At 39.0% G+C, this 243,793-nt stretch overlaps 1 protein-coding gene and 1 pseudogene across 1 annotated transcript; both read right to left on the minus strand.

Annotated features, from left to right (window-relative positions):
• Window positions 1–23,201: 23,201 nt before the first annotated feature.
• LOC137503327 (coiled-coil domain-containing protein 63-like) lies at window positions 23,202–236,632 on the minus strand. The gene is made up of 10 exons (XM_068230878.1): window positions 236,483–236,632; window positions 236,274–236,417; window positions 235,431–235,612; window positions 169,521–169,708; window positions 157,998–158,167; window positions 151,461–151,696; window positions 145,207–145,276; window positions 113,231–113,489; window positions 101,463–101,682; window positions 23,202–23,394 (listed from the first exon to the last, which is right to left on the minus strand). The coding sequence occupies exons 1-10, from the start codon at window positions 236,630–236,632 to the stop codon at window positions 23,202–23,204; spliced, it is 1,812 nt and encodes a 603-aa protein (XP_068086979.1).
• Window positions 163,498–169,329, minus strand: LOC136886213 (uncharacterized; annotated as a pseudogene).
• Window positions 236,633–243,793: the final 7,161 nt, after the last annotated feature.

Consider the following 243,793-nt stretch of genomic DNA (forward strand, 5'->3'; position numbering starts at 1 on the left):
AGTTCTTTGGTGACTATATTGGAATTACATGCTTGGAAATATACTGTACAAGTACCACACGTCATAAAAAGATGAAGATCGAGTTTTAGCTTCAGAAGCATAGTTTTAGACTGACGTTGATTTTTAATCTCTTTAAATCTCCTTTATTATCACATGTTTTAAGTGTTGTCCATATGACTTTGCATTCTAGTTTTAACTTTACAATGTTAATTGTCTACTTTCTTGTTTCTCATTTTTATTTAATATTTAAATTTAACATTTTGGGTTTGACAAAAGGCTGAAGATGCCCTCTAGTTAGGGCGAAACATGTACCATTAACTTTATAGCTGTTTGTAAATGTAACCACAGAACAGTGGGTTGTATTGAATAGGGGGAACAGTAAAAGTACCTACGTGTGTTATTTCTTTTATGAATAACTTTCAATACTGAAAAAATCATGAGGATAATAATTTGTAATATAATAGCTAACCAGGTGAGATATCGGATAAATAAGTTTGTCAATCTTTAAGTGAAAATTTGTAAGTTAGCTAAACACATAGCTTTTCTAAAACAATGCCTGAGGCTGAAACTGATCCCTAAGTTTCTCAAACCGTCGAAAACAAAGAATTTAGATAACTCTAGTCAGAACATAACACAGAACAAGGTGAACGAGATATGGTTGAGGAATGAAATTAAAACATTGTACAGAAAGAAAACCCAGTTGAACTTGCAACTGTATAAGGTTCATTTAGCAGTAGCATAGGATCGGACCCCTTTAGAATTGTATTCAATTCAGCTACATATAGAATACAAATTAAGGTACATACTTACTAAGAAATAAACGACACTAGATAAGAAATTGAAGCATCTAAACGATTCACAAACACCGTCTTTTAAACAAAACACAGACTGTTATAAGAATGGCTTAACGTACATTAACACGCCCACAGTAATGAACATGACAAATGTACAGTCTACAAAAAGAGAGATGCAACTTCTAAATAAAGGTCCAAAATAGAACTGCCCTAATAAAAATAAAAAAGTAGACGTTATTAATACTGTGGTAGATGCGGAGGCGAACATATCTAAACTTTCGCATGAGGTACAGTATGACGTAATATCAGAGTTAAAGAAGAAATTACCTAGGTTAACTAAAGGAATGAACACTATGTTTGATCCTAGACAACAGGCGTTAATAAAAATATGAAAGCAAAAATAGAAGAAAACAACATTTTAGTTATTAAAGCTGATAAATGGTGTCGATTGTTTTATTAGATATATACATCAAAAAACCTAGATTTTTTCAATGATAATAATTATATTGTGAAGAGTAAAGATCCATTGGTGAGAGTACAACCTAACTTAAAGGCTTTATTTAAAAAATGAACTTTTATTTTTACTGAGCAAGTCCAGTAGAAACTTATCAATATGATCCTTAACATCCCAGTGGCAAGAGCCTTGCCTAAGGTTCATAAAAATATATATCCAATACGTCCAATCATTAATTGCCGTAACAGTCCGACATATAAGGTTTCCAAATACATTCACCTTTTTCTGAAAAGCATTGTATTTAATAATAAACAACGCCTCAGAAACTCTATTATTTTTTGCGACGTTCTGAATAAGTTTATTTTACGCCCAAACCAAGTAATGTGCTCATTTGACATAGTTAATATGTACCCGAATATTCCGACTAATGAAACCGTCAATATTATTTACGATAATATCTGTAAACATAGCGGCCATAGCAAATTAGAAATAGACGAATTTATGAAGATATTAAAATTCGTATTGAATAATAACTATTTCTCTTTTAAGGAAAGAATTTTTAGAAATAGACGAATTTATGAAGATATTAAAATTCGTATTGAATAATAACTATTTCTCTTTTAAGGGAAGAATTTATAATCAACATTGTTTAGCCATTTTCAATTTCAGGCGTCTGCTGACATTTTTATGGACACAGTTGAGCACAGGAAAATAAAGGCAAATATTAAAGGTATAAATTAATGGTTAAGGTATGTGGACGACAGGTTTGTAATTATAGATAAAGAGAGCCTAAATAACATTGAACCCAACTTGAAATTCACTAAGGAGGACGAGACTAAACTTTTTTGATATAACAGTCACACGTATGAATAACGCCTTCATTACACATCAATAAGCGTCCTTCTATAGTTTAATCTATAGGGGTGCAGTGTTCGATTCTAGTCTTGTTATGTTTCAATCTTATCTTCTTAGAACAAAGGTATCCCCTGACATTTTCTAAACACATGTTGTATCGAGTACAGTGTTCGATTCTAGTCTTGGTCACTTATTTAGTGTTTTGAACACATCAATCAATGTTGTAATCACATGTTGAAGTTAACAACTCGAGTGCAGTGTTCGATTCTGGTCTTAATCATTTCTTTTGTAATCTGATTTTCTTAGAACAAAGGTATTCCCTGACATGACCTAAACACATGTTGTATCGAATACAGTGTTCTATTCCAGTCTTAATGACTTATTTAGTGTTTTTAACACATCAATCAATGTTCTAATCACATGTTGAAGTTAACGATATCGAGTGCAGTGTTCGAATCTAGTCTTGTTATGTTTTAATCTAATCTTCTTAAAACAAAGGTATCCCCTAACATGTTCTAAATACATGTTCCATCGAATACAGTGTTCGTTTCTAGTCTTGATCACTTGTTTAGTGATCTGAACACATCAATCAATGTTCTGATCACATGTTGAGGTTAACGGCATCGAGTGCAGTGTTCGATTCTAGTCTTGTTATGTTTTCAATCTGATCTTCTTAGAACAAAGGTATCCCCTGACATGTTCTAAACACATGTTGTATCGAGTACCGTGTTCGATTCTAGTCTTGATCGCTTATTTAGCGTTCTGAACACATCAATCAATGTTCTAATCACATGTTGAAGTTAACAACATCGAGTGCAGTGTTCGATTCTAATCTTGTTATGTTTATTTTGTAATCCACAAGTCTAAACATTCACAATGATGTTATCGCTGCACACTCTTGCCTTGGCGATGCATGTTCGATAAAGCTATGCCTTGATAGAGGATGAGGAGGAGGTAGAAGAGTAGGAGGTGGAGGTGTTAGCCATAACAGCCGCCGCCATCTTGTGTAGTAGCCTCTAAGCGCTAATTAGCGTCGGAAAGTCCATCTTGTCTTAAACTAAGGATAGTCTCGTTCAAGAAAGTAGAAGAGCGGTTAGATTCGCGAATCCACTAATGTTTAATGCTGATAGCAAACGGATTTTTATAAGTTACCTGCCACCACATTTCAAAGGTAGTAGCTAAAGATAGCGGCACGGTACTCAGTTGATTAAATATGGCAGCTGGATAAAATTTCAAATTGCCGCCACCACATTTTAAATGTATGTAGCTAAAGATAGCAGCACGATGCTTTGTTGATTAAAGGTGGCGGATGACAGATGACAGATTTTTTAATTACCCGCAGTGCCGTTAAGATAGCAGCAGTGTTCTCTCTTTATTAAAGATGACAGCTGTCAAAAAAGCATGCATATTTTAAATTTTCTACCACCACCACCACGACCACCACGATAAGGTTTAATACCGTAAAGATAGCAGCACTGAGGTAAGCGATGCAAGATGACAGCTGTCAAAAAGCATGATGATTTTAAATTCCCCATCACCACCACCACCACCACCACCATCACGATAAGGTTTAGTACCGTGAAGATAGCAGCACTGATGTAAGCGATGCAAGATGGCAGATGACAGCTGTCAAAAAGCATGTGGATTTTAAATTTCTCATCACCACCACCACCATGGTAAGGTTTAGTACCGTAAATACCGTAAAGATAGCAGCACTGAGGTAAGCGATCCAAGAAGGCGGATGACAACTACCGCCACTACATTTCAAAGGTATGTAGCTAAAGACGGCAGCACGGTGCTCTGTTGATTAAAGATGGCAGCTTGTCAAAAAAGCATGTAGAATTTTTCAAATTGTCCGCTACCACTTTTCAAAAGTAAGTAGCTAAAGAGGGCAGCACGATGCTCTGTTGATTAAAGATGGCTGCTGTCAGCTGTCAAAATAGCACGTGGGTTTGTTTCCAAACAAGAGCACGTGGAATTTTTCAAATTGTCGCCACCCCATTTCAAAGGTAACTAGCTAAAGAGTGCAGCACTGAGATTTTCGATGCAAGATGGCGGTTGACAGCTGTCAAAAAAGCACGTGGATTTTTCATATTACCAGCAGTTCCGTAAAGAGGGCAGCACTAAAGTTAGGGATGCAAGATGGCGGATGGCAGCTGTCAAAAAAAGCACGTGGCTTTGTTTACTAATTCAAATCTCGCGCGAGTAAGGTTTAGTTGGCAGCACTGAGGTTTAGTCCCGTCAGGATGGCAGCACTGAGGTTAGCGATGCGTTGTTGTCGGATGGCAGCTGTCAAAATGCACGTGGCTTTGTTTACAAATTCAAATCTCGTGCCAAAATTCAAATTTTTCCGCGGGAGGTGGAGGCCTCTCCCAAGAGCCGGGGACGGAGATGGCCACCGAACCCGTGGCTTTATCTGCTCTTCTTTGTACTATATCCTTTTCAAAATTTAGTTATAGATGAATGTTTAATGCTGTGGAAGGGCCAATAACTTCCCAATAAAACGAAACGATTTGGAATAAAATAATTTGTTCTTTGTGACTATCAAACCGCAATGGTACTTTATTCTGTAGTATACACTGGGAAAGGCACAATTGTTGACATTAACCAACGTAAACTGAGTGGCCTATCATCAAATGTAATTAGAACTCTAATGCAACCATACCGGGATAGAAATCGCATACTATTTATTGATTACTGGTATTCAAGCCCCAATTCGTTCTCTTGGCTGTATGACAGAGGTACTGGAGCATGTGGAACGCTAAATACCAGAAGAAAAATGTAGCATGTCTCCCAAAAAAATGGAAAAAGCGGAAGTCGTAGCTTGGCACAACGATAAAATGCTAGTAGTAAGATAGTGTGATAAAAGGCCAGTGAAAATGTTATCCACTCTTGACACAAGTGATATGATTACAGCTGCCAACAACAAGTCATTTGAAAATAAGCTAAAGCAAAATCTGTAACAAATTATAATGCAAATATGGGACCAGTAGAAAAATGTGATATGATGGTCTCGTTCAATGATTTGACAAGAAAAACTATAAAGAGTACACAAACCCTTATTTTTCATTTACTAGACATTTGTTTTTTGAACGCCTTGAAACGAAATTTAACGCTACTCTAAATTGCACATAACAGATTTAAGACTAAACTGCTTGAGAAGTACTTTAGTGCTAAAGCGACGGAAGGTGGGACACAAGATCTGTTACGCCTCGAAGGTGCAAACACACTGCCCAATTAGGACAGAAGCTATGAGTGTTCTACTTGAGAGCTCATTCTCATTAAAGAGTTTTGAAATGACAATGTTTCCTCAATCCAAATGTGTTTTTATAACTCTCATAAAGCCTCTCAAAGTTATTTTTAAAAACATTTCTTACTCCCCAGATGTTGTTTACCGGTCAGATGCACGGCATCCTGTGTACACTCGTCAAACAGAACAGCTGGAGAGCATAAAGTTTACCATTTATCTTTCGTTTAGAACAAAACCGAAAGAATATCGCAGATGGCGAAAGTACGAATCTACGCGTCAATTAATCAAGCTATGTCATTAGCATTATATTGATCATCATGTTGCGCCGTTCCCGCGTCCAGGCAAGAACACAAGAGATCCAGACTAGCTCTAACTTCAATAAATCGGGTAACTGAGTTCTACGGGTGTGAGTTCCGCAACGGAAAAACGACCAGGTCAAACAACGGTATTCCCTAACTAACGCAGAAAGACGTCTCTTACTCGTATTTAGCTAGGTACCATTCTCATTAATTCTTAAGAAATTCGTCGTCGATCGTTACTACTACAATCTTACAACTAAACCTTATGTTAAGAACACAGAGAAAGAGTTTTTTTAGGTTTCACCATTCAAAATTTATTTAAATATTAAATCAGATATTCAAGCAATTAGTTCAAAATTTTACTAATGAAGTAGCCTTAGTATTGACTGACTCATCGTCGACCTAGTAATCCATATCCGTCGATAACGTTGGAAAAATCACGTCCTTTCACTCCACCCTAAGTGATTGAATGTCTTCTCGGCTTAAATAGCTTCCTTTCTTAGTACTCGTTCGTCTCCGAAATTATCAATTAATATTGTAAATGACATGACACATGTGGGAAGATTCTTAAAAATAAACTGCCCTATCCTTCTCTTTCAATTCACCTAGCGAGTTGGGTGATGAATAAATAAGTTGAATGGGATACAACTAATAGTATTTACACGTGCCTTCTTGGCAAGAAAATAAAACATGAAAATTATTTACATTGAAAAATGTAGGATGCCTCCACAGAAAAGAAAAGAAAACTCCTATCAACTATTATTTATAGTCCTTCTAGTTGTATTATTTTGAGAAATAAAGAAACACATGTGGACCTTCTGAGCCATTCTTCAGTCAAGAAATGGAGTTCTATTTGTTTAAGTCCATCGTCCTTGGACATCGCATCAGATTATGTTAACTAACACTTGATATTTATTCTAAAAAAAAAAACTACCACAGTACTTAAAATTCAACTGTCTGATTGACTGTCCGTAGCTTTAAGACTATCAATGAGGATATTCTAAACTCTTCTCGCGTTGTTCTGACAAGTACACACATATACGTTTTACGTCTTAAATATTGCTCTCTGCCTATTTAGTTGCTTTTTTAGACACTCATATTTCCTTATGTTACACATCATGAGTTAAGCTACGTCCATTGTAAGTCGTAATCATCCAATAAGTAACATCTTCGCAAGATTTAATTCATGAATTTAAGGTAATATGACCTTATCTTATTGACATAGACTACGTGCGTACGAAATGGCAAGAAACGTCATCACACTGGTCATACAGGGTTATAATAACACATGCTACCAATGGAAAATCTACTTAATCGGATGACAATATCTCCAGCTAAAAGAAAATGATTCTCCTTCGAAAACCTAGGTCACCAGCGATCGGCCTATAGATTGAAATTCATACAGAAGTGTAATTATTCAGTGAGTTCTCGAGATCTTCCTAATCGAATCAGTGAAGGCTCCAAACTATCCAGAGTAAACATTTGCTTCTCCAAGTAACTTAATATGGATAAAAGAAACATTGCACTCGACGTCCTGAGATCATGTCCTGAGCTAGATAAAATGCGTAGGCTAAAAATCATTGCCTGGAATTGGCGAGAAATCAGTGATCTTCTCAATTATAACATTTGAAATCACGAGACCTTATTTCATGCAACTATGACTCTCTCTCGAAGAAACAATAACTACAACCATTATACATCATCAACAACTCTATATCATATTCGTGACGCGATAATTATTATTCTTATTTCATATAACCACACTATCACTTTATCACGCAATTCATTACCTTGGCTTGCACATGAACGTGCCGCGACATTACTAAAATGCCTACTTTATTTACTACAGTCATAGTACCAAATTTAACGTAACTTGGAATAGTCTACTGCCATTCCTTCATAACACAAATCCTATGCATGATCTCGTACAATTTGACGTTGCTTAAGTTTATGACACGCAGATATAAATGCCTACTTCATTCTTACACATCACTGATAATAATAATAATAATAATTTTAGCGATCTCTTCACGCATGTCTCTGGAAAACATTACGAACGAACATCACTTGGTGACCACGCCTACAAATGGAATTGACGTTTCGTACAGATGAATACCTACTTCCAATGAATTTAGCTAGATGTTTGTTTACGCACTGTGTTCGCACCAATAAATATTACTAAGCAAAATAAAGAAAACAATATCTTCTTACTTACGAAAACGACTTGGACATTGGACTTAACTTTGCTCAAGATGGTCTAGGCGTTTCCTCCTCTCCGATCATCTGAGACTAGGAACTGGTCATCTGGTTCCTCCACAAGTGGTTGGGTATATCGTGGCTTCTCATCATCGCTCACTGGTCATCCGGGATAGCCAACATCGTCTCGCCTCGTCAGGATCCAAGCAGCATCGCCTTGCTTCCTTACAGACCCATGATGAAGACTCGTGCGTATGGAACAGAACAATGATAGAATGTTTGACTCATTGCTGACATTTTTCAAGTACTAGAGTTCTTGCGTTGCTCAGATTGCACAGTTTTTTTTTTACTGGAACACAGTTAAATGAATGAATAGTCCAGAATTGTCTAAGATATATACTTGGTATATTCTGATCTGAAAATAAATTTCTTTCCGCCGTCTTTTATCCACCTAAATGCATTCAATTACTGTTCGGTAAGTGTCTTTCAATGTTAACCGGTGTCGGGCAAATTTCATCAAGGGCTTGCGTCACTGCGTGACGTAGTTCCACAGTAGTATATCTTATCTCTTATTGTTTCTCGTATTAAATCTCCCGCGGCGTTTAAATCTTGATCTCTGCCAAATAGAGTGTAGTCGGGAACTAATCTTCGTTTTCAAATCTCCAATATATCGCTCCGCTGAATAATTCCTTTAAAATTGAGTTTTGCGTCCTGTTAATACACCGAAGTCAGATTAGATAGTAAAAGATGAGCATCTTTTTTCTTGAATAATGGTTTCAAATAATGTCCATCTGTCATTTTTTTCTGCGCCTTCTAAACGCGGCTATTACTGTAACCGACTGACGAAAAGACTTATAATTTGGCCCGTACTGACGTTAAATGTATTTTATTCGAGATTTTGACCGCAGAGACTCCATCTTGGTTGCTCTAGCTCTTATAAAGAATTGTGAAACGGCACATTAACTTCCCCTACGTTGAAAGAAATATATGGCTTGCTATATATTTATTATATTCGTCTTCCTTTTTATAATGGGACTTTTCACTATTCTTTATGAGTTCTTTTCTTGCATTATTACTCCTTTCTTTGGAACAATTTGTTTATTCATGCTGTAAGTGGCTTCAATCTGTACTTCTTTGACTCGTCATCACTTGAGATGGTTTGCCCCTTTCCTATTCTTTGAAATATAACTTGATGTTTGCACTGTTATGTACTCCTTTACTGTTTCCATTTAAGTCGTGAATTTCGTATGCATTATTTCTGAATGAACGGTTAATCCTAAATGGTCCTTCAAATAAATGCAGGAATTTCGCAAAGACTTTGTTCGTTACACTGGAAATTGCGGGTTTCTTTATTAACACCAGGTCGCCTTTCTTCAACTCAGGTTTGAATTTCTTATGCTGTACCCTCCTTAACCTTCTCTGTGCTTGTCTGTACAGCCTCTCGCGAACCAGTTTGTTAATTTCGTCGATATCTAAGTCAGGTTCAGCAGGTAGGTGAACAACTGCGTCCCAAGGTCTTTCAGGTTTAACACTATGATGAATAATTTTAGGTATCTGTCCGCTGGATTCATGTATTGTGTTATTCATGCTGTCTTCTATTATTCCTATTACCTCTAACCACTTCCAGTGTTGGTTTGGACAATAGATTCGACAGAATTTCGCTATTTCTTTCATGCATCTTTCAACAGGATTGGACGCTGGATGTCTCACCGAGCAAAGAATGTGTTTAATTCCTAACTCTTCCATGGTTTCTCTGAATTGAAGCGACGTAAATTGTGTCCCTCTGTCTGACAGTAATTTCTCAGGCTTTCCCATGTTAGGTAAGGTGTTTTTGATTAGACGTTGTAATACCTGCTTTGTGTTGGCGCGTTGAATTGGTTGCAACGACACATATTTAGAGAACACATCCATCACTACAACTATGTACTTGTGTCCCCTTCTGGCAGTTGGGAGTCTACCAAAGATATCTATAGCATATAGTTCTCGAGCTTTATGAGGTAGGATAGCTCTAGGTTCGTGTCTTACTGTACCACTGCCATGTTTAACCTTTTGGCATATGTCGCATGTTCTCACGGTATTCCTCACCGTTCTTCGAATACCTTTCCAAGTAAATTTTTCGAGTATTACTTGTGTTACCTTTTCCACGCCACCGTGACCTGTAATTCTGTGTATGTGCCAGATTACTTCCTTGTATAACATCGAAGGTAGTACTATACGTATTCTCTTATGACCTTTACCTGATCTAGCCATTAGTATGCCTTGCTCTAAGCTGTAGATTTTCGTAATTCTCAATTTTGTTTCACTTTCACAATTTCTATCTTCCAATTTATCTATGATTTGTTTCAACCTTTCGTCTTGACGCTGCAAGTGTACTAGGTTCTGTAGTTTCTCTAATGTTTCTTCATCGTCCGGGACCAATTCAATTCTATGAATTACTTCCTCTTTCTCCACAGGGTTACGACTTAGGGCGTCAGCAAGGATGTTTTCTTTTCCCTTACAATACTCTATTTTTATCTGGAACTGCTGCGTGAACAACATCCACCTTGTTATCCGCTCATTAGTCATTGCAGCTTTCAGTCCAAATGTTAATGCCTTATGGTCTGATCTGACCGTTATTGGGTATCCATAAATAGTTTTTCTCCATTGCTGTAAGGCGTAAACGATTGCTAATAGCTCCTGTTCTGTCGTAGTATAGTTAACCTCGTGGCTCCTTAATTTTCGGCTAGTGAATGCTAGATATATCCTTTTGGGAGGTGTTCCTTCTTCTTCTTGGTATAAACAAGCTCCGATGCCAACATTAGATGCGTCTGACTGTATTATAAATTCTTTTTCATAGTTAGGATAGCCTAATTTAATGCTTTTTGTTAACAAGGTCTTTAGTTCTTGGAATGCTCTTTCTGCCTTTTCATCCCATTTCCACCTGTTATTGATCTTTAACAAATCCTGCAAAGGCGCGGCGGTCTGGGTATATCCTTGACAATGGTTAGAGAAAAACTGCGCCATCCCAAGAAACTGTCTGACGTGCTTTATACGCTTCGGTCGGGGAAAATCGCATATGGCTTGGATCTTAACTGGGTTAGGCCGTACTCCTGTACCGTCTATCATGTGACCGACGAATAGGACCTCTTCTTGACAGAATTTCGATTTCGAAAGGTTGATCTTAAATCCCGTGGCTCTTAAGTTTCGAAACAACTTCTCGAGCTTGTCACAATGCTCCGTAAATGTTTTAGTTGCGAGAATTAGATCGTCCACATAGTAAGTTAAAAACTCCTTTACTTCCGGCGTTAAATTTCTGTCTAATGCTCTCACCAAAACAGCACAACTATTTCTTAATCCGAATGGGAGACGACAGTAGATATATGTCTGATTATCAAACATAAATCCTGTTAATAATCGGGATTTTTCCTCCAGAACGATGTGATGATATGAGGATGTAAAGTCCATGGTTGAAAAATACCTCATGTCACGGAATTTCTGAATAATATCCTTTATTTTTGGAGTTTGATTATACTCTGGAATCAATCGACCGTTCAAAAAACGAGCGTCAAGGCACAAACGGAGTTTCCCGTTGCTTTTTACGACAATTACCAAGGGATTCAAATACGGACTTGATGTCTTCATTATAATGCCATCGTCTTCCATTTCCTTTATGATCTTCTTCACTTCTGGGAAGTGTTTCTCCGGAATTCCATAGAGTTTGCCTTTATAGGGCGTCCAATCGTTCACTATTAATTTATATTTAAAATTTGGAATCTGTCCTGGTTTATTCTTAAATAAATCCGAGTATTCCTGTAAGATTCCATGAAGTTTTGATTTTTCGCTCGTGGAAATTTTAGCATTCGCCACTGCTTCCGCTATGTTCGGCAGGTCTTCTTCCTCCTCCATAGCCATTACCCTTTCTATGCTCGCAACAATGTTTTCGTCCGCCAGAGATATCTCTCCTTCCTCTAAGTGAAAGTTCGGATGCTCTTCGGATGGTACGTTTTCTTCTTCCGATACCTCCTTGTTATCTATGATCCTAATGTTGTCATTGATCTTAATCCGTTCTTGGTTTTCCCTGGTGTGTTCGTCGGATATAGGGAACCTTATTTCTTGTTTCTCCATATCGATCGTCATTCCAGTTACCGTCATGAAGTCTATCCCTAGTATAATATTATATTTAATCTTGTTCATGACTATGAATGGATGCTCAAAATGCCGGTTTCCAATATTTATTTCCAAATATGTTTGTATATTGCATTCCACTGTTTTATCTGGAATTATCCCTCTTATTTTAATTTTCGAAACTGGGATGGTTAATAATTTCATTCTTCTACTCATATCTTGGAATAATTCCTTCGAAAGCACACTGATGCTAGCCCCAGAATCAACTAAACAACGTACTTTCATCTCTCCAACTCTTGCTACGATAATAGGCAATTCATACTTTCTCTTTATGTGATGTACTGTCAAATCCTTCATCAGTTCTTCCGAATCGATTTCCCACGAATCCACCTGTGTTATGAAATAACTATAAATTTTGGAATCCAATGCGTTCTTTATATTCTCAACCTCACCTTCTAATTCAAAATCGGCGTTTTTTTTTTGCTTGTTATCTTTTCACTTTCTCTTCTACATTCGAATTCTCTCACGTTCGGATCGAGGATTTGTTCTTCCTGTTTCTTCCTTTTGTACCTTTGCAACTCCAGACTCTCCGCTCCCTCTACATCAGCGTTGACGTCCTGTTCTCTAATTGCTTTTTCCCACTTGATCTTTTCGTTTCGGTCCTCATTTACATCGCGTGTAGGTCTCCGATTATAAGTTTCCCTTCCTTGGTTATCTCTCGTATTTCTTCTTCCGTAACCATATCTTCCTCTAAAATTATTTCTTCTTCTGTTTTCTCTGTACGGGTTCCTGTACCGCATGTTGGGTCTATATGCTCTATTTTCCCTATATGCTTCTTGGTTGTAGGACCCTTTCCTGCAATAGCATCTTTCTTCATCTCTCCTTCCATTCTCCTGGTTTCCCCATTGTCTCTTCCTGTTCATTTTTACTCTTTCTTCAGGGGTATTTCCATCGACGTTTTCTTGTGTGAGCACATTAACCGTTTCTTCACTGTAAGCGTTCCTAATCATTCTTTGAGGGTGTGGTGCTGTAGTCATATCGATCTGTCTGAGTGTCGTTTCCATTTGCACTGCCGTAGTTGGGTTAGCAGTAGCCAGTAACCTTTGTATATCGGACGGAAATTGTCGTTGTATCGTCTTGATCGCTTCAAGCTCACTGGGTGGCGAATCAAGGTCTTGAAAACGATGAAACTGGAAAGCGAAATAATCACTAAACCCTGTTTGACCGTTCGTAGCATACTTGCGAGAGTACAACTCTAAGCGTAAATTCTGCTGCAACTCCGGACTCCAAAATTTCTGTAAGAACGCCGTTTTAAAGTCACTATACTCATGGAAAGTATATTTAAATGCTTGGAACCATAAGCTTGGATTAGCATCTAAATGCTTTTCCACTATTTTCAATTTCTTCTCCTCAGCGATGCCATGTTCCTTGAAGTAATCCTCCATTTCCCTAAGGAAACGTTTGGGCGAAATACTGGTGGAATTATTAAAGTGCTTCGGTCTATCATCGAAGGTCTTTATGACATTAATAATCGTAGGATAACCACTGTTTCCGTTATCCACATTTGTCTCCCCCATACTGTGGTTAGAACGTGTGGCCGGTATGGGTGTCGCTTCTCTCTCATTTATTTGAAACTCAACTCCTCTGTTCCGCTCGCTACTAGACATCATAACAGTCTTTCCTGTTCCTTCCTCTCGAATTTCTTGTAACTGAGCTTGCATTTGCCTAAGCCCTTCTTCAGATTTCGTTATTCTTTGGTTTAATTCATCCTTATGTTGTTCTATTTCCTCTCTTATCTCCGTTATTCTGCTTCCAATTTGGTTTGCAGCCTGGTCGTACTTCTTTTCCAGACTTGTACTCGTGGTTAGCACGTCCTCACCTAGTTTTCCTATACATTCCTCACATAATCTCCACTTTTCTTGGGAATCTAGGTTTAACCTTTCCATATTATCTGATAGATCCTTTATTACATTCTCTTTTAAAGATTGGAGATAGTTACTGTTCCCTGTCATCTCTCTCCTAATTTCGTTTATTTCTTCTCGTATCTCTCGGTTCTTCTCCTCCATACTTTCACTAATTTCAGCTTTCCATTCATCTATATTGTTCTTGATCTCTTCTTTCATCTCCTCCATCTTCTCCTGATATTTATTCATTTCTTCTTTTTGTTCTTGCTGACCTCTCCTTATTTCCTCCATCATTTCTCTATGTCTTTCTTCCTGTCTCTCCCTAAATCTTTGGTATCGTTCCTCTTGCTCTTGCTTCTCTTTCTTCCTCTCTTCTTCCTGCTTCTTCTCCTTCTCCTCTCGTTCTTGTCTCTCTTTATTCTTCTCTTCTTCCTGCTTCTTAGCCATTTCTTCCATCTGCTTCTTATTCATTTCTTCCATCATCTTCTTCAACGTCTCTTCCTGCTTTCTCATCTCTTCCTGCCTCTCTTTCTTAGCTTCCTCGTCGCGTCTTCTAGCTTCTTCCTCGCGTTTTTCATCACGCATTCTAGCTTCTTCATCGCGCTTCCTGTTCTCTTCCAACCTCTCCTTTCTAGCTTCTTCATCGCGCTTTCTAGCTTCTTCATCACGCTTTCTATTCTCTTCTAATCTCTCTTTTTTAGCTTCTTCATCGCGCTTTCTGTTTTCTTCCATCATTTCCTTTATAGCCTGCAACAATCCCTGGCGCTCTTCTTTCTGTCTTCTTTCTTTCTCTTCCTGCTCTTTTTGATATTTCTCTTGTTTCTCTTCTTGGTCTTTCCGATACTGTTCTTGTTCTTCTCGTTGTTCCCTTTGATACTCCTCAAATTGAGCTTTCAAATGGCTTAACGTCGTCATATCGATATTCAATTAGTATTCTAAATTCTAAAAATCCTAATAAACTCTATGGTTTTACCTAAATTCTCCACAACTCAAGTTCTCCAACAATGTCTCTCCCACTACTCCAATCAACAATATATATATTCAGCAAATACACAGGCAGGCTTCACTACTTGGATCTGATTCAGCTCACGATGTTGACCCAATCACACTAGGAAATATGAGGTACTTGTTCATGTACTTATGACTCCAATTCTTAACTGAAAATAACTCAAATAACCTCTTACAATCTATCTCTTATATCTAAGTTACATCTAAATAAATTGACATATTAGCAGTAATTTATCCTTCTTTCCTAGTTCTGACTGCTACCAGCTATTTTCTGTCATCCTCTTCAGAGCAACCATCCATTTCTTCTTTCTCCTATTCCATTATCTATACTGGGCATCTACTTGTTCTCACAGTCTAATATCTTGCTGTGTCCACTTCGATCCCATAAGATTATAACGCCTAACAGTCCAGTAAAGAAATCGCCGTACAACATCTCCATTTCCATGCAATCATCCTGCTGTTACCAACAATAATTCCTCATCCATTAGTTTCTAAAATATCTCCTTCGTCTTACCCACTTCTTGAGTAAATTCTCCCGTTTTACTCTAATATTGCACCGAAGACCCGTCATTCGACTATCATCTCTGTCATCTTCTTACTAGGTTTCCCGATGTTTTCCTCATTCTTATTGTTACATATGGGAATCGACCTCTTCACAGTTCTGTGTCGTATTCTTTCTCTTGACTTCCCACGACGACTTTCTCTTGAATTTCCACATACATGAGTATCTCAAAAAGAAATTCTGTTTGGTTTGCAACCAACAGTTCCCATGGCGTTTTCCTCCATTCGCATCACGTTGAGGCGCCATTTTCTACTTGCGCCGTTCCCGCGTCCAGGCAAGAACACAAGAGATCCAGACTAGCTCTAACTTCAATAAATCGGGTGACTGAGTTCTACGGGTGTGAGTTCCGCAACGGAAAAACGACCAGGTCAAACAACGGTATTCCCTAACTAACGCAGAAAGACGTCTCTTACTCGTATTTAGCTAGGTACCATTCTCATTAATTCTTAAGAAATTCGTCGTCGATCGTTACTACTACAATCTTACAACTAAACCTTATGTTAAGAACACAGAGAAAGAGTTTTTTTAGGTTTCACCATTCAAAATTTATTTAAATATTAAATCAGATATTCAAGCAATTAGTTCAAAATTTTACTAATGAAGTAGCCTTAGTATTGACTGACTCATCGTCGACCTAGTAATCCATATCCGTCGATAACGTTGGAAAAATCACGTCCTTTCACTCCACCCTAAGTGATTGAATGTCTTCTCGGCTTAAATAGCTTCCTTTCTTAGTACTCGTTCGTCTCCGAAATTATCAATTAATATTGTAAATGACATGACACATGTGGGAAGATTCTTAAAAATAAACTGCCCTATCCTTCTCTTTCAATTCACCTAGCGAGTTGGGTGATGAATAAATAAGTTGAATGGGATACAACTAATAGTATTTACACGTGCCTTCTTGGCAAGAAAATAAAACATGAAAATTATTTACATTGAAAAATGTAGGATGCCTCCACAGAAAAGAAAAGAAAACTCCTATCAACTATTATTTATAGTCCTTCTAGTTGTATTATTTTGAGAAATAAAGAAACACATGTGGACCTTCTGAGCCATTCTTCAGTCAAGAAATGGAGTTCTATTTGTTTAAGTCCATCGTCCTTGGACATCGCATCAGATTATGTTAACTAACACTTGATATTTATTCTAAAAAAAAAACTACCACAGTACTTAAAATTCAACTGTCTGATTGACTGTCCGTAGCTTTAAGACTATCAATGAGGATATTCTAAACTCTTCTCGCGTTGTTCTGACAAGTACACACATATACGTTTTACGTCTTAAATATTGCTCTCTGCCTATTTAGTTGCTTTTTTTAGACACTCATATTTCCTTATGTTACACATCATGAGTTAAGCTACGTCCATTGTAAGTCGTAATCATCCAATAAGTAACATCTTCGCAAGATTTAATTCATGAATTTAAGGTAATATGACCTTATCTTATTGACATAGACTACGTGCGTACGAAATGGCAAGAAACGTCATCACACTGGTCATACAGGGTTATAATAACACATGCTACCAATGGAAAATCTACTTAATCGGATGACAATATCTCCAGCTAAAAGAAAATGATTCTCCTTCGAAAACCTAGGTCACCAGCGATCGGCCTATAGATTGAAATTCATACAGAAGTGTAATTATTCAGTGAGTTCTCGAGATCTTCCTAATCGAATCAGTGAAGGCTCCAAACTATCCAGAGTAAACATTTGCTTCTCCAAGTAACTTAATATGGATAAAAGAAACATTGCACTCGACGTCCTGAGATCATGTCCTGAGCTAGATAAAATGCGTAGGCTAAAAATCATTGCCTGGAATTGGCGAGAAATCAGTGATCTTCTCAATTATAACATTTGAAATCACGAGACCTTATTTCATGCAACTATGACTCTCTCTCGAAGAAACAATAACTACAACCATTATACATCATCAACAACTCTATATCATATTCGTGACGCGATAATTATTATTCTTATTTCATATAACCACACTATCACTTTATCACGCAATTCATTACCTTGGCTTGCACATGAACGTGCCGCGACATTACTAAAATGCCTACTTTATTTACTACAGTCATAGTACCAAATTTAACGTAACTTGGAATAGTCTACTGCCATTCCTTCATAACACAAATCCTATGCATGATCTCGTACAATTTGACGTTGCTTAAGTTTATGACACGCAGATATAAATGCCTACTTCATTCTTACACATCACTGATAATAATAATAATAATAATTTTAGCGATCTCTTCACGCATGTCTCTGGAAAACATTACGAACGAACATCACTTGGTGACCACGCCTACAAATGGAATTGACGTTTCGTACAGATGAATACCTACTTCCAATGAATTTAGCTAGATGTTTGTTTACGCACTGTGTTCGCACCAATAAATATTACTAAGCAAAATAAAGAAAACAATATCTTCTTACTTACGAAAACGACTTGGACATTGGACTTAACTTTGCTCAAGATGGTCTAGGCGTTTCCTCCTCTCCGATCATCTGAGACTAGGAACTGGTCATCTGGTTCCTCCACAAGTGGTTGGGTATATCGTGGCTTCTCATCATCGCTCACTGGTCATCCGGGATAGCCAACATCGTCTCGCCTCGTCAGGATCCAAGCAGCATCGCCTTGCTTCCTTACAGACCCATGATGAAGACTCGTGCGTATGGAACAGAACAATGATAGAATGTTTGACTCATTGCTGACATTTTTCAAGTACTAGAGTTCTTGCGTTGCTCAGATTGCACAGTTTTTTTTTTTTTACTGGAACACAGTTAAATGAATGAATAGTCCAGAATTGTCTAAGATATATACTTGGTATATTCTGATCTGAAAATAAATTTCTTTCCGCCGTCTTTTATCCACCTAAATGCATTCAATTACTGTTCGGTAAGTGTCTTTCAATGTTAACCGGTGTCGGGCAAATTTCATCAAGGGCTTGCGTCACTGCGTGACGTAGTTCCACAGTAGTATATCTTATCTCTTATTGTTTCTCGTATTAAATCTCCCGCGGCGTTTAAATCTTGATCTCTGCCAAATAGAGTGTAGTCGGGAACTAATCTTCGTTTTCAAATCACCAATATATCGCTCCGCTGAATAATTCCTTTAAAATTGAGTTTTGCGTCCTGTTAATACACCGAAGTCAGATTAGATAGTAAAAGATGAGCATCTTTTTTCTTGAATAATGGTTTCAAATAATGTCCATCTGTCATTTTTTTCTGCGCCTTCTAAACGCGGCTATTACTGTAACCGACTGACGAAAAGACTTATAATTTGGCCCGTACTGACGTTAAATGTATTTTATTCGAGATTTTGACCGCAGAGACTCCATCTTGGTTGCTCTAGCTCTTATAAAGAATTGTGAAACGGCACAATGTTAAGAGCTCATCATCAGAGCAGTTAATGACGTGTTATATGACAGTAGGAAGGGAGAGGGTGAAACCCGTTGCCTCCACATACCCTACTCCTGTCGAATAACACCACTGGTAAAAACCAGTTTTATTTCCATCTGGATAGAGTCTGATTGGTTACAATGATTGTTAAGGGTAGTCGGTTCAAATCTCATTGATCGACACAATGTTTACCCAAAGAATGTTGGCCACCAGGATGGAGTGAGGGCACAAGACACAGCTGATGGTCGGGGACGTTAAGCCTTGAGCAGACCCCGTGACCCCTCTCCCGTCCTACTATCATATATCATGTCATTAACTCCTCTGATGAGGAGTCATAAACACTTCACTTCGCTTCATACCCGACAACGTAGAGGGTTGACATACACGTAAGGAAAAGAAAGATCAGAAGATTTACACACATCACCACAGTTCCAAGATTGCCGGAACACTGAAGCTGAATGTTTATATTGCATCATGAACACAGTCCCTTTAACTGTTCCTAGATGTCACTAAACCTGCCCAAAGATTTAAACAACCATGCAAGAGCAGGGTCTATTGGGGCCGATCAGTTCCAGTCATTCCACCGGGAATGAGGTACACTGCTCGTGTTGTCTGTAGTTTTGTCATGCCTAGAAGGTCAATGCCGCAGTTTGATCGTATCCGTATTATTTCGTTGTGTCGGGAGGGGCTCTCATCAAGGGAAGTTTCCAGACGTCTACGAGTGAACCAAAGGGATGTTGTTCGGACATGGAGGAGGTACAGAGAACAGGAACTGTCGATGACATGCCTCGCTCAGGCCGCCCGTGGAACCGCTCGGAGGAACCCTGAAAGCAATGCCACCGTGCTGAATGTTCCGTTTTGTGCAGCCACAGGACGTCGTGTACCCAATAGGCTGCATGAGGCGCACCTTCACTCCCGACGGCCATGGTGAGGTCCAACTTTGCAACCTAGAACACCATGCAGCGCGGTACATGCTGAACCTGACCCGTCAGAATTGGCATCAAGTTCTCTTCACAGACGAGTGTAGAAGAATGCCTTGTACCAGACAATCGTCGGAGACGTGTTTGGAGGCAGTGCAGTCAGGTTGGAGGTCTTAGACACACTGTCCAGTGAGTGTTTTGGGGTCGCACCATGAGGGACCGATGTACGCCACTGGTGGTCATGGAAGGAGCAGAAATGGCTATAACGTACAGAAATGACATCCTCTGACCTATAGTGCAACCATATCAGCAGCATTTGAGAGAGGCATTCGTCTTCATGGACGACCATTCTCGCCCTCATCGTGCACGAGTTCCTTCATGATAAATACATCACTCGACTAGAGTGGCCAGCATTTTCTCCAGACATGAACCGTATGGAACATGCCTAGGATCTGAGAGATCTACGCCGAATCGCCGTTAAGGAGTGGGACACTCTGGATCAACAGTGAACTAGTGGCATGCATCAATGCAAGAGGACGTGAGGTATGATTGTACAACTTGCAATGTGTAACCTTTCCGGATTACACAACAAGGAACAAGACTGATACAAATTTAAAAAATAATACATTTCGATTGCACAAAATAAATGAAATATACACTCTATGCTAATAGTCTGAAAACAACGTAGAGATATAAATAACAGTTTAACCAACGTGACAACTAAAAGAAAGGAAAAGGGAAGCGGTTGGCAGTGCATTGCCGGGAAAATGAAATTAACAGTGATCCCAATTGAACATTATATTTACTGAATTTTAAAAAATTGGAAAATGACGTTACAAAACAAGGCCAATAAGATATCAATAGCACAAGTTTCAGCTTCACGCCAACGACTTAAAAAACAATGTAAAGAAATTTTTAACAGTCATAATTTGAAGTCATGACAGTTGCAGACGATGCCAACTTAAAATTATATATAAGAAAAGAAGCTCTCAATTTAGCAAGGACTATACCTCTACCACATGCAGGTTAAGACATTAGCAAGGAAAACAAACCATGTTAATTATTAAAAATCCTAACTCATAGCCCAATCAAGTAGCCGCCTTTTCAAAAGCACTTCTGAATAAGGGAATACGTTAAGATGAAACAGTACTACTGGAGACAATCCCGGAGGAAATTAAAAATTACATATTTATTACACAGTATATAAAATCAAAAAAAGAGGAAAACAAATGGGGTATGGCTAGCAGCGATGGCTAAGTCATTTGAATTTAAATTGGCGAATGGAAGATACCCCGGGCAAATTCCAGCGCGGAAAGAAATTTAAAATAAGAATTTATATTTAAAGGTTAAAAATGAACCAAATAGTGCTCACCTCGGAGGGCCGGTCACAGATCAAAGACGAAAGATATAAGCTTGGCCAGCAGCCGAAACTGGGTCAATCAAGAGATAACTAATTAGCGCCCCCATGGCCCTTACATTCACCAATTATAAATCGTTTTATTTTAGCCAATCAGGTCTCCAAAATTTTTCATGAGAAAAGATCTTTACAACTTCCAGAAACTTCCTTTCTGATGCAACAGGAAATCACTAGAAGCATCTTATCAACGCTAGGCAGCTACACCCTGCCACACAAGTCATTACCTAAATCCAAATGCTAATTACACAGATATTTACAGTACATTATAAAAATGTACACAATAACCAAATACATTTAAGTTCTTCTTCTTGGTCCTCAGTCAATCTTTCAAGGCAAAGCAAACAAACATATTTTACAAAACAAATAGAACAAAATCAAAATGAAAACGATGACTTGTCCTTCAACAGTGTACTTTAACGTCTCTTCTTGATGTTTACTTTTGAAATAAAAGTAACTCCTTTCAGAATACGGTTTTCTTGTCACCATGAGCAATAAAGACAGCTGAAATGTTGTTTGCGTAAAGGTTCAGGACCTCCTAGCACCAAAGTGATGCAAAACGTTTTTTGATGTATGTATCATTGTTGTGAGGCATTCAGAGTTGGTCGTGCGATGTCTTCTCCATTCAGCACGGTGTTGAGCCTCTTCACAGCTTTGCAGTTTATAATAATAATAATAATGTTATTGGCTTTACGTCCCACTAACTACTCTTTTACGGTTTTCGGAGACGCCGAGGTGCCGGAATTTTGTCGCGCAGGAGTTCTTTTAAGTGCCAGTAAATCCACCGACACGAGGCTGACGTATTTGAGCACCTTCAAATACCACCGGACTGAGCCAGGATCGAACCTGCCAAGCTGGGGCCAGAAGGCCAGCGCCTCAACCGTCTGAGCCACTCAGCTCAGTTTGCACTTTATTACTCTTCCTCGGTGGGGCTTACCTGGTCCATGTGAGCTGACTCGAGCAACTGCCTCCTGTCCTGTACATTGTCCAACACCACATCTCACTGGACGTCTCTCTTATTTAACATCCATATTTTGCAAGAGTACAACACAACAGACCTTCATTATCCACTTGTGATTTGTAAGTATGTTATATATAAATCATAGGAGAACTGAGTAACAATAGAAGCTATTTCAGTACACTCACTCATATCATGTGTAGATACGAGCACAAACTGTTTGGCTACCCCTGCAAGTACTTCCAATGTTTTAGGAATTCAGCTGTCCTACCCTCGTGTGTGTGTGCCTTCAATTCACTATGGCTCTTCAGAGTGTTCTAGATAATGAATCAGATGTAAGTGAAAGTGGTAATGAAGATAGTGCTCATCGTCTGACACCGATAGTGAGATTATGGTTGATTTAATGTAGACACAATGAAAACATGTCTGACAGGACAAAGGTAGCAGGGAAAAAGCAGTACAATATTCATTCATTCACTCAATGGAAACTGGGAAGTGTCTGGAAGACTTCAAAATAAGTATCAGGGCTGTCCTTCATCACGGCCTTCAGTACTTTTAGATTATGTGGACCCTCCTTTCAGTTATTGCTCACAAAACAAATCATTACACTAGAAAACATTTGTATGGGCCCAGTAGAAAAGAAAACAGGTAGATGACATTTGATGGTTTGACACTAATGCGGTTCAGATAAACAAAGAGTTATATAGCTCTCTGCATTCTAATGTCACAGGTTTGAAAGCCCCATTTTCAATTGAACTGAAGCAAAGAAATATGCTTCTTCATATTCCACAGTGTTTTGAAGTTAATCACACCAAATTTTCATTCTGAAGTATCATTAATGGTGAATACAAATCCTCTGCAAACTAAATTAAAAAGTATGAAAATATTCGGAATAAGTTTTATTTGGGAGCTTAGAACACATGGGTCGTGCTTTCTGAGTAAACAACATGAAGGGTAAAGTGGCTGGACACAGGACAGGCAGACTCTGTCCCAGCGGGGAAATGCTAAGATGATGATGATGATGATGATGATAGCCCTCAGTGATACCGCAGCCAGTGAAATACTTTACCTGCTCTACTCGAAGCGGTGCTGCAGCATGCGGCGAGATCTGGGCAGGCGACATGCCGACACGTTGTGCAGGCGGTCCTCGAATCCTGGACGATCGAGTTGCTCTAATAACTTCTGCTTGGCATCCTCTCTCGTGAACGGGAACACATCGATTTCATCCATCTCCTCTACAGCCTCGATCTCCCCCTGCTCCACACACCTACACAAAGAGTGTCATGTGTAAAGTGCAATCCTTGAACACAGGAAGAGTGACTATATCAAAAACCACGGATATCTGGATAATTCGCACACAACAAGCTGCTTTTCTGCCAGAAACTTGCTGTATGGGTAAGAAAATCACAACTACTCATCTCCATACCATTTCAGTACCAAGTTTTATCAATAATATCAACTGAAGAAAGAAAGGAAAAGAAGGATTCTGTCACTTTAACAACAGCAACTTAGATAAGCTCACAAATATGTTTAAAACAGAATTTCAATATTGCATATAGAACAAACAACAACAATTCAAAGTTTTTCTACATCACACATACTTTAACCTATAACAATAAACATTTGAACACTGGCATTTACAAACTTCAATGTGGCCAATGTGACACTAGTTACATTAATTTAATCGTGTTTGATTAATTCGAACAATCATCATGAAAATATTGTAAGTTGGGATTTTATTACTTCTTCTGTCTCGGGAATTGGATGTTTGTTTTTTCTACCTTCTTGATTTCTTTTTAGCTCTAGCATACTTAATTAGTTTTTCTTTCTTTATGGATTCTCTATCAAACTTAGAAAGACTACAAAACGCTTTGCTAGTGATATACACTATCTACTATCGAAGTGCACAGTCCGCAATGAACAACGCAGCCTGATAGGACGAGTTAGTTCAAACCACTTTGTCATTTCTATTTAAATCCAAAACAAGACAGACACTTTTTCATGTTTTTCATAATTTTTTGTATTGAAATTCTTTGTCTGACTCCTTGGCCTAGTCGTGTGGAATATCAAAATACCGAGCATGTGCAGAAGCTTTGTATTGCACCTATCCAAAGCGAGATCCAAGGACCGTGTACAGAGTGAGTTCCACGTTGTGAGGTCCTGATCAGGTGCACCAACAGCTACAGCAGTTTTGTGAATAACAGACAATGTGTATAGTTATAATAATGCCACGGCATTAACACAGCAGAGCTAAATAAACTGTTACAAAGGCAATGAAACGTGTTGTGACTGTTAATAGTTTTAATTATTCATAAAGAATAATATTTAGTATATAAAGCAGGTTAATAAAATGCCACATTGTGTACATTACCTACTCCTATCATGCATTGTTCAGTTGGCACACACAAGCTCAAGTTTCCATCATCTTAGTAGCCAATAATAAAGTTTAAAATCAAAAACAGAATCTGCATTCATGCGTTGATGGTCTTGTGAGGGTGTGTTTGTTGTTAGTAGAGTTGCTTTCAATGTTTTTTATTTGTGAGTTTATTTATGCAGTTACACGCAAACTAAAAGTACAATGAGTATGCCCAGTGATATTAATAGTGTATAGACTATTATAGAAGGAAACATCTCGTCCTTGCCTCTTGAAAACAAAACAGGAGTAAAAACGCCAGTCCTACAAATATATGGCAAAAAAGAAAAGCGACAAAGAAGTGACATGAAAATGCAATATTAATATTTATAATGGATCTGTGGGTGTGAAATCACAGTCTGCTTTGTTTTCCATGTTTATTGTTTGAGAGGGAAACAGGCATTACAGACGTCGCTTATTTATCTACACGAAATGCCTAAATCTCACATGAATGCACTGCTTGAATACAATTTCTTAGGAAAGCAGCAAGTTAAATGTGTGTATACACAAACTGTAGGAAGACATAATGACCAAGTTATGTTCTTTCTAAAATAATTGACTGCATCTCGAATTTTGTGGTGCATTTGAATTGGCTCTTAGGGGTCATGATGTGTCATCAGAATCAGCAAACCCCAGGACATTTTGAGGTCTCAGACATTTATCAAAGGCACATAAAAACAAATAAAAAACTATTAATTTCTTGTAAGCTAGAAATGTGTCAAGAAAGAGTGAGAAGGTAAGTATCAGAAGCTAATCATTACCGATGGAACAACTGATATCGCAGCACTTTTGAGATTCGTTTTGCTGTTTGGGAATCCTGTAGAAAGATTCTGGAGATTTTTAAGCCCCTCAGACCACAATGATGTCTAAATGGTGTTTTAATGGGAATTTCAAATGCTCCAAAGTGGTCACATTGCAGGCGTTCAAGCTTTGTTGCACATGGCTCGGGCCACTAGATCTCAAATCCCAATGACGTATTCTCTCTTGGGAAAATTAGAAGAGGAAACCACTGCCTTGTGGAGAAGAGGGATCTTCAATGTCTAAAGGAGTAAACCCCGAAAGAAAATCCTCAGATTCGTTAGGCTTAGCAGGTCAGCAGATGAGTAAATTTGTACTTGCTTTCAACTATAATACATGCCTTGGATGGAAGTAAAAATATGGAAATATTAGATCAGAGAACAAAACCCGATTTGGAAAAATAAATATTTTAACAATGAATGGGAAGGAAAATGAATTGATTGATTTAATGGAGAGATTACAAGTAATAAATCTCATTGTAGATCGTATTGGACATCAGATTATGAACATTAAAATAAGAATAATAGTTAACACCACCTTTCCAATACTTATACTTCCTTATATTCAGGATATAAACATTACAACAGGCTTTGTAAGGTGGAACATGTTTCGCTTAACTGTCGTAAGCATCATCGGCCGAAATAAATCTTAGCCTAAAGTTTGGGAAGGGGCCCCAACCTAGTGTCCTTAAAATATATGGCACGCTAAGAAACAACATTTACATTTATAAAATCAAATAGGCTTAAAACTCTTGATATAGCGTTATGTTTCAAAAAGTGAGTTTCTATTAAACTAATGGTTTCATTTACTGGTATACTAGTATACATATTGGTGACATCATATGAAACCATGACATGATTGTCATGTAACATAAAATTTAAAAATTTATTACAAAAATCAACTGGATTTTTGACATAGGATTCATTACTGAACTTATAAAGGCTATTTAAATATGCTATAAAATAAAATTGATGATCTGGTGAGCAACATTGCCGAAATCGAATCAAATATTTCAAAACTTCCTACAGAACACCGTAATGGTGTTAAATACGAAATTAAAAAGAAGCTCCCGTTACTAACCAGTGAAATGAATTCCAAGCCTTCTTTAAATCTTAACAAGCAAATAATTAAAGTTAAGAACAAAATCAGAAACAATAATATAGTCGCAAAAGCCGACAAAGGCTCTACAACTGTATTGCTGAACAAAAATGAATATATTACTAAAACTGAAGACTTCTTTTCCGCCAATAACTACAAACTAATTGACAAGGATCCCACTTTCAAGATCCAGCGTGGTTTAAAGAACTTGCTCTTTCAAGAGCATGAACAACAGATGACGTACCCGCAGTAGTATTGAAAAAATGTGCATCTGAGCTAGGTAGGCCACTTAGCAGGGTATTTTCCGTGTGAGTGGAAGAAAGGTTACGTCATACCAGTGTTCAAGAAAGGAGACAAAATGGTGTTTGATAACTATAGGCCTGTTGTGTCATTGTCCCTAATTTCAAAGGTGGCAAGAGAAGATCGAGTATAAGGGATTGTACAGTTCAGTTTCACAGTATATTAATATAGCGCGGCACGGTTTTGTACAGAAACGCTCTACTGTGTCCAATATGGCGGTGTATATCAATTACATTTCTGAATCTCTCGATAGGAGGCAACAAGTGGATGTTGTTTATACGGATTTCTCCAAAGCCTTTGATTCAGTTCAACATGATGTTCTACTCACCAAATTGTCAGCATATGGGATAGGAGGAAGTGCTTTGGAGTGGATTAGAAGCTATCTGACTAATAGAGTTTGCGTAGTAAAAGCTGATGGTATTATGTCAAAGCCGTACCACCCTACTTCAGGTGTCCCCCAAGGCTCTTTACTAGGCCCTATTTTCTTTGTCATATTCATAAATGATATAACATCAGTTATACAACACAGTAATTGCCTTCTCTATGCTGACGATCCAAAGATCTTTAAGGTAATCAATAGTGAGTTGGACTGTAAGTTGTTACCGTCTGACTTAAACCTACTAAGTAACTGGTGTAAAAAGTGGCTGCTTGGTTTGAATATTTCAAAATGCAACGCAATTACATTTTCACGCAAGTTGGAACCAGTAAATTACCTTTACCATTTATGCAATAACCAAATAGCTCGTGTGAATGAAATAAATGATCTTGGTGTGAAACTTTCAAACTGCTACGGTCTTTCCTTCGAGAAACTTTTAGACAAGATTTCTAGGAAAGGGTTTTAATTACTTGGCTTTCTGAAAAGAAATTGTGCCGAATTTGTCTCTCCTAGAACTCTAATAACATTGTTCTTCACTCCACTAAGGCCATCGTTAGAATACTCTTGCGAGGTGTGGCTGCCTTCACAGCAGTATTTAATACAAAACTTGGAAAGAGTCCAAATAAGGTTCATGAAATGGATCACCTACAAGGATTTGGGTATTTCTCTCTCTTCGTCCGATTACGAGTCTTTTTGTGAGATTATGAGCATGAGGACATTGCACTCACGCCGCAGATGTGCCAATGCCCTCTTTCTTTATAACTGTCTGTCGAATAGAGTGGATTGCTCAACATTATTGGAGCTGATTCCATTACATGTTCCTCGTCGCAATACTAGGCAAAGGTATATTTTTCATCTGCCTAAAGTGAGAACTGTGGCTCGGGCTAACTCTTGGCTTGTGAGGGCACTAACATCACTGAATGAGGTCGGTGAATCAGTGGACCTTTTTCACTCACCTCCGTCTAAAATCAGACATATCCTAATGACCTCATGAATGTAAGGCCCTATATGTAAGATATGTAAATGTTACTAGATGTAGTTTAATAATTATTTAGTTATTTAAGGAGATTGAGTTTTATTTATTTATTTAAGGTTTTGTAAATATGCATATAAAAATGGTCTCTAGATTTAGTTTGAATTTGGTTATTATTTTAGGAAATTAGTGTTATTTGCTTAAGGTGTATTTGTTGTATATTATGTTTTATTGAATCATCTTTAATTGGGAAAATAACCTGTTGATGATAAATAAATCTATTCTATTCTAACAAAAATTCAACATAATGAATCCCAGATTACCTACTGCTAAAGCTTTACCAAAAATACATAAAAACAGGTGCCAATGCGCCCTATTAAAACTGTCGAAATAGTCCTACCTACAAGGTTTCTAAAATTTGTTTACCATTTTTAAAATAGCCATTATAAGTTCTATAATGAAGCCTATGTCAAAAATCCAGTCGATTTTTGTAATAAACTTTCTAAATTTAAGTTACATGACAATCATGTCATAGTTTCGTACGATGTCACCAATATGTATACTAGTATACCAGTAAATGAAACCATTAGTTTAATAGAAACTAACCTTTTGAAACATAACACTATAAGCAAATGTGAAATACATGAACTGATCAACTTGCTAAAATTTGTAGTAAACAATAACTTCTTTACATACAATAACAAGATTTACCAACAGAAGGGACTAGCGATGAGCGACCCGATATCTGGAATCCTTGCTAACATCTTGCACTCTTGCATCACGCCGCAGATGTGCCAATGCCCTCTTTCTTTATAACTGTCTGTCGAATAGAGTGGATTGCTCAACATTATTGGAGCTGATTCCATTACATGTTCCTCGTCGCAATACTAGGCAAAGGTATATTTTCATCTGCCTAAAGTGAGAACTGTGGCTCACCTCGAGACTAACAAGATAATCAATAAAATCAATGGTCTACAGCTTTGGCTAAGGTACGTCGATGACACATTTGCCATCATCGACACACATCACAATAACAGAGAACATTTTAAAGACCCTTAATGACCTTAACCACAATACCAGGTTCACTAAGGAAGACGAAATCAACAAGTCTTTAAACTTCCTGGACTTAACCTTGACCTGAGCCAGTGATAATTTTATTTTCCAAATTTACAAAAAGCACTACGCTGCTCCTTTGACAATAAAGAATGAGTCTTTACACCCTCAATCTCATAAACAAGCAACTTTCTACAGTTTAGTTCATCGAGCATTAAATGTTTCACTATCCCCTTCTAACCGGAAAAAGAGTTCGAATACATAAAAGAACTTGCAAAACTTAACGGCTATAAACCTAACCTGATCAATAAGATTATTGGTAAAATCTAATCAAAAATACTACAAATTTAATTCCAGATAAGGATAAAATAATAAACACTGCCACCTTCCCCTTCACTAATCCCGCTATATAGAGCATTCGTAACCCATTTAAGAAGCATAGTATCAGAATCGCCTACCGAACTCGCAACACTAATTGGAATATGTTCTTTAATTCCAACTTGGTAAATACTTCCCAGGACAAATTTTCGAAATCTGGTATTTACAGACTCAAATGCCCCAATGTGAATTTTCTTATATCGGACAAACTGGCCGCAGTTTTAGAACTAGATACTTGGAACATTATAATGCCTTAAAGCATAAAAAGTACTCTGCCTTTTGCAACCACATGAGGGATTCCGGCCACAATTATTCTACATTTGATCAGGACCTCCACATTATAAAATATGTAAATAAAAGCAGCTTAATGACTGGATTGGAAAATACGTACATTTTCTTGGATCAACATTTTAATAATAATAATTTGAATGATGCCCTGAGAACAACAGCCCATTAATTGAACAAGTCCGCAAGTTAGTCACTAATTTTAATATAAATCATAAAAATTTCACAAAATTATTCAATTATAAACCTTTAAATATCCCTCCGGTCGTCATAACAGATTCCGCCTTACCCCCTCCGCCGCCAGCTTCCAGCACTCTCATTGTTGCGCCTACCCCTCCCGTCCGAACTTACTCTCCACCTAAGCAAGCACACAGATACAACACACGCAACAACGGGCATACGTTTAACAGACCCCCTCGAACGGCTAATATCTCCAGTCAATCCAACATAAGAGGTAAGCGACCTTAGACTCTCATTTTGAACACCCTATTTTCAAGGCCCGAGTACATCTTTTTCCTTTTTCCATTTTTCAGACTTCAGTTCACGCACTTTGCATATTATTCCGTTTTGGTCTTGAACTCCCAGTAAAAATGAAGACACCTGTTATTCGGCTCTAACCATTGTTTTGGATGAAGTGGATATTGGCCTCTATCTTATAAGCGGCTTCAGGCGTGATCAGTCCTGTCTGAAGTGTTACTACTCCATGTCTGCTACAATATGTGATTTCTCTTGTCCGACTCACAAGAGTGGGATTTCATTATTTCTTCATTCAAAAGAATTATAATCATCATTTTTATTATGTATGAACATTCTTATTAACTGACTGGTAGAAATGAGTTTGATTATTACACTGCCAGCTCTGTGTTGTACCTTATGTTTTAACCTCTGGCAACACGATTACGTGTTTTTTCACTTAGCCATGATGAACACTCTTATATATTTTCACTCTTATTTTATGTTTGAACATTCTGATTGACTGACTGGTAGCAATGATATCCTAATGATATTAATTATTTCACTACCAGCTCGGTATTGTACTTTCTGTTTTTAACCTCTGTTTCAACACGATTGTGTGCTTTTCTCTTAGCCATGTTGTAACATTCTATGTTTTTTCACACTAGTTTTAAGCATATTTGATTTTCTAAATGTAAATGTTGATTCTTAGCGTGCCATATATTTTAAGAACACTAGGCAGTGAAAGCAAAGACCAAAGATAAAGCAAGTGGAAAAGACGAATTAAATGCTGATATGATTAAGGCAGCAAGAAACATTGGACTACAGTGGCTATACCGAGCCCTCAATGCCATATGGGAGGATGAAAGGATACCTGAATATTGGCAACAAGGGAGCATTGTACCGCTGTTCAAAAGGAAATAGGAAGAAATGTGAAAATTATAGAGTATAACCATATTATCACATGGGCTTGAAATAATGGAGAAAGTCAAAGACAAGAGACTGAGAGATATAATAGAAACACAGAGGAAGAACTATATGGCTTTAGACTGAATAGATCAACAATGGACTTGATATTTACAGTGCGAACGATAACGGAAAAACGTCTGGAAAGGAACAAGAAAATCATATTCGCATTTTTTGATTTGGAAAAGCTTATGATACAGTTAAGAGAAAACATTTATGGAAATACGTACTGAAAAGGAATGTACCAAAATCATTAATTAACAAGATATAAATGTTGTATCATGTGAGTAAAAGCAGTGTACAAGTGGGAAGTGGTGACTGAAATATTCTATACAAAAAAAGGTCTCGCCATTGTGGTTTATTATATTGATGGACTAGCTGCTGTACCCGTGCTTCGCTACGGGATTCTCGGAAAAACTGACTTTGTGGTTTCCTTAACTGAAGTCAACATAGGTCATTACAAAAACGTCAGTAGGAAAGTAGCGATTAAAAGCAATGTTATCCTGTAAAATAACCGATCAAATGAAAAACCGCACATATTCTCACTTTTAGCGAACAGTGCCGATCTAACAGTCCAAAGTTCCAGAGCCGGAAAGACCAGGCGGCAGTCAGCCGTGAATACTCCTCTACCATCATTCCGTTAAATATGCACGCTGCTCATTCCAATCAGTACGTCAGAGTACGGACTGAATAGCTCGAATGCTATGATGAACCAGTGTGTTACGCACCAATAGTATCAGAAAATTTATGAACCAGAGGAATGGCATGCTAAAAAAGAAAGTTATCTAACTCCCCAGCTACTTCCCGCCAATATTCAGGCCGGCTGTTACACTCGGTACGACTGGGCGAGTCTGCTGTGTGGTAGGGGCGCGCACCTGTGAACTTGCATCCGAGAGATAGTGGATTCGAACCCCACTGTCGGCGGCCCTGAAGATGGTATCCCATAGTTTCCCACTTTCACACCAGGCAAATGCTGGGGCTGTACCTTAATTAAGGCTGTACCGGGCGGTACACCTCCACGCTGCTTATTTAAACTTTGCGCCAGTTGAAACTCCTCTACTGGAAGAAGTCTGAACTTTGTCTTATGTGTTAATTTTCAAGTTACCCTGAAGATGCCACTACTTGGAAATTTTTGAAGTTTCTGAACTGTGTTGTTTTCGATGTAATTTTGTTTTGCTTGTAGTAAGAAGTTTGAACTTTCTCTTCTAGAGGACACTATTGAAGAACTACAACGGTGCACCCTAGTGCGAAATGAAAGAACTGTTTTTTGGAGAAAATCTAATTTCAAAAGTTTGTTCTTTGCTAAATTTCTTTCAGTCATTGTTTAAGTTGGCAATATTAACCCTTTCTTTCCCCTTGTTTTGAATTTAGCCAATCCCGAATTTCTTTAATTAATTTTCCACCAATAATGTGTTTCTTTTTCATATTGTGTAGGGGGTTTCTTTATCCACCAATAAAATGATTGTGGGCGGGTGTTTTCCTTCCTGAAACGCCTCGAACATTCCGCGAGAGTATATAAACTGCTGATTTTAGGGTCTCTGCGCCACTTCAGTACCATCTTTCAGTGTGTAAAGTACATAGCAGGGGGCGGGAGGCGCCTCCTTCTTCGGGGAGCAGTTCTACACCAAGGTAATGGCCTGTTAATAACTTCTTTTCTTGCTAGCTCAGCAGTTTAACTCTCGGGGCGGGTCCGAAGCGTTTCTACCATGTAACTTTCCCTAAAATGTAAAGACTCTTAGCATCTATTCTCTTTTAAAGCTACATATTGGGATAGAGAGTGCTTAACCCTCTCGAGCTCCCACTCATATTGTTTTGAGGTGAACTTATTTCTCACAACCGATTCTCCCTTAATGTAATGTAAATTGTTCTTTTCTAAGTCACCTCCGTAGTATGGGATTAGCCCTTGCATTAACGGCCTAGAGCCAGATTAGGTTTTAAACAAATGTATTAGGAGTGCAGATCGCCTCCTCTCAAATTGTTATTTTAGAGGTCATGTACTTAACCTTTTTCTCACTTAATAGACCTCAGTAGGTTGGCTATGTTACCCCTGTGTATATGTCCTTAGAGGACAACTTGAAGGTGGAGTTTGCTGGGGCCTTTGATAGGCTTAAAGTTGAGAGCGAGTGGCTCTTTTTCGAAAATTGAGTGTTGTATGCCTCGAGGAGGCTTTACTGTGTAATTTGGAGCAAGTGCTCCTGGGCTTGATTGGGGTCTTCTGCCCCTTTGTTGAATTCTGTATATCGTAAAGTTGGGCTAATTGCTCAAGAATTGTGTGTCTGGCTCCCGGAGCCCAATCATGTAATTGTACATTCTCGATTAGTGGTTTTGCTACTCTGTACCTGCCATTATTGTTATTTCTTGTTTTTGCTAAGAAAATATAACCTTGTTCAATTTTAAATTCACGTTAATTTCGTAACCTGAGACCTGTTCACCCCCCGCACCTTCTTTCACCTCTAACTACCACGGAAAACTCCGTAACAAGTGGTAGCAGAGCGTGGTTGAATGGGTCTCAATTTAGCCCCTTTTGACGGCTAAACATTGTTTTGATTCGAACTCTAACAATTTTCTCTGTTGCTGGAAATTTTGATTTTTTTTCCTTTTTCAAAATTGTTCTGTCATCATGCCCGGCCCTCGCGATGTTCTCCATCTTAACTATTTGCGCAAGGAGGAGTTGATCTATGAATTGACTATTAGAAATGTGCAATCTGGAGGCACGGTTGCAGTAGACACAAACAAGCTTAGAGAGTCCCTTGATTTGCCCATTTCCATCCCCCCTTTGGGAGAGAAAGAAATTGACGACTCTCTTTCCACGATCACCGAGAATACTACTGGGCTAGCATCTGTAGTTAGTTTTTTTGACGAAAATGATCCTTCTCCGAATCAAATTAAGCGGGTGCAAGCCAGGCTATTTCATTTTTCAAATAGAGTTAACGATCTGTTGTCTCTGAAGTTGAATGACGTTCAGAGGAAGGAAGCTAGTACGTTGCTTGAAAGTATTTCTGAATTATCCAGTAAGGTTACCCAATTGTTAACTGGGGAAGTTCCTCCCAAAATCGATCAACCCACCACGGTGAATGTAGGTAGCGAGGAAGAGCCTCCTAAGAGAGAAGTCAATAGGATAACCGTTGGAGCTCAAACGATCTCTGCCCCATTGGACAACGAGTCTGAACGCCGTGCATCGTTGAATAATGTACGTTCTGAATTAACTTCTTTACCAGTGAAACCTTTACCTACGATGTCACTGGGTTCAGCAGCTTGCCTCATCCATTGGCAATGTTGCTCAGAGGTATCTCGAAGTTTTCTGTTAATACCACCAGTGAAGTTATTTCTTTCTTAAGGTTTTTAGTTGAATTTCAGGATCATGCCCTTGTTTTTTCTCTTTCCCCATGTCAGATTTTGCAAATCATCTATCCCTATGCAATAGGTATTCTCTCAGACAAAATAGTTGGAGCCATTGCCGAGCAATCATCGATTGAAGACTTCCACGCCCACTTGCTAGCTAACTTCATCCCGGCTAGGGCAAGGTCCTCCCTTATTCAGAAGTACTATTATCGGGTACAGCGCTTGGATGAAAACTTGGCAGATTTCATCCAAGATATTAAGTTCTATACTAGGGTGTTTGCTCTTCACTTCCCTGAGGATCAGATTGTACAAGCTATTGTGGAAGGCATTTCACCATCCTATAGTCATATTTGTGTTTCGCGGCGTGCCCGCAAACTTTCTCTGAACTTGAAGCATTGGCCGTCTCAGCGGAAGGAGTTAGATACGCCGATTCTTAGCGTGTCGCGAAAGAACCCCCTCCCTCTTTTAGTAATCTTCGGCCTCCACCTCGCCGACCAGTCACACCACGTAAATGTTATGCTTGCGGGTCGCCTGACCATCTTCGCAATAAGTGTCCACTGATCAAGTCTAGTAGGGCAAATAATGGAGCTGGTTCATCACAAGGCTGTTTTAAATGTGGGGCTTTCTCACATATCGCCAAGTATTGCCCAAACTCAAATAGCACCCCCTCCTGCTCAACTTCTGGTGCAAATTCCACCAATGCCAATAATAAAAAATGACTAGTGGCTTCGGCTGAGTCGACTAATCCCTCTTCCCGTGGCTCAGCCCCTGGTAAACAGGTCGAAAATGTAGGGAACGTTCAATCTTCAAATTCATCTTTTGAATGCCCCAAAGAATGTCTTAGGATTGCGGCGGATACCCCCGCACCGGTCCCCTTTCTCAAAATTGAGTTAAATAATGAACCAATAACAGCTTTATTAGATTCAGGCAGTGTTTGTTCAATTATTTCGGATCAATGGTATTCAAAATTGAAATCTGTTTGTAAATTACCGGACTATGGCTCATCTCCTGTTCAATATGTTTCGGCTAATTCATCTCCATTAGAAATTCTCGGTTCTGTAAATGTCAAAATTCGTATTTTTAAATTTACATGGAAAATCAAATTGTTTGTGGCTAAGCACTTATCTTGCCCCATCATATTGGGAGCCGACTTTATTTCTCACACTGGTCTTGTGCTCGATTTTCAGAGTAGGTCGTGCACTTTCAAATTTGCTTCCAATTGTAAAATCCCCTTGTTAAAATGTAATTCTGCATCATGTTCATCTATTTCGCCTACCCAGGATGAGATGTTGTTAGACCTTAGACATCTACCTGAGGAGCAGGCTGATAGTATTCGTAAGTTGTGTCAGTCGTTTCCAGAGGTGTTCTCTGATACTCTTGGTGTTACTGACCTTATTGAATACAAAATTGAGGTCACGGATTCGATTCTTGTCCGTTTTCCGCCATATAGGCTATCTCCACCTAAAATGAAGGCTCTGAAAGAAATCATCGATCAGATGTTGAAGGATGGTATTATTAGGCCCTCTAAGTCGGCGTATTCTTCACCTATTTTTCTAGTCCCGAAACCCCAAGGGGGCTTCAGGCCTGTCATTGATTATAGGGCTCTCAATCGGAAGGTGGTGTTACAATCTGTGCCCCTTCCTGACCTTCATTCTTGTTTTTCATGGTTTCGTAAGGCCAAGTTCTTTACTATCTTGGACTTGAATCAGGCCTATAATCAAATTCCCCTAGCGGAAGAGTCTAAACATCTTACAGCGTTTGCCACGGATTGGAATTTGTATGAATACAACCGCGTGCCTTTCGGGCTCCCCACGGGAGCAGCTGTACTCACTAGGCTGCTAGATAGGGTCTTCTCTGACATCAAATTTGAGTACTTGTATCACTACTTGGATGATGTCGTCGTATTTTCGGAGACCTTTGAAGAACATCTAGATCATCTGCGAGAAGTTCTCAATCGCCTTCGTAAGGCTGGGTTAACTGTCAAGTTGTCCAAGGTTGCCTTTGCTAAGCCCTCTTTGTCATTCCTAGGGCATATTGTGTCACCTGATGGTGTTGCCGTCGATCATTCTAGAACACAGGCCATCCGTGATTTTAAACCTCCCAAGGACATTAAAGGTATCGCCAGGTTCATTGGTATGGTGAATTTTTTCAGGAAGTTTATTCCTAACTTCGCTAATAGAGCGGCGCCCTTGAACCTTCTTCGTAGGAAAGGCATCAAATTTGAGTGGGGACCTTCTCAACAAGCCGCGTTTGAAATTCTTAAATTAGCTCTCTGTAATGCCCCTGTACTTGCTATGCCTGATTTCTCGAAGAAATTCATCGTCCAAACCGACGCGTCGTCGTCGGCGGTAGCTGCAGTCCTTCTTCAAGAGACTGAACTAGGGAGGCGACCCATCGCCTATGCATCTAGGACGCTATCGGCTCAAGAATCAAATTATTCCATATATGAGCTCGAAGGTTTGGCAGTCTTATTTGCCTTAGAAAAGTTCCGTCTCTATCTGGAACATGTCAAATTCGACCTGGAGACAGATAATCAAGCCTTAAGCTGGGTCTTAGGTAGGCCGCGTCGTACTGGTCATATAGCCCGTTGGGCCATCCGTATTTCCGCCTTCCAATTCGATGTCAGGCATATCAGAGGTACCGAAAATGTTGTGGCCGATGGACTCAGCCGTATGTTTTCCAACGACGTCGAGACCCATGAACCGGTAGACAGTTCATCACCTCCCGAGTCCATACTATCTGATGTTAATGCCATCTTAACAGATGCTCCCATGCTCTTTAGGGATATCGAGAAATACCAACGTGAAGATCCGACGCTGGCTCCGATAATGGAAACCCTTTCTTCTGGGGAACGTGTTGTCCCTTATGTTCTGAGAAATGGTGTTTTATGTTGCCCATCGAGGCATGATAAGATGATGAAGGTTGTCGTTCCAGCTGTTCTTGTACCTATGATCTTCAAGTACTATCATGAGACCCCATTGGGCGGGCATCTTGGAATCTTTAAAACTCGTGAAAAGATTCGTGAAAGGTTCATATGGAAGGGTCTGGACGGTGAAATCCGTGAACTAGTAAAAGCTTGTAAATCTTGTTTGCTTAGTAAACCCACCATGTCCACCAAGGTCGGCCTTTTGTCTTCGCATCGAGCGTCGCGCCCCATGGAATGCCTGTATATTGATTATGTAGGACCCTTCCCCCAGTCAAAGGGAAATGCCAACAAGTTCATCTTTGTATGTGTAGATGGTTTCACAAGATTTTCCTGGTTATTTCCGACTAAGCTGGCTACCGCTCAGTCCACCATTACTTGACTAAATTCTATTTTTGCTTCTTTTGGTCCGTGTCAATATATTGTATCTGATAATGCTAAGGCGTTTACATCAAATCTTTTTCGTAAATTCTGTTTTGACTTGTCCATCTCTCATGTGACGACTTCTGCTTATTACCCTCAACCACCTCTGGCTGAACGGGTTAATCGTAATCTCAGGTCCGCGCTTATTGCCTATCATCATGAAGATCATTCTTCTAGGTGGGACACGTCCCTGCATTGGTTAGCTTTTGCTTTGAATTCGGCGGTTCATGAATCTCACAAGTTTACTCCAGCTTCTTTGATGTTTAAGTTCGTTCCCAACACGCCGCTCTCTAACCTCTGCTCTCTGAGTGACATTCTACCCGAGACAATAGATCCGGATAATATCAAAGATCCTTGGAAGAAGGCTAAAGCCAATCTTAAAGTGTCTCATGAAAAGGTTAGGGAAAGATATGATCGTGGACGGAGACCCACCAATTTGAAGGTAGGCGACCAAGTGATGGTCAAGAATTTTGTTCCCGCGGGCAAGCTTGCCCCCAGATTTCATGGGCCGTGCGTCATTCTCGATTTCCTTACGCCGGTTACGTTGTTATTAAGCAATCCAGCCACCGAGAGGATATTTAGGGTTCACCTGTCACAGGTGAAAAAGGTGTAATTTCTGTGTTAACTTGCTTCATATTATTTTGAAAGAAATAGGAAGGTTATATTTTTTTCTCTGGGAGGTTTCACATTTAAGGCCTTCTGCCCTTTCTGTAAAATTTTTTTAATATTTAAGCATTTATTGTAAACCCTCCCCGCACAGTTAAACTGCCATCCTGACCTTGCCACGGCCATTACCACGCTCCCGTCTCCTGCTCCACTATACACAGTGGCTTGCTTATGAAAAGAATTTCTCCACGCCGCTGGCCCCTCAACCTCACCAATGAATGTACCCTACTATCATTCTGATTCAACAAAAATTCTGCCGCCGAGCTTTAATGTTTCAGTGCCCCCGCAGCCGCACGGCGCTGTGCCGCGACTGGGATAGAGGAAGGGCCCCCTCTACTCCAGCGAGGACGACAGGTGCACGGCGAGCCGGAGCCATCCTCCCGGCCAAGGCTGATGTGCGGCCCACAACCTGTAACTGTCCCGCGACCTGCATGTTCACTGCGGGCGCGGCGTGCTTCAACACCACTGCTCCCCTCATAGTGCGGGCGAGCGGTATCTCAGGGTACTTGAGGGGTCCGAGCGGCCGCCTTTGGACACAAGCGGTAGCGGCTGGTCTGGCCGTCAAAATTATCAACGTTTAAAGTACATATCCAACTACATGGACATTTACTATCAGCAATTACTACACTTGGGGATTCTACTGCAATATTTGGTGGACTTTGAAAATTTTTCTTCTCTTTCAAGTGTTAAAAGATTTTCGTCTGAATTCAATTCCTACAAACTTAAAGACATTAATTCAACGGTTACTACAAGAATTTTTGAAACTGGATCAAATCAAATTTTCACTATTTTGATAAATGCTTCTGCAATTAATCTCCATAGCAACATCATAACTTGGACCTTGTTTTCAAACAAAAGTTTATGTTCTTCTGTGTTACCCCTTAGAGGAACTTTTTGGGGGGGGGGGAGGTCTGTACCGGGCGGTACACCTCCACGCTGCTTATTTAAACTTTGCGCCAGTTGAAACTCCTCTACTGGAAGAAGTCTGAACTTTGTCTTATGTGTTAATTTTCAAGTTACCCTGAAGATGCCACTACTTGGAAATTTTTGAAGTTTCTGAACTGTGTTGTTTTCGATGTAATTTTGTTTTGCTTGTAGTAAGAAGTTTGAACTTTCTCTTCTAGAGGACACTATTGAAGAACTACAACGGTGCACCCTAGTGCGAAGTGAAAGAACTGTTTTTTTGGAGAAAATTTAATTTCAAAAGTTTGTTCTTTGCTAAATTTATTTCAGTCATTGTTTAAGTTGGCAATATTAACCCTTTCTTTCCCCTTGTTTTGAATTTAGCCAATCCCGAATTTCTTTAATTAATTTTCCACCAATAATGTGTTTCTTTTTCATATTGTGTAGGGGGTTTCTTTATCTACCAATAAAATGATTGTGGGCGGGTGTTTTCCTTCCTGAAACGCCTCTAACTTTCCGCGAGAGTATATAAACTGCTGATTTTAGGGTCTCTGCGCCACTTCAGTACCATCTTTCAGTGTGTAAAGTACATAGCAGGGGGCGGGAGGCGCCTCTTTCTTCGGGGAGCAGTTCTACACCAAGGTAATGGCCTGTTAATAACTTCTTTTCTTGCTAGCTCAGCAGTTTAACTCTCGGGGCGGGTCCGAAGCGTTTCTACCATGTAACTTTCCCTAAAATGTAAAGACTCTTAGCATCTATTCTCTTTTAAAGCTACATATTGGGATAGAGAGTGCTTAACCCTCTCGAGCTCCCACTCATATTGTTTTGAGGTGAACTTATTTCTCACAACCGATTCTCCCTTAATGTAATGTAAATTGTTCTTTTCTAAGTCACCTCCGTAGTATGGGATTAGCCCTTGCATTAACGGCCTAGAGCCAGATTAGGTTTTAAACAAATGTATTAGGAGTGCAGATCGCCTCCTCTCAAATTGTTATTTTAGAGGTCATGTACTTAACCTTTTTCTCACTTAATAGACCTCAGTAGGTTGGCTATGTTACCCCTGTGTATATGTCCTTAGAGGACAACTTGAAGGTGGAGTTTGCTGGGGCCTTTGATAGGCTTAAAGTTGAGAGCGAGTGGCTCTTTTTCGAAAATTGAGTGTTGTATGCCTCGAGGAGGCTTTACTGTGTAATTTGGAGCAAGTGCTCCTGGGCTTTATTGGGGTCTTCTGCCCCTTTGTTGAATTCTGTATATCGTAAAGTTGGGCTAATTGCTCAAGAATTGTGTGTCTGGCTCCCGGAGCCCAATCATGTAATTGTACATTCTCGATTAGTGGTTTTGCTACTCTGTACCTGCCATTATTGTTATTTCTTGTTTTTGCTAAGAAAATATAACCTTGTTCAATTTTAAATTCACGTTAATTTCGTAACCTGAGACCTGTTCACCCCCCGCACCTTCTTTCACCTCTAACTACCACGGAAATCTCCGTAACAAAGGCCAAGGGCGCTTTCTTCACAGTCCTAGTTCTTTCCAAGCCCATCGTCGCCGTAAGACCCATCTGCACCTGGCGAGTTGGCCGTGCGGTTAGGGGTGGGCGGCTGTGAACTTGCATCCGGGAGATAGTGAGTTCGAATCCCACTGTCGGCAGCCCTGAAGATGGTTTTCCGTGGTTTCCCATTTTCACACCAGGCAACTGCTGGGGCTGTACCTTATTTAAGGCCACAGGCGCTTCCTTCCCATTCCTAGGCGTTTCCTGTCCCATCGTCGCCATAAGACCTACCTGTGTCGGTGCGACATAAAACAAATTCTAAAAAAAGACCCATCTGTGTTGGTGCGACGTAAGACAAATTTAAAAAAATACTCGGTACACAGCAATAATACTATCTATCGGAGAAGGGTGGCGACAGAAGCCACAAACACATCACAACAAACAATGGTCAATGTAATGTTATTGTTGATCAGTTTTACGAGCTTTCGATATTGTAGGCCTTCACATCTAGTTTTCTTTTGACTCTCTGATATTAGGGTGTCTTATAAAATTATTTATAGCGTAGATTGTAGTTTATTATTATCCGACTTACGATTTTCATTTAATTCTGTTTACCCATTTTTCTCGTGACTCGGCACTGATATGGACTTAGTAACAAATATCCAAATTCAAGAAAATCTCTGTGATCATAGCCGGTACGATAACAATATATAAGACATGAACGGTCGGAAATGTAAAACTATATAAGTTATGTAGTATTTATCGATACGACCACTAATAACATAAATATTATTGAGAATTAAATTTTAGGCCTTCCCCTGAACTACTATTTCACTCAGCGTGAAAACAATTGGTTACGGCCTAGATTACAGCGACTTATTCCCCGACCTTGCATACCAATTTTCTTTAAGATAGGACCACTAATAACATAGATATTTGAGAATTACATTCTAGGCCTTCCCCTAAACTACCATTTTTCTCAGAGTGAATACAATTATTTATGACCTAGATTGTAGCGACTTGTTCCCCAACTTCGCCTACCGGTTTTCGTTAAGATACGACCACTAATAACAAATATTTGACAATTTTTAAGCCTTCCCCTAAACTACCATTTCAGTCAACGTGAATACAATTATTTATGGCCCAGCTTATAGCGACTTATTCTCCGACTTTGCCTACCGATTTTCATTGAGATAGACCATCAATAACATAAATATTTGAGAATTACATTTTAGGCCTTCCCTTAAACTACCATTTCACTCATCGTGACTAAAATTATTTATAGCCTAGATTGTAGCGACCTATTCCCCAACTTTGCATACCGACTTTCATTAAATTCTATTCAGCCTTTTTCTCGTGATGCGTGTACATATATACATATAGACAGACAGACAGACAGACAGACAGACAGACAGACAGACAGACAGACAGACAGACAGACAGAAATTACGGTAAATGAAAAAGTGCATTTCCTTGTTACTGTGGACATGACTGATAGAGAAATACCATCCTTTTAAAATTCTGAGCAATGTACAGACAAAACTCTTATTTTATATATATAGATGAAATCATAAAACGTGTAAAACAGAGTATCAGTAGTGATGAAATGAATGCTATGGTATTTGCAGATAATGTGGCAATTTGGGAAAATAGAGAAAAGGAAATACAAAGGAGACTGGACATTTGGAATGAAAATCTGAAGGAGTTTGGAATGGTAATTAGTAAAAAGAAAACTGTAGTCATGCATTGTAGAAAAGAGAAGACAAGTGAACATAGACTGAGAATGGTTAGAGAATGTAGAACAGTTTACATATCTGGGTAGCATTACTAATGGAAGTAATGAAATCAAGCCTGAAATTAATAACAGACTAAATAAAGGTACAACATTTTATCATCAAGCTTTTATGGGATGACAAAGTACCCAAGAGAATAAAATTAACATTATATAAACAGTATTTCATACCAGTTGTATTACACGGACTAGAAATGCTGGTAACTAATAAGAGACAAGATAGTAAGATCCAATCAGTAGAAATGAAATTTTTAAGAACATCGGTTAAAAAGTCAACAAGAGATAGAATTCAAAATATTAAAATCAGAGGAGAGCTAAATATAGAACTGCTAGTACAGAACATAAAGATAGCAAGACTGAGATGGTTCGGACACGTAAAAATAATGGGAAAGGATAGATAGATAAATGTCTTTAATGGCGTTGTTAAGGCCATTAAGCCTTCTCTTACACTATACCAATGATTGTACATAGAATCAAAGTTAACACTACCGTAATTAATACTAAGTATAGCACAGTCAAACACAATCTAAATAGTTTATAACAGAAATAAACTTCCATCCCAGTGAGATATACATACTTACAATAATAATAACAGCAATAATAATAATAACAGCTAGTGGTAATAATGAACTAGCGCGACCAGTAAAGGACTAGAAATGCACAGTTCATACATATCCTGCTGTGCCTCTTAACGCTCTTTTAAATGACACTGTGGTTGGTAGTCCTCTGACGTCTTCCGGGCGACAAACACAGAAAATGGGTTATTATATGTGGCAGTTCGATGGTGAGGAATGATGAGCAGGTTTGATGTTTGAGCCCTTGTATCTCTGTTATGCACATTTCAGATATAATGAAAATGCGAAGAAAAGCAAGATGGGGAAGATGTAGTAAGGACTCGGTGGAGGAGAGACAGAGTATGATGATTACGGCGAACATGGAGTTGCGACTACTCTAGTTCTAGGAAAGGTGATGACACATGGTCATATTTTCTTAGATTGCATATATACCTCACACATGCATTTTGAGCGCGCTGTAGCCTTAGGGACAACAGTAGCCACACATCATTGAAAACAGCATCGCAATACGGTTCATCAATACGGATCAAAAATAATATTTATCACATGTAACATCGCAATAGTCGAAATGTGGCATTACAAGAGCCTCGATTAATTTCTGCTTAAGTTTTATTGGAAATATATATTTATATAAAGAATGAAGAGCAGAGAAGTTCTTTTGGCAGATATGTAAAATATGTCCAGACCAAGTAATACGTTTGTCCATGATAACACCGAGGTTCTTCATTTGTGGTACAAAAGAAATTGGAACGGGTAGCAAGAAGGGAATTTTGGGAGAAGTTAAGGGAAAGAGACCAGTTGGAAGACCGAGAAGGTGGATGGATCAGATTTGGAAGGACATTAGAGAAGCTGGATTGGATGTGGAGGAAGTAATGGAGCACGAAAAGTGGAAGGACAGAAAGTAGTAGAGGAGGCTTGTTAACCACACCCAGGCGACTGGAGTGGGACACTGATGATGATGATGACTTCAAAACGCTACTTACCGACTTCGATAGCAGCCAGTATCCAGTATTTGGGAGATAGTAGGTTCGAACCGCACTGTCGGCTGCCCTAACGATGATTTTCCGTGGTTTCCCATTTTCACACTTTTTGATTTCTTTTGGAAGAGGCAAATGCTGGGGCTGTACCTTAATTAAGGCCACGGCCGCTTCCCTCCCAGTCCTAGCCCTTTCCTGTGCCATCGTCGCCATAAGACATATCTGTGTCGGTGCGACGTAAAGCCAATAGCAAAAAACCCGCTACTTAATAGTGGTGAAGCTGAAGATTATTTTGAATTTGATGTGAATCCCAGAAATAAACACCTCTGGAAAAGACCATACCACCAGTTTATGATGAAGTGTGTGCAGCTATTGATACACTTAAGAAAGTTTAAGTGGCATGAGAGAATCAACCAGTAGCGGAACTTTGGAATAATGCAAATGTACAGACTATTCGGAATTTACATAACCATCTCGCTGACATATCGAATACCGAAAAAATTCCAGAAGAATGCAAGAATGGAATGTTGCAATTATATTTCCACTTCACAAAAAAAGGGTGATCAGATCCTAGTAATTATCGAGGAAGATTTTTCCTAATATTTTATATTCCAGAATTCATGAACTTGATAGTGAATTTGGTGAATATCGGGATGGTTTTCGTCCAGAACGAAGCTGTCCAGATCAAATTATCAGTCTCAAATGGATTATAAAACATCAAAGGATTTGGAGCAAAAATTTAGTGATTACTTTTGTTGATTTTCAAAAAGCTTATCCATCATGATTTATTACTGCATATCTTTACTGAATTTGGAAACTTGTTAATCTTATTGCGGTCACTCTTAGAAAAACATAATCTAGAGTTAGGTTCAGAATTGAAATCTGAGCTACTTGAAATTCATACTGGCCTTCGACAGGGAGATGGATTATCCCCTTTATCGTTAAGCCAGAAGCAAGTGAAACATTATTTAAATTGAATACCCAATCAACAACAGACTAACTGCAGAAAGCTGATAGAAGAATTCTTTGGACAATTATCAATAAAAAAACACCAGATTGATGACCAGTGGAAACTTTTGCCAAATTCAGTACTTTACAAGGAAAGTGAATCAATCATTGCCAGACACAATGCAAAAACGGAGGATTGTATTCTTTGGACACATATACCGCTTACCAAATACTGAACTCTTGAAGCAACTTTTTGATTTCTTTTGGAAGAATAAAACAAAAAGCACATTGTTTAAAGAAATACAAATGGATTTAGGTGAATTGAAAATCACTAAATATCAAACTGAAAATAGAGAAGAGAAAACAGATTCTAAATAACAGTACACAAGACTATCACTAAAAATATCGCAGCGTAAGCAGTATGTTATATCTGCAGAAGAACGGACTGCAAGATCATCCAGAATGAAGAAGTTTTGGGAAAGGAAAAAGTTGGCAAGTGCTAAAAGCTGAACTTATTCTTTGAAGACTATTGGCCAAGTGCACGAACCCTGTTTAGCGTAATCAGCATTTAAGATTCATCATAAACCTTGTTTTAAAAAACTGCGAAGCATCATTCCTGATTAATATTTTAATGGCTGATTATTGTCAGTTAAAGTTAAAAAGTCAAGTTCAAGCGGTTACCAAATATAAACAGTGATTAGCAATGAAGGTAAAATGGCTGCCAGAGTTGGAGATGATTTTGAAGATGAACTGTTATATTTGGAATATCTGGAGCAGAATGGAAATGAGCGCGAACGTATAATAGTGGAGTGAGGTGATCCTTTTGAAGAACTTAGTGATAGGAAATTTGTGGAAAGTATGCACAGAACAGCAGCAGCTCGGATTATACACGACGCGAGTAATATTATAGATTCCTTCAGTCAACGCTATATTTACTTCCCAACATCTCAAGCAGAAAAGAGGGAGGTAATGGAAAGCTTTTTTTAATATTGCTAGATTCCCAGGTGTAATAGGAACCATCGACTGCACCCACATTCGCATCAGATCTCCAAGTGAAGAAAATGCTGAGATATTTCGGAATAGAAAAAGTTATTTTTCCATAAACTGGCAGACAAACCATAGAAGAGCATATGTACAATAGGGCACATATTAGGACCAGAAACACAGTAAAACGACAGTATGATGTATGGAAGCAGAGGTTTCCTGGTCTTTCTGTTGGTTTGAGGTGTGTAGTCCATAAAGCTCTAAATATGATGGAACTTCGATTGTCCGTTTTTGGAGGGACCACGGGGAAAAACGTACAGCACGGGAAAACGGAAAATCCGGGAACGAATGAACCATCAAGAATTTGGCTAAATATCACAAAAATGAAATATGTATTATTATAATCTTACAAACACTCCTACACTAAACCAAACTACAGTTCCAATGGACTTTCCACCTACCGAGCGACCGCTGCTCATCCCGAAAGCCTGCAGATTACGAGGTGACATATGGTCAGTGTGACGAATCCTCTCGGCCGTTATCCTGGCTCTCTAGACCAAGGTCTCCATCTCACCATTCGATAGTTCCTCAATTTAAGGTAATCGGTGAATCCGTGAACCAGGAACCAGCCCTCATATGCAGGTAAAAACGCGTGACCTGCCCAGGAATCGAACCCGGGCCCTCTGAGTGAGAGGCAGGAAAGTTAGACCGCGGGGCTGGCTTCAAACATTAATTACCGGTACACGACTTAAAAATTTCGAAACTCTACATTCAGTTTTACCGGGGAAACTTCATCAGTTTCCCATGAAAACCTTTTTCAGTTCAGCAACTTCGATCACCCAAACTCTTCGAAAAATCTAATACCGGTAACACCAAGCCAAAAAACAGTCGTCCACAAGTAGTCTTTAGTTCTAATTTTAGTTTTTAGTTTTATATCTAATTTTAGTTCTAGTTTTTAGTTCTAATAAAATAAAAGCACATTAGATACAAAAGCGCCCAACATGATGGCGGAATCCCTTTTTTCTAATCTTCCATTTTAATTTGGACACCGGTATACAGTTCGTAGTCAGCTGATGGAAATCTTGTACCGCGTAAATTAGGCCTTCATCAACTTTTAAAGGTTATGATGAACTTGCACGAGAATATGGTCTTGAATGTAACTATCCATTCTCGAAAGTTCTCGAAAGTTCACAATCAAATTGGAAAGAGAAAAAATATAATTATCACTTTAGAAATTACGGTTATTCGTGACCTTGAGCTCAGCTGTATAAGTCAGTACAAGTCCGAAATGCTAAAAACATTTTAAATGTAACGTGCGCAAATAAAACGACTGCGGTTTTTATAACATTTTAACACAAGAACATGAAATTCCCAGTCTTATATTAGGACCAAAACAGTGATAGGCAATCCCAAAACCTCCCATGGCAACATCTGTTCTGGTTACAAGAAATTAGAATCATTCCGTATTGACAGTTTTTACTTTACAAAGGTAAAAAATTGAGTGTATCATCCTAATTCAATACATCATATAATTCCATCATTAGATGGAGTATTCAAATTCAAACATGTTTCGGCTCGTTTGAGCCCGGGCTCAATTTTTTACCTTTGTAAAGTAAAAATCTGTTCTGGTCTTAACCTAATCGTATACAATGATATTAAAATACTAAATTTCTGTTCAGAAGGAGCAGTTCGATTCCTGCCTGAAAGCCCAGTGACTATACAATGCCCTGAGGGAAGTGCCGAAAACCTGTTCGGCGATACAATCGAAAAAAATAAAAAACACCAAAACACATCTGATGCTGATGTTTTTTATTTAAAGGGCCTAACATCTAGGTCATCGGCCCAAAAATCTAAACCTGGACATAATGTACACGTTTTGCAAGTATGAACATGTGACGAAACGCGTTCCGTCTTCAAGTAGTGTTTGTAGCAGATTTTAGATGGCAGTGAAAGACAAGAGACAAAAGAAATAACAGAAAAAAAGAAAGGAGAAATCCGATATCGCGAATTCATTAAGATGATGTGTTTTTGCTTGTAAAGTCTTATTGTTGTACATACTGCGGAGCGAAGGTGCAGCATACCACTTCTTACCATCCCCAGGCAAATGGAAAAATAGAACGACTACATCGTACTCTCAAAGCAACAATCAGAGCGCACAGCCTCAGAGCCTACCGACAGTTCTACTTGGTCTACGAGCAGCCATTCGAGAAGACTCCAACTACTCACTTGCAGAAATGTTGTATAGAACCACCATCAGACTTCCGGGAGTGTTTTTCGAACACTCAGTGCAGTTACAGTGCAATCTAGATACCTTTGTGACCCAACTCTGGGATCACATAAAGCATCTTAGCCCGCTAAACCTAGAACAGTGACATCCAGATCTACATTTATTCACAAAGACCTCTCTTGTAGTTCACGTGTGTTCTTGAGGACAGACAAAAAATCCCTCGAGCCATCTTATGAAGGACCGTTCCGAGTGGTAAAGAGGCAGGATAAATATTTCACCATCAGTATCAAGGGCAAAGATGTAAATGTTTCCATTGATAGACTCGAACCTGCTTATATACTAGCGGATGAAGAAACAGAACGAGATACAGTGAGGAATCCTAATCTACTTCCTATAACAGCCCCTGTTTCCGAAAAATATCATGCCAACCAGAAACAGGAAAATACCTTCCAGAACGGTGAACGAGTCAAGACTACACGTAGTGGCAGAAATACGTACATTCATATTCCTTTCTCATTACTTCTGACATTCCAATATTTCAATGTGTCACTACACCAGTTTTAATTAATATGTCCTTGCTCATTTGTGTTATGGCTGATGATGACATTTAAATGTCCAAACCGGTCCCAAGTTGAATAATATCTTTACAACACGTAATTAGTATTGAATAGGTTGAACCTTACAGCTTATAAATCTCATATTTATTCCGTATTGGCTCAGCACAACTAAGGTTAAGTTATGAGTAGGTTCCCACCTTCCAATACTTATCAATTTCTATATAATAGGTTTATTAATTACATAATATAAACCATATAATCTCTAGTACATGTTTCGTTCCGATTATGGAACATCTTCAGCTAAAATTTGACAAAATGGCAAGACAATTAAAACATATTGATGTTATGATGATACAAAAGCTAAAAGATATGATAAAATGGCACGAAGATTAAAACATATAATTATGATGATGAAATAAAGTTCATTCATGTTGGTTAAAAATTCAACAAGTCAGTGTTCAAATGACGGAGTAAAAAGGCGATAAGGTTCTTCTTCATGTTGGAGACGTGTACATTTTGTTAATCTTGAAGATAAATTGGAGAAATACAAGATTTTCTCTTGATAAAATAACCGTAGTTGAAGTTGAGTTGTGGTTAGATTATTGAAATGAGTCTGAAACGAGAAAAGAATGAGCAAAATAGAAAATATTTTAAGGAGAAAACCTTGTTAAAAATGTATGTTCGCGAGAATGAAGGATAATGGATTTGATTACCTTATAGTCAGTCGTGTCGTATTTGACGTCCTCCCTTATGTCGTGTTGTTAACTGAGTCCTGTGTACGTGTGTAAGGCACTTGCGGTGGGCAGGGAGTATTGGAAGGAGAGGTAAGGGACGTGAGGAGAGCGGGTGAAATGTTGTGTAGGGTGGAGCTAACTGAGGAGTGGCGTTGTGATAGGCTAGGGGAAACGGAAGGAAAGGTAGGGGGACAATTGTGTGGGGTGGAGCTAATCGGAAGGAGGTGTGTTGGTTGTTTGTTGGGATTCTTTTGATGGTTTTTCTAGATGAATCTAATTTGGTAGCCTCTTCTAATAATATATTTATATTTTCCGTAATTTCGTTAACATTCTGGTTGGGATTTCGTTTCTGATCAATTTCAGTATAGATATTTTCAAGAATATTCATTAATTTGCCTTTGTTTAGCGTTCGTAGAATGGTTAGGTCCCTTTCTATCGATATAAAACTGTGTTTATATTCGGTCATGTGAAGACTCATGACCGAGTACTTCCTATGTTTTTCGGCATTAATATGTTCTTGATATATTACTAAGAAATTACGGCCTGTTTGTCCGATATAAGAATTGGCACAATTTGAGCATTTAAGCCTATATATCCCGGAATTTAAATATTTGTTATTACTTGCAATGCTTTGATGATTGAAAATTAAACGTTGATTGTTGTTATTGGTGCGAAAAGCAATTTTAAAATCGAATTTCTTAAAAATGTTAGTAATCTGGTAAATATTCCCGGTATTATAGGTAAAGGTGGCGAAGTTTTTCTTTTTATGTTCTTTTACCAGCTCCGTTTGAGGTTTATTCTCTTTTTTATTCATTAATCTATCTATGTAGTGTTTTGTGTATCCATTGCTTATAGCTATTTTGTAAATGAGATTAATTTCTTTTTGGAGGTCGTTTTTGGACAAGGGAATGTTAAAGGCTCTATTTAACATGCTTAAAAAAGGAACTCCTTTTATGTGCCTCAGGATGGTACGAATCTTTTCGTATGGTATTTATAGTTTGAGTCGGTTTTCTAAAGATTGTTAAGGCCAACTTTTCTTCTTTCCTTTCGATTGTTAAATCAAGGAAATTTAGTTTTTTATTGTTCTCGGTTTCTAACGTAAATTTTATGAAAGGGTATAAACTGTTGATCTGGTCTAATAAATTAGTGCTACTATTGATTTGTTCATCTATAATTGCAAAGATGTCATCGACAAACCTTAGACAGATAATGATACCTTTTTCATCATTTAAAATTTTATGTTTGTCTAAGTGATCCATGTATATTTCAGCAAGGATACCTGACGCTGGAGATCCCATAGGAAGACCACTTTGTTGATATACTGTGTTATTGAAGGAAAAGTAATTATTGTTAAGTGTAAATTCTAGGAGTGACATAAATTCTTCTATTTCATGGTTACTAAGTTTTCTGTGTGTCTTTAAGTTGTTCTTAATTATATTTAGAGTTTCTTTCGTGGGGATCGTAGAATACATATTAGTGACGTCGAATGAGTTCAAGGTGAAAGATGGTTTTAATTTTGTGTTCTTGATAATTTTACAAAATTCTATTGAATTATTGATTGTGGTTCTGCTTTGGAAAGTATAGTACTTTTTTAGGAAGCTATTGATAAATTTAGAGGTTTTGTAGGTGGGGCTATTTCTAAAGTTAATAATTGGTCTTATGGGTGTGTCAGGTTTATGTATCTTAGGCAAAGCTCTTGCTATTGGTAGTCTTGGATTCATATTAATTAGGTTTGATATTTCCTTCTCATTAAGGATGAAATTTACGTTTTTAAGTATTTGTTTTAGTTTTCTTTGGACAGAGTTAGTCGGGTCTTTTTTAATTTTTGTGAAAGTATTATCTGAAAAAAATGCTTCGGTTTTTTCTATATATTCTTTTTAATGCATAATAACTGACACATTACCTTTATCCGCCTTTGTGATTATAAGGTCATTATCTTTTATTTTTTGTTTTAGGCCTTTTATATCTGTAGAGGGTAAATGGGGTGTATTAACTTTCTGATCTTTATAATTCTTCAAGTTTCTTTTTTACTTCGAATTTAGTTTCAAGTTGTCGATCTATTGGAAGTTGAGCTATGACTTGTTCTACTTCAGCAATGGTTGTTATGTATTGCTTTTGGTTGTATGGATTAGACCAATTATGTTTGGGTCCTTTGTTGATAATCTGCAACTCTTTGTCCTCGAAAACAACGTCAGTTAGATTCTTAGTTGGGGGGTGAAAGGTTGAATTGGGTTCGATGTTAATGGAGGATTCTTTTGACTGATTTATGTTTTTTGATTTAGAGTAAGACCGTAAAGTTTTTTGTTCAAGGTTTCTTGTTTCTTATCTAAGATATTTTGAATTTTAGTATCGCCATATTTCAAAAAGGAATCCCATTCAATAGGGGCCATAAGGGAGGAAGCTTCTAGATGAGCATTATATAACTTAGAGTTTAAAAAAGACTTTTTTCTGTATAGAAATTTAATTTCATTTTTGAGCCATAAGTCGTTAGTTTTTTCTTGAGTAGCTTTATGCCATTTTGTTGTACAAGGTTTTCTCTGTACTGAATTTAGAAATTTAGGAACGAGTTTTTGATGTAATCATTGTTTTAGGAAATTTATATCTTTGCCAATTTTTGACAATTTAATCTTTAAGTTCAAATAGGCATTTGATTGTTTTTTGCCTGGTTGGCTAAATTACAGCTTATAAATCTCATATTTATTCCGTATTGGCTCAGCACAACTAAGGCTAAGTTATAAGTAGGTTCCCACCTTCCAATACTAATCAATTTCTATATAATAGGATTATTAAGAACATAAAAAGAAAAACTTCGCCACCTTTACTTATAATAACGGGAATATTTACCAGATTACTAACATTTTTAAGAAATTCGATTTTAAAATTGCTTTTCGCACCAATAACAACAATCAACGTTTAATTTTCAATCATCAAAGCATTGCAAGTAATAACAAATATTTAAACTCCGGGATATATAGGCTTAAATGCTCAAATTGTGCCAATTCTTATATCGGACAAACAGACCGTAATTTCTTAGTAATATATCAAGAACATATTAATGCCGAAAAACATAGGAAGTACTCGGCCATGAGTCTTCACATGACCGAATATAAACACAGTTTTATATAGATAGAAAGGGACCTAACCATTCTACGAACGCTAAACAAAGGCAAATTAATGAATATTCTTGAAAATATCTATATTGAAAGTGATCAGAAACGAAATCCCAACCAGAATGTTAACGAAATTACGGAAAATATAAATATATTATTAGAAGAGGCTACCAAATTAGATTCATCTAGAAAAACCATCAAAAGAATCCCAACAAACAACCAACACACCTCCTTCCGATTAGCTCCACCCTACACAATTGTCCCCCTACCTTTCCTTCCGTTTCCCCTAGCCTATCACAACGCCACTCCTCAGTTAGCTCCACCCTACACAACATTTCACCCGTTCTCCTCACGTCCCTTACCTCTCCTTCCAATACTCCCTGCCCACCGCAAGTGCCTTACACACGTACACAGGACTCAGTTAACAACACGACATAAGGGAGGACGTCAAATACGACACGACTGACTATAAGGTAATCAAATCTATTATCCTTCATTCTCGCGAACATACATTTTTAACAAGGTTTTCTCCTTAAAATATTTTCTATTTTACTCATTCTTTTCTCGTTTCAGACTCATTTCAATAATCTAACCACAACTCAACTTCAACTACGGTTATTTTATCAAGAGAAAATCTTGTATTTCTCCAATTTATCTTCAAGATTAACAAAATGTACACGTCTCCAACATGAAGAAGAACCTTATCGCCTTTTTACTTCGTCATTTGAACACTGACTTGTTGAATTTTTAACCAACATGAATGAACTTTATTTCATCATCATAATTATATGTTTTATTCTTCGTGCCATTTTATCATATCTTTAAGCTTTTGTATCATCATAACATCAATGTGTTTTAATTGTCTTGCCATTTTGTCAAATTTTAGCTGAAGATGTTCCATAATCGGAACGAAACATGTACTAGAGATTATATGGTTTATATTATGTAATTAATAAACCTATTATATAGAAATTGATAACTATTGCAAGGTGGGAACCTACTCATAACTTAACCTTAGTTAGGTTGAACCTTATAAATAACTCATCCCTGTTCAAGTAGATCAGTCGAAATGCACTCTGTCCCCTTCCAATTGTTGTTGCCACCCTCTGCGTTATGATATCCGAGGATTCTCTATACAATACCACCCGAATGCGAAGCTAAGATGGTCCCTTATGCAAGTTCACCGCCAATCGGTTTTTTAGTACGGTACCGATACTTCCTCTAATTATTGCAATGACGGGACGTTAACACCAAGATCCGAATGTATGCCGTAGCCGTCCTTTTGTGAGATGCAATTTCTTGAAAAACGCGTGATTGAGGATTTGGTGTTGATGGGACTGAAATTTCTGGTTGGTTCATCCGGGAAATAGTTTCTTTGAGGAACGGATAATGCGGGACTTTTACAATGTGATTTACGTAGGATGCTCGCAGCTCCACGTAATTTGAACGAATAATACGGGAAAAAGTAATTTTCGGGAACGCATAATCGAGGTTTTACTGTATAATTATTGCTACAGCAGTATTGAACAATATTGCAATTTCAACAAGAGAAGAAAACCTTGCGGATGATTTAATTTTCGAAGAGCTCCAGCAAGCCCGAGGTCCTGATATCGAAGATGGCGAACAATTAAATCCAGTACACCAAATGTACAGAAATGATGACAATGCTGGCAAAGCTGTACGCCAGGCTTTAATTGATGGTCATTTCAGGTGAGTAAAATTCATTGACTTTTAGGAAAATCATATACTTTAGCAAAATTAGTATTCTATCGACCGGTCACACTCCTCAACATAGTAACCTACTAACGCAAATGAACTTGACTTTTATAAAAATATAAAAACAAAAGATCGCTAATAATAACACTCGCTGCTTTACAAAACCAACTTACTTTGGCCTATCTTCGTTCTTGTTCATATTTTGACAGTATTTTAGTTTTTCTTTCATAATGTTTAGTTCTCTTTCATTTATATTTCCTTTTCATATTCCTTTCTCATTACTTCTAACTGATATTCCAACACTGAAATTCTTCTTTCACAGGAATCTGCAATTTTGTCACTGGGTGTTGACAGTCTACGCTGACGAGATTTAGCTCTATCTGATAATACAGTATCAGCTAATGTTGAAGGTTGTACTGCTGTATGTGAAGATGGTAGAAATGCTGGTTGTGTCACTGAATTTATGGGAAATTTGAGTAACGGATTCAGTGCTTCCGCTTGAACTTGACTTTGAATACAAATTTCTGCCGCTACTACAGCTGGCAGTGTTCCTGTTTCAGTCTCGGTACATCTTTCTTCCAGTTCCACGTCATCAAACGGAAGGACTAAAACTGAAAAAAATAAGAAAACGTGTAATTAATATGTTTAATTGGAGGTAAACTGTTAACTGCGTTACTGTACTCTGTGTCCATACACTTACCTTTATTCAGATGTCCTTGGTATAAAGCATCTGAGCACCGAACTCGATAGCTGCAGTCGCTTAAGTGTGGCCAGTATCCAGTATTCGAGAGCTAGTGGGTTCGAACCCCACTGCCGGCAGCCCTGAAGACGGTCTTCCATGGTTTCCCATTTTCACACCAGGCAAATTCCAGGGCTGTACCTTAATTATGGCCGCGGCCGCTTCTTTCCCACTCCTAGCACCTTCCTGCCCCATCGTCGCCATAAGACCTATCTGTGTCGGTGCGACGTAAACCAACTAGCGAAAAAAGTATTAGGGTCATAAACTTTTCAGTAGTTTTAGAAAATGTGGGCTTAAAGTTACCACCACCAGTTGCGTTCATCATCACTTTATTGTCTGCAGATATTTTTCTTGTTTTCCTTTTCAAGTTCTCATAACAGGTCTTCAAATTTCTTACACCTCTGCAAGAGACACCTGGAAAAAGAATGGAAGTATAACATGCTCGTGTGATAACACTATTTTGCTTTCACTATTTATGAAGTTAAAATGCACCTACTTTTAATTATAGTTTTGTAGTTTTGTTTATGAAAATAATTTGAATTTAGACGGCTTTAAACCGCAATAGCACAGATAAATACAATACACTGGTGTATTACTATTTTTTGTCGTACAATTTTACGGGAGTAAATAAACCCAAGTACTTTTAGTTGTAGTTTTGTAGTATTGTACAGGAAATAGTCTGTCATACTATATATTCTGTTGACCGATTTTCAAGTAAATTTTATAACTTATTTAGTTTAATTTTAGTATTGAAAAGGTGGATTTTTAATTTTACTTATCTATTATTCTCGGTTCAAAACTAAACCTTTCCTAACATCCCTTACATCAGCTAGCCACAAAGGAGCCGGGAATTGGTCAGAGGAGCGCAGGAAAGAATTCAGCGAGAAAATGAAGGAATACTGGGCCAACAGGAAGGCTCAAGAGGCCACTAAGAACACAATCCAGTATGCTAAAAGGGGCAGACGAAGACAAAAACACAGCTAGAACACAAGCACCGTGGTCCACAGATGGCCTAAACGCAAAGAAAAAAAAACGCACTAGTAAGTTGAAGATAATGGGGAGATTGATCTTTGTCAATCTCATAGTTACAACTAAGGTATTGAGCCTCAGAGGCTGGACAGAAACACGCAGAAAGGAACACAGTGAAAAAATGAAGAGATATTGGGAAGAAAAGAAGAAGAAACATTGTGCAAAATAAATTCAAACTGAGACAATATTAAATAGTGTGAGCCTCCCCTTATAACTTTTGGACTGGCCTTGCGCCCTAGAATATCTGTGTCAATTGACTGCTCGGCAATATACCGTTTTAAGCTAACGTATCCAGCGCGCCATTGTTCTGGCTCCGTGTGGTTGCGCGTACTGCGCATGCGCCCGCCGGTTACCAAGAGACTTGTTTCTTCCTCGCGTCTGACGCGAGAGCCAGTTCGCTTGAGTCAGCCATGTTGAGCGCTTGTGTATTTGTGCGCTGTGCCATGGAGAGGTGGATTACCAGAAAACCGCCGTGATACCTCCATTAACGGGGATGTTCCCCGGTAGAACTAGTTGGAGACCTCCTGCCATTTCCTCTGATCATATTTTTGGATTTATATTTCGTCTGGATACTTCCCAACGAGGTCTGGTCGCTGGGCGTGTGACTTGCATTCTCCGTTAACAATGGTCAGGTTTAAATTCCTCTCATTTCTTCACCACCAAAGGTATGTACCAGTGTTTGAAACATTTTAAGCGTCGTCCAGAAGAGGATTTTGATATTTTCGAAGATTTCAGGAATAATAATAATAATGGTTTGAACTTCGTCGTTAAATTGGTACCTATCTGGCGTGTGCAGTTGTGAAAATCTAAAAAAACAGTTTCGGCAACTAATCACAGTAATGTGGAAGGTTCACAGTGAACTGAATTGGGGTTTTTAATTTAAAATTTAAATGAGTTCTTTTTGGCACTTTAAATTGTAACTTTCCTTGTGAACCAAGGTACAGTCTCCAAGGTAGCGGGCTTTACCTTCTTCGGCTTTCTGTTTGCTTCCCAGTGTTTGTTTTCCAATTCGTTTGGTATGTTTTCTTCTTCCCTCCCCCTTCTGGGGTTTTTGGTGAATTAAAATTTTCTCTTGCCTGTTTTCCTCCTTGTTTTTTGGAGGCGTTGCTTTTGTTTTTGTGGTTACCTTGGCAACGGTTTGGTGGGGGTATTGTTGTCGGGTTTGAATGTTGTCTGGCGCATAGAGCCTGTGTGGATCTTGAATTATATATTTCTGAGTTGAGTGTATCGTTTTCTGTTTTAAATGTTAACTAATTAATTTTGACCACCCTTTAAAGTTGTGTTACATTTTCTTGTCCCGGGTGGTGGGGTACTTTTACGTAAAATTCTATATGTCTTGGAAACTGTCCTTGGTGGAAACTGAACGTTTTTAATTTTGGTAATCATGAGAAGCGGCCGCGTTGAAGATCCATTTTATTGAAAACTTGTTAACTGAGTATGATATTTTTTTTAAATTAATCAACTATCCGTGATCGATCACATTTTCATTTCAAGGTAGTATTTATGTAAGGAAGTCAATTGGTTTTCCGTTGTTTTCTGATCACATTTTATTAGGTACGGAGGTCATCCTTTTCTTTCTTTGTTGTTTTCATAAAAATTTCAATTTATTATCTGTTAAAGAGTATTTATTTACCATTAATTGTTAATTACTAATGAATTAATCTTTCTTTTAAACCATACCTGGGTATATTCTGATTTATTTTATTGATTGTTAATTTCTTTTCCACTTTTCAACTTTACGTTGAATTTATTTACATTTTGGCTTTACTTCTTAAAATAAACATAGGTTTTATCAAGTTAATGATTTGGTTTGTTACCTACAATTTGCCCTTCAATTAAAATTCTTTAACCTTTTGAGTGCTGGTTTTCATTCGCCACGTTCGGTGGAGCACTGTCACCGATTTTCTTGTGTATTTACTTCCACTGCCTTAAGTCGTCTTCCTCCGCTGCTTCCGGTAAGTGTGGTAACTTCATTCTTTGGTTATTTCTTTGGTTTCTTGTTTTTTATTGTGCTTGAACCTTTGTTGTAGTTCTTCTTGTGCTCATCATTCTCCCTCGTGTTCGCTATTACTCCCATTTTGGGGCGGACACGCTAGCAACCTTCTCACCAGGGTCTCTATCTATCTCTCTCTCTCTCTCTCTCCCTCTCTCTCTCTGTCCTTTTTCCTCTCTCTTCTACTCTCACCCTGGTGGGTAAGGTTATTGACCTCATCATCCCTAGGTCGTAACGGGGACCTAGAGGGTGGTGACCGGTGAGAGTGGTATCAGAGCGGTGGTTGTTTGTTGTTCCACTGTTGTTCTGAACCCGATTTGAGTTGTAGCAGACCTGTTGTTGTTGCTCTGCTGCCTAATCTCTGTTGTTTCTGCCTTGTGCAGCCTAACTTTCCTCCCCTCCTACCCTTGCTTGGTGCAGTGCTGTGGCGAATGTTGGTGGATGGAAATCAGAAACTAAGAAGCTAAAAGTGTTATTGTCAATAACTATTGTGAAAGGGAGTGCAAGGATCTTGTGTAATTTTTTAATTATTTTGTTCCATGTTTGCTACCATGGCGCGTGCCGTTACGAACCCCTCCTTCCTGCGTCGTGCCGAATTGGAGTACGAGTTATCCATTCGTGGCCTTGAACCTGCCCGTACTGTCGCTGAGTGCGCTGCCTTGCTATCAGCCAACACCCAGGTCCCCATTAATGTATTTTCTATTGACAGGAGTTGAGTGGGTGAGTACCTTAACCTAATCTGTGACAATCTTAACGAAATTAACATTATTCGTGAAGAATTTATTGAATTGCCTCCGTCCAAAGCCCAAGTAAACCGGCTGAGGGCCAGAGCTGACCACTACTCGGGCCGAATTCAGGATATATTATCCATTAAGCCTGATTCTGTTTTTGTGTCAGAATGTGCTAGATTGTTAACGGTGGTTTCTGGCATCACCTCTGATCTAGATTTGCTGTTAATTAACAGAGATATGGAGAATTGTTCTATTTCTACTGGACTTAACCCTACTGGACCTACCCAGAGTGTCCCTTCCCACCAAATTACGTCCTCGTCCCATGCTCAAGGTTCGTGTTGTGTGACTGCTCCTTTACTGGAAACCTTAGTCTCTAAGCTAAATTCGGCGTCATCGCCTAACTGTTTAAAGGAAGTTTTTCGCGGAGTGAAGTCCTTTTCTGTAAATTCTATTGATGAGTGTATTCGATTCCTACGGTTTCTGGTGGAGTTGACCGAGACTGGTAATGTGTACTCAGTCGATGATTTGGGGATTTTCCGCGCCCTCTTCCCTCATTGTGAAGGGATTCTAAAGAGAGAAATTTCTGAAGCTATCTATAAAAATTTATCGATTAGCACCTTTCATGAACTTGTCCTTTCCAAATTTATTCCCTCTCTTGCTCTTCAAAGTCTTGTGCCCCAACACTGTTTCCGGACCCAGTTCCTGCATGAGAACTTGCTAACTTATGTGCTGGATCTGCGATTCTTTTGCAAGGTTTTTAGAATTTCTGTGCCAGAAAGTGAAATGGTCTCTAGAATTTTAAAAGGAATATCTCCTGCGTATCGCTCCTATCTTTCCTTAACCCGTTGCCCTACTACCTTTCAAGAATTGGAAGAGGGCTGTTCCTTTGCTGAAGATGTCAAACATGGGGATGCCTCCAGACCTGTGAATTTCCCTCCCCCTACTACTACCAATTGTCCCGTCCTTCCGTCAACACCTAAAGTAGTGAATGCCCGTAAATGTTACAACTGTGGGTCCCGAAATCATCTAAGAAATTCCTGCCCTGACGTTAGACGTGGTCCAGGCGCTTGCTATTCCTGTGGCTCTAGACAGCATGTTAAAAGAAATTGCCCCTTGGTAGTCAGAAATGGTACTCAATGACTAGAAAGGGAAAGGGCAAGGTCTGCCCATACTAAGTTTGTAAACCCTGAATCTCGTAAAAGACCGGTGTGTCCCCCAAGGTGCAATAGTATTTCTGCTCATGCCCCTTCCTCTGGCACGTGCACATTTGTCGAGGTCAACAATGAACCCGTAGATGCCCTTCTTGATACTGGAAGCGTGGTATGCTTGATGAATTATGCCTGGTATTGTCAAAAGAAATCCTCGTGTAAACTTCCGGAAATAAAACCCACTAATCTAAGATGTGTTTCGGCTAATTGTCAGTTTTTAAATATTTTGGGTACTGTGAAGGTCAAGTTGAGGATTGGGAATTTCACTTGGAAGATCAAGTGCTTGGTGACATCCAATTTATCATGTAACATTATTCTGGGTACCAATTTTCTATCTTGGGCCGGTGTTGTTTTGGATCCTCAGTGTCGAAATTTCTTTTTTAAATTTTCTCCTGACCTGAAATTTGAATTGATTAACGTTCCCTTGAAAATGCCTAAAGTTTTGTGTGCGGGTTACCCTGAGTCAGATGAGTCTAGTGACATCGATCGGCTTGACCTGAATCATTTAGGAGATGCCGAAGCACGGCAAGTTCGTGATCTTTGCAAGGAATTTCCCGATGTGTTCACTAGCAAGTTAGGCTTGACCGACGTACTCGAGTATGACATTGAGTTGTCTGACCTGCAGCCTGTTCGATCCCCTCCTTATCGCCTTTCCCCACCCCGTATGTTGGAACTAAAGGAAATCATTGAGGAAATGGAGAGAGACGGAGTGATCAGCCCTTCGACTTCCCCGTATGCGTCCCCTGTTTTCTTGGTACCCAAACCTTCTGGTGGTTATCGTGCTGTGATTGACTATAGGGCCCTAAATAGTAAGATTGTACTCCAATCTATTCCCCTACCCGACCTTCATACTTGTTTTGGATGGTTCTCAGGTGCGAAAATTTTCACTGTCCTGGATTTGAACCAGGCATATTACCAAGTGCCTTTATCGAAGAGATCCATTCCCCTCACTGCCTTCATCACCGACTGGAACTTGTATGAGTTCCTCAGACTTCCGTTCGGGCTCAGTTGTGGAGCAGCCGTGTTGTCGAGGTTGTTAAATTCCATTCTCTCCGACATTAAGTTCAACTATGTCTTTAATTACCTGGACGATTTAGTAATTTATTCGAATACCTTCGAGGAACATATGGTGCACGTTAGGGAAGTATTGCTACGGTTGAGGAAAGCCGGCCTTACAGTGAAGTTATCAAAGGTAGCTTCCGCCAGACCCAGCATGTCTTTCTTGGGACATGTAGTTTCTTCTGAGGGCGTTTCCATAGATCATTCCAGAACTCAAGCCATTAGGGATTTTCCACCTCCCAAAGATGTCAAGGGCGTTGCTCGATTCATTGGTATGGTCAATTTCTTTAGAAAATTCATCCCTAACTTTGCTGAAGTGGCTGCCCCGTTGAACGACCTTAGGAGAAAGAATGTAAAATTTACTTGGGGTAAAGCCCAGGAGGAAGCTTTCAATTCATTGAAGGTCGCATTGACTAATGCACCTTTGTTAGCTATTCCTGATTTTGAGAAACGTTTCATTGTCCAAACTGATGCCCCCGGGCGTGCTATTGCTGGCGTTCTGTTACAAGAACATGAAGATGGGCGTAGGCCCGTGGCCTACGTATCCAGGGTCCTCAATGATCTGGAGTCTAAGTACTCCATTTATGAACTAGAGTGTCTAGCTGTGCTGTTTGCTCTGGAAAAATTTCGATCTTTCATTGAACACGTCAACTTTGATCTGGAGACCGATAATCAGGCTCTTTCTTGGGTGTTGAACCGACCAAAAAGGACCGGTAGGATAACTAGATGGGCATTACGGATCTCATCCTTTAATTTCAATGTTCGCCACATTCGTGGGTCTGAGAACGTCATTGCCGATGGCTTGAGCAGGATGTTTGAAGGTAATCCTTGTGCGGAAGCCAACCCGTGTGTCGATGAGCTTGCTGTCAATACGGTTGGAGATAGTGCCATCCTCACCGATTCCCCATTGCTGTACCAAGAAATTGGAGATCATCAAAAAACTGATCCGGATCTGAAAAGGATCATTGATACAATCAGTAGCGGGATCGAAGTAAAACCTTACTCCTTATCTAAGGGTGTTCTCTGTTGTAACGGTCGCAAGGACCATAATTCCAAAATTGTCGTTCCTAAAGTTCTGGTACCTGTCATTTTCAAGTATTACCACTGTTCACCCATTGGCGGTCATCTAGGAAATTTCAAAACTCGTCTGAAAATCAGGCAATTCTTTGTTTGGAAGAAAATGGATAGTGATATCAGGAACATGGTCAAATCTTGTAAATCTTGCGCCATCAGCAAACCTAATTTGAATAACCGGGTGGGATTATTGTCTTCATCACAAGCTTCGCGCCCCATGGAACGACTATTCATAGATTTCGTAGGACCCCTCCCCCGATCTTCCTTGGGAAACACCCACATTTTTGTCTGTATAGATGCCTTCTCCCGGTTCTGTTGGATCTTTCCCACCAGGTCCACTAATTCACGTACCTCTATCTCCTGTCTAAATTCCATCTTTGCATCGTTTGGCCCACCTAAGTTCTTGGTATCTGACAACGCTAGTTCTTTCACCAGTAACTCCTTCAAAAGGTATCTGTTTGAGTTGGGCATTTCCCATGTCACCACTATTCCTTACTACCCAAATCCTTCTTATGCAGAGAGGTTGAATCGGAACTTAAAGTCTGCGTTGATAGCGTATCATCATGACAACCAGTCCAAATGGGACTCCTGTCTGCATTGGTTGGCCCATGCTTTTAATTCCGCTACTCATGAGTCCCATGGTAAGACGCCTATGTCTTTAATGTTTGGCTATACTCCGTACTCCCCTATGTCTAACCTGCTATGTATTGAGGATCTTCTCCCAGACCTATCTAGGCCTAATGATGTTCAAAAGATCTGGAACGAAGCAAAAAGGAATCTAGCTGTGTCATACGAAAAGGTCAAAAGGCAGTACGATAAAGGTAGGAAACCGTCAAAATTCAATGTTGGTGATCTCGTGTATGTTAAGTGCTACCCAATGAGTAAGGCCGTGAATACGTTTTCGGCAAAATTTGCCCCTAGGTACCAAGGCCCGTGCACTGTGTTGGAGTTCTTGTCTCCCGTTTCAATTTTGGTAAGTGACCCTGTAGCAAAACGTATTAGGCGCGTTCATGTTTCTCAAATTAAACCCGGTTGATCTGGCAAATTGTACCGCATCTTCCGCTGGTTGGATGCACCTTTGGTAACTGACCTGTATCATTAGTGAATTTAGCACACATACTGTGGGATGGCGAGCGAGTCAATCTGGTCCTTTCTGTGCCTCGTGTTGGTGACTCTAACTTAGTACTTCTTGTATGTTACTGTTTCTAGGTGTGGATCCTTGTAGTTAGAAATTGTATTTCCTTAATTGTCTTGTGATGGTGGTATTAATACCTTGGAATAGATATTCTCGTTATCTAACCTTATGCTTATGAGGTGCGCTACCGAAGTTCCATTGGGGAAATCTAATGACATCTAACTTAAATTGCGCTTTGGTTGTCCCTCTGTTTTCTCTAGGCGTTTAGTATGTAATTTCAAAGACTTATTTTTTCTGTGGCTCCGCATCGGATTCCTTCCGCTGAACCCTTCGATCATCTTGTGACTTAATCATTGCTGAGCTATGGTGTGCCTGGGATGGAATGTAAGGGAGTGTGTCTGGTGCCTGAGTGTTTACCATTTTGTCATCCTTTCATTGAGTGCGTGTGTCTTAAGATGTGTGGTGCTTTGTCATGATTGGGTTGCTATTTGTGCCATTTTAGTATTGTACGATTTCTGATTGTGGTGTGTTTCGATCTATCGGTGTCGGAAAAGTTCCCTGCTTGCCTTCTGCATGGACTGCGTGTCTTAAAGGTGTTTCTTTTCCGGATACTGATGTTTGTATTCATCCATGATTGAGTGATCTGACACTCCTCCTTTGGGCACTCTTCGCGGCTGTTCTAAAAGTGGTATTCTATGCGTGAACCCTCTATATTATTTTTCCTGTAACTGGTTTTTGGGCTGAATTCCTCTTCCTAACCTTTTGATTTTGGGGGTCGTTTTGGGGTTATGTAGAAAATCTGTTTCCGATTTTTCTGTGGGCGTTCGGTTTGTGCATTTCTGCCAGCATTATGGTTGTATGTCCTGTGTTGTAACTTGGTAACGTTGTGAGTTGTTTGGATCCTTTTGAAATTGTGGACCGTTAGTAACGTAGTGTAATTTTCCTTATCTACCGGTTGGCGTGTGGAGTTTTCGGTGGTACGGTCGGACTTCCTTCCTGAGGATATTTCTCCTTTTGTGCTTCTGTGGGATGGGCCTAGTCCTTAATCTGTACCGGGTTTGCTGTTGTAATTTCTGCCTTGTATTGTGCTGTTTTGTTGTGGTCTGTGAGCACGCGTTGAGGATAGCTATCCTTTATCTCTCTATGAATAACCCGTGTTGCTAGCTTGTCATTATTTAGGTAATCGTGTTTTGGATTACGTTGTTTGGCTGTCAAGACACCTTGGTTGGGATGTGATTTGTCCTTTAATTTACCTCTGTGTCATGGTAGATTTGGCTGTTGGTTTGGTATCCACTACTCCGAGGATGTACACCTTCGGGGGGGGAATTCTTAGTTATCCATTGGCTCTGGGATTTTCGACTTGTTCTTCCTCACGCAGAATTAGGTTTGTGGTTACTATTCTGTACCATGTTGCCCCGTGCATTTTTCTTGTAGTTGTACCTTGATGTGGCCGTTATGGATGACTGACTGATCGCGATTTTTCCATCTGGTAACCTATAGGAGTCTCCTGATTGCCCATCGATGCTACTGTTGCCTGCCTTACCTCTCTGTAACTCGAGTGGTTTCTGCGTCCCTTCTCTCTGATGGTTTTCCGTTGGTCTGTTCAAAAATTAGTTTTCTATGCTTGAGTCCTTACCTGTGTTTTGTTGGTGAACTAGGATAAGTTGCCGATCCCAGTGTGGTTTGTATTTTGCTCAACCCCTCGTTCTTGACCCTTGGACCAATTGACGAGTTCGCCACTCTGTGGTTGTGTGTGTGCTATTCCAATATCTAAAAGTGTGATTTGATAGGTCATTCATGTGTCCTCTTAGTTTAACCCTTGCTATTCTAAACCATATGTTCCAAGGACGATTATTCTTTGGAGTGGTCCTGTACCTTTATTTATATATTTTCCTTGGGGTGATTTGTGCTTGAGTAATATTACTGCTTTCCCTTCCGTTATGTTCATGATCTATTCGGGATATCTGTCTTAGTCCTAGTTGGTATTATGTGTTGGATTGTACCCTATGTTTCTATGTGCTCTTGTTAATTGTTTCTCTACGTGTCATGGCTAAGTGTCCTTCGTGGCAGAGTAACATGGTATATTTTATGTAGTTTCCCTTTGATTTCTTAATTGTCGTTGAATGGACCCTTCTTTGCCTTCGGTGCTATATCGGACCAAGTGGAAAGCTCTGGGCTTCAGCTAGTTTGTTGGTAACTAGCTTATGTAAAGTTAATTGGCGGATCTATGGATCCTGTAACTGAATACTCACCTACTTTATATTTCCTGGTTTTTTTCCCATCCTCTTGTGGTTTTGCCCCCATTCGGGTTTTCCGGTGCGTTTCATTCCCCTGTTGTCACCTTTTGCAACACGAGATCGTGCATTTCCTTAATATCATAAGAGATTTGTAAAGGTATTCGTGCATTAAAAATTAATTTACCACCGTGCTTTAGAAAAAAACCTGGATGCGTGGACTAATAATCATGTGGTTTTCGTTAGATTTTTGTCAGTATATCTGTGATTAGTGTGAGAGTTGCCAAACTTCAAAGGTGAACTGGGTCTTGTGTCAAAAACTATATCATTGTGAGATGCATTGAACCAAAGTGTATCGGGTGGACCTGAATATTTGGTGAACTCTGGTCATTGTGCCCTCTGTTTGATGAAAAACATTACTCTGGTGATTTTCTGAGTGCTCGGTTAACGTTTTTGGACACTGATGTTGATCGCACCCGGCCAATTATTTCTAAAAACAATGTGATATGGAACTGTGTCTTTAACTATTAACCTGGTCACGTTATGAAGTTAAAATGCACCTACTTTTAATTATAGTTTTGTAGTTTTGTTTATGAAACTAATTTGAATTTAGACGGCTTTAAACCGCAATAGCACAGATAAATACAATACACTGGTGTATTACTATTTTTTGTCGTACAATTTTACGGGAGTAAATAAACCCAAGTACTTTTAGTTGTAGTTTTGTAGTATTGTACAGGAAATAGTCTGTCATACTATATATTCTGTTGACCGATTTTCAAGTAAATTTTATAACTTATTTAGTTTAATTTTAGTATTGAAAAGGTGGATTTTTAATTTTACTTATCTATTATTCTCGGTTCAATACGGACTAAAAATGAAATTCTTAAAAAAATAAAAAACGCACTAGTAAGTTGAAGATAATGGGGAGATTGATCTTTGTCAATCTCATAGTTACAACTAAGGTATTGAGCCTCAGAGGCTGGACAGAAACACGCAGAAAGGAACACAGTGAAAAAATGAAGAGATATTGGGAAGAAAAGAAGAAGAAACATTGTGCAAAATAAATTCAAACGCGCTCCACAGCTGGGCACAACGAATCAAAAAACGCACTAGCATGAGAAAAGTGAGTCAAAGGCTCATGAGCTTGATCTAAGAGTGCACATCAAATGATCGGGGTGGCCGCAATACAGGCCAAGGCTCACTTATTCCTTACAATAATCAAACCACAAATAAACTATGAAACATATTCATACCACCCCTGATAGCGGACATGAATTTTACGGAATTAGCGTATTAAATACACATCACAATACGAGCTCAAGTAAGACGTCGCAGTAGGAGAGAAAGAGACAGGTCTCAAATGAAAAATATTCATAATCAACAACATCACACACACACCTCTATCAAAACGGGTCAGTGTTACCGTTTTTGCCTCTACGTAGGAACAATTACATATAACAAAAAATTATAAAGTAAAGGGAAAAATGAAAATTAATCCGCCACAATAAAAATGAAGAACAAAGAACATAACCCGGATCACAAGGAACACTAGCCTAGCATAGCTGTGGCAAGCCAAGGGAAGTAGTAAAAAAATTAAATACCTGGAATAAGAATCTACACGTATTAACAGATCCTGTACGTTGACTCAAAGCAGAGAGCAACGTACGGAAAAGTATATATCTTTTTAAAGTACCATTTAAATGATACGAAGCACATAGCATAGCTCTGCCTCTCCATCTTTTTAACCAAGACGTCCATTCATTTCTCCTAGAGATCACACAGAGCAAAGTTAAGATAGAAAGAAATGCTTTGGAAATTCGTAATGGCATGAGGCGCCATCTGTCATAACCGGAAGGAAGTAGATGTCAAGTCAGAGAACAGTTACCATGTTCAAATAACAGACATATGATATCGATATCAGGGCAAAAATAACAAGACCATTTGAGGAATAAAATATAAAGACCAATAGGTGTGGCACTGCACAGAATGCATCTAGTGTAGTGTGGGCACCTGTATAAACTACATTTTGCTATTTCAAATTAGTTAAAAGTGGAAATCGGTGACTAAATAAAAACTGAAGTCTATGGTAGTATTATTCCAATTTCCTCAAGATATGTCACGTCTAAGCTAACGTTATTTTTCGAAATTCCTAAAAGGGTGTCACAAATGAACATGTAAACACCGTTTGTTCTTTTGTTTATTGCAAAGTAATTTGTAAGTGGTATTCTTTAACAATATTAAGCATTAAATTTCATGATATTCTAATGAGGTAACTCGAAAGCTACGTCAAGCGCTGTGCGGTACCGTTCAGTACCAGGCTCTCATTTAGAAACCAACCATCAAATTTTTAAGAAAATTGCATTAAAATGTTTTCTAATATGTGAATGCTTGGAATATTAAATGAACACTTCAAAAATTGAAAATTGAAAACTCCGGCGTTCCCGGGTTAATAATGCCACACGTTGATATTTTGCACAACTACTTGCAAAAGAGAAAGCAAAAATGCAATCTCTAACTCTGAAAGTGTCTTTCAAAAAGATAGAGACAGTAAAATTCACTCAGTTTCCAATGCGTAAAGAGACCAAGTGGCAGGCAAGGAAATGTGTGACAATTATTATCCAGGACAGGAACGTTTTCAGTTCATCAATCATCCTCCTGCATTGAAGCTGTTTCATGCTGACAAACTTGAAAAGTATGAAAGGCAGTTCCCATTTGTCGTCTTGAAGAAAGTGAGTGAAGATTATCATTTTATTCAGCAAAATAAAATTAACAATGTTAAAAAGAGAGAGGTTCCACCTATTCAATACAATGATAAACCGTTGCACAAACTTATGTCACAACATGTTAAATTTGGTTTGGGACAGGTTTCGACACATATTTATGTCATCATCAGCCGATAGGAAAACATGGCAAGAAGTATACAATTAATTATCAACACACAAAAACACATTAAAAGATAACTGTAACACATATAACACTTTCATTAAGAAGTGAACAATTGAAGTTCATGTAGTTTTTTACACTCTTGCTGTGAGTGTTAAATGACCTGAAGGATACAAGTGAATTGTAACACTTTTCCATGAAGATACTGTTTTGTAGAGATCATAAGCAGTGTGACGTTCTTGACTACTCTTGCTGCAAGCTTTAAGTCAATACATTAGATCTTGAGGTTAAAAAGGGTCTTAACGGATGCAGCATAATTTACAAATGTTGCTAGGCATGGAATACATTTGTTGTTAGGTAACGAATAACATGATTTTGTTTTTGGTAGTTCTAAAGGAGGATAAAGATATATATATTCCTAAAGTATATTGAAGGATGTGAAATTATCAGTATTAATATGGATTTTTGAGATCTATAGAAAAAGGAAAATAAGTTAAAAATAAAAACAGGGGAAAATGATAAGTAATACTATGAGGCTCACCTTGTTTAGTTTGCCATGAAGTATAAGGTAAGGGATAAGAGGGGGAGTTAGGGAGTAAGGGGTGCTGTCTAAGGTGGATTTCGGGGGTGTTGTGGTAGGGGCAAGTAGCGTGAGAAGGTGATGTGTATAACATGGAAAATCGGCCGCCTACTTGTCACTTGAAGCTTTTGAAAACAAAGATAAGGAAGTCATAAAGAATGTTCGGTTTTTCAGACAAGTCATTAAGGTTTTGGTTAGGATTAAAAAATTGATCAAGGTGTATTAAACAATCTTCAGTGATATCAAGAAGAGGGTTTTGTTTAGGGTACTGATAATTTCAATATCTTGGTCTAAAGTGGTCACATGATGTTTTTCGTCCTGAATGTGCTGCCCTATTGCTGAAAATTTATTGTATTTTATCGCGTTAACGTGTTCTGAATATCTAATATTGAAACTGCATCCTGTTTGTCCTATGTAAGAAGAATTACATGTATTGCATTTAAAACGGTATACGCCTGATCTTGAAAATATACTAGTTTTGTTTAACGAATTGGAGTTATAAATCACTACCATGTTTCTATTGTTAGTTCGAAAGGAAATTTTGGAATTGTGTTTTTGAAGATATTGGCAATGCTGTAGACGTCTCCATTGAAGGTGAAGGTAGAGTAAGCTGCTGGTTTAGGATTGTCATTTCATAGTGTTGTATTTGTTCGGTGTTTAAATTTATTGATTTTTCGTTCGATAAAATATCTGCTGTAATCATTAAATTTAGCAATGGAACGGATGGTATTAAGTTCTTTATTTAAATTATCTTTAGATAAAGGTATTTTGAAAGCGTGGTAACCGTACTGTTGTAAGTGGCGCACTTATGTGAATGTGGTTGTGAGGAATCTTGTGTTAATGGTAGTAGCTGTTTGTGTGGGTTTCCTGTAAGTCATATAAGATAAAGAATAAGGTAGTCTGCTAATCGTTATATATAGAAAATTGATTGATCTGTTGGATTCGGTTTCAGGGGTGAATATAATATGAGGATCAATGTTGTTGAGATTATTTAGAGTGGAGGATGCATTAATAATCCTATCATATGGAATTATCAATGTGTCATCCACGTATCTTGCCCAAAATAGAATATTCTTGAAATTATCGTTGTTATCGATTAAAGCGTGTTCCAAAAAATCTAAGTATTGTACAGGGACCTGCGGTAAGGAAATAAGTCCCCGAAGTTAAAACTCAAATTTCGCGCTACGCGCCGGCTCAGCAGCAGAAGATAGCCAGGGACAGCGAGCAACCTGTGTGTGTGACGTAGAGCGGTTTGACGTCACAGCCTGCCTCCCCGTGACACAGAGAGAGCCTACGTCAGTATGGAATGTTCTAAAGTTTCTTCGGCTAATAACCTTCCTCACAGCAATAGTTGGGTAAAATCAACTAAATCATCATGTAGCCCCATGTTTTACCTCCATTCCTACAAGGTTTGGTAAAAATTCGGCAAGAGACAACAAATTTGTTGAGCGAAATGTAAAGGCATATTTTGGCTTGTATCGTGTATAAATTGAGAGCTGCTTCCCTCAGCAGAACAGTGTGTGCCAGAGTGTGTATGGAGTGCGTGCGGCGAGCAGCGGACGAACCCGCCGGTCGGCTCGTGGGGACCGCGACGCTACGCGAGTGATAGTCTCATTTTGCCGAGTTAAAGACTTAAACTCCACAGTACTGAGTTCGGAGTTATAAGAATTTCAACGCTACGCGAGTGATAATCTCATTTCGCCGAGTTCAAGACTTAAACTCCACATTTGAACATATAAATCTTTCAGCGAGTTGCAAGTGATAATTTTATTTTGCCGAGTTCCTTTGATTCACGAGTGATAGAATCTAGCCTCATTTAAGACTCGTATACACTTTAATGGTGATCCATCCGGACAGATGTTTCAAACTCACATTGCTTACAAGTGTTCATAACCCATGATTGATGAAACAGCCCGAACAGTGATAAATTGTGAACGATATTCGCCTTGCCAACTAAGTGAAATATTTCGCAAATTGTAATAATAATGTTATTTGTTTTACGTTCCACTAACTACTCGCTTACGGTTTTCGGAGACGCCGAGGTGCCGGAATTTAGTCCCGCAGGAGTTCTTTTACGTGCCAGTAAATCTTCCGACACGAGGCTGACGTATTTGAGCAACTTCAAATACCACCGGACTGAGCCAGGAACGAACCTGCCAAGTTGGGGTCAAAAGACCAGCGCCTTAACCGTCTGAGGCACTCAGCCCGGCTCGCAAATTTTGTGCGGAGTAAATGGAACTAAGTGTTTATGCTAATTAGATTATATTAAAAACGTATTTTCAGCGTTAGATCGGAAGTTTGAATACAAACGTATGTCAGTGACGTTCATGAGATTAATGAGAAACGTATTAGAGGAAGTAAATTGAATTAAATGGTTATTAAATTAAATTAGTATATAATTATTTTGGAGATTCAGTAAAATAATAATAGTAAAATGATCGACGTTTTTGAGAAGTTAAGAGAGATTTTCCTCAACCCAAGACCACGAAACAACTTAGGGGATTTTTGGGATTATCGGGATATTGCAGACGTTTTATACCAGATTATAACAAAATTGCTAAACCACTGTATGCACTTTTAAAGAAAGAAGTAGACTATAAATGGGAAACTAAACAAGAGGAAGCATTTCAGACTTTAAAGAATAAGTTGATAACGTATCCGATTTTACAATATCCAGATGTCGAGAAGCCGTTTATAGTAACAACCGATGCAAGCAATGAAGCGTTAGGCGCAGTATTGTTGCGATAGTATAGGAAGCGATTTGCCAGTAGCATACATATCTAGAGTATTGAATAAGGCAGAAAGAAATTATTCAACAACAGAAAAGGCATTGTATTTGCAGTAAAGTATTTTAGACCGTATGTTTTAGGACGAAAGTTCACTGTAGTGACGGATCATAAACCACTTAATGGGTATTTAATGTGCGAGATCCAACCTCAAGATTGATAAAATTTAGATTGAAGTTAGCAGAATACGATTTCGATGTTGTTTATAAACAAGGAAAGTTAAATACAAATGCAGACGCACTGAGCAGAATACACAAATGAGATGAGGTTGAACAGGAAGAAGTTTCAGATATGAAAACAGATGAGAAATTCACAGAGAAATTCACAGAGGATGAAACGCAAGAGATTATGAAAGAATTCCATGCATCTTTAGTTGGAGGACATCAAGGCATTACACGCACGTATGCTAGGATAAAGGATTATATTGAGTGGCCAGGAATGAAGAAATGTGTAGAGCAATACATTCGATCATGTCATTCATGTCAAACTAATAAGTTAACCAAGCCAGATACGAAGGCGCCTATGGTAATAACAGACACACCGCAGATTGTGTTTGAGAAAATCACGTTAGATGTGGTTGGACCACTTCCACTTACACTCGACGGAAACAAATTTATTTTAACGTGCCAAGATCAGTTATCGAAGTACTTAGTAGCAGTGCCAATGAAAAATTGCAATTGCCAATTGCAATTGCCAATTGCAAGGGCATTGATGGACAATGTAGTACGAACATTTGGAATACCAAGTGTAATATTAACTGACCAAGGTAGCAACTTTTTGAGCGAAGTAATGAAGAAATTATATAGATTGTTGAATATTAAGAAGATTCATACTGCCGCATTTAGGCCACAGTCAAACGGAAATTTAGAGAGGTCTCGTGCAATATTAGCTGAAGTTTTGAGACACTATGTATGTGGAACCCAAGACAATTGGGACAAGTTCATTTCAATGGCAACTTTTGTTTGCAATACAACGAAAAGTACGTCAACTAATTTCACACCATTTGAATTAGTATTTGGAAGAAAGGCGAATATACCAGGGATATTGCAAAGAAAACCAAACGAGAAGAATTATAATGAACACGAAAGCTATGTGGAGGAATTAGCTCGAAGGCTTAAAGAAAGCCACGAGGTAGCGCGTAAAACTCTAATAGAAACCAAGTTGAAAAATAAAGTCCAGTATGATACAAGAGTAAACGAAGTAACGTTTAAGGTGGGGGATCAAGTTCTTTTAACAAATGATTCAGTAAGGCGAGGTCGTAGTAAAAAATTGAGTCCAAACTTTATTGGCCCGTACACAGTACAGGAAGTTTCAGGAGTGAACTGCGTTTTGAATATGAATAAGCGAGGGAAGCTCGTTACAGTACACAGTAATCGATTAAAGTTATATATTTAAATGAGAAGAAAAATTGTATGTAAATACATTGTGAACAACCAGTAATAAATTATAGGCAATGCAAGGTAACACAAATCTGTTACTTGCAGGTCAATGGCGCTGATAGCAGCGACGATCGCAGTGATGACGATATTTACGAAAGGAGGAAAGGCAATTGATTTCCAGCTCCAACCATATGAGTCCACCCCAGGGGTTTATTTCGACAAGCTAGGTGAAGTTCAACTCCATAACACTGAATGGAAGGTAGTAACTTATGTAAATTTAGAAGCGTTAAATGATGCGTATAATATTGGTAAGAAATACATTCAGAGAACCATGAGATTGTGTTCAGAACTGGAAGTAAATTTAACATATACGTGTGAAAATGAGGTAAAACTTTTAATTATGCATTTAAATAAAACTCAAAATTTGCGGGAATTAATAAGACAAACAACTAAGACTGAGGAGAAAGAAAATTCAGATCAGAATAGAATGAACCGAGGAGTTCTTAATTTTGTAGGAAGTACCTTAGATTCGCAAGATGCTGCCTATTATCAAAGTCACATTAAGGATCTTGAATCAGACAATTTATCGATGTTAAAAGTCGCGAAAGAACAGATGATTGTAGTAAAAAGTACGTTACAATCAATGAATAGCTCTTGTATGACGTCGCTAATAACGAAAAAGAATTAAGCGATAACATAGCAACAATACGGGAATATCTGAAGGAGAACGGAGATTGAAATCGCGTTCAATAGGCATTTAATTGACACGCAAGGATTCTTAGCGCAATTAAAAGCTCAGTATGAGATCTTGTTAAATGGAATAATGTTGGCTCAAAAGGGAGTCTTACAACCTCATATTATAAGTGCTAGTGATATAATAAGGTCGTTTTCAGAGGCACAGAATAATTTCCCACCAGGAATGACATTACCTGTTGAGTCGAGACTGGCTTATGGCTATTTAATAACTAGAATAGCAGAGATTGAAGTGTTCATTACTGAAGAGATACTTGGTTACTTTGTAAAGGTGCCATTGGTAGATAAGGTCAAATATGATCTTATTAAGGTTATACCATTCCCAACAAGAGTGAATGGTGAGATAGAAAACTTTGTTTATATTAACAGTGAAAAGGAAGTTATACTTTTGGATCAGAACAGGCAAAATTATGTAATGTTAATTGAAAATCAAATTAATAATTGTAAAAGGTTGAATGATAAACTTAAGGTATGCAAACAAGAGTTTGCTATCAAACTAGCTCATTCACATGAGGAATGTGTAGTAAAATTGTTGACAGGGGCACAGGTTATGCCACAAGATTGTCAAAAAATGTAAGAGTACAAGAAGTAATGTGGTTTCCCTTAAGAGGAAATAAATGGATTTATATCGCTCCACAGGAGGTAAAAATAACAGTAGTATGTCAGGAGTTGCACACAAGTGATGCTAAGTTAACAGGTACAGGAATAATAACAATGTTTAATAGATGTACGGCCTTTGGGCCAAAATAAAAAATTCAATCTTCAAATGTAATTAAAACAAATAGTACCAAAGATCAAGATAAGAATACAGACGATAAATATCACAACATCCTCCTATCTAACACATCACACTGCTAATGCAACATTATCTCAACAATTATTTAATAAATGTGAAATTCAATGTTCACTTGATCAAAGTGATCAGTCAAAACACTCAAACCAGTATTCAAAATTTTGGGAAATTATTCTAACTTATACTTAAATTATACCTTTCATTCAGTAGATAAATTATTCGCATAGTGGTATCTCCTAGCCTTACTCATGTGGCGTTTATGTATTTTTCGAGTTCACTCTCAACTCTGGCGCACGATTTTATCATCCATAATGTGGCATAGCCTCAACATTATTTCTCATTTCCTCTAGTACACGACTTTTCCAAAATATCCTTATCGCTATCGTGACTCAGGTTTCCTCATCGTTATCGTGACTCAAGCCCCACTCTTGGTTGACTTAAGCCCGACGTTGGTCGCGCCATTTTACTGAACCCTTTGGTCCATACTGAAGGATACCTACCTTTCTTACCTATCAGCAAAAGTTCATGAGATCTGCCTCTTGGGTCGTATCGGGTTCTTCGTCACCTGCTGAGGTAAAGGTAGGGTTCATTAATTCTAATCTATCTACTCAAATGAAAGGTCTGTTTAAAAAAGATGTTTCTATTTATTCAAGTAATTCCTGGAGCATTTATGATTTATCAACGGTATCATTGAACTCAATCGTGTCTACTGGACACCACAATTATTTTTACAAAGAGGGTCAGAACACTGGTGTGAGCCTTTGACGTAACTGCCTGATGGTCATCCTCGCAAGAAACCATTGTCTCAATCATTAATTCAAGAAAGGAAAGTCTGGAAATCCTCAAATTCGGCTTCCATGTGAGACTACATGTACCATCATAGTGATTCTTTATGGTCCAGCCCTCGCAACACGAACTCTGGACTCTGGGTATAATTAAGGCAGTCCAATCGGTGTTTGCCGCACAGTGGTTATACGGCATGGACCCTTAATTGAATCGATGTGACCTGCGACTATGTCATGGACCGACATCTAAACTTCTAAGTTACTTTAAAGTCATTGTGGATGGTGACCGCAAGGAAAATGATTCTACGATGGCATATGGCCCTACTCTAAGTCACTGAGGTTGATGACCCCTTGACCATCCAAGTTTCTAATTAAATTACATCGGTTGATGACCAAAGTTTCCACTTTACTATCCCCAGCACATTTACTGCTCCATCGATCAAAGTCAAATAATGCAACAACAACAATGCTCACAATACTTTGTGGCAGTAAAATCCATTACCTTCGGATATGTCCCCTTTATCGTTACGTTAACATGTACATATACCCCAGAAAATAAACTACGATTTCCAGAATGCATCTTCAAGTTATTAGCTTGATTTTAAATTTATTTCAAACTACGGTTTTCCCTGAATTTAATAATTAAATAAATTTAAATGATTTAATGAAATCTTAAAGGACAACAAATTCTATTTCCACGGATGAATCGTTTCTTCACAAGTTCCTACACAATATGACGTAATTTGTTTGAATCATGTTTGATGTTTATCTGTTGATTCCAGTAGCTGGAAAAGAACTATTACATCATTCACGTCCAGTTGTATACCTTGTTTCATGACCTTTCACTTTAAATCTAATCTAACCCTAGCCATTATTAACACTTGGATAACCCTAATAATTACGTACAAACCAAAAGCAACTCTCCGTATAATTACGATGTCATATCTCGTCATAACATTTTATAAAGTTTGCGCACCCCTCACAGAAAAAACAATCATCACTACCACCGCTCTATATTTTGGACAACCCTGAATTTGGCTAACCTTGCTCATTATACTCTAAGTTCGTGGTCTCAAATGTACATTACGTTCTCAATTAAACAAATTCACAGTGTCCAACTACTCGCACGTTATTCCTGGATGTACATTTCAACTAGATTCCGTAATTATTTATCTCCGTCGCCACGAATGAAATCTCAATCCTACACGCAAAACCACTACATGTTCCGTTATATAACTGTTCCCCCTCGATCAGCTGCCGGTCTTGGTACAAACGACCCCTTTTTGTCTGTCAGTCTCGATAGGAAACATCTGTTCATCATGCCTTACTGACCTCAAAGAATGAAACATTTAACTTCACAAAAGACTAATTACAAAATACGATATATTCTGACCAACCAAATATGCACATAGATTTACCTTTAAAAGTCCCACAATAATTATACACATCGCAAATTAATACCGGCGCGGATTCTCGTATTCTGCTTTCCATTCCCAACATTATAAAATCTTCCTCGGGCTTCCACAAGTCCCGGCTTCATGGACAGGTCTCCAACACCTGATTCACAAATCTCATTTCGACTCATACGACAAAACTAACCTCTGTTTCCCAAACTCAACGACCATCACTGACAAAAGAACTGGAATAAAAATCCTTACTAGAATCCACGACGTCTAATAACGCACAGTGCTTTAATAATGAATAACTTCGCATAAAATGATATCGTATTTTCATAACTGGATTTTCACGAAAATGACTTACAAGTTTCCTGATATTATGGTCACTCAGACACGGTTTAAACGGATATATAATACACTACACTCATGACAAATTCACCGACATGCGTTACTCAACACTATGTACAGCGCTTCCATCCGATTGAAAATGGGTAACCACGGATCCCTTTTGCACCAACTCCATCAAAATTCCAATTGAAAATTTTACATCGAATGTACATCTTAATTTTACATAAAAAAATATACGCAATAAACACAGGGAAATGACGATATATATTGGACGTGGTATCACTTCGAAACCCTATTTAATAACGTTTTACAACATCATACGGCACTCGCAAGACTTCAAAAATTTATCCAAGTGAAAAATAAAACAAATGACCCTTTTTCTTCGTATTCTGGCATTTACAAAAACTACATAGGGGCGACCAACTGCGTCGTATATACCCCAGAAAATAAACTACAAGTTAAACATCATGAAACAAGATATAGTAGGTGGTAAGATGGTAAGTCACATACCTTAAGTCACGCCAGCATTCATCTTAGGGCTCACCTGTGACCCTGGCATTTTTATTTAGCCATTTTTTCCGGTTTCCTGGAAATAAAGCATATAAAAAAAGAAAATGCCCTTCACTTGTCGTCCTTGTTGATCGCACACGACGGACTGTAATTATTTCCCGCACACGAATTACTTTCTTTATCAAATACAAATTTATTCGGTACCTTGACCGTCATTTCTGTACAATTATTTCCACTCAAGAAAAACTATCTCCACATGGAGTCAAGACCCCAGCCACATCAGCTGAAATCTATTGGTTGGACTTAGTCTACTTGTCGTTCGTTTTTACTGAGCAGTTCAACCCTCCGTTTTCAGCCTCGTGATACAAAATGCGGGGGCTTCATCATGGCGTCCCTTCTTATTTATAGAAATTACCCCCTCTCTCCGGGCATTTTTCTTTGCCGCCAAGAAAATTTCCGTAACTTTTCTGAATTAACTGAACTGTAATTACAAGAGTTTTGAAGGTAACCACATACTTGCTACATTGCCGGCGGTAGTGTTCATGGACACTTAAAATTTATACATATTCAATTAGCTGGATAAATGACGTCATTTGATAGGCACTATATTTTGTCGATTTGGCATGGGTAAGCGAGACACGCGCGTCCTTCTGAAATAATCCACCGAAATGACTTAGATTCTTCCGCGGTCGACACGTGCGAATGACGTCACGTATCCCAGAGCGTGGGACTGAAAATAGCTGTCCCCTCACCACGTGTCACTCCGTGCTATCAAGAAATCGAACTTCTTATTCCAATTGACAATTTAATACATAATATTCTTAGGGCACAAAGGTCATGGGTTCAGTATGTATCCGCCAAACCATAATTAATGGTCCTAACTCACATTGTTCAGACGAGGACGTCACAGTGCACTTTGATAGACAGGAGTATGTAAGAGGAAAGCACATAAATGAGCGCAGGGGTAGAAGTATGACAAGTAAAGTAAAAATTTTGATGACCATTGTATAAGTAATGAATCACTAGTAAGACAGTGTTAAGGCTGTAATGTAACAAATGTAACTTTAAAATTGTTAAAGTAAGCAAAAAGACTTGCCAAGGGGCAGAGTCGAACAGGCAACCTTATGTTAAGGTAAATTTCATGAGACTGGCCTAATAGGTACAGTTCGGACGTGTCGAGGGAGGCAAGACCCAAGCGTCCATTCCTACGAGTTTGGTACAGGTAATGTGTCAGTAATAACTGCACAAAAAATCTGTGAGACTGGCCTAAGGGGGCACAGTTCGGACGTGTCAAAAGAGGCACGATCCAAGCGTCCATTCCTATGAGTTTGGTAGGGTGATGTGTCAGAAATAACTGCACAAAAAATTTGTGAGACTGGCCTAAGGGGGCACAGTTCGGACGTGTCGAGAGAGGCACGATCCAAGCGCCCATTCCTATGAGTTTGGTACGGGTAATGTGTCAGTAATAACTGCACAAGAATTTGTGAGCCTGGTCTAAGGAGACACAGTTCGGACGTGTCGAGAGAGGCACGATCCAAGCATCCATTCCTATGAGTTTGATACGGGTCATGTGTCAGTAATGACTGCACAAAAATTTGTGAGACTGGCCTAAGGGGGCACAGTTCGGACGTGTCGAGAGAGGCACGATCCAAGCGTCCATTCCTATGAGTTTGGTACGGGTAATGTTTCAGCAGTGACTGCACAAGTTTGTAAGGCTTACTCAAGAAGTATAGTCAGGGGAACCGAGTTGAAATAGCAATCTCGAAGCCAGCCATTCCAAGAGTTTGGTACGGAAGTAAAAGCCGACCAGAGAAGGCTGGAAGGTAAAGTCATATGTACTGTGTGTATATAATTGATATGTATTAATTACTGTGAAATGTGAAATGAAAAATTAAGTGATATATGTACTGTGACATATATAAATGGATATGTATTAGATGTTAAATGTAAACTGAGTTAAGTTATATTAAGTACTATATGTACTGTGGAATATATGAATTGAAATGTATTGATGAAAAAAATGAATATTTAATTGTATGAAGGGAAAAGAGAATTGTATTAATGTCAAAATGTAATAAGTTGAAGTGTATCTATGAAATGTAGTGAAATATTGCTAAAATGTAATGTGCCATGTAAGGTACATGTGGTAATTAACCCTGTATGTACGTGTACTCAAGTGGAAACTAGTTGCATGTGTGGCAACTAGTTTCTTTCCTAAGGGGGGAGGTGTCATGTCCAGGGACACAAATCTTCATCAAGTAGCAGTACATAAGTAATACATAGTGATTACTTTGGTAACTCAATCCATTGGCCGTGTTGTCTGAGCAGCCATGTGTTGAGGTGATAAAGAATGAAAGTTAAAAATAGAGTTGTGTGAGGTCAAGAAGTGTTATGAAGAAGTCGATACGGACAAATCTAAATAGTCACGTCCTGTCGTCTGGAGATGGCAAGAAAAGGGGTAGTTTGAAGGATCCCATACTTAAAATTAATGGGCGACCCAACTAAGTGAAACGGGACGCAGAGTCATGTTTATGATGACAAGTATTAGAAAAGGGGGAGTTATTTTATGAGCATAGGGTTAAGGGCGAGAATCAATCAGTCACTACTGATCTGCATTTAGGGCAGTCACCCAGGTGGCAGATTCCCTATCTGTTGTTTTCCTAGCCTTTTCTTAAATGATCGCAAAGAAATTGGAAATTTATTGAACATCTCCCTTGGTAAGTTAGTTCCAATCCCTAACTCCCCTTCCTATAAACGAATATTTGTCCCAATATGTCCTCTTGAATTCCAACTTTATCTTCATATTGTGATCTTTCCTACTTTTAAAGACACCATCCAAACTTATTCGTCTACTGATGTCCTCCCACGCCATCTCTCCACTGACAGCTTGGAACATACCACTTAGATTGAAATAATAACAATAAGTTATTTATTAGACCACCTAATCAATACAAAATCGTCTTGGATGATTTACATAAATTTGTTAGCTAATAGTGGGACATGTTTCGCCTTCCCTGAAGGCATCATCAGCCATAGTCTTAACCTTAAATTAAAAATAAGCGTCTAAATGACATGTAGTAATGAAATGAATTTTAAAATCTTGAAGAGATTTGAAGTAAAATAACATTAAAAATAACAATGATGGTTTGAAAATACAATGTGATGAGATACAATAGTGGAAGTATTAACAAAATTAGCAGCCTTCTAATGTTAATTTTGTTAATACTTCCACTATTGTATCTCATCACATTGTATTTTCAAACCATCATTGTTATTTTTAATGTTATTTTACTTCAAATCTCTTCAAGATTTTAAAATTCATTTCATTACTACATGTCATTTAGACGCTTATTTTTAATTTAAGGTTAAGACTATGGCTGATGATGCCTTCAGGGAAGGCGAAACATGTCCCACTATTAGCTAACAAATTTATGTAAATCATCCAAGACGATTTTGTATTGATTAGGTGGTCTAATAAATAACTTATTGTTATTATTTCAATCTAATATCATCAATACGGACCAAAAATGATATTTATTACATGTAACATACCACTTAGTCGAGCAGCTTGTCTCCTTTCTCCCAAGTCTTCCCAACCCAAACTTTGCAACATTTTTGTAATGCTACTCTTTTGTCGGAAATCGCCCAGAACAAATCAAGCTGCTTTTCTTTGTGTTTTTTCCAGTTCCTGAATCAAGTAAACCTGGTGAGGGTCCCATACACTGGAACCGTAATCTAGTTGGGGTCTCACCAGAGACAAATATGCTCTTTCCTTTACATCCTTACTACAACCCCTCAATACTCTCATAACCATGTGCAGAGATCTGTAGCCTTTATTTACAATCATATTTATGTGATTACCCCAATGAAGATCTCTCCTTATATTAATACCTAGGTATTTACAATGATCCCTAAAGGGAACTTCCACCCCATCAATGCAGTAATTAAAACTGAGAGGACTTTTCCTATTTGTGAAACTCACAACCTGACTTTTATCCCCGTTTATCATCATACCATTGCCTACTGTCCATCTCACAACATTATCGAGGTCATTTTGGAGTTGCTCACAATCTTGTAACTTATTTATTACTCTGTACAGAATAACATCATCTGCAAAAAGCCTTATCTCTGGTTCCACTTCTTTACTTATATCATTGATATATATAAGAAAACGTAAAGGTCCAATAATACTGCCTTGAGGAATTCCCCTCTTAATTTTTACAGGGACAGATAAAGCTTCACCTACTCTAATTCCCTGAGTTCTACTTTCTAGAAACTGAGCCACCTATTCAGTCACTCTTTTTTCTAGTCCAAGTGCACTCATTTTTGCCAGTAGTCTCCCATGACCTACCCTATCAAATGCCTTAGATAAGTCAATCGCAATACAGTCCAATTGACATCCTGAATCCAGGATATCTGCTATATCTTGCTGGAATCCTACAAGTTGGGCTCCAGTGGAATAACCTTTCCTAAACCCAAACTGCCTTCTATCAAACCAGTTATAAATTTTGCAGACATGTCTAACATAATGAGAAAGAATGCTTTTCCAAAGCTTACATACAATGCATGTCAAACTGACTGGCCTGTAATTTTCAGCTTTATGTTTATCACACTTTCCTTTATATACAGGGGCTACTATAGCAACTCTCCATTCATTTGGCAAAGTTCCTTCATGCAAACAATAATCAAACAAGTACGTCAGATATGGTACTATATCCCAACCCATTGTCTTTAGTATAGAAATTCCAGTTGCTTTTCTAGTTTTCAACTTTTGTATCTTACTGTAAATGTCATTGCTGTCATAGGTAAATTTTAATACTTCTTTAGTAGTAGTCACCTCCTCTATCTGGACATTATCCTTGTAACCAACAATCTTTACATACTGCTGACTGAATACTTCTGCCTTTTGAAGATCCTCACATACACACTCCCCTTGTTCATTAATGATTCCTGGAATGTCCTTCTTGGAACCTATTTCTGCCTTAAAGTACCTATACATACTCTTCCATTTTTCACTAAAATTAGTGTGGCCACCAATTATGCTTGCCATCCTGTTATCCTTAGCTGATTTCTTTGATAGATTCAATTTCCTAGTAACTTCCTTCAATTTCTCCTTACTTCCACAGCCATTTCTAACTCTATTTCTTTCCAACCTGCACCTCCTTCTTAGTCTCTTTACTTCCCTGTTATAATAAAGTGGATCTTTACCTTTAAGGGTACAAACCTATTTTCACATTCCTCAACAATTGCTTTAAATCCATCCCAGAGTCTGTTTACATTTTTATTTACCGTTTTCCACCGATCATAGTTATTAAAAACTCCCACATGCGTGTTTTATCAGCCATATGGTACTGCCTAATAGTCCTACTTTTAAGACCTTCCTTTCTTTCACAGAAGTCAAGTTCATGTTAATAAATATTGCCACGTGCATAGCGTGGAATTTGTGATACATGGGGAAAGTGGTAGCACCAATGGAAAGCCAGTAAGGCTTTATCTAAGAGGAGGGGAGACCCTCATATCACTTGCTAGTACCTTTAAATACGTATGTAATTGAAGGAACAAGGGTCTTATTGCATTAGCCTTTGCCTTGGAAGCCTTGCCTTCCACTCACGTTAGGGAATCGCGATCGATTCTCCAAGCAGTCTCGCTACTTAGAATATTTCTTAGTAGATCAAATTGAACGGTGGTACTAACACTTGGTATTCATCATTCATACTTTGATTCTTGAGTTAAGCACTAGTTCTTCTGGGTTTTATCGTAGTTGGCAACTTAAAGCTTGAGGAATCTCTGTGAGACTCCACAATACTCTGTTTTTACATTGCTTTTGGCACTCTAATGTTTTAGAGTCCACTTGCGTTTACTTGGAGCAGCCGTTCTGAGGAAGGCTAGTTCCAGTACGTCACACTAAGTGACCGACTTCAATTGTACGTGTATATTCTTTGTACATCATCTGTCAATATACACACATATATAGGAAATCATATGAGTTTCAACTCTTAACTTACCTAACGCCTATAAATTACCATCTTATATCCCTTTCGTTTTTAGTACTGTTGTTAGCCATCAGGTGATTCCACTCACTGCTCGGCATCTCACCTGTTGGCCAGGATATGACAACCCCTCTATAGCTCATAAAAGCCACTCCGATCTGCGTGGGGTCCATGTTTATATTCCACACACATAACAATGCAAAAATTTGCTCCAAAGAGATAAAACAACAGTCTCGCCGAAAGAATGATCTTCCGTGCTCATGACTGAGGGAGCTGCCCTCTCTGGTACAATCATGGAAACATTTAACTCAAACGACCTGAGACCGATACAAGCCCTTTGCAATACGGGAAACATCATTTTTATGAACATGCCATTTTAGCATGGCTCAAGACCAAGATATTGAAGTTATCAATACCCTGAACAAAGGCCCTCTTCTTGATATCACTGAAAATTGTTTAATACACCTTGATCAATTTTTAATCCTAACCAAAACCTAAATGACTTGTCTGAAAAACCGAACATCCTTTTTGACTTCCTTATCTTAGTTTTCGAAAGCTTCAAGTTGTCAAGTATGCGGTCGATCTTCCATGTTATACACAACACCTTCTCACGCTACTTGCCCCTACCACAATATCCCCCTGATCCACCTTAGACAACACCCATTACTCCCTAACCCCCCTCCTATCCCCTACCTATGTTCAATTTCTGTTCTTACTTATACTTATACTTATACTTATACTACTACTCTTTAATTCATAGTCACCTACAATATTTGAATGTAATCTGGATGCGCTGTAAGAATGAGCTAATGGTAGTACAAAATAGAGCTGTTAGAAATATACTTAATCTTCCCTACTTAACACCAATAAAATATCTATACCTAAGTGCTAAAATACCACCCCTAAGCATGAGTACAGAATTCAATACAGCTGTACTCATGTATAAAATAAAACATAAATGTATACACCACAACACTACATATACTCTGAATTCTGACAACCATCCATATAGTACTAGGCACGCAAATGACTTTGCCTTATACAATGTTCGCTCTTATAAATATGGTATAAACAGCTTGAAGTTCTTTGTGATCCAGTTATTTAATAACATCCCTGTGGAGGTAAAAACAGCTCCAACTTTGGCAAAATTCAAACAAAGAGTCAAGCATTATTTTTGGGAAAGGTACAGTGCTGTTTAAATCAAAATATCAGTTGTCATTTAAGTCATTCTCCCAAACAATCTTGCAAACTGTCCGGAATTATTCTTGTACCTCTACAACTTGTATGTTATGTAAATGTAAATACTCTGTAATCTGTTCTTGTACCTCTCCAACTCTGTGTTATGTATATATACTGTAAATACTCTGTAATCAATTCCTGTACGTCTGCAACTTTTATGTTATGTAATTGTAAATAATCTGAAATCTATTCTTGTACTTCAGCAACTCTTATGTTATGTAAATGAAAATACTCTGTAATCTATTCTTGTACTTTTGCAACTTTCATGTTATGTAAATGTAAATACAGTCAGAAATAATTCTCTGTAATCCTCATATTGATGATGTACATATTTCATATACTGTATGTGTTTATATGCTCAACCATTTACTAATCATCTTATATACACATACCATATTTTGATGTGTAAGTGCCCGCCAGTATGTAATGTCCTGTACAATTCCTATGTATGAGCCTTTAGGCTCGTTGGAATTAATTGAAATGAATGAATGAATGAATGAATGAATGAACTCTTATACTTCTTGGCAAACTAAACAAGGTGGGCCTCATAGTATTACTTACCTTACCATTTTTCCTGTTTTTATTTTTTATTTCTAACTTATTTTCCTTTTTGTATAAATCTCATAAATCCATATCAGTACTGATAAGTTCATATTCTACAATATACTCTAGGAATTTTTATATATATCATTATCCACCTTTAGAAGTACCAAAAACAAAATCATGTTATTCGTTACCTAGCAACAAATGTATTCCTTGCCTAGCAACAATTGTAAATTATGCTGCATCCTTCAAGATCCCTTTTAACCTCAAGATCTAATGTATTGACTTATGATCTCTACAACAAATTATCTTCATGGAAAAGTGTTTCATTTCACTTGTATCCAAGAGTGTAAAAACTACATGAACTTCAATTGTTCAATTCTTTATGAAAGGATTATATGTGTTACAGTTATCCTTTAATGTGTTTTTTTGTGTGTTGATAATTAATTGTATACTTCTTGCCATGTTTTTCTATCGGCTGATGATAACATAAATATGTGTCGAAACTGGTCCCAAACCAAATTAAACATGTTGTAACATAATTTTGTGCAACAGTTTACCATTGTATTGAATAGGTGGAGCCTCTCTTTTTTAACATTGTGATTCTCAGTTCAATATGGATCAGTTATGAAGTTTTTAACTTTAAATAAAAATAAAATTAAGATTGAACTGGAAATTCTATATATGAGAGTAAATTTTGAGCTGTGTCCAGTGCTGTACCTCATCTTCATTTTCTGCTTCAAAATAACTAGGGACCACATTTAGTGAAATAATAAAATCACTGAGATTCATTGTGTCAGTGCCGATGACTTGCCTTTCTTACATAAAACAATGAGGGAGGAATGCTCTCTATTGAGAAGGAATTAGTCAGGATATACTGCAATGGGTTTTAACAAATCTATCATAGACAAATTTTCTGCAATCAAACGGAGAAGAATAATTTATTGAAATTATTGTTGCAGATTATAATGTAGCCTTCTTGAGGAGGTGCATAAGCTATGTTTTGAACCTCCCAGAGTTGAGAGCCACCAGGTGTCACTTGAGTTGTGCAACTCATCTGGAAGAAGTGGAATGGGCACTGAAACAGTTATCTCGTTTAAATTGTATCCCAGATGAACTGCTAAAGTCTGTCCCTTTGGCAGCTATCACTGCTTTGTGCCAGAAGATATGGCAAACTACCACATGAACAAGGGGACGGAAAAGATCAATCTTTATCCCACTGCCTAAGAAAGGAGATGTCAGTGACTGCTCTAATTATCGTACTACAGCTTTGATTCCACACGCTAGCAAAGTTCTTCTAAAAAATCATACAGAAACGTCTTGCACCCATCCTTGAAGCTGAGTTACCTGATTTTCAAGCTTCGAGGTCGTAGCACCCGCGATCATATTGCTAATCTGCTGTGGATCATGGAGGAAGCACTTGAACACCACAAAACAGTTTACATGTGCTTTTGACTACAAATTTTATTGACTGTGTTCAACATGACAGACTATGGACTTGGGGGCGCCCTTACATCTGACTCAGTTGATACAGAACAAGAGGCAGAATTTCGCACATAATATGGTGACACTGAAGGGTGTCCATAAAGGTTCCATTCTTTCACCATTTCTTTTCAATCTGTATGTAGAAATAATTATGCAAAAGTTTAATTTAGAGAAGCTCAACATTGGTATGAAGATTGGAGGAAGAACTACAAACAATTTGAGATATGCTGCTGGCAGAAACAGAAAAAGATGTAAAGCTTTTAATTTCCTGCCTCAAAGATGAAAGTGAAAAAATGGGCCTCTATCTCAATAATAAAGTTATGACTACGGATGAGTGTGGTACAGCTAAATGGGGAGGAGATAGAGACTGTGGAGGATTTCATCTTCTTAGGAGCCAAAATCAGTCAAAGTGTAGACTGTGGTCATGATATTAAAAGATGGATTTCGCTTGGAAGAATCGCTATGATGACTATGCCCCTGATCTGGAAGAGCAGAGATATCAGTTTGGCTACCAAGTACAGATTAGTCAATGCGATCATATTCCCACTGTTCATGTATGGATGTGACACTTGGACATTGAAACAGGCAGACAAAGGGAAGTGAGGCTTCGAGCAAAGCAACAAAATCAAACTAAATCGCATGAACATTTTAATCATCGGTTACATGAACATGCATTCAAACTGGTTACGTCACACCTTCAAGAATGGGCAAAAGAATAACAATCAGACACATTTTATAATTATTAACAAATCATGACAATCCAGTAATTTTATAATTTAAACAAGTAAATGTCAAACTATGTACACAGAAAAATTGCAACTATTTATTAGATCTTCCTACTTGAAAACAAACTCTACACTGCGGCTTCTCTTTACAAAACCATCAATAACTTCATCATAGAAAGAGGACTGTAATCTAATTTTTGCAAGCCATCGTTTTTCAATCGACAACATAGCTAATGATGATAGCCTCTCCTGACCTTGAGTCGATCTGCAATATGTGTTGAAAAAGAACGTTCTGCACAGGATGTAGTAGCTACAAGTTTGACAAGCTTGAACATTTCTGGCATACCCATGTACAATTTATTAGTATGCATAAACTGCATTAAGTCTGAAACACTTTTCTCTTTAAAATCAGAGGATGAATACATCACACTTAATTCGGTTTTTAAGCGAACAATGTCGAAAACTGACCCATAGGTCTTTTCTAGGGCAGTAACATCACTGTCTGGAAACCTATTTCTGTGCTTCTCAAACAAATCACAATCCAACAACGAGAAGAACACAAATTTCTTTATGCATTTAAAACGCTCTCCTATTTGGACAAGTACATTGTCAATAATTTCATTGAATAGACGTTTGTATTTTGATTTTTCTGGTACATCACTAATTCTTCAATTTTTAGAGCCTGGCTGTCCTCCATAAACATCAATTTCAGTATCAACATGTCCATACAAACTACCAAACTCTTCATCTCTCATAGACTGGATATTTAAAAAGAGCCCCTCAACCTTCTTGCCACAGTACTGAATATCCAGACTTTTTGTTTGTAAAATATTGAACACAGTATCGGAGAATGAAAAAATCTTGGAGAACACTGCCAGCAGAAATTTAGTGTTGAACTTAATTAAGAAGAACCAAAATCCTTGTGCTTTCAATGTAGTGTCTTCATCCCAGTCGTCTGAAGTATCCTGTACATGTTGAAAGAATTTCACCAGCGTATCATAATATTCCTTCACAGTATTAATAAGATGTGAAGCAAAATTCCATCTCGTTGGTGCTACTGTTGGCAACTTCTTCTGAACAAAATCTCGAAGAGCAGCTGTTCTCTTTGTAGACTTTGAAAAAAAAGCAGCAAATCCTGACATTGTTTGGAAGAAAATTGTATATTCTTTGATTTTTGAAGCAGACTGCTATAGTGTTAAATTCAATAGTTGGCTATAACAATGCACAAATGTTGCATATGGATACTGGTCTTGAAGTAGTTTATTAAGCCCATTCACATGACTGGCTAAGACAGCAGCGCCGTCGTATGTTTGAGCCACAATCTTTTTCTCACAATTGAACTCTTTTAAAATAGCACGTACATGATTTAAGAGGACTCCAGCAGTGCAATCTTTACTAACGTCAACAAAACCAAGAAACCTCTCTTGAATTTCACCACTTTCATCTACAAAACGGAGTAAAGTAGAGAGTTGTGACTTATTAATAATATCGGACGTTTGGTCCAACATTATTGCCACAAAAGTTGCTTGTTTAAGCTCCTCCTTTATTTTTCTCACAATTACTGAACTTATTTCTGCTATTAAATCATTTTGGATTGCAGACGACGGTGGAGTCTTTCAAATGAGCTGCCAGAAGAGGATCATATTCACTTATAATTTGTAGAAGTTCGATGTAATTCTCTCTGTTTACGGAAGTTGCAGACTCATCATGTCCGCGAAATAGTAGTTCCTGTTTTGCTAAAAAACACACTGCATCGATCAGTCGTTTAAGTATGTCACGATTTTTCTTTACCTTTTCATTATGAAGTTGGTCACTGATGCGTTTCTGTTCATCCAGCTGGTGGTCGATCCTTGTACGCCCAAAGCTATTTAACTGCAAGAAACACTTCATATGGTTTGCAGATTTCTCATGGCTTGTAATGGTGTTCAAATTGTCAAAGCCACTTTTACACCATACACCGTTATCAGCAGAAAATAGTAAACATGGCCAGTAAAACAGTCTATTCAGTTTCTTGGACCCTGTCAACCAGTGCGTATTATTATATTGAGATACAGAGAACGAACGTACATATTCTCTATTTTTCTCCCTGTGCTGTGTCTTTAAATCTGGCAGCGCCGGACAAGGCCTGCCGTTCTTAATAATGACTATTTTCTCTTGGATAGTCCCCCAAGAAAGTGGATTTGACAACAAGCTGTCAATAATGCACGGTTCAGAACCTATTGCAGCACGTCAAATCATTCAAAATAGATGATCAGGAACTTACAGTACACTACTCACTGACACAACATACTAGATCTGTAGCTCTCAGACCAGAGCTTCCAACTACATATTACAAACGTGACAGCTTGCAACCGGCCTTGGAGAGAAGAAACCTGCACGCGCATACATTTCTTGCTGTGTCGACAGCTCCGCCGAAGCTCCTAAGGCACGAGCAAGCCTCCCTGGACTCACCAAGATATATGCAACATGCGATTTGTACAATGCAGATCTATTACAGATACAGTACATATTGTAATTTTTTTAACTCACCTGCTTTAGAAAAATATTGCGCTTGCACAGCAAGCGTAGCATGCTTGGAGAAATCGCCCCTGATGGCAACTTGGTCTTCTTGTACCGCTGATTATTTCTAGCATGATTGCTTTTTCGAATTCATCTGATAACATAATAAGGCTAAAGCATCAGAATCATACCAACTAATGGCAAACTGCCTTATTGGTGATTTTGGCAGTTCATGGTATTCATAAGAGTCTTCACCAACACCAGAGCTCAAAAATGACATCTTCCTTTTGTTTGCCTGTATCAACGTCCAGCTCTCACAACCATACAACTACAGTGGGAATATAATACAATAATAAAGGGCAAATCTATCTAATTTCAATATATCATCATCATTAATGTCCCACTCCAGTCGCCTGGGTGTGGTTAACAAGCCTCCTCCACTCCTTTCTGTCCTTCCACTTTTCCTGCTCTATTACTTCCGCCACATCCAATACAGCTTCTCTTATGTCCTTCCAAATCTGATCCATCCACCTTCCTCTCGGTCTTCCAACTGGTCTCTTTCCCTTAACTTCCCTTTCCAATTCTCTTCTTGCTACCCATTCTTTTTACATGTCCGAACTATCTCAGTCTTGCTTTCTGTATGTTCTGTACTGACGGTTCTATATTTAGCTCTCCTCTGATTTTAATATTTTGAATTCTATCTCTTCTGGTTTTTTTAACCGATGTTCTTAAAAATTTAATTTCTACTGATTGGATCTTACTATCTTGTCCCTTATTAGTTACCAGCGTTTCTAGCCGAATGTTACAATTGGTATGAAATACTGTATATATAATGATAATTTCATTCTCTTGAGTAATTTGTCATCCCATAAAAGCTCTCTGACTTGATGATAAATTTTGTACCATTACTTAGTCTGTTATTAATTTCAGGCTTGATTTCATTACTTCCATTAGTAATGCTACCCAGATATGTAAACTGTTCTACATTCTCTAACCATTCTCAGTCTATGTTCACTTGGCTTCTCTTTTCCACAATGCATAACTACAGTTTTCTTTTTACTAATTACCATTCCAAACTCCTTCAGATTTTCATTCCAAATGTCCAGTCTCCTTTGTACTTCCTTTCCTCTCTTTCCCCAGGCGGTCGGTAGATGCAGAGTGCGATGTTGTCCCATAAGCTCTGTACTCTGACTGACCAACCGAGCAGAGGAGAGGTGGTCACGGCTCTACCGTAGCTCTACTCCTCTGCATTCGGGAGACGGGCCTGGGGCACAGGGCTGCATTTCTCGCCTGGCCTCACCCGTCGGCTGTCCTGAGAATGGTTTTCCGTGGTTTTCCATTCTCCTGCACTAGGGCGAATGTCGGGACAGTTCGTAGTATAGGCAACGGCCGCCTACCCCCTCACCTTCTGCGCACATCTCCTTCACCGTAACAAATCTCCCGGCCTGAGAGATGCCCGCCTCCCCCCTTCAGTGGAGGAATGAAAATGTTTCGTAGTAGTAGTCTTTCCCCAAATCACCACATCGTCCGCAAATACCAAAGCATTCACTTCATCACTACTGATACTCTGTCTTACACGTTTCATGATTTCACCCAATCAATATAATAAACAATAATGGCGAGAGTGCACTTCCTTGCTTGAGACCTTTTTCTGTATAAAATGTTTCAGAGTCACCACTCTCAATACTGATCAGTCAATACTGATCTGCATTTAGGGCAGTCGCCCAGGTGGCAGATTCCCTATCTGTTGCTTTCCTAGCCTTTTCCGAAAAGATTTCAAAGAAATTGGAAGTTTATTGAACATCTCCCTTGGTAAGTTATTCCAATCCCTAACTCCCCTTCCTATAAATGAATATTTGCCCCAGTTTGTCCTCTTGAATTCCAACTTTATCTTCATATTGTGATCTTTCCTACTTTTATAAACGCCATTCAAACCTATTCGTCTACTAATGTCATTCCATGCCATCTCTCCGCTGACAGCTCGGAACATACCACTTACAAGTAACTATTCTCATTTTGGTTCCGTATTGAAGTTGACGTATGTCTCAAATATTATTACAATATTATAAGTGCACCTGTTCAATACAATACAATATGATCCACTATTTCATATGGTCAAAAAATTTTTATACATAATACATAAAGAAGTCGAAAACCCAGTCAAGCTAGCGTTGCTGTAACAACCTGACGTACTTAATACGCACCGTACGAAAAATCCTGACCATTTCTTCCAACAAATGTTTCAACGGAATTATAACATCAACTTGACTATCTTTTAGACCCATTCGACTACCACATAATTTCCGAACTCCGCTAGCTTTGACATACGTTTTATCATTAGCAACGCCTCTATAAGCAGTTCCATTTTCTTTTCGACTTTCAGATATCCCAACCATATACATTTTAACATGTTTATCACGTTCACACTTCCGTTTTAAATAACTGACAGTGATTTTACCATCTTGGATTCAACTTGGGAATTGAAGAAACATCCTCCTTTGATGATTGTGTTTACACTCAAGGCCATCACAGTCTTAATGATATTATAAAAAAATGGATCCATTTTAGTTTTAAACTCTCAAAATTTCATGTTTAATCACGTTTTAATCTTCAAAACTGTTAATTCACTCTCTTTTAACATACTTTGGTGCATTATCGTTGTTTTAGATGTTATTGTATAATGTTTTACGAAATCATTTTTCAACATTTTAACCTATAATTTATAAGATTAGAATGTCTCTATTTGTATTATTTTTAAGATTGATATAGGCTGATGATGCCCGTAAGGAGGGTGAAACATGTACCTTTGACTTTTATGTATTATGTATAAAATTTTTTTGACCATATGAAATAGTGGATCATATTGTATTGTATTGAACAGGTGGACTTATAATATAGTAATAATATTTGAGACATACATACCACTTAGTCGAGCAGCTCTTCTTCTTTCTCTCAATTCTTCCCAACCCAAACATTGCAACATTTTTGTAACGCTACTCTTTTGTCGGAAATCACCCAGAACAAATCGAGCTGCTTTTCTTTGTACACTGCTTTTACTCTCATGATACAACATTTTTATCTTGTTAATTAATGATTTTGGTACATTCCTTTTCAGTAGGCATTCTCATACATGTTTTCTCTTAACTGTATCATAAGATCTTTCCCAATCCAATAATACAAACATGATTTCCTTGTTCCTTTCCAGATGTTTTTCCATTATTGTTCGCACTGTAAATATGAAGTCTATTGTTCATTATTTGGTCTAAAGCCATATTATTCTTCCTCTAACTGTGTTTCTATTATATCCCTCAGTCTTTCACGTAAATAGCATCCGGTATTGTGAACACGGTTATGTCTACTCCCACGAAAGTAAGTGTAAAACTTGATAATAAGTGCGGTAAATCCCATAAAACAGTTAAAAACGGTATCGTGCGTAAATTGTGAGATCGTTGGTGGCATTTTAAGTGCGGGAAGAGTCCCAGGGAGGAAAAAATTAATGCAATTGAAGACTGCTTTTGTGATCAGTGCGTTGCGAATGTTGTTATCGGTGATGGCGACTCGAAATCTAAAGATAGAGAGTATGAAAATGTGTTGGAAATTATCAATATTTTGCAAAATGACATTGAGGATCTTAAAGCTGAAAATGACGCACTTAAGGATAAGATTAATGTGATGGAGTGTAAGTATTTGAACTGTGGATTAGAGCTTGCATTGGATTCGAATTATGAACCTGTGCAAACTGAAAAAATTAGGCCTAAAAACTGTAGACGATGGGAGTCGGTCCCGGTAAAAGACGCGGGCTTCAGAAAGTGGATAGAGGACGATTGCCACTTTCCTATTTTAATGAACAGGTTTGAATCCCTTGCAAGTGGCACTCATGAATCTGTAGACAACAGCTCTGAAGTAAATTTGTTGGATGTTCGAAGTGAAAGTAACAAGAATCTTGTAAATCCAAGTTGCAAAACCTCGTGGAAATCTGTGAAGATAAGACTTTTTGTTGATAGTCAGAGGAGGAATATTGCTACAGAACTAATTAGAAACAGTATGCATGATGTTTCAGCTGTGATTAAGCCTGGTGCAAATTTTAATGACATAACTTCAGAAAGTCAAAAATACTGTAAACATTTAGGAGCTACAGGGGTTGCTGTTTATCTAGCAAGGACTAATGATGTGGGAAGAAATAATGCAAGAAGAATGATCTCTTCCCTCAGATCAAGACTACAGGAGTCACATCACACCAATGTTGTGTTATTTTCGGTTCCTCATAGACACGATCTTCCGGCACGGTCTTGTGTTAACAAGGAGGTAAACAAGGTTAATAAAGAACTTTTGAAAATATGTAGGCACTTCAAGAATGTAAAATATGTAGATAAAAGTAATTTAGGAAGATTTTATACCTGGCATGGTCTGCACCTAAATAGGTTGGGAAAAAGGAATGTTGTAAATAGTATATTAGAGTTTGCTAATGCAATTAAAGATGTAGAGTGTAAAACTTCTCCCATTCCTCTAAAAAAGTAGAGAAAGTGACCGATGTAGGTTGGTCTGTTGTGTTAGAGTCAAGGAATGATATTAGTGCTTATGGTAGTCTAGAAAGGTTAGTTACTTTAAAACTGTATTGGGGAATAGTATTAATGTACAAGGTAGACAGACTAGGTTAGGTTCTCATCAGCTCACCAAAATCAATGAACCTGTAGAAACAATCATGATCAACATAGTTATTTTTCACATTAACTTACAGTCAATTAGAAATAAACTGGATGAATTAGATGTAGGGGAAATTGTACTATAAATCGCCTAATGACTTCCCTGAAAGACTCTGTTTTCACATAACTTGCGCACATAAATACCCTTTCCTCCAACGTGTACACAGGTGGAGGCATTATGAGAATTATACCTAATATTCAATAAAAGGCCTACTGATATTTTGTGTGTAAATGAGCACTGACTGACTAGAGCTGAGACCAATCTATATATACCTCATGAGTTTGAATTAGGAAGTATTTTTACTAAAGACTTTCCACTGACACATGGTGGAGCTGCAATATATATTAAGAAATCACTTAAATTTGAAGTAGTAGATATTTCCTCCTTTTGCATTAATAACCTATGTGAATCAGTAGCTATCAGATTGTGTGAATATGTTTTGTTGTAGTATCTGTACATCGTGCCCATAACACCAACATAAAATTATTTATATCACAGTTAGAGAAGTTGATTTCTTATTTAACTTGTAAATATGATCAAAGATTGCTATAACTGGTGACTTTGAAGTATCTCAAAATACTCAAAACTTCCTTAATATGTTAAGATCGCATGATTTATATTGTACACATGGTGAACCCACAAGAAATAATGCATGCCTGGATAATGTTGTAACCAATGTACACAAATCATTTTACAAATGTTTGTTTCTAGGACAAGATGTATTGTCAGACCACGGTGGTATTTGGGTTGAATTTAAAGTTAACTGTAAGAGAAGAGTCATCGAGTCATCAAAAGAATTAAAATGCATCAGACGTGTCATATCAATTAAAGGGGTTAATGAATTCCAAGAAAAATTAATAAGAATAGACTGAACTAGCCTTTATGCCATGAGTGATGTCAACTTTATTTCATTAACATCATAATTATATATTTTAATTCAGCCTTCCCTGAAAAAGTTGTAACTATTAAGGCCAACAGCTCTAAACCAAGAAATAGAGTTAAAAACTGGTTTATGCCTGATTTGGGTAAAATGTCTACCATTAAGTTAGCTGATTATAATAAGTAAAAACTAAATAATAATTTAGAGGATAAAAAAATATTCAAAAACTAGAAAATTATATTAAGATAGGTATATAAAAACATATACATGAGGCTAAACTTGCAGCAAATGACAGGTATATCCAAAGTGCGAACAATAAATGCAAAGCTGCAAGGTCTGTCATAAGAAGTGCTAGTCAAACTTCAAATAACAAAGATGTGATTCCTCTAGAACCTGATCAGTGTAATAGGTATTTTATCATTGTACATGAAAGCACATGTCATCAGATGGGGACGCAAGTAAACATAATTTCTCAGACCGGTTGCATAACTTTGATCTTCCCTCAAATGTATTGAATAATGATTTTAGGTGGGTGGAAGTAAATCTGCAAACAGTCAGAAGTATTGTTACTAATTTGAATTCATCTAGTACCCAAGACATTTATGGTCTCTTCAACAATACAATCAAAGCAGTTATTGACATGATATTAATGCCATTGACATTTTTCCTGAGTGATACCTGTCTTTAAAAAAGGGGATAGAATGTGCCCATAAAATTACTGCCCTATAACAATAGTACCCATTCTGAGCAAAATTATTGAATCCTTTTATCATTGTACATGAAAGCACATGTCATCAGATGGGGACGCAAGTAAACATAATTTCTCAGACCGGTTGCATAACTTTGATCTTCCCTCAAATGTATTGAATAATGATTTTAGGTGGGTGGAAGTTTGATACAACTTGACAAGTACTTTTTCAAAAATAATTTGCTTTACAACAAACAGTGTGGTTTTAGAAAGGGTCATTCAATGATAAAAGCAGTTGTATGTGTCATCAAAGACATATAAAATAATTTTGAGAATAAAACAGTCACACGTGCTACATTAATTGACCTGACAAAACTTTTGATTGTGTCTCGCATGAAATCTCAAATCTTAATTCATAAGTTCAGTTATTATGGAGTGAGGGGTCATGAACTGAAATTAATGGTATCCTATCTTCATCAAAGGAAACAGATGGTGGTAATAGGTGATAAAAAATCTGGTATGGAAACGGTTAAAGCTGGTGTCCCACAAGGGTCTGTTTTGGGACCTTTCCTGTTTTTGGTCTATATCAATGACCTAGCATGTAATGTTCCCTGCACATCAGTTCTATATGCTGATGATACAACTTTCCTAAATAGTAATGTTGATATCAACACTACAAAATCAAGTCAACACGTGTTAAAATTGCTAAAAACTGGTTTCATCACAATTAATGTCACTAAAACAGAAAATATCCTATTTATCTTGGATCACACTGTAAATAATGGCTGTAATAATTCTGTTAAATTATTAGGCCTACATGTAGATACAAGACTTACCTGGGAAATACATACATCAGAACTCTGTAAGAGATTAGCCAGGGTGTGGTATCTGTTACGGCAACTGAAAACCTGCATCAGTCGGGATATGCTACTTGCATCCTTTTATGCTTTCTTTCACTCTCATATACTGTATGGGATCAGGTTATGGGGCAATTGTCCTACATCAAATAATGTATTTATTTGGCAGAAAAAGGCAGTCCGTCTAATTTGTGGATTAGAATTTAGAGACTCCTGTAAAACTTCCTTTGTGAGCCTAGAAATTATGACAGTTTCCTATTTATATATTCTTATTATATTATATGCAACTGAAACGCTGACATTGGGCAAGAGAGCGTGCATACAATTGGAGAAGGAGGAAAGAAGAATCTTGAGACATATATGGGGCACCAAAATGAAAGGTGAAATCTGGGTACACCGATCAAGGCAGGAACTATATGCGAGTATAGGAACCAATCTCAAGTGAGATAAGGAAGAGAAGGTTAGGATTTGTTGGACATTTCATGAGGATGGATGACAGTAGGCTGACGAAGAAGATATGGAATGCAACCTGCTTAACTGGAAAGTGGATGAAGGAAGTCAGAGAAGATTGGTAGACTATTGGCATAAAGGAAAAATATCCACTGATGACAGTACAGGATAGGTCCAGGTCCAAATACAAAAAGCTTGTGGGAGGTCGCAGATGGACAGACACCAGGATCCAGATTCAGATCACGGAAGCCGAGAGAAAGAGGAGGAGTGAGACAATGAAGAGGTATAGGGAAGAAAGAAGACGTAGCGAACAAGTCACTCGTGATCCTCAGGGGTCGTAACGAACCGAATAGAATACTTTCAAATATTATGCATGTGACAGAGAATCTTTCTGAATTTAAAGATGATCTACAGTTCACATGCACGACAGAAGATACAAGAATGATCTGGATACTCCTCTCTCCAGGCTTAGTAAAAGCACAAACAGCCACTGTTATCAACAGCTTAAGATGTACAATAAGCTTCCACTACATATTCAAACATTAGACAATAGTGCATTTAACAGGGTACTGTCACAATTTTTAAGGAAAAAGGCATTTTATAGTGTAGAAGAGTATCTATAATGTGGTATTTTAAAAACTGATCTAATATAGGTAGCTAAAATAATTTTTATAATGACTCAGGCATTGTGGCTGAGATATTGTCTATAGATTATTTTTATTAATACCGACAATACGCAGCGTACATTTTCTGTATTTGATGGTGGAAGCAATAAACTATCTAAACTATCTAAACTATGACTTTCTCCATTATTTTAGCCCATGTGATAATAGGGTTATACCTCGATAATTTTCACATTTATTCCTATTTCATTTTTTGAATAGTGGTGCATTGCTTCCTTATTGCCAGCTGCTTTTCTAGTTTTCAACTTTTGTATCTTACTGTAAGTGTCATTGTTATCATAGGTAAATTTTAATACTTCTTTAGTGTTTCTCACATCCCCTATCTGGACATTATCCTTGTAACCAACAATCTTTACATACTGCTGACTGAATACTTCTGCCTTTTGAAGATCCTCGCATACACACTCCCCTTGTTCATTAATGATTCCTGGAATGTCCTTCTTTGAACCTGTTTCTGTCTTAAAGTACCTATACATACTCTTACATTTTTCACTAAAATTTGTATGACCACCAATTATGCTTGCCATCATGTTATCCTTAGCTGACTTCTTTGTTAGATTCAATTTCCCAGTAAGTTCCTTCAATTTCTCCTTACTTCCATAACCATTTCTACCTCTATTTCTTTCCAGTCTGCACCTCCTTCTTAGTCTCTTTACTTCTCTGTTATAATATAGTGGATCCTTACCATTCCTTACCACCTTTATAGGAACAAACCTATTTTCACATTCCTCAACAATTGCTTTAAACCCATCCCAGAGTCTGTTTACATTTTTATTTACCATTTTCCAGCTGTATAATAGTTTCTGATTTCCTCAGCTATCTTGCTCAATTTTGTTGGTAAACTCTCCAACATTTCTCCATTTCCATGTGTTCTTTATTATCAGGTTATTTCTGATACAAAAGTCCAACAGTTTCTCTCCATCTTCATTTCTATCGCCATACCCATGGGGGGCCCAGAACATTCTCATATGCCATTCTATCAGTTCCCACATGAGTATTCAGATCTTCCATTATCATGATCCCATCTCCAACAATATGTGTTTCCAGTTCATTGAGGAACTCTTCTTTTTCTTCCAGTACTAGGTGCACCCCTTTCTTAGTTTCTTCATTCCTTTCCCTTTCCATTTTACCTCACTTAATCCTAGGAGGTTGAGTTTTCATCTCTCCATTATGTAAATCAATTCATTTTCCTTCCCGTTCATTGTTAAATATTTATTGTTCCAAATCGGGTTTTGTTCTCTGATCTTACACTTGCACGAACATCAGCATTACCATCATACTGTGCAACTGTTGTCAGAGACTTGATAATTCCATTTCTATTTTTAAACTTCCATCTGAGGCTTGTATTGTAGTTAAAAGCAAATACAAATTTACTCATCTGCTGATCTTCTAAGCCTAATCCATCTAAGGATTTTCTTTCGGGGTTTACTCCCTTAGCCTTTGAAGATCCCTCTTCCCTATAATGCAGTGGTTTCCTGTTCTAATTTTCCCCATAGAGGACGGGTTGCCTCATCCACCATCTTCACCATTCCAAAGGTCTCCTTCTCTGCCAAAGATGCTGTTAAGGTCTTCACCCGTAGCCCTGGGCATGGGTTCCATGTTATACCCTGAGTCCCTGCCTAAACTTAACTCTCCTTCACACCGGCCTACTGATGTGGAGGATACCCACCCCGCAACGTGGATGCACCAGACAAGAATTACTCAAGTGAAGGATAGAGAAGATGACCCTATCTCCCTTGAGCCGGGGTAATGGTTGTGTATGATGCCACAACCAATGTCAATATAATACGCTTTAATTACTTGTTATTCTATGTTTGGATATCCATAATGTTTCAAATCATGCGGCAATAACTGGCAATTGTATATTTAAAAAAGGGGAGTTATTAAAGTCACCACATGCATCTCATGTAATTCCATGACATAGTTTATACTAATTGATTATGGTACAGAGCAACTATAATAGCATTTATTATTATTATGAACCTTTTAACGACGGGCATTGAAACTGCTTACTGGATGAGCAATGTTAAATTGCACTTATTTACTAAATTGTGTGTATTTTAATTTTTGATGCTAAATAAGGATGAAACTAAAATAGTTTTAAAGGTTATAGAGCAATACATCTAAAGGTGTTATCACAGTGGTGTCCTCATCCCAAGGTGACGCAGCTCTCTTCAATTGACATGAGCTGCATTACCGAAATTGAACCAAGGTCCCTGCAGACGGCAGCTAACAGTGTTACACCACAGACATGGACATTACTGTCGTATAGCCCATGTTTGCGTTAAATATTGAGATGCTGCGAGTGTGGAGTCACATTTAGGCCTCTCAGACAATTGTTTTGTCACTGACATATATATGCACGAGGAACCATAGGAATGTATTTCATAATTTCGTACTCTGACTTGCATTAAAGCAGCCCAATAAGTATACTCTTCAGTTCATCCCAAGAATAGAAGATGAAATTAATGATGGTGAATGAAACTGGATAAGGGGGTGACTGTCCCAGCATTCGCCTAGAACCTCAGGACAGCCAAGAGTGGGGTTCAAAAACCCACCTATCCCTAAATCCAGAGCTATATCACGTTAACACTCAGTACATTTTACCTTTGAAAGACGTGAATGTCGGTGGAGCCCTCTGTTATGTGAAATAGCCCAGTACCCACCCCATTATGCAGTTGTCTGAGTTTGTTGGGCGACAGGCAGAAACTTACAGAACACATGGCTGTGTTGGCGTCATCACTCCAATTGCCACTGGGCGCAGTTTGGTAGGGATAACTTCCTTCAACACTGGTGCCGGAGGCTCCTCCTCCCATTCCTCACCCTCTGCCTTCTTCTGGAGGAAGAACACAGTGTTGAGGAGTTCGATGGTGCGTCGCTCAATGATGCTGAGGAATAGGAGCACGTTGTACGTTGTCGTGTGCGAGTTGGGACCTGCAATAAAAGCATGTGGAGGGATCAGCCAAGGAGCACTTGTGCTCACTCTAGATTCTGCTCTAGTGATTCCAAATCTGTTTTTGTTATAAGAAAAGAAGGAAGAACAAACAGAATTGTCATCATGAACTGTCCTCTGAGGCTATATAGGGCACAGTATACAGAGTAGATGGCAGATTTTGATTTTAATGGAACTGTTTATCCCAGAGGAGTTTTCCATCTTATATATGTGCTCCTCTTAGTATTCTGTTCAGCAGAGGAAAATGCCTCTCACTAGTACTGTTCAATCTGAGATTGTGTACCATCTGCAAAGGCAAGAGATTTAAACCCCCTGTTTTCATTATTTTATTCAATACATTGATGGACAGAAGAGGTCAACAACATCCCAAGATCCCAGAAAAACGGGAACACAGTTCAAACAGAAAAGTTTAGTATGCACAAAGATTTTGCAACAGAATTGAACAAAAGACAGTACCAGAAATGGGAATGGTTAGGATCGATACTGCAAGAGAGAAACAAGGAAACATGCATGGTGGTCGTATGATGGTGATGAAGCATTTGGAAAATGCTGGAAGGCATGGGTGAATTGGTGTTCCCAGAAAACACCAAAAAACCAGAAGTAGTTTCAGGAAACAAGGAAGAGAACTGGAATCTGAAGAGAAATCATGAAAAAGAATGCCTGATTCAGATCAAACCAAACATAACACCTGGGACTTTTATAAAACATTGAAGAACACTCTGAGCGGATATTGTACACCAAGCCTGAAGTTCAGAAACCAGAAAGGAAAAAAAGCACACGATGCGGAGAAGAGTAAGATTCCGGCAGACTGCTTCGTAAAACTCAACTGAGAAACATCATTCCAGACATTTTAATACAGCCGCAAGGAACCCAGGAACCTCCGACTGTGCCTGTGACTCCAAGTAGCCTATGCAGTGGCTTCCACTACATAGACTAGCCATGTGTCTTGGTAGCTGTGCTAGTTACCAACTGATGAATCCAAATTGGCATACTGAGGTGAAACGCTGGCAACTAGGAATGAGTTAGCTGGAAAATGTATAATGTCCAATAACGGACAAATTATATTGGATTTATATGGGAGAAGTCACGAGCATCTTCAAGACCTTGAATAACAACAAAGCTCCCAGAGAAGAACTTTGGAAATATGCCAACGACAGAGTGGTTGTTGAACTGAGAGAATTCTCAACCAAATTTTAGAGGTGGTGGTGGTGGTGGTGATTATTGTTTTAAGAGGAAGTACAACTAGGCAACCATCCTCTATATAACACTAATCAGAGGGAAAATATGGAAGGGGTCTGACACTTCGAAAAATGAAGATATCGGCCAAAGGAAGACAAGGGCCACGAAGGGCGTGAAAATGAAAGACTCCCTAGCCCTTGCAAACCGAATAGCGTCGGGGTTGGAAAAGAACAAGAGTTGACCAAGGGAGGTCAGATAGGATAGATGAAAGTGAGGAGCCTGGCACAAGTAAGTGGAAGCAATGCCAGCACTCAGCTATGAGCCCCGTGGTCGCCAACCCACGCTCCAAAGTTCAGAGCCCCTGGGGCCCCTTTTAGTTACCTCTTACGACATGCAGGGGATACCGTGGGTGTTATTCTACCGCCCCCATCCACAGGGGGCAAAATTTTAGAATGGACATCAGCATTGATAAACCCACTTTATAAGGTGATAAAGCAGATGTCAGCAATCGCTTTTGCAGAGACGTATAAGACGTACAGAGCAGAAAGCAATTGGGACTGGAAATTGGTGTGTACTGAGGAGGTTTTAGGGCCTGTGTGGAACAGATCCTGAACCTGCATTAAAAAAAGCAGGGGAACAACTTCAAGGAGTCCTGTGATTTGCTTTGGTAGATAGAGAAACACTGATATAGATCTTAGAAGACCATTAAACAGGTGGTGATCGATACAACATCCAAGGTCAAGTTCAGAGGAATACTATAGGAATCCTTTGGGATGATAACAGGAGTCCGTCTGTTCAACTGTGTTCTTGACAAAATGATCAGAGAATGGCACCAAAATATGCAAGAAATTGCCATTATATGAATGGGATACCAGAAAAGAGGAATTGGTGGTTGACTGTCTAGCGTTTGCAAATGAGATTGTGAGGGTACAGTTTGAGACAGTAACATGAGATTGTTTCACAAACTGGAAATAAAGAATAGAATACAGAACAATTCCTTGAAGAAGTAGAGACAAGGAATTATAATTGGAGATCTGACTACACAAGTGGGAAAAGAGAGGCTCGGAAGAGAAGAGATTTTAGGGCCATGTGGATATGGCAGAAGAATCAATCATTTAATCGACTTTTGCCAAAGAAATCAATTAATAACAGGAAACATACGGTTCAGGAAGAAAATTAACCAGAAGATTACCGGGTATGGAGGGGGAGACAGAAGAATGAAAATGTTGATTGAATACATACTAGTGGGAAAAGGGCATTGGAAAGAGTTTATGAATGTTAGGAGATGACCATAGGGTAGTGATAGCAAAGTTGAAAGTAGGCAAGGTCACAAGAAAAAGTGAAAGAGAGGAGATTAAAGGAAAATAAGGATCAGGAAGAGGTTAGGACAGAATTACAAAAACTGATACCAAGGACAGACATTAACCATGCCGAACAGAAATGGAATAATTTTAAGATGCTTTTGTAAAGTGTGGAGAGAAAACATTTGGCAGAACATCGGGAAAGGTAGGAAAGAAAGAGACAACATGGTGGAATGACATTGAGGAAGATAAAATAAAGGAAAAGAAGAAAACTTGGAAGGAATGGAAAACACAAAAGACTGAAAAGAGTAGAGCCAGATACATGGACGTGAAAAGAGTTTGCAAAACAGTAGTACCCGAAAAAAGTTGAAAAATACTCACCCCGGGAGATTTGAACTGTGGAAAAAATTAGTATTTGGAATTATTAAAAAAACTGTAGGAAGGATATAGTGAACACAGGATTTGTGAAGAATAAAGAGAAGGTAATTCTGACAAAACCAGAAGAGATAATGAACAGGTGGAAAGAATATTTCAGTGAAATGTTGAATGTGAGAAACTAGACATGTGGAGAAGGAGTCCAGGCAGAGGTGGAATGGGCAGTTTAAAAGTTTAGCTGTGGGAATAGATTATGTAGCCATAGAAATGACAAAGCTGCAGGACCAGCAGGATTCCAAAGTGTGTGTGGAGAGAGAAAACAGTGCTCACGGTTTCAGAAAATGAGGTTTAAAGAAGGGAGATAAGACGTGTGCTAACTACCGAGGAATCACCATCTTCTCCCATGTTGCCAAGATAATGGAAAGGATATTGGAAAGAAGAATGGAAAAGATGGAAAATCAGTTACAAGAGGAAGAATTTGAATTGAGAAGTGGAAGGTCAACAGTGGAACCCATTTTCATTCTGACAGAGCATGGAAAAGAGCTGGGAATATTGGAAGGATATAGTAATGACTTAGAAAAGGCATATGACAGCATCCCCAGAACAAAAGTTTGTGAAAGTGCAACACACATGGGCATTGGCAACGAACTAATAACAGTATTAAAAGCAATATATGATAACTGTTACAACAGTAGGTTTGGAATTGACATTGGAGTTGACAAGGGAATATGCTGTCACCTTTACTGTTCATAATGCTGATGGATAACATCATAAAGGCAGCAGGAAAAGATTATAGAGGGAAAGAATGTAATGATGTTGTGATCGGGAAAGAACAACAGTTGAATGTACAGTACTGAATAGACGGATTAAGGATCAGTGAGGAGAAGAGCAAGACAATGGTAATGAGTAGAGGAAGAAAAAAAATATGAAAAGAGGACAAGGAGCAGGAAATTGCAGAACACTTCAAATATTTGGGAAGTGAACTGACAGAAAATTGAAGACAGAATATGGAAATTAGCAGAAGGATACAACTGGAGAGTGCCTTTTACCACCAGTTAAGAGATTAATATGGAACAAAGATGTACCAATGATGAATTTTTGAACCTGACAAAAATAGGATTGGTCAAGAAGTTGCAACTGGTGAAGGAAGATACTGTGACCCCAAAGAACAGAGGATGGATCATCAGGATGGAAAAGATCTCAGATACCATCTGGAAGAAGAGAGCAATGTTCTTGAAACACCTCTACAGACTGATCAACCAGGTAGTAAGGTTTTTTGAGACCAGGAAAATGATGGTGCACTGGCATCCAGAGGTGAAGGAGGACCTGAAAGAAATGGGAATACAAAGAAAAGAAGTCTGCAACAGGGAAGATTACAAATCGAGAATCAAGAACACCAAGAGTTTAAAAAAAAAAAATGATATCTCAGACGTAAGCACTGTGGAGATGCAGACATTATAGAGTGAAGGAATGAAGAAGTGAATGAATGGGTGTGGATCAACTCCGATCCATTGTCTGATGTGTGCTAAGGATCAATGTAACATTTTCATTGCCATTCCACAGAGGGTGTGCTCGAGTCTTATTGAGGCAGGCCAGCATTCTGAACAGGTCTAGTCACTTTCCCCTTGAGATGATTGTGTGGTTTCTTTTTACAATACAAGTATTGATTAGGTTGACCTTTTGTAACATAACTGTCAATACGGATCACAGTGAAATTTTTAACAATGGTTCTTGTTGCAGAGAAGTTTGGTCACTTGCCGCTCAGTTTACTCATGGTTAAGCATCAAGAAGCATTTAAATTGGGTGCTTTTAAGCCTTAACATCCATGGTGCCTTTCATTTGCAATTCACATTGAAAGTAGTCAGTTTTCTTAATGTTGAGCTGCAGACCATTTTCATACAATTGATCCTTCCTTCTAGGCTCTGACACGATTTATCTGCAAGAAACACATCATCAGCAGATGATGTCTGATGTTACAGTGTCCATGCATACGATAAAGACATATTTGGCATCATCATAATCAACACTGGAGGCCCAGGTTCGATTCTCAGTACTGCCAGGAGGAGGACAGGTTAAAAGGTCACAAGCTGCTGACTCCATTGCAGATGTGGCTGAAAAGAGCAGCACCATCACGTGACGGACAAGAATTTACATCTTCATCAACATCCCTTTTCCAGCTCGGCATGTCAATGGAACCCTTAAGACATTGAATGCCACGTCATTCAAACATGAATGACACTGAACTTCCCTCTACTGCACATGAATGACGTGCAGATGAGCTGTATCAGCTTCGTCATTCGCATACAAACGACGTTACGGTAAAATCAGATGGTAGCCTTAAAGTGTAGCCCATGTGTTGCTTTTTGGTGTGGCCGTACCTGTAATGGAATTGGCTATACCATGCTGAATGTAAACGTAATATGCACAAATAAATTTGTTATTTATTCTAGTTGAAAACAAATGAAATATTTTATCAAACACACTTGTATTTTAAACATATTCTAAACATCCTATAATATGTAATGACCAGTGGCGGCTCTAGACTTACAAGTTTTACAATTTTAAAATTATTATTCAAACTGAAGGCATGCAGAACTGTCTCTGGTAATGGTTGTAGTATTTGAATTTTTCCTGTGCCTTGCTCAACAATTAAAATAAGTCTAGTTGTCTAAAACAACCTGAATAAAAAGTATGCAGTACAGAAATCATTGGTACAGTTGAGGCATGCCAGGACATGTCTTGTGTGTTTTCTCACCTCAATCCTACCTCAGATAGCCTTTCTGTGCGAAGTCTCTTACTCATTCTTAACAAATTTTAATCAATTCTGAAAAGATTAATAGAAAAGAACATTAAAAATGAACACAGGGCCACGTCATTCATATGTGCATGACAGTGAAAATTATGAAAATAAGACTGTATAACTGTTGAAGAAGAAAATAAAATTCAAGGTAGCAATCCACATGCGCAAAATAATACAATTCACATAAAAAACACATTTGGCCCCGGGGAAAGTTTTGCGACCCAGACCTTGACATTCAATGTGTTAAGACATCTTCTAACCAACCAGCACTGCTCCTCCTGAACACTGTTCTTTATGCTTCCTTATTCCACACTGATCTCCATGTCTACTACCATGTACTTGAAATTTTCCCCCAAGTTTTACAGTACCTTGCAATTTTCAACATGGGTGCAAAAGAAGTTATTAGGAAAGTTGGTCTGACTGTGTGTACAATGGACCACCCTGAATATCTGATCATGAAGGTAAAGGACCAAAGCAAGAAAGATGGGCTGTACTTAAATATTAAGACGACTAAGATCATGACACCTCCCGAAGGTATCACCACCTTGACGAAGGCAAAATGTATTTTGCCGGGTGTTTATTGGAGGCTTGAGTGGTCAAATGATCCTTAGAGCTATGCCGGCGGGAGCATCTGCTCCTGGTAGGGCCACCCAAGCCGGACAGGTCTAAGGTGATGATCCAGACTAAGAGTAATACCCTGGTCCTCCAGGTTGGGGGTTGAGCATAGGGTTAACTCCCCTACCTTGTAAAAAAACAACTGTTACGGATACCTTAAGAATGAATAAAGCAGGACTGGAAAACTTGGTGATGAACCGGTGAGAAAAACGGCTAAAGAGGAGAAAAAAGGATATTATATTAGCAACGTGGAATGTTAAGACATTGAAGAGACCTGGCAAGTTGAAAGAATTAAAGAATGAAATGGATAAGTATGGAGTGAAAATAGCAGCTCTACAGGAACCAAGATGGAAAGGGCAAGGCGTAATGATGTCTGGACAACATATCTTGATGTACAGTGGAGAAGAAGCAGGCAGTAATGGCACAGGATGATAACGGATTGAGATTGATTGACTTTGTGAGTAGAAAGCAGATGATAATTAAAAGTACTTGGCATCCTAAGAAAAACATTCGCAAGGAGACCTGGATTTCATCAGATGGTGTGACAAGAAATCAAACAGAGCATGTTATCATTGACAGGCGACATGCATCAGATATTATGGATGTTAGAAGCTGCAGAGGTGCTGATGCAGATACAGACCACTATTTTGTTAGAGTCAAGTACAGATAAAAAATAGATTTGGCAAGAACGGAAAAAGTAAGAAGAAAGGCAAAGCACAATATTGAAGGTCTAAAAAATGAGGAATTGCAAGAGAAATACAAAAAGAAAATGGATGAATCTTTGGAAATAAAAAGGGAATTATGAGAGAAAGGAGAAGTGGAAGATACTGAAAAGAACTATCAGTGAAGTTGCAAATAGTACCCTCGGAAAGAAGAAATTGGTAAAGAAAGCAGAATGGTTTGATGAGGAATGTTCAACATTAATCCAAGAGAGGAATGATGCTAGGAACAGAATGCTTCAAAGGAGAACAAGACAAACAGTAGAAGAGTATAGAGAGAAACGAAGAAGGGCAGATAAAATATGTAGATATAAGAAAAGAGCTTTTGAAAGAAAGAGAATCGAAGAACTGGATGAAATGAAGGATAGAAATGAGGTACGAAAGTTCTATGAAAGAACAAAAGACCTTAAGAGAGGATTTCAACCAAGAGCTGTTTTCTTCAAGGATAAAGATGGAAACCTTCTGAGTGATAAAAGCAAAGTGCTTGGAAGATGGCAGGAGTATTTTTACAAGTTACTCAATGGAAATAATGAAGATGATAGAGAGGAGGAAAATATAAATGTTGATGGGGAAGAAAGAGAATTGGAAGAGGAATCAATAAAACAGCCAGACTTAGAAGAGGTCAAAGCTGCAATTAATGCATTAAAGAATAATACTAGCCTGCAAAAAAAACTTTTTTTGTGCGGTAAAAATGAAAATAGGTGGGTTTCATGAATTTCTTAACGCAGAATTTGAGAAAAAAAATTAGTTTTGGCGTACCACGTCTGGTTTAGTGTCAATTTTACAAAATGTTATTTTGTTCTTACGTAAAATTGTTGATACTTAGTATTGATTAAATTTGATATATTAATGTGAATTTCAGTTTGCAAAACGTAATCATATTTTGCATGCATTAAATACACATTTACCAGAAAACCCCCAACTACAAAATGAAAACTTAGATTACAATAAACCTATAATGAAATGCAAACAATAACAAGTCAAATCACATAATTAAATTCTAAAAAATGTTGCGCGAGTACATATCTCAACATTACATCTTACAAATTCATGCAGATACTAAAACACCGAATTGCGTCAAAACTAGACGTGATAGGGAAAAAAAACCCATCATTTTCGGAATCAAGGCAGTGATTTTCATAAGAATTACATATTTTCTATTTTACCGCAAAATCATGTTGGCTAGTGTAATAGAGCCCCAGGTGAAGATGGAATGGAGTCAGAGCTGTTGAGATATGGGGGAGAGGGAATAGAAAAGGCTGTTTATGAATTGATTAATGAGGTTTGGACAAAGGAGAAAATACCCAAGGATTGGACATTGGATATAATTTACCCAATACATAAAAAGGGAGATAAGGCAGTATGTGGAAATTATCGAGGGATCACCTTGCTGGATGGAACGTACAAGGTTTTTGGTAAGGTACTAGCCTTAAGATTGGAATTATGGATGTAAAGAATATTAGGGGATTACCAAGCAGGCTTTAGAAAACATTGCTCTACTCTGGATCAGATATTTATATTACGACAAGTGCTAGAGAAATTTTATGAATATGACAAACAGCTACATCAGCTGTATGTTGATTTTAAACAGGCATATGACAGTCTAGATAGGGGTAAAATTTACAAGATTATGAAAGAATTTAGAATCCCAAGGAAATTGATTAGATTAACAGAAATGACCTTGAAAACAACAGTATGCAAGGTGAGAGTGGAGCAAGATCTGTCAGAGGAGTTTTTAGTGGAGAGAGGACTAAAACAGGGAGATGTACTTTCCACACTAATTTTTAACTTAGCATTGGAAAAAGTAATCCGTCAATTGCCCATCAACCCAGGGGGAACCATTTTGAACAGATTAGCACAAGTGATAGCATATGCTGATGATGTAGCAATAATTGCAAGAAATGAAAGAGCTCTTGAAGAGAGCTACTCAGTATTAGAAGAGAAAGCACAGGACCTAGGACTAGAAGTGAATATAAACAAAATAAAATATATGAAGATGGGAGATGCAGAGGGAGTAAGAGGAAGGACCACAGTAAGATTAGTAAGATTAAATGGGAAGGAATATCAAAGAGTCACATCTTTCAAATATCTAGGCTCTATAATAACAGAGGACAATAAAACCTTCATAGAAATACAGGAGAGGATAACAAGTGGAAACCGATGCTTTTACGCCTTGCAAAATATGTTTAAATCCAGGAATGTCAGCAGGAACACAAAAATTAAAATATACACAATAGTACTAAGACCAATAGTTATGTATGGATCAGAATGCTCCAGAGAAGAACAGTGGCTATTACGGTGGGAAAGGAAGATATTTGGATGGGTGGAGAATGAGGACAAATGTAGAGCTGCAAGGACTGTTTGGCCAGCCACATATTGTTACTAAAATTAAGCAGGGGAAAATGAGGTGGGCCGGTCATGTTCAGAGAATGGCTGAAACCTGCACTGTTAAAAAGGTGTTTATAGGAAAACTTGATGAAAGGAGGAGGAGAGGAAGACCCAGGAAAAGATGGATTGATGATGTTGAGGATGACTTTAGAAAGTTAGGAGTTAAACGTTGGAGAAGAAAAGCTGAGGACCGAGATGAATGGAGACAGTAAGTAAGTAAGTAAGTAAGTAAGTAAGTAAGATCATGACAACAGGAAACACAGATCTCAAGATTAAAACTAACAATGGCAAGATGGAGGTGATTAAGGACTTTATCTTCCCTGGTCCTAAAATTAACTGTGAAGATGAATTCAAGCAGTGGCTGGCACTTGGAAGAGCTTTACAAGTTGTTTTATGTTGCACCGACAGAGATAGGTCTTGTGGGAAGGAAGCAGCCGTGCCTGGTTTTAAAATGGGAAACCACGAAAAACCATCTTGAGAGCTGCCGACAGTGGGGTTCGAACCCACTATCTCCCGAATACAGGTGGCAGGATGTCTGCTGAGAGTACATTTAGTAGATGTTGATTCCCATAAGGAATATTTGTCCCGAATGGTGCATTTAGTAATCAAGGACCACGTCAAGGAAGAGAATATAACAATATAAAAGTTATCTTACAAAATGTTTAGCACATTAAAATATGAAGGCTTTCATGGCCGGAGTCAATATGATAAAAGTCTTCCGGGCTATTCTGCAGTGGTCTTACTTTGCTCATTCCTACCAGAAATTTCAACTACTGCTACCGTAGTCATCTTCTCTGGCGTTGTCCAAGTACTCTCTGCTGTGTCCCGCTGGCGACTGTGATGGTTACTGGGGAGGCGGCTGTATTTATACCTGAGCGTGCGGCTTCCAATTGGGTTGTGCCATACAGTCTGTCATCTGAGCATTCTAAGAATCCATCTTTGGCAAAAAAATAGCAAGTTAACCAGGTTTTTCCACATGCTTTCAAGTACAAACATGAATGGGACTGAAACAAAGAAGATTTTAACTCCTCAACTGGCAGATGACATCTTTTTATTAGTATTTTAGTTAAGAATAAGTTTTAATTATACTTTAATAACATCTCAAGTAGTTAGTTGGTAACAAGTTAGTCAGTGTTTTGAAGTATGCTTCTGAACGGAAGCTAAGAAAGAAAGTTAAAAGACGTTTTTATCTTCTTATTGCAAGAAGAAAATTCTTTTAACAATATTTTAGTTAAGGACAAGTTATCAATCATTTTTTAAAGCATTCTCCCACCTCGCCTTACCACTACCATCCTCCCGCAATAGACAAAAATTTTAAGTTTCCCATGAGAAGATATCAAGGCTAATACGAAAACATATACTGTATTGTGCATACTTTTGCCTTATTTACACCTAAGCACACATGAATGAAGCTGATGATGACTGCAAAGCAGTCGAAATATGTACTATTAATGATTTTATAAAATTGCCAAAAGCAAATAAAGGTATCGATTAGATGGCTAAATATTTCTTTGATTCTTAGACCTAGGATGTTGACTAAATTAAGAATCACAGCAACCTGGATGTGATTGCGAGATGTAGGATAGGAAAACTGCCATCCTCCTAAAATCAAAGATACAGTGGACTATAAGTACCAAGTACTGGCCTATTCCCCAAGAAACTGAGCACTCACTGCATAGACATGTCTCCACTGAACCATATCAGTAACAAAACCAACAGATGCGGTTCCAATCAATGCAAAAATGCAGGAGTGGAGACTTAGTAGCCGAGGACAAGTCTTTCAAACAACACCTTATTATGATCAGAGGCAATGAGAACGATCTAACTTAAGGTGGCTGGACACGTTGAATAGTGACCTAAGAACCTTGAATCTTAATGCACAGGATGCAAAAGAAAGCAGGAACGGTCCACCCCAAGCGGAAAATGCTAACAAAATTATGATGAAGAATAACTTTCCAAATGATTTGTGCTGAGGGTACTGGGTTGGTGATTATAATCATATTTGGTTAATTCCTTATAATTGGGATCTGGGCTTTTATGTTTGTCCTGTATACACAAAGTACACCATAGAAACACAGAATTGAGAACACATGTGCCCACATAGTAACAGGAAAAGGATTAAGATGGCCCATGAAGGAAGAAGAGCTCTTACCCAACAAATCGAGCAGCGGAGTACTGTCACACCGTATCAGGTGGAACATGCGCTCTATTCCGTTGAGCATGTTGGTCATCATACGGTTAGACAAGGCGAGACGGTCCTCAGCCACGTCGATGTCTGTACGGATGTTATACAGCTTGTCCTGCAGATTGTTCAGTTTGGACTCTTGTTCCTCTCTGCGTAGCTCTTCAAGAGCGCGCTGACCGTCTATATTCCGCCGTAGCTCCTCCACATCATCTTGAAGGCCTTGCAGCTAAAGACACACAATCACATTATTCGTGTCAGAGATACTGAAGATGAAAAATATACATAAAAAAAATAATCGTATAAATGAAGCACTCGAAAAATGTGCATATGAAGTATAACACCAAGATGCTCCTGCTGTACATCAGTGAGAATGTACAACCATCCTAATGGGGGTACTAATTAGAGGAAGTACAACAATACAAATCAAACTAATCTGTTAGATGTTTTAGCCTATTCTCAAGTGGCAGAACAATTAATGCATAACACAAACAAATTAAAATCTTGATGAAGTGAAACGACAGTGATCATAATTAATGAATTAAAAACATATTGAGGTACAAAGTCCTCTCGTCTGATGGGTCGTTCTTCATTGACAAATAAAACTTGCTGACTGTTAATATGAAGACACTGTGCTAAGCAGTGTAGTGACACCGTCAATACCATGGATTAAAACATGTGTAACATCTGTATTGAGAAAAGGAATTGTGAGTGGATGAAAAACGAGTCAAGATTAATGTAAGAAAAGAAAACTCAATTAACTTACTTGTAAATAAAAGTTGTCGTCTCGAATGGAAATGACCTTGTCAGTCTCAAGTCACATTGCCTGTGCGTGTCTTACCATGTATCTGTGCCGATGCGGTTGGGTGGGGGCAATGGAGAGGGAGGTACGAAGAGGAGGGACGAGGTGAGTCACAGGAGGAGGGTTTTGAAGGAAGGGCGGGTCTTGTTCTACAATGTCGGTAGTCAAACTCGTTTTTATTAATATATTGTTCACAGATGAGTGGGACAAAGGTTTCCAATAATATATTTTTCTTTTCATTGATTTCATTCAAGTTGTGCACAGGATTGTTATATTGATCGATATCTATATAAATATTTTTTAGTATACTAAGTAAGGGCCTTTCTGTTCATAGTGTAAGATCTTTAAATCTTGGTCGATTGTTGTGTATTTGTGATTTTTCTCCCTACAATGTTCGCTCATGGCTGAGTAGCGGTTGTACTTCAGAGCATTGAGGAGTATCTTATATTGAAGCTACGTTGAAAAACACAATTGGCATTTTAATTTGTATATCCCAGAGTTTGAGAATGTTTTGTTGCTATTGACAGTATGAGAATTTAAAAATGTTTTTGCATTGCTGTGAACAGTATTGAAAGCTACTTTTAACTTGTGATTTTTAAAGATGTTTGAAATAGGATATATGTTGTTATTATTATTAAAGGTAAATGTGGTGAATTTCTCTTTAGGGGAAGATTCTTTTTCTAAGGTGGTCTTGGGTTTACTTTTAAATTTATTAAGAATTTTGTTCGCGAAAGCTTTACTGAAACCATTACTTTCGGCTACTGTATACAACGTGTTGATTTCCTTTCTAAAATTCTTACAGGTAAATGAAAATTTAGAGCTCTGAAAATCATACTATTATAAGCTGTCTTCTTCTGGTTCCCATTACTATTGCAGATGAAAATATTACTAATTCCTAGTTGTCAATTCTTTTTAAAACTGCTTTCCTCTGGAACAGTATCTCCTGTCATTTTTTTACAGTCTTGAGTCTGGTGTAGTAGTGATGAAGCGTATTTTTTAAGAAAAGAATAATCATTAGGACATATTCTCTATGGATTATTATACAAATGTTTCCTTGACAACTGCTTTCAACTGTAGAAAGAATTTATATAATTTCTCCTAAGTATTTTGTTTTTAATATTGTAAATCTTCTTATGTTAATTTTAAGGACACTTCCTCTAAAACACTGATACTTTGCCAATATATGAATGTTTCATCTAAACAGTGTTATGTGGCTGAAGATGTTGATAATATATGAAACATGTACCACTTTTAACCAATAAGTTCCCATAAGCAATTTAGTGTATCGACAAGGTGAAAAATAAAAAAAATTGTTTTCGAGATCATTGTCGCTTGGCATAAAAGTTATTTCTGATGATATGTAAATCAATAAGTTCAGTGGCATTATAATTACTATTACACTCAGCAAAAGTAATGAATTTATTTAGAGACTCTGCAGCTTCTGCCCAGCTGATTCTCTCCTTTTCTTTGGTTTCCTCATCTGAGTCACTCTCTTCAAGATTGTGTATAGGTTGAGGGTTTAATACACTTTGGATAATGTCCTTATCGGTTAGCTCCTGCTCGGTAGGTTCATTGTTATCCATTTGAATCCACTCCGCGAGTTCCTCTTCAGATACATTATCCAAAGGATTGTTGTTGGTTACACTTCTTACAACATCCAAAACTTCAGACACTGATTCGGGATGCTGTTTCTTCTCAACAGTCTGTGGTGTTAAATCAAATGTAGGATGCGCAGTTCGCCCAAGGTTTCACCAGCACCGTTGTAAAGTAACATTTTTTACTTGAGCCCAAGACAATGTGACAGCATAGATGGCATCTTGTACATTGAACTTTTTTTTGAAATTCAGTTACATCACACTCAGCGTTTAACAGGCTGCGAACAAAAGAACTCCTATAAAAACATTTAAAGTTCTGGATTACCCCTTGATTCATTGGTTGAATCAGTGACGTAACATTAGGCGGCAGAAGTGTTGCAAATATATTTCCAGAAACTAACTCAGCTATTGGTGGATGAGCTTTACAGTTGTCCAAAAGAAGGATCGCTTTGCTGTCTTCTGGTAGACCAAGGTTTATGAAGCTTTCTTCGACTTGTGGCACAAAATGATGAAAGAACCAGTCTTCGAATAGGGTGGCGGTCATCCACGCATTTGATTGAGCGTCATAATGAGCAGGCAAGTTCGTAACATTTTTAAATTACATGTTATAATTCTCATGTTAGGTCCGTATTGAAATGTACGTAAATACAAAGTATGTAACAAGTGTTTATTTATATATCCACCTATTCAATACAAAGAGATCTTTTTAGAAATTAAATATTATTATAAAATGTTAAGGGACATGTTTCGCCCATATTAAGGGCATCATCAGCCTCAAATTCAAACCTGTATGGTGAAAAATCAGGATCCTGATTGCTCTTACAAGCCATAAAAAGAGGATATCATTATAGGTGTCAGTCTAAACATACAAAATATTAGAATGTCCTTGGCTAAAATTGCAGTATCAAGCTACATGTCATAAGTTCACATGAATATGTTTTCTGGAGCATTGAAAAACTTGTTGGGGTAGGGCAGTAAACAGCTCAGTCTTTATAATGAAAACAGAAATGTGCCTCCTTGAAGATGATAAGAAAAAGCAAAGCTGATACACTGTTACAGATGTCAATATCATATGTTGTGATAAGACAACAGATCTCTTAAATGGCTGTTCAGCTGCCTATAGTCTATTTAACTGGCTGAAGGAGTGAAAGTCGAATGTGTTATGATAAGATAACAGTCTTCCTTACGGAATTGTGGGAGCAAGGAAAAAGCATTCGGTTGTCTATAGATGTATTTATCTTATTTGAAGGACGAAAGTCGAAGGTTTATCGACGTTGATAGAGCTCTATGGTGTGAAGTCTGTAACAAGAGGAGAGTGAATGCTTAGGAAGGTATTTTTGAAGAGAATGTGGGTTTAAAGAAAGGTAAAACATGGAAAATGTATAAAAACACTTACCCTTTCGTCTGTGAAGATGTAAATCAGTTATGGAAAGGTTAGTTGAAGAAAAATAACGTTATGTGTAGGTTCATTTATTTCTTTGACTGTTAATGCAGTTGCTATGGTAGCGTTGAATGACTGACACTTGTACTTTTGGTATTGTATCGATGTGAGATTGGTGGAGGAGGGTGTGGTTGAGGGGAGGGGGTAGGCGGAGCGTTAAGTTTATGTGTTGTTGGTTGCGAGAGATTTACATGGTCGGACAGGGAGGGAGTCGTGTTGGGTTGCGGGAGAATTGTAGGGGCGGGCAATGAGCTCCCACATGAAAGAAACAGGACATCACTTCACAACAACAGAAAGAGACCTCACAATTATTAAAACAGTAGACAAAGGAAAGTTGATGAATGAACTTGAAACCATCTATATATTTTTGGACCAACACTACAACAAAAATCTAAACCTCAATGATTTAATTGAAGTCAAGAATCCATTATACGAAAGTTTACCCAAATTATTGCAAACTCTAAATTCAAAACATAACTACATTCTTAAAAATCTTAAGTTAACATCTTCTAGAACCTGCACTACTTTAACTAACTAATGACTCCCTTCATGTCCGCCCCCACAATTCTCCCGCAACCCAACACGACTCCCTCCCTGTCCAACCATGTAAATCTCTCGCAACCAACAACACATAAACTTAACGCTCCGCCTACCCCCTCCCCTCAACCACACCCTCCTCCGCCAATCTCACATCGATACAATACCAGAAGTACAAGTGTCAGTCATTCAACGCTACCATAGCAACTGCATTAACAGTCAAAGAAATAAATGAACCTATACATAACGTTATTTTTCTTCAACTAACCTTTCCATAACTGATTTACATCTTCACAGACGAAAGGGTAAGTGTTTTTATATATTTTCCATGTTTTACCTTTCTTTAAACCCACATTCTCTTCAAAAATACCTTCCTAAGCATTCACTCTCCTCTTGTTACAGACTTCACACCATAGAGCTCTATCAACGTCGATAAACCTTCGACTTTCGTCCTTCAAATAAGATAAATACATCTATAGACAACCGAATGCTTTTTCCTTGCTCCCACAATTCCGTAAGGAAGACTGTTATCTTATCATAACACATTCGACTTTCACTCCTTCAGCCAGTTAAATAGACTATAGGCAGCTGAATAGCCATTTAAGAGATCTGTTGTCTTATCACAACATATGATATTGACATCTGTAACAGTGTATCAGCTTTGCTTTTTCTTATCATCTTCAAGGAGGCACATTTCTGTTTTCATTATAAAGACTGAGCTGTTTACTGCCCTACCCCAACAAGTTTTTCAATGCTCCGGAAAGTATATTCATGTGAACTTATGACATGCAGCTTGATACTGCAATTTTAGCCAAGGACATTCTAATATTTTGTATGTTTAGACTGACACCTATAATGATATCCTCTTTTTATGGCTTGTAAGAGCAATTAGGATCCTGATTTTTCACCATACAGGTTTGAATTTGAGGCTGATGATGCCCTTAATATGGGCGAAACATGTCCCTTAACATTTTATAATAATATTTAATTTCTAAAAAGATCTCTTTGTATTGAATAGGTGGATATAAAAAATAATAACACTTGTAACATACTTTGTATTTACATTTTTAAATGCCCGAGGTTTTCTAGATTTACCAATTACAAAAGGAGTTATTCGGCGGCTTCCAGATGCATTAGCACATAGCAAAACTGTCAATCTGTCTTTGCTTTTTTTAAAGACTTTAACCGCCTTTTCACCTCCCGCAGCTAGAGTAGATGTTAGTAAGCTCCACCATAGTAGGCCTGTTTCATCAGCATTGTAAATCTGATCAGCTGTTATATTATTAACTGGGATTATTTCTTCAAACTCATCTTTGTATTTTTCTGCCGAATATTGGTTTGCTGAAAGCATCTCTCCGGTTACATCAAGTCTTCGAATTCCATGCTGAAACTTACAGTTTCTGAGTCAACCATCAGTAAAATTGCATTCACTTGCTGTCCAAATTTCTTTGCCTTTTCAATAACCATTGGCCCCATTACCGGGTTTCCTTTGGAGCGTATTGCACTGAACCATTTGTACAATAAGCTATCTAACTGTTACAGTTTTGGTTTTTTTTAATGCTTGTCTGGAAGCCAAATTTCAGTAGTTCGCCTGTTTGTTTATTTAATGTCATAAATGGTTGACGAGCCAATATTAAATTAATTCAACAAAATATTTCTATTCTCACCTTTCTCCAGACTTCTGACGATTTCCAGTTTCTGGTTGATGGTCAGAGTTATGTGCTTATGTTTCTCTCCTGATTTGGAACTTGAAGAAGGTTTTGGTTTTGAGAACATTGTCACTGCTTCAATACCAAGAAAACTTCCACAAGGCACTTTGATATGTATATTCACTATACTACTGCACTACTGTAATACAGATCCTACATTGCAACAAGAAATATTGTAGCGAAAAGTGCTCGCAATCAAAACAATGAAGTGAACCTCTGTGTGGTGACAACCAATAATGCCAATTGTGTAGTGGACACTTCCAGGTGGTTTTGAACCATGCCGTGCGCTTTAACTGTCATAAACGTAAAAAAAAAAAATAGCATTAAAAAATCCTCGAATGGTGCCGGCCCATCGGGCGTTCCGGACTGTTGGTTGCCGGACTAATGGAATTATACTGTATTAAATTCATACAATGGTATTTGTCACCCCAAAACAGGCAACATTAATGAAAATAACACATTTAAATCAATAATAATAAGGATAAAGGGAAATATACCAAATGACGAGACAACAGTTATAACCATCGCAAGTTTCGGACACACATGTTGCTAAATACCAAAACAAACAGGATTACCAACATGACAACTAGTGAAGGATGTGGGAAAGCAGGCTGGGATCCCAGAGAGGATGGTGTATTACTTGACATTGTGTGGAAAGAAACGTTAATGTGGTTACCCTTCAGTCCACATTTACTGACAAATTAAAAGAAGGCTTAACATGAAAAAAAACAACAGCAAATTAAAACAAAGGTAACATTGGCAATAAAGGTGTAACAAAGAATCATGTAAATGAACCACGAGGTTCATATCCATGACTTTCAGAATACACAAATTTAACATTACAGGAATCTGTGCTGCCGCATGTCAATTACTAAAACATTTCTACCTTACTTTTCTTCAAAGGTGTATTTAACTCTTCACACAAGTGCATGATGAAACGTAACCGGCGGCATCCTAATTACATTTTAAAGTTACATTGAAGAAAATGAAATCAACTTTACAATTTGATTTACAAGGAAAATGAAAAAGAAAAAAAAGAAAAGCCGAGAATTTAAAACTTAATTCAGAGGCCTTTGGAAGTGCTGCCTTTCCTAAAACGCTTCAGTGAAAGACGCATAGCTCCAACACGTGTGCATTAAATCGGAACAGAATTAAGGGAGGCAATCCCGGAGGAAAATTAGTTTTACAAGTAAACAACCAAATATGTTAATTAAAAGAAAAGGGAATTGCCTCCAAAATCAAAAGGATATGCCTAGCTGTAAAGCTAGAACTAGAACTTAGGGAAAACAATTTTAGTCAAATTTTCAACAATTTGAAGATACTGTGTTTTGGACGTCAATGTCTTTAGAATTAACGGATATTCCAATTTTAGTATAGTCATTCATATTGTTAATGTGTTCACAAATTCCTATGTTTATGAATTTTTTTCTTAATTTTAGAATTATAATTAAGCACAAATTTGTCAAAGCAAATAAAAAATGACAGGTCTTTACCTTGAGATGATTACATAGGCTGAGGATGCTTGAAATCAAGTGAAAGATGTCCCTATAAAATAGTGTTGTAGCATTATGATTTTCTAACAATATAAAACTAATTGTATTGAAAAGGTGGAATAAAAAATCACAATATTGTAAGCATATTATAGCAAATTTCAATACGGGTCTAAACATGAGATTAGTTTCATGTAATAATGATGAGAAGACGGGTGTCGGCAGAATACTAGTCATCAGAGGAAGTGCTGGTTAAAATCAAAATTGTACAAAAAGTTTTCTTTCTATTTCTCCCCCTTCCCATACCAACCTGGAAATGGTTGCTTCTTGTTTAATACATAGATCTGTGAAACTTGTCAATAGCACACACCTTGGGGATTTTAAAAACATACATTGTTAAGAAGTGTCCGTTATTATGGAGAACTATTACAGATTTGGTATCACATTTTCAATTTGAACACTCACAACTGCAGCCCATGAATAAGCAATGTTCCATTAATCATACATACATACATACATACATACATACATACATACATACATACATACATACATTATCATTATAGACTGTTATGCCTTTCAGCGTTCAGTCTGCAAGCCTCTGAGAATTTACTAAACGTCGCCACAATCCTCGATTTGCAACTAGTGTTGTGGCCTCATTTAGTTCTATACCTCTTATCTTTCAATCGTTAGAAACTGAATCTAACCATCGTCGTCTTGGTCTCCCTCTACTTCTCTTACCCTCCGTAACAGAGTCCATTATTCTCCTAGGTAACCTATCCTCCTCCATTCGCCTCACATGAGCCCACCACCGAAGCCGGTTTATGCGTACAGCTTCATCCATCGAGTTCATTCCTAAATTAGCCTTTATCTCCTCATTCCGAGTACCCTCCTGCCATTGTTCCCACCTGTTTGTACCAGCAATCATTCTTGCTACTTTCATGTTTGTTACTTCCAACTTATGAATAAGATATCCTGAGTCCACTCAGCTTTCGCTCCGTAAAGCAAAGTTGGTCTGAAAACAGACCGATGTAAAGATAGTTTCGTCTGGGAGCTGACTTCCTTCTTACAGAATACTGCTGATCACAACTGCGAGCTCACTGCATTAGCTTTACTACACCTTGATTCAATCTCACTTACTATATTACCATCCTGGGAGAACACACAACCTAAATACTTGAAATTATCGACCTGTTCTAGCTTTGTATCACCAATCTGACATTCAATTCTGTTGAATTTCTTACCTGCTGACATCAATTTAGTCTTCGAGAAGCTAATTTTCATACCATACTCATTGCACCTATTTTCAAGTTCCAAGATATTAGACTGCAGGCTTTCGGCACAGTCTGCCATTAAGACCAAGTCGTCAGCATAGGCCAAACTGCTTACTACATTTCCACCTAACTGAATCCCTCCCTGCCATTTTATACCTTTCAGCAGATGATCCATGTAAACTATGAACAGCAAAGGTGAAAGATTACAGCCTTGTCTAACTCCTGTAAGTACCCTGAACCAAGAACTCATTCTACCATCAATTCTCACTGAAGCCCAATTGTCAACATAAATGCCTTTGATTGATTTTAATAAACTACCTTTAATTCCATAGTCCCCCAGTATGGCGAACATCTTTTCCCTCGGTACCCTGTCATATGCTTTCTCTAGATCTACGAAACATAAAAACAACTGCCTATTCCTCTCGTAGCATTTTTCAATTACCTGGCGCATACTGAAAATCTGATCCTGACAGCCTCTCTGTGGTCTGAAACCACACTCGTTTTCATCCAACTTCCTCTCAACGACTGATCGCACCCTCCCTTCCAAGATGCCAGTGAATACTTTGCCTGGTATACTTTTTTTTTTTTTTTGCTCGGGGCTTTACGTCGCACCGACACAGATAGGTCTTATGGCGATGATGGGATAGGAAAGGCTTAGGAGTTGGAAGGAAGCGGCCGTGGCCTTAAGTAAGGTACAGCCCCAGCATTTGCCTGGTGTGAAAATGGGAAACCACGGAAAACCATTTTCAGGGCTGCCGATAGTGGGATTCGAACCTACTATCTCCCGGATGCAACCTGGTATACTAATCAATGAGATACCTCGATAGTTGTTGCAATCCTTCCTGTTTCCTTGCTTGTAGATAGGTGCAATTACTGCTTTTGTCCAATCTGAAGGTACCTTACCGACACTCCACGCTAATTTTACTAGTCTATGAAGCCATTTCATCCCTGCCTTCCCACTATACTTCACCATTTCAGGTCTAATTTCATCTATTCCTGCTGCTTTATGACAATGGAGTTTATTTACCATCCTTTCCACTTCCTCTAGCATAATTTCACCAACATCATTTTCCTCCTCCCCATGAGCCTGGCTGTTTGCAACACCACCATGATGATTTCCTTTTACATTGAGAAGATGTTCAAAATATTCCCTCCACCTCTCCAGTGATTCCCTGGGGTCTATTATGAGTTCACCTGAATTACTCAAAACACTGTTCATTTCCTTTTTCCCACCCTTCCTAAGATTTTTTATTACTGTCCAGAAAGGTTTCCCTGCTGCTTGACCTAGCCTTTCCAGGTTATTACCAAAATCTTCCCATGACTTCTTTTTGGATTCAACAACTATTTGTTTCGCTCTGTTTCTTTCATCTACGTACAAATCCCTGTCTGCCTCGGCCCGTGTTTGGAGCCATTCCTGATAAGCCTTCTTTTTACGTTTACAGGCTGCTCTCACTTCATCATTCCACCAAGATGTTCGCCTTTTCCCATCTTTACACACAGTTGTTCCTAGGCATTCCCTTGCTGTTTGTACTACAGCATCCCTGTATGCCACTCATTCACTTTCTATATCCTGAACCTGCTTACTGTCTACTGTTTGAAACTTCTCACCAATCATATCCATGTACTTCTGTCTAATTTCCTCATCCTGGAGATTTTCTACCCTTATTCGTTTGCAGACAGATTTCATTTTCTCTACCCTAGGCCTAGAGACACTTAGTTCACAAACATTAAGTTTAATGGTAGTACAATAATAAAGATATTTACAAAAAGATACAAGAAGAGAAAACCAGAATGGCAGCTGGAGCTGATATGATATCTGGGGATATGCTAAAGGCTATGGATTGGGATATATTACCATATATGAAAAATACCATTGTCCGGTCCCAAGTCCGGATTGGGAAAGGAGGAGGGTTGGCTGGCTTGGCAACCAGCTGTAAAAACTGCTAACGCCAAGTGTCGAGCCATAGGGGCCAACGGCTTCAGGCAGATGAGCCCCTTTGGGTGGAGTGATGGTCCCCTCAGTGTAAGGAAATGACAGTGGAACCCATCATCTGTGAATTTGGCCCAACGGCAAAACGGACGGAGGAACCTCCTTTTTGTGGTTCTTAACGGTCATGGAGGCAGATGAGGTCATGCAAGACGGACTAGCTGTGAAGGCGCAACTCATTGGTATTTCGAGTCTGCAGCAGTCCGTTGCAGTCGTGGTACTAGAACCTGCATGTCGCATTTCATTTGTGCTGCAAGGTATAGTTCCAAGATCATAGTGTGTGGGTCACTTCCCTGGAAGCCACGATCCACTTTAAACAAAACTCCACTTGTGGCACTTCCTCCTGCTGTCATGCCCTTCATCTCAAGTCCAATGGTGATGGCATAAGGTTAGTGGAGGCAGGTTTTCAGATGAAACTGGAAGCCTCTAGTTCGGACCTGCACGTTAGCAGCAGATGTGTGATGTTGAATAAGGATAAAGAGTTTCCGCCTGTTCAATACATTGACGTAGTGACTTAACTAAAATATCACATTTCTATTATTACTATTATGGTACCGGTTTCGGCATCTCGCATGCCATCATCAGCAAATGAAAAATTTTGCAAGGTATTATAAGTGATTATATGAAATATTTATGCAGTATAGGAACATATACAGAGCATACTATCTAGTGTTCCGAAATTATACAATTATATATATATATATATATACATTATACATATATTACATACCGTACATACATACATTACATTATCATTATAGACTGTTATGCCTTTCAGCGTTCAGTCTGCAAGCCTCTGAGAATTTACTAAACGTCGCCAAAATCCTCGATTTGCAACTAGTGTTGTGGCCTCATTTAGTTCTATACCTCTTATCTTTAAATCGTTAGAAACCGAGTCTAACCATCGTTTTAGTCTCCCTCTACTTCTCTTACCCTCCATAGCAGAGTCCATTATTCTCCTAGGTAACCTATCCTCCTCCATTCGCCTCACATGACCCCACCACCGAAGCCGCTTCATGCGTACAGCTTCATCCATCATTTCTAAATTAGCCTTTATCTCCTCATTTCGAGTACCCTCCTGCCATTGTTCCCACCTGTTTGTACCGGCAATCATTCTTGCTACTTTCATGTCTGTTACTTCTAACTTATGAATAAGATATCCTGAGTCCACTCAGCTTTCGCTCCCGTAAAGCAAAGTTGGTCAGAAAACAGACCGATGTAAATATAGTTTCGTCTGGGAGCCGACTTCCTTCTTACAGAATACTGCTGATCGCAACTGCGAGCTCACTGCATTAGCTTTACTACACCTTGATTCAATCTCACTTACTATATTACCATCCTGAGAGAACACGCAACCTAAATACTTGAAATTATCGACTTGTTCTAGCTTTGTATCACCAATCTGACATTCAATTCTGTTGAATTTCTTACCTACTGACATCAATTTAGTCTTCGAGAGGCTAATTTTCATACCATACTCATTGAACCTATTTTCAAGTTCCAAGATATTAGACTGCAGGCTTTCGGCACAATCTGCCATTAAGACCAAGTCGTCAGCATAGGCCAGACTGCTTACTACATTTCCACCTAACTGAATCCCTCCCTGCCATTTTATACCTTTCAGCAGATGATCCATGTAAACTACGAACAGCAAAGGTGAAAGATTACAGCCTTGTCTAACCCCTGTAAGTACCCTGAACCAAGAACTCATTCTACCATCAATTCTCACTGAAGCCCAATTGTCAACATAAATGCCTTTGATATCGATTTTAATAATCTACCTTTAATTCCAAGTCCCCCAGTAAAGTGAACGTCTTTTCTCTCGGTACCCTGTCATATGCTTTCTCTAGATCTACGAAACATAAACACAACTGCCTTGTAGCATTTTTCAATTACCTGGTGCATACTGAAACCACACTGGTTTTCATCCAACTCTGGTTTTCATCCAACTTCCTCTCAAGATGCCAGTGAATACTTTGCCTGGTATACTAATCAATGAGATACCTCGATAATTGTTGCAATCCTTCCTGTTCCCTTGCTTATAGATAGGTGCAATTACTGCTTTTGTCCAATCTGAAGGTACCTTACCAACACTCCATGCTAATTTTACTACTCTATGAAGCCATTTCATCCCTGCCTTCCCACTATACTTCACCATTTCAGGTCTAATTTCATCTATTCCTGCTGCTTTATGACAATGGAGTTTATTTACCATCCTTTCCACTTCCTCAAGCATAATTTCACCAACATCATTTTCCTCCTCCCCATGAGCTTGGCTGTTCGCAACACCACCAGGATGATTTCTTTTTACATTGAGAAGATGTTCAAAATATTCCCTCCACCTCTCCAGTGATTCCCTGGGATCTATTATGAGTTCACCTGAATTACTCCAAACACTATTCATTTCCTTTTTCCCTCCCATATATATACATTAGGTCCGTGTTGGGTCAAGATCGATAGTAACTTGTGAAAATCCACCTGATATTGAAATTTTCAAGATCTCAACTATCAACGCACAGCCTCAACTTTACAAAACACAAAAATGCAGAGTTCAAGCTTCAATCATATGAGATGTTCTATAATAGCTACACAAAGACTGTGACACTCTAACAGACAAAATCTGTATATCATAGAAATTTCAGGAAAACATACTAGGTGGACTGATTCATATAAATATATCATGAATATTTCAGGAATACATACTAGGTGGAACTGATTCATATAAATTATGAACAATGATTTAATGCCCTAATCACATAAACAAAAGGAACAATGTTTTAGATAGTGTATAAAGACTGAAGATAAAATTTTAAAAGGAACACCCTGTACTCTTCAAGGCCATTCACTTATATTTTAGTTGTAAAAATCTTTTTGACACACAAGAAAGTGTTGTGTTTTATGACATGTCTAACATCTTAAAAGATTAAGCGGTCTTTGTATTTTAATCACACACATATTTTAATGTATATAATATATATAATTGTATAATTTCAGAACACTAGATAGTATGATCTGTGTATGTTCCTATACTGCATAAATATTTCATGTAATCACTTATAGTACCTTGCAAAATTTTTCATTGGCTGATGATGGCATGGGAGATGCCAAAACCGGTACAACAATAATAATAATAATAATAATAATAATAATAATAATAATAATAATAATAATAATAATAATAATAATAATAATAATAATAATAATAATAATAATAATAATGTGATATTTTAGTTAAGTCACTATGTCAATGTATTGAACAGGTGGAAACCCTTCATCCTTATTCAACATTGTAAATTTTGATACAATATGGACCATAATGAAATTCTTAACACTAAAAAAAAAAGAAATGTGTGATGGTCATCATTGTGAGACCCCGTGACTACTCAGGATTTCAGTCCTGCATCTGTGTTTGAGCAGACCTATTTAGGATCACCACTGCCAACCCTGAAATGGGGAAGGCCCTAGGAAATGTGGGCTAAACATCAGTAGTCACACTCTCAGCCAGCTGGGAGGCCGCACTCAGCAGCCTTATGCGGTTGAAAAACAAAGATTACCAAAAATTTGATTATAGGAACCTGGAATGTTCGAACCCTACTTGATTTGAAAGACAATAACAGACCTGAGAGAAGAAAAGCGCTTGTCACCCATGAGCTTGGACGAATGAACATTGATATTGCTGCCTTAAGTGAAACCAGACTGTCCGGCGAAGGTAAACTTACAGAGTTCAGCTCAGGCTACACAATGTTCTGGGAGGGAAAAGATGAGGGATAACACCACATTCATGGTGTGGGATTCGCTGTGAAGACCACATTGGTGAATGATTATCAGCTAACTCCAACCGCAAACAGCGAAAAAATTATATCTCTCCGAACCCCACTCCCTGGAGTTAAATCAACACTCATCTCTGCATATGCTCCCATCTTGAGTGCTGGTGTAGAAGCTAAAGACCAACTCTACAACCCGCTGAGCACTACAATCACCAAAGTACCACCACGGGACAAGCTCTTACTACTTGGCGATTTCAACACCAGAGTTGGCAATGATCACCAATTATGGGGCAATGTGATAGGAACTGTAATGCCAATGGTCTGCTGCTCCTTGGTCTATGTGCTGAACATGAACTCTTTATTACTTAACTCAGTTCCCCCTGCCTAATCGCTACAAGACCACTTGGATGCATCCTCACTCAAAGCACTGACAGTTCCTTGACTATATCATCACCAGGCAATGTGATAAAAAAAGATGTCCTTGTTACAAGGACCACAAGAAATGTCGATGACTGCTGGACAGATCATAAGATCCTTTTTTGCTGGTTGAGAACTTTAACCTGTCGCATACCAAAAAGATCCATCCACAACATGCACAGAAAGAAATTTGATACTTCTAAACTTCAAACTGAATCCATTGCTACAGATTACAGAAATGCAATCTCAAACAAACTAGCTAGTCATCCAGTCAGCAGTGAGGTACAAATCAGGAGTGGGCCATGCTTCGGAGGGTCATCACTGAGTCAGCTGAGGAAACAATTGGTATTGCGAGGGTAAAAAAAAAATAGACAAGACTAGTTTCATGAAAATAATGAAGAAATTAAGTGTCTGATCAATGCCAAACGGGAATCCCATCTATCCTTCTTTCAAAATCTGTCTTCCAATGTGAAGAAATCACATTTCATGGAATATAAAAGGAAAATGTCAGGCAAAAATTAACAATAACTGATACAGAATTCTGTATCCTGAATTCTGTCGGTCTCGGTTTATCTGTCTGCGAGCAGCCTATCTGGATGACGTCCCTCCGGTTTTCGGGATGGCACACTCCTCGGGTAAGCACTCTTGAATTCCTTTCCTGCTAAAAATTCCGTAATGTTCCGATTTGGTTTTCATACAGGAGTCTGCCCTAACCTCGCCTAGATTCACCAAATTAGTTACTTATGACGCCTTACTTTTTCAGCTAGACTTACCTGTTCGTTTCCGAGGCATTCCCGTTTTGTTTCACTAAAATATGTATATTGTAGTTTAATAGTATTTCCCTTGGGGTTTGCCTCTGATAGTTCTGTATCACTTTAGGTACGCTAGATTTTGGATAACCTGTAAATTGCATTGTACTACTGCATTGGTAATTAGATGTACAGTTGATTTGTAATTTGAATTTACACTGCTACAAATAACCTATGTATATCACTGAACTTATAGCTCATAACTTGGAATGTATATGTAGAATTATCTTGTAAATAATATTTTAAAAACTAAGGATCACGGTGAAGCATTTCGGAATCCGCTATCTAAGCCATGTCCATGCCTTTGGTAGGTTCCCAGCCCTTCCATCTTCCCGTTTTGTCGTTCACTAGTTGGCCCTACTGATAGTTATGTACTTGTTTTGTTGGAGATCCGCGTAAAGGCTAGTTACTGTTTTTCCAAGTGTGTAGTGTTTTCTTATATTGTGTATTGTACTCTTACCTTCCCCTTTAACTGTGTTTGTGCCTTGTTTGGTGTTACCACTGTAGTAGAGGTAACAGCAACAAAAAGCTGAAGAACTGCAAAGACTATCTGATGCTCGTGACCTGCAAAATTTCTATGCTGGCATAAAGGAGATATATGGTCCAATTCGATCTTCATTGAGGACATTGAAGACTGCTGACAACATCATTTTAACTGATAATGGAGAAATTTTAGAGCATTGGAAGGAACATTTCTCTGTGCTTCAAAATTGTGCCTCCAATGTTGCTGAGGACTTTCTTCGTAATGTCCCTCAGCAGCCCCAACAACCATGGATGGCAGTTCCACCTGCATGCAGAGACTTCACCAAAGCACTCAATCAACTAAAACAAAGAAAGGCTGCTGGTCCTGATAGCATCCCTCTGGAACTGATGTAACATGGAGATATACCCTTGAAGACTAGAGTTTTCACACTCATCCTCTTGATTTGAGAAACTCGAAAAGTACATGACGACTTGAGGAATGCTACCATCATCACTATCTTCAAGAAAGAGGATCGTAGAGTATGTGGAAACCACTATGGTATATTGCTTTTGTCAATTGCAGGTGAAATTCTCGCAAGAATTATATTAAACTGGCTCCAAGTTATCTCAGAGAGGATTTTGACTGAATCTCGTTGGTTTCCAAACCTCCAGAGGCACAACAGATAATACGATCTTCTGTGCTAGACAGCTCCAGGAAAAATGCAGAGAGCAACGGCTGCCTCTGTATTTAGTTTTCTATGATCCGAAAAAAAACCTTTGATTCAGTACTAAGATCTGATATGTGGAAAGTAATGAGACATTTTGGATGTCCTGAATATTATGTGGAATTGGTTCAAGCTCTTCATGATGGCATGTCTCGACAGGTTCTTCATGGTAACTCAGTATCAGATTCGTTCCCAATCACTCGTGGATTGAAACAAGGCTATGTGCTTGCTCCTACACTCTTTGCACTGTACATGGCTGCCATGCTGCGTGAATCATCTAGAAACAACTTAGGCATGGAGATTGGAGGCCTTTTCAATCTGGCAATACCAGACACAACACTGGAGCAGATTGATCACTTTTCAGATCTTGGAAGCATCTTGTCTAAACGGTATACCTGCAAACAAGATGTTGATAAAAGAATTGGGGCTGCTCATGCAGCATTTGGACGGTTAATGCACAGTCTTCATGAATAACGACCTAAAACTGCATACCAAACTCATGGTGTATAAAGCTGTTGTCATTTCCACGCTACAATATGGCTGTGAAACCTGGACACACTATCGCCGCGATATCAAAAAACTTGAGCACTTCCACCAACAAAAAATGAGGTACATCTTGAATATCAAGTGGGCGGACTATGTGAAAATTGTTTTTTTCACCTTGACCAATACTTCAACCCTAATTTCAATTTAAATGACATTTCTGAAAAACCCAATATCCTATTTGACTTCCTAATTCTTCTTCTCAAAAATTCTAAATTTCTAAACCCGAATTCAATTTTCCATGCCTTACAAAGTTCCTATCCATATTTTCTACCTCCAATAACCCAACCTGAACTACCCCTCCTTTAGTTCCCTATCTTATCCTTTCCCATCATCTTTTAACTTCAAATCCTTTAAATCTTCTCTTATCTACTAATCTTCTTCCTTAATTAACTTATCCTATCTTTTCTTTTCATCTCTCCTTATATATATATAAAAAACTAATTTCCAAATTGAACTGTATACTAATATACTATAGTGCCACCTGCATTTTGGGTTTTTCACATTCAAATTTAAACTCGTGCCTTGTGCTGACTTTGACTACTTCAATTATGACCTGAATTTTTACCTTCAAGAAATAGCGCACTGTGGATATACGTTTTTCATTTGTTTCCGGTGTTGCGCTTTTTACCATTTTTCTCTTCACAATTGTATTTTACGTCAACTGTTTTAAAAAAATCTACAAGATCTAGTTACATATTTCAATTATACTGAATTGTATTACATGTATATGTACATTTCCGCGACCGAAGCAAGTACTGGATCATTAAGCTATTCATCAAGTTCCGTCGGCGTTTGAGAGCACAGTGCTTGACGTTGAATACATCGCGCTGATCTTCGGGAGCTGCCAATTTACTTCCATTGAGCTACTCGTCTTCGGCTTCTGCACGATTTTGGATCTTCACATTTGTTGGATTGTGTTATGACTTTGCGCCTAATAGCTGTATGCAAGCTGACCCGTCTAACTGTTCTCCGCTTCTCGTAAACATTATGAGACGATGCTGAACTTTACGTGTGCTATGCTGCTGTTCAGAAGATTGTGCTTGCTTCTTTTGAGTGACTTACCTTCTACTTCTGAATTTTACAGTGCCTATCCCCGTTGTTTTATTTTGCCTCTTCAACTATTTTTGTGGGGACTTGATCTTTAATTTCTTTCTTTCCTATGCACTGTTTTTTGCGTTTTATTCGGCTGATGATGACCCGGATTGGGGTCAAAACCGGTACCGCTTCCACTTATAATTAAATGGGAATGTAACTCTACATTTCGTATTTATTTGTATTGAATAGGTTGAACTACCTTATTTATCATTTCAATTTAATTGTGATACATTTCAAGACGGAACATTATGAAATTTTTATCTTTAAAAAACACTGCAGTTCTCGACAAAGTGCAGCTAAATAGCATCGAGGCAACATTCATCGCTCATCGACCGAGATGGTTACGCCATGTTCACCGCATGAGTGATACCAGGCTTCCCCGCCAAATTCTTTATGGTGAACTTTGCAACGGCAGTGGACCTCATGGAGCCCCTCTTAAACGTTTTAAGGATTAGCTGAAATACATCATGAAGACAACTGGTATAAATATACGGATATGGGAAGAATGTGCTGTGGACCGCTCACTGTGGTGGAACACTACATCCACCGGTGTCAACTTGTTTGAAAGAGAATGCGGCAGACATCAAGAGGCCAAGCGACAAGCAAGAAAACTCCGTCAATTACAACCCCGCCCTCCTGCATCCATTTGCTGTGATTTGTGTGGGTGTATATTTTATGCCAAGATCAGTCTGTTTAGTCATCGCCAACACATCCATAAACTGAGATGATGTGCTTACCTTAAGCAGGAAGAAGTTTTATATACTTGATCTGAGTTACAGCCGACAATATCTGATTACTGTCTGAATGAAGGAGTTATACAAATGAATGGAGAGATACTACAATATACAAGTCCCAGTGTACAAACGAAAGGGTGATAACATAAGTCAGGTCGACATGTGTTATTAAATCAATAATATAGGTGGAAGTTTACTTTTTTATTTCTTCTTCTTCTTCTTCATGCGTTAGGGCCTACCAGGGACCACGTTCGAATTTCAATTCTTCACCCTTTGTTGTTGTTTCTTCCAATATTCCGTCATTGTTTTACTTTGTTTCTTTTTTCTTTCTTCAGACCACTTTGTGCCTCCCTCCCTTGGAATCCTTCCATTACTTCTCCTTCTCTGATGTTGTGGTGGTTGTTGACTTTTTCTTCCAAAGAACGTGAAGATCTTTTTGGTTAGTCTACTGATGTCCATTTTGTAAATATGTCCAAAAAATAGCAGTCTCCTCTTCTGTACTGTTATAAATATGTTTTCTATGTTCTGATAAATTTCGTTATTACTTCTTAATTTCCAAAATTCTGTCATTTTTAGAGGGCCTAATATTTTTCTTATAATTCTTCCAATCTTTCAAGTTTATAATTGAGTACTAAGCATTCTGGTTTCACAACTCTGTTGTAGTGCTTTATTTTAAGAATTTTAGATAAACATTTCTTGTTGTATGTATTTTTCATTATACCATATGCTCTTTCCATTTTGTGTATCCTAGCCTCTATAGCAGATTTTTCCAAACCAAATATTTGAATTGCTTTACCCTTTCGACTGAACTAAGATCTGTTCCAAGCAATTTTGGAGCATTTTTTATATTCATCATGAATTTTGTTTTCTCAGCCAAAATTCTTAAGCCTGCCATATTGGCATGAAGCGGAGGTAACAGTATTTTGCTCTTGTGAAGAAGAGCTTCTTGTTATATGTTTTTCAAACCTACAATCCATTGTCTATGTGGCCATTCTTTTTGAGTCCAGTGATGTAACTCTCCTCGACTGTCCCACTCGCACAGAAAGTGTAACCTCCTTGTAAACCTAACAGAATACCTATCACTTTGAAATCACCACACACTTGCCACTTGTGTTCCTGGTACTTCAGTTTACACAACAGCATTTTGAGATTTCCATACGTTTCTCGCATAATAACTGAATGAAGATGTACAATATTATAGGTTAGGATCCACCTTTCAATACTCCGTAATAAGATGGTAAAAAGTAGTTACAACCTGTTTAATGGGACCGGTTTCAACACATTTTAAGTGTCATCATCAGCCAATTTGCGAAGATCTTAAAACAACTAGCACATTGAATACAGGCAAAAAATTAACATTGTATCATAACGTAGCAATTCAGTAAATGTTCAAAACACAATAATCACAGTCAAGAGAGTAAACAGAACATCACTATCTTGCGCCGAAAACAAATATAGCTGAAGTTCATAAGCAGGTCAAATATTCGCTTATGTAAAGTCGTTGCTAGGCAGGTCTTGTAGGCATTTGTTTCTCCGGCCGAAGAGCAAAAGGTGACGTGAATGAAGTCCTAGGAAAACAGTGTAGGATTTAATTTCGTCAAATTTCAAAGTGGATATATAGGTTTTATAAAATAATTTAAAACGTTAAAAAAGAATAAAGCCAAATAAAAAATATATTTAAAAAAAAAAAAAAAAAAAAAAAAAAATAGGAAGAAATAATGAAAGAAATACGAGGTTCAACTCGAAACAACTTGCCGTAGTAATTGATAAAGAAATGATAAATAGAGAAAGGGGGGGGGACGTTAATTAGAGGGTGGTGATGGTGGTGGTGGTGGTGGTGGTGGTGGTGGTTATTGTTATTAGAGGAAATACAATTGGGCAACAATCCTTAATATAATACTAATTCGAAGAAAGAAAAAGAACCAACACTTCGAAAAATGAAGATATCGGTTAAAGGAAGACAAGGGCCACAAAGGGCGTGAAAATGAAAGACTCCCTAGCCCTCGCAAACCTAATAGCATCGGGGTCGGAAAAGAACAAGAATTGACCAAGGGAGGTCGGACAGGATAGATGAAAGTGAGGAGCCTGGCACAAGTAAGTGGAAGCAATGCCAGGACTCAGCTAAGGGCCCCGTGGTCGCCAACCCACGCTCTGAAGTTCAGAGCCCCTGGGGGATGGAGGATGGGAAGGAAAGAAAAAATGGAAGGGATCCGATACTTCGAAAAATGAAGATATCAGCCAAAGGAAGACAAGGGCCACGAAGGGCGTGAAAATGAAAGACTCCCTAGCCCTCGGAAAACTAATAGCGTCGGGGTCGGAAAGGAACAAGAGTTGACCAAGGGAGGTCGGACAGGATAGATGAAAGTGAGGAGCCTGGCACAAGTAAGTGGAAGCAATGCCAGGACTCAGCTAAGGGCCCCCGTGGTCGTCAACCTACGTTCCGAAGTTCAGAGCCCCTGGGGGATGGAGGGTGGGAAGGAAAGAAAAAATGGAAGGGATCCGATACTTCGAAAAATGAAGATATCAGCCAAAAGAAGACAAGGGCCAACGAAGGGCGTGAAAATGAAAGACTCCCTAGCCCTTCGGAAACATAAAAGCGTCGGGGTCGGAAAGGAACAAGAGTTGACCAAGGGAGGTCGGACAGGATAGATGAAAGTGAGGAGCCTGGCACAAGTAAGTGGAAGCAATGCCAGGACTCAGCTAAGGACCCCCGTGGTCGCCAACCCACGTTCCGAAGTTCAGAACCTCTGGGGGATGGAGGGTGGGAAGGAAAGAAAAATGGAAGGGATCCGATACTTCGAAAAAATGAAGATATCAGCCAAAAGAAGACAAGGCCACGAAGGGCGTGAAAATGAAAAACTCCCTAGCCCTCGGAAACCTAAAAGCGTCGGGGTCGGAAAGGAACAAGAGTTGACCAAGGGAGGTCGGACAGGATAGATGAAAGTGAGGAGCCTGGCATAAGTAAGTGGAAGCAATGCCAGGACTCGGCTAAGGGCCCCGTGGTCGCCAACCCACGCTCCGAAGTTCAGAGCCCCTTGGGTGAGAAGGGGGAGAACTGAGGAGGATCAAGGGGGGTGTTGCGGAAGGGGGAAGTGGCATGAGAGGGTATTGTGTAAATTGTGAAAGATTGATTCCTTATTTGTTGACTTCAGGTTATTTAAAAAAGAGATGAGAAAATCGAAAAGGGGATTGGGTTTCTCAGAAATATCATTCAGATTAAGATTTGGATTGAAAAACTGGTCAAGGTGTATAAAACAGTTTTCGGTGATGTCTAGGAGAGGGCCTTTATTTAGAGTGCTGAGAATTTCAATATCCTGGTTTATTGTAGTGAAAGCATGTTTTGTGTCATGTATGTGTTGTCCCACTGCCGAAAATCTGTTGTGCTTTATTGCATTAACGTGTTCAAAGTACCTAATTTTGAAGTTGCGACCAGTTTGACCTATGTAAGAAGAATTACAGTTGTGGCACTTAAAACGGTATACGCCTGATTTAGAAAAGACACTTGTTCTATTTAAGGAGTGGGAATTATGTAATAATTCAAGGTTTCTATTATTAGTTCGAAAAGAAATCATAGTATTATGTTTTTTGAAGACATTAGCTATACTATAGGTATTTGCATTGAATGTGAATGTGGTGTAAGCAGCTGGTTTGGGAATATCTTTTAAGAGTGTTGTGTTAGGGCGGTGTCTAAATTTGTTAATGATTTGTTCAATAAAATAAGAATTATAACCGTTAAATTTGGCAATAGAGCGGATGATGTTTAGTTCTTTATTTAAATTATCCTTTGATAGCGGAATTTTGAAGGCGCGGTTAACCATACTGTTGTATGAAGCACGTTTATGTGACTGTGGGTGAAAAGAGTCTTGTTTTATGGTATTAGCTGTATGTGTGGGTTTTCTGTAAATCATATATGATAATGAGGAAGGTAATCTGTTTATTGTTATGTCTAGAAAATTAATAGATTTGTTTGATTCTGTTTCAAGAGTGAATTTAATATGTGGATCAATTTTATTGAGGCTATTAAGAGTAGAAGCTGCATTGAAAACTCTATCATCCAGTATAACAAATGTGTCATCCACATATCTAGCCCAAAATAATACATGTTTAAAGTCGTCATTGTTATCAATGAAATTGTGTTCTAAAAAGTCTAGGTATATTTCTGCAAGGATCCCCGAGGCTGGAGAGCCCATAGCTAAACCATCTTGTTGATAAATTGTATTGTCGAAGATGAAGAAGTTGTTAGTAACTACTAATTTTAAGAGGGTCATAAAATCATTAATTTCAAGTTTGCTTAAGCAACTATATGTATTTAAGTTATTTTCAATAATAGGAAATAATTTTCTGATATTAATACTGGGATACATATTGACAATATCGAAAGAGTGTAGAGAGTGGTGTGGTTGGATTTTGAAGTTATTTAATTTCTCAACTAGTTCTATGGTGTTTTTTACAGACTTATTCGATAAAAATTTGTAATTATTCTTAAGAAATTTATGAATGAATTGTGCTAATTTGTAAAGTGGGCTGGGTCTGTAATTAATAATTGGTCGAATAGGGACGTCAGTTTTATGAATTTTAGGGAGAGATTTAGCGGTTGGTAGGCCTGGATTCATGCTTAATAATTTTGTTTTTTCATGTTCAGTAAATAAGAAAGAAGAGTTCTTAAGGGTTTGTTTTAGAAGACGTTGAATTTGTTGGGTAGGATCTTTCTTTGTTATAGAAAAGGAATTATTGCTGAAGAAATTTTTGGTTTTCTCGATATAATCAACTTTATCCATTATTACTGTAGTGTTACCTTTGTCAGCTTTTGTGATGATGAGGTCCTGGTCTTTAATTTTCTTTTTGAGGTTAAGAATGTGTTTACGTTCAACGAAGGGAACAGTGTTGCTATTATCATTGGATGTGTAAATCTTATTAAGTTTTCTTTTTACATCAAGTCTAATTTCGTCCTGTAGTTCTAAAGGCATTTTTTTGATAGCCAATTCAGATTCAGTGATTGTATTAAAAACACTGTTATTTTTATTTAAGTTAGGCCAGTTATGTTTAGGGCCTTTTGATAGGATTAAGTTATCATTATCATCTAGGGTTGTTTTGGATAAGTTTATAACAGGGGGGTGGAACTTACTAATTATACTGTCATGATTTTTTGGTTCATTAGGTAATTTAGTAAAAGGTTTCCTTGTCGTAGAGATATTTTTGAGATTGTTAAGTTTTCTGTCTAGAATTGATTGCTTTTTGGAAAGTATGAAGAATAATTTATCGTCTATATGGGATTGAAATAAGTCCCATTGAGCACTTGATAGTAGGCGAGTTGCTTCGAGGTGAGATTCGTAAAGACGATTGTTTAGGAAAGATTTCTTCCTATAAAGGAATTTAATTTCATTGGTTAACCATATCTTGTTAATTTTCTTTTGTGTTCTTGAACAATCATAAGAATTGCGATGTCTAAAACTGGTAGGTTTAAGAAAATTAGGGGTTAAATTATGCGCGATACACTGTTTGAGAAAATTAATATCTTTGCCTAGCTTAGCGATCTTGATTTTAAGGCCTAAATAGTTATAGGCTTTAGATTTTGCTTGGTAAGCGTTATCATTTAAAGTTAAAAACTTCATTATTGTTCCGTATTGAATAGAGAAATAAGATGTACAATATTATAGGTTAGGATCCACCTTTCAATACTCCGTAATAAGATGGTAAAAAGTAGTTACAACCTGTTTAATGGGACCGGTTTCAACACATTTTAAGTGTCATCATCAGCCAATTTGCGAAGATCTTAAAACAACTAGCACATTGAATACAGGCAAAAAATTAACATTGTATCATAACGTAGCAATTCAGTAAATGTTCAAAACACAATAATCACAGTCAAGAGAGTAAACAGAACATCACTATCTTGCGCCGAAAACAAATATAGCTGAAGTTCATAAGCAGGTCAAATATTCGCTTATGTAAAGTCGTTGCTAGGCAGGTCTTGTAGGCATTTGTTTCTCCGGCCGAAGAGCAAAAGGTGACGTGAATGAAGTCCTAGGAAAACAGTGTAGGATTTAATTTCGTCAAATTTCAAAGTGGATATATAGGTTTTATAAAATAATTTAAAACGTTAAAAAAGAATAAAGCCAAATAAAAAATATATTAAAAAAAAAAAAAAAAAAAAAAAAAAAAAAATAGGAAGAAATAATGAAAGAAATACGAGGTTCAACTCGAAACAACTTGCCGTAGTAATTGATAAAGAAATGATAAATAGAGAAAGGGGGGGGGACGTTAATTAGAGGGTGGTGATGGTGGTGGTGGTGGTGGTGGTGGTGGTTATTGTTATTAGAGGAAATACAATTGGGCAACAATCCTTAATATAATACTAATTCGAAGAAAGAAAAAGAACCAACACTTCGAAAAATGAAGATATCGGTTAAAGGAAGACAAGGGCCACAAAGGGCGTGAAAATGAAAGACTCCCTAGCCCTCGCAAACCTAATAGCATCGGGGTCGGAAAAGAACAAGAATTGACCAAGGGAGGTCGGACAGGATAGATGAAAGTGAGGAGCCTGGCACAAGTAAGTGGAAGCAATGCCAGGACTCAGCTAAGGGCCCCGTGGTCGCCAACCCACGCTCTGAAGTTCAGAGCCCCTGGGGGATGGAGGATGGGAAGGAAAGAAAAAATGGAAGGGATCCGATACTTCGAAAAATGAAGATATCAGCCAAAGGAAGACAAGGGCCACGAAGGGCGTGAAAATGAAAGACTCCCTAGCCCTCGGAAAACTAATAGCGTCGGGGTCGGAAAGGAACAAGAGTTGACCAAGGGAGGTCGGACAGGATAGATGAAAGTGAGGAGCCTGGCACAAGTAAGTGGAAGCAATGCCAGGACTCAGCTAAGGGCCCCCGTGGTCGTCAACCTACGTTCCGAAGTTCAGAGCCCCTGGGGGATGGAGGGTGGGAAGGAAAGAAAAAATGGAAGGGATCCGATACTTCGAAAAATGAAGATATCAGCCAAAAGAAGACAAGGGCCAACGAAGGGCGTGAAAATGAAAGACTCCCTAGCCCTTCGGAAACATAAAAGCGTCGGGGTCGGAAAGGAACAAGAGTTGACCAAGGGAGGTCGGACAGGATAGATGAAAGTGAGGAGCCTGGCACAAGTAAGTGGAAGCAATGCCAGGACTCAGCTAAGGACCCCCGTGGTCGCCAACCCACGTTCCGAAGTTCAGAACCTCTGGGGGATGGAGGGTGGGAAGGAAAGAAAAATGGAAGGGATCCGATACTTCGAAAAAATGAAGATATCAGCCAAAAGAAGACAAGGCCACGAAGGGCGTGAAAATGAAAAACTCCCTAGCCCTCGGAAACCTAAAAGCGTCGGGGTCGGAAAGGAACAAGAGTTGACCAAGGGAGGTCGGACAGGATAGATGAAAGTGAGGAGCCTGGCATAAGTAAGTGGAAGCAATGCCAGGACTCGGCTAAGGGCCCCGTGGTCGCCAACCCACGCTCCGAAGTTCAGAGCCCCTTGGGTGAGAAGGGGGAGAACTGAGGAGGATCAAGGGGGGTGTTGCGGAAGGGGGAAGTGGCATGAGAGGGTATTGTGTAAATTGTGAAAGATTGATTCCTTATTTGTTGACTTCAGGTTATTTAAAAAAGAGATGAGAAAATCGAAAAGGGGATTGGGTTTCTCAGAAATATCATTCAGATTAAGATTTGGATTGAAAAACTGGTCAAGGTGTATAAAACAGTTTTCGGTGATGTCTAGGAGAGGGCCTTTATTTAGAGTGCTGAGAATTTCAATATCCTGGTTTATTGTAGTGAAAGCATGTTTTGTGTCATGTATGTGTTGTCCCACTGCCGAAAATCTGTTGTGCTTTATTGCATTAACGTGTTCAAAGTACCTAATTTTGAAGTTGCGACCAGTTTGACCTATGTAAGAAGAATTACAGTTGTGGCACTTAAAACGGTATACGCCTGATTTAGAAAAGACACTTGTTCTATTTAAGGAGTGGGAATTATGTAATAATTCAAGGTTTCTATTATTAGTTCGAAAAGAAATCATAGTATTATGTTTTTTGAAGACATTAGCTATACTATAGGTATTTGCATTGAATGTGAATGTGGTGTAAGCAGCTGGTTTGGGAATATCTTTTAAGAGTGTTGTGTTAGGGCGGTGTCTAAATTTGTTAATGATTTGTTCAATAAAATAAGAATTATAACCGTTAAATTTGGCAATAGAGCGGATGATGTTTAGTTCTTTATTTAATTTATCCTTTGATAGCGGAATTTTGAAGGCGCGGTTAACCATACTGTTTTATGAAGCACGTTTATGTGACTGTGGGTGAAAAGAGTCTTGTTTTATGGTATTAGCTGTATGTGTGGGTAGTAGGCCTTTCTCACGAACTCGTTTATATTGCGCCGCTGTCTCATTGGCACGAAACTTCCACATACATAGCAGAATGTATCTGGATTGTTCTTGCAGCTATGTAGTGACATGTTAATAGATGTAAGTTCAATAAAAATATTAACATAGTGCATCACTCACATATAGAATGCTTATGAAGACAAAAATCTCTTTTCACTAGCAAGCGAAACACAACTCACACTGTCACGGACAAAGCACGAGAGAATGACGCCACTCAGCCAAAACCGCGCGTTGCCGGCTATGTTGTACATAGTTGCCGGCTCTACACCCTGAGCGTGACTACGAGATGGCTGGAGGACGTCGAATTAATAAAATACTAAAATAAATTAATAAAAGAATATGGAAATCTAAATTAAAGCAACACTCTTCCTAACAACGTAAGAAGTGCATTAGTGCATGTGATGAAATAAACATCATATAGGATTTTTGAGAAAATGTGATGTGATGGGGGAAAATTAACATCGGATCCTGATTCAGGATGCAGAAGTCATCCTAAAAAGCAATACAGGATGGCAGCAATGAAACTATCGCAGGACAGTGTTATTAATAAAATGCATCAGATTGATGGCCAGTGGAGACTTTTATCCAATTCAGTAATTTACAAGGAAAGTGAATCAATTATTGACATGATGAGAAAGTGGAGGATTGCATTTTTTGGACACAACCATTTGCCAAATTTTAGACTCCTAACAGCTTTTTGATTTCTTTTGGAATAGTAAAACAAAAAACACTTGTTTTAAGCAAATACAAATGGATTCGGATGAATTGAAAATTACTACAGAGCAAATTGAAAATAGAGAAGAGAAGAAGATTCTAAACAACAAATATACAAAACTATCACTTAAAACATCAAAACATAAGCAGTATGTTACATCGGCGGAAGAACGGGCTGCAAGATCGTGTAGAATGAAGAAGTTTTGGGAAAAGAAAAAATTATAAGTTTTAAAAAATGAACTTATTTTTTGAAGATTTTATTGTATAAGTTTGATTTTGGTGCTCCAATGTGGGAATAAATAAATAAATAAATAAATAAATGAATGAATGAATGAATGAATGAATAAATAAATAAATAAATAAATAAATAAATAAATAAATAAATTGACCACGTAGCAATAGATAAGAAGCACCACTGCGACATTATGAACGTGAAGGTTTTACGAGGAGCTAACATAGATTCCAATCATTACCTGTCCATAGTTAAGATGAATCTGAAACCACTGTATAAGACTAAGGCTATGCTTATGAAGAAAAAGAAGATTCCTAGGTTTGATATCACCAAACTTAAAGAAGACAATGCAAGTTACCAAGAGAGTCTGAACCAACACATCAATAGGATTAACACCACTACAAATTGGGACCCACTTCGGGATGCTATAACAGACACGGCTCAGAAGACGATCCCCAACAGACCTAAAGGAAATAAGCACCCATGGTGGTCAAACGAATGCGATGAGGCTATACAAGCCAGGTGACTAGCATGGCTCAAATGGAACCATCATAGAAATTAAACCAACCTACAAGCCTTTATTACACAAAGAAAGAACACCTCCAGCATCATAAGAGGGGCGAAAAGAAAATACAACAAAGAACTGATTAAGCAAGCCGAGGAGGATTTTGGAAGAAACAACTCCAGAGACTTATACAAAGGTCTAAAACAACAGGCGACCCAGTTCACACCCCAAACTTTACACTTCCAGAGAACAGACGGATCACTGTGCCTCAATGATGATGACTGCATCAAGACCCTAGCTGATTATTTCCAAGGACTTTTGAAAGCTGAAGAACCTGCACAGCACCTCCCAGTTAGAGAACCAGCTAACCCAGACACCAAAGACATCCCTCCTCCCACCTATGAAGAAGTAAGAGAGACTATTCAACTTCTCAAGAACAACAAAGCTCCTGGAGAAGACGGAATAGTGGCAGAAATGTTGAAACAAGCTGGTGAGCAAACATTCAGGCACATACACAAAGTAATCCTGGACATATGGTCTAAGGAAAGGCTCCCAGATGATTGGACATCAGCTGTTATCCATCCAATCCACAAGAAGGGAAGCAAAACAGATCCCAGCAACTATAGAGGAATATCACTCCTTTCAGTATCATATAAAGTCTTTTCCAAGATTCTGGAACAGCACATAACAAGACAACTGGATAAAGAATTAGGAGAATATCAAGCAGGGTTCAGAACTGCAAGGTCTTGTGCTGAACAGATACAAAATCTGAAGACCATCCTTCAATATAGCAAGAAAAGATGCCGACAGTGGGTAGCTATCTTTGTCGACTTCCAGAAGGCATACGACTCCTTGGATAGGATCACACTCTTCAACACCTTAAGAGAACTGGGCCTAAATGAAAAAATTAATAGGCTGGTGCAAGCCACCCTGCACAACACCACTTCCAAAGTTAAGTTTAGAGGTCAATTATCAGAGAGCTTCACAATCAAAACAGGGGTGAGGCAAGGAGATGGTATCTCATGCATATTATTTAACTGTGTCCTGGAAAAGATCATAAGACAATGGACCAGGTCATTACCTGAGAACACCGGATTAAGGATGGGGTTTAAATCAGACAACCTGAGGATTCCATGCTTGGCCTTTGCTGATGACCTTACTTTATTAGCAAACGACATGCATGAGGCCACTATGCAGCTTCAAACACTGCACTCTATAGCAGCTAAAGCGGGCCTCATGATCAACATTGGAAAGACCGAGTTTATGACCAACATCAAAGATGCCCCTACAACAATGGGAGTCAGTAATACAAAACACATCAAGAGAGCTAAAAATGTGAAGTACCTCGGAGAGTGGATATCGGAGGACCTGAGTGAAATGATGGCTCTTGAACAAAGGAAAATCAAATTAGACAAGGCCTACCATGCTTGCAGAAAACTGTATGCCTCAAAGCATTTATCAAAGAATGTAAAACTGAGACACTATAATGCAGTAGTCAGACCATCAGTCCTCTATGCAGCAGAACGCCTATCCCTAACTAAGAAGACCCCACTGAGAGCCCTGGAAGTGCAAGAACGGAAATTCCTGAGAAGAAGAATAATAGGGCCAAGGATCCTACCAGATGGAAGGCGATGGTACAAACCCAACAATGAGCTCTACCAGCATCAAGAAAACCTCATAGATGCCATCAGGAGAAAACGTCTGACTTTCTATGGACACCTATACAGAATGGATCCTAATAGATTATCCCATAAGATCTTCAAGGTTGCTAACAAAGGTAAAGCTACTGGATTCCCTTGGACCAAACAAGTGGACAAAGATCTTGCAGAGGTTAGTATTAATCAAGCCGCCATTACTGACAGAAATGCGTACCGTTTAATGGTCAAAACTAAACCTTTCCTAACATCCCTTACATCAGCTAGCCACAAAGGAGCCGGGAATTGGTCAGAGGAGCGCAGGAAAGAATTCAGCAATAAAATGAAGGAATACTGGGCCAACAGGAAGGCTCAAGAGGCCATTAAGAACACAATCCAGTACGCTAAAAGGGGCAGACAACGACAAAAACACAGCTATAACACAAGCACCGTGGTCCACAGATGGCCTAAACGCAAAGAAAAAAAAATAAATAAATAAATAAATAAATAGGGGTTATCAAGCGATTTGTTAAGGCCCTATACAATGAAGGTTAATGCTTTCAGTACCTGTGTCATCGATTCCCAGGCATCAGTATTCCAAAATCAAGGAGGATATTTTCACAGGTCCAGATATCAGAAAACTTATTTCTGATTCTAATTTTAAGACGTTATGTGCGCTGCAGAGCGACTGGCATGGAGAGCATTTCGGAATGTGGTCAAAAACTTTCTTGGAAACACAAAGGATTCAGACTACAAACAAATGGTGGATAGATTGCTTGTTTCTTTCCAAGATTAAGATTTAGACTGCAAAATGAGCTTGAAAGTGCACATGTTAAATTCACATCTGGACTATTTCCCTGAGAACCTAGGAATGCTGAGCGAAGAGCAAGGAGGAAGATTCCATCAGATTCTACAGGAAATGGAAGGTAGATATGAAGGGAAATGGAACTAAAACATGCTGGCAGATTACTGCTGGTTACTAAAGAGAGAAGGTCCAACTACTCCTCACACACGAAAAGCATGACGAAGACGTTTCTTATACTAAGGTAGGACATTATAAAATTGAAACCGTAGACTTACCATTCTCAGTACGTTATGACGCTTAATGTGTGGTAAATTTTTGTCCATTTGGTTGTTTTTTTCTACAGATCTGTTAACACAATATACTATGTATCTTTATATTATGTTCATAAGTATACCAGAGTAAGATAGGAGTGTTCAGATGGGCGAAAATAATAAGAAAGAAGCGTTCTTTACATGTGATAATAGTAATCTTGCATGTGCGCATGCTGCATACTTATCAAATTTTCATTTTGAATTTGCACAAAAACCTGATGTGATAGGGGAAAACTGACTTCAGTTCCAGAAACAGCATGCCAAAAATATAAAAGATCACTATTGTAACCTTCATGCAATGATCGGAAAGTTTGAATTCGCAGATCAGTGTAATTCTTCTATCCACTTTCTGCAGTTTGTCTGTTGTTGCTTCTGGTTGCTGTTGTGCTCATCTCAATTATCTATAGCATTCAAAGTGACAATTTCACCAAGATATGTACTTGAATTTATTTACAACTTTTATTTTCTGAATATTATTTAATAAGTTATAAATATGTGGAGTGTCAACTTTAAAGGAAGGCATCATTTCTGTTTTATCAAAAGATAGGTAATTTCAACCCAACCTTCGCTGCTAGTACTGGAAGTTTTGCTTTTTCTATACTATGTGCTAATAGTGCCAGATCATCAGCAAATGCATGACAATTTAGTTGAACATTTCTTCCAATATTAACAGTCGAAGGACATACCTTACTCCATTCATGCATAATCTTTTCTAGCACACAATTTAACATCAGTGGGGATAATCCATCTCCCTGTCAAAGACCAGTATGAATTTCAAATAGTTCAGAGATTTTATTTCTGAACCTAACTTTAGACTTTGTATTTCTCATAGTGACCACAATAAGATTAACAAGTTTCTGATGTACACCAAATTCAGTAAGGATATGTAGTAATGATTCACGGTGGATAGTATCATAAGCCTTTTGAAAATCATCAAAAGTGATCACTAAATTTTTGCTCCTAATGTGTTGATGTTTTATGATCCATTTGAGACTCATAATTTGATCAGGACAACTTCGTCCTGGACAAAAACCACCCTGATATTCAGCCAATTCACTATCAAGCTGGTCATGGATTCTGGAATACAGCATCTTAAAGAGAATTTTATAGGTGATATCTAGCAAAGAAATTCCCCAATAGTTACTAGGATCTGACATATCACCTTTTTTTATGGATTGGGTGTATAACTGCAACATTCCATTCTTCAGGCAATTTTCCTGTATTCCAAATGTCAATGTTTATGTAGGTTCTGAATAGTCTGTATATTTACATTCTTCCAGAGTTCCACTACTAGTTGATTTCTCCTGCTTCTTGAAAATTTTTCAGTGAATCAGTAGCTGCACTTACTTCATCGTAAACTGGTGGCATGACCTTCTCCAAAGGTATTTTATTTCTGGGAAATAGATCAACCCGGTCAGGTCAGGAATATCCTGCTACCATATGTGACAGCAGATGGTACAACCTGCGACTGTCTGGCCGAGGGTCAGGCGGCCATTACCAAACCTGACAACCAGAAAGGGGGCCAACGGCTACGGGCGGAGGAGTTCCCCTTTTGGAGGCCAGATGAAGCCTTTGGGCAGGAAATGGCTCATAAATTCATCAGAAGTTGGCGGTCAATGGCTACGAAAGCGGAAGAAGGAACCTTGTAAACACCTCAATGGCGGAGTAGGCAGAGGAACTGCGAACGACAAACTGCTGCCTTGCAGGCTAAAGGAAGATATCCTGACAGAAAACAGGCTGGCATGACAGCTAAGAGGACCGCCCCCTCAGCTTCCGTAGGGCTAATAACCCACGTGGAGCGAAATTAACTATTCAGTAGCCGGACGGATAACAAGGGAACAACCTGGCATGAAAAGGTATATGAGAATTGGTACTTGGAATGTGACCTCTCTGTCAGGGAAGGAGGTAGAAATAGTCAAAGAAATGGAAAAGTACTAACTTGCCATACTTGGAGTCAGTGATACCAAGAGAAAAGGTAATGGCCAAATAAATTTGGATAAGGGGTATGTAATGAGATACTCAGGATTCAGCAGGAATGAACGGGCAAAAGAAGGTGTGGCCATCATTATGTCTGAAGCAGTGGAAAACAAAGTGATAGGATGGGAACCTATTAACTCCAGACTTATCACAGTGGATGTGGAACTAGAAGAAAGTATTGCGCTAGTGCAGATCTATGCCCCCACTGAAGATATGGAGCAATTTTATGTTCAAATGCAAAAAGCTATAGACAAAGCCAGGGATGGGGGACTGGAATGCTAGGATTGGAAATAGGTTACGTCGAGGACATGGATGTATGGGCCAACATGGAGCAGAACGAACCATCAATACCAATGGTGAAAGAATGCTATAATTCTGTATTGATAATGAGCTAAGGATTGGCAACACCTTCTTCCCCCATAAAAGTATCCATAAAATAACTTTTGAGGCAGTAGGCCGAGGAGCAAAGAGTTGCATTGACTATGTTTGTTACACTAAGAACATGACTTATGCAGCACTAGATGTGGCCGGAAAGATATACTCTCGCATAATGGAGAGGAGGCTGAGACAAGAAGTAGAGGAAAAGTTGGAAGAAAAACAGTGTGCTTTCAGGCCAAGTCGACAAACACACGACCATATATACACACTAAGAACTGTTATAGAGAAACGACTTAGTCGAGGGAAGGATGTTCTAGCTGCATTTTCGACCTAAAGGCCGCATTTGACTCGGTCCCCAGGGAGCAGCTTTGGGCAACATTTCAAGACAAAAAGGTAACCAAGACTCTCTTATGCCACATTAGGAGCATGTACAATAGAGTCCAAGGAGTGGTGAGAATAGCTGGTGAATGCTCTAGGAAATTTGAAATGGTGAAGGGAGTAAAGCAGGGTGACAGCTTGAGTCATCTTCTCTTTGTGATCTTCATGAACCAAGTCATTAAGCAGTGTAAAAGAAGAACTAAAAGAATTAAAGTTAGCAACTGGAACATGGGACCAATATAAGTCCAATCCCTGGTCTATGTAGACAACATTCTGATTTTGGCTGGGAAAGAGGAGGATCTCCAACAAGCTCTTACTGAATGGGACCATGGGATGGAAGCGAATGCGAGCAAAACCAAGGTCATGCAGTTCACCAAAGGAGGAAAAGTACAGCTTCAAATCAAGTGGAACAATGAGGATATTGAGCAAGTAGAACAAATTCAGTATCTGGGCACCATTTTCAGAGAGGACAGAAAATTAGAGGCAGAAATAAACAACAGAATTAGAAAAGCTAATCAAGTTTGCTATGGTATAAAAAAAAATCACAGGGAAGAAAGAAATTATTAGAAACACAAAAATGCGGGTATATCATGCTTTGTACCTGCCAACCCTCCTGTATGGTGCAGAGAGTTGGACAGTGCATAAAAAACTGGAGAGCCGTCTGGTTGCTGCTGAAATGAGATATTTACGGAAAGTTGCAGGGAAAACTCGAAGAGACCATATTAGAAACACCACAGTGACAGATGAGCTTCAGCAGGAGTCAATAATGGATGTCATTGAGAGGAGAGGATTGGGCTGCATTGGTCACCTAGAAAGAATGGAAGATGAAACGAAAGCGAAGCAGGTGTGGCGAGCACGAGGGAGGCTACAGATTGAATGGGAGGAGTACATCTTGGGACTGATCAGGAAGCGAGGGAAGACCCTGGGTGAGGTTCAGAGAATGGCGCACGACAGAAGATACTTTAGTAAATGGCTGAAATGTCCCGATGCCTAACAGCACAAAGGGAAATAAGAAGGAGAAGAAGAAGAAGAAGAAGAAAAAAGATCAAATTTTTAAAAAATCAGGTTCATCACTATTAAGTAATGTTTTGAAGTATTTAGCCAAAATTATTGCATTGTCATAATCATTATGGGCCATCTTTCCGTTCTTATATTTCATCATAATTTTTTTGGTATTGTTTAAATGTCCTATAATTGTCTCTTGTTTTATTTCGATTGAAAGCTTCGTCATCATCATCATCATCATCATTTTACAGTTCCAGGTTCCCGGGTACTGTTGGCAAGCCTCTTGCAATCTGTCTTATTGAGACTTATTGTTAATCATCCTCCAGTGTCCTTCCCTGATCTGCAATGTCCATCTTTACGATGTCCATCCAGTGGGTTCTTGGTCTTCCCACCGTCCGTTTCCCTGCCTTATGTCTTTCCAAGTTAACGTATGCTGTCCTTGTTGGCTCCATTCTCATTACGTGCCCAAACCACCTCAGTCTGGACATGCTGACCCGATCTAACAATGATGTAACAATCCCAGCTTCCTTCCTAACCATATCATTCCTTAACTTGTCCAGTTTGGTGTTTTGAATTGTGGACCTAAGGAACTTCATGTCGGATGAGTGCAACCTTGATGAGTCTTTCTTAGTGAAGGTACAGGTTTCAATACCATAGGTTAAGATTGGTATGAAGTACTGATTGAACATCACTAGCTTTGATCTTGTTGGTACTTTGGGATCCCAGAGGAGTGTTCATACTTGCTGGTAAAAGAGAGAGCTCTTCTGCACTCTATTAGCCACCTCTTTTGTCGCTAGTGTATCTTGAGATATTACACTGCCGAGGTATGCAAAGCTTTCCACACTTTCTAGTGGATGGTTTCCTAGCATGATGTTCGCTGGTCGTCCCTCTCTGTTTATTGCCATCACTACTGTTTTCAGTTCGCTTATCTTGAGATTGAACTCCTGGAACTTAACCTTCCATTCATTGAGTCTTGACTGTACTTATTCCTCAGTTTCTCCCTAGATCATAACATCATCAACAAAGGCCATTGCATTTAGTTCACCAGAGGTCTTCTTGATGTTCTTCATTATGTCATCCATGATGGTGATAAACAATAATGGGGATAGTGCACTGCCTTTGTGGACTCCACTTTCGGTCTTGACCCAGGATGAATGTCCGTCCCCCAATCGCACACAGCTGGTACAGTTCTCATACAGCATTTGAACTTTCCTCACCAGTCCCTCTGGCACATCCCTTTTTCTCAGGCATTCCCATATCTTCTCTTTTGCAATGCTTTTCATATGCCTTCTCAATGTCAAGGAAAACCATAAACAGATCTTTGTCTTTTCCCCAATATTTTTCCATTAACATACGGACCCTAAAGATTAGGTCTGTTGTGGACCTCTTAGGCCTGAAGCCATAGTGTTCCTCTTCAAACTGTGGCTCTAAGATGACTCGCAATCTGCTCTCTATGATTTTCTCAAGAATCTTAAGCCCATGAGAAAGGAGTGTTATTCCCCAGTAGTTGGAGCATTTTTGGTAATTTCCTTTCTTAAACAGGGGGACAATGACACCCTTGCTCCAATCAGTAGGTATCTTGCCCAAACTGCATTGAGCACTCTGTGTAGCCACTGTAAACCCTGGACTCCTGCTGCTTTAATCATGTCCGTGCTGACTTCATCGATTCCTGGGGATTTTCCTTGTAGCACCTTCTTAAAGGCAGCTTCTGTTTGTGCCCATGTAATGGGAGGTTCCTCTGTGCAGGTTTCAACAGCTGGTTCTTTTGTTCTCTGATCTACTTCTGTCCTGTTCAATAGGTGATCAAAATGATTCCTCAGCACCTCTCTGATGTCCTCTTCTTTCCTGGCCAGGTTTCCATTAGGATCCTCAATTGCTGTGATGGTTTCAACTGAATTCCTTTTGTTTCTGATCACTCTGGACAATAGTTTCATATTGCCTCTGCTGTCTTCTTTCAGTTTTTGAGTTAATTTCTCCTAACACTTTATCTTCTCCTCTTCTATTACTCTTTTAACTCTCAATTTCTTGTCCCAGTAAACTTGCTCGAGGTCTCTGATCTTCCCCTCGTCCCTTACCTGTTCTGGCTTGGATTTCTCTCTATCTCGTACTTTTTGTGCCATGTTCCTTTCCTTCATTGAGGATCTTACTCTCTCATTCCACCAGGGTCTTTTACCCTTATTCTTGCACTTGCTTCTTTTATCAATGTGTTTTTAAATCTTGTCCACTCTACCTCACCACTCTCCACTTCTTCCGTAGTCAGTCCCTTTTCCAATCTGTTGTAGTTTCAACACCTTAATCTTAGGTAATTTACTGGTTGTTTGGTACATTAATGTCTTTCAGATCTGATACCAATAACCCGTGGTCGTTATCGAGGTTCTCATTTGGAATCACAAGTCTACTTCTTTCTTTACCTGTAATGACATAGTCAATGACCGTCTTGCTCTTTCCATCCCAGCTGTAATGATAATCTTGTGACTGACTCTTTTGTTGAAGCAACTGTTTTTCCTATCAAACAGTTTCTTATGCAGAAGTCTAGGAGATGTTCAGCTTCTGAATTCCTTCTCCCATAGCCATGTGATCCCATCACCTTCTCATAGCCCTTCCTGTCTGTCCCGAGCTGTGCATTGTGGTCCCCAATGATGATTGCCTTCTCTTCACTGATGGTCTCTTCTAGGTCTTCGAGAAACTTGTTCTTTTCATCTTGATTGCAACCCGTCTGAAGGGCATACACTTGCACTAGTGTGAGCTTCTCTTTCCCAAGGTGAACTGTTGCCTTTATTATTCTCTCATTGATGTACTGGATCTCTGTAATACCATCTAACTCTTTAGACAATATCAATCCTACTCCATTTCTCATCTCTCTGTTGTTACAATTCCAGTAGAGGGTATAGTTTTTCTTCAATTCTTTCTTCCCTTTACCTTTCCATTTAGTTTCACTCAGTCCTAGGATTGATATTTTCCTTCCCTCCATGATATCCACTTAACTGTTCACATTTCCCAGTCAAACTCAGTACATTGATTGTTCCTATTCGAGTGTGTTGTCTTCTCCGGGGTTGTAGCACAATCGCAAGGCTTGGCCTATCATCAGGCTGTAAGCCATCATACCTGGCGTGGGTCTGCGGGTACTGTTGCCTACTCCGAGTTCTTTGTTTGCATCCGAGACTCGTGTAAGTGTTGAAAGCAATTGCAGTTACTCTCCAACTGACTTGCTACGCCTAACGTTAGCCTTTAGCAGTCCCCTGCCACATCTGCAAGACAGCAGCTTTCAGTTGAATTTATGTGTCATTTCCTACACACTGGCTTCAACAATCACAGGTAGTTTCATCAATAGATTTTAATGTTTCTTTCTGATAATTTCTTTTAACTCTCTAGATTTTTTTAGCCATTATTCATCTAGCATTGATTAGTTCTTCTCTAGAACTTTCTGTCTTTTGTTGTTGATCATTCAACCAGGTTTTATGCTGTATCACACTCTTCATTCCACCAAGCATGTTTTTTTCATTTTTTAATAGGAGCAACTTCCTCTGCTATGAATTTTAGTTTGTTAATAGTGGTTCTCAAGCTATCACTTAAGAGTGTTGTGGATTTCTCAAAGTATGTTCGATTATTAATGGCTGAAGTAGGATCTTACAATCTTTTCCTATTAACATGTTCAGTACCTGCTTTTGAGCGTTACACTTGAATGCCTGGACCGGCCATTTTCATGCCCGGCCCTATTAACATGCATCACTTAATACAATTTACAATTACTCCTAAACTATAAATGTTAGAAAAGTTATACTTTATGCTTACCTGTAGTAAATATTTAGGGTGTGATATCTGGTGTCACAGGTTTCAAAATACATCTAATTTTATACAGCCTATCTGTATTTTCGGCATAATGATTACTGTCACCGAAGTGAAGAAATGAAAGAATATGAAGGAAGCGTATTCGGAAAATTGTATTAGAAAACATCGGAGTATGAAAAACAGGGTCTTCAGGCCAGTACATTCAGGATTTTGGACTAATCGGTTTCCACGATTGCACGATCGAATTCTTTGTGAAAGGCCGGGGCACTATGCTTATCACTTGACTCGCGTATAGATTGGTCTGCTCACACACATACTGATAAAATTCGTCATTCATGAAAATACTCACGTAACTCAAAATATCCTGCTTATTTTCTATTTGAACGTTTATACCTGAATTATCTGTAAATGGTGGAACGGGTGGACAATAACTAGGATGATATGTATCAGGCACTTCGCTTTTCTCTATAGGCCTATCGCATTTGGAAATCGGAATTTCCTCGCCACTCTCACTTTCACTATCTGAGGCTATTTCAGGAATAAGTTCATCACCAGAATAATCATTGTGAAATATCTAATAATTAATCTTCCATAAGAAACTTTGTTTTATAAGCCATCATACTACACTCGGTAAGGACGACACGCACTGCATTGGAATCTCAAGTACCATCTTGACGCGCGAGGAAGTGCTGAGACATTCCCGCTAAAACATGAGCCCATTCAACGTGAGGGATATCTCAAAAAGGTCAACCAACTTCCTGCTACAACCAGTAACGCTGACTAAGGTGTAAGAATGTATAGATGACGAATATAAACAGCAGTGCTTCGCGCGGAACATTAAACGTCTTACGCCGTCCACGGCCCGCAGCATAGGAGCAAGCTTGAACGTCTTACGCCGTCCACGGTCCGCAATGAGTTAAGGTTATGCGGTTTAATTTTCCTTTTAGGAGTTAATTTAAATTTAATCTTGGAGATGTAATGGTCTGAATCAACACTGACACCATGCAGAACCTTCCTACGATCCATGGCCACATGATCTATGTGGACTTTTCCAAGTGATTAATTTAGGCAGTTTTCTTTTAAACCTTGTTCTTCCTAAAATTAGTCCATGGTTAACACAAAGTTAAATTAACCGTTCACCATTCTTGTTCATTGATTTATGTGCTGGCCATCATCCCACCACAACACGAAATTTTCTCTCATGTCCTATCTTTGCATGAAAATCGCCAAGAAGAATTTTAATGTTAGTATCAGGTATATTTGTACTAATTGGTCAAGTTCAACCCAAAATTGATCTGTTCCCTCTTTAAAGATAAAAATTTCATTGTTCCGTATTGAAATTATTAACATTAAAAATTAAATAATTGAAGTTCAACCAATTCAATACATAAAAGAAAGAAATGTAGTAATTACATTCTTATTTAAATGGGACCGGTTTCGACCCTAGTCCAGGTCATCTTCAGCCGTAAAAACAAGTAGGCGAAATCACACAATGTTTATGAATATTTAAATAAGAATGTAATTACTACATTTCTTTCTTTTATGTATTGAATTGGTTGAACTTCAATTATTTAATTTTTAATGTTCCCTCTTTGTCAGTTCTGTTCTTTTCATTTGTTGGAGCATTGACATTTATCAATGTATAGATCTTGTTTTCCACTTTAATTGTTAATAATGCTTGCTACTCTTGATGAATTTGAAGAAAAATCAATATTGGTCTCTAGAATTCTATTGTGTACCAAGAAACCAACTTCAAATTGAGGAACATTCTTTATGACTGTTTCACATGGAGGTCTGTTATATAGACAGTATGCTCCTGATTCAATTGGGTTCTGATCAGTATTATGTAATTCTTGACGAGCTGTGATCATAATTTTATGTTGATTCAAAATATCTATTAGATGTTTCAACTTACCAACCTTCTTCAATGAATTGATATTTAATGTTGCCAAATACAAAAAATTTCCTGGTTCATTGAAATTAAATACATTCTTAATTTGATTAATCTGTATTGTAACCTTTACAACGGTGGTTACCCAAAGCTAGAACTAAACACAATAAAGGAGGGAAGTAAGAGCAACTACACACAATCGGAAAACACTATACACTCAGAGAAACATCAGCTGGCCTACGCGGATCTCTGCCAACAACAACATAATACGAAATATCAGTAAGGCCAACCAGTGGACAATGAACCAGGAAAATGGAAGGAACTACGACCTTGTGAGGGCATGGATATGGCTTAGGTTGCAGATTCTGAAATAACTCGCCGTGATCCTTAAATTTGAAAAATATTATTTACAAGTGAAAATTTTACAAATACTTTCCAAACAAAATCCACCATTTTACAACTTACGAACTATACGCTCCGTGATACACATATCTTAGACCTACGTTCTTTGATAATGGGCTTCACTACGAGTTTCAAAGTTCAAACCAACTATACAACTAGTTACAAATCCAGTAGTACAATGCAAGTTAGTAGGTTAAAAGCAACGTAAGAACGATTACAATTTACAGTGAAGTGAATGTACTCTCCTAAACTCTAGCGTACATGAAGTGATACAGAACTACCAGAGGCAAACCCCAAGGTAAATGTATTAAATTACAATCTACATATTTAGTGAAATAAGAAATGGGAATGCCTCGAAAACAAACAGGGAACTCCAGCAGAAAAGCTAAGGCGTCGTAAATAATTAATTTGGCGAATCTAGGTTAGGCTAGGGCAGACTCCTATACGAAATAGCAACCGAACATTACGGAAATTTTAACCGGAACGGAAAGTAAGAGTGCTTACCCTAAGCTGCGCCATCCCGGAAACGAGGCATCCCATACAACGCAGACTAACACAGACTAAAGGCAGATCAGGCCAAGACAAGACCGAATTATTGCGAACGCAGCCTCGCTCACTATATATAGGAAAACTCTGGCCTTGGAGTAGCCAATCAGAATGCATGAGTCCGCCCATCCCCTTCTAGGTTCACCAATCACAATTCCTACTTCCGTTGCGAACTTTAACTAACATTCTCGAATACACACGTTTGCGAATCTTCCATTTCCAGAATAGTTAGAAAATTCCTTCCAGAAAACATAACCCACAAAAGGCACACACCCTGTTCAACAATTTTCTAGATATTTCCAGTAAGTACAGAATAGAAATCTACTATTTACAAATACATATGTTACAAATATTACACAGTACAAGTTAGGTCATTACAAATAAAATGTTATATCATACTTTACAAATAAAGTCTTCAAAAACACTTTCCACTTCCACTGCGACATGTATGATTGATCGTTATGTCTCAGAGGATTGTGGCAAGTCACAGCGCCCAATCTGACAGCCCATCGTATTCAAATGGTGTCTTCGTTTGGAAGATTATATAGCTGTGCAAACCGATGGATTCTTTCAATAGAAGACTTCCCATATTAGGTTGATTTTCTGATCAATGATCAAGTGTCTGCAATTCCAGATGTGATCTGGAAGGTGATAAATGAGACTGTGAAGAGTGTCCTCTGGCATTGAGCCAACCTTGAATTACATTTCTAAAGGTGAAGATGATAGATGAAGTATGATTTTATGAAATTGTGAATAAGGCTTTCTGCCTAGTTGTTCACGATTGGGAGCAGGCATTTCCTCCATACCGCCGATTGCAGTGGTTTCCCACTGGGCGATGGGGTCGCCACATTCCTACGCCTGGTTTACTTTTATTGATTTAAAAATGTAAATAAGATTTGATGTGGGAAATGAAATGTAAAGTGGTCGCCATAAGACCTATCTGTGTCAGTGAGACATAAGGCCACTAGCAAAAAAAAAAAAAAAAAAAAAGAGTGTAAAGTGTGTTACATGTTTCAGAAAGCATTTTTTCTGGTTATATTTGACACATTTGCAAAATTACTGATTAATGAGGATCAGCTTGTAGGATTCCAGAAAGATATAGCAGATGTTTTAGATTCAGAAGGTCAAATGGACTGTATGGCTACTGACCTATCCAGATTATTGGAGATTACTGTTCAAAGTGAGGGCTGACAAATTATGTCCCAGTAAGAGTCGGTGTACACCATCCCCTTGTCATGGACCTGCCACCAGAAGAGGAGCAAAGCACCACAGCCCTCAGTCACACTGATGGACAGAAGACTGTAAATATCAGGTATCTAGAATCTTGCCTTCAGACTGATGGTGGAATAGGATAAAGGCAACATGGATGAGATGGAGGGTGTTACTGAACATATCGCATTAACAATTATATTTAAGTAATTTTATAACTTATTTGTGTTTTAACTTAACATTATTGTGGTATTTTATTTATATTTGTTGAAATTGTGTATAGAGGCCAACACTTCGCTTCCGGGACTGCTTTCTGGCGCAAGTGACTGGCTAGGGACGCGAGGGAGAAGCGGTCAGACATGCCGCGAGTAACATGTGGAGACAACAGTCTCATAAAATAATTTCACAACAGTGCTAACATTCAAGTGCAGCCAAACCACTGGCACAATAACAATTACGTCTTCAAGTGTAAAGAATATTTCTAGTGTTAATTTGTGTCAGTACGTACCTCATGTGTAAATATATAATTGTATATGTACAAGAAGTACTTACAGTACTAGTGTGTTTTTTAGTTCACGTACATCTGAATAAATAAGTGACTTGTGTGCTCTTTATGTTTTACATACTGTATTTTCTTAATAATATTTAAGTGGTCCTCCGAAAGTGTACTTTATTTTTTATATGTGGTTATCATACGCGACCACCAGAGGTAAGGTTAGATCGGAAACAAAACAACATTTTCATCTTGGTCAAACAGAGGGAAGTCACAGGCTACTCTGTGACAGAAGGATGGTAGTACGTCCTGTTGCTGAATGTTGATTGGCTGACCAATGCGTATGCTGTGTTGGTCGATGGGCATCGCACCCATCACCGAGAACGTCCGTCCTGCATGCCGCAGCTGGAACAGTCCTTTGAAATTAATTGGAAGCTGGCATGACATGAAGACCACGCAATGCCCAAGACCTTGCAAACTGGCAAGCAGGAAAATACTAGGAAGAAGAATGATCTCTGGGGAGATGGAGAAATTCCTCACTTAAAGACTTGCGTCGCTGTTATGTATGGACAAAATACTGTTGAAATATTTCAAGCCGCTGTTTCATGAGTAATCATAATATATTGGATTGCCAACATTCGAAAGGGAGACAGTGCCCTACAAAGAAGAAGACCAGTTTATACTTACTTCATTGTTAAGCTCGTTAACATAAGTGAAGAGAGCAAAGTTTTCCTCCTCCTGCTTAACAAAGCGTGCAGCAAGTCTGTCCAGGTCGTCCTCCCCGCAGAACTCTCGGATTTGGTCCAGGATTCCTTCGTACTTTGCTATGAGTCTCTCCGTTTCTTCACGATGATGTTCTGCAAAACAAAACATTCCTCCTCTATTTTCAACTACTGACATCGCTTGTATTAGACAATGCTTGTCTTAAGCCTTAGCATTGGACACACATTATCTGTAACACTAACATGGGCACAACCTCTGTGACAGCTTAATGTTAATGTTAGTATGGAGGATAAAATATTATTACAATCTTTTTTATAAACTATTCTTCAAGCTATCCTAAAAACAAAAATTAAAATAAGAAGCATTTTCATTCTTCATTTTGCAGTTAATAGAGATGTTAGATTATGTGTATAACGGAAACAAATTTTTCATGTATTATAGGTATTTAGGTTTAATCATGTGTATTTAGCGCACATTGTAAATAGTCCTTGATGTGTTCAGGGCACTTCTGGTTATAACTGGAGGGAAGTTCCTTGCGGTTCAGGTCAGCATGTGTCCCAAAGCATGTTACTCTTATCCATCAGAACAAACTTTCCAAAACTGCTGAGAAAATAACTACCTCCTGGTTACACTGTGTTCATATTGAAGTAAAGGATCGAGGCACGCTGCTAGTTCTGATCGGTCTACAGGTGACCCGAAGGAAACTTTTTGCATCTTCCATTCATATCACTTTGGGTCACCCTATAACTGTTTGTGAATAATAATAATAAAATAATCATAAATAAAATTACTCGAAAACTTAATAAAATAATTGAAATAAATTAAATTAATAAAAATAATTGATCAAAATGTCAGTAGTTTGGGCACCAGAGTTCACCAGAATGGATCCCTTGAATTTTGATAGAGCATGATAATAATTCTTTTTCTCCCAGGGTGTGTACATAAAAGCTGCATACTGGTACAACTGCTGCAGGCCTTACCTAACCTTCTGAAAACAACTAAATAGGTAGGAACTGCACCTATGTTCATCAATAACTCCACTGATTCTAAAATAACTAACTATATTCTCAATAAAATCCGTGCACGAGCACCTCATCAACACACCAAAATATATATATAAAACACACACAAAATATACTGGAAGACTCCATATTTACAACAAGAACAACAAAAACAGTGGGAAAACAAAAGCGAGGACCAAGCTACCATTTGCAGATAGTCCATTGAACAATGCACATATATGTAGATAAGTACCCTTCACTGTCTCTGTATCAACACGAATTGCCGATTCTCATAATCGGCACTTATTATATCACACAGATACTGTACCTCATAATACTGTGTTCACTTGTTTTAAAGATATATTCACTTGAGCAACACATGCTTGTCGTTCCTGAACATAAATTATGGAAAGTCTGAGATAGCTTTCACCAACATATAATACCAGGCCGCCACACGTGATATAATACCCAGTGCCTGAGCACTCCACAGTTTGTAGGTCAGCCACGTTCCACACACTTAAAAAGACTACGTTCCACGAAGGTTTGAAGTTCAGTCCAGTCCAGTATAGTGCAGCAGTGTCACTCCAGTACCGTATCAGAAGTTGTAAGTGTACCAGTGTGCTCCTCGCCGTACCATCACATGCCTAAATAGACATCAGCTTTCCCCTTCCTCTTGCATGATCTATCTAGATTCATCCTCGCCAGCCAATCATGAGAAGTTTTTCTAGTCAAGATCACGCCCTGAATCTCTTCCTGGCTCGAAGAGAATAACACCATCAACGGCCACTGGGGTGTTTCACATGAGTCATCGGAACTTTTTGAATACAATAAAAAGTCCACCTCATCAGACTTTGGGATGTCCGCTTGAGTCATACAAAGTTTCCAAGTTAAAATAGCAATGTTTTCCCAACCATTGTACAAAACAAATTACTCATGCCACATACGGGCACCTTACAGGTTAAAATATTAAGAATAAGTATACAAATGTAATAATAATAATAATAATAATAATAATAATAATAATAATAATAATAATAATAATAATATCTCTCACTTCTAAGAGAGCCAGGCTGAGTGGCTCAGACGGTTGAGGCGCTGGCCTTCCGACCCCAACTTGGCAGGTTCGATCCTGGCTCAGTCCGGTGGTATTTGAAGGTGCTCAAATACGTCAGCCTCGTGTCGGTAGATTTACTGGCACGTAAAAGAACTCCTGCGGGACAAAATTCCAGCACCTCGGTGTCTCCGAAAACCGTAAAAGAATAGTTAGTGGGACGTAAAGCAAATAACAGTGTGAAGGTGTGATATATATACTATCACATAACGCCCCCTTGGTGAATCGATGATGTCACATATTATGATTCACCACAAAACAGAACTTCATAAATAATCCTAGAATAACATAACGGAACACTTAAATTACTGTAATAATGATATATACATTGCATCTACTTCACTGTATTCGTACATGCGATATACAATTTGTCCAAAGAATAATAATAATAATAATAATAATAATAATAATAATAATAATAATAATAATATGGCTATATACAAACAACTCCGGTTGTTTCATATCTCCTTGAACACAATCCCTTTTTACTACTGAACACTAAACTCATAATTGATAATATTTACATCCTATCTTTTATATGTGTGAAGACTATAGATATTAAATATCCCGAGGACCTTGTCGTCAGAAGTTAGAAGTCGATAAACACACTTGCCTATTCTACTGTCCACAGTATACGGACCCTGATATAAATGAAAAAACTATAGGGTACATAAACTTCTGATAAGTTAACCTGCATACACCCCAGCGTCAGTGGGTAGGGTCTGACACATCCCACTCTGATGAGTCTAGTGTCAGACCTAAGATGAAACACTGATTGATAGAGCAAACACCTGAAAAGCTTTACATCTGATCTGTTTTTGACATGCTCTATTGGTGAAAAATATCTAATTCCCTCCGTGGGAACTTAGAATTTCCATTCGGAATTGCTAGGTGGGCAATAATTCCATTGTGGAGATTTATCTCCCGTATGCAGTTATCAGACTGTGCCTCTTATAATGGGCTTCTGATAAGTTTACGCCAGCAGTTACTCTCGTGATGCAGGATCATCACAAGAGATTCTCAAAGCCGACTGTGGAGGACACACGCACAGCCTTTTCATCTCCAAATCAGACTACACTTACATCCACGCACCCTTTCGTCATTTTTTGCGGCCGGATGGCCATCATCTATAGTTGCTACCCAGCCGACCCCTAAACATAGGTTGACGCCTCGTTGGCTGTCGCCATGTACACCTGCGCTATCCTAGACATTGCTCCAGCCATCTCCGAAGATGATATCTACACCGCCATCCGCTCTGCTGGCTTCCGCATACATGAAGCCTACCAGCTATTGGACGGCACCAGTTCATTGCCATCTCCACTGATTCTTCTCTACATACCAACGTTGGACAACCAGCAGCACCTCATCGACGCCGGCATATCCATTCATAACCGTTTCTACCCCGTGGAATCTACTCCTTCATCCATATTTGCCCAACTCTCCGCCGACCCCACTACCCTCCCTGTCGTCCACATGTCGCCGACCATAACCTCGCAACAACTCCTCTTCCCTTTCCCCTACAACAACTATCACCACCACGACCTCTACCATGACACCTTTGTCCTCCTCTCATATACCGGCTACATTTGTCACGACTTGCCACCCATCACCCATTATGACCTCCTGCCTTCCACTTTCTACATTTTCTACAACGGTAAACCCCCTCCATCCTTCTAACAACTCTTTGGCATCCACCAACTCAACGCCGCCATCGTCTCAAGACAATGTCGCAGCAGCACCACCATCATCATCATGGTCTCCCCAGCTGTGTAATCTGTGGACTCGACCCTTCCATCTCCAGCCAGGACATCCTACAAGAACTTCATGCCGCCGGAATCCCCGTGTGTCGTGCGTTTCTCATTCAGACCAGTTTAGGACCAACATACATGGAAGGTCTCCTCCTCCCGACTGTCGCCGACGTACAGTGCCTCACTGCCACCGGAACCCCCATCTATGGTCATCGATATAGAGTGGAGCATGTTCTCAAATCTACACCACCCCTCGTCACCCCCGGCCAACCCCTCCTCCCGTTCCACCTCCTCAACTCGTTAGTCCACCCCCTCCTCCAACTAATTTCTTCTTTTCGCCACCACTGTCCCCCCCTGACCTTTTCCGCCTCTTACTCACTTCCTTTGTAACCTTCTCATTGGTGTTTCATCTCCTTGCTCTTCAACTCCCTCATCATCTTGCTTAAAACTACTCTTCCTTCAGTTCCGTCATGTCTCTCGTAAGTTCTATATTAAACCTTCCACACACACCTCACTATTCCTCACTTCGAATTTCCATCTACCTACTTCCCTCACTACTTCCCAACTAGCCGAAACTCCTGGCCAGGGTGAAGGCGTAACCTTCCAGGAATGAAAACTAGAAGAAAAAGAAAGGAAAAAAAGTTCACCTGCACGGTATACTATATATGTCGCTGGTGATTTCGGAGCATATTTTCTACAATCATCGAGGTATTTCTACAAGTGTGTGGAAGTTTCTAGAATCTTCTGGCTTCTTCGAGATTCTTCTCCAAGCTTCAAGATGTCAGGAACGTACACCACCCAGCTCTTTGCAAGGTTCTCCAACAGAAGCACGCCCATGATATTTTAGAGGTTGAATCTCCCGTCCTGGACAGGGATCGTAAGAAAATCTGTGCACCATCAATATCGGGTACTTCAGGCTCGACGTATACATCTCCGAGCTCTCTCATCTCTGTTCGGGACCAGCAGTCGGGGTCGCTTGTGTCAGGCATTGATCCGCTTCTCGAATTTTTGGAGCGGAAAGTCGCGGCACCTTCCCATCTGCCGCTGCGCTCTCCACCAGCTAATAATCCAGACCCTTATATGCCTGCACACATTCGCAACTTCTCAGAAGTTGCAAAAAATCCAGCTTTGGCGTCCCACATCAGGAATCAAAGCGTCACTAATCTGTCGCCTCTACCAGCAGCTCCCTTCTACGTGGTGAAGCTCATGCATATTGATCCGGCTAAGGCTAACACCAGATCCTCACCAGCTTCACGCCCAATTATGGAGAGTTTAATGTGGAAATTCAACGCACCCGGGATGGCTATTTCAATATTAACACATCCAAGCCGTTCCACCATCGGGATCACTCAGTTTGGATCTCACGCACGTGCTACCTGCGCAGCGCCCGACACCACCGCCTCGACCATCACCTATCCTGTCCGTGGTTGCCTATGGTGTGGACCGTGACTGGACTGACGATGAGGTGGCCGCTCAACTACAGCTCAAAGGTCACCAAATATTTAAAATCGTCCGCATCCGCAACGCCCAGGGCCCCACTTCGCTGATCAGGATACTTTCCAAAGACGTCAACACCCTGGATGTGCTACTTCGTGATGGTGCTGTCATCTACGGGCGTCGTCACCTGGTGGAGTCGTCACGCTCGATGCCGCCGCAGAGGATCCGCTGCGACCGGTGCCATCGGTATGACCATCCGCCTTGAGCTCCCTGCATTCAAGACCAAATATGTAGCCAGGATCATATTACTTCTGGTTTTCCTAATAAGGCTACCCCTAAATGTATCAATTGTTCCCTCCGTCATCTCGCCTTTTCATATAAGTGCAAGGCCAAACCTGCTCCTCATCCGCCATCCCTGTTATATCTCAGGACCTCCCCACCTTTGCTTCCTCTTCCATTATCCTCTCTCCCAGTTCTGAAAATATAATTCGCTTTGTGGCGATGGTACTTCAGAACGTCCTCCACTTTAACCGTCCCCATTTCCTTACCCAGATTCAACTGGCAGTACGCTTGGTATTCAGTACTCACTTGGACGTAGCATACTCGGGGAATAAAATGCACTTTGCATTTTTTTCCCCTTAATGCTGTGCCCCTGGTTAGTTAATGGTAATTAAGGTTTACTACGCTAATATTTGTTCTATTCAATCCAATCGCGCTTTCTTTGATCTCTCCCTTTCCCCTACGACCCCGAAGTTTTTATCTTAAATGAAACCTTCTTAACGTATTGCCAACAGCCCTGTTTTTCTCAGTATCACCTTTTTCGAGCGGATAAACACGGAGAAGCTTGTGGTGCAGTGGCTATTGGCGTACTACCCAACAACATTATTACTCTATCATGACGGTTTCTCTGAATATCTTATTCTAGAGACTTTGTTCCCTAATAACTCTTCTCTTGTTTTTGTAACACTTTATGTTCCCCCTCAAACCCCTTTATTTCTGGACAGTAAAGAATCTTAGCAAGGGAGTGAAAAAGGAAACGAACAGTGTTTTTGGTAATTCAGGTGAACTCATAATAGATCCCAGGGAATCACTGGACAGGTGGAGGGAATATTTTGAACATCTTCTCAATGTAAAAAGAAATCATCCTGGTGGTGTTGCGAACAGCCAAGCTCATGAGGAGGAAGAAAATGATGTTGTGAAATTAAGCTTGAGGAAGTGGAAAGGATGGTAAATAAACTCCATTGTCATAAAACAGCAGGAATAGATGAAATTAGACCTAAAATAGTGAAGTATAGTAGAAAGGCAGGTATGAAATGGCTTCAGAGTAGTAAAATTAGAATGGAGTGTTGGTATGGTACCTTCAGATTGGACAAAACCAGCAATTGTACCTATTGTAAGCAATGGAACATGAAGGATTGCAACAACTATCGAGGTATCTCATTGATTAGTATACCAGGCAAAGTATTCACTGCCATCCTCGAAGGGAGGCTGTGATCAGTCGTTGAGAGGAAGTTGGATGAAAACCAGTGTGGTTTCAGATCACAGAGAAGCTGTCAGGAACAGATTTTCAGTATGCGCCAGGTAATTGAAAAATGCTACGAGAGGAATAGACAGTTGTGTATATGTTTCATAGATCTAGAGAAAGCATATGACAGGGTACCGAGGGAAAAGATGTTCACTATACTGGGGGACTATGGAATTAAAGGTAGATTATTAAAATCAATCAAAGGCATTTATGTTGACAATTGGGCTTCAGTGAGAATTGATAGTAGAATGAGTTCTTGGTTCAGGGTACTTACAGAGGTTAGACAAGGCTGTAATCTTTCACCTTTGCTGTTCGTAGTTTACATGGATCATCTGCTGAAAGGTATAAAATGGCAGGGAGGGATTCAGTTAGGTGGAAATGTAGTAAGCAGTTTTACCTATGCTGACGACTTGGTCTTAATGGCAGATTGTGCCGAAAGCCTGCAGTCTAATATCTTGGAACTTGAAAATAGGTGCAATGAGTATGGTATGAAAATTAGCCTCTCGAAGACTAAATTGATGTCAGTAGGTAAGAAATTCAACAGAATTGAATGTCAGATTGGTGATACAAAGCTGGAACAGGTAGATAATTTTAAGTATTTAGGTTGAGTTTGGTCCGTCATTGGATATTATTGGACATTATAAATTTTCCAGCTAACTCATTCCTCGTTGCCAGCGTTTAGCCCCAGTGTGCTAAGTTGGGCTCATAGTAAGTGAGATTGAATCAAGGTGTCGTAAAGCTAATACAGTGAGCTCGCATTTGCAATCAACAGTATTCTGTAAGAAGGAAGTCAGCTCCCAGACAAAACTATCTTCACATCGGTCTGTTTTCAGAGCAACTTTGCTTTATGGGAGCGAATGCTGGGTGGACTCAGGATATCTTATTCATAAGTTAGAAGTAACAGACATGAAAGTAGCAACATTGATTGCTGGTACAAACTAGTGGGAACAATGGCAGGAGAGTACTCTGAACAAAGAGATAAAGGCTAAGTTAGGAATGAACTTGATGGATGAAGCTGTACGCATAAACGGGCTTCGGTGGTGGGGTCATGTGAGACGAATAGAGGAGGAGATGTTACCTAGGAGAATAATGGACTCTGTTATGGAGGGTAAGAGAAGTAGAGGGAGACTGAGACGACGATGGTTAGACTCAGTTTCTAATGATTTAAAGATAAGATGTTGAAAATAGAGGATTGTGGTGACATTTGTAAATTCACAGAGGCTTGCAGACTGAATGGTGAAAGGCATAACAGTCTATAATGATAATGTATGTATTAACTTACCTGGCCACATTGGACTACTTGAGTCTTCCATGTACACTTTATCTTTGTAGGTTCTACTTTTCTGTCCAGTACTTCTTCATTTGTATGAAATCTATACAGGCCTTCTGTGCATCATTTCAGATGAAAATTTGTAAGAAGGGTGGTAATTTTATTTTTGTTCTCTGCATCAGTAATTTTGAGTCCAACTGTTTTGAGATCCTCATGAATTTCTTTGATCCAACGCCCTCCTGTCTTCTTTCCCAGATTTCTCATCACTAATTGTCATAAAATCCTGTTTTCTGGTAACTGTAAAATGTGAAAGAATTAAGTGATTCTTTCCTTCTTCCCTGCGCTGGTAACTGGGTCAATCTCTCGATAGGCAGTTTTATTGGGGATGATTCTCCAGACTCCTTCAACCTGGTACTTTATTTTCCTTCCAGATTAATCAAGAAAAATAACTGTCAGAGCTTTTGTAGAGAACAAAAGAAAAAGAAAAAAATGCATTGTATTTGGACTGGTGGACTTCAGTCGTTTGGAAATGTAATTATTATTGTTATTGTTGGGTGATATTTTGTAACGTGGTGAAACTTTCGGAACAGGTGGTGTCTGCCCCTGTTGATTCTGGAAGGATGTTTTAGTTACCGGCATGTACTAGTTTTGTAAGATGGAAGGTTAATACCATTATAGTTGGTCAGTTATTAGACATAAATTTTCCAGCTAACTCATTCCTGGTTTCCTGCATTTCGCCCAGTGTGCTAATTTGGACTCATCAGTTGGTACATAGCACACCCACCAAGATGCTGGCCAGTGCATACCGTGGAGGCCACTGCGTAGGCTATTTGGAGCCACTGGCAGTGCCAATGCACTATGAGAAACTTTGTCTCATTGCCAAAAGACTGATGCCTGCTTGCCATCAGATGATATAGATGATGATTCCCATAGGGAACCTGAAATATTTGTCCGAATGAGTAAATTTATAATACCAACATAAGTTGACAGCAACAAGACAAGAGATTAATACCCATAAGTTTGCACCCAACAATCCAATGGCAAGAAACTTAAAAGTAAAGTACATATGGGTACATAAAAGACAACTGACCCACAGTGAAAGGATGAGGAAGTTATGGGACAATAAGAAGGTCAAAATGTTGGTATAACTAGTTATTAGTTATTAGAACTCTCAAAAATAATAAATCTAGTAAAAAAATCTTGACAACAGCTGAGCTTACATGTGATAAAAAATTTATTTTGGGTCTGTATTGAAAGTATTTGTATTAAATAACACCAGTATGTTTTTATTGTTGCTCTAAAGCCCTTAACATAAGTTAACATCTCAGCAGGCAAAAGAATTTCATCACACACTTGGCTACCCACCAACTGATAACAACGTTCCCTTTCGACTAGTACGCTCACACCTCAAAACGTCCACAAACTCTTCCCACAAATAATACATCAAAGAAGATGGCCTAATGACATCTACACAAACTTCAATACAGTCTATGGCACCAGCATTCCAACTAATATTATCTTAAAAAGAACCAGGCCATATGAAAATTCTTCAAAATTTATAAGCATATAAGTGAAAATCAATACGTATTAACTTCAAGAACCAACACCCATTCCAATGCTCAACTTTCCTCAAGTTTTTAACAACATGCCATTTGACAATTAAATGGAATGTGCTTTCTGATTTTTATCTTTATTGTAATATCTTTTAATATCAAGAACCAACCACCTATGTTATAATACTCAAATAATTGTCCTGTTTCTAGACTCAAATATTAACACAAATATTGTTAAGTAATAGTATACTACATTTTATATTGTAATAGTTGTTTAACAATCTCTAATCCATTTTACAAGACAAAGTTTTTAACAGTATTCATAAGTCATTCCCAATCAGGTACTGATCTATTCCTAAGATAAAAAATGACTGATGATGCCTACTATTGATAGGCAAAACATGTACCATCCAATATACTAATTTTATGTTAACATTTTGATAAGGACAAAGCCCTAACTTTTAAGATTGTACAGGGTGTTTCAAAAAGCACTTTACAACTTTGACAACTCATAGTTGTTTATTCATATTACTTACATAAATGGTTTTGGTGTCATCTTGACTGACAATAGATCAAGTTTTACTTAAACAGGTCAAATGTGACCTCCATCGGTCAACGAGCACACACCCCATCTGAAGTCGATTTCTTGCCAAACCCTCTGCAGCATGTCACGCGTGACTCGTTCAATTGTGATGCAGATTCTACGTCTGAGTTCTGGTAGAGAAGCCGGTAAGGGTGGAACAAACACTGTATCCTTGACAAATCCCCACAAAAAAAGTCAAGAGGTGTCAGGTCTGGTGAGCGTGGGGGCCATGCAATTGGTGCACCTCGTCCAATCCACTTACCCGGAAAGCGTACATTCAGGAAATCCTGGACGTCGGAGAGGTAGTGTGGCGGTGCGCCATATTGCATGAAGTGTATGCTGAGTTCTTGGTCATCAGCGTCAATCTCTGGGATTAAAAAGTTTTCCAGCATATCTAAGTACACTATTCCCTTGATAGTTTTCTCACTGAAGAAGAAAAGCCTGTAAACTTTGCTCTTGTCCAATGCACAAAACACATTCAATTTTTGGGCTATCACGTTCATGTTCTATCACTTTCACTGGATTTTCACTGCCCCAGATCCTACAGTTGTGTCTATTAACTTTACCACTTAAGTGAAAAGTTGCCTCATCGCTAAAGATAATCTTTCCAATGAAATGTTCATCTTCTTCCAACCGATGTAACATGTCCACACAAAAGTCCTTTTGAGCAATCTTATCAGTGTCTTTTAGTTGCTGTGCCATTGTGAACTTGTATGGTTTGAGATGTCACCGTTTTCTCAACACACGCCAAATAGTCGTACGTGCGACGCCCAGCTCTCGAAAAGCACGCGTGTCGATTTTCGAGGACTGTGCTCAAAGCGTTGTCTCACTTGCTCTATGACATCGTCAGGCGTACGTGGACGACCTGAGGATCTCTTATGGCTTACTGAACATCCAGTTTCAATAAAGCACTTATGCCACTCATAAATAGTAGGCCTACTGGGAGGATCTTTATCATACTTTGTACGAAAATTACATTGCACAGTTGTCGCCGACTTCGACTCTTAAAACCAAAACACACAGCGAGCGCACTCGGGACCGCTGAAGGCAGCGATTCTGTAGTAGCATCAAAACTTGATCTATTGTCAGTCAAGATGACACCAAAACCATGCCTGTAACTGAAATGAATAAATAACTATGAGCTGTCAAAGTTGTAAAGTCCTTTTTGAAACATCCTGTATTGTATTGAATAGGTGGGAGAACAATAAGAACATACTATTTTATAACAGCTGAGCTTGTAAAATGATCTCAGGACTCACGTTTCTTCCAAGCCTCCCTGGCCTCGAGGTCCGTGAGGACGCGGCGCTGTCCCTTCACTCCCAGGAATTCTTGTAACTTCATATCGTGGTCGAGCTTGCGCTGCAGCTCCCTCATCTCCTGGCTGTGGATGTGGAGATCCTGGCGACCTCGCTCCTTCAGCACCTGTAGCTTGTTCTGAGCCTCCTCTCTGCAACACAGATACTGGTATCACTCAGCAATACGAGGACTGAAATTGTGGATCAGAATATAACGTAACATGAGACAGACTGGCAAGATAGAAACTGGCCACGGCTATAGTTCTCAACCATCAAACATCCTACACTTTTGCAATAAGCTGAATACTTCAGAAGATTTTGAAATTATTATTATCAGTAAGAAACTGAAAGTTCTACACTGATATATTTATTTATTTTAAGCTGACTCGTACTTACTTTTATGTTTGATTTGATCTTTACCATGTATTTTTAGGGCCGATGACCTTCGATGTTAGACCCCTTCAAACAACAAGCAACATCATATATATATTTAAACTGATGTCGTAGTTCCTTCTGTTCATACAATAGAAATCCGTGCTTATTTACAGGCTAACACAAACCCGCTGCTTTGCCTGTGTTTATTAATTCAACTGTTAGATGTTTTTAAACAATTTATTTAAAGAAAAAATAAAAAACATTATATTTATTAGCACACATTGTTTACATGAATTACATTATAAGTAGTATGAACTAGGGGGGTGTACTAAACCATGGTGTCAGCATTTTTTGTGCTGAGTCAGCACCCGAGGTCACTGACCTCGGCCAAGGTCACTGACCCCATGACGTCATGATCACGTGACCGGCCAGGTGCTATTGTTTGTAACCAAAGCCACGTGCTCTTGGCAGCTGTCAAGATGACAGCTATCACTTTGACAGACCCTAACATCACTTTTTTGGACAAGAGAATGCCACCTTAACCATTGGGGGGGGCACAGAATTTGAAATCCATGTGCTTTTGACAGCTGTCATCTTGATGGACCCTAACCTCACTTTTTTTTTAAGCACGTGGGCGCGGCTAACCAAACTACTGCCATCTTAACAGGTCCTAACCTTACTTTTTTGGCCACATGGGGACACGGAATTTGAACAAGTGAACGTAGCTAACCTCACTGCTGTCATCTTGACACGTCCTAACCACATGCACTTGTTTTTTTTTGCTAGTGGCTTTACGTCGCACCATCACAGATAGGTCTTATGCAGATAAAAAATAATAATGATCGTATGGCCTCAGCTACCGTGTGCAGACATTTCAATTTGATGCCATCTGGTTGTCTGTGCGTCAATTTTGATGTTCCGTTTTACTCCAGGCCCACTAGATGGCAGACTGCGTAAACCAAAACTCTCTTCAGCGTCTACGGCTGAGATTTAATGAATTTTGTCAGATAAACACCAAATGTGTCACCAGCAACCCTTTACATGCCGACATGGGATGATGGGATAGGAAAGGCCTAGGAGTTGGAAGGAAGCAGCCGTGGCCTTAATTACGGTACAGTCCCAGCACTTGTCTGGCGTAAAAATGGGAAACCACAAAAAACTAACTTCAGGGCTGCCGACTTGGGATTCGAATCCACTCTAACCACATGGCCAACTCGCCCAGTTGCACTTGTTTTGGAGCAGATTTTGAACAAGTGAACATCGCTAACGTCACCGCTGCCATCTTGACATGTCCTAACCTCAGTGCTGCCACCTTAACCATGCAAGGGTGTGGAATTTGAATAATTGACAGCTGTTAAGATGACAGGTCCTAATCATGTGCACTTGTTGAACAAGGTGAACACGGCTAACTTCACTGCTGCCATCTTAACAGGGCCTAACCTCACTGTTGCCATCTTAACCACGTGGGACGCATGGAATTTGAACACCTGACAAGATGACAGCTGCCATCTTGACAGGTCCTAACCACATGCACTTGTTGAACAAGTGAACGTGGTTAACCTCACTGCTGCCATCTTAACTATGTGGAGCACGGAATTTAAAATTTGATATCCTGACAGGACTTAGCCACTTGCTTTTGACAAGCGGAATTTTCAAACGACCCTAACCTCACAGCTGTTATCTGACGGGACTTAGCCATATGCAACACCATCTTAGAGGGGCGTAACCTCACAGGGTTCTAGCTTTAGGGCTAGCTTCCCATCTCGACACCATTGTAGAGGTGACCTAAACTCAGAGGATTATAGTTTTAAGGCTAGCTGTCGTTCTCGACATACCCTTTTGCCTTGACAAAAACAATATAAATATAAGTCACCACCTTATCAATACAAAATTTATTCACATTCAGCTAGTAAATATGGTCAAGACCGGTTTCGACCCCTAGGGGGTCATCTTCAGTTGACATGCATAAAAGATATATTTTACAAAAACATCACATATAATGATTAAAACTTAAATTAAGTCCAACTGATCATAAATGTAGGTATGTATGTCTTGGTACATTTGAGCTATTGTATGTGTCAATCCTGTTTCCCAGCATACAGTGTCAAGGTAAGTAGTTAACTAATATACATCATCCATGAAATTACATGCTATTTTTCATGTTATCACTATCTAATTTGGGTTGTACAATGTGGAATGAGATATACATACATTTGTGTAAATTAATAGTAGTAAGTTCAGTAATATATATTAAAAATTGGTTCTTAAATTACATTAATTGATTATTGATCAGTCATATGAAAATGTAGAATTATTGGTTTGGACACTTGTGATTAAAATATTAGTATGCAATACCTTGTTGGCATATATCTTAAATACTAAAGTATCAGTTTATAAAGCCTATTATTCTTATTTTATGTCTTGCTTTTTTGCCGACAATATCTTGGAGGGATCTAACCTTACTGGGCCATAGTTTTAAGACAAGATGCTCTTTTCGACACTATCTTAGAGTAAGGGCCTAAGGACTCTAGTTTAAGGCTAGTTGACCTTCTTGACAGCGTTACGTAATGGTGGTCAACTCAATCCCTCCTTCTCCTCACAGCTTTACTGTTATCTGACACTGTTTTATGGACAGATGCCCTCCCCCTCTACTATTTTTTGTAGGAAGGCTAGCCACACCATCGCTAAGGCTTTACGCCTCCATCCAATGCGTGACTTCCGTTCCTAAACAAGATAAAACCTGTTATTAATCAGAAAAAGCCCAAAAACTACACCATCGCTAAGGCTTTACTACTCCATCCAATGCATGACGTCCTGAACAAGATAAAATATGTTAATCAATCCTGTTACAGAGGATTGGAAAAATGCATTGTGCTATGCCCTCTACCAAGAGCAACAATTTTTGATTTTTAGAACATACATAGTCTGTTATCTTACAGTAAAGATTTGAATAGACCAATCTATAATTTAGAGTGCACATATTCTTCTCAGCAACCCCCGAAACTATGGATTACACATTAATATTGTTAAATACTCTCTGAGATATACGTCTTCTGTCCAAACACTAAAAGCATCTTCAAATTCTTCTTTCGATTTACGTGTTGTTGAGGAACGTAAATCTAGGTTAAAAGAGTTAGCTATGTAGAAAGGTATGAGGCAAAACTGCAGTTTGTCTCCCATTTGTTTTAATGTTAAAGTCGAATAAAAAGTAATTAAAACCCCTTAGGAATTTTTAAAAATAAACACAATTCAAGGAGAAAAAAATCAAGATTATAGAATTTACAAATAATAGTGTTACCGCGAGCTTCCTTATACACACCAATACAGCTAGAATCAAGCAACATCAGGTACAAGACGTGACTCTTGAGAAAATATTCGGCTTACTCACAAGTAGTATCCTCATATCCTTCTAAAACAATCTTCATCATCTTATTCTTCTTACAACTCATGAGGTCGCGGGTGCACACTGTGTCTTACATGTGAAATTTGTTATGTTTTACGGCCGGATGCCCTTCCAGATGCCAACCCTAGGTGGAGAGATGTAATCACAACTTTGTGTTTCTGTACTGGTTGGTGTGTTGTCTGAATATGGAGAGAAGAGTGTTGGAACAAACACCCAGTCCCCGAGCCAAAGGAATTAATCAGACGAGATTAAAATCCCCAGCCTGGCCAGGAATCGAACCCAGAAGCCTCAGTACAGAAAGCCTCAGCGCTGACCATACAGCCAAGCAGTCGGACTTGCTAAAGTGCTGTATCAACTCCATTAACTCAAGAATCAGGAGAACGTTTAGGAAAGCAGTTGCAAAGCCGCATCTTTGCCCTAGTAATTTAATTACCACTCTCTTTTCTTCTTATCTCGTGCTCTGTGCGTGTCCTGGGTAATGTTGTAAGTAAGTAAAAATGACTATGTTCTCTTTTACACTCGCAAAGATTGGAATACCCCTATGACAACAGAATACACATAGGGATTAAATTCTGGCACTTCGACCAAGTTTGAACCAGCTATCTTACAATCCCGAGGCTGTCACTCTACTACTAATCCACAGAGGCAGGAATAATAATAATAATAATAATAATAATAATAATAATAATAATAATAATAATAATAATAATAATAATAATAATAATAATAATAATAATAATAATGATGTACAGGTACACTGAGGAGCAAACATAGATTCCGATTACTACCTAGTAAGAATCAAGGTAAAATTCACCCCAAAGAAAATTCACCATAAGAGGCCACACATACCGAAGTTTGACACGATACAGATTGGAAACACTAATCTGCAAGAAGTGTGGGAAAGAGAACATGAAGACACCTGGGAGAAATTCCACAACAAAATCATTCAGAAAGTTCTAAAGCAAATTCCCTTGAAAAAGAATACAAAACACCCTTGATGGAATTCTAAATGTGAACATGCCTTGAAGGAACAAAAAGAAGCATTCCAGAAATACAACAGCAAGAAATCATCAGAAAACCAAACATATTTCAATGAAACTAGAAAACGAGTATCCAAAATCATCAGGCAGGTCAAGAGAAAACACTTGAAGCAACAACTGGACTCAATTGAAGATAACTTTCGTAACTACAACACACGAGATTTCATTACAAGGTATTAGAATCATTCCGTATTGACGGTTTTCACTTTACAATGGCGAAAAATGAAAGTATCCTCCAAATCAATACATCATATATTCCGTCATTAGACGGAGTAAACAAGATCAGACATGTTTCGGCTCGTTTGAGCCATCTTCAGTGAAAAAAATTAGGGGGGTTGGAATAATTTACATAATATGAGTTGAAAAAATGCTAAAAAACATAATGAAAGCGCAAATGAAAAAACAAACAAAAGAGAGCCTATACGGAAACAAAATTAGTACAAAATTAGTACTAATTTTGTTTCCGTATAGGCTCTCTTTTGTTTGTTTTTTCATTTGCGCTTTCATTATGTTTTTTAGCATTTTTTCAACTCATATTATGTAAATTATTCCAACCCCCCTAATTTTTTTCACTGAAGATGGCTCAAACGAGCCGAAACATGTCTGATCTTGTTTACTCCGTCTAATGACGGAATATATGATGTATTGATTTGGAGGATACTTTCATTTTTCGCCATTGTAAAGTAAACACGAGATTTCTACAGGGAATTCGGAAGACAAGTCCGTGGGTATGCTCCTCAAAACCTGGCTTTCAAAAGATCATCTTGCACTCAGTAATCAGGAAAATTGTCAGGAACTAGCACTGTACTTCGCTGATCTCCTCAATTGTCCAGAGCCCTTCACAAGATTCCCTCAAGAACCCCCAAGGTACACTTTCCCAGACTCTCCACCACCGATAGAGGAAGAAATATACGGCCACATCCTCAAACTTAAAAATAATAGTACCTCTGGAGAATATGGCATCATTGCGGAACTTCTGAAAAATCTTGGACCTAACTCCCTCAACGAACTCACTCAAATCATTACAGATATGTGGCAATTGGAAAAATTACCTCAGAACTGGAAGTGTGCCTTCATCCACCCATTAAACAAAAAGGGAAATAAGAATGACATGAACAATTACAGGGGCATTTCTCTTCTCCAAGTGGCATACAAAATTCTTTCAGCTTGCCTTTTGAAGAGAATGCAAGAACAACTTGAACAAAGTATTGGCGAATATCAAGCAGGCTTCCGCACTGGTTGCTCATGTGCAGAACAAATATTCAACTTGAAGGCAATACTAAATACAAAGCATTGAGGAACAAACCGGTCATCTGCATTTTTGTTGACTTCAGGAAAGCACACAACTCAATTGATCGACAGTCTCTTCGTTATTCTTGAGGAACTGGGGCTTGACTCCAAGACCCTCAACCTCATCAAAGCAACACTCACTGACACTATCTCTAAAGTTAAATTCATGGGGGAGACCTCTGAACCATTCCCGATTAAAAGTGACGTCCGTCAAGGTGACGGCCTATCTCCGCTCCTTTTCAACCTCGTCCTAGACAAAGTCATCCACGAGTGGGAGAAGGCATTGAAAGACATGGGATACTGGTACCCCATAGGACTAGGATAACCCAAAGACGGTAGTGAGATATCCTGCCTCGCTTCTGCAATGACCCAGCCATACTAATAGATGATGTAGTCACAGCCGTCAAACAAATTGAAACCCTTAGCGAATGTGCTGGAAAAGTTGGCCCATAAATTTCCATTGAAAAGACCAAGTTCTTCTGCTCAAAACTTGACATCCAAAATTTGATCACGATATATGGGCAAATCAACCAAGTACCACACTTTAAGTACTTGGGAGAAATACTTGAACCAACGGGAGGCGAGAAGGCTGCCCAGAAAATTTGCCTACAAAAACTTCAGAAAGCCTACGGTAGGGTTCACAACATGTACGATAAAAAGTGCTTGTCCTACCATACAACGATCAGACAGTATAATACAGTAATCAAGCCCGAAGTCTTATATGCCAGCAAGACCCTTACACTAAACGGGAAAGATGACCTAGAAAACATTTTAAAAGAAGAAAGAAGAATCCTGAAAAACAGAAGAAGGTTATAGACTGAGATCACACAAAGAGCTTTCCAACATTGCAGGAGACTGCCGGCAAAAAGATTCTCACCTATATAGAACATCTAAAAAAAATTCCATGGGTACTGGAAGTGAAGAAGGATCTGGAAAAAGCCCAGATGAACTCAACTGACACTACAGACAGAAATCTCTATAGGAAAACATTAACGGATGGAAAGTGCAACCAGAGAATGAAGTGAAAAAGAAGAATGGAGCAAAGTGGACAGAAGAACAAAAAAGGATCCACAGAGAAAGGATGAGAGCTGTTTGGCAACTCAGAAAACAGAATCGTTAGAGCTTTGCGTGATCCATTGGGTCAATAATAATAATAATTGTACCGGTTGGTACACCTATATGCCGCAAATTTGAATTTTCTACCTTAAAATCCTCCTCTACTGGAGAAACTGTGAACTTTTAGAATTGTATTAATTCATGAGTTTTCTCAGAAGAGGTCTCTACTATAAATTTTGGGATTACAAAGTTGTCTATAGTGTGTGGATTTCAACATGTTTTGTTTTCTATGGATCAAGAAGTGTGGACATTCGCTAACAGATGTCTCTACTCAAAAAACTATGATTATGCACCCTGGTGCGAAGTGAAGGAACTTTTGTTGAAGAAATTTTGTATTTATAAGTTTTGGTCCTTACTAAATTTTGTTCTTTCATTTGTGGGATGGCAATATTAAGCTTTCTTTTTGCCTGTTTTGAACTTAGCCACTCAGTAACTTCCGTAATTAATTTTCCATCTATCAGAGGTTTCTTCTTCGAATTTCCATGTGTAACTCTTAGCTACCCAATAAAGTTGAGCGGGTGTGTCTTTATTATTCATGAAAGGTCTCGAATCTTCCACAAGGTTTTAAAAACTGCTGATTTCTCGGCTCTACCTTAGTGTATGGAAGTATAGCAGGGGACGGGTTGCGCCTCTTCCTTCGAGCAGCAGCTCTTCAGCAAAGGTGATGGCCTCTTAACATCTTTTTTTCTTTCTTGGTCAGCAGTTTAAGCCCCGGGAAAGGTTCGAAACCTTTTCAAGTATCCTACCTGTTTAAAATGTAACTTAGTGCCGGCTTATGTAAACATTTTCTTATTACTTTAAATGTAAATCAGGGATAGAGAGTGCTTTACCCTCTCGAGCTCCCCTTCATTTCGACTTGAGGTGACTATGTTTTCGTAACTGATTTTCTAATCTTTCCTAATGTGTTAAAATTTTCTTATACAAGTCACCTATATAGTGTGGGAATAGCCCCTGTGTATCGGCCTAGCGCCACTTAGGTTTTAAAATGTGTATTTAGGAGTGCTAATTCACGCCTCCATTCCTTTTGCGTTTTGGGCCGTTTTTATTAACCTAGTATTTGTCCACTAAGGCCCTGTAGAATGGGTACAAGATACCCCTGTTTCTTTGTAAGTGCGCCTTAAGGGCAGTTTGTAGTAAAGTCCGTTTTGATAGGCTTGAAAGATTGAGAGCGGTCAGCTCTTTCTGGTATTTGAAAGGTGCCTCTAGAAGGCTTGACATTATGAGGTGGGAGCAAATGCTCCATGTAATTAGGGGTTTTCTGCCCTTTGGTAATTTGTGGTTGTGAGCTGAGAGCTCAGAAATTGTTAAACTTGGGGGCTCGTAGCCCAGAATTGTAAAAACCCCTTAACTTGTGCTTTTGTTCATAAAGTTGCATTGTACCTGACTTTTCTTTGTTATTTCACCTAGTGAAAATTGTTACATCTTGTTATCAGTTGAAAATATAACCTTTATTTAAATTTTAAATTCATCTTTCGGACTTGTAGTTAGACCCATTCCAGCCCGCACCTTCTTTCACCTCTGCTGATCCACCAAAACACGGTAACAAGTGGTAGCAGAGCGTGGTTGAATGGGTCTCAATTTACCCCCTTTTGACGGCTAAACATTGCTTTTGGTTCGAACTCTAACAATTTTCTCCATCGCTGGAATCTTTCGATTTTTCTAAATTTGTAAAGTGTCTGTCATCATGTCCGGCCCTCGCAATGTCCTCCATCCCGGCTATTTGCGCAAGGAGGAATTGATCTATGAATTAACAATTAGAAATGTTCAATCTGGAGGCACAGTTGTGGTAGATACCAATAAGCTTAAAGATTCCCTTGATTTGCCTATTACCATCCCAACTTTGGGAGAAAAAGAGATTGACGGCGCTCTCTCCACGCTCACTGATAATGCTACTGAGCTAGCATCTGTAGTTAGCTCTTTTTTGAAGAGGGGGATCCATCACCTAATCAACTTAAACGTGTACAAGCTAGATTGTACCATTTTTCCAATAGAATTAGTGATCTATTATCTCTTAAGTTGAATGATATTCAAGGGAAGAGGCTAGTGCTGTTCTTGAAAACCTTTCCAAACTGTCCAGTAAGGTTAGCCTATTGTTAACTGGGGCAGTACCCCCCAAAACCGACCAACCCACTCTGGTAAATGTAGTTAGTGAGGAGCATTCTCCTACAGGGGAAGAAAGTAGGAAATCTGTACGAGTCCAACAAACATCTGTCCCATTAGAAACTGAGTCTGGTCGGCGCACATCCATTCCACCCTTTGTGTTGAATAATGCACCCTCTGAAACAGCTTCTCCACCCCCTAGGCCTTTACCTACTATGTCACCTGGGTTCAGTAGTTTGCCTCACCCATTAGCCATGTTGCTCAGCGGTATTTCTAAGTTTTCTGTTAACTCTACCAGTGACGTTATTTCATTCTTAAGGTTTTTAGTTGAATTCCAAGATCATACTCTTGTTGTTTCTCTTTCTCCGTGTCAAATCCTTCAGATAATTTACCTTTATTCCATTGATGTCCTCCCTGACAAAATAGTAAGAGCCATTGCTGAACAATCATCTATAGAAGACTTCCACGCCCATCTATTAGCTAACTTCATTCCAGCTAGGGTAAGGTCATCTCTTATACAGAAGTACTATTATAGAGTACAGCGACTGGATGAAAATCTTACCGACTTCATCCAAGACATTAAATTTTACACTAGGGTATTTGCTCTACATTTTCCTGAAGATCAAATTGTACAGGCTATTGTGGAAGGAATTTCCCCATCTTACAGGTCATACTTGTGTTTTGCGTTGCGTCCGCAAACTTTTGCCGAGTTGGAAGCTATGACTGTCTCAGCCGAAGGGGTTAGATATGCCGACACCTTACGTGTCGCGAAGGAGCCCCCTCCTTCTTTAGGTAATCTTCGGTCTCCACCTCGCCGAACTGTCACAGCCCGCAAATGTTATGCTTGTGGGACTGCAGATCATCTCCGCAACAAGTGCCCTTTGATCAAATCCAATGGGACAAAGAATGGAGCAGGGTCATCTCGAGGCTGTTTTAAATGCGGCACTTTTTCCCATATTGCCAAGAATTGACTTGACTTATTTCCTGTTGCTCCCTCTGGAGAATAGGGCCTTGGCGAAATTTCTCCACACAGTACAGTTCCTGGCCATTCTCTTCACTTCGCTCCAGATCTTGTCAACCTCTGCGATTTCCTTTTCGATCGTCCTCTTCCAGGTCTTCTTTGGCCGGCCTCGCTTTCTGGTGCCTTGAGGGTTCCAGTCCAGCACTGCCCTCTCAACAGCTCCATCCGGCTTCCTTAATGTGTGGCCGATCCATTGCCATTTCCTCTCGTTGATCTGGATGTCAATCGGCTGCTGATTGGTCATGGTCCAAAGATCTTCATTAGATATTATGCCTGGCCACCTCACATTTGTTATACGACGCAGACATCTATTTATGAACACCTGTAGCTGGTTATTGATCTGTTTTGTAACTTTCCATATTTCACAGCCGTATAGAAGAATCGACTTTACATTGCTGTTGAAGAGGCGAAGCTTAGTCTTCCTGGAGATGTTTCTATTCTTCCACACGGGATAGAGCTGGACAAACGCACCATTTGCCTTCCGGATACGGCTTCGAACATCTTCCTCTGCTCCCCATCCGTTGTAACTATACTTCCAAGGTAGAGGAAGGATTCAACTCGCTCAATTTCCTTTCCGTTTACTGTCAAGCTGGTCATGATATCCGAATTAATCCTCATCTCTTTGGTCTTGTTTGTGTTGATCATGAGACTTGCACATTCTGCTTCCTTCTGCAACCTACTCAGTTTATCTTCTATGTCCCGGTACCGCTGTGCCATAAAGCAAATGTCGTCTGCGAAGTCAAGATCTTCAAACCTGTCTCTCATCCCCCATTGAACACCCCTCTTCCGTCCTCCTATTACCTTCTTCATCACACTGTCTAAGACCAGCAGGAACAGAGTGGGAGAAAGAACACACCCCTGTCTCACTCCAGACTTGACGTTTATCTTTTCTGTTAGTGTCCCTTCATGAAGAACCTGACACTCATACCCCTCATACATCTCTTTCATGATGTTGATAATCTTTGATGGAATTTTGTATTCCTTGAGGGTCTTCCACATAATTCTTTGATTTACAGAATCAAAGGCTTTCTCAAAGTCCACGAATGCGAGGTAGAGGATACTCCGCCATTCCACACTCTGTTCTATAATGATTCAAAGTGTATTGATGAGATCCACACAGCTGCGATGTTGTCAAAATCCCGCCTGTTCCTTTCGAAGTCTTCTTTCTATTGAATCCTTTATGTGATTCAGGATGACTCGCGACAGCACTTTGCTTGGAATGGAGAGCAAGGTGATACCCCTCCAGTTGTTGCAGTTTGTTGTGTCCCCTTTTTTCGGTAACGTGACTATCAGCCCCTTCTTCCAGTTGGTCGGTATTTTTTCCTCTTTCCATATCTTCTCCAACAGTGGGTGCAGCAATTTGATTGTAGTATCAAGGTCTGCTTTCAGTATTTCCGCTGGAATGTTGTCCAGACCTGGTGCCTTCCCATTTTTCATTTGCTTCAATGCTGTCCGTATCTCACCCTGGGTTGGAGAGTCAAGGCCGATGCCTGGATCACCTTCTGCTTCTTCCTCACCTTCTCCTTTCTGCTCATTTTCCAGTCCGACATCTCTATTAAAAACCTCCGCAAAGTGTTCCCTCCATCTACTCAGCTGCTTTTCGCACGTAGTGAGGATTCACAATTAAGTATTTATTTATTTTCCACCTAGTCGATACAATGATTGCTTAAGGCAATTTTTAATGGTCAAAAGTGGTACATGTTTCATATATTATCAACATCTCCAGCCACATAACACTGTTTAGATGAAAAATATATAAATTGACAAAGTAGTGAGGATCTCGCCTGTCTTACTCTTCACAGGCCTAGTTTTATCGAACCCAGAGGTGTGGGGGACCTCAGGCTGTAAACTAGTAGGCGTAGCCTTAAGTTATTTACTATCCTCATATTTTCCCCTGAGCCCTCTAGGTAATAATCTCAACCCCCCTACACTACACGGTCGGTGCAACATTTTTTATCTGATTAATTTTATAATAATTCCTCTTGCTATACTGTATGTATGTTAGAGATACGGTGAAGAGGCAGTGGACAGTGTGTAAGTGCTACAGAAAATTTGAAACCTTGTTTTCTGTTCAGAACAGCAGAGACACATGCATGCAAAGCTGGGGACAGGCCACGTGCATTCACTTGATAAGACAATACACACACAAGACCACCTCAATGCAGAGATTACATGTATTATTTCAATTCATGAATAAATCCTATAAGGCCAGTACAAAAAACTGAACAAGTGAATTAAAACATGTACAGAAGAGATATGAAAATGTGCGTGTGTAATTTTTCTGTTCATATCTTCACCACGTTAGAAGATAGTATTACGTGTGTGTGCTATATAATGTGTTGAATATCTGTGTTTCTTATTCATACCGTAAATAGGAGCAAATCCATCTCCTTAACACAGTACGATGTAGAATTTTTTTCATACTTCTGTGGTTGAGTCAACACAGAAGAGGCATACATAGAAAAATCAGTAAGGTAGTTTCCCGTTGTTTTTCTTTAAAGAGAATTTAAGGTTGTGTGATACCCGGGAACTTCTATGACAAAAGGGCAGCATGCTAACCCATTTTTTATTGTACACGACAGTGGTTGTTGAAAATAACTGGCGGTTGCAAGCTGTGTAAGTAAAATGCTTTTTTATTGTGTAAGCAACACGAAGTGGCATACAAAGAAAAATCAGTAAGGTAGTTTCCCGTTGTTTTCCTTCAAAGAGAGTTTAATGTTCTGTGATTGAGATTTCTAAAATTCAAAATCAGTGGCTCTGTAAAGAGATAGGTCCCTTATCTTTTACAGACAGACATACCTCCTCCCCAGCATTTGCATGGCAATATCGCTAATCATTTCTGCGTCTTTTTCAATTTTCCCCTACAGGATTAGTAGCCCTTTGCTGAGTCCACGATTTGCCTCTTAAAACAATAATCACCACCACCGAATACAAACTCACAACTCTTTACTATAGAGTTTGATTCTAGTGATGTGAACATTACAGTAGACAATTAAATGTCTCTAGTGTTCAAATCTATAAGCTCAAAATGTTACAATCAAACATTCAGTGTTCTAAACACTAAAAACCTGTTGTGTCGACTAAAAGGCATCCATGAGAGGCTCTGAACTTTAGTGCATTGGGGATTAGGGATAATAGATATTCACATTAACTACTACATTGTAGTGGCAAAAATAATATTCATTTGACATATGTACACTTATTCGCTACAATCTAGATTGCATGCATGTCAAACAACATACTATTAGTTAGTGCATCAATTGTAATTACTAAATTTATGATCTCCATTTTATCAATAATTTTTATGACTATGTTCGATTTACAGCCACGTCAGATTTTTTTCACGGTATCCCCGAGTGAATCGGCCACATGGTTAGAGATGTGTAGCTGTAAGCTTTGCATTTAGTAAAATAATAAACACACCTTTATACAGTAAAGTTCTAGTAGCATTATGTGATAATGTCATTGCAACACACTTATACTGAGCAAATTGGGCACACGGTTAGGGATGTGTAGCTGTAGAGTAATAATAAACATACCTTTATACTGTAAAGTTCTAGTAGCATTATGTGATAATGGCATTGCAACACACTTATACTGAGCAAATTGGGCATGTGGTTAGGGATGTGTAGCTGTAGGGTAATAATAAACATACCTTTATACAGTAAGGGCCCTGGGAACTGACCTAGGGAGAGTCTCTGCAACCACCTTGAGACTCTGGCTAAATGGAGGTGTGATGCAAAAATAAGAACTCAACAAGAGAGTTCTCTTAGCCTCTCTCACCTCAATTCTCCATTTCCTACCTACACGTGGTGCCCCTGTTAAGCCGAGCAACCCAGTGGAAGGTTGGGTAACAACCACAGCGGGAAGCTGGGTTGGTGAGCAGAGTGGAATTGGGGGTCAGTGGAAGGCAATGGGAAACCACCGCTGTTAATTTTCCCAAGACAAAAATCAGTGTCCGGAGTAAGTCTCCCAGTCGGATCTCCGGGGGTGGGGGGACATGGACATGGTTGAGAGGAGCATCTGAACGTGCAAATCAATCCAAACCAACTTTGCGCGTAGTTAGAAAGATTGCAACCTGGAATGTACGAGGTCTCTTACAGACAAGAAAACTGGCTATCGGACATACTTGGACTCAGCGAGACACATTGGAAAGGTTGTGGCCACTTTGTCACTCACTCGGATAACACCATATATTTTTCTGGAAGCGAGGATTTCAGTCAGAATGGTGTCACTGTAGTGATTCCTAAAATACTAGCCAGTGCTGTCGTCGGATATGAGCCTGTCCCTGACAGAATCATCTCCATTAACATGAATGCTTCTCCGTGTAGGATCAACTTCATTCAGGTTTATGCAGTTGCACTGGATGAAGAAATCGATGAATTCTACGAGTTGCTGGAACACACCATCAGAAAGATTCCTCAGAAGGAAATATTAGTCATTCAGGGTGATTTTAATGCGAAGATAGGCGAGACTATTGAAGATAATCATTTGGGACATGTGGTTGGAAGGCACGGTCTAGGTGTGAGAAATGAGCGTGGTGAGCGTCTACTGGAGTTTTGTGTTGGCAATAACCTGTCTATCTGCAATACTCTCTTCCAACATCACCCACGCCGTCGATACACATGGATTTCTCCTGGCGACAGGGTTCGAAATCAGATTGATTTCATTTTGGTGAGGTAACGATGGCAGACTTCTGTACTGGATTGCAAAACTTATCCTGGAGCAGACTGTGGTAGTGACCACATTATGCTGTCTATGAAAATGCGGATCAAACTGAAACTGACCAAGAAGAAGGGAGTGACACAAGTTCGCGTTACTGACAAAAAGGCTCTCCAAGATTTTGGGGAAAGAATAAGGCCAAAACTCCAGCTTGTACAGGAGGAAGGATCAGCCTCCCAAACATGGGATAACCTACAAGTCAATCATTAACTCTTCTCTCCCTGAACCATTTACTAATTCTTCCCAAGCTAAGCACCCCTGGATATCGAACACCACTCTACTGCTGATAGAAGAGCGGAGCACACTGAAAAAACGTGGCATTCAATCCAAGCAAGATGAAGAAGCATACAGTGAACTTTGCCGCAAAATACAGCGCAATTGCAGAACTGACAAGACACGGTATCTCACCAGTATTTGTGATGAAATAGACCAACATCATAGGCTGAATCAAACACGTGATCTTTTTAAAAAAGTCAACAGCATTACCCATGAGTTCAAACCACGCACATGGGTGATTCAAGATGAAGATGGCAACCTCATTACTGATAAGAACAAAGCAATAGAGAGGTGGAAACAAAACTTTGAAATGCTGCATTACAAAGGAAATAATTCTGCCGAACAGGAAATTTCTTTGAGGTATGAAGAAGAACCTGATATTTTATTAACTGAAATTGTGAATGCTGTCAATCATTTGAAGAACAACAAAGCCCCAGGTATGGATGGCATTTCGGGAGAAATGCTGAAAGTGATGGGGGAGGAGGGCATGCATGTTTTACATTTGGTATGTAATATGGTGTGGAAAACTGGTGAATGACCCAAGGACTGGACAACATCAATACTAATCCCTCTTCACACAAAGGGGGTCTATAAGGGATTGTTCCAATTATCGTACCATCGCATTAATATCCCATGCAAGCTAAGTTCTGCTCTACATAATAAATCAACGCCTAAAACCATTCCTAAACCTCAGATATCTGCAGAACAAGCAGGCTTTGTTGCAGGTAAAGGAACACGAGAGTCTATCCTGAACATGACAGATAATTGAGAAATGTCACGAGTTTTGTGTCCCTGCCTTTATTTGCTTCCTGGACTACAAAAAGGCCTTTGATTATGTTATGTGGGACAAGTTGTGGCAGGTGCTAAAGGAATTTGGGGTTCCACTGCACTTAATATCGTTACTGAAAAGCCTGTATAAAAACCACGCAGCAACCATAAAGGTGGATGGTGATCTCTCAGGCATTTTCAATGTGACAAATGAAGTAAGGCAAGGTTGTATATTATCACCTCAACTCTACAACATCTATGCAGAGTGTGTCATCAAAAGAACTCTCAATGGCTGGAATGGTGGAATTTCGATTGGTGGCAGAAAAATTAATAACCTGCGCTTTGCAGATTACACTTCCCTCATCACTGGTAGTGAAGAGGAACTTCATGGCTTGCTTACAAGGGTGAAGAACACTAGTCTTCAGTATGGTCTAGAGATAAACATCAAAAAGACCAAACTAATGGTAGTTGATCAACAAGGTGAAATCCAACTTACGTGATACCTAAAGGACCTGGATATAGTTAAGGAATTTGTATACTTGGGGTCTGTCATCAATGACACGGGAAGCTGTGATAAAGAGGTAAAAAGACGTATTGTCTTAGGTCGTGCTGCAATGGTTAAACTTACTAAGATCTGGCAGAACCGGGCTATATCAAAAGCCACAAAGATGCGCTTGGTAGAATCACTAGTGTTCTCCGTCTTTTTGTACAGCTGTGAAACCTGGACCGTGAATGCTAAAGACAAAAAGCGCATTGATGCCTTTGAGATGTGGTGTTGGCGGAGAATGCTACGTGTACCCTGGACAGAAAGAAGAACTAATGTTTCCATTCTGGACGAACTCTGCATCAAGAAACGCCTATCTTCCTGTGTGAGTGAACGTTACCTCCAGTTCCTTGGCCACATTTTAAGACGAGATGGAGAGAACTTGGAAAAGGTAATTTTACAAGGCAGTAGACCACGAGGAAGAACAGCAAGCAGATGGATAGATCAGGCGAAGAAGATCACTGGGCTACCACTTCAGGTCATATTAACGAAATGTGAAAACCGCTCAGGATGGAGACATCTTGTCAAGGTTGCAACAAGGAAATGATGGAGTTATGAGGTCACGATGCTCAGTAATGAGCACAACGACTAATGATGATATACAGTAAAGTTCTAGTAGCATTATGTGATAATGGCATTGCAACACACTTATACTGAGCGAATTGAGCACACAGTTAGGGATGTGTAGCTGTAGAGTAATAATAAACATACCTTTATACTGTAAAGTTCTAGTAGCATTATGTGATAATGGCATTGCAACACACTTATACTGAGTGAATTGGCCATGCGGTTAGTGATATGTAGCCAAAAATGTGTGTGTAATTTTCCATTTATATCTTCAGGAGCCTTGGCCTACCAAGCGACAGCTGTTAAGCACGATAAGACAGAACAATATTGTCGGACTGCTATAACATACAGTCCTAGTATTTGCTCGGTATTTACTATGGGCTAGTTCGTGAGGATCTGCAGTAGCAAAATTGTAATTATAATTTCTGGCTGGTGGAGAGCCCTCCTGTCAATGATTACAGCGTTGTGGTTGCACAACTAAGTAAGATAGTACGTGTAAGTAACATGCTTTTTTATTGTGTAGGCAACACAGAAGAGGCATACAAAGAAAAATCAGTAAGGGAGTTTCCCGTTGATTTTCTTCAAAGAGAGTATAAGGTTCTGTGATTGAGATTTTTTTATTCAAGCTCAGTGGCTTTGTAACTGTGTAGTCAAAAGAGATAGGTCCCTTATCTTTTACAGACAGAATACCTCCCCCAGCATTTGCATGACAACATCGCTAATCATTTCTGCATCTTTTTCAATTTCCCTAGAGGATTATAACTTTGGACCGTGGGTTGGCGACTACAGTGCTCTTAGCTACCTGTTGAGAGAGGCAACTAAAAGGGTGCTGCCTGAGTAGCCGCCCAAGCTGTTCAGTGTAATAGATTAACTTTTTTTGTAACTATGTTTGATTTATAGCCAGATTAGAGATTTTGTGGTACATCCCTGCCTGATGTAAGTAGTGACTAAAAGGGTAAAATCATTTTACAAACAAGGTAAGTTAACAACAGACAATATATGAATACATTTCCAGTCCCTCTCCCCTTCTCCCTCTACCCACACAGCAAAAAAAAATCCTCTCCACAGTGAGAGGATGTTGTTCATAGTTATTTTGTTTGTTAGATGGTGGTGTAAAGCCTTATGCTAACCTCACAATGCTATTCGATAGAAAAAAACGGGTATGTGTTACTGCCACCTCCCTTCCTCATGTACTCAAAATGTAACTGCTAAATGAAGTGCTACCTCACAGCGTTTGGTTTTACAATGGAGAGTGTTGGGTGCATATAACATGTATAGTCTGTTGTTATCTTACACATCAGACAGTTTTAGTGTTCGAATCCATGTATGTATTATTTTTTTTACGGTAACTGTGTTATGAATCATGTGTAGACCGCATACGAAATAAGGAGTGAGGTATTTTTATTCATGCATTCATCCAGCAAGAACAGGGTTCGATTCCATGTATCAGAGTTTTTTTATTCTGACAATGAACTGAGAGAACAGGGTTCGATTCCATGTATCAGAGTTTTTTTATTCTGACAATGAACTGAGAGAACAGGGTTCGATTCCATGTATCAGAGTTTTTTTATTCTGACAATGAACTGAGAGAACAGGGTTCGAATCCATAATTTTTTCAAGGTTCAAAATCCATGTGATGCATGTATTAGAGATTTTTTATTCTAATGATAAACAAAGAGAGCCCAGAGTTTGAATCCATGATTTTTTTAATTAAGTTTGCATCATAAAATTGATATTCGCAAAATAAGGAGAGAGAGAGAGAGAGGCAGTTTTATTCCATGCAATCATCATCTGCCTGTGTGTTAATTTTCTCTTGTTTTTTTTTATCAACAAGATGTCTGACTCATTGGCAGAACGGTCAGCGTACTGGCCTTCGGTTCAGAGGTTCCCGGGTTCGATTTCCGGCCGGGTCGGGGATTTTAACCTTAATTGGTTAATTTAAAGTAATAAACTTCATGGTTGGGCTCCGTATTGAGTTAAAACTTAACTTAAAAATGAGTACAAGATTTTATTGTTCCACCTTCTCAATACTTAAAATCATTTAACATTTATCAAAACATTACAATATAATAATAACAGGTACTAGTTTTGGTCCGTTTTTTGGACCATCATCAGCCTAGCTAAAATTACAAGCAAAAGACATAATCTAAAAATGAAGTGATGTGGATGAACAAGGGGATGGGATGGTGATGGAATGACGTACAAAAGTAAAAACCTTATACATGTGTTACAATAAATATGACCAGAATAAGTTAAAGTTAACAAATGAATAAAAGCATTGTGATGTTGTATAAAATCACTTGATGACAAAGTCTTAGGTTGACGGTTGAACTTGTGTTACACACTTAAATTCGAGTGAAATCTTATGTAAGTTCATATGTTTCTGGAAGGTTCTAAAAGTGAGTTCCACAATGGTGCAGAGGGAATTGTCCAATATGACCAGTATAGAATTGACGAATTGAGAAAGATGGACTCGTTCTATGTAGCATGAACGTTTGCTGTTTTTGAAAGGTAGTCTCAATTCAGTCGGAACCCAATGAACCTGAAGAACAAAATTGGAATTAACTCAAGAGATCTAACAGAGAAAATACAAGGGGAGGGGGTGAAATAACGAGTACTCACCTTGCGCTTTTTGTAGAACAAGCTGCTGGAATGAGTGCTACGAACAGTGTGACCGTCACGCGGAATAGAACAGCAAAAGAGGAGAGGGGGATGCGGAATGGAAGGGTGACGTAATTGTGGAAAGAGATGGGAGGGAGGGAAGGGGGAATGGTTCAGGGAGGGTTAGGAGAGAGGGAAGTTAATGGTATTTGTGGTGGTGGGGGACCCTTAATTGATTTAAAGAAAGGGTTATGAACAGCTGATTTATTTTTCCTATAATAGGAAATAAAAAGATCAAATAAAATATTGGCTTTCTTGGTAATTTCAATCAGATTGTAGTTGGCATTAAAATATTGATCCAAATGTATGTAAAAATGCTCAGTTATGTTGAGTAGAGGTCCCTTTTTAGCTATTTCGAGTATGTCCATGTCTGTTTCAATGTTCGTAAAACTATGATTATAATCAAACATATGTTGGCCGATGGCTGAAAATTTGTTGTATTTGACTGCGTTTAAATGCTCAGAATATCTAATATTGAAGCTCCTACCGGTCTGTCCTATGTAGGAAATATTTGAACATATGTTACATCTAATTCTGTAGACACTTGATTTTGAGTACCTGTTTATTTTATTAATATGTGCATGTTGTTGTTGCTGGTTTTGAAGGCTATTTTCATGCCTTTCTTCTTTAAAACATTAGTAATCATGTGAATTCCATTGACATAGGTAAAAGTGGAGAAAGAATCGTGTTTGGATGGTTCTTTTTTAAGCGTGGTCTTAAGTTGGAATTTGTGTTTACTAATGATATTTTCTATGAATTGATTATTAAAGCCATTGAATCTAGCAATGTGATGGATAGTATTCAATTCTGTGTGGAAATATTTTTTATTCATGGGTACGTTGAATGCTCTATGTATAAGACTATTATAGGTTGCTTTTTTGTGGGGGAAGGGAAGGGATGAAATGAAATGTGTCATTGTCCTCCTGTTTAAGAAAGGAAATTGCCAAAATGCTCCAACTACTGGGGAATAACACTCCTTTCTCATGGGCTTAAGATTCTTGAGAAAATCTTAGAGAGCAGATTGCGAGTCATCTTAGAGCCACAGTTTGAAGAGGAACACTATGGCTTCAGGCCTAAGAGGTCCACAACAGACCTAAACTTTAGGGTCCGTATGTTAATGGAAAAATATTGGGGAAAAGGCAAAGATCTGTTTGTGGTTTTCCTTGACATTGAGAAGGCATATGAAAAGCATTGCAAAAGAGAAGATACGGGAATGCCTGAGAAAAAGGGATGTGCCAGAGGGACTGGTGAGGAAAGTTCAAATGCTGTATGAAAACTGAACCAGCTGTGTGCGATTGGGTGACAGACATTCATCCTGGGTCAAGACCGAAAGTGAAGTCCACAAAGGCAGTGCACTATCGCCATTATTGTTTATCACCATCATGGAAGACATAATGAAGAAAATCAAGAAAACTTCTGGTGAACTAAGTGCATTGGCCTTTGTTGATGACGTTATGATCTGGGGAGAAACTGGGGAACAAGTACAGTCGAGACTCAATAAATGGAAGGTTAAGTTCCAGGAGTTCAATCTCAAGATAAGCGAACTCAAAACAGTAGTGATGGCAATAAACAGAGAGGGACGACCAGCGAACATCATGCTAGGAAACCATCCACTAGAAAGTGTGGAAAGCTTTGCATACCTCGGCAGTGTAATATCTCAAGATACACTAGCGACAAAGGAGGTGGCTAATAGAGTGCAGAAGAGCTCTCTCTTTTACCAGCAAGTATGAACACTCCTCTGGGATCCCAAAGTACCAACAAGATCAAAGCTAGTGATGTTCAATCAGTACTTCATACCAATCTTAACCTATGGGGAACAAGAGAGAAGCCTCCCCGCAGGATGTGTTAAGAATATTAATTAAATTCATCCGGGCGTTCCCTGGGCAACGGACTAGGACATTTCCTAGATGGCTAATTCTCTCACACCAGAAGCATCTTTTGTAAAATATTTCATTCAGGTGACCACCTAGAATACAACATGACAGCAAAGAAATATCAAAGTAAGTCCTTTTCAGGACCCAAATTTACAATCATATCATCTTGTAAATAAGAGTTGCTGAGCCGAGTTTGTATAGAGCAAAACGTTGACGTTGCATGCATCCAAGAATCCCGCAGAGATATTAACCAGGTGTGACCCAGAATTCATGGCATGCGACTTATTGCTGAAATACCTCATAGCAAATATGGAAGTGCCATATTTACAAAACCTGAAACCTTGATTCTGTCAACAGCATTTACAATAGAGAATGAGATTGAAATTATAACAATTGAACTTTCCAACTGTACAGTTATATCGATCTACAAGCCTCCAGCCTCCAATTTCTCCTTCAAAGAGCCAGTGAACTTTAGAAACCAGAAAGTGAACTTTGTGGTGGGTGATTTTAATTGTCACAGTACCGAATGGGGATATGAACACAGTGATGACAATGGCGAGCTACTACAACACTGGGCAGATGCTATGGAACTCTCTCTTATTCATGATAGTAAACTGCCACCTTCTTTTAACAGTGGCCATTGGAGAAGAGGATATAATCCAGATTTGATCTTCGTCACTAATAACATAGCACAACAATGCAGCAAGGGAGTATGCAACCCAGTCCCCAAGTCTCACCACAGACCAATCCTATGTCAGTTTTACTCCACTATCCGACCTCAGTATGTTCCCTTTCGTCGTAGATACAATTTCAAAAAAGCAGACTGGTCAAAATTCTCCGCTGTACTGGATGATATGGTTCAAAACATCAAACCAGCTCCTGAAGCATATGAACAGTTCACTAAGGCTGTTAAGAAAAGTTATCGTAAATCTATTCCCCGTGGATGTCGCACTAGTTACATCGAAGGTCTTAATCTGGATGCAGTCTCGCAACTAGAGGACTACTACAAGCTATTCGAACAGAACCCAATGGGTGAGGAAACTATTAAAGCAGCACACGCCATAACTTCTCTAATAGCCTCATCGAAAAGAGAGAGCTGGTCAAAATTAATGGAAGAATTGGATATGACGCAGAGCAGCCAGAAGGCTTGGAGACTCCTAAAGAAGCTGAGCAGAGATCCAACCATGAGTAACATTCTTCTGTAACAGCCAATCAGATTGCCCACCAACTTCTCATGAATGGTATTATTATTAGCGTATGGTAACGTACACAAAACAATACAAAATTAAATATACAGCACAAAATATTATATACATAATTACAAGATAAACACATAACATTGAAAACAATCGTGCAAGCAAAAGGGTTCAAAGAGTTAGATCCAAGTTCTCTAGCCATTGTATGGCCTCAGAAGAAGCCACCACAAAGTCCTGGCTGGATCCAGCGAATGGCCTTCCAATGTATTCGGTGACAATATGGTTGATGGTCTGCTTAACTGCACCTCAGTCACAGGCTGGAGATGATCTCATACCCCATTTAAACAACATTGATCCACATCTACCATGGTTAGTACGTACTCTGTTGTGGGCTACCCATGTCATGCGGGGCAAATCAAAGCCAGCTGGAAGATTCTTATAATTGAACAGTGTCTGCCATTGAATCGGAGCTACGCTGTTCCACTCTTGTTGCCAATCAGTTTTTGGATTAAAATCCCTCCTAACAAGTTCCTGTGCTGTTTGAATAGGAGGAGATCTTGATTTGAGGCGACTGAATCTGACGTTAACATCTTTATGGATAGGGAGATCAGGATTGGTTAATATCTTATTGTATTCTCTATACAAGTTGTTCAATCTTCTAATTCTAGGAGGTTCTATGTGGCTGAGCACTGGCAACCAGAAAAGAGGAGTATATTTTACTGTGCCACTTATGACACGCATTGTTTCATTCAAGACCGAGTCCACCTTTTTGGTATGAGAGCTGTTGATCCAAACTGAAGAACAGTACTCAGCTGTGGAAAGCACCAACGCCATAGCTGAAGTACGCAAAGTAGATGCAGAAGCTCCCCATGTAGAGCCAGCAAGTTTGTGGATGATGTTGTTGCGTGACCTTAATTTGGCTGCTAGGTTGGTTAGATGTTTCCTGTATGATAGCGTTCGGTCGAGAGCAACTCCAAGATATTTGGGGTTGGCATTGTGAGGGAGAAGACTTCCATTAAGTGACACTTTCAAGGTGATATTCGCTTGTCGGTTATTTAAATGGAAGAAGCAGGTTTCCGTTTTACTTGGTTTCAAGCACCACGTTTTGAAGTATGCATACAGAACATCCAGGTCTGCATTTAAAGTTCTCTCTATCACATTAGCATCCACATGCTGACTAATTATTGCCAGATCATCGGCGTAAGCAAATTGACAAGAGCTTGTGACAGGTATGTCTGCAATATACAGGTTAAACAGTAATGGAGAGATAAAATAAAATAAAACAAGAAGCCAAAACCCGGAGAGCTATGTTGAAAGTACCTGCAGGTAGGGATGAAGAAACATCTGAGCTCATGCAACATTTCAATTTCACTGAGTTGGAAAATGCAATAATCAAGTGCAAATCAGGTAAAGCTGCGGGTCTGGATGATATGCGAGTTGAGCAAATAAAGAATTTTGGAAGAAACACAGAAGAATGGTTGCTACAGTTTTATAGCAACTGCCTAGAGATGTTCAAGATTCCAAAATTGTGGAGCAAAGCACGTGTAATTGCTGTTCTGAAGCCTGGAAAGGACAGCAGAGACCCCAGGAACTATAGACCAATATCTCTCCTGTGCCACCTATATAAGATTTTTGAAAGGATGGTACTCAACAGACTCATCCAGACTATCAACCAAAACCTCATTCCACAACAGGCAGGCTTTAGACCAGGCAAGAATGCTGTTGCACAAGTTCTCAACCTCACGCAGTACATTGAGGATGGTTTTGAAAATCGACAAATTACAGGGGTAGCTTTTATTGACCTCAGTGCTGCATATGATACAGTGAAGCACCGTATACTGCTTCATAAGATCTTTACACTCACGAAAGATTCAAAACTTACCAGATTGATGTCAACCTTGTTGCAGAACCGCAGGTTTTTTGTTGACTTTCAAGGACAAAGAAGCAGATGGAGATCACAGAAAAATGGCTTGCCCCAAGGAAGTGTACTGGCTCCATTGCTATTTAATATTTATACCAATGACCAACCACTCCCTAACAAAACAAGAAGTTTCATACATGCAGACGACCTTGCACTAGCCTGCCAGTGTGCAACTTTTGAAGAGGTAGAACTCACTCTTGACAGCGCTCTGAAGGAATTAGGCACATATTACAAGGTTAACCACCTAAAGCCGAATCCATCAAAATATCTACTTTGTGCTTTCCACCTCAAGAAAATTGCATGTCTCCAGGAATGGAAACATCCTGGAACATTCTTTCATCCAAAGTACCTAGGGGTAACGCTGGACCACTCCCTCACTTTCAGAAAACACTGTTCCAACATCAAACACAAAGTCAGGGCCAGAAACAACATCCTAAGGAAGCTGAGAGGTACAAACTGGGGTGCAAAACCACAAGTTCTTAGAACCACTGCATTGGCTCTGTGTTACTCTGCTGCAGAATATGCATCCCCTGTGTGGTATAGATCATCCCACGCCAAGACTGTGGAGCCTGCCCTAAATAAAGCTTGTAGATTAATCACAGGATGCCTGAAACCTACTCCTGTTGAGAAGCTATACTGTCTTGCTGGCGTTGCACCTCCAAAGTATTCATCGCGAAGTCGCTGCTGATCAAGAACGACTTAAGGTTGAGAACGTTGAAGCTCACCCGCTGTTTGGTCACCAACAATCTCAATCTAGGCTGAAATCCAGGAAAAGTTTCCTCCAGACATCAAAGCCCTTGAAAGGACCACCAGATAAGGCAAGACATTCCTTGTGGAAATCTAAGCAACAAGAATGGATGGAGCCGCGTGAACAACTTCCGGCTGGCTACAATGTAGACTGGAGTGTTTGGAGGTCCCTTAACCGATTAAGAACTGGTGTCGGCAGGGCTAAGTCCTCACTTAAGTTATGGGGCTTCACATCAGAGGACAGCAAGTGCGACTGTGTTGAAGAACAAACAGTGAGCCATATGTATCAATGTCCTCTCTGCCCATTTTCATGTTCACAGCAAGATTTAATGCTTGCTGAAGACAACGCCCTAGGTGTGGCTCAGTTTTGGCAAAACACCATCTAGATGTACAGTAAATTTGGTCCATTTTCTTTTGTCTGTTAATTTTTGTAAATAGTTTAATTATTACTTTATTTTCAACTGTATGATTAAGTATGCTTCTGACATGAGTAAATAAAATCTTAACCTATCGTATTGAAACCTGCACCCTCACTAAAAAAGACTCATCAAGGTTGCAGGCATCCGAGATGAAGTTCCTTAGGTCTACAATTCAAAAAACCAAACTGGACAAGTTAAGGAATGATATTGTTAGGAAGGAAGCTCGGATTGTTACATCATTGTTAGATCGGGTCAGCATGTCCAGACTGAGGTGGTTTGGGCATGTAATGAGGATGGAGCCAACAAGGACAGCATATGTTAACTTGGAAAGACATAAGGCAGGGAAACGGACGGTGGGAAGACCAAGAACCCACTGGATGGACATCGTAAAGATGGACATCGCAGATCAGGGAAGGAAACTGGAGGACATCATTAACAATAGAACGTATCATTTAATATTAAAAACTTCATATTTTGGTCCGTATTGAAAGGAGACTAAGATACAATGAAGGAGAGTACAAATGGTTGATGATGGTGTCCAAAGACATCGAAATCGCTCCCTAATAAAAATGTTGTGAACTTGTAATAGCAACATATTTTGTATTGATATAAGGTGGATCATTTGTACTCCCCTTTTTTGTATGTTAACAGAACGTATCTCAATAAGACAGAATGGAAGAGGCTCGCCAAAAGTATCTGGGAAACTGGAACTGTAAAATGATGATGATGATGATGATGATGATGAACGGAAAGAATTACCTGATAAGACAACAAGGCTTAAAAAAATTGCCTTTTTTAATCATTTGTATAATTCCTAGTTTCAGCTGGATAAACTGGAATAAAAATGTAATATTTTCTCCACAAAGTGGAGGGGAGGGCAACTGCCCCCCCTAATCGCCGCTACTGGACTCATGAGAATCAATAGCGAAAAATATGCCTTTATCTCATCAGTCATCAGCTGCACAAGGATACTACTGACTGTCATAATTTAGTCTATTTCTTGTCCAATTATTAATCTGGGAATCAGCATTGTCATTGGTTTCTATCATAACCATTTTCTAGAACTCACCCACAAGGAATGCCAGTGAATGTCAGTGTACTGGAAAACTTCAACCAACTCCATGCTGAATATCCAACTCTTAAAGCAACCCCTTGATCATAGTCTTCATTTACATCATTCATACTACCATTGTCACTAGAATCATTTTCACTAATGCTATCGGTATCATTATTATCATCTTTGTAAAAATGATCACCTCCCCTGTGAAACATGTGACCTTGTCACGGTGGGAAGGCTTGCATGGAGATAGCTGAATGTGCAACCATATCGAATGGGTATCTGTCGAGTGACCAGACTAACGAATGGTTCATTGATAGCGGGGTACCAGCCTTTCAGAAGTTGCAAGGGTGGCAGTCTAGATGATTGACTGATATGGCCTTGCAATACCGTATTTACGCGAATAATCCCTGCATAGTTTTTTTTTAAATTGAGGCACGAAATTGAAGTGCGGGTTTTATTTGCATCAAGGTTTGCAAGTTTTCTATGTTAGATGTACAGTTATGCTTTGTGTAACCGCAGATGGAAGAAAACTGCCCTATATGTCATATTCAAACTGAAAAATATTTAGACTTTTAACTTAAAACTGCATTTACATTTTTAAAAAATAATATTTTACAGAGTAATTTAAATTCAAAATTTCTCCGTGTCATGATAGAATGCGTCTTCCGGTACGTGCAGGGATAGCTTCCGCACTTTCTTTCATTTCGGTGTGTCAACAGTGTGTTTCATAGTTGCTAATTTCGAGTGAAATCGTAATTCTTTTGTATTCAGCGTCTTAAGGACCGCCACAATATCACGTACCTGGCAATGTGCGGAGAAACCGAATCCACGAACACTTCCGATGCCGACAGATGGTGAAAAAGTATGGCTCATAATTATAATCAATTTGTACGCACCGATCAATACTGTCAGTGCCAATGAAACTGCATTGTTTTATGCCTAGCCTAAACAGACGTTTTTGAAGGAGATGGGGTTACTGTACTATGTTGCAATGCAGACGGAAGCGAAAGACTTCCTCCCATCGTCATAGGAGAGGTCGATAAGCCACGATGTTTTAAGGGCATCAGGGACTTTCCATGCAAGTACAAGGCATCTAAAAATGCAAACAGTACAGTAATCCAAACAATAAAGCACTTGCACAGGGGAGCCAGCATAGGTAATTTGTTCTTGTCTTTGAATCGTGTTTCTTTTTTTCTTTTGTTGCGTGAGGTTATGTTTTGCTACAGTTATCCAAGTGCATTATTTCAATACTGTAACTGCACCTTGTTGGATACCTTTTGGAAATACTTTTTTCCATAGCATTTTAAAGGTTTAAACCAGGGCCTCTCAGGGTGCATGCGCGTGGTGCATGCACTGTGCACGGTGCAAAAGACGACTTGTCTTGGTTGACCAGAGTGCAGACCCCCCCACTCCTTGATTTGGAGCAATAGCGCTTACTCTCTCTTTCCTCACGCCTGTCTCGCTCGCTCCGCCTGTCTCCCTCTGCCCCACTTGCGCCGTAGCGCTCCAAATCCGGGCTGACTTTAGCCGAGTATAGGCGAGTTGAGCCGAGCTTAGCCGAGTAGCCCAGAGACGAAGCGTTGATCCGAGCCATGCCGAGCGGCACCTCTATCTGCACGCGTGAGATTTTGGGCGTTTGAGAGGCCCTGGTTTAAACTGTGAATCAATGCTAGTTGCACTGGTAAGATCCCAACTAGAGTATGGTTCCAGTGTATGGGGCCCTAACCAGGATTACTTGATTCAAGAAGGGGAAAAAATCCAAAGAAAAGCAGCTCGATTTGTGCTGGGTGATTTAAAGACAAAACAGTAGCGTTACAAAAATGTTGCAAAGTTCCGATAAACAATGATTGAAATCAATATGTATCCTACTTATTGTGTCCACCTTTTCAATACAAATATATATTTTTTTTTTTCAGTGATTAGATTCTACATGAATGAAACACACCAGTTAGGGACATGTTTCGCCCTAGTTTTGGGCATCTTCAGCCTATATTAATCCTAAGGTCAAGAATTAAAACTATAAACATTGGAACTTATAGTAAATTAACTTAGTACTAAATACAATTGTCTTATGCTATTTACACAGTTTACAATATGTACAGTATGTACAATAAGTGCATTAACCTTGCCAGAATTTATGACCTATGAATTACTTTATTTTTTATTTTTTTTTACAATGACCAGACCTCCAATTGTAGATTGGATTGATCACAGCTTGAATTGGGGCTTCTCAATAGTATTGACTAGAATTTATTACTGCGTGAGTTGGGGTTTCTTCAGCTGTTATAGTCGCCTGAGTCATAAGAATTTTTACAACACCGGAATCTTGGATAAAATCGTTAATATTCAATTTATAGTCCACATGTAGTTGGAAATGAAATCCATTCAAATGGAGACAACATTTGGGCAAAAAATAAATGAACTTTATATAATTGTAAATTTAAGAGGGCTTTCTTTTGTACATTGCTTTAATTTCAGTTCTTATCCAATCTCGTTGACCTTATTCTGAACTCTATTCGTATTATGAACAATGAAATTTGAATTAACTTATTTTATAATGACTAGAATTCCAATTGTGGATTGGACTGATCAAGCGTGAATAGGGGTTTCTCAAAATGTATTGACTAGAATTTATCACTGCGTGAGTTGGAGTTTCTTCAGCTGATATGGTCGCCTGAGTCGTAAGAAATTTCAACAATACCGGAACCTTGGTTAAAGTCGTTCATGTTATGGTTTGAAACAGTTTGAATATTCCTTTAGAAAGAAGCATGGTCATGTTTTAAGGTTGAAGCGTGTAAGTAGGATACATATTGTTGATTTCAATCATTGTTTATCGGAATAAAAATATTCCGTCATTCTTGTGGATAAACTTCCCATTGGTGCATATTCAATCTGGGAGGAATATGAGTTGTCTGTAACTGGATAAGAGAAAAAACGGGGAATTAGAATGACGAATGTGGAACCCAATACGGTAATAAAGTAGAGTGAGTGTTTATCGTATGAACTTACTTGTCTTGTCGATGTTAGCTGGGATCAATTGTTCCAGTTGTGTCTAAACGGCTAAGCTTGCTCCTAGTGTAGTATCGATGCTGAAGCGGAGGGGTGGAGCCTGGTGGGGAAGGTTAATTGATAAGATCAAAGTTAAGTTATCGTCCAACCTAGTCCCAGAGAAATCAAAGACAAACAGCTACACCACCCTTACGTATAATAGCCCAGCTATCCATCAGATCACTAATATTTTAAAAAAACACAGCATCAACATAGCCTTCAAGACAATAAATAGTAATCGGAACATATTCCTCAACCACAGTAGAGTCAATAATAACAACAATATTTACTCAGGGTCAGGTGTTTATAGGTTAAAATGTGCCCAATGTGGGTTCACATATTTTGGACAAGCCGGGAGGAGCTTTTACACGAGGTATCTGGAACATTACAATGCTTCCAAGCATAATAAGTATTTGGCCATGAGCCAGCACATGACTGAAACAGGCCATAGTTTCACCTCTATAGAAAATGATTTGACGGTCATTAAAAACGTAAGCAAAGGGAAATTATTGAACGAAACGGAAAACTTGTACATTTATTTGGACCAATCTTATAACAAAAATAATCATCTTTACGATGCCATCCATAACAAAAATCCGTTATATGAAACAACTCCGAGGTTAATCCAGGCCGTAAATCAGAATAAAGTTCCCAGCATGTTTAAATCACAGAACGCATGCACTCCAATAGCCAAACCTAATGCCAGGCCCGCCAATCCAATTCAGGTAACGCCTCTCAAGCAACAATACAGACGCACAATTTGAATCTCACGCCCCCTTCCCCACCACGCTCCACCCCTCCGCTACAGCATCGATACTACACTAGGAGCAAGCTTAGCCGTTTAGACACAACTGGAACAATTGATCCCAGCTAACATCAAAAAGACAAGTAAGTTCATACAATAAACACTCACTCTACTTTATTACCGTATTGGGTTCCACATTCATCATTCTAATTCCCTGTTTTTTCTCTTATCCAGTTACAGACAACTCATATTCCTTCCAGATTGAATATGCACCAATGGGAAGTTTATCCACAAGAATGACGGAATATTTTTATTCCGATAAACAATGACTGAAATCAACAATATGTATCCTACTTACACGCTTCAACCTTAAAACATAACCATGCTTCTTTCTAAAGGAATATTCAAATTGTTTCAAACCATAACATGAACGACTTTAACCAAGGTTCCGGTATTGTTAAAATTTCTTACAACTCAGGCGACCATATCAGCTGAAGAAACCCCAACTCACGCAGTGATAAATTCTAGTCAATACTATTGAGAAGCCCCAATTCAAGCTGTGATCAATCCAATCTACAATTGGAGGTCTGGTCATTGTAAAAAAAAAAAAAAAAAAAGTAATTCATTGTTCATAAATTCTGGCAAGGCTAATGCACTTATTGTACATACTGCACATATTGTAAACTGTGTAAATAGCATAAGACAATTGTATTTAGTACTAAGTTAGTTTACTATAAGTTCCAATGTTTATAGTTTTAATTCTTGACCTTAGGATTAATATAGGCTGAAGATGCCTATAACTAGGGCAAAACATGTCCCTAACTGGTGTGTTTCATTCATGTAGAATCTAACCACTAAAATATATATATATTTGTATTGAAAAGGTGGACACAATAATTTTGAAAGAGTTTACTTATTGTATCTTCAATACGGAACAAAATGAGATTAGTTACTTGTAACTTGAGTGGTATATTCCGAGCTGTTAGCGGAGAAATGGCGTGGAATGATATTAGTAGTAATAAATCTCATTGTATACCGTACTGGACATCAGATTATGAACATTAAAATAAGAATAATAGTTAACACCAACTTTCCAATACTTATCTTTCCTTATATTTAGGATATAAACATTACAACAGGCGTTGTAAGATGGGACATATTTCGCTTAACTGTCGTAAGCATCATCAGCCGAAATACACTGACAGAGCAAATGCAACACCAAGAAGGAGTGGTTCGAAAGGGATGAAAGTTGGGGAAAAAACAGAGACGGCACGGACGAATAATTGATGTTTATTTCAAACCGATATGCAGGTTACACAATGCGCACGGCATCGACTCAGTAGGATGTAGGACCACCGCGAGCGGCGATGCACGCAGAAACACGTCGAGGTACAGAGTCAATAAGAGTGCGGATGGTGTCCTGAGGGATGGTTCTCCATTCTCTGTCAACCTTTTGCCCCAGTTGGTCATCCGTACGAGGCTGGGGCAGAGTTTGCAAACGGCGTCCAATGAGATCCCACACGTGTTCGATTGGTGAGAGATCCGGAGAGTACGCTGGCCACGGAAGCATCTGTACACCTCGTAGAGCCTGTTGGGAGATGCGAGCAGTGTGTGGACGGGCATTATCCTGCTGAAACAGAGCATTGGGCAGCCCCTGAAGGTACGGGAGTGCCACCGGCCGCAGCACATGCTGCACGTAGCGGTGGGCATTTAACGTGCCTTGAATACGCACTAGAGGTGACGTGGAATCATACGCAATAGCGCCCCAAACCATGATGCCGCGTTGTCTAGCGGTAGGGTGCTCCACAGTTACTGCCGGATTTGACCTTTCTCCACGCCGACGCCACACTCGTCTGCGGTGACTATCACTGACAGAACAGAAGCGTGACTCATCGGAGAACACGACGTTCCGCCATTCCCTCATCCAAGTCGCTCTAGCCCGGCACCATGCCAGGCGTGCACTTCTATGCTGTGGAGTCAATGGTAGTCTTCTGAGCGGACGCCGGGAGTGCAGGCCTCCTTCAACCAATCGACGGGAAATTGTTCTGGTCGATATTGGAACAGCCAGGGTGTCTTGCACATGCTGAAGAATGGCGGTTGACGTGGCGTGCGGGGTTGCCACCGCTTGGCGGCGGGTGCGCCGATCCTCGCGTGCTGACGTCACTCGGGCTGCGCCTGGACCCCTCGCACGTGCCACATGTCCCTGCGCCAACCATCTTCGCCACAGGCGCTGCACCGTGGACACATCCCTATGGGTATCGGCTGCGATTTGACGAAGCGACCAACCTGCCCTTCTCAGCCCGATCACCATACCCCTCGTAAAGTCGTCTGTCTGCTGGAAATGCCTCCGTTGATGGCGGCCTGGCATTCTTAGCTATACACGTGTCCTGTGGCACACGACAACACGTTCTACAATGACTGTCGGCTGAGAAATCACGGTATGAAGTGGGCCATTCGCCAACGCCGTGTCCCATTTATCGTTCGCTACGTGCGCAGCACAGCGGCGCATTTCACATCATGAGCATGCCTCAGTGACGTCAGTCTACCCTGCAATTGGCATAAAGTTCTGACCACTCCTTCTTGGTGTTGCATTTGCTCTGTCAGTCAGTGTAAATCTTAGCCTAAAGTTAGGTCAGGGCCTCGAACATAGTGTCCTTAAAATATATGGCACCCTAAGAATGAACATTTACATTTAGAAAATCAAATAGGCTTAAAACTAGTGTGAAAAAAACATAGAATGTTACAACATGGCTAAGAGAAAAACACAACAATCGTGTTGAAACAGAGGTTAAAAACAGAAAGTACAATACAGTGCTGGTAGAGAAATAATTAAAATCATTAGGATATCATTGCTACCAGTCAGTCAATCAGAATGTTCAAACATAAAACAAGAGTGAAAATATATAAGAGTGTTCATCATGGCTGAGTGAAAAAAACACGTAATCGTGAGGCCAGAGGTTAAAAATCATAAGGTACAACAGAGAGCTGGCAGTGTAATAATCAAACTCATTGTTACCAGTTAGTTAATAAGAATGTTCATAAATAACAAAAAAATGATTATATTCTTTTGAATGAAGAAATAATTAAATCCCACTCTTGTATGGATACGTGAGTCGGGCAAGAAAAATCACATATTGTAGCAGACATGGAGTAGTAACACTTCAAACAGGATTGATCACGCCTGAAGCCGCTTATAAGGCAGAGGCCATATCCACTTCATCCAAACACTCTGATACGTTTTTATTTTCGCATTATTGTTATTTATTATTCTGTAGTATTATTATTATCATTGTTATTATTATGTGTGGGCGTAATTGTCCCACCAACGTTACATTGGTACAAATGTAACCGTTGTTTAAAGCATGTTGATACGAGACAGCGCATACACAATAATAATAAAAAATAATAAATAGAATAATAATGTGAAAATAAAAATAATTAAATAATAATAATAATATGAAAATAATAATACCACAGAATAATAAATAATAATAATAGTTGACATAAAATATGAATAAAGAAATAGTAAAATAATGCAGTGGCGATGAATTCACATCAGAACATGGAAACGTGACGAGTAGCTTTCAATACGCAAAATTAAATCATATACACGGGAACACTTACAGGCCTAAAAATGACAACTAAGAGAGGAGAGTGGAAGGTGCGAGGGCCCTATGAGGTCCATGGGAAGGTATGGCATTATGGGGAAGAAAAGAATTACAATCATCACCTCGAAACTCATCATATTAACATAATCAAAACCAATATCACAAGAATCAAGATCATGACATAGCAACTGATACTTATGCACAAATGAAGGGTGTTTAAAAGACTTTAACAAAATAAATTCCACTGACAAGGAATCAAGACGTACTTAAGTAACTTAGAGAAAATTTGATTTAACAATAGAAGGGTGATGCTAGATTACAAAGTATAGTTTAAAATGCAAGTAAGTGATAGAACTGAAATTATGGCAACGGGAACCTAGGGCAAACTCTGACACGTTAAATTTAAAACTTTGAAAATGACATTAAGCAAGGAAATATCGAAATACCAAAGTAGTTAAATTAAATCAAACGAAACCAGAAAACATTAAGAATAACATTGAAATAATTACCAATAAAAACTGGAGTTCCCGAGGGGAGGCCCAGAGCGCACGCGCTCGCTAGGGCAGTCGGATGTAATGACGCCGAGCACACGCATCATTTTTCCGAAGCCGGCAGAAGACGGGAAATAGCCCGATCACAATTAACCAATAAGAAACAATTTCCACTAGGTTCCCTACCTTTTCGCCAATAGGAAATCTCGTTATTCTAGCAAATGAAATTGCATGACCATATATGGTCATATTAAGATAGTTAGCAACTTCTCAAGATTTCCTATTGCGACACCTATTTCAACACCCATTACCGCACATGCGGTATAGGATGTTTCACAACTAAAGCACCTTTACATTTTCATCAGATTACAATTTTCACATAGAGAATTACAAAAATTAATTTTCAAATAATTCTTCAAGAAATTCTTCAAGTTAAAACGTCTCAAGTGTCTTTTCCTCATGTTTGCTGACATTAAATTATCAATTACCAGTACATAAAATTTACCTACAAAAAATCACTTCAAAACAATTCTCGTCTCTTAAACTGTTCATTTCCAGTTCAATATATCTTGAAGTTACAAACAAAAATGAAATCCTTCAGACACGTTAAATAAAAAACGTTAAAATTATATTTCCCATTGTAGTAGTTCTCCGTCTCATCACATATTACATTCTCCTCCTACCAACGTCAAGCTCCGCTCGACAAAACAAGATAAAAAAATAACAAATTTAATTGAAATTAAAGGGAGGCTTAAATGGAAGATTATCGCAACGGCACAATTGCACCACACCACAAATTTTTATCTTCGTCCTCTTCAGGAACGTCTATACAGGCAAAAACAAGTAGAGCGTTGGTATCGCTGTCAAACGAAGGCGCTGACCGCGGCCGTTGCCAACGTCTCCATCCATATTTCTGTCCCACCATAGCTCTCTTACAGCCTCAGCACAGCCCACCAGCTTAGTGAACTGGCCCAAAACAGGCGAAGGTTGTTGGCGCAATACTGCAGACTGCCGCCATCAGAACCACCTTCCCATTCCATCATCAGATATTAGTGGCCAATAGGTGTATTGCAGGCTCCAAACAGATACCCCAGGTTGAACAGAGTCTGTGATATTGCAGTCACTGACACATAAACAGACGCAGCAGAAACTTGGAACTGAAGAAATAAGGCCACTGGCCTAAACTAATTTTCAAATAATTCTTCAAGAAATTCTTCAAGTTAAACGTCCCAAGAGTCTTTTCCTCATGCTTGCTGACATTAAATTATCAATTACATAAAATTTACATACAAAAAAAATCACTTCAAAACAATTCTCGTATCTTGCAATGTTCATTTCCAGTTCAATACATCTTGAAATTACAAACAAAAATGAAATCCTTCAGACACGCAAAATAAAAACTTTAAAATTATATTTCCCATAGTAGTAGTTCTCCGTCTCATCACATATTACACAAAGTATTGGCGTCAGCTCCCCATGAAGTTCCAGCTAACGTGCTCAGCAGATTATTCCGGGTCTTAAGTTTGGCTGCTGTTTTTTCTATGTGACTTCGATATGTCAGTGATCTGTCTATAATGTTACACCTAGGTATTTTAGTGTACTATTGTATTTCAAAAGTTGATTCCTGAACCATATCCTAGGTTGATAAGTACCTAGCCTCTAAGTTGTTGAGATGGAATGTGGTTACTTACATCTTTGAAGGACTTGGCTGAAGTATTCATCCATCACCCGTAGATCATCAGAAAGTATATCCTCAGCCTCCTTGAAAGTAGATCTCTGTACTGTTAGGTTTATATCATCGGCATAAATGAATTTCCGAGCTGTAGTTTCTGGATTGTCATGGATGTACAAATTGAACAATATAGGGGTAAAGACTGAACCCTACGGTTCAAAATATAGCAGAAGGATTTGCAAATTTCTTCTATTCTGTATATGCTCCAGACACAGCACAATATATTTGTCCAAGCATTTCATGTGTTAATACAAAATGTTTAAACATCAGTGCTATAAACATAAAAGAGGTTGTAATGGCGATGAAGAAACATAAACCAAAGTCATCCACGGGGCCAGATTAAATTCCACCTTATGTAATTAAAGGTTGCATGGAGCATTTTAAGTACCCCCTTCTCTTTAATTTTCAAAACGTCGAAATTTCCATCCTTATGGAAAGTGTTGAGAGTGTGTCCAATATTTAAATCCATATTGTCAGCAGTGGTGAAAATTTCTGAATTTGTACTATATCTTAGAATATTGAATCACATAAGTCCTTTAATATCAGGAAAACAGCACGGATTTCTTTCCATATGATCTACAGTTACAAATTTGGTTAATTTCCCGCAGTTGCTATCTGCAGCTCTCGAGAGCGGCGATCAAATGGATGTCATATTTACGGATTTTGAGAAAGCTTTCAACAAAATTAATCATGATATACTTACTTACGTATTTACTTACTCCATGGCTCTACGGTCCCTTCAAGACCTTGGCCTCCTTGACCACAGCTCTCCAGTCGTCCCGGTCTTCAGCACGCCTACGCCACCTCCTGACTCCAACGGTCCTATCCGTATCGTTGCCATTTAGCGCGCTTTAGTCGTCGTAAGTTTGGGACCGTCCGGTTATCTTCATTTGGTTTCTGAACAATATGCAGTTTTGTGATAGTGGAGTTGTTAGCCCCACGTACCAACCCCCAACCTCGAGGACCAGCGTATCACTCTTAGTCCGGATCATCACCTTAGACCTGTCCGACTTGGGTGGCCCAACCAGGAGCATATGCTCCCGCCGGCATAGCTCTAAGGATCATTTGAACATGCAAGCCTCCAAAACACCTGACAAAATGTATTTTGCCTTCTTCAAGGTGGTGATACCATCGGGAGGATGATATACTTCTGAATAAAATAAGTTAGGCTTCTCTCATTCATTGTTATATTTTTTCTCCTCCTACCTGAGTGAAAGGAAACAGTATGTGTCATATAGAAGATTTAATTTAAAGAATACATGGTAAAATCATGAGTAAATCAAGGGTCTAATTTGGGCCCATTAATATACCTCACATTTATAAATGATCTAGTTGATCAAGTGATTTATTCTGATTGCCTAATATATGTTGATGACTTCAAAGTATTCAAAGCCATTTCAACCATTAGCGACTATGAACATCTCCAGTTAGACATGAATAACATAACGGACTGGATGATAGAAAATAAATTATATCTAAACATTCCAAAATGTGTGTCCATGTCATTCACCCAAAGTATAGCACCCTCCCTCTACATTTTCAAGTTAGGGTACGATGACCTGAGAGCCTTGACAGTACGAAAAGACCGTGGGGTATTATTAGACTGGGAGTTGACCTTCACTCCTCAGGTACAGGAAGTAGTCACTGAAGCATGTAGAACTTTAGGATTTGTGATAAGAAATGTGAAACCATTTAAAAACATTAAAAACGCGTATTAAGTTGTGCAACACCTTGGTCAAGCCAAAACTGGAATACGCGAGTGTGGTTGCAGCCCTAAGTGCAAAATGCATGTGTATCAACTTAAAAGGGTGCAAAAGAAATAGCCTACTTGAAGTATATACATTTTTAAAGAAATGTCTCAATATCCTCAAATAGTTTCATATGAGCTTTTGTTAAATTTAGAAATGGAGAATTTAGAAGATCGAAGGCAGAAAGGTGCGGAAAAGTTCATATATAAAATACTAAATTCACAAATTGATAATCCTGAGTTCCTTTCCTTCCTGAATTTCCATGTGCCATGCCCAAATTCAATATTTCATTTAATATTTTCTGTAATATGTGATGAGACAGAGAACTACTAGTATGGGAAATATAATTTTAAAGTTTTTTATTTAATGTATCTGAAGCATTTCATTTTTGGTTGAAACTCAGGACTCTACTGGAATTACTTTTGTAACGGCAAGAAATAGTAATTTACTTATGTGTGTAATAATTTTTTCTTTTAGGCAATAGGCAAGATATATTGAACAGTATGAACATTGCAAGATGCAAACAGTGATTTGTTTTGTATGTAAATTTTATGTAATTGATAATTTAATGTCAGCAAGTATGAGGAAAAGACACTTGGGACGTTTTACTTGAAGAATTTCTTGAAGAATTATTTAAAAATTATTTTTTGTAATTCTCTATGTTAAAATTGTAATCTGATGAAAATGTAAAAGTGCTTTAGTTGTGAAACATCCTATACTGCGTGTGCGGTTATGGGTGTTGAAATAGGTGTCGCAATAGGAAATCTCGAGAAGTTGCTAACTATCGAAATATGACCATATATGGTCATGCAATTTCTTTCGCTAGAATAACGAGATTTCCTATTGGCAAAAATATAGGGAATCTAGTGGAAATTGTTTCCCATTGGTCGGTTGTGATCGGGCCATTTCCGGACTTTCTGCTAGCTTCGGAAAAATCATGCATGTGAGCAGCGTCTTTTACATCCGACCGCCCTAGCGAGCGCGTGTGCTCGAGGGGTCCCCTCGGGAACCCCAGTTCTATTGGGTAAGTGTTATTTCGATGTTATTCTCATGTTTTCTGGTTTCGTTTAATTTAATTTATTACTTTGGTATTTTGGTATTTCCTTGCTTAATGTCATTTTTAAAGTTTTAAATTTAATGTGTCCGAGTTTGCCCTAGATTCCCGTTGCTGTAATATCAGTTCTATCACTTACCTTTGTTTTAAACTATACATTGTAATGTAGCATTACCTTTCTATTGTTAAATCAAATTTTCTCTAAGTTACTTAAGTACGCCTTGATTCCGTGTAGTGGAACTGCATTTTGTTAAAGTCGTTTAAGCACCCTTCATTTGTGCATAAGTATCAACTGCTTTGTGATTTAATGTTGTTTCTTGTAATTTTTCGTTTGTTATTTTTAATATAGTTGTGCTAGAGGGTGATTCTTTTAAGTCTTTTCTTCCCCATAATGCCATACCTTCCCATGGACCTCATAGGGTTCCAAGCACCTTCCACACTGCTCTCTTAGTTGTCATTTTTAGGCCTGTAAGTGTTCCCTGTATTTGATTTAATATTGTGTATCGAAGGATACTCGTCACTTTTCCATATTCTGATGTGAATTTACCACCACTGCATCATTTTACTATTTCCTTATTCATATTATTAACTGTCTATAATATTATTTTCTACCGGCATTCCTTTATTCATATTTTATTACTTTATTATTACTACTATTACTATTCTATGATATTCTATTTATTATTTATTTGTGTACGCGAGTCTCGAGCTACCGTCACATTTTCAAATAAAAAAGCCCAACAAAATTCACCACTTTACAGACTATGCAGTATCTATAATAGTGCATCTTGGAAAAACAATGCTCTTGATATCAGTACTAACATAACAATATTTTTTTTAAAATTCCTGACAGCAAGAAAGGCTATGTAATTGATTCCACAATCAGAATGGAGCTTCACACCGGCCAGCCTTTATATTCCCATTAATGTCATAACATGCAATGTATTGTTCTTTAATTTTTGTGTGTGTGTTCTAAATGTTAATGCTGTAGACTGTGTACTGTGTTATTAATTGTTATTAATTCTGATACTTTTATTCATGTAGTTAAACTTCGTTTTATGGCAATGCAGAATGTCTAGAAAGTCATTCAGTTTTTCAGTAAAAAGGATTAGATTAAGATTAGTTTAGAATAGATTTATATTAGGCTAGGTAATATTAAGTAATAATTATTTGTAATTTCACTGTGTACCACAAAGAATGCTGCTGTAAGTGGGATGAAAATCTTGTAGCAAGCATTAAATTAAATTACAGTAATATGAGATTAGGAAATGAAGTCTGAAATGAAGTAGATGAATATTATAGACATGATATGAGCTCTTGGGCTTATGCTGTTTCAAGAAAACAAGGTGAAACTCATGATATTTCACAGAAAAGTTTAGTCTGCATCTTCAGAAGAAAATCTCAACTGTTCATGAGGAAGTCTTGTACAATAATGAGGGTTGTATTTAAGATTGTTTTACCGTTGGATCTGTAGTGGTACGCTCATTTGTCACCAGATGGCTCGCTGTATGCTCCAAGCGGGAGCTGACGACTACATTAAGTTCCAATTAAGATGTTCATCACACCGTGTGTGCATGAGGAGTAACATAGAGGACATCAGATGAACCAGGGAAGAATGTGGTAGAAGAAGAAATAGAAACTAATAAAATATAAAATGCAATGAAAGACACCTGGACAGATTAGAACAGAGCTGAAGAATGGAAAGAAAGTATGTGGAGAAAACCAGAGGATGAATAATGATGTGAGACGGAGTGGAGAAGTGTACACAAGTATGAAAGTATGACACTTAACAAAAACACATAGGTTGGAATGTAGCACCTGATGATGATTTGGGAAACACCGAAACGCTACTAGGAATTCGGAAGGAAGATTATGACTGAAGTGGTCCAATGAGGCTGTAACATCTTATCAATGATACAAAATACTCTTTCATTACACATGTTAGATGTTTTGTGTGTTTTTCAGTGTTTTTAAAAATGTTGCCAATTTTGGTTTTATGTAATGGCTGAGGATGACTTCAAACTTGGCTCAAAACTAGTCTCATTATTTTTTTAATGAGTATAGCCAATTTTTAAAATGAAAATATAAGTATATTGTCATTGAATAGGTGGACCCACTCTTACCCCCATGACACACATATTCTATCAGGGACCATGGGAGTACCTGAACATCATGCAGAAGGTTCATAGAGACATGCGCCGTGTGTCGCACGAGGATGCAGGAGTTCCCCCAATAACTACAAGTCATAACCATGTGCCTCTCCCAAGGTCTCCGGGGTAGTCCCAGCTCTTTGTGTTGTGGTGTTAACGGCAGGTGCAGGATGACACAGAACGTTACTTGTTCTCGGCTGGCACAATACGGTAATCCTCCCTTGTGATGGTCAGATGACGTCGACCAGAGCCTTGATGACGAGTATGCCTGCCCTCGTGTTCCTGTGCAGTCCAACATCGGGCCCTTATCGCATCTGAATGCCCCCAAAATCTGGATATTGCACGAGTCAACAGTCAGCCAAACGGAGACCAACAATGAGGCCTCTTTCAAACACTGTCCTTCACAGTGATCACTCAACATTGGACGCTGTTCATCCCCCTCTGGTGGATGTTCTAACTGTCACTAACTCTAAACATACCGGCCAATGGTGTTACATTGACATCCAACCATCTTCAACATGGAACAGTAATGAGAGTTGTTACTTGTAAGTGGTATGTTCCGAGCTATCAGTGGACTGGCTGAAAAGTCTGGATATTAAGTTTTGAATGCTGGCCTGTAAATTACATACTTATTTAAGAAATATGTATTTATATGTATTTATAATGTATCCTTGTTTTGCCATACGAAATAATAATAATAATAGCGGAGAGATGGCGTGGAATGACATCAGTAGACAAATAAGTTTGAGTGGTCTCTTTAAAAGTAGGAAAGATCACAATATGAAGATAAAGTTGGAATTCAAGAGGACAAAATTTGAACAAAGATTCGTTTATAGGAAGGGGAGATAGGGATTGGAATAACTTACCAAGGGAGATGTTCAATAAATTTCGGATTTCTTTGCAATCATTTAAGAAAAGGCTTGGAAAACAACAGATAGGGAATCTGCCACCTGGGCGACTGCCCTAATGACTGATTGACAGTAGTCATTGATTTCTTCTGAGTGCTTCCATTTTTTTGACAGGCAGTTCATATTTGATAGAATCTGATGATGCTCTTTCAAGAACGAAACATTTGTCTCATTTGCAGGTAGTTTATAAATGTACTGATTCAAAATTAGTTTTGGCGGACTGAGGAACCTGAGCCACCAGTGATGAAAACAGCTGAAAAACAAAATTAATGCAAACAACAGAAATGAAACTTCTGAGAAGCTACAGATGGCATAGAGTGAGAAAACAAATCAAACAGAGAGAATTAAAGGTGTACATTGTGAGCAAAAAAATATAGTTATGGTTTGGACAAAACAAATGGATGAATAAGGAAAAAATGCCAAAAGAAGCTATGAAGTTACAAATGAAAAGAAATGAAAGAAAAGTATGGAAGGGTCATGTTGATGACATTGATGGGAAAGCATACAGATCGTTACATGTCATAATGAGGCTACTTAAAGGATGCAACAAAGAATTAAAAGAAAAAAGTTACTTGAGTATGGTTTGTCCATTATTGGAATATGCAAACAGTGTTTGGGATCCTCACCAAGAATACCTAATAAAAGAAATAGATAGTGTGCAGAGGAAAGCAGCAAGATTTGTAACAGGGGATTTCAGGAGAAAGAGTAGTGTATCAGAAATGTTAAAGGAACTTGGGTGGGAAACTTTAAGTAAGAGAAGGGAGAAAACTAGACTTATAGGATTATATAGAGCCTATACAAGAGAAGAAGCATGGGGAGATATCCGTGAGGGGCTTCAGTTGGAAAATAATTATATCGGCAGGACTGACCACAAATATAAAATTAGAAGGAATTTTAGCAGAAGCGATTGGGGTAAATTTTCATTCATTGGGAAGGGTGTAAAGGAGTGGAACAGTTTACCAGGGGTAGTGTTTGATCCTTTTCCAAAATCTGTACAGATATTCAAGAAGAGAATAAACAGCAACAGAGAAAATAAATGAAGTGTTAGAGGGCATTTGACCAGTGCAGGTTATTGTAAAGAAAAAAAATGTGTGTGAATAAATTAATTCCATCCCCTGGTCTAAGGACTTTGGACAGCCCAAGTATGGGACTGCCTGTAGGGGTGAAGTACAGTGGGGACTTCGAGGGCCCTGGGACCGCTACGGTACCTGTGAAGGCCCTTCAGGAACTCTGAAAAGTGGTGGCAAAAGGGGCTCTGGTTAAGACGCAGCAGGTCGTTATGCTACTTGTTATTCTTTAAAATAATATTGTCTTAGGATTTCGCCACAAATGATCTTTGCTCCAATACGGCTGATGATGACCCCTAGATGGGTCGAAACTAGTACCGTATAATTTTGTAATTTTGTGAATATATTGTATTGAAAAGGTGGAAACATTTACGTTGTTATTATTATTATTATTACTTATATATTTAAAAAAAAATTGTAAATAAATAAATGCAATGTAAATATTAATCTTATACCAGTTGTATAGTATCATTTGAAGTAATTCCACATACTGTATATCAGTTGACTATATTTGAAAGTAGTACAGGAGATATTATAAGTAGAATTTTGTAAACAATATAAATTTATTAAGGATGAGCTGTATGTTTAAAAGAAAACATTGTAAGCGTAAATTGTATAATATTGTATTATAGGAACATTTTCTTCTCTTGTAAATTTAATATTCAGTGCTTGACAATAATGTATTTTAGTGTACCATTTGCCGCCGAGGTAGACACCTCATTTGCAAATAAAGAGATTTTTATTTTGATTTTCGAAATATAGATTATGATGGATGGAGTTAACAAAATTGTACAATTGTATTACTTCTGGTACCATGTGCACTACATGTAGAGTTTCAAAACCATACTTAGGCCGGTGAACATTACACGTGGTATGACATCCGCAATTCAAACACTGAACATTTGAGAAAACTGTGGTTCACAGAAGTGCAAAACACTGGATTTCTTCTGAAAAATGTTGTGGCTTCAAAATTATTGGGGACACATTTGAGACAATGTGAGAATATCTTGAGCATCACATATTTAATACAAACGAGAGTTCAAGCCTCAGCTCAGCAGAGTAGTGGAACTCAAGGCCTTCAAGAGTGTAAATTGACTCTAGATACCTAACTCGCCTCACATGTGGATGTGTTGAGACCATACAGGCTCCCTGGACATCATTTCCACGTTCTGTTTTAGTCTACTAGGTGGCTGAGTCTTTCATTCATTTTATTCATTGCCTCTATGGATCAGCGGTAGAGTGTAGCCTACGGATCTGAAGATAGCGGGTTCAAACCCAGCAGAGGTAGTCGGATTTTTGAAGGGCGGAAAAAGTCCATGGGACACGCTATGTCATATAATGTCGGCATGTAAAAGATCTCTGGTGACACATTCGGTGTTTACCCGACAAAATTCATAAAATCTCAGCCATAGAAACCCAAGAAAGTTACAGTTTAGTCGGTCTGCCATCTAGTGGGCTTAGAGTAAAATGGATAGCGTCAAATTGAAATGTCTGCACACGGTAGCTGAGGCTATACTATTATTATTATTATTATTATTATTATTATTACATACATACATACATACATACATACATACATACATACATACATACATACATACATACATACACCATCATTATAGACTGTTATGTCTTTCAGCGTTCAGTCTGCAAGCCTCTGTGAATTTACTAAACGTCGTCACAATTCTCTATTTGCAACTAGTGCTGTGGCCTCAATTAGTCTATACCTCTTATCTTTAAATCATTAGAAACTGAGTCTAACCATCGTCGTCTTGGTCTCCCTCTACTTCCCTTACCCTCCATAACAGAGTCCATTATTCTCCTAGGTAACCTATCCTCCTCCATGCGCCTCACATGACCCCACCACCAAAGCCGGTTTATGCGTACAGCTTCATCCATCGAGTTCATTCCTAAATTAGCCTTTATCTCCTCATTCCGAGTACCCTCCTGCCATTGTTCCCACCTGTTTGTACCAGCACTTTGTACTTTAATGTCTGTAAAGCCACTCGTCCACAGTGCAACTAAAATGGCATGCAACTTTGATTTGAGTACGAAAAGTTGAGTGGCTTCATGTAAACAGTCATGCAATTCGAAAAGTTGCATGTGCCACTCGAATTCTGCCCAACTTCCAAGTTGTGTGCAATGTCAAAAGTGGCATCGTGTACACAAGCAGAAGAGAGGAAGTTGCGCCATCTGAAAGTGGCGTGAAAAGTTTAGATCATTTTTGTGGCGCAACTTTCTCACATAGTCATCTGCTGTGACATTATACTGATGTTTGAGAGGTTCACACTCGGGAATAAATTAACGTAAGTACGTACCTGTATGTTCTTTATTGTAAATGAAATATAACATGCCTCAAAATAGATACCCATCTTTGTAATCATTGCATAATTTACGTAAGTTCATTTACGGATTACAATGTCTCAGAACACGAAATGGACAAGGGAGATGACGAGAAAGCTGATATATTTAGCTGAAACACAAGAATGTTTATAGAAGGCTGTAACCGCTATTCGGGACAAGTACGATTACACATAATAATAATATGGAAATAACTAAAATAAAATAAGAATAAGAATAATAATAATACTTGTAGTAAATAAGATAATACTTAATAATATGAATAAGGAGGTAGAAATATGATGCAGTGGCGGAGAATACATATAAACCAAATACAGGGAACACTTACAGGCCTAAAAATGACAACTAAGACAGGATGTGGAACGTGCTGGGAAGCCCTACTGAGGTCCATGGGAACGTATGACGTTATGGAGGAGAAAAGACTTGCACGAAACACCCTCTAGCTCAACTATATTAAAAATGACAAGAAAGTTTTACAAAATACAGTTCCATGACACGGAAACAAGACATACTTAAGTAACTTAACATACAATTTGATTTAACGAAGAAGGTATACATTAAAGGTATAGTTTAAACCGAAAGTATTTAATGGATGAAAGAATAGAAACTACGGCAATTGGAACCTAGGGTAAACTCGGACTCATCAAATTAAACTTTTAAGATGACATTATGCGAAGAAATAATGAAACTCAAAAGGAATTAAACTAAATGAAACGAAACCGGAAAACATTGAGAATAACATTGCAAAAACACTGAAATAACACTTACTTCGGAAAGGCAGGAGTTCCCGAGGGTAGCCCTCGAACGCTCGCGAGGGCGGTCAGATGGAAAATGACGCCGAGCACACGCATCATTTTCCGAAGCCGGCCACAAGGCCGCAAATGGCCCAATTACAATCAACCAATAAGATCAAACTTACCCTAGATTCCTGGACCTTTTTGCCAATAGGAAATCTCGTTACCATATATGGTAATTTTAACATCGTTAGCAATTGCACAAGTTCTGGAACATTACGATTACAACACCAAAATTTCATCATAGGAAACCGCACGTGTGGTACAGGTACAGGATGTTCCAAAATAAATCACCTTACAAATTTTACAACAGATTACATAAAAAATACATTTTAAAAAATCACTTCAAAACACTTTTGCATGTTGAAATGTTCATACAGTTCAATGTTTCTTGATGTTTCCATAATTTAAAAAAATTTACAAACATATTTCAGTTACACAAAATTCCAGTAGAGTCCAGAGTTGCAAAAAAAATTAAATCCTTCAGACAAATAAAAAAATTAAAATTTACATTTCCAAACACACAGTAGTTTCAGTTCTCCGTCCCACCGACCGGTGACAGCTAGAACAGCTGACTAGGAAAGTTGCATGTGAGAAAATATGCGCCACTTAAGTAGCATGGTGTAAACACTCGGTGCAACATTTCTTTGGGCGTGCAAGTTTTCGTGTTGCGCAACAAGAAAAAAGGCAAACTTGCATGTGTGTAAACAGTGCGTGCCATTTTTTTGCACAACACAAAACTGGCATGCTAGTTTTGTTCCAACGTGGACGAGTACCTTTACTTCTAACTTATGAATAAGATATCCTGAGTCCACCAAACTTTCACTCCCGTAAAGCAAAGTTGGTCTGAAAACAGACCGATGTAAAGATAGTATCGTCTGGGAGCTCACTTCCTTCTTACAGAACACTGCTGATCGCAACTGTGAGTTCACTGCAGCATTAGTTTTACTACACCTAATTCATCTTACTTACTATATTACCATCCTGGGAGAACACACAACCTAAATACTTAAAATTATCGACCTGTTCTAGCTTTGTATCACAAATCTGACGTTCAGTTCTGTTGAATTTCTTACCTACTGACATCAATTTAGTCTTCAAAAGGCTAATTTTCATACCATATTCATAGCACCTATTTTCAAGTTCCAAGATATTTGACTGCAGGCTTTCGGCACAATCTGTCAATAAGACCAAGTTGTCAGCAATGGCCCGACTGCTTACTAAATTTCCACCTAACTGAATCCCTCCCTGCCAACAAAGGTGAAAGATTACAGCCTTGTCTAACCCCTGTAAGTACCCTGAACCAAGAACTCATTCTACCATCAGTTCTCAATGAAGCCCAATTGTCAACATAAATACCTTTGATTGATTTTAATAATCTACCTTTAATTCCATAGTCCCCCAGTATGGCGAACATCTTTTCCCTCGGTACCCTGTCATATGCTTTCTCTAGATCTACAAAACATAAACACAACTGCCTATTCCTCTCGTAGCATTTTTCAATTACCTGGTGCATACTGAAAATCTGATCCTGACAGCCGCTCTGTGGTCTGAAACCACACTGGTTTTCATCCAACTTCCTCTCAACTCCTGATCGCACCCTCCCTTCAAGATGCCAGTGAATACACTGTTTAAAAAAAAGACGTACAGGGAAGGAATTGTCCGATGGCAATAAAAATTGGTGGATGTGAGGAACAGACATAGAAAAACAAATGATCAAAATTCAGAACAATCAAATGATTTATTGCAGAGTTAGAGTGTTACAAAGTGACGATGTCAATAAGGTGTTGGTCCACCCCTGGCCTGGATGCAACTTGTCACGCAACGTGGCATAGATTGATAAAGATCCCGGATGGTGTCCTGCGGAATTTCATGCCAAATGGTTTCCAACTGTTGGGCTAAATCGGCGACATTCCGGGATGTTTGCAATCGCCTTCCCATGATGTCTCAAATGTGCTCTATGGGAGAGAGATCTGGTGACCGAGTTGGCCAAGGAAGGATAGGGCAAGCTTGAAGACAATTCATAGCAACACGTGCCGGTCATTATCATATTGGAAAGTAAGGCCTGGATGTCGCTGAAGGAATGGTAATACAACCGGCCGTAGAATGTCCTCAACATACCCCTGTGCTGTCAGTGTGTCAGGAATGACTACCAGAGGGGTCTGGCTATCAAAAGAGATGGCACTCCAGACCATCACGCCCTGTTGTGGGGCTGTGTGGCATGCGATAGTCAAGGACTGAACGTCTCCAAACATGTCTGCGGTTGTCGTCAGGGCACCGTTGGAAATGGGACTCGTCACTAAATACTATACGTCCCCAGTCAGCGCAGTTCCACGTTGCTCGAGCGCGGTACCACTGTAATCTTGCTTGACGGTGAACAGGCATAAGTGGTAAGTGGCGTAACGGGCGGCGCGAGTGCAAATTCCTCTTGCTCAGGCATGTTTTGATGGTCATAGTGGACACATGTGTACGGGTCACATGTTAGATCGTTGATAATGACGACTCCGGTGCTGTGACAGATGTTCTGACAATCGCTCTGTCTGCCCATGCTGTAGCGGCCCTCGGTCGACCACTGCCATCCTGACGCTGATGCCAGCTGTTGCTGACCCATGCTTGCCAGCATCGTCTGATCGTCGCATCACTTCGACCCAAATGTCTAGTGATAGCTCGATTTGACCAACCAGCTTCTTTCAATCCGATCACACGACCTCTTTCAAACTCTGACATCTGCTCGTAATGAGCACAAATCCTTCGGCGTAGCATTCTTACAGCCGACGTTAAGATGGTGCAGTCGAATGCAACAGCTACTCTGAGCATACGCTTCAGATTCGCGCCTTATATACACCTGATGCATGCGCAGTTCGGATGCGTGGGAGCTTCCTCTATTCATTCATTGGACACAAAACTGAATATCTTTGCATACGTAATTCCCTTACAATCGGACAACGCCTTCCCGGTGCGTTTTTCTTTGTTATAGAGGGTACTTTGCCTGGTATACTAATCAATGAGATACCTCGATAGTTGTTGCAATCCTTCCTGTTCCCTTGCTTATAGATAGGTGCAATTACTGCTTTTGTCCAATCTGAAGGTACCTTACCAACACTCCATGCTAATCTTACTACTCTGTGAAGCCATTTCATTCCTGCCTTCCCACTATACCTCACCATTTCAGGTCTAATTTTATCTATTCTTGCTGCTTTATGACAATGGAGTTTATTTACCAATCTTTTCACCAACATCCCCATGAGCATGACTGTTCGCAACACCACCAGCAAAATTTCCTTTTACATTGAGAAGATATTCAAAATATTCCCTCCAACACTCCTGTGATTCCCTGGGGTCTATTATGAGTTCACCCGAATTACTCTAAACACTGTTCATTTAATTTTCCCTTCCAGGTTGTTACCAAAATCTTTCCACAACTTCTTTTTGGATTCAACAACTATTTGTTTCGCTCTGTTTATTTCATCTGCGTATAATTTCCTGTCTGCATCGGTCCTTGTTTGGAGCCATTTCTAATAAGGTTTCTTTTTACGTTTACAAGCTGCTCTCACTTCATCATTCCACCAAGATGTTCGCCTTTTCCCATCTTTACACACAGTTGTTCCTAGGCATTCCTTTGCTGTTTCTACTACAGCATCCCTGTATGCCATCCATTCTCTTTCTATATCCTGAACCTGCTTACTGTCTACTGTTCGAAACTTCTCACTAATCATATCCATGCACTTCTGTCTAATTTCCTCGTCCTGGAGATTTTCAACCCTTATTCGTTTCCAGAGAGATTTCACTTTCTCTACCCTAGGCCTAGAAATACTTTAATTCACTACAGATCAGATAGTGGTCTGTATCATTGAAAAATGCCTGGAAAACTTGTACATTCCTAACAGATTTCCTGAATTCAAAGTCGGTTAAGATATAGTCTATTATGGATCTGGTACCCCCAGCCTCCCATGCAGCGAATAGCCTTATGCTTGAAGAATGTATTCGTAACTGCTAAACCCATACTAGCACAGAAGTGAAATGAAATGGCGTATGGCTTTTAGTGCCGGGAGTGTCTGATGACAAGTTCAGCTGTCCAGATGCAGGTATTTTGATATGACGCCCGTAGGTGACCTGCGAGTCATGATGAGGATGAAATGATGATGAACACGACACATACACCCAGTCTCCGTGCCAGGGAATTAACCAATTATGGTTAAAATTCCTGAGCCCGCTGGGAATTGAACCCGGGACACCTGTGGCCAAAGGCCAGCACGCTAACTATTTAGCCATGGAGCAGCACAGAAGTCCAGCAAACACTACCCATTCCCATCAGCTTTCATATCTTCCTCACATTTACCAATCACCCTTTCGTATCCTTCAGTTCTATTTCCAACTCTCACATTGAAATCGCCCATTAACACTATTCTATCCTTGCTGTTGAACCTGACCATGATGTCACTCAATGCTTCATAAAACTTGTTAACTTCATTCTCATCTGCACCCTCACATGGTGAATACACGGAGACAATTCTAGTCCTGATTCCTCCAACTGACAAATCTACCCACATCATTCCCTCATTTACGTGCCTAACAGAAACTATGTTGCGTGCAATGGTATTGCTGATAAACAGCCCTACCCCATATTATCCGCCCTTCCCTTTCTAACACCCATCAAGTACAAATACGTATTGTGCATAAGTTTAACCTCAAACTCTATATAGTCGAAAGCGGTAGAAAATTCTACAATGTTCCTACATTAGACTTATTGTACTATAATATGGTATATATGAAGGGTTCTGGAAACTTACTGTAAGGTTTATTATCCAGATACATGTAGAGACATTAGGAATGTTGGAGAAATTTCTGTGTGTATTGGTAAACTGTAAACAAAGGTTCGAGCTGGATCCACTACTGGAGTACTCCATTCGACTAGCTGGTCGATCGATGTTTCGAGTGTGTTCCATTAGAGTGTTGTAAGAATACTTCCAGAAATCAATAATTCTAGATGGTTGATCGAACAGTATATATATTGAGCCATCAGTCAGTGAGGCGGTGAGTGCAAGAGAGTGTATGTTATAGTGCGCGAGTCAGTGTTGTTGATATCTGTACTTGTCAGAATCGACTTCAGGGTACTCCGCTATTAATAGTTGCAGTGTCACTTGCTAGTATGTATAATTGTGTGTTGTGACTTACCGTGTAAATTAAGTCATTTATACAAGGAAGTGAACGTGTTCTCGTATTTACGTATTTACGTATTTACGTAAAATAAAATCGCATCGCAGAACGATACGTTATCTCCCCTTACAGAAATATCACTTACTCCTAGCACATCCAGATGCATCCTCTTTGCTGACTCAGCCAGTTCTTCTTTCTTTCTTCCATAAGCCCCATTAATATCGATAGCTCCCCATCGAATTCCGTTTCGTTTGCCAAGTTGTTTCCAAGGAGTCCCTTGCCTGTCAAATGGTAGTGGGACTCCGTTACTCCCATAGGTCCGAGGCTTGCTTAAAATGTTCTGAGCTCGGCAAATTCATGAAGCAGGATGCTACCCTACTTGCACATAGTCCAAGTGAGGATCTCTCCTCTAACGGGTTATGGACCACCAGTGGATTGTATAGTCCTAGACGCCTGAGCACAAGAAGGGCCATGACTCAGAATATGTCCGAGATGCCCACTCCCATTCCATAGCAACTGGTATCCCAACTCTCAGGACCATTTACTAGGCCACTCAGCCACTGCCCATGGTTCATGAACTAGGACGTGACTACAGTAACCCACACCATGAACCACCATTATTATTATTATTATTTTTTTTTTTTGATTCGTTGCGCCCAGCTGTGGAGCGCGTTTGAACTTATTTTGCACAATGTTTCTTCTTCTTTTCTTCCCAATATTTCTTCATTTTTTCACTGTGTTCCTTTCTGCGTGTTTCTGTCCAGCCTGTATTTTTTCTTGTTGGTTTCTCTGCAAATTTAGGTTTGTTTACTAAGCTTCTAAATTTCATTCTATCTTGAATGGTTTCGTCCTCAATACCCATTTCTTGTAGATCTTCATGAATTTCTGCTAACCAATTGTTGCGGATTTTCAGGGTTAGAGCTAGATTTAGAATTTTCTTTGTCAGCCTGTTGTTATCCATTCTGTGTAGGTGTCCGTAGAATTTTAGTCGTCTCTTTCTGATGGTATCTGTGATTTTTTCTGTGAATTGAAAAATTTTGTGTGGTTTCTTTTTCATACAAATTCCATTTTCGAACTTTGGTCCTAGGATTTTTCTGAGAATTTTCCTCTCTTGTTTCTCAATGCTTTTCATTTGTGACCTGCCACCAATGATCAGTGTTTCAGATGCATAAAGTGCCTCTGGTTTGATGACTGTATTGTAGTGTCATAATTTTGCATTTTTTGATATACATCTTTTGTTGTATCTGTTCCATGTGATTTTGTAAGCCCTTTGCAGTTTAGCAGTTCTTTCTTTGTTAGCTTCCTGATTTAACCCTGCTGGCTGAATAATTTCACCTAGATATTTGAATTTGTCTACTTGGGAAATTATTCCACAGTTGGTGATTAATGGTTGATTGTCGAATCTTGATTTAGTTCCTTCCATAAACTGCGTCTTTTCAAATGAAATTTGAAGTCCGGTTTTTGCGGCTATTTCATTCAACTTTTCTATGGATTGGATTGCTTCTTGTCTGTTGTTCGAAAGGATCGCAAGGTCATCTGCGAAAGCTAAGCAGTCAAGGTGAATTTTGTCTTTAAGAAGTCTGCCAATGTTTATACCTTTAGTTTCTTTTCTCCATTCATGAATCACTTTTTCCAAAACTAAATTGAATAGTAGTGGGGATAGTCCATCTCCCTGTCGGACGCCAGTTCTGATTTCGAACGGTTCAGAAATTTCTCCCAAGAACTTAACTTTTGATGTTGTGTTGGTCAGAGTTTGTTTAATCAATTCCCTCGTTTTCCTGTCGACTTGAAATTCCTCTAGTATGTTGAACAGGGTCTGCCGATCTATGGAATCATACGCTTTTTTGAAGTCAACAAAGGTGATTACTGTTTGTTTGGTTTTGCGAATCTGTAGTATGGTTTTTAGGTTTAGGATTTGTTCTGCGCAGGATCTCCCTTTTCGGAATCCAGCCTGATAATCTCCGATCAGGTGGTCTGTTTGTTTCTCTAATCTATTAAGTAGAGCTTTAGAGAAGATTTTATATACGAGTGAGAGGAGAGAAATTCCTTCAGAAATTTCTTCAGAAAACCAAATGTCCTGTAAGATTTTTTGAATACTCTGGGCCAGTTTGTCACCACCAATTTTCAACATTTCAGCGATTATTCCATCTTCTCCTGGTGCTTTGTTGTCTTTTAAATCTCTGATTATTTGTTTGACTTCTTGTAATGTGGGGGGGTTCTGAATCTGGATTAGGTGTTGGTTTTTCATAGGTGAATTGTTCCTTTGGAGATTCACAGTTTAAAAGGTCCATGAAATGGTTTGCTAGGAGTTCACAATTTCCCTTATTACTTGTTTCCAAAGTCCCATCTGTACGTTTGAAACAGAGACTAGGTGCCTGGTAATTGGATAATTCTTCTCTGAATGTTCTGTAGAAGTTCCGTGTATTGTTTTTCTTGAAATCATCTTCTATTTCTACCAGTCTGTTTTGATCATATTTTAGTTTTTCAGATCTGACGATTTTTGAGGTTTGTTTCTGTGTTTTGAAGAATTCATCACGATTTTGATCAGTTTTATGGGAACTCCAGTTTAGCCAGGACCTAATTCTGACTTCTATGGCCTTGTCACAGGTGTCATTCCACCACCTGTGTTTGCGTTTCCTTGGGGGATTGCTGATGTTTTGTGAAGCTTTCAAGAGTGTGTCCTTGAGTTCTAGCCAGTTTGAAGGAGCATCGTTGGAGATATTCGCAAGGAAATTGTCTGAGTTCTGTCTCAGAAATTCAGGGTCGATTCTTGGGTTCCTGATTGTTTTGGTTTTCTTCCTCTTGGGTTGAAATGTTACTTTAACAAGAGATAGGTGGTGGTCGGAGTCAATAATTCCCTTTTTGACTTTAACGTTCATAATTTCTTTTTGGTTTTTCTTGGAAATAGCCACATGGTCTAGTTGAAATTCTCCTAAATGCATGTTCGGGGATCTCCATGTCATTTTCTTTTGTGGAAGTGCCAGGAAATGGGTTGACATCAATTTTAGATCAAAATTCTCGCAGAAGCCAATTAAACGTTCTCCATTTTTATTGGTTCTTTTGTGAGCAGGGTAAAGTCCTACAGTGGTCCTAAATTTCTTCTCTTTGCCAATTTGTGCATTGAAGTCCCCCAGCAGAATTTTGACATGATGTTTTGGAACTTTGGCTGTAGTTTCTTCTAGTAATTCCCAGAAGTCATCTACCTTCTGTGGGTCTTTTTGATTGTAATTGTTTGTAGGTGCATGTGCATTGATTAGTGTATAAGCTTTGTTTCCTGATTTGATTGTCATTTGATATAGATGTTGATTCCCATAGGGAATCTGAAATATTTGTCCTGAATGAGTAAATTTATAATACCAATATAAATGGTCCGTTATTGGACATTATAAATTTTCCAGCTAACTCATTCTTGGTTGCCAGCGTTTCGCCCTCGTGTGCTAGGGTGGGCTCATCAGTTGGTACCTAGCACACCTACCAATACGCTGGCTAGTGCATACCGTGGAGGCCACTGCGTAGGCTAACTGGAGCCACCGGCAGTGCCAATGCACCAAGAGACTTTGTTTCATTATAAAAAATTGATGCCTGCTTGGCCATCAGATGATATAGATGTTGATTCCCATAGGGAATCTGAAATATTTGTCCTGAATGAGTAAATTTATAATACCAATATAAATGGTCCGTTATTGGACATTATAAATTTTCCAGCTAACTCATTCTTGGTTGCCAGCGTTTCGCCCTCGTATGCTAGGGTGGGCTCATCAGTTGGTACCTAGCACACCTACCAATACGCTGGCTAGTGCATACCGTGGAGGCCACTGCGTAGGCTAACTGGAGCCACCGGCAGTGCCAATGCACCAAGAGACTTTGTCTCATTATCAAAAATTGATGCCTGCTTGGCCATCAGATGATATAGATGTTGATTCCCATAGGGAATCTGAAATATTTGTCCTGAATGAGTAAATTTATAATACCAATATAAATGGTCCGTTATTGGACATTATAAATTTTCCAGCTAACTCATTCTTGGTTGCCAGCGTTTCGCCCTCGTGTGCTAGGGTGGGCTCATCAGTTGGTACCTAGCACACCTACCAATACGCTGGCTAGTGCATACCGTGGAGGCCACTGCGTAGGCTAACTGGAGCCACCGGCAGTGCCAATGCACCAAGAGACTTTGTCTCATTATCAAAAATTGATGCCTGCTTGGCCATCAGATGATATAGATGTTGATTCCCATAGGGAATCTGAAATATTTGTCCTGAATGAGTAAATTTATAATACCAATATAAATGGTCCGTTATTGGACATTATAAATTTTCCAGCTAACTCATTCTTGGTTGCCAGCATTTCGCCCTCGTGTGCTAGGGTGGGCTCATCAGTTGGTACCTAGCACACCTACCAATACGCTGGCTAGTGCATACCGTGGAGGCCACTGCGTAGGCTAACTGGAGCCACCGGCAGTGCCAATGCACCAAGAGACTTTGTCTCATTATCAAAAATTGATGCCTGCTTGGCCATCAGATGATATAGATGTTGATTCCCATAGGGAATCTGAAATATTTGTCCTGAATGAGTAAATTTATAATACCAATATAAATGGTCCGTTATTGGACATTATAAATTTTCCAGCTAACTCATTCTTGGTTGCCAGCGTTTCGCCCTCGTGTGCTAGGGTGGGCTCATCAGTTGGTACCTAGCACACCTACCAATACGCTGGCTAGTGCATACTGTGGAGGCCACTGCGTAGGCTAACTGGAGCCACCAGCAGTGCCAATGCACCAAGAGACTTTGTCTCATTATCAAAAATTGATGCCTGCTTGGCCATCAGATGATATAGATGTTGATTCCCATAGGGAATCTGAAATATTTGTCCCGAATGAGTAAATTTATAATACCAATATAAATGGTCCGTTATTGGACATTATAAATTTTCCAGCTAACTCATTCTTGGTTGCCAGCGTTTCGCCCTCGTGTGCTAGGGTGGGCTCATCAGTTGGTACCTAGCACACCTACCAATACGCTGGCTAGTGCATACCGTGGAGGCCACTGCGTAGGCTAACTGGAGCCACCGGCAGTGCCAATGCACCAAGAGACTTTGTCTCATTATCAAAAATTGATGCCTGCTTGGCCATCAGATGATATAGATGTTGATTCCCATAGGGAATCTGAAATATTTGTCCTGAATGAGTAAATTTATAATACCAATATAAATGGTCCGTTATTAGACATTATAAATTTTCCAGCTAACTCATTCTTGGTTGCCAGCGTTTCGCCCTCGTGTGCTAGGGTGGGCTCATCAGTTGGTACCTAGCACACCTACCAATACGCTGGCTAGTGCATACTGTGGAGGCCACTGCGTAGGCTAACTGGAGCCACCGGCAGTGCCAATGCACCAAGAGACTTTGTCTCATTATCAAAAATTGATGCCTGCTTGGCCATCAGATGATATAGATGTTGATTCCCATAGGGAATCTGAAATATTTGTCCTGAATGAGTAAATTTATAATACCAATATAAATGGTCCGTTATTAGACATTATAAATTTTCCAGCTAACTCATTCTTGGTTGCCAGCGTTTCGCCCTCGTGTGCTAGGGTGGGCTCATCAGTTGGTACCTAGCACACCTACCAATACGCTGGCTAGTGCATACCGTGGAGGCCACTGCGTAGGCTAACTGGAGCCACCGGCAGTGCCAATGCACCAAGAGACTTTGTCTCATTATCAAAAATTGATGCCTGCTTGGCCATCAGATGATATAGATGTTGATTCCCATAGGGAATCTGAAATATTTGTCCTGAATGAGTAAATTTATAATACCAATATAAATGGTCCGTTATTAGACATTATAAATTTTCCAGCTAACTCATTCTTGGTTGCCAGCGTTTCGCCCTCGTGTGCTAGGGTGGGCTCATCAGTTGGTACCTAGCACACCTACCAATACGCTGGCTAGTGCATACCGTGGAGGCCACTGCGTAGGCTAACTGGAGCCACCGGCAGTGCCACTGCACCAAGAGACTTTGTCTCATTATCAAAAATTGATGCCTGCTTGGCCATCAGATGATATAGATGTTGATTTCCATAGGGAATCTGAAATATTTGTCCTGAATGAGTAAATTTATAATACCAATATAAATGGTCCGTTATTGGACATTATAAATTTTCCAGCTAACTCAACTGATGAGCCCACCCTAGCACACGAGGGCGAAACGCTGGCAACCAAGAATGAGTTAGCTGGAAAATTTATAATGTCCAATAACGGACCATTTATATTGGTATTATAAATTTACTCATTCAGGACAAATATTTCAGATTCCCTATGGGAATCAACATCTATATCATCTGATGGCCAAGCAGGCATCAATTTTTGATTATGAGACAAAGTCTCTTGGTGCATTGGCACTGCCGGTGGCTCCAGTTAGCCTACGCAGTGGCCTCCACGGTATGCACTAGCCAGCGTATTGGTAGGTGTGCTAGGTACCAACTGATGAGCCCACCCTAGCACACGAGGGCGAAACGCTGGCAACCAAGAATGAGTTAGCTGGAAAATTTATAATGTCCAATAACGGACCATTTATATTGGTATTATAAATTTACTCATTCAGGACAAATATTTCAGATTCCCTATGGGAATCAACATCTATATCATCTGATGGCCAAGCAGGCATCAATTTTTGATAATGAGACAAAGTCTCTTGGTGCATTGGCACTGCCGGTGGCTCCAGTTAGCCTACGCAGTGGCCTCCACGGTATGCACTAGCCAGCGTATTGGTAGGTGTGCTAGGTACCAACTGATGAGCCCACCCTAGCACACGAGGGCGAAACGCTGGCAACCAAGAATGAGTTAGCTGGAAAATTTATAATGTCCAATAACGGACCATTTATATTGGTATTGATTGTCATTAGCGAAATTCTTTCAGAAGGAGATGTAAAGTATAATACCGAATTTGTGATATTTTTTCTCACTGCAAAACCAGTGCCAAATTGTAATATTTTGTTAGGGAGGAGGGTGGCTGGTTTACCTTTATAAATTCTATAGTTTCCTGATTCAAAATGATTTTCGTCACTGCACCTAGTTTCTTGGAGTGCCAGAATTTGGATGTTGAGTTGGTCTAATGTGTCTGTTAGGTGCTTCAACTTTCCAATTTTGCGAAGCGTGTTGATGTTTAAAGTGCCAATAAAATGTTTTTCCTTTGGGCGAAGAGATTTGGGAAGCTCCGATACATTCCCGCATGATGTTCTCGGTCCCCCAGAATCCGATGACCGAGAAAACCTAGTATGAATACTAGGGCCTGGGGTAGTAGTATCATTAACTGACGTTGCCATCATGCTAGTAAGTTGAAGATAATGGGGAGATTGATCTTTGTCAATCTCATAGTTACAACTAAGGTATTGAGCCTCAGAGGTTGCCTCAAGATGTTTTCTGGCTGTGCCTGTTTTTGGTCCGCGAGAGGTATTTTATTTCCCTCAAGCCCTCCGGACAAGTCCGGCGAGCCGCCCGATCCACCACCTGGGACGCGCCCGATAGGGGAACAGGCAAACCCCCCACAGGATTATTATTATTATTATTATTATTATTATTATTATTATTATTATTATTATTATTATTATTATTATTATTATTAATTTTTTTAAGTAAACACCAAATATGCCACCAGAGGTCTTTTACTTGCCAGCATCGTAAGATTGTTGAATGCTCTCTGCCAGTTTTGAATCCCCAATCTTGGGATCAGGAGACTGAAACTCTACCACTATTCCAGTAAATCATCAGAATAGGAGAAAATGATGATGATGCACTGGCGTAGCCAAGGGGGGCCCAGGGGGGCCGGGCCCCCCCAAAATATTTCCTTAAACTGGAGCGAGGATTAGCCGTTGTTTTACGTACGGTACGAACAACTTAAAAACGTACGCCGAAATGTTAAATTAACGTAGCGACAAGAATCTATTAGTAGGGCTCAATAGGGACATACATAATTCTCCATATTTGTACTGCTTGAATGAAAGGAAGACACTTAGGATTGTGATGCGCGAGGATATTTTCCTGTAGAGGCCTCAGTATTGGGAATGAAACCGTGTATTGACAAATGTCAAGACATGAAGAAAAGGCCAATTAGCAAGGGATTACTCAGCAGGGGGCCGGAACGTGACCACCGAGATAACGGGGGCCACGTCCAGAAACAGCTGCAAGCTTACAACATCGTGTCAGCTTTTGCAGATCGGTTCCAGGAAACAACAATGTCCTAGGGATCCTTGGGTTGCACCGTGGTTGAGAGATGTGCTGTGTTTGAGTTGCAGCGTTGGGAAGACTGTGACAGGATTGTGATTTGCACGTTAGTTCCTCATTTTGTGCCATATAAGTAACATTTTTTGAAGAGGGACCGTTTTGTCACTGAAAAGCCAACACTATGTGCATCCTCGGTAAGTTATGAAAAAGTTTTTTAAAAAATTCTTACAGTGCCAAGACAATCGCGGATGCTTGCCTAAGTTCGATAGGTAGGCCTATATATTTTGTCAAATGCCCGGGGACTGATTGGAACCTCAAATGGCACCATCAAAAGTGCGGGTAAATACTTTATAATTGGCGGGCATGATAACTCCGTTCCAATGCTTCTATCTTCTCATCAGGACGGCCCAGGCTTGAATCGCAGTCGATACATGAAACATTTTTAAAATGGGTAGTCACGTTCTATTGATACGGATTCTACTTAAAACACTAGATCCCGTCCCTTACCTTTCTTTATACTCTTGAGCCAGAACCGCATCATTTATAGTGGTGTATTTTGAGTATCCAACCATTCTTCGGACTTACCTTATACCTTAAATGGTGAGTGGATGCAGTGGCGTACCCACAAAATAATTTCAGTGGGTGGGGTGTAAGTCCAGGCCAGTAGTGTGGATACAACTTTCCCTGGGAAGGGGTTGTGAAAAGATTTTTTTATTTTTTATTTAGAATTTGCTTTACGTCACACCGTAGATCTTCAATGGCGACGATGGGAAAGGAAAGGGCTGAGAGTGGGAAGAAGCGGCCATGGCCTTAATTAAGGCACAGCCCCAGCATTTGCCTGGTGTGAAAATGGGAAACCACAGAAAACCATATTTAGGGCTGCCGACAGAGGTGTTTGAACCCACTATCTCCCGGATGCAAGCACACAGCTGTGCGCCCCTAACTGCACGGCCAACTCGCCCGGTGAATATGAAAAGAAAGCCGGTCCTACCGAGTGCAGTGACGGATCTTCAGTAGATATTGTTGGTTTTGATTGTTACCATGTACAATCATAGCTTTTGTACTTTTAACATAAACCAGCTGCATTATTGAAACTGTTCGTAAAATTGATAATATCGTTCTTCGTTTGTGAGGAAGTAGAATCTTCATTTAATTTGTCTTCTTAAAAAAAAAAAAAGGAACCACTTTGGTACTAAACCCCATGAAGGTGACTACCTTCCAGGCCGTATATATTTCGATTACGAGAGACTCAAGGAAAACTCTACTGCACCCAAAAACAAGGCTGTATCCTCCCCATCCCATGCCTTTCTTAACTCTGTCAGTGCCGGGAATCGAATGCAGGATGTCTTAAGTCAAATTCGAAAATAAGGAGACCTAAAAGTACCAGCCGGCCCCACAGTGTACGGGTAGCGTGCCTGCCTCTTACCGGAGGCCCCGGGTTCTATTCCCAGCCAGGTCAGGGACTTTTACCTGGATCTGAGGGCTGGTTCGAGGTACACTCAGCCCACGTGTTTATAATTGAGGAGCTATCTAACGGTGAGATGGCGGCCCCGGTCTAGAAAGCCAGGAATAACAGCGGAGAGGATTCGTCGTGCTGACCACACAACACCTCGTAATCTGCAGGCCTCCGGGCTGAACAGCCGTCGCTTGGTAGGCGATGGCGCTTCGGGGCTGTTACGTCATGGAGTTTGATTTGGAAAAGTGAACAGAGAAGGAAGCGACACCCCTGCAAGGTTCCTTAGCTTCCAGCTAGTTCTTCTGTCCGGCCTCGTGCGTTTAGGACAGTAAGAAAACGTATACCTTAATAAATGCTCCTCATAAAACCTTTGTAAAAATACTAGCTGCATCTATTTATAATAATAATCACAAACGCCTCCTTTTCATGTGGCTCAGTTGGTTGAGTCGCTCTCCTTCTGAGTCTGAGTTCGCAGGTTCAAATCCCGGATTGGATCGGTAACACTTAAAATGGTGTTGAAATGGCAACAGCTCAGTGTCGTTGATTTCTGGCACATTAATAAAAATTATAGATACGAATATTAGCGTCACGAAACTCTAACTTTATACTACTATATTCTGTATCCCAGACTTGCGTGGAAAAGTAATTAACAATTTACTTTACGTCACACCGACACAGATAGGTCTTATGGCGACGTCGGGATAGGAAATGCCTAGGAGTGGGAAGGAGGCGGCCGTGGCCTTAATTAAGGTACGGCCCCAGCATTTGCTTGGTGTGAAAATGGGAAACCACGGGAAAACATTTTCAGGGCTGCCGACAGTGGGGTTCGAATCCACTATCTCCCGGATGCAAGCTCACAGCTGCGTGGCCCTAACCGCGTTGGAAACTAACAGGACAAGGTAAACCCTACATAGCATTTGTTGTAACGTGTATTTTTCTTTACCAACTAACAAAATATATATACCCATACGCTTTACATTATTTATTTATTTATTTATTTATTTATTTATTTATTTATTTATTTATTTATTTATTTATTTATTTATTTATTTATTTATTTATTTATTTATTTATTAGTGCCTTCAGTACAGTGGCGAAGTTAGGGCTCCAGGCCCTCTTGTACACTTAACCACATACTAATCAACATCTTAAATAAAATACTGAGATTCTTAAAATAGTTAAAACTACATAAATTAATAGAATTTAAAATAAATTTAAATAAATTACTTACTAAATATTCGGTGGTGGGGTCATATGAGCCGAATGGAGGAGGATAGGTTACCTAGGAGAATAATGGACTCTGCTATGGAGGGTAAAAGAAGTAGAGGTAGACCAAGACGACGATGGTTAGACTCGGTTTCTAACGATTTAAAGATAAGAGGTATAGAACAAAATGAGGCCACAACATTAGTTGCAAATCGAGGATTGTGGCGACATTTAGTAAATTCACAGAGGCTTGCAGACTGAACGCTGAAAGGCATAACAGTCTATAATGATAATGTATGTATGTATGTATGTATGTATGTATGTATGTATGTAAATTAATATTAGAACTAATTAATATTAAAAACTCTTAAACATGGCTATTCCTCAGGAACGCACACATTCATATTTCAACCATTCAGTCAGCTGTCCTCAAGCAGGTAGTCTCGGCAGGTGACCTTAAATTGTGATTTAAAAAAGCTAGTTTCTCTGACCTGAACTGGCAGGGAATTCCATAATCTGGCGACAGTCACCAAAAATGATCTAATAATTTTATTTGTGCGGTGCAGTGGAATAGAAAGAATGGATCTAGAACGTGTATTAATGTTGTGAAATGATGATAAAAAGACGAATTTAGAAGAAATATACATTGGCTGACTTCCAGCTACCACTCTGATCACCATCGTTAAAGTGTGCAGCTGCCGACGTTTATCAGACATCAGCCATGAGACAGCCTGATAGTATGGGGTGATATGAAAATCGTACGGTACTCGTTATTGTAAATAAATCGCAGGCAGGAATTCAGTGCTCGTTGAAGTTTAAGTGTTTCTTCTCTTGTCATGTCAACTAAAACAACGTCACAATAATCAAGAATAGGGAGAATGAGTGTCTGTATTAGTTTGGCCTGTAGCTCAAATGGAAATACATTCCTCTGTCGTTTAAGAGGGTGAAGTACTCCAAAAATCTTTTTACGTATTTCTTTCGTTTGATCAGACCAATCAACTGTTACATTCATCATTACGCCAGGATTTTTAACCGTTTTACTGTAGGGAATAATGTTACCATTCAGTAGGATAGGCGGGATTGCGACATTGTTTGAGAAGCTCAGTAATTTTCGTGATCCAATTACAATTGTCTGAGTCGTCGGAGGTCCCTGTTAATATCTTGTCTTGCAGTGTCGATATAGCCTATTTAAAGATCGTCAGCACAGAGGTCATGTGTGTTATTTCCTGTCACAGATGGTATGTCATTGATATAAATACAGAAACTTAGGGGCCGTAGAATACTGCTCTGTGGGGCAACACTAAGTTTCATTTTCCATTTAGAGGCCTTGTCGTTTACTGTTACACGCTGTTGACGGTTACTCATAATGTTATGTATAAAAGTAATAGGAATATCATATACACCTGTAGTCTTTGATTTTATCGAGTACAAAGCCTTTTAACCTGATTTTCTGTGACACTGTGAAATGTGAATGGCAGATTGGCTGGAGGGGAGGGCAGTGAGTCGGTGCAGTTAATTTGGGTAGGTTGAATATTTATTGTACTAAAGTAATCGTTCAGTTCGTCAAGTGGAATGTCAGGAGTTGTCTGTCTCTGTTGATGTTTTCCTATTCCCAGAGCTCTAAGTTGGTCCCATGCGCGATTAGAATTTAAGTTGTTAGCTGAAATCCAAAAATATATGCATTTTTAAAATTTCTGATTAACTGCTTTGTGCGATTTCTTAAGATGCGGTTAGATTCGAAGTCTGTGTCATCTAGGGTTTGTTTATAATGTCGAAATAACGAGTCACGGTGGGCCATCATTCTCTTGCCTTCATCATCTAGCCAGGGACAAGAAACCTGTATTCGATGCGCGCGCCGCGCGTGTGTGTTTGTGTGTGTATCTTTGCCGCATTATTTGTATAAAATGTCACTTCTTTATTGCTTATCACATGACCATTATTATTATAACATTACCGTATTTGTTCTAAACCAGAATATTGCATCCTTACTCAAAGTGTTTATTCTTGCATTCATTTCACTTCTACGCGGAATATATGAAATGCTGCAGTTATGTTGGGATGGGAGTAACAGAGGTAGCCGAGACCGGGGGTTGTCGTCCAAGGAGTCCAGACACCCCAGGAGTTTTAACGAAAGTTCTTTTATTGAGCATTTTATATATAATGTGCATTAATATTAGCTTCCGGAGTCCGACTCATTGGCTGAATGATCAGTGTTGAGGCCTTCGGTTCAGACGGTTCCGGGTTCGATTCCCGGCTGGGTCGGGGATTTTAATCGTGTCTGAATAATTCTTCTGGCTGGGACTGGGTGTTTGTCCCTACATATTCATATTCAGACAACATACTACATTACCAACCACCAAATAAACACACAACACTGATTACATCCCTCTATATAGGGTTGCGTCGGGAAGGACATCCGGCCGTAAAACAGGGCCAAATCCACATGTGCGACACATTTCGCACCCGCGACCCCACAGATGTGGGAAAAGTAGGGAAGAAGGAGAAGGAAATTACTATTAGCTTCCGGAATCCGCACGATTCAACCACTCTTACTTGGATCCAAGGACACTCATTTCTTTTTTCAGTATTCTACACCACCTAAACTATGGAAGTTTGGACACCTATCAAAATAAAATTCTGGATGAATGGGCCCCCCCCCCCAAACTGAAATCCTGGCTACGCTACTGTGATGATGATCAACAAAAAGTCACCTACAGAATAGCTGTCAGGACCCGTACTGTAACATCAGGATCCCTGAGTCAGTACCAGTGTAGCTACTACAATTATCAGCGATATGTAGCTTCCAAATCAACATCAGTCTTAACAGCTTGTAAATATTGCCACTATGCATCCTGCCACTTTGCTGCAGATTCTATAGATAATGTATTTCCGTTCTAAATCAGAACAAATGAATCATAGATGTCAACACTGCACAGAGGAACAGCTATGGTACATTCTCTCACAAACTCCTAAGAAATCTAACCTTATTAAGTTTGTTCGGACCTAGTAATGGTCCTAGTACTGTGTATTACCTCTGGTCGTAAGCAATGGTGGCTTGTTCGATGAGGTCCAACATCACCTTCTTGCCAGAGTTGAGTCTAACGATCAGTTGCTGGTAAAGGTGGTTGAAGTGTGTTCGTTCCTTGAGCAGGTGACTGATCTGGTTTCGCAGCTCTGCGTTCTGGGTCAGCATCTCATTGAACCTGACCGTCACCTGTAAACAAAGCAATTTTAATCACACTCCAATTTCATAAATAAAATAAGAGTTTTGTCTGTACTTTAGTTGGTATCTGTGTGCCAGTCATATCCAGAATAAGATGGGAAAGCGACTTTTAAATATCTGTTTGTTTGTTTGTTTGTTTGTTTGTTTGTTTGTTTGTTTGTTTGTTTGTTTGTTTGTTTGTTTGTTTGTTTGTTTGTTAGTTAGTTTGCATGTATGCGTATCACAAGAAAAGAACAGAACAGAATTCAATGTAAATCACTATTTGAGGTCGGACTATAAATAATTTTATTCTTGCTGTGTGAAATAATCATTTTAGCATAAGGTATTAAAGTCTAAAGTTAATACTGGTCCTACTGATGAATTCTACATAACAAAATTTGTAAAAAAAAAAAAGTATTTCTTGATTTTATGGACAGTACAAATTCCTCCTATAAGTACAACTGAACAAGAAATATTAATGACTTTATTTATTTACTGCATCCTTCCATTGTCAATGTTAATCTTACCAAAGAATAATTTGTAACAATTGTGATCCTCCATACATTGTTATCCTCGTAGCTCAACCTTGCCAATTGGCAGGGAGGAGCTTGCTACTTGACACACTTGAGCTGAACATTCGACCATTCCAATTGAAGAGAGGTACAAGACTCACCAGATGCAGTCTGTTCTCGAGGATTGCAATGTTCCTTCTGGCCTCAATAGCTCTCTCCTTGCTCTGAAGATCTGTAACATCCTTCATCCTCATCTTCAGCACGTCCTTCTCCACCTTCCGGATCTGATGCTCCAACTCGTGAGACTAGAACAGTACAGGAGAAATAAAAACTAAGGAGCATAAAAGTTCATCGCTAACCTACTATCAGCCTCCTGAGAATTGGCAGGTATACCATTCTTCTCAGGTGCTGACCACGTAGCACCAACGACAGAATAAGCCTTGGAAGAAGCCTTCAAGCAGATGACCTGCATGGATCTGAAGATGGAGAGGAGAAAAGTGAGAATAGGAACCATGAACATTCTGTCAGACAGCAGAACTCAAAGAAATGATGGACAGGAAACAAACCAAGAGAGGCCAAATGGACAGGGAAAGGAAAAAGGATTTTTGGAGTGGACAGGTGAGGGAGACCAAGAATTGCACTGTATTCCTAATCATAAAAGACAATGATGGCTTACCTGAAATTTCTTGAAAGAAAACTGTCCATGCAGCTAGAAAACCTATGACAGTGTATCGATGGAAAGGGTTATACAGTGCGAACAGAAACTGTGTTCTGAAGCTAATTTGAAACAAAGAGAGAAGTGCAACAGCACCACCTTCTATTCATCGTCATAATAGATGTCATAATGAAGTCGCTCATAGGAAAAGAGTGTGGTGATCTACAAGCAGAGGGCACCACTATCTGGAATGAATCAGAAGAGTAATTGGAAAAGACTTCAAAGTTGAGCTGGTCTCACAAATTTAAGAGTTACTGCCAAAATATCAGCAAGACAAGGAAGGATATGAACCAATGAAGCAAACCTGGACAGCATCGCAGATTTCAAGTACTTGAGTAAGGACATTATAATCAGTTTATATCCGTACTGAACGTAAGAGGGGTCAATACAAATAAATGTTATAATGGTTAAATTACAACATATTTACTTGGAACTAAATTCAACGCTATTTTGTGTCACTTCAGCCAATATTCAGCGCATATTAGGTCGCATAATCAGCTGACCAGGATCGTCTTCAGAGCAGTAACAAAGTATGTAATGGCAACTGTCACTCCATAGTAACCAGACTCAAGACAGAAAGGTCCTGTTAGAAATGTAGTTCATTCCAGGGCCTCCGGAATCATGGAGAAAGATGTTGAAGAGTTAACATGATCTACTCAGTATATAGCTGTCACCTTTGTTAAAATTATTCGGGTGTTTAGCAATTTCTATCGCCTCACCGATGATTCTAGGTATAAAATGTTTCCCTTTATAAATGACAGAAATTGCATGAAAAATGATTTGATGGTCATTATGTATGGCATGTTCTGCCACAACAGACTTCTCTGGCTGGCAAAGACATAACTGCCTGCAATATTCCTGAACACTCATTTCACCTCGCCAAAGGTTTGCCCAACATAAACAGATCCACACAAAGAAGGAATCATATTTAATTTCTATAAAACATTTGTCTTGACAAGGCGGAAAAGTGTTTTATAGAAAATGAATATAAGTCAATTCAGACAGGATTAACCAACACGGTTAAAATAATCAATTCCAAGGAATGATATATGTTCCAGCACAATTTAAACCAGTAGGATCTTTGACAGATCGCAAGCCATTTCCTATGATGATGATGATAATAATAATAATAATAATAATAATAATAATAATAATAATAATAATAATAATAATAATAATAATAATAATAATCGTATGGCCTCAGCTACCGTGTGCAGACATTTTGACGCCATCTGGCTGTCTGCTCGTCAATTTTGACATTCTGTTTTACTCTAGGCCCCCTAGATGGCAGACCGAGTAAACCGAAACTCTCTTGGGCATCTATGGCTGAGATTTAATTAATTTTGTCGGGTAAACACATATGATTTCCTATGATAATAATAGGCTAAAATATGGTCTTGATATTGTGCTTTCTGAGAATATTGCCAATCCTATCCGTGACAGATTGTACATATGGCAAGAAGGCCAGACTCAAAGGATGAGAATCACGTGACAGGCTTAGGATGTAGCACTTCGTCAACCTGTTTCCTTGAGTAGCCATTACTCAGAAATCTTCTGGTTAGGAGCCCAAGTACGCTGTTTAATTTATCCTCTTCACAAACCTCCCTTGCTCGGCTGATAAGGGTGTTAAGCACAGGACGTTTTTGCAAGGATGGTGATGAGAGGACCCATGAAGATATCTATTAGAACAGGTGGGTTTACGGTAAACCAAATGACCTAAAGGTCCATCTGATTTCCAGAAACCAAAACATCCTCCATGTTCAGTCTCCATGGTATGTATACTGTTCAAGTGATCCAAAAATATGGATAATTCGTGTTCACCATGGGGCCAGATAACAAATGTGTCATCGACATAGCACAACCAGATGGCAGGCTTGAACATGCAAGACTAAAGACAACGCTCTTCAAAATCTTGCATATAGAAATTAGCAATGACTGGTGCCAATGGCAATCCCATGGCAACACCATCCATTTGTTCATATACTGTACCAGGAAAATTGAAATATGTGGTGGTGAGGACAAGGTGAAACAGATTAACTATGTTACCAGGAAATATTTGCCAGCCAGAGAAGTCTTTTGTGGCAGAACATACATAATGACCATCAAATCATTTTTCATGCAGCTTCTGACATTTATAAAGAGAAACATTTTATACCTAGAATCATCGGTGAGGCGATAGAAATTGCTAAACACCCAAAGAATTTTAACAAAGGTAACGACTATATACTGAGTAGATCATGTTAACTTGTCAACATCTTTCTCCATGACTCTGGAGGCCCTGGAATGAACTACATTTCTAACAGGACCTCCCTATCTTGAGTCTGGTTACTATGGAGTGACAGTTGCCATTCCATGCTTTGTTACTGCTCTGAAGACAATCCTGGTCGCAGGATTGAAATGCATCAACTGATTATGTGACCAAATATCCCCAAATTATTATAGTGTCATTTAGTGGTCGTGAAAGTCTACATATCAATATTACTTGAGCAGTATTGTCTCAAACGACAACCTGGAAAAATAGGAGAAGAACTAGTAAATCAACAAGGCAATGCATTTCTACATCAAGTAAAGTCGTTTCTGTACAACGAATAAGTACCTCTGAAACTAAAGATGATATTCTACAAGTCTCCTAAATTCCAGGCAACTGAAATGAAGTTCCTATGCACAGAAGACCAGCAAAAACAAGATTAGGAACAGGAATAGGAGAATATTTGCTCAATAAGTTCCAAGAATCAAGATCCTTGAAGAGGATGTCAGCGAACAGAACCACAAAGAGAAGTGGAAGGAAGACCAAGAAGAAAGTGCATTGATCTGGCTCCATGACTAAATGGTTAGCATGCTGGCCTTTGGTCACAGGGGTCCTGGGTTCAATTCCCGGCAGGGTCGGGAATTTTAACCACCATTGGTTAATTTCTCTGGCACGGGGGATGGGTGTATGTGTCGTCTTCATCATCATTTCATCCTCATCACGATGCGCAGGTCGCCCACGGGAGTCAAATCTAGAGACCTGCATCTGGCAAACCGAACATGTCTTCGGACACTCCCGGCACTAAAATCCATACGCCATTTGATTTCATTGATGTAGTGAAGGAGAATGTGTTATTAGAAGAAGAGTGGTGCAAGGATAGGACAAGATGGAGTGGCCTCATTTGCACGACACTTCATCACTTATATTTGTGAAGGCAAAGTGTTCGGGAAGAAAGAGAAAGGCAGAGCTAGAATAGAAGAGAGGGATGTGAAAACTACGCAAAGATGAATTGAGCAGCCGAAGAGTGTGTTTTACTCAGAAGAGAACAGAAACATGTCACTTGTGATCCGCTTCATTCTAGTTACTAGTGTATTGCTTGAGTGTGACTGAGTCTCCTTTATCCAACTGCTACAGGGTGGATTACCGGCCAACACAGCAGGGGAGTATCTGTATTTGGGAGAGGGAAGGGCTGGTCCCCACCGTCGGCTGTCCTGCACTAAGGCGAGTGCTGGGACAGTTCCTAGTATAGGCCACGGCCGCGAACCTTCTCCCAGCATCTCCTTCACTGACACAAATCTCCTGGCCTGAGAGATGGCCTGCTACACTGGGGTGGAAGAGGCCTAAATAGTGGTTCCCTTCTGGTCTCGTTGTGTTTTAGTTCAAAAACTCCCAGAAACAACTGTACCTTATTGCAGTGACAAAGTGGAAGGCCATCTAAACTAAAGTTGTTGAATATTTCTGACTCTACACTGCGAAGGCAAGTTGGCCAAAGAGGATGATATTCCACTTGCACCAGTGTTCACAAAACTTGAAAATACAATGACCGAAAAAATTAATGGATTACGTGAATTTTCAAGGGAAAAAGCATGTTAAATTGTGATATGTTTGTTTTATTATTTACATTGATTATTTACATGAAAAATTTCTAAGTTATATTATCTGTCTGTTATTGCTACGCTTAGTTACTTCTTTCATGAAAATTATTATTATTATTTAGTGTGTGATGCTTACAAGACAATAAGAATTACATTAAATTATATTGTTACATATATACAATTTACAGCATTAGGACCACTTTTCAAATATGGATAGAAAGGTCTCCAATCCATCTAATTCCTTCTGGAGATGCTGAGTGGAGTTCATCCAACGAGCTGGGATATGCACGTAGAGGGCACTCCTGCACAATATTCTTGATGGTATGCAATTGATATACGGCTGCACCTGTTCAACCAGTACCACATTGAATCCTGTTTAACCTTGACCATACTGTCTAAGGTAGCAAGCCTTGTAGTGGGATCACTGACTGAAAGTAGGCCATGAGGTGTCGAGTTTAACCATTCATCTCTCCAGGCATTTCGGAGATTGAACCTGGTTGATGTAAGATCTACAGCCATCCTGCAAGCTGGCTTTCTTGATTTCAATCTCGGTTTAGAAAGACGTTTGACATCATGATGAATTGGAAGAGCATCATTTTCCAAGATCCTACACCACAGGTGAACAAGAGCTTGCTGTCATCTAAGATAGGGTGGAGCGATGTTACATAGTACATTTAAAGTTAAAAATTTCATTGTTCCGTATTGAAGAATATTACAGTTAAAATTGAAATAATTGATAAATAGATTCAACCTATTCAATACAAAAGAATAAGAAATGTAGTAAATTACATTCCCATTTAATAATAAGTAGAAATGGTACCGGTTTCGACCCTAGTCCAGCTCATCGTCAGCCGATTAAAACATGAAAAACAATGCATAGGAAAAGGAAAAGATTAAGTAGGTACACTCCGGATCAGTAGAAGAGGCAATATAAATGAACGGGGGTAGACACTGTAAAACTCAGAAGAAGTAAAATGAAAGTCAGTCAAAAGAAAACAGTGCACAATTCTCTGAGCGGCAGCGTGACACACGCAGCGCTAGGCAAAGTCCCACAATGTTTACGAATAGCGTAGAACAGTTAAAAGAGCAAGTTTTTAAATACTGTCAGGCACAAAGTCACATCACAATCGAACACATACGAAGATCCATGATCGTGCAGGAGTTGAAGACGAGTAGATCCACTGAAGCCACTTGCCAGCTCCCGGTGATCAGCGCGACACATTCAATATCAGGCACTGTGGTTTCAAACGCCAAAGTAAAATGGAGAATAGCTTGAAGATCCAGTCATTTTCCTCGGTCACGGGAAAGTAAGTATATAGATAAATATAATACAATTCAATATAATTGGATAAGTAATTGTGCTCCTATAGAATACATAGAACAGTTCTAAGTATTCTATAGGAGCACAATTAGAACAGTTCTAAGTATTCTATAGGAGCACAATTAGAACAGTTCTAAGTATTCTATAGGAGCACAATTACTTATCCGATTATATTGAATTGTATTATATTTATCTATATACTTACTTTCCCACGACCGAGGAAAATGACTGGATCTTCAAGCTATTCTCCATTTTACTTTGGCGTTTGAAACCACAGTGCCTGATATTGAATGTGTCGCGCTGATCACCGGGAGCTGGCAAGTGGCTTCAATGGATCTACTCGTCTTCAACTCCTGCACGATCATGGATCTTCGTATGTGTTCGATTGTGATGTGACTTTGTGCCTGACAGTATTTAAAAACTTGCTCTTTTAACTGTTCTATGCTATTCGTAAACATTGTGGGACTTTGCCTAGCGCTGCGTGTGTCACGCTGCCGCTCAGAGAATTGTGCACTGTTTTCTTTTGACTGACTTTCATTTTACTTCTTCTGAATTTTACAGTGTCTACCCCCGTTCATTTATATCACCTCTTCTACTGATCCGGAGTGTACCTACTTAATCTTTTCCTTTTTCTATGCATTGTTTTTCATGTTTTAATCGGCTGACGATGACCTGGACTAGGGTCAAAACTGGTACCATTTCTAATTATTAAATAAGAATGTAATTCACTACATTTCTTATTCTTTTGTATTGAATAGGTTAAATCTATTTATCAATTATTTCCATTTTAACTGTTACATAGTACAGGAAACCACTGGAATGGAGTACAACATAGAGTACCAGAGATGATACGCATTGTTTGGAGAAGTTGAATATCCACTAGAATGCAGTGAGAGCTATTTAAACAAATGCCTGCATAATATTCAGCTGGGGAATATACAACAGCCAAAGCAGTAGTACTGAGTGTACTGGCATCGGTATCCCATGATGTTCCAGCTAAACTACTAAGTATGTTATTACGACTTTTCAGTTTTCCAGCCGTTTTTCCAATATGATTTTGGTAGGTCAGTGTCCTGTCCAAAGTCACACCTAAGTACTTAGGACAGCTGTTGTACTTTAAGTATTGATTCCTAAACTTCACTCTAGGATGATAATTTGCTTGTAGGTGACTAAGGTTAAATGTGGCAACCTCATATTTTGAGATACTTGGCTGGAGCCGCCAGTTTCTGAAGTACTCATCCATCTTCCCAAGATGAAAATAATAAAATTCACAATTTAGCATGCTTTTTTCTTTGAAAATTCAAGTGATCCATTAATTTTGGTGAAAATGTAACAGCAGTGCCAGAATTGAGAGATGTATTTCATGAAAAGCAAATCCATTTCTGTGAAGGGTTCACTATTTTGATTGAAAGACATACTGTTGATATTCTCAATGTCACAAGACTTGGTTACTACAGTACATTGTGACATTTAGTGACAGTAACTATAAACATAAATGACAATCAGCTCTACAAAAAGTGTTTTCCAGCAAAATTAAGTGTGTTCAGACTTGTACAGCCACTCACGGACATCATTTGCAACATTTGTTCCTGACACAAAAGCCAGACATTGAAAATGGAACTCACCTGAGAGGTCTCCAACTTGATCTGCTCAAGAGTCTTGGTGAGAATGCCTATTCTCTCGCTGATCAGCTTCTCCTGCACATCGTTCTTACGTTCGTTTGTAGTTGATTTTGCAACTTGGATATCTAGGAGCAAGTCATTTTTCTCTTTCTCCAAGTTGTTGATGATATCTCTGAAAAG

The sequence above is a fragment of the Anabrus simplex genome, chromosome X, assembly GCF_040414725.1.
Source record: "Anabrus simplex isolate iqAnaSimp1 chromosome X, ASM4041472v1, whole genome shotgun sequence".
Lineage (NCBI taxonomy): Eukaryota > Metazoa > Arthropoda > Insecta > Orthoptera > Tettigoniidae > Anabrus > Anabrus simplex.

Bases quoted from the DNA above. Each gene is read 5' to 3' on its own strand.
- LOC137503327 (XM_068230878.1), bottom strand. From the start codon at position 236,632: ATGTTCATGGTTCCTATTCTCACTTTTCTCCTCTCCATCTTCAGATCC. The intron at 151,697-157,997 runs GTAAGTATAAAC...TATGCCCTTCAG, and splicing joins TTAACGAGCTTAACAATGAA to ACGGGTTGCAATCAAGATGA. The intron at 113,490-145,206 runs GTAAGTCTACGG...GTGTGTCTTTAG, and splicing joins GTCATAACGTACTGAGAATG to CTGCAAGGCCTTCAAGATGA.